Source organism: Rhipicephalus microplus, chromosome 3, assembly GCF_043290135.1.
Source record: "Rhipicephalus microplus isolate Deutch F79 chromosome 3, USDA_Rmic, whole genome shotgun sequence".
NCBI lineage: Eukaryota > Metazoa > Arthropoda > Arachnida > Ixodida > Ixodidae > Rhipicephalus > Rhipicephalus microplus.
The window spans coordinates 64,614,157-64,866,034 of record NC_134702.1 but is presented as its reverse complement, the minus strand read 5'-3'; the positions used below and the strand labels follow the sequence as shown (position 1 = coordinate 64,866,034).

At 43.5% G+C, this 251,878-nt stretch overlaps 3 protein-coding genes across 17 annotated transcripts; 2 read left to right on the top strand and 1 right to left on the bottom strand.

Annotated features, from left to right (window-relative positions):
• Positions 1 to 43,186: 43,186 nt before the first annotated feature.
• LOC119174167 (uncharacterized) lies at positions 43,187 to 99,071 on the top strand. Of its 2 annotated transcripts, XM_075889671.1 has the most exons (15): positions 43,187 to 43,837; positions 59,615 to 59,661; positions 60,160 to 60,331; positions 64,121 to 64,182; positions 65,546 to 65,714; positions 68,507 to 68,568; positions 70,365 to 70,521; positions 71,264 to 71,325; positions 72,827 to 72,998; positions 73,753 to 73,832; positions 74,050 to 74,221; positions 75,345 to 75,406; positions 82,954 to 83,110; positions 83,787 to 83,887; positions 91,197 to 99,071. In XM_075889671.1, exons 2-15 carry the CDS (start codon positions 59,649 to 59,651, stop codon positions 91,409 to 91,411), a joined length of 1,656 nt encoding a protein of 551 aa, XP_075745786.1. In that variant the 5' UTR covers positions 43,187 to 43,837; positions 59,615 to 59,648; the 3' UTR covers positions 91,412 to 99,071. The 2 variants fall into 2 exon arrangements, with proteins under 2 accessions (XP_075745786.1, XP_075745787.1); XM_075889672.1 differs by lacking the exons at positions 43,187 to 43,837; positions 59,615 to 59,661; positions 64,121 to 64,182 and having other exon boundaries at positions 60,196 to 60,331.
• Positions 99,072 to 117,748: 18,677 nt separating this feature from the next.
• Positions 117,749 to 135,188, bottom strand: LOC142761626 (uncharacterized protein F13E9.13, mitochondrial-like). 7 transcript variants are annotated; one of them, XM_075889676.1, is made up of 7 exons: positions 134,892 to 135,031; positions 134,751 to 134,833; positions 124,144 to 124,330; positions 118,542 to 118,595; positions 118,445 to 118,463; positions 118,223 to 118,350; positions 117,749 to 118,028 (listed from the first exon to the last, which is right to left on the bottom strand). In XM_075889676.1, the coding sequence occupies exons 1-7, from the start codon at positions 135,013 to 135,015 to the stop codon at positions 117,820 to 117,822; spliced, it is 804 nt and encodes a 267-aa protein (XP_075745791.1). In that variant the 5' UTR covers positions 135,016 to 135,031; the 3' UTR covers positions 117,749 to 117,819. The 7 variants fall into 7 exon arrangements, with proteins under 7 accessions (XP_075745791.1, XP_075745794.1, XP_075745790.1 ...); XM_075889679.1 differs by lacking the exon at positions 134,892 to 135,031 and adding an exon at positions 135,166 to 135,188 and having other exon boundaries at positions 118,445 to 118,595; XM_075889675.1 differs by having other exon boundaries at positions 118,445 to 118,595; positions 134,906 to 135,047.
• Positions 135,189 to 135,261: 73 nt separating this feature from the next.
• LOC119161260 (uncharacterized) lies at positions 135,262 to 199,221 on the top strand. 8 transcript variants are annotated; one of them, XM_075889667.1, is made up of 19 exons: positions 135,262 to 135,480; positions 135,553 to 135,725; positions 135,819 to 135,928; positions 136,003 to 136,064; positions 136,130 to 136,187; positions 139,492 to 139,666; positions 140,151 to 140,261; positions 149,667 to 149,794; positions 162,393 to 162,459; positions 166,178 to 166,286; positions 166,351 to 166,641; positions 166,736 to 166,870; positions 166,949 to 167,071; positions 167,138 to 167,226; positions 182,409 to 182,497; positions 186,226 to 186,609; positions 189,134 to 189,247; positions 194,170 to 194,235; positions 198,881 to 199,221. In XM_075889667.1, the coding sequence occupies exons 1-19, from the start codon at positions 135,450 to 135,452 to the stop codon at positions 199,005 to 199,007; spliced, it is 2,442 nt and encodes an 813-aa protein (XP_075745782.1). In that variant the 5' UTR covers positions 135,262 to 135,449; the 3' UTR covers positions 199,008 to 199,221. The 8 variants fall into 8 exon arrangements, 3 of the variants coding, with proteins under 3 accessions (XP_075745782.1, XP_075745784.1, XP_075745783.1); XR_012894269.1 differs by lacking the exons at positions 186,226 to 186,609; positions 198,881 to 199,221 and adding an exon at positions 189,005 to 189,053 and having other exon boundaries at positions 135,263 to 135,480; positions 166,178 to 166,292; positions 194,170 to 194,195; XR_012894267.1 differs by lacking the exons at positions 186,226 to 186,609; positions 194,170 to 194,235; positions 198,881 to 199,221 and adding an exon at positions 174,724 to 174,900 and having other exon boundaries at positions 166,178 to 166,292; positions 189,134 to 189,176.
• The last annotated feature ends 52,657 nt before the right edge of the window (positions 199,222 to 251,878 follow it).

Below are 251,878 nucleotides of genomic sequence, written 5' to 3'. Positions count from 1 at the left end.
AGGCTACAACGGAGGACACATCGATGGATCCTGGCTCGTTTCAGCTTACCTGCTTAACCATGAGTACGGATTGCTAGGGCGGCGAATCGTAGTTTTTTAAGAAGAAATACGTTCCTCTGATTGCCTTCATACGTTGAAAGCTGGGTACGTTTGCTAAGCACTGAACAAAAACGAAACTACTGCTTCGTTATCGCAATGCAACGCATACGAAGTAAATGTCCGCGTAATTTATTCTAATAAAAAATTACAGAGTCCTTCGAAGACATGCCAAGAAAAACCTTCAAATGTTGATGTTTATGAAAATATTACAGCATATCAGAGAAGTGAATGATGATTAGTTGGCGAATGTCCGGAGGTACGTCGATAAACCGTGAATCCTCTGTGAATCTTGCCCAGTCGATCGTCATGTAAAGACATGACAAACGTTTTGTGCGCATTTCACCACCGCTTCGTGAGCTCTCAATTCAGGATCCTCTTACCGGCGCTTCCATGCAGCTTCAGTTTCGCGAGCTCTCACCTCCGGATCTTGACAGCGAGCACACGTTGCAGCCGCTTTCCGAGCCTTGCGCTACACCATTTTCGTCGCTTACACTCGAAGCATACAGACTACCAGCGAGCGATAGAAGAAGCGCGCCAAGAGCAAACGCATTTTATAGCCGCGCCTCTAGCGGTCTCCTATAGGAGTGGAGCCAGCGGCGCAGCACCATCTAGTGAGCAAGCTGAGTACTAGTGGTGCGAGCGCCATCGTCATCGCTATAGCGGTGGCTGCTGCAACTACTATGACGCCGGACAAGCCTACGCCATAAGAAGCTTCGCCCCTAAAACTGTAGTGATGCGCATTTTATTACAATATCGATTCAAGTACTGCTGCTACAACGTTGCTGCCGAGACTTCGTATTTGTTGAGTGTAATTTAAACATTCGCCTAGCCATAGGAAGCATAATACAGGATCGCTTTAGGCACAGTTCATTTTTGAGGTATGAAAGTCCTGCCTTCTTTACCGAACAACCAGTGGAGGCTTTTTTGTCTTTTTTACCCTAAGGGAAGAATAAAACTGTATTTATCTCGTCAGCACTGCGAGATTGGACAGCACAGCAGAGCTCCACTATAAGAGGAAACCCGAGATCGCAAGATTGCTCTGAAAAACAAATCACATTAAGTTACTAATTAACTTTCTGGAATTGCTAAAAGTACAATTAAAGAACATTACAAATTACAACTGGCCGCCAGTATAAAAAAAAATTCAATACTATTACTTTCACATATCAATAGAGCCCCGCTACGGTGGTCTAGTGGCTAAGGTACTCGGCTGCTGAACCGCAGGTCGCGGGATCAAATTCCGGCTGTGGCGGCTGCATTTCCGATGGAGGCGGGAATGTTGTAGGCCCGTGTACTCAGATTTGGGTGCACGTTAAAGAACCCCAGGTTGTCAAACATTCCGGAGCCCTCCACTACGGCGTCTCTCATAATCAAATAGTGGTTTGGGGACGTTAAACCCCACAAATCAATCAACCACATATCAATAGAAATAATTTGACGTAATCTTGAGAAAGAAAGTTCATCATCTCCTGGATGTTTCGAAGGCTGAGGCCTTCCAGGAGTGTTACACCAAAGGGGGGGAGGGAGCGGCCGTGGTTATACAAGGCTCCGAGTTAAGATGCTACGCGACTTTTCTGCGGGCATGTCTCGTTCCCATAACTCAGGTTTCGTGTTCAGACTGTGATGATATGTGGGGTTCAACGTCCCAAAACCGCCATATGATTATGAGAGACACCGTAGTGGAGGGCTCTGAAAATTTCGACCACCTGGCGTTCTTTAACGTGCACACAAATCTGAGAACATGAGCCCATAACGTTTCCGCCTCCATCAGAAATGTAGCTGCGGCAGCCGGGATTTGATCCCGCGACCTGCGGGTCAGCAGTCGAGTACCTCAGCCACTTGACCACCGAGGCGGGGAGTCGTGTTCAGACTAACTTGTCTTTGTTACTTTTCCTTCCTTTCATGGTAAATTTTCGATTCTGTAAGCTAGACGGACACGATATATTTAAGCCAAAAATTTGAGTTTGTAGTGAGTGATTTTCTTTAAATCACTCGAAGCGAGGAATTACGTTACTAAATTGCCACAACAGAAGTAGGAAATCAAATTACTGATTACAGTAAAAAGCAACATCGTTTACTCGCAAGTCCGGATCAAACTGTAACCAGCATCTGTAGCTGAAACGATCCACTCCGGTCATACCTGCGTATGCTGGCGATTTTTACCCAAACGCGTAAACGTAACTGTGAAGCGCGTGCGCAAAACAATCGCGCAAGCAGCAGAACGTAGAACTAACCTCTCGTTCCGCTCACCAAGTAGATTGAGCGTAGGGTAAAGGTGCGCTTGCTTGCTTTCACCATCGTGTTGCAGCGAAGCCAACCACGTCCCGGCGAAACGCGTTCGTCGAGAACGCGAAATCGTCCGCTTCGGTGGAACAGTTGATACGGTGCTCGGCTGCTGCCCGAAACGTCAAGGTTTCAATCATAATCTCAGTAGTGGCGGTCGTGTTTTAAAATGCGAGAGGCCCGCGGGTGCTGTGCGGTGTCACTGCACGTTAAAAAAAAACAGATAGTCAAATTTCCCGGAGCTCTTCACTACGACGTTTCAACTCATAATCATATCGTGGTTTTGAGACGTAAAACCCCAGATATACCATCGTTAACAGCACAGAAACTATGCAGCTTCCTGCATAATCTCGGAACGCTGAATTTGCGCATCGATTAGCGTAAGCGACGCTCAGCTAAATGTGCCTAATATTACGCACTGACGCCAGAAGCAAGCCCATAAAAAGTAGAATCATTGCAACAGCGAAGGTATAGAACAGAAAATGAAGAGGGCGATATCAAGATATTATTGGCGGCCCTTCTGCAAAACGCCAATAAGAACGACAGCACTGTAGTGGCATCGTTTACTTAAACGGGTCATTAGTGTCTTGTTTACTTACGTGCCTTCCTACTTTTTTGGGGGGCGGATGTTTTCGTGGCGTGTTTACACGGACATTCACCGCTTCAGGTCTTTCTTTTCGCATCTCACTGATCACTCTACAGATATAGTTCCCCGACACTAAATACCGCCAATCTTTAGTGCTTTTTGTGCGTGAGAATCTACGCGCTCATCTCCTATAGTGCGCCTCGGTTGCTCCTTAAAAGAATCTTCGTGGTTGCGTACCTTCGAAAGACTGTCGGCGACTCGGCAGTAGGGAAGCCACAAGCGCAACAGATTGTTCATCTCTCCGGACAGAAGTATAATGGAGAGGCGAAAGAAAGAAAAAAAGAACGCAGCTACGAATCACGAATGCCGAGAGCGGCGTTGAGCTTTCATTGACACCTACGACGCAGACCCAGATAGGCGTGAAAATCCACCACCCCCATTTCTTTCTTTCTTTCTTTCTTTCTTTCTTTCTTTCTTTCTTTCTTTCTTTCTTTCTTTCTTTCTTTCTTTCTTTCTTTTTTTCTTTCTTTCTTTCTTTCTTTCTTTGCCAATTATCTCTCTCGCTGGATAGATGGTGTTCGTGACAGTGTTTATTGGCGCAAGAGTTCCCTTCTTTACAAACAGCATGTGTGGGAATAGGGAAAACTGAACACGCTGCACGGCCGTCAAACAAACAGGGACCAACAGGAAAAAAAGGATGCACATCTGGATTGCGGAATTCGGACATGAAGAAGCGTACCCCCCTAGAAAGAAAAGGGCCCACAACTCCGAACAAAAGCATTTTCTGCGTCCCGGCGCGTCGCTGCGTTGTGTTCAAAAACCGGGCAGGCGTGCGTTCACGCTTCTGTCCCTTTCACCTTTTCTTTCCCTTTCCCTCATTCTTTAACTTCAATAACAATAGGAACCAGCTTGCACTAAACAAATACCAAATACTAGTTTCTGCTATTAGTGGTCAGCTTTTCGTAAGTTTGTATGTTTTTGGTTATACATCATGGATAGTATTCACTATAAAGCTGCGAATAAGTATATATGAGAAGTCTTTCGCAAACATCCAAAGCCGAGCCAACTCTCACTGCTTTGGGATGCTTGAGTCGTCCTGGAATCCAGCGAGGATCACTTTTCCCGGATATGCGCACTTTTTTCAATTTTTTTATGGGGGGAGGGAGAAGGAGGCTTTAGAAATGTAATATTGTTCTTTTTAAAAAAAATCCATCCGCCTATCGAAGGAGAAACCTCGGACACGAAGCGAGAAAGTGAGCGAGAGCCCCAGCGAAAGTTGTACAAATAAACAAAAATAATACAGCAAGCGACCATAGTGGGATATCCCACGCGCTGGCTTGTGGCGGCTGAAATCCACGCAGGAAGTGCAATAGCGAAGCTGATTTGAAAAGCAGGCGTCGACTGGCCATGTGTGGACGGAGCTGGCTATTGAAAGCAATTCGGCGCGTTGTCTTTGCGTGCTGACTTGAGGTTTCCAAAATAGAGCGAATGAAAAAAAAGGAAAGAAAGGCCAATGGTAAGGTTAAGGGTTTCTTTTTTTGTCTTCGACATTTGTGTCTTATTTTCGCCATTTTGTTTATTCCAGCAACAGTAGCGCAACGGTGTGGTCAGCAAGAAATACGCCTCATATGGCCGCATAACGGTTCTTGCGGGCTTCATGCCTTTCATGGGAATACAAACCATGTCGCGTTTGGCTGGATTCTAGCTTTTACTAAAGGACCTTGGAATTTTCAGTTTTTATTCGGTTGCTTCTTTTTTTCCTGGAATATCTGTGCTAGCACTGGGCATCGTAAAAATTGTGATGAAATCTTCACACGAGTGTCGTACGAAAGTTTTCTTAACAAATGATGACGCATGCGCACATAAAAAAAAAACATTAGTCCAAAAGTTTCAGCGAGGATGTACATATCATTATTCTTGAATTGCGACCATTTCTTTTTAACCCGCTGCTGACTTACAAGCCTTACAAAAATGTTGAAAATTTCTTTTTGGAAGCATATTTCTAATCTTGCGGGTGTAAGTTATGATCTGGGTGAATTCCGAGTTGGTACTCATTCTTGAGCAGGTACAGAATCTTTCCTGGGAAATTTTGAGATTTAGGGTTTTTGGAGAATGTCCAGACCTTCAGCCCCTATGAGCGCACTCATCACTGAATGTTAGCTATTACAGCTATTCGAAACACGTGTGTTATCTCTTACCTCGGCTATGCAGGTGGTTTTGTATAAGTGCTCCTGTTTACTAAGGACCCGGTTTCAAAATGAAAGCGTAACCTGAAAATCCTTGCCGCAACGAATACATACATTCAAATGCGTCACTTCCGTTAATGAAATGTATAGCGTTTCCACAAGCTCTCGACTATTTGATACTATTAACTATCATCATCTATGGTTTCTGCGAAACTTTGTGTTCCTTTATTGGAAAATAAAACAAGAAGAGACAATGACACTCAGCAAGAGGACAACGCAACATATACATTATACTGTGTTGTCTTGTTCATTTTTCTCGTGCCCTTGTTTACGCTTAACAGAACTGCAAATTAAGCTAGTTGCTGAAGATTCATCGTGAGCGTGCTATCCCAAGACCGAATTCTCATCTCCCTATCTTACCTTCGTCATTCACTACTCTTTCGCTCCCCTGTCACCCTTCCCCTATGTAGAGTAGCAGGCCAGATCAAACAGTACCTCAGGCTGACCTATCTACCTTTCTGTCAATAAACTCTCTCTCTCTCTCTCTCTCTCTCTATATATATATATATATATATATATATATATATATATATATATATATATATATATATATATATATGAATGCGGGTGTAAAGCGAAAGAAACGCAGACGAAAAAGAAGATAAGCACACAGTACAGGCGCTAAACTTCAATCGGTTCTTAATCGCAGAAATCACAAGCAAGGAAACTATATGAAGCAACCACGGCAAAAAACCCAGCCTGATAACAAAAAGCCAGGCCTGCGCAAAACGCGCAGTACTATCACAGCGAAAACTCGAAGAGCGCTCTTTCTGAGCCTTTTCTTAACACTTTTAAGTAACTGCTACAAGCACACTTGCCGGGTACCCACTACCATAGATCATAATTTTGGGCTGGCATTCGTTTGTTTCTTTTCTTCAATGAATGGCCCGTACCCAGTTTGGGGAGTTGCCCAAGAATGCGATGTTAAGACTGTTAAGTGATATTTTAGGTAAGGTATGAGGTTAAAAAATAAAGATGAAGAAATTAAATGTCAATAATACGTAAAATATTCAATTTCAATTACAAGTATTTTGTTTTCAAGCTTGTATTTTAGACTTCCGTATTAGCCTGATGAGAACAATTTCGAATTCTCTGTGCCATCTTCGTCATTCGTCGGAGAAGCGTGGTATCCGCTATATACTTACCAGGATTATTGTGCAATATTTTTATGCTGTGGCTGGCGACGATGAAGAATTATGCCTGAAGTGGATATGCGCCACAGTTAATAGGTGAACAAGAACAAGCTCTCGTTATGGGTTGGATCACTGCACGACCCACTCTACGCAATTTGCATCAAGCTTTGTTCAAATTCGTGCGCGACACGGACTTCAACAAGCGGCTGTAACAGCAATGTCACACACCGCGAAAGACAAGACTGGACTATGACTGAGTGTGCGCGCACGTGTGCTGCCGAATGTGCTGTGTTTATCTCTCTTCCCTCTCTGCTCTCTATCGTTCATCTCCCTCCCATGTGCAGAGTAGCAAACCGGCTGCCTACAGGCTGGTTAACCTCCCTGCCGTTCTTTTCTTCCTATTTTCCTTCCTTCTTTCCTTGCATCGTGTGACGCCTGGTTGTTCCTTTGATGTTCTAAAACTCTTTATTACTCATATTAGCGCAATTTCTTTCCAGATATCAAGCCTGCATGAGGCCAGTTTTAAAATGAGTTACAAGTACCGGCGTGACTCAATGGTAGAATACTCGGCTGGCACGCAGCGGACTCGGCTTGGAATCGAATTGAGTCTTTGGTGTATTTTATTTACCGAGTTTTTTTTTCTTATTTCTTGCGATATTGGTTACGGACACCGGCGGCGGCAGACAACTACGGCGCCGCACGCAACCTGTACTCTGATATTATAACAGCTATCGCTCTAAAAGAAGCTGTAACACGTTCTGCTGTTTCAGTGCAGAGAAACGCGCACCACCATTGCGACGCGTCTCTGCGATCAACCATGCACGCACATGGCTACTCCTTTTACTGACATATTTCATCATGTAATAGCGCCACAGACGACTGAAGTTTGGAAGTTTACACACACCAAAGTGTTTTTATGCCGAGTCATTGCCAACGGCATACAACTACTGTGATAAGCACGATATGAGGTGTAAAGAAATACACGTATACTCAAACTCAAGAATACAGGTGTACACTTTCCTCAAAAATGTTTCGTGGTTTTGTAGTCAATATAACTGTTCTCTTTCAGCCGACAGGGAGCAGGTTTGTTGAAAGACTGCAGATTCTGGTTTACTGGTGGCAGAAAGAAAACCTCTGCGATGAAAGTGTGCTAGCTTTACAGAACCATTTCCTGAATCGAAATACACGCACAATCGCTTCTTCGGCAAAAATGACACACAAACGGTCAGTTTCATCCAAGGTGAATTTCTTTGCTGTAGAAATTGTTTTCTGGAATCAAGACTTATTCGCCTGCGAGCACAAAACAACTGGAGATTCCTTAATAAAAAAAAACGTTCTTCCAAATACCAAAAAGCCGACGCTAACGTCAAAGTGAGAGACAAGAATAGAAAAACCTTGTTAGGCCATCTCGTAAAAGGCGCTACGCGGGGCTCACACCTAAGCAGAAAATAGGGCGTATCCACAAAACATGTGCCAGAAAACAAGAGACGCTGGTGAGTTCTTTAAAACGCAACCAGGAAAAAAAAAGAAGAGGAAGTAAAACGAAGGCAATGAGCTGTGAAAAACCGGACCAAGTTGATTTCGCCGGGACAGTAAAGAATTCGGTAACGCGGCCTGCCAACTGTAATGTAGCAAACATTGTACTGTCCGCAACTCTGCGCCTTCCATGGCGTCTGCTGCCTCGATCGGGTCTGGCGTGTGTCGTTTCTTATGTCCCCGCCCGACTTTTCTGCCACAACCACGGCGGTGTTTGTTCGGGTGAAGAAATAACGAGTGCAGTATCCGCTTTTAAACGCTTCGCTTCGTGGAAATAGCTCAGCAGTAAAAACAGGCGAAGAGCCACAAAACTGAAATAGACACTTCGCGTATACCTGCAAAAGGCATGCACCTGCTGGTACAACTGTTATTTGCCCCGACGTGTCACTTGTTGGTAAGGTTTGTCGGCGAAGTCATTTTTTGCAGCGCACCACTCAAATTGCTGCACTTGCGTGCAACAGTTCATCTGGTATCTTTAACAAGGAGCCGCTTTCTGTTGCGGTTTGTTGGAGAAGTACTTTAAGTCAACACTCTACATCTATGTTTAAAAAACAGGGCGTTCCACCAAACAGAAAGAAAATTAGCGGATGATAGACCAGAAGCAGACTAGTGTATGTAGTAGTTGTCGTTGCCGTAGTAGTAGATAGTGTTACGCCAGCGAGTCGACACCGAACGTCAATGCTTCTGCAAAGGCAATCTGTGTCAAGGCCAGTGGCGCTTCTGGTTGGACGTTGGTGACTCAAAAAGATCCATCCGGTGCCTATAAAAAAAGCCCTGCGGCGCGTCGCCAGCAGTAGATCTATGTGTCAGAGAAGCCTCTCGTTGCTTCGAGCCCCTTTCTCAGTCGGCGCGCCCGGTTTCTTGGCAGCGGCGAGTTTCGTGGCGCCCTTCGTAACCTCGTCGGCGTTGCACTTCGTAACAGAGAGAGAAGCCGACGGATGCGTGCGAGAGAAGACATCTGGGCTATTCGAGTCCCTAAGCTGTCGGCCCCACTGCCGAACTTGTAACGCCTCTATTTCTAAGCTGTACATAAACCTTGCCTTAACTCACCGTCGTCTCGTCCGCTCGTCTATAAGCTCTGCGCAGATGCAGTCGCGAGCTGAGTAGCACACGCTACCGAACGGCTGGTGAACTTGGCGGCGGAGTTCGGAGCAGTGTGGCCTTCGGAACCGTGTTGGCGTCTCGCCTTCGTAACAGTAGCCACCTCTCGTTTTGTCTTTGGAATATCCGCTAGATGGCTGTACTTGTATATGATGAATACATGTTAAAAAGATGCGAGATGGCAGTACTTGGAGTGTTCACTAGATGAACGGATGCATGGACGAACGCACGGATGGACAGCCAGAAAAGCAGACGGGTGGATGGACGGACTCGAGCATGAACGGACGGACGGTCGGGCTCACGGTCGGATGGACGGAGGCACAGACAGACGAATCGATGGACGCATGGATGGTTGCACGGATGGACGGACGGATGGACGCATAGACGGAAGCGGACGGACTGACGAACGCTTCGCCCCCCTCATCATCATCCAGTCCGTGGATATGCTGTCATTTTTAATACATACAAAATATGTGACCGCGGCGAAGTGGATAGCGCGCCGGACATGTGTTGTCGCAGACACAGAGATCATGGGTTCGAACCCCATTAACGCAACCTTTTTCTTGATCTTCGGACCATGCGTGTATTTTCGTACATTGTTGCCGTGACGAAAATTCGTCATTGAAGTCTTTGTGGTCCCCGGCAATAAACACTTTCGTGTTTTAACGTCGTATATATATTGATACAAAACAGCCGCTAAACACGGCTGCATGAAAGAGGAGGACGAAGTGGGTTTTTCCGTTGGATGCTGGTCTGGCGCCATCTTACTCGTCGAGTTCTGTGCGCTGTAAATAGATCATTAAACAAGTTACTCGTAACATTATTGGTGGAGGTGGACGACCCCTGTACCTCGATGGAGACGCGCAGCGGTCGCACCATCGGCGAGCTTTCGACTGCTTCGACTGCTGGTACTTCCTCTACGCCGCCCTCGTCAGTCCAAGCCACCACCTAGGTCACACTCCCGCACCTCCGGGATCCCGGCACTTTCTCCGGTGATGGTACGATCGATCTCGACACTTGGCTGAAGCGGTACGAGCGCGTCAGTGCAACTCACCGCTGGGATCCCACGCTCATGCTCGCCAACGTGCTTTTCTACCTGGACGGCACTCCCCGAACATGGTTTGAAAGCCACGAAGCCGATATAACGAGCTGGGATCTCTTCAAAGAAAAGATACGTGACCTGTTTGGCGATTCATGTGGTCGTCAGCTCGCTACGAAGAAGACACTTGCCACACGGGGCCAGTCTTCTACCGAATCGTACGTCTCCTACATTCTTGACGTTTTGGCCCTTTGTTCCAAGGCCGACCAGTCCATGTCCGAAGACGAAAAGGTTAACCACGTCTTGAAAGGCATTGCCGACGATGTTTTCAACCTGCTGGTTTTTAACAACATCTCGAGCATCGACAACATCCTTAAAGAATGCCGACGTCTCGAACAAGCTAAAGCCCGCCGTGTAGCCCAAAACATCGTGAGCCTTCCGAACACAGCGGCCACCTCTTCGTGTGACGACGTCTTCCACCAGGCTCCTCCATGTGACAACCTCACACGCATCATTCGTCGAGAGGTCGAGGCAGCACAACCGGTAGCCACGCCACTACCGACGCCTACGCCTTCCCCGACCACGATTTCTTTGATACAAGCCGTCGTTCGTCAAGAGCTATCGAATGTCGGCCTACATCCTGTACCTGCCGTATACTCTGCTGCGCCTTCTTTTCGTCCCCATTCTGCTCCTCGCATACAACGCAATCCGTCCGAATGGCGTACCCTTGATGACAGGCCCATATGTTTCAACTGTCGACGCGTTGGTCATATCGCACGTCACTGCCGCAGCCGCTGGTCTCCACCGTCCCATTATGCACCTCAGTATTACACCACTTCTGCTCGCGAATCGTCCCCATCTCTTTCTCCATCAACGCCGACCACATTTTCCGCTCCTACAGCACCTCTCAGCAGACCTCGCTGCGACCGGTCACCGTCCCCTGCTCGTCGTCAGTCCCGGTCGCCCCCACAACGCCGTGCTGCCTCCCCGACCTATTCGCAGCATCTCCGACCGGAAAACTAGGCCGTGCAGCTTCTGGAGGTGGAGCTGCGTTGACGACCTTCGTAAGAAATCCTCGATTAACGTTAACAACGAACCGGAACCTTTTGGACGTTACTGTCGACAATGTTCGTGTCAGTGCGTTGATAGATACTGGCGCGCATGTGTCCATTATGAGTGCTAACCTTCGCCGCCGACTTAGAAAAGTTGTCACGCCCGCCCTCAACCGAGCTGTACGAGTCGCTGATGGAGGAACTGCCGCCATTCTTGGCATGTGCTCTGCGCGAGTGTCTATTGGGGAGAGAAGCACTGTCGTTCTTTTCGCCGTTATCGAACATTGCCCTCATGAACTCATTCTCGGTATGGATTTTCTGGCCACGCACTCTGCCCTCATAGACTTTTCAGCTGGCTTTCTCCATCTCGATTTACCCCTCTTTTCCGACCCGCCTAGCCCACCGCAAACCAGCCTCTGCTGCATTGAGTTCACGCGCCTCCCTCCTAACTCTGTCACTCATGTCGACTTATCCTCCACGCCGCCAGTACCTGATGGTGATTACATGGTGGCCCCGATTCTTGCAGTGATGCTTACGCATGGGGTTGCTGTGCCGCATATGATTCTGACGATTAAGAGAAACCGCACCTTCCTTCCACTGGTCAACTTTTCACTCACCACCCAAGTTCTGCCACAGGGTATCTCCCTGGCCAAAATTGCTGCTCTCCAAGATGACCATGTCGAGCCCTTCAGAGTTGACGATTGCTGCAGCTCAGTCAGTGGTTCCACTCCATCACGTTCTTGGGGTGCCGACATTGAGCGAATGGTGTCATCGGACTTCACGTCTGAGCAAGCTTCAGCACTTTGCCACGTTCTTGAGGGCTATCGTAGCATTTTCGACTTTGCCAGCAACTCTTCAGGCCAAACGACCATTGTCACCCATCGCATAAATACTGGCCATGGAACCCCCATTCACCGACGCCCCTACCGTGTGTCGGCGTCAGAGCGTGCAATATTACAACATGAAGTCGGCAAAATGCTCGCGAAAAACATTATCGAGCCTTCATGCAGCCCCTGGGCTTCTCCAGTCGTCCTTGTTAAAAAGAAAGATGGAACATGGCGCTTTTGTGTCGATTACCGTCACCTTAACAAAATTACCAAAAAAGACGTTTATCCTTTACCTCGCATCGACGACGTCCTCGACTGCCTGTACGGTGCCACCTATTTTTCAACTATTGACCTTCGGTCAGGGTACTGGCAGATAGCCGTCGACGAGATGGACCGCGAGAAGACCGCATTCATCACTCCTGATGGTCTTTATCAGTTTAAGGTGATGCCCTTTGGACTCTGCAATGCACCAGCCACATTTGAAAGAATGATGGACTCATTGCTCCAAGGGTTGAAATGGTCCACCTGTTTGTGTTACCTTGACGATGTTATTGTCTTTTCGCCCACATTCGACTCGCATCTTGATCGTTTGTCAGCTATTTTGGACGTTTTTCGTCGAGCCGGACTCCAGCTTAACGCCTTCAAGTGCCACTTCGCTCGTCGCCAAATTTCCGTGCTCGGTCACCTTGTCGATGCCCAAGGCGTGCGTCCAGACCCAGGGAAAATTCGTGCAGTCACGAACTTTCCCGTTCCGAGGACCACAAAGGATGTCCGCAGTTTTGTGGGGTTGTGCTCGTATTTCAGACGCTTTGTTAAGGACTTTGCGACCATTGCACGCCTACTCACAGACCTCTTGAAGAAAGACGCCTCGTTTACCTGGGGCCATGATCAAGCGTCATCGTTTTCGCAACTTACGACACTGCTTACAACGCCACCAATCTTGGCTCACTTTTATCCATTAGCCCCAACCGAGGTTCACACGGACGCCAGCGGACACGGCATAGGAGCTGTGCTATTGCAGCAACAACGCGGACAAGCCTACGCAAGTCGACTACTATCTCCAGCCGAGCGCAACTATTCCATCACGGAGCGCGAGTGCCTCACCCTTGTATGGGCAGTCGCCAAGTTTCGCCCATACCTGTACGGGCGCTCATTCCGTGTTGTCACGGATCATCACGCGCTCTGCTGGCTAGCCTCCCTGAAGGACCCCACGGGACGTCTCGCTCGTTGGGCTCTACGCCTTCAAGAGTACACGTTCTCTGTAATGTACAAAACAGGGCGATTACATCAGGATGCGGATTCTTTATCCCGCTACCCTGTTGACGAAGCAACCGATACCGACGCTATCACGGACGTTTTTTCCGTGTCGCAGCTGTTAAACATTGGCGAGGAGCAACGTCGGGATGCTTCTTTACGAGCCATCATTGACAAACTGCAGTCAACGCCACACGACCCGTACCTACGAATGTTTTTGGTGAAAGACGGGATCCTATATCGCCGAAACCTTGATTCCTTCGGATCAGACTTACTTGCTGTCATCCCAGCGCACCTGCGTTCTTCTGTCCTGCATCAACTCCATGACGCTCCCATAACGGGCCATTTGGGCGTTTCTTGCACGTACGATTGTGTACGACGTCGGTTTTTTTGGCCTGGACTTGCCCGCTCTGTTCGACGCTATGTCGCCGCTTGTGAGCTCTGTCAGCGTCGCAAAACGCCGTCTGCCCTCCTAGCCGGCTACCTTCAGCCGATCGACGTTCCCAACAAGCCTTTCTTTCGAGTTGGTCTCGACCTGTTGGGCCCTTTTCCACTCTCCACAGCCGGAAATAAATGGATTGCTGTTGCCACGGACTACGCGACGCGGTACGCAATCACACGAGCACTCCCGACCAGCTGCGCTACCAACGTTGCGGACTTTCTGCTGTACGACATAATATTAGTGCACGGTGCTCCCCGTCAACTTCTCACCGACCGTGGCCGCACGTTCTTATCAGCTGTCGTTCATGAAATCCTGAGGTCTTGTCATACCAAGCACAAATTTACTACGTCGTACCATCCCCAGTCAAATGGCCTCACGGAGCGCCTTAACAGGACCCTAACCGATATGCTTGCCAAATACGTTGCGCCAGACCACCACGATTGGAACATTCATTTGCCGTATGTGACGTTCGCCTACAACTCATCTCGTCACAACACTGCCAGATATTCGCCCTTCTATCTACTATATGGCCGGGACCCAACTCTACCTTTAGACACGTTACTACCTGCGGCCACTGAATATGCTGGTGAAGCCATTGCCCGCGCCGACCACGCGCGCCAAGTCGCCCGTACCCGTCTACAGGCTTCGCAGGCGCGCCAACAACAGCTCTACAATTCTCACCATAGGGACGTGCACTTTTCTCCGGGTTCTCTCGTGCTCCTCTGGTCACCTACTCAGCGTGTGGGACTGTCGTAAAAACTGTTGTCACCCTACACTGGACCATTCCGTATCGTTCGCCAAGTGACAGACGTCACGTACGAGATTGTTCCAACTGATCCAACAAAGTCATCGTCAGCTCCGAGCGACATTGTTCACGTGGCTCGGCTAAAGCCCTATTACCCCCCTTCGACATCATCTGCCTAAATTTAGCACCGGGACGGTGCTTCAACCGCCGGGGGTTATGATACAAAACAGCCGCTAAACACGGCTGCAAGAAAGAGGAGGACGAAGTGGGTTTTTTTTCCGTTGGATGCTGGTCTGGCGCCATCTTACTCGTCGAGTTCTGTGCGCTGTAAATAGATCATTGAACAACAAGTTACTCGTAACAATATATATATATATATATATATATATATATATATATATATATATATATATATATATATATATATATATATATATATATATACGGGGCACATCAGGATCCACCGAAGGAGTCAAAGGATTTTTCTTTTTTTTTTAATGTAAAAGAAATAGTCACAAAACAGGTCAGAGGGGTAGTCACCAAACAGACTCAAACAATTGAAAGCACCCGCAGTTAAGGCGACCGGCTCGTCCGGGGAGATGAACGAGGCGCCGAGTGAAGGCAACGCGCAGGCGATTCCAATGAAGCATATTAGACTGCCTTCGCTTGGCCACGCTTTGTTTGCAGTACGCGCAAAATGACCGAATCACACGAAGTAGCCCTGAAAACTGGCCATTGTATAAGGTATGGGTAGATTTCAGGGCACTGCGGCCTGCACGCAAACGGATAAGCCGATGTGGAGCCAATAATGGCTCATCATAACGTCACGTTACCGTCCGTTTCATTATCGCGACAGCATGGAGCACCGTTGCAAATAGCTACCCTCCTGCGCGAAACTACTGCCGCAGCATATTGGTCCTTACCGAATCACCATCACCAACGCCTTCACGAACTCGGCCCAGATATGCATGTTAGATTACCGCCAACCATAAAAGGGTGCAGTACAAGCACACTGCGCACATTACGCCGAGGTGTAGTGTTCAATCGTCGTTACCGGCACCGTATCGGCTGGACAGACAGCCCGAACAGGGGTATGTGGCACTCCTGAGGCCGCCGAACACTTTTCGCGCGTTTGCCTGCGACGTATCACGAAAAGTGATTCGATGACCACAGCCTTGGTGGTATCTACAAAGTTCAAGTTTATTTCCATCATCATAATGCGGCTATGCTCGGTCATAATGAGAAATACAAGCAACCAGTTTCCGAAAACAATCTGTTGGCATCACCCCGTCAGCATCAGCACGATATTTTGGTTTTTACGCAAGACTAGAACTTCACAAAAGACTGTAAGCAGATTTCCAAGGCTTTCGTGTCATCGCCGGCATCCTCGTCATCATCAACATCCCCGTCTCTCCTCTTTGCTACCTCTTTCCCTTCCCTAACGCTGAGTAGAAGGCCAATAAATTGGTTCAGGCCAAACTCTCCGCCTTTCTGCTATAACAAACGTTTCTCTCCCTCTCTGTTACTCTACTCCGAGTATCCTCGAATATGCCTGTACAGTGTGGGATCCTCATGGTCAAACTCCAATCTATAAACTTGAACGCATACAAAACCACATGGCGCGCTTTGTCAGTATTAATTACAATTTTAACTCTAGTGTTACATGCATTTGGAATAACATGGGATGGAAGCCCCTTGAGCTACGCAGGAAATTCTTGCAATTAAAGTTTTTTTTTATTCTATATTCTGTGATCCAATCCGCATCAACAAGAGTTTATACATGATGAGCCCCCACTACGTGTCACATAGCAATGATCACTCTAAAAAATGTGCGAGGTCTCTCGTCGTACTGGTGCCTTTGCAAATTCCTTTTTTTTTCTTTTACCATTCGCGAATGGAATTATTTGAATGCACGTGTTGCTGATCTTTCATCCGATGTTTTTTTGTTCGTCACTACAAGATTAGTGCCTTTTGTGAATGCACAGGAGCTGCTGCACAAATGTATGCCACTTTCGACGGTGCCAACGTGCGCTTTGTTCGACTGTAATACTGTTTTTTTTTCTCTCACTTCCCTACAATAATGCCTACTTGGACGATGTAGGTTGCATAGATAAATAAATAAATAAATAAGGCAAGCAGTGCCTCCACAACTATTATTTTCGTCTCTAATGTTGCGTGTGTTTGTCTTGGTTGCCTTAAATATATTTATTGTATGTCCATTTCGGTAATGAGTTTTCTGGTATTGACAGCATTCATAAACAAACAAAACAAACGAATTATATATTTATCTTCCTCGGCAGTTCTGAGGCAACTGTTATACAAGCTGTAGCTTTTCCCCTCCATTTTCGACCTGCTGTAATAGTACCGGCCGATGATTTCAACCCAAATTTTTATCTATACTATTTGCAAGGTTTCATTTGAAGTAAGAAAATAACTTGAGATAATATTATCACGGGTAGAAAAAGGTATTTCTGTAGCACGGGCGTCGAAATCACACCGAATGGGTGAAGACGACGGCGTTGTTATTGTGAGGCTGTGAGGTGTTGTGGGGCTGTAATGTGTAGTAGAACTGTAATGTGTAATGGGGACAGAATAAATTGTAGGAAGGTCAACCATCTTGCATCCTGTTGACCATCCTAAACCTGGGGGACAGAAAAAGCAGCAAAAAAGATGAGAAAAAAAACTCGACATCTCCATACCCGCAGATAAATCTTCAATTCCTTTTATTTATTTCTCTCTCTCTCTCTCAATCCTGCATAATCACAAAAGCTCCTAGAGTTGAACTATGATATGCCTCAAGCAGCAAAATGAGAACACGCCCGGCTTGAGATTGACGACGTGGTGATGACCCGGAATTCCTAGCGACCTAGAATGGCTAGCGTATGCAGAGGAGGAGTATTTTATTCGGGCTCCACGCTACACTTACTGCTTATGAAATGATGGAGACTGTCATGCGAGACCGGCGGAATCCGAGCGTTTTATTTGCTAGTACACGAGTAACCTACTTTAGGTACGAAACAAATTATACAAATAAATCACTCGCACCCCCTCCACTGACGCACACCATTGTAGGTTCCATCCTGAGTCCCGCTAATGCATAAGCACACATTGGGATCTTTCATCCCGGTGTTGACCACCTTATCTTTCGGTCATTTTGAGTTGTCCCGTATGTATTTCGATTCAGTACAGTAGTGGAAACGTGTGCAGACCGGACCGGACATTCTAGAGATTCTATTCTAGAATATAGAGGGCAAAATTTAGAATGTCCTCAAAGATCACAGGTCATTCGCCAAAGGTACCGCAGGAAACTCGTATGACAGAAAGTTCGTCTGAATTTGTGTGACACTTGATCTATTTTCAGCGGTTTCGAGACACACAGTAACAGAAACGCAATTTATGCAACAGAAAACAGTTGTCCGCTTTCTATTTCTGAATAATTTTTTTCTCGATAGCACTGGAAGTGTAACACGTGGTTACCGATAGCACTGCAAGTGTAACACGTGGTTAGTCATACTTACATTTTCTCTAAAACACCGCGAGCATGGTGACCGTGTGTCACACCTGTCCCGTTTATTAGGGAGGCGATCGCCGGGCTAATTCCAAGAGCCGAAGTATCGGCCCCCCGAACCGCACCACGAAAGCGTGGACAATTTAGAAGTGGTCCTTATTGGTGCGCCAGCGGACGCCGGCTGTGGCCCAAAGAACAAGACAGAGCCGAGAGTTGATAAGCAAACAAATTATATTCTCAATAATGGCAGATCGAAAATAATACACAAAAATGCACACTCCACAATAGTTACATACAATACGTCACCAATCAGACAACGTACTACACAGTACAATCAGCCACACTCAAAACAACTGACACAGACAACAATACGCACTACGATGCAGTCGCATGCATTGAACAACCAAGACACTTAAGGACTAAAGAGATAGAAAACCTATTCAGTCCAAAGTCCTTGGAACAAAAGTCTGAATGATACTCTTCCGAGAATCACTCACTCAAAGTCCCGCGTTGTTGTCGTTCCGTAGTTCTCGAAGTTTCTCTTCCAGGAAACCTCGCGTCCTCAAATGGCCACTCTCCAAGCTTCAAACTTCTTCGCCGGAAATCCGTCGGCTTCACACACGCAGCTGTTGCCACGCGTCCTCGCTCGATAGCGGTAAACCCACGCTCTTGCCTGTAGCTCGAGCCGTCCCTACGGACCAAAAACTTCGCCGACTACACGGCGGACTCTCTACGCACTCTGGCGCTCACTTCCGTCTCCTCCTGTTCTGTCACTACGGGCAGAACCTTCGCCGACTCCACGGCGGAATCCCTACGCGCTCCGGCGCTAACTTTCCGTCTCCTCCTGATTGCTCGTCTCGGCTGCTCGGTTAAATACCTTGCGCGCGACTTTCCAGATGTTTCTCGTCGTTTCGTCGGCGCGATACGCAGCGAAGGCTGGGGAGAGGCACGGGACGGTTCGACTGCCCTCTCCGGAGAATGATTCACTCAGTCTGACCCCGCCTCCTTCGTTCTAGAAAAATCGCGGTCTTGCTGGGCCGCCGGTGTGGGGTGAGGAGGATCGTCTGCGAAGCCGTGCTTCTGCGGGGAGAGCGCGCGCCCGGGAGCCCTGGATGTTTGCTTTCTTTTTTTTTTCTTTTTACCTCGCGGCGTTTCTGCCGCCCGTTGTCGCAAGTATTTGGCGGCGCGCTCTTGTTTAGCGCTCGTTCTGTGACACTGCCCCCCACTTTAAGAATATTATCTCATAATATTCAAAACCACACAAACGAGCGCGAACAGTCACCACACATTCTCACAGACTGTAACACAATCCGTCGCTCATGACACTTCACATTCACAATATATCACTCAATACAATCGTACATTGTAGTTCAATTCCACAACACATGAAATATAGCCACAGGTACATGCCTACAACACCTCATCACACATTCTAAACAATACAAACGTACAAAGTTCTGTCTATCCAACAATTATACAACACTATACATCACACCATCGCACAGAACACTGACTCACTCGACATACACTTGAGACACAGGATAACAAGAACGTTAACACAACATATATCACTCAGCACTGCAAACACATTCTGATTCGACCTCAGCACTTATCCTGAGTACTTCGAGCAGCGCTTGCGCCCCTTTTTGCGGTGCTCGCTCGATCTTTTCTTGTGTTTCCACGTTCTTTTTCGGCGAGCCCTTTCCAACGACGATATCTGCGGCGTCGTCTCAGCCATCGTTGTCTCTTCCGACACCGTTAACGCGTCATTACATTCGACGGGTCCTGTCTGTTTATTTACCCGCTTGATCATGCCTCTACATCTTGCCCGGCTGGCCAACTCCGTCTCCTTTACACTGTCGGTCGGTTGAGGTCGTGCCGACGTACATCCAGTTGCTCGGCCTGTGAACTTATTCGACACGATCGTCTTCTCCTTCGCTGTCTCTTGCGCCGCGGCTTCGCCTTGGGCTCTAGTGAGATCCGTCACGGGATGCTCCTCCACTGTATCTCGCGGCCGCTGTGTTGGCGAGGGCTCTAACTTCGGGTCTTCCCCCAAACATTCTGGATCACTTGGCCCTCGTGCCCCGTCGATGTTTCCGATGACAAGGTCATACAGGGGGGTCGTCATGCATAAAGCGGTAACCTTCCCGCTGAAGTACGGGGTTTCAACCTCAATTTCTGCTTCGGGAAGCATCCGAACCGTACGGTCAATTAGGCAAACCGGTTTCGTTCTGCCTGTCAACTCACTTTCCCGTACCAAATTTCTCCGAACGATAACAGTGGAGCTGCCGGTATCTCTTAACACCGTAACTTTTTTGCCCGCAACTTTTCCAGGCCGCGCTGGCATTCCTTTCGTAACACCGGTTGGCTGTTTTGACATTAGAGCACCGACAATAGGAATTTTCTCCCCATTTTTCAATTCTACGAATCCGTCGGTGACGGCATTATTATCGGATTTCGGTGCCACTTGCACACAGGATACCTGGTGAGTTTGACTCGCTCCGTTTCGACATGCATCTGCTTTGTGCCCAGTCTGACCACATTTGAAACATTTGACTGCCGTAGGGCTCGTAAAGATCGTTCGACAAGTTTTCGCGCGATGACCCACTCGGTTGCACAGAAAACATCGCGGAATGCTCTCTGGTGCACGCTTCTTTTCTTCGGGAGCCAATTTCTTCGAATCATCGGGACAATCCTTCTTTACCTTGGCCAAATTAGTGCCACCTTGCGCTTCCAAGAATTGATCAGCCAATTCAAGCATGTCTTCAAGTGAGTCAGCCTTCCTCTCTTTTAAGTACAGTGACAGGCTTGGGTAGCAACTAGTAAGAAATTGTTCTCTAATTAGGAGCTCTCTAAGCTCATCGTACTCCTGCGCTGTCCCTGAAAGTTCAATCCATCTGTCGAAATAATGGCAAAGTCGGGCGGCATACTGCGTAGCCGTCTCACCATCAGCTGGCTTTCCTGTCCGAAATCTGTCCCGGAATCCTTCCACAGTGAATCTAAATCGCTTCAGCAAAGCAGCTTTCACCTTTGCATAGTTGGCTGCATCGGTCGGCGTCAGCCTACCGTACACACTGAGCGCTTCACCACTCAAGCAAGTACTCAAAGCAGTTGCCCATTGATGTTCCGGCCAATTCTGGCTCTTCGCAATCGTCTCAAATCGGTGAAGGTACGCGTCAAGGTCGTCCTTCCTTTCATCAAACGCTACGAGCAGCTTGCTTGGGTTCAAGCGGAAGCCGTGATCTTCCCGTTCGCTGCTTTCAACTCTAGCTTGGACCGGAGTTTCACTTCGCTGTTGCAAACGGAGCCGCTCGAGTTCCATCTCGTGCTGCCGCTGCCGCTCCCTTTCCTCTCTTTCTTCTTTCAGCTGGCGCTCTTTTGCCTCTCTTTCTTCTCTCGCCCTTTCGGCTGCCAACTTTTCTCGCTCCAGCTCCAACTTCAATTGCTGCTGTCGTTCTCTCTTCAGCTGTCGCTCTTTTGCCTCTCTTTCTTCTTTCAGCTGTCGCTCCTTTGCTTCTCTTTCTTCTCTCGCCCTTTCAGCGGCCAGCCTTTCTCTCTCCAACTCAGCTGCCTTTTCTTCCTTGGCCCTCTCTGCCGCCAACCTCTCTCTCTCCACCTCAGCTTCTTTTTCCGCTTTGGCTCTTTCGACCGCCAACCTCTCTTTTTCCAGCTTGGCTGCTTTTTCTTCTTTGGCTCTCTCTTTTTCTTCTTTTTCCTTCTGGGTGACCCACTTCCGTAGTTCGACGCCAGAAAGACCCATCTTTTCACCAAGAGCAACTAACTTTTCGAGATCCATTGTGTCTCGCAACTCGCAACTAAAACCTTGCCGCGTGCAAAAAGTATCTGCCTAAATCAGTCTATCGGAGCACTCCCCTGCACTCGTTAACGAGAACACTGAACAACACACAAAATCGTTCCGATAGCACTATCAACAACTCGAGGCTCTTTCTCACTACTTTGGACACACTGTGCACCAAAAGGTCCTGTCGCGGATGCCAGATTAATTGTCACACCTGTCCCGTTTATTAGGGAGGCGATCGCCGGGCTAATTCCAAGAGCCGAAGTATCGGCCCCCCGAACCGCACCACGAAAGCGTGGACAATTTAGAAGTGGTCCTTATTGGTGCGCCAGCGGACGCCGGCTGTGGCCCAAAGAACAAGACAGAGCCGAGAGTTGATAAACAAACAAATTATATTCTCAATAATGGCAGATCGAAAATAATACACAAAAATGCACACTCCACAATAGTTACATACAATACGTCACCAATCAGACAACGTACTACACAGTACAATCAGCCACACTCAAAACAACTGACACAGACAACAATACGCACTACGATGCAGTCGCATGCATTGAACAACCAAGACACTTAAGGACTAAAGAGATAGAAAACCTATTCAGTCCAAAGTCCTTGGAACAAAAGTCTGAATGATACTCTTCCGAGAATCACTCACTCAAAGTCCCGCGTTGTTGTCGTTCCGTAGTTCTCGAAGTTTCTCTTCCAGGAAACCTCGCGTCCTCAAATGGCCACTCTCCAAGCTTCAAACTTCTTCGCCGGAAATCCGTCGGCTTCACACACGCAGCTGTTGCCACGCGTCCTCGCTCGATAGCGGTAAACCCACGCTCTTGCCTGTAGCTCGAGCCGTCCCTACGGACCAAAAACTTCGCCGACTACACGGCGGACTCTCTACGCACTCTGGCGCTCACTTCCGTCTCCTCCTGTTCTGTCACTACGGGCAGAACCTTCGCCGACTCCACGGCGGAATCCCTACGCGCTCCGGCGCTAACTTTCCGTCTCCTCCTGATTTCTCGTCTCGGCTGCTCGGTTAAATACCTTGAGCGCGACTTTCCAGATGTTTCTCGTCGTTTCGTCGGCGCGATACGCAGCGAAGGCTGGGGAGAGGCACGGGACGGTTCGACTGCCCTCTCCGGAGAATGATTCACTCGGTCTGACCCCGCCTCCTTCGTTCTAGAAAAATCGCGGTCTTGCTGGGCCGCCGGTGTGGGGTGAGGAGGATCGTCTGCGAAGCCGTGCTTCTGCGGGGAGAGCGCGCGCCCGGGAGCCCTGGATGTTTGCTTTCTTTTTTTTTCTTTTTACCTCGCGGCGTTTCTGCCGCCCGTTGTCGCAAGGATTTGGCGGCGCGCTCTTGTTTAGCACTCGTTCTGTGACACCGTGACGTGTTTCCGGCTCCACGATTGCTCCTGATTGATACAACCCGCAAAAACAGGTCTTCGTGACTCGATCATACATTACTTTACGGGGACGTTCTAAAATGCGCTTAATTCACCATGCCATGTTAGTGAATAAGTTTGAGAATAAGATTGTTGAGCTTTATGTTCGTATTGGCGAACATAAAGCTAAGCGAATTTGCATATCAACTGCATTGTAAATAAGCTTGAGTGCCAGGCAGCCGGATCCACGTTTTTGTTTTCTTGGTAGCTCCAAAGCCACTTAACAAATGTGGTGAGTATGTGTTGTCAATGCCAACCCACAGTGTTGCGAAATACGGCCGAGCATATATGTGAATACTTGTCCAAAAAAAGCCCAAAAGAAGGACAAACGTAATTAATTTTCGCATTCCTGAAAATATTTTTGTATCAATAAAAGTGTGAGCAAATACGCAGAAGTATTTTAAAAAGTCCCCTAATGGTTCTGTGCAGGGAATATATGCACAAATACGAACAAAAAGCCATAGCTACTTTTAATATTTTAAAAGCCCGTTACTTTGTTTGTTCATTACACTAGTGTACTCTCCCCATCCCTTTTTTTCTTTTTCCTCTCTTCCCTCTTTCTCGTCTTTCTTGTCCCCTTCCCTAATCCCCCAGTGTAGGGTAGCCAACCGGATGTCTTTCTGGTTAACCTCCCTGCCTTCTCCATTTTGTTGCTTCCTCCTCCCTCCTACACCAGTGTCTGTTACCACAGGTGGGAGCATGGGGGAGGAGGGTAAGGAGGGGCACGAAATCTGCCCCATACATTGACTTAGTAAGAAAGAGCGCAAGGGGGGTAGGTACATCTAGACATTCAAGTTCTCGAAGCTGTCCACAACACTCCATTAGTGAACGACAAACGCACTTGGGTGAACGTCACTATCAATAAAATAACTTTATTTGCTAGAAAAATGCAAACGCGCCCAAATAACACCACAAGCGACCACAAAATTCTGCAAGCGAATAACAAAAGAAAGAAAAGAAGAAGCCCAAGTCTGATTATTATAAGCGGAACTGGCAATTGTGCCACCCCGTAATGTAGAACTAAGTAAAAACGAGTCGACGGTTCACCTTGAAGTGTAGTGAATGCAGCTTTATCCAAATGTCTGAGGTTTTAGTCGGCTATTAAATCATGCGAGAATCCTACGTGGAGTTAATGCTTCGTTTGGGAAATAGCAAATAATCGCGCCTTCCAGTATCTGTAAAGCTTTCTTCGCAGCATTAAACAAACTAGTGAGGAGAAGCGACCCTGCTCGATTGCGGGCACCGATGTTAGACTTTTTTTGTTTTTTTTGTTTTTTTTTTTTTGTTTTTATGGCCAGGGATGAAAAATGTCACTGGTTACCATTGCAGTCTGTTCAAACTATTTAGTTTTTCTACACAAGCTCTTACGGCGAGCGTCTTAACATTTTGGAGCGCACAAGAAGACGCACTGTTTTTATTCAGCCTCTTAAGATAAGCCTGTAACACAGTTAGTTCTTTCTTATAGTATACAGGAAGCATTTGACGCAGGAAAAGGTCAGCAGTTACCAGCGAATCTCCATTTGCAAGAATATATACGAGAGCACCGACGGAGGCAAGTGTGCGTAACGTGATTTAGCTCGGGATGAAGGTACACAACGAGCACACGGCAACATACAAGAATCGGGCATCGGCGCGCACCCATGAAAGCTGAGAACGTAGAAGACATAATTAGAGAGATATATTGGCAGATAGAGAAATAGAAAGAGATAAAGGTCATGTGAAAAGCAAAGAAATCAAGTCGAAGATAAATACCCGGTTTGTTATCCTGCACTTGGAAGGGGAACATAAATATAAGAAAATGATTAGATAAAGGGTTAGAATATAAAGAAAACACACCCACACACTTGTACGGGTGTATCAGTCATTCAGCGATGCCTGTAGACAGCGATACTTCAGCTGCGTCTTCGTCGCTTTCAGGCAGGCATGAAGCTCAAACACTTTGGCATTCCAAAAATGACTTTTCACGCCAAATCTGAGTGACAGGCGGTGCTGCCTGTGATCACTGTGGCCGGCAAAAAAAAACCTTGCATACGTTCTTTGTCATTATGTTCACTACAGCTCCCAGAGACCACAGCTCTCAACATCTTTAGCCCACCTCGATGACGTGGAGCTTTCCGAGCAATCAGCATGCATTAAACTTTAAGTTTTTTATGGTGTCAAGTCACCTTGGTATCTTTGTCGCGTTAAACGTGTTAAATTGGTGGCAGCAACGAAATAACGAACAATGCTGTTGAAGCTTTCTTGCCGCACGTTGTCGCCGCTTTCATAAACGTTATTAAACGATCAGTTTTTCATAAGTGTCATGCATACAAAGAGCGTGAGGATGAAAAGAAAACGTACGCTTTTAAAGAAAATTGGGCAACTGATAAGACCACAGATTACATCTTATAACCCTGTCTTGCGTGGTAACTCTCCGAATTATGCCAGAAATGGGTAATAAAAAACAAAACGCAGGAGGGAAACGAAAATTCCGTGGCGGCTCGTAGCTCCTTCAGGCTATGACATTGACGACGTCGTATTATACAAAGTGTTTACGCTTAGGCACAGGTGAAGCCTCGTAATTAAACTACGCTGTCGTTATACATTCGGCTAGCGCGAAGAAGTGCATGCAGACTCTTAAAAAGTAGGGACTACGGCTCTTTTTATTTTTGTATGCCACTGTTAGTGCCATCTAAAGCACGCGCTTCATCGGCAATAGCAACATTTTTTTTTTCAATCATAGTTATGAGGAAGTTGTTCTGGCAGGCGCAGCGGATAAAGTTTTGTTTCACAGAGGAGACTTCAAAACGGTGTCGAAGATCGCCAAGCTTCCAAGAGTTAGGCTCGGATAGTTCGCGGAGGTAAGTAAGAACCATGCGTCCTTGCCTGCTGACTGAAGGCAAGAATGTAGTAGAGAAACTTCACACACTAAGTAGTAATCACGCAAAAATGTAGTCAAAACTTGCTGTTCACGTTTCCCAGCAGCTGGTAGCTTTTTCGGGTTAACAACAAGGCTTGCAATAGAAATGTGATAGGGATAGAGGGTAAAATAAAGGACCATAATAACAGAGAAAAAAACATGGATAGCGATGCTCAATGCTGCTCTCAAAAATGATGCAGGGGTCAGTGGGTACTCAGCGCGCACTATATTCAGTATGCATTCACTGCTACTGTTCCTCCACTCCAGGTATCTGTAAGGAGATGCTAGTAAGTACTTGAGAATTTTCATTTCATGAAGCAGTCAATACAATGATCCATCCCTCCGTCCGTCGGTCTATCCATCCAATCCCATTCATTTATCCATCCGATCTCATTCATTTATCCATCCGATCCCATTCATTCATCCGTCCATTTCATTCCTTCCACCCACCAACCCAACCATCCATTCCATCCACCCACCAACCCATCCATCCATTCCATCCACCCACCAACCCATCCATCCATTCCATCCACCCACCAAACAATCAATCCATTCCATCCACCCACCAAACAATCAATCCATTCCATCCACCCACCAAACAATCAATCCATTCCATCCACCCACCAACCCATCCATCCATTCCATCCACCCACCAAACAATCAATCCATTCCATCCACCCACCAAGCAATCAATCCATTCCATCCACCCACCAAGCAATCAATCCATTCAATCCATCCACCAACCCATCCATCCGTCCCGTCCCGTCCCGTCCGTCCGTCCGTCCGTCCGTCCGTCTGTCTGTCTGTCTGTCTGTCTGTCTGTCTGTCTGTCTGTCTGTCTGTCTGTCTGTCTGTCTGTCTGTCTGTCTGTCTGTCTGTCTGTCTGTAACGACACGCAGAGCAATGTCATCAATTTGGACTTACTACAGAAAATAAAGGTGACGGCTAATGCAAAAATGCGACACGAATGCCCATACATTTGCTATCGCTATATTATTAGAGCATGTGACCAAGCACGCTCCCCTGGGATACAACCGATGTGGCTTGAGCCATTAAAGAGTAAGAACCGTTAACAAAAGTAACTGAACACGAGATCAGAGGAATTTCATTATTCACGCTAAAACCTAGCGAGCTAATGTCATGCCAACTTGAGAACGTGTGTGTACTTCGATCGACTTTTCAAACAGAACTCGCTGTGTAATATGTATTCCAAAATTGGGTGACCATATGAATAAACATTCTGGTTACGCACTATGGTGGCTCTCGCCGCAAAACTGTGTTTTGATGAGGAAGAAGCTTGAAGAACTGCGCAGCTATCTCAAGTTTAGTCGAGCGTCTGCTCCACTCCCCAGATTTCATCCAGTGTATAAATGCCTTGCAAACTCGGAGGCTACAATCCAGCACCCTCTAGAGTGTAGCTAAGGCATCGTCACTACTCGGTAGCGTCATCAATCTACGACGGGCACGGAGGATGCGTTTTCGGAAATGTAGATTGCTGCGCGCTGGTTTGTGCACTTGCATACGGTGAGTTGCGAATCCATTCGTTCATGTTGTCACCTTCCGTTTTCCCAAAGCGCCGACAAAGCAACTTCATTGTAGGGTGGTGACGTCGGTGCTAGGAGAGGAAGACATGAGGAGGCCTGAGCTATTTTCCAGAGGGTTTTGTACGATCCCTTATCAATGACATGCATACAAATTTGCATTATTCAAACATTAACCAGGCATTTTTGCTTACTTGTTCAAATATGTATACCAGTTTTCTCGCAATTCACGTGCGTCGAGTGGAGTAGTTAAGCAAAAGAACAACACTTGCGCTATAACCAGAAATATTTAAAATGTTTGTATTGCCTAAAGCACACTCGTTATATGAACAGTCTGTAATAGTACTTTGCTTCATTTATTTTTCATAAGCCACTATTAAGGAATAATAGAAACACTAGAACTATTCGAGGTTATAAAGCTTCTATTGATGAATGAATAGACCTTTGTCTGTGTTTGGTTGCACAGCCACTTTGGCATAAGCTATCGCCAAAGAGCTCTAATTTCAGTCTTGTTAAGTGAAACTTGCACAAAACTTTCAAACCTTCACTCTTCACTCCTGTTATAGTTGCAATTAACACAAAAATCACGGAGCAAGACAGATTCAATGATAGAGTCTTTATCGCGCAAGGGCCACATTCCGCCAAACAGCGCCAGTCGAGAAGCAAAGTCTGGCTTTCCCTATAGCTTAACTGTCTGAAGAAAACGCGGACTTATTCACGCCAATCCAAAATCTCGTAAGCGTACAAAAGAATTTGCATCATTGCGAGTCCGCATCCATCAAATTTCCGTGCAATTTCGGCATGCGTGGATTCAAGTCAGTAGGCGTTTAACTCCGAAGCCCTCACATGGCCAAAACAGTGCAGGATTTCAGAGAACAAAGAAGAAAAAACGCCAGGCCTGCGCGGAAAACGCAGCACAGTCACAGCGAAAGCTAGAAGAGCAGCCTTTCAGTGGCTTTTCTAAACATTCATTGCGTAATCGCTGCAAGCGCACTTGCTTGGTGCCCACTACGGCATTTATAATAAAACTTTTAGGGTAGTCGGCCAACATTCGCTACGCTATTTTTCGTCAGTCTTCTGAGAAGCGTGGTATTCGTTAAACTATTGCGAGTAATTTTGTGCCAATTATTTATGCAGAGGCTGACGACGATGAGGAATTATGGCTGAAGTGGGTATACGCCCCACAGTTAATAAGGGAACAAAAACAAGCTTTTGTTATGGGTTGGAGTAGTAGACGGCCCACTCGTTACGCTATTCGCATTGTGCGACAACTGGCTGTTCTTTCATTCTTTCAAAACGCTTTACAAGTCGTATTAACGCGATTGATTTCCCGACATCAAGCCTGCCTAAGGCAAGTTTGACAACAAGTCCCAAGCATGAGTGCGGCTCAGTGGTAGAATACCGGGCTGGCACCCAGAGGACATGGGTCGGAGCCACATTGTGTCATTGGTACAAAATTTTTTGCTAATTTTGCGCCATGTGTTTAGGGACACCGGTGGCGGCGGACAGCTACGGCGCTGCGAGAGACCCGACTTGGGACCTCACAACAGCTTTCGCTGTAAAACAGTCACGTAAAAGTAAGACACTGACTAGATGGCCAGAAAATCTTGAACCTAATAGACAGCTGTCAGTATACCCTTCGCAAAGCTTTTACAGAAGAAAAAGTGCGTTTCTTGCCGGGGCTGCATAATCACGGTACCTTCTCGATTTCTTCTTTAGAATGTGTCTATCACGTATTTCTACTTCTGCTGGTCCTCTTCTTGTTTTCAGGCCTAGTGTATATGTACAGTGGTGCCCGAAAAACAAGACCTGAAAGGGTCTTTGTGCGTGTGCCTAAGATGACTTGAAAGTGAAGACACTTCTCTTCTTTATTTCTTTTTTTTTACCAGTCGACGTATTTTATCAGTCGACGTAACTGAGCCAGTTTGTGACTGTTATCGGGCATAATGATACACAGCGCAACCACGACAAGAACCAAGAGAAAAGAGAGACTAACCAAACCGGTTCTCGCGATCTAATGTAAATTTCTTGGAAGCACACGAGAGGAATGTTTGTCTCCTGCTTTGATATGGTCACATGGATGTGAGGCTAGTAGTAATTTTTGGGTCATGTGCTTTCAGTGAATATTGATTCGTGAGAAACGCTGCTGGTCCGCCCCTCTTTTCTTTTGGTCGGTGTCGAGGTAGCGCTGTTTCTCAATATGTTGATTTTTTTTTTCTTTCGTTTATTATATATATATATATATATATATATATATATATATATATATATATATATATATATATATATATATATATATATATATATATATATATATATATATATATATATATATATATATATATATATATATATATATATTGACTTACTCTGACGAAGGCCGTGCCACGGCCGAAACGTTAGTAAATACGATTTCCTTTTCAAATGTGCTATCTGCAAGTTCATTCAATATAGAAAATACCCGGACCTGTCGTGCCTTCTCTTCAAGTTCTTCTTCAACCATGGGTCCTGGGACAGCACTGAAGAAAAGGATGATTTGCAAATACCCTGTGCACACTCCTACCACAGCAGTTGTGGGAGATTCACAAACAAAGTATATACATCAATACTTCGACCCCCTCTGCAAATGCGCACCAGCCTTCATTTCACTGTGTGGTGCTACAATCGGTGATGTGCGTGACTTACTGGATCTAGTGCCCCGCTCAGCATCCTGTCTTATTCTTCATGTTGGGACGGTCGATATGACTTCGAGTTCAGGACACGAGGCGTTTGCAAAATACCGCGATCTACTTGAAAGCATTGCGAAAGACCGCCCAGAAATTCGGCGAATTTACGCCACGCTGATACTGCCTGGAAGTGGAAACCGAAGACAAAGGAACTGTAACCTGACATTCGTCCGACGCTGCAACAGAGAAGTATCAGTGTTCGATTAGATTTGTGGGGTTTAACGTCCCAAAACCACCATATGATTATGAGAGACGCCGTAGTGGAGGGCTCCGAAAATTTCGACCACCTGGGGTTCTTTAACGTGCACCCAAATCTGAGTACAGAGAAGTATCAGTGTTCAACAACATGCTTCGGAATTTTCGCTGCTATTCCCGGCTAGTTTGATACCTCGATCATGAAATCGAATGGTTACTACCCACACGCGTCCTCACAGCAGACGGCCTTCATATGAGCTTCGAGGGTGTGTCGTTGCTTGCAAGCCACATCCGCCACCTGTGCTTCAGGAGACCGGTGGATGCGACATCAGCTGCCTGGTGCGATTCATCAGCGAATGACGACTCTCTGCATCGAGTGGATCGAGCTGGGTGACCTTCAGCACCCAGTCATCCTACAGCACAGCCAAACTCAAGAAACAACACCGCGCCGACGGCAACCTTCACCATGACGAGCAAGCCTTCCGTAGCAGCGAACGTCCCCTCGAAAGCATCGCGCGCCCACATGAACAAGTCGCAATCTACACAGCCTACGTCTTGCCCACCGCCGCCTGCGGTCATTGCATCACTTTCGCCGTCTCAACCACGCTACGGACTCCGGAACAGGGGCACAACCACGAGAGGAACGAACTGACTAACACAACGCCAGCTGGGTGAGAGTACTTTGTCTATTGGCTCAATGAACTTTTTAAGGACCAGGAAGGTTATAGAAAAACAGACTCGTTGTGAATCGCACATTTCTATGCTTAGAATGTATGTCGCGGCAACAAGTGCTCCTAAAGGTTTACAACTAAAACTGCAGCCGGCCACATCAGAGATGTCAAAGAAAAACCTGTCAAGGTGAAACAACACCTTAAATTGGGCGTCTGTTGAACTAACCAGCATACTTATTAGCCATTATGAATCATCAGAAAAAGGTCTGCAGAATCAGGAAAAACAGCTTGTGCAATCCTCTCAGTTTACGACTGAAGAATTAAAAACTCTCAAATTATATCGGTCACAGAAGTTAGCCGAGCTGGATGCTAAAAAGTCAAAGAAGGTCGCGCGTGACAACTTAAGAAGAAAGGAATGCTCCCGACGAGGAAGCATTCTAACTACAGCTGAAACGCGCCAGCCCGAGCTGGAAAGTAAATCTTCTGGACAGGATATAATTATAAATTTGTAATGTTACGATCTATCAATTGAGGAACGTAGTGTGTTACCTCGAGGACCTAATTTTTGCCCTGGAACAGGAGGCTATAGTGAATTTCAGTTGGTGAAGGATCTTCACAATTTCGAACGTAACATGCGCCTCCGTGAGTACTTTTATGATCGGTCCTCGGCTCACAATACCGATAGCTCTTTATTGCCATCTTACAAGCATTGTACACCTCCCTCCCAAAGAGACAAATGTCTGGACCTTTATATCAGAGCTGTACAACGCGATGTCATGCAGGCATATAAAGAACGTACACCATTGCACCGCAACCTTACTGACAGAGAGCAACAAGCAATTGAATCCCTCGCTAGTCGTAATGACATAATTATAAAACCTGCAGATAAAGGAGGCGCCATTGTTGTAATGGACAGAAGCAAATATATCAGCGAAGGCTATAGGCAGCTCAGTGATGCATCATATTACAAGCGGCAAGATCATGACCCAACTAACGAGGTTAAAGATATTGTTCGTGATACTTTGACTGCGCTCTTTAATGATAAAGAAATGAGCTATGGCACTCTGAAATCCCTCATACCGTTGAGCCCAGTAGCTGGCAGGTTTTACCTTCTTCCCAAAATTCATAAGAGAGATAATCCCGGTAGACCGATAATTTCTGGAATTGGAACAGTGACTGAGAACCTTTCCCGTTATGTAGATAGCCTTATCAACACCATTCCGTCCAGCTTTTCTTCTTACATTAAGGATACCAATCACTTTCTATCAAATATTGTTGACCTACAGGTTCCTCAAAATTAGTTTCTCGTTACGTTAGATGTCACGTCACTATATACTAATATCCCTCACTCAGGTGGCATCGAGGCAGTTATCTGCGTGTACAACGATTGCGATGCCAACAAACCAGTTTCCGCGTCTACGTTAGCTACGTTGCTTAAGCTAATTCTTGAACTTAACAATTTCAAATTTTATGGGACACATTATGTTCAAGTTAGCGGTACATCTATGGGCACAAGAATCGGACCAAACTACGCAAACATATTTATGGGGCTCCTTGAAAACAAATTTCTTGCAAATTGTGAATATAAGCCATTTTACTATAAGCGGTTCATCGACGACATTTTCCTAATCTGGCACCACAGTGAATCGCAACTTCTTTCTTTCATAGCAGATCTTAACAACGCTCATCCGGCGATTTCTTTTTCGCACTCGTATTCACCTGTGAACATAAGCTTCCTTGATGTCATGGTCACTCTACGTAACGGGATGCTCATAACTAATCTTTACAGGAAACCCACGGATAGGCAGCAATATCTTCACTTTAGTAGTAGTCACGTGAAACACAATAAAACTAGTATTCCCTACAGACAAGCAGTCCGTTTTAAAAGAATATGCTCTGATAGCAGCGAATTTTCCCGCCACTGCGAACAACTTCGGAGCGCGCTCGAAAAACAAAGCTATCCGGCCAGCATAATCACAGACGCCATCAAACGTGCAGAAGAGCTCGACCGTTCAGACCTGCTGAGTACTAACAAAAGACCCAAAGATTGTTCGCGGACTAATCTAATTTTGACACATGCGGCCTCAGCTCCAAATGTGAACCATATCTTAAAGAAACATTTCAACATTTTAATACAGAGCGAGCGGCTCAAAGGAATCTTTACAGAACAACCACGCGTGGTCTACCGACGATCGCGGAACCTTCGTAATTTACTAACCTCATCTAAAACCACGTGTTCACATCATGAAGGCTGTCATCCCTGCAACAAACCACGTTGCAAAGTGTGCGCGCACATGATGACATCTAAAACAGCTTTAAGTACATCGTCCAGTTTTTCTTTAAAGATAAATGGGAACTACACGTGTGATAGTATCAACGTCATCTATCTTCTCGAGTGTTCAACATGCGGAGTTCATAGGTCAAACAGAGACAAGTTTCAGAATTCGTTTTAATAATCACCGTGCACATGCCGTAAGCCTCCCTAATCTACCGCTGTCGAAGCACGTCAGTATGCCTGGCCATGGTTTCGACAAAATTAGGGCCACTATTATTCAGTCCGGTTTCAAGTCAAATCACGATAGGGAAGTGAGGGAATCCTTCTTGATCCATAAATTTAACACCATTCGTTCAGGTATCAATGAAAACGTAGGAAAGCTCACCTGCCTCACACTATAACAACACGACTTCTTAGATTAGTAAAATATTTTAGTGCATATTAAAATGTATATTAGTCAACCGTGGTTTCTTTACTTCAGAGCTCTTTTACATGTCCTGCCAATCATACTGTGCCCCGCGTGTCGATGCGCAAGGAAATTTGAAACTTGTATATTCATGCACCCGCCACATGTCAGTCATGTCAACACAAGGTTCTGACAGATTACCATTTTTTTACTTTGATTGTCCTAGCTGCTATACCGAGAGTTCATCCCGTGAGCCTATAAAAGCGGCTGCATTGTATCATACCTACTTACTCTGACGAAGGCCGTGCCACGGCCGAAACGTTAGTAAATACGATTTCCTTTTCAAATGTGCTATCTGCAAGTTCATTCAATATATATATATATATATATATATATATCACCTTGTTCCAAAACCTTTCTGTACCACAGCTGGTTTCGGTGTGGTGCAGAAACAGCTGGTTTTGCTGTGGACCCCCAACGTCCAAGCGAAGATTCCCTGCGATGACGTCATCATGTGATATCGTGTTATGTGACGTAACGAGAACGCCACCAAAGTGGTCAATGGGTGGCATCGTAAGGTGATTATCATTTTTTGGATCAATCATGTTGGCACCACCGCCGATAGTAAATTTTCGCGTTTGATGGGGTATCCAAGGCTATTCGCTTTAATGAAGGCTTCATTTTTTTGCATGTCCTCGTAAAGTGCGTGCTGTTTTCGCCTTTCTTGGCCTTGCTTGGCCTTGCTGCGTATAAGTGGTTGGACAAGCAAGGCTTTCGCCTTGCTTGGCCAACCACTTACACGTCGAGATGTGTTACTCAATTTTTGTTTCATCCCTGGATCAGGGAAAGCAAGGAAAACTGATGCTACTCCTTTAACACTCGATGCATTTCGCAGTTCGCAAAAGTACTATTGAAGACGGTCAAGCAGCCGGCTCAAAGTTACGCACAGCCAACTTCCGCGACAAAATAAATATTCCTCATTTTTTCCTTCCCTACCCGACGGTTATGAGACAGCACTCTGCAGAGCAAAATTAATCCCGTCAGAGATATACGTAGTGAGAGGCGTGCCGAAAAGGCTCGGGCGAGATACGAGAAGAATGAAGGACAAAACCCATTCCTGGAGGCTAATTGAAGCACATTCATTCCTTCTGTTCAATTCATCTCCATAAAGAAATTTGAAAGAATCTAATGACATTAGCGGCTCCTTCCGAAGAGACCGTACGAACAAGGGAGAAGTCATCGAGGAGGTGAGAAGCTGGGGATTCGTGTTTGCTTGAGCGACGTCGTCCACCTGAGACCTTTTCGGGCATCACCCTCACTTCCCTAGGTCCACGTTGTGCGGGAAGGGGGAGCTATCGGTCCAGAAGTTGCGTGCTTTCCTGCACCGCACCAGGGCAGCTTAGGCTTAGAGCTGCATAGCTGTCTGAACTTACGGACAGCTTCCGCGATTTGTGAACATAAATTGAAATATAGTCTTGATTTTTGTTTTTTATTTATTATTTATTTTGGATTCCTGCACTTTGTTCTATCAACCTGCCACTTCTGTCACAGGGCAGGTGGTGCTTAGTCAAGCTGCAGTAACTGCAGCTTTCTTGACGTTTCCCCATTTTTCACGATTGTGTGAGTTTTGGTGAAAAATAAACACTCACTGATTGATTGATGAAACATATATGGCGGATGCTTATAAAAGGTTGTTTTTATGCGTAAAGTATTGGAAAGAGAAGAAAAAATGGTCCCACATTGTGACAAAGTGTACCTAATGCCGCAAATAAAAAACGGGATTTTATCAATAGCACTCGACAGTGACCTCATAACTGGAAGGGTATTCAGCGCGGTTACACTTCTCACCTGTTTAAAGCAGTATTCATTAAATTTAACATTCACGAGCACATTGGCAGAGTATCATTGGGTGCTGGCCTGCCCTGTCTTGTCGACCTTTTCCTTCGTTTTGAGTTAGTGCGACCAAATAGAAATTGATTTTCAGCATATCATCCCCTACATCCCAAACTCACAACAAATGAAGGCATGGAGGCGAATTCGAAGCAATACATTCACTTACGGCATTCTATTGCACCACGAAAAACCAACATTTTAAGGGTACATGTGCGCACACTGCAACGTGGAAGACACCGCAGCCCACCTTTACTGCAACGTAAAGGAAGCAAGCCACCCATACAAGCAGCCGTAAACAAATATCAAGCAATACCTTCTCAGTGAAGCGTGAGAGGCTGCTATCTCCCAGACGAACCTGGTCGACCAGCGCCAACTAGTCGCAAGGGCCCGGTGGGTGGTCCAGGACAGAGGGTTTCTGGAATAAAGGACCCTCCACCGTCATGAACTAGCTACTTGTTATTAAACGTTTTTTTTTTTGCTGTTTTTCAGTTTGCGTGACGAATCTTTCACTCGCTGTTGCGTGATGGCAGCCTGCTTTCGACTATTATAAATTCTTCCTAACAGTGGGCGACGGGCGAGGGACGGGCTTAGGCAGCCGAGAAATGTTAAATTAGCTTGTAAGTTTTTATAGCTGTTATCACTTATATTCACGTTAAAATGCGGCAAATCAGTTCTATGAAGGCTTTCCAGGTAGTTAAGTGATCATAAAATTCGTTCACGCGACTTGCAAGGAGAAAACCTCGAAGAAAACGAGCTTTTCTAAATGAAAACTTTGAAAGAAACAAAGTATCTTGAATCAAGAATTAAGAACTTGAGCCGAAATTTTAGCGGAGTGAATTATCTACCAGCTGAGCTAACTAGAAGGCGAGCGCACAGCAAGGCGAGGCCAAATAATTAGAGAGCTGTTTTTTTTAGTTTACAATGTGATTAACGAATCAAAGGTCGAGTGATTTGTCTTTCAAGCGTGACAATCTCTAAAATGGCGGGAATTCATCAATGCCGGGTCTGATTTCTAATATGACGTGCCACGTCATTTCTTCACTGATTCCTACACGCAACGCCGAATCTTCTTTATGCAATGATAACTAAAAGACAATCGAGTGAACGAAAACGTAGGGGATGCTATCTGTGGTAACTGAAATATAAAAGTGAAAAAATTAAAGAGGACGAAAAGATAACTTGTCATCGGCAGGGAACGAACCTGCAGGTTTTGAGTAACGCGTCAAATTCTCTACAAGTTGAGCTACGGAGGTGGTCATTCTCCATTAGATTTTTGTCGAGTATATCTGTGCATTTATCGGCAACACCATTTAGACGCCGCAGCGATTTCGAATACCAACTGAACTCCGCCCAAGAGAGGTCGTTCTGCTATGAGTGACTTTCACGAAGTCATATTCGTTTTGAATAGGGATGGCCGACAACGCTCTCCGCGACGCCTCCGGTATTGAGAAGACCTTGCAGCCTATCTTCTGCGACTACCAGAGACGATCCCCCTCATGCGCTCTCGCTCGTCTTGAGAACAGAGCGATGACACTTGAAACTATTTTTGAATGCCATCCTGAAAAGCCATCGAGAATTCAAGCAACCAAGGTATTGCTGAAATTCCTAAGGGCGACAGGCTTTGCACGAGCGGCTGTACAAAACTGCTGATCTGTGCGGTGACGTTATGAAAGAGAGAGAGAGAGAGCGTGTGTGTGTGTGTGTGTGTGTGTGTGTGTGTGTGTGTGTGTGTGTGTGTGTGTGTGTGTGTGTGTGTGTGTGTGTGTGTGTGTGTGTGCGTGTGTGTGTGTGTGCGTGCGTTCGTGCGTATGTCCGTGTGTACTTTCCCTCTCTATCTTTACTCTTCCTTCGATATACCCCATTCCTTCCCCCTGCGCAAGGTAGCATACCGGTTGTGCCAAACTGGTTAACATCCCTGCCTTTCCTCCCTTTTGTTCTCCTCTGAGCCTTTAAACCGGTCCCTGCCCGCAGCAAGTTATCGTTCGTCCACTTCGATTTCTTCACTTTTGCATCGCAGTTACTACAAATAACATCCCCTACAGCAGTTACTACAAATAACATCCCCTACAGTTTCCTAGCGTGTGCTGCCGGATGTGCTGTGTTTCTCTCTTCCCTCTCTGCTCTCTATCTTTCATCTCCACCATCCCTCTCCCAAGCGCAGGGTAGCAAACCGGCTGCCTATAGGCTGGTTAACCTCTCTGCCGTTCTTTTCCCCCTGTTTTCCTTCCCTACAGTTTCCTGGACTCGATTGTCTCCTATAGTCACGGAAAACTTAGCAATAAAGCGAGGACTACAGAGCCAAATTGTGCGTATTCTGCCGCTGATGAATGTATACTCTCAATAGGGTTTCCGGATTTTCTGTGTGAAACACAAAAAGATGCTCCTTTATTTGCGACATGTGGCTTTTTGAGACATGACACCACTCACACCCGTGAGATATTTTTTTTTCCTCAATACATTCGCCATGACATTACATTTTTTGCATGCTTGAAAAAGTCGCGCCTTTTGCTAGCACCTTGAACTTAGGCTAAGCTGCATCTGCGTGGATATGAAACGCTGATTGTACACACCCATCGTTTTCCACAGCGATGAGAAACGAACGCTCCGCCCCCGTAGCTTTCCCTTCATTGGTAAGAATGTTTGTCGCCCAGTACAGTTCTCATGATTATTTGGTCTAGCAGCGAAAAAAAAAAATGGCAGATCCCACGTACAGCGCGAATCGATGATATGCGAAGCACGAATGAGAAAGGTTGATATGTCGCTTTAAAATCAGCACGACGTTACGAGGTGGAGGTAAATGATGCCGTACATCATTTCCGTGTCATGATTATCATTTTTGGATATGTCGCTGACAGTCTTCATCTATTCAAGTCACGTGACAGCAATTTTAGTGTATGTGAAGCTACCGAAACGGCCGTGAGCTCGCTATCAGCGTGGTATGTCATGTTCTTACATGACACGCGTGTCAGGACTATCATGTTTGCACCAGTCATACATTTCGTCATCCATTGACGTTACGTAAGACCGAATTTGGTACAAGTGAAGCTTGCGAAACGGCCGCCAGCGCATCATAATCGTGGCATGTAGTCATGTTGTTACATGACACGTATCCTATGATTATCATGTTTGCACGAGTCACATACCTTCTTCATCCATTCACGTACTGTAATACCGAATTTGGTATATGTGACGCTAGCGAAACGGCCGCTAGCGCATCAGGAGCGTGGCATGTAGTCATGTTGTTACATGACACACATGACATGATTTTCATGGTTAGGGTCTGTCGCTAGTTTTCGCCATGCAATCATTCCATACCATACCAGTTTTTCAACATGCCATGTGAACAAAACCACCGCAAGAGCTGCAAGGCCATTAAATGTAAATCATGACATTCATGTCATACATATCATGATTTTCATGTTATGACTAGTCAAATATCTTCTTCATACAGTCAGGCTATGCTATTTATCTATTTATTTATTTGCCATACTGTTAACCCTCACTTGAGGGTCATTACAGGGAGGGTGAAGAATTGAGTTGCACAAAATTATATATTTGAAAAATCGTAAGATGAACTCTGTAACATATAGCATAATTATATGAGAAACACAGGTACATGCTTTTTCACTCAATATGTTTACAATATGATCTCTATGGCCAATGAAACTTTTCTAAGGAAACACATACATGAACAGTGATAACTATACATTCTCTACAAAATGCCCATCAAGAGCAACCTCAAGATCACTCAAAGTTCTTTTTCGCACCATATCGTTCGGTAATTCATTCGAAATAATAATGGCATCGGGAAAGAAGGAAAATCGGAAGATATCTGTTCCAGCATGTGTTGGCTGTATGAATGTAGTGCATGTTGTTCTTGAAAACCTTTTGTAAGAATGCTTCAAATAATCATCCCTGTTTATTTTCACCCCGGCATGCAAGATCTGAAAAAGAAGTTTCAACCTCTGTTTCCGCCTTCTTAATTCTAGCAATTCTAATTTACATACCTTTAGCATTTCAGTAACAGAATCCCTCCTACGATTGTTGGAGCAGATAAAGCGAGCTGACATTCTCTGAATGCGTTCTAATGTATTGTTTAAGACCTTTTGGTGTGGGCTCCACACAGCGCTAGCGTATTCTAATCTATACCAATTGCTATACCAAGTTTGGTATTGCTACCATTATCGAAACGGCCAGGAGAGCTAAAAGTAGGCGGATAGATAGATAGATAGATAGATAGATAGATAGATAGATAGATAGATAGATAGATAGATAGATAGATAGATAGATAGATAGATAGATAGATAGATAGATAGATAGATAGATAGATAGATAGATAGATAGATAGATAGATAGATAGATAGATAGATAGATAGATAGATAGATAGATAGATAGATAGATAGATAGATAGATAGATAGATAGATAGATAGATAGATAGATAGCTCCGCGTTGGCGTTTCACAGCAGCGTCTCCAGCATACATTTTCGGATTTTCTTGAGAGGCGCCTCGCCTGCAAACGGTCCAGAGGGAGGCGCGAGCGGACGGGAGAGTGGAGCGCAGAGAGGAGAGGGCGGACGGCGAAAGAAAGACCCGCGAAGCACTGCACCGACTCTCTCCTACACTATCTCGCACCACACGCTCCGGTTGCTAGGGGCGAGGATAAGCGCGCGCCCGTAGCTTGTGTTGTGAGAGAGGGCGGTGGACAGATCCCGACGGACGTCTGACATAGGACGTCTAAGAAATGCATTCGCATTTAAAAACGAGCCCTTCATAGGCACCTTTTTTCGTTCATTCATCTTCTTCATGGTGTTCGTGGAGGATAGTGTGATCACGTACGGGGTCAGACACAATAAACGACATTGTCAGGTGTCTATCACATCGAACAAAGCGCAGTTTTCACCCCACCCGTAAGAGCCTCAACAAAACTCGTAGACAACAAACCCGTAAAGGTAAGTGGAAACAGCCTCTACAAAGGTGAGTGCGCGACCCACATACGAATCAACCCAAACCTCTTCAAAAAAGTGGCGCTGCTGGCGTCTGTCAAGAAAAGATTCCGGTAGCCGCATTCTGGCAATTTCGGGTGCCTTCGAAGTCGTCTGCCATTCTCCTTCATTCTGTTTCTTTTGATCCAAACAGGCACCTTATCCCCCACCACCCCTATTCTCACACTTGGCAGGACAGGCTTTTGTCTTTGAGCACAGCAACTCACTTCTTTTGGCAATCAATCGCTTTCGAGAGCTGCGCACTCTCGACTACGTTTCCTCTTCCGGCTGATCCAACGCGACCGGAGAGCCCAATGGCAAATTCCATTATACCTCACCTCTTACCTTTCTCTTTTTATTCCCTCTCATTGATGCCTTCTCGTCCGCTCGATTGAAAAGACATTTCTCGCTTCTTGGACCTCTTCTCTATGGCCGTTATGTGAAAGCCACCTAATTTCTAAAGAGGGACAAACGAAAACACAACGGACACGAGATTTCGTACTGCCTCGCTCGCCCTTTTCTGGACTCGGCACTGGAGTTGTAAGGAGGGTGACCGTTTCTTCTTAAGTTCTTGAAATTGGACGGATCGGGTAATAAAGGCTGATTTACTTTCATTTGAGAGCTGGCGCTTCTAAGTGAGCCACTGCTTTCTCTACATCGACTCAACACGGGCGTATACACACAGAAATCCGCTGGGTCTACACTCTAAAGACACTCTAGAGTTTGGGCCCTTGGCTTTCGGGGCCCGTTGTTCCGCTCGTGGTTTGTTTTGCTCCAAGTATTGCTTGGTGATTTTTTTTATTTCAGGTAGGTAATTGTACAAATGTTTCGCGCTTCGCCCAAAATAGCTCAGGCAGGTGCGTGTTACAGGTCGACTACTTTATTCGATCAAAAGAAAAGTGTTTGTAGAGCAGTCCTCAGTGGCTTCTATCACACTATTGATGACTCGCGTAACCCAATCTCGCGTCGGCCTTATTAACAGACATAGGAAAAACTGCCAGTCACACGGGCTGACTGACTTTATCTCATGGCTGCAGGCTGTTACAATAATAGCCTATACGGTGATCGCCGGCAAGAATTTATGTCCCGTGAACAAGATATGGCACAACCAGTAGAACGCAGAAAGAAATATAGGGGAAGAGTGAGTTGTCGATTAGAGCAGCGGGTCAGTTTTATTGGCGCCTTCTGTTCAACGTTGTCTCTTCAAGTTTGAACCGCACCTTCGGCGAAATAGATAGCGTGACGTAGTGGGTGCATAACACGTTCGAAAAGATTTCATACATTAGGTTTTGAAGTACGCACTTGGAAAAAACATCGCTATCGCGTTAACCTTTCAAAGGCGAAGCTTAATGACCCCCAATTTTTTTTTTTTACTATCTGTGTATCGATAACGTTTAAACACCTTCTCAATGCCCAGTCATTTTGATATGCTTGCTGCGTTTATGCTTGTGGACGTTGTCAATCAGAAAAACAAGTACTACGCATATTTTAGGTGAACATCAACGGGTAATATGTAGTATGAGCCTTTATTTCTAAAATGCATAGGTACGCAATTCTAAAGGGGGCATCGCTTATTACGCTGCGCTGACGATGCGGCGCTGTGAATGAAAAAGTGGGCGTTTTCTATGCTTCAGCCAAATGGCACGGTGCTGCCACCTATCTATACCATTGGCTCTGCGTTCTAGACACACTTTAGTTTCTTGAAATCACTGCCAGATGGCGTTAATATCTCACGCATAACCTGCTTACCGATTTTATGTGGGTAGGTATTCTCACAATGCACCTTTTTCAACCCAAGGCACAACATCCATTAAAGGATGGGAGGCAGCCCTGTCCAGCTCGCACCCGGAGACCCGAGAGGTCCTCGTGAAACGTGCGAGGACAGCCGCCCGCACCAATCAGATCATGGACTAAGGATCCCGCCCACCGATCTTCTCGTCCAGAGCATCTAATAAGCTTTTATTCTCTCTCTCAAGACAGAAGACTATCGCCTGTCGATGACCTTTGCCGACGAAACACGCAGATACGCGGCCAAATTATTTTTCGTTTTTGTTTTTCGTTGTGCATATCAGCTTCGATTTCAGCAGCCCGCATCAGCAGCACACGCGTTGCTGCCGAAACGACTGGCCCCGCTGTTCGTAGCGCCCTCGCCGACACAGCTGCATGCCACGCGAGAACAGCCGGAACACAATAGAGAGTTTTAGTACTGCGGAATGGTGCTACGTACGCATCACGCAAGCGCCTACGTGGCGTCGTTACGTGGCGTCGTTTGCCACTAATCGGCTTTTAGTACGCCGTAGTACCCGCGTACGTAACGAGCGTGAAGCGTGTTGCGTCATCTGGTAGATCAAAACAGAAGCACGTGTTGTTGACAGCCAATGTGAGCCAATCCAGGTGTTATAACCAGATTATGGCCATATTTTAAGCCACAGAGCCGGTCGGTGCTTGCCTTCGATGCCGCCATTTTGCAAAACGAAGTCTCGCGCTGTCGCGAACTTGTTCGAGAGCGGCGCGATCAGCTCATACGTACGCACGCACGCATCTCATGCGTGCGTACGGAGCGGCTGCGTACGTAATGCGATACGTGCGCGTTGCGGTCTGCGCATGCGCACTACGCAGAACGTGGCGTCCTTACGTACGCAACGCCGCCACGTACGCAGCGTACGCAGTAGTAAAACTCTCTAATGAAGCAGCGTGAAAACTGCGCAGTCCTATACGCACGGCGAAAAAGTGTCAACAGCTGTCTATGCATAATCTTACACCACGGTCAAAGGAAACTGTGAAATAGCATTGGCCGGACACGTCAAACCTTCTTTCGGCGAAAGCAGTTGCGCACACTGCCCTTTGATTATCAATATATAGGATTTCCTTTCCGTGAGTCACCCTCATATCGACTGGTTTCTGATAGCCGCGAACAGGCGGGCGCCGTCACGCGCAGCACACCGGCGACGACGAGATAACAGAGGACGCGGCGCCCTCCTCGACAGCGCTGCTGCGGCCAACGTTTATATGGAATAAACTCGTTGGCTGCGGCGGCAGCGACTGTTTTCCCTGCCGATTCACTCCTTGTTTGTAACAAAATGTCAAGCGTGTGACTGGACGTCGCAGCAAAGGACGTTGGCGGATCTAAACAGCTGTGAGAAGTAGCGGCGGCCCCAAAGGTGAGATCTTATTATGTAGAAAATCTTTTTCGAAAACAGCATCAGTGCAAGGGTCTACTTTCCCGTAGTTTCGACCGGTGAACTGATCTTCACAAGGTTTTGCTGTTTACAATGAGGGTCCTTACATACTTTAAACTTGCCGATGTGTGCCACTACATATAATATCCGCCCGTAATTCCTCTCTCTCTCGCTCTCTCGATATATATATTGTAATGTAAATGGGAAGAAAGAAAAGTGGGTGAAAAGATAACTTGCCGGGGGCAGGAGCCAAACCTGCGACCTTCGAATAACGCCTTTGATACTCTACCACGGCAGCCATCCCCTCACTCAGCCAATTTATTGGGTATCTGTGTGTTTTTTTTAAACGTGCACTTTTCTTTCTTCACATTTACATTACAATGCTGTATGGGTGGCACGGCCCAGTCAGGCTATGTTTGCCTTTTGCCGTGTCTCCTTGGGCAATTTTGTAATTGTTCTTAATAAAGAAAGAAAGAAGGAAAGAAAGAAAGAAAGAAATTCGGTTTAATAACTCCCCCTATACATTCCTTGGCATTATTGTCTGTTGGATCTTAATAATATTATGTATATTATATAATATTGTGTTTATATTCAAGGTGTCTTCCAGGCACCATAGCAAGTATTCAGTAGGGGGAGGGCAATGCATTAAATATTCGTGTACATATCAATAGCGAAACAATGCAATAGAAACAATTGCAAAACAATAAAATAAAATTGCACCATTATAGTTCAACACGCACGAAATATACAATTGACGAAAGAATAAAATAAACGGCCCGTTTCTTGCACACACAAAAGAAGAAATGGCGAGAAAGGCATATTTTTTTGCATGTATAGATACAACAATCATAAAAAATTCGGCAGATCCCACGTACGTGGGAATCGACGTCATGCGAAGCATGCGGAGGGAAGATAACTGTGTTGCAATTTTTTCTTTATTGAGCGACACGACATGAAATGACGCTAAATGTATGTACAAATGATGTGCGCTCAGACGTATGTTGAACAGTTGCACATGTTTATATAACCTGTTGTTTGCACTTGCGCAACGATGTCAACTGGAACGGGTGTATTAGCAACACCAGACGCTGATATGGAACGCTGATCCTCTCGAAGATGCTGGCCCTTGACACTGCTACATAAATCAACTTCAGTGCACGGCACCTAACCACAATTGACGTTAACTCGACGTGACGGCTGTATCAAAGAAGGGCATATGTAATATTTATAAAATTAGGTAGGCAACACTGCAACTGCTATTGACATTTTACGATAATTAGCGTCTATTTTAAAAGTAGTTCCGAGACCTGGCGTAACTCTGCGGTAGAATGCTTGACTGCCACGCAGAATGCTTGGATTTGATTCCTGCTGGGAGCCTGAAATTCATTATTTGCATTCATCGGGGGTCAACGCTACCTATGTCAGGTTTTTATTAACATTAACGTTTATTCTATGCCTTCGTTGGGTCGACGCTACCGATGTCGGGTGTTTCTTAACGATCACGCGTTAAAATTGCCCGTGTGTTCTCGCCGTTCCTAGGTAAATACCAAGCGTCAATCACCTGTGGCACATACCCGCCCGTGGGTATGTGCCGCTGTCTGACGGGAAGTGTTGGATGACGTACGCGACTGGATTGTGAGATTATTCATCTCTTGACCAGCGCGTCATGTTTGTGAAACCATCTGACCCTTCCATGCTAATTTTGGTTCACGCCAAGTCAAGGGATGACCACTAAAGCACAGCACCCAAACGTAAGCGGCTAGATAGATAGATACGCTCAAAGTTGCCGAAGTTCACTACGAAATGCTTCGCATTTAAAGACATGTTCTATCCTAAGGATATGTTTTCATAGAAATGAAATAACTGTAATGAACAACAACTGTCAGGCATGCCAAAGAAACAGGTATACGTCTGTTTGGTAGCAAAACACCAGAATGAAATTTCTGTGCTAAGAGAACAAAAAGAGAGACAAAGCGTCAAGACTGCCGGACAAAACGAAATGTGAAAAAGGAAGCATTCCTGAAATACACATTACGTCGTGTTATCTGACGTGATATATGACGTGGCATGTGAGCAGATTCAGATGTTTGCTACAATGATAAGAGCGAGTTCAAGAGCTGCCAAAATTTACCATTATTTTCGCTGCATGGTACAGCATCAGCTTGCTCAGGTCTGTGAAATGACTTGCTGTAACGATATCGCGGAAGTTATCACAGTTAGTCTAGGAGGCAATGTGGTCATTCATTGGCACGTGAAATCAGTGGGTTATTGAACGTGTTTGCAGAACTATATACACGGGCATAGCTATGATGATTGTGTATTCTGCGTGAAGTGAGATTGTAGACCTGTTACGGTGATCCGGTAGTTGTGGGTTTTTTTATTTAAAAAATCACAGCAGTGAATCAATTATTATTTTTTTGATGAGGAGGCCAAATCAAAGAGCTGTATGGTAGTTCATAGCGAACCATATTTACGTAACATAATTTGCGAATGCTTGAAATTGCAGCATTCAAGCTACGTCTCAAAAAACCTAGTGATTTGAAAGCATTGGCCAAGGTAATGCGCCAATGCAGTTGGGCATGGGTATATTTTATGTCAGTGTTACTCCTAAGTACCGAGATTACGTTGTAGTCAATAGAATAGAATATCCATGCCGTAAGAAAATTCGGATATGCTGGGTTTGCGAGTGAAATATATTTCTTTGCGTTTTGAGACATTTAGTGTCATATGTCATGCACTACACCTACCATTATTAGCCTCACGGTCATTTTGGAGCGACAGATTATCTGAAGTGCCCCTGTCTGGACGATAAATAATACAGTCGTAAGCGAATACTGTCGGATGCAAGAAGAGACATGTTGCGGAAGTCCACTGATGAGTATAAGAAAAAATATTGGCGCGAGCCCGCTTCCGTAACATTAAGAAACGATTGATTTGATTGATTGATTGATTAATTGATATGTGAAGTTTAACATCCCAAAACCACCATATGATTATGAGAGAAGCCGTAGTGGAGGGCTCTGAAAATTTTGACCACCTGGGTGACATGCAGAAATGTCAATTAGGGAAAAAGAGAACTTGTCCATTGTGTATACTACTGACAATCAGGATCGAAATTGTCAAACCATACTTGTAAGGGTGTCTGATTTTTAGGGCGGGAGGTTTCGATATCAGGTCACAGTGCGCTACCCAGAAAAACGCATTCGAATAGTCGATGAACACAGAATCAGTTGGATAAATATTCTCCATATTAGCGCGAACCTCTGCGGTATATTCAAACAACTCAATCTCACACGAACAGCCCTTTCGGAAACCGTGTCCATTATTGAAGGAGTACTCATTGAATTCCATAGGCATGTAAATATCCAAAGCAATAACGTGTTCTAGAATTCCGCAACAAATACACGTGAGCGAAATGGGACGGTATTTATCGCATTAGGTTTTATTTGCACTTTTGAATATTAGTATTAGCCTACGTTTGCCAACTTCCAGCATATGACGTCATGCCAGTTTCGGGAGAGTGTCGGAATGTATTACCACAGAAAACTGCGATTATTCAGAGTGGCACAGGGGTTCACAAGCCGGGCGAAGCGTTGGTGGTGCCGTTGCGATGGGTGGAGCTGGCAGCAGTGCACCGGCTTGCGCACAATTGATTGATATGTGGGGTTTAGGCGTACAAAAACCACCATATTAATATGAGTGACGCCGTAGTGGAGGGCTCCGGAAATTTCGATCACCTAGAGTTCTTTAACGTGCACACAAATCTGAGCACATGGGTCTACAACATTTCCGCCTCCATCGGAAATGCAGCCGCCGCAGCCGGGATTCGATCCCGCGACCTAGGGGTCAGCAGCGAAGTACCTTAGCCACTAGACCACCACGGCGGGGCTTACATGCGCACAAGCTTCGACCGAGCAGCCAAAGGAGCGGCTCTCGACGACTATATTATATATAGTGACTTTCGGTTCTTTCGGAGCTGCCGTGTTTCTCTAGCTTTGGGCACAAACTCGCCCCTTATTAAATTATCTAAATCAAAATTCCTTGCAGTGAGATTACAATGTGAAGTACTTTTTCACTTGAAACTGTTACTGTATTCTTTAAAACCTATTGAGATGATTCTATGCACGCTGCATGAAAAAGTAAATCAATTTTTTTTTCCTGACTGTGGGCGCAATTATGTTCTGTACATTATTGTCTACCGGTTCCATCAATTAGTAATCATTCTCAGCTACGTAGGGTATGCTGCGACTATTGTTTTTGGCTAACAAAGTAAAAAGGGGGATTCAATGCTTTTGTACATTGGCTAACTGGCAGGGGGCGTCCTAAGAATCATGTAATGGAGCGTGCTGGTTTCAAATGCGAAGCATTTCTTAGCGAACTTAGGCGACATTGAGCGTATCTATCTATCTATCTATCTATCTATCTATCTATCTATCTATCTATCTATCTATCTATCTATCTATCTATCTATCCAGCCGCCTACGACATTTAGCTCACCTGTTCTGTTCGATAGTAGTATTGATACCAAACTTGGTATGGCATAATAGGAGTGTATGAAAAACATGTTTGACTAGTCATAACATGAAAATCATGACATTTCATGAATGTCATGATTTACATTTCATGGTACTGCAGCTCTTGCGGTGGTTTCGGTAACATGGCATGTTGCAAAACTGGTATGGTATGACAAGATTGCATGGTGAACACAAGCGACAGACCCTAACATGAATATCATGACATGCGTGTCATGTAACAACAAGACTACATGTTACGCTCATTATGCGCTCACGGCCGTTTTGCTAGCGTCATATATACCGAATTTCGTATTACAGTACGTGAATGGATGACGAAGGTACGTGACTGGTGCAAACATGATAATCATGAGATGCGTGTTATGTGAGAACATGACTACATACCACGTCACGTCACACTGGCGTTGCCACGCCAGGCGCCGGTCCTGCCTTACGCCAGGCGCGCGCCACGCTGCGCTGCTTTGGCGCGTGCACGCTTCAGCGCGTCCTGCGTCCCTCCGTGACGAAAAAGGGAGACGCAGTGTTGTCTGGACAATGCATTAGCGCCAAGTGCAGTATGTCGCATTTTGCGCCGTTTGCCGTTGGGCCGCGCCGACGGACGCTTGTCGCGCCTGGCGTCAGACTATAGAGAGCTGACGTTTTGCTAACGTACAGCGTGGCTGTGCCCAGCGTGCGCGCGCATCAACGCTACTTTGGAGTATATTAGGCCCTCCATAATGCGCTCACGGTCGTTATGCTTGCTCCACATATACCAAATTTGGTGTTCCGTGAGTCAATGTATGACCAAATATATGACTAGTGCAAACATGATAATCCTGACATGCGTGTAATGAAACAACTTGACAACATACCACGCTCATAGCGTGCTCGCGGCCGTTTCGCTAGCTCCACATATACTAAATTTGGTATCACGCGACGTGAATAGATGACGAAGGTAAACGACAGATCCAAACGTGATCATTATGACACGGAAGTCATGTACGGCATCATTTACTTCCACCTCGTAACGTTGTGCTGATTTTAAAGTGACATATCAACATCTCTCATTCGTGCTTCGCATATAATCGATTCCTAGTGTACGTGGGATCTGCCAATTTTTTTTTCTGGCGGGATGACTTAACAATACTTAGCTGGGTAGCTTTTTAGCAGTTTGGGTGGATCATTAGAAAATTATACTTCATGTTGGATTTACCTCAAGCTGAACAATGCACCTTTTACAGGTCTATAAGAGTGTAGTTAGGCCACGAAGAACTGCCGAGCAATGTAGCACTCTTATATAGGCATTTTATTATTACATCGATATTCACTTAATTTTTTCAGTGAAGCAGTAACTTGACTTACAGTGTTTGTTTTAACCAGTGGAACATGTTTGTCAACGTACACAAAACCTGCTTGAAAGGAACCCGTTTTCTTTTTCGGATCTACAGTGAAAACACAGCAGGAGAGTAACTTCAAAAATATCCCATATTTGAGTGTTTATTTTTTGAAAATTATTTTTATTATAGTCTCTAGAGTGAGCGAGAAAGAAGGCTCCTTAATAGAAAACAGGGAATTGTGCCGGCGTATATAAAGGTTGAGTACGTGCTATTCTCTTTCGGGGAACAGGATTGAGCAGAGAAAGGCCTCAACAAGAAAATAATGGTTGGGGGATATGATCGTGGATGGTATGTGCATCTCACAACGTAATGGTGATTATGTAAATTACGTTACACTTTACTGATTAGGTTATTGTCCCCGAGGAATCTGAACAGTATTTGTTTCGTACATGTGCCGGCAATGGGAGCTAGGGGATATGTTTATATATACTTGGAGTAAGATGTGGTCACTGAACCAGTTCATGTTGCGACACTATATAGCGTTGCGCTTCACTACATTTACCCCCGGTGCTGTCCGGCGAGCAAGGTCGCAGCTCGTCGCTGAACTTATCCCCAGTGCGGTTTGATGAGCTCGATGTTGACAATGTCGCGTCCACGATTCCGCATGTCCGAAGATGATTCAAAGGGGGCGATAACAAAGTTGACAGGCGATGTAAGTTTAATGACAAGGTAATAAACAAGAGAAGCAGTGACGTGTGGTCCCTAATCCATGTTTTCCACCCGTGCGTTCCTTATATTATTTTTAGTGGACCAGTGTAATGAGTAATGAAACTTGCCAAAATAGTTTGTCACATACGCGCTGTAAGAGATTTACGCATGCAGTAGATAGAAATAGATAGAAATGAAGAAATGGTGTGGACAGGAAGAAAGGGAAGAAAAAGTAAAATACATGAAAGTTCAAAGAGAGAGATCAGGATAGAGAAGAGGCAAGAAAGAGAAGTAAAGGGGTCAGAAAGAAAACACGTTAGAAAAAATCACAGCATATCCACAGAGTGAATGATGATTGGTGGGGCGAGGCGTTCGTCAGTCTGTCCGTGCTTTCTTCCGCCCATTTGTTCTTGCTTTCGTCCATCCATGCGTCCGTCCGTGCGTACATCCGTCTATCCGTCCATTCGTGTGACCGTCAGTGCATCCATCCTTCTGTGCGTCCCTCCATGCGTCCGCCCGTACGCTCGTTCTTCCGTGTGTCTATGCGTCCGTCCGGGTATCTGTTCGTGCGGTCGTCTGTCTGTCTGTCCATTCGTCCATCCGTGTATTCGTCTATCTGTCTGTCTGTGCGTCCGTCAGTCCACCTATCTATCTGTATGTCCATCCATCCGTCCGTCTATCTAGTGGACACTCCAAGTACAGCCATCTCACATCTTTTCATTATGTATTATTCATATACAAGTGCCGCCATTCAGCGGCCATTTTGAGGGCCGCTCTTTCGGGTATGTGCCACCGGTGGCTACATACACCATCGGAGGATGGACAGACCCACACCCTTAAGAGCTTCGTCCCTAAAACACAGAAACGAATAGGAATAAAAAAAAGATATGAGAATAGAGATAAAAAGACAGTGTTCACTTTCTCGTCTTCGTAATTCTGCTCTATACCTTTTCGCCGTCATGAACTAGCTCACATCTCCGTTTTGCTTCAGATAGTCTAAAAAAAGATTATAAAGAGAGCAAGAATAGCCATGTATATCAACGAGTGGGAAAGAGAGAGGTGAGAGCGTAGAAGGCTAGCCTAGCTGCGACCATCTAGGTGACCACCTGCTTTGCTGTGACCCAGCTTTGCGCGACCCAATGTAAGCCGCACTAATTATGCGTAGTATTAATCCTTTTAGTGCGCTTAAATGACGTAAAAGGCCTCAATCACTCAATGCAATGGCTATAATTTGCACTGAATCTATATTGCAAGCTCTTGTATAGTTTGTTTAGAGACTTTCAGAAAATGTGAAATTTTTGGTTCGTCGTTGTGAAATTTTGTTTCCAGTTGTCAGTAGGGCATTAAATTTTACTCTAAAGACCACAGTTATTACTTTATTCATTTATTACAGCACCCTCAGTGCAAAAAAAAAAACACCATGCCCACACGGTTAAGGTTAAGGATGTTGTAGGTAGCCGGCGGATCTAGCCTTGCATAATTTGCAGGCGATTGCCCCACCCTGTTTCCTCTTTGCTGATTCTAGTTAATGTCCTTTGTTTTTTAACTAAGCACGAGCAGGCTCTTAAAATAAAAATCGTGCATAGCGGGATGTAAGCCTGCATGAGACGGTGGCCTCTGTGCTATTCCACATGTAGTATTGTGCCGGTGCTCTATCTGGCTACACTATACCCCAAACATAATTGTCACTGATCACCAGTCACATGCGAGGTCTATAGCATTCAAAAATTTCAAAAGAAGTCGCGAAACCTGTTTCCTGAAGATCGAGTGACCATGCACACGGGAACACAATATCAGTCACGCTGTCATATGGCGAGCCTTACCGTTGCAGTTCCTCAAATAAACCTTGCCGTTCCTTCTTAAGCTCATGACACTTAAGCAAATAGTGTTCTATACCACCGTTTTCCTTGCACTTCAGACACAAGGGCGTCGCGGAGAGTCTGATCTTGTGAAGCCATGCTGGCGTACGCACTGATCCCGTTCGGATGCGATGAAGCAAGCAGGCCTCTTCCCTTGATATCCCTTTTGTCACACATGACTGGTGAGGCGTCAGCCATAACGAGTGATAATGCTTATTGACAGCTTCTCGTAAGATACGCTGTTTGTCTTTGGGAGTCTTCTTCGTTGGTGTAAGCTCCAGAGCACTCCGGGCAAGTCTGTCAGCCACCCCATTACCCGCTTTACCTACATGTGATGGAATCCATTGAAACTTAATGTTTATACCAATGCCATGCAGGTCTTTAAGAGTTCTCGGTAATCTTTCAGTGCATCGATCCAAAAACAAACCATGTTTTAGCCGCTGCAAAGCGGGCTTACTGTCCGAAAACAGCACGACTTGTTGCTGCCTACAAAACTTCAGTTTCTTCGGGGCTGCCTGAATTGCCACGCTTTCACATGTCGATGAAACAAAGCACTCGAGTCACGCTGCGCAGGACGCCTTTAGAGACGGGATCACAAACGCTGCAGCGCTTGCTCCAAGCACTATGTCGACTGATCCATCCGTGAAAACTTTCAAATGATCAGTGTACTTTTTTTTTCAATATTGTTACGGTGCATCATCGACAGGAGCAAGCGTGGCACTTAGCGAAGATGAAGAAGACGCCTGTGCGTTAGGCGCTTGCAGGAGAGGCAACTCAGACATCTTGTTCGGCTGCCGACTCTCGGTGGACGCTGTCCTGTAAGCCAAGACCTCGCTCCGTCACATTTGGTGGAAGTGCTGGGCAACCGCCTCGCAACGGAACTTCGCAGCGGCCGACGTTTGAAGGGTCATTCCACAACGATGACGGAGAGTACGGCGTCTGCATCTGCTCCTGGTGTTCGTGCGGCCGGAGATGATGCGGTAACTACATCTCCTTCTGCGACCACAACCTTTGTGCTCGAACCCCCGCGGGATCCTGGCACGTTCAGCGGTTCCGGCGATCCAGATGAAGTTGACGTTGAAGATTGGCTGGCAGAGTACGAACGTGTGAGTACTCGATACCGATGGGGCCCGACTCTTATGCTGGCAAACCTGTTATTTTATCTTAGGGGAACCGCCAAATCGTGGTATGAGAACCATGAAACAGAACTTGTGAGTTGGGCAGTGTGCAGGGAGAAAATGCTAGACCTGTTTGGAAAGCCGATTGGAAGAAAAATGGCCGCGAACAAAATGCTCGCGTCTCGGGCGCAGACCTCGACCGAGTCTTACGTCTCCTATATAGAAGATGTGTTGTCGTTGTGTCGCAAAGCCAATGCCGATATGCCGGAGGCTGACAAGGTCGGGCATATTCTTAAGGGGATTGCGGATGACGCATTCAACCTCCTCATCTGCAAAAATTTTTTTACCGTGGACGCCATTATAAAAGAATGTCGGCGCTTTGAGCAAGCGAAGAGCCGGCGGATTAACAGCGTGTTCACCCGCCTTCCGAATACGGCTGCAACATCATCTTGCGAAGACCGTGCAAGAACACAGCCACCACCTCTAGATTCATCGGATCAGGTGACCCGAATTGTACGGCGCGAACTTTAAGCCATTGCCTCTGCTCCGGCTCACACCGCTGCAAGTGACACCACCCCACTCACTGCTAACATGGTTCAAGCTATCGTCCGCCAAGAACTCGCCAGCATAGGTATTCCCTCGGTGTGCGCTTTGCCCAGCCCGCAGCGAGCTTCATGGCGTCCACCCTCGTCCTATCGCGAGCAGCAGTTCACGGCCCGATCTCGCGACCCTGCGGCGTGGAGAACCGTCGACAATCGACCAATTTGTTTTCATTGCCACCGTATCGGTCATGTCGTCCGTTACTGCAATTACCGCTGGTCCTCGCCACCTCAGACTTCATCTCAACCTCACTACCGACAGGACAGCACCCGCTTCGCGTCTGCCGTGCAGCCTTCTCCGCAAAACAACTACAGAAGATTCAACAGCCGATCTCCGTCACCGCATGGTCATCAGTCGCGTTCGCCTCCAGGACGTCGCCAGTCGTCTCGCTCACCGCAGACTCGCAGGCCGTCATCTCCATTCAACCCCGCTCCTGCCTACCCGGAAAACTAAACGGTGCAGCGCCCGGAGGTGACGCTGCATCTTCGACTCCCTCCACAAATCCTCTCTTGACGCTTCCGACGAGACAAAATTTGTTAGACGTTGCCGTTGACGGTGTGCCTATTTCTGCCCTTATAGATACTGGAGCGCACATTTCTGTATTGAACGCGAACCTACGCCGACGCCTACATAAAGTGCTCACGCCTGCCGCTTCCCACAAACTTCGTGTCGCTGATGGGAGGACCCCTGATGTTCAAGGGATGTGCACGGCCCGTGTGTCCATTGCCGGTCATCCTACATTAGTTCAGTTTGCCGTCATTGAAATGTGTCCTCATGACCTAATACTTGGTTTGGACTTCCTGTCACGTCATTCTGCGATCATTGATTGTGCCACTGGTGCTCTTCAGCTTGAACTGCCGCAGTTTGCCGATTTTCCAGCAAACTATTCTCCCCGTTTACGCTCTCGTCACCACGTTCGCTTGCCTCCGCAAGCTGCTACATATGTCGCTTTGTCGTGCTCACGTCATGTGCCCGACGGTGACTACCTCGTCACTCCTATAGTCGACGTACTGATGGCCCGAGACGTCGCCCTTGCTCACACTGTTGTCGCCGTCGCTAATAATACAGTGGTTATGCCACTACTCAACGTGAGTCTCTTGACTCAAGTTATTCCGCAAGACATGTCTTTGGCCACCCTATCTCCACTTGACAGCTGCAACGTTACTGGTTTGGACACCGATACTACATCCCCCTGTCTTGGCCGCAATTACACTCTGCCTGCAGATGACATTAACAAGATGATTGCTCCCGACCTCACTGCAGTGCAAGCTGCCAGCCTCCGTAGTCTGCTAACATCATATAGAGACGTTTTCGACTTTGACCACCGCCCTCTCAGCCAAACAACTGCAGTGACTCACCGGATCAACACTGGTAATGCCAGTCCTATACGGCGGCGTCCATATCGCGTATCTCACAAGGAACGCCAAGTAATTCAAAATGAAGTGGATAAAATGATTACTAAAGACGTAATAGAACCCTCATCCAGCCCCTGGGCCTCCCCAGTCGTGTTCGTTCAGAAGAAAGATGGCAGCTGGCGCTTTTGCGTGGACTATCGCCATTTAAACAAAGTGACCCACAAAGATGTCTACCCTTTGCCTCGGATTGATGACGCCCTCGATTGCCTCCATGGTGCCCAATACTTTTCGTCTATCGACCTTCGATCCGGCTATAGGCAAATTTCCGTCGACCCCATGGATCGTGAAAAAACCGCTTTCGTTACGCCCGACGGCCTCTACCAGTTCAAAGTCATGCTGTTTGGACTGTGTAATGCGCCGGCAACTTTCGAGCGCATGATGGACTCCCTTCTCCGAGGATATAAGTGGTCCATCTGCTTATGTTATTTAGACGATGTCATCGTCTTTTCACCCACCTTTGACAGCCATATAACACGTCTGTCAGCCGTTCTGGATGTTTTTCGAAGAGCTGCTCTCCAGCTCAATTCTGCAAAATGCCATTTCGGACGTCGCCAAATCACCATACTCGGCCACCTTGTCAGTGCCGATGGTGTTCAACCAGATCCCGAAAAGGTGCGAGCAGTACAACAATTTACTGAACCACGCTCAACCAAGGACGTCCGAAGTTTTGTAGGGCTATGTTCCTATTTTCGTCGATTTGTCCGCAACTTCGCCGACATCGCTCGACCGCTTACTGATCTCTTAAAGAAGGACGTTCCCTTCGCATGGGGTATAGAGCAAGCGGACGCCTTTTCGGCTCTTATCCATCTGCTGACTACGCCACCAATATTGGCCCATTTCGACCCAGCATCACCTACAGAGCTTCGGACCGATGCCAGTGGCCATGGAATTGGAGCGGTCCTTGGCCAACGACTGCACGGGAAGGACCGCGTGATTGCTTACGCCAGTCGTCTTCTTCCACCTGCCGAACGGAAGTTTTCCATCACTGAGCGTGAATGCCTAGCTTTAGTTTTCCATCACTGAGCGTGAATGCCTAGCTTTAGTGTGGGCCGTGGCGAAATTCAGGCCTTACCTGTATAGCCGAACTTTTTCCGTTGTTACGGACCATCACGCTATTTGCTGGCTGTCATCGCTAAAGGACCCATCTGGACGTCTTGGTCGCTGGGCGCTCCGTCTGCAAGAATACTCATCGTGGTCCACTACAAGTCGGGACGCCTCCACACAGACGCAGACTGTTTGTCACGTTATCCGGTTGAAACGCCCGAATTGACAGACCTTGATTCAGACCCCTGCGTTCTCTCCATCCACGCTTTGGGTGATATCTCCAACGACGTGACCCGTCGTTACTCTCCATTATCGAGCGTCTGACCTCTGCTCCGACAGACCCTTCCGTTCGCCTGTTCGAACTGCACGACAACATTCTGTACCGTCGCAGCTTCAACGCTGATGGCCCGGAATTACTACTCGTGCTTCCCCATCACCTGCGTACCAGCGTTCTCGAACAACTACATGACGTACCTACAGCCGGTCACCTAGGCGTCTCTCGTACCTACGATCGTGTGCGACGTCGCTTTTTCTGGCCCGGACTGTATCGTTCTGTGGTTCGCTACGTCACTGCTTGCGACCGCTGCCAACGCCGCAAGCGCCCCTCTGTGCTACCGTCTGGCCTCCTACAGCCCATTGACATAACAACGGAACCATTCTTCCGTGTTGGCCTTGACCTGTTGGGCCCGTTTCCTACGTCCACCTCCGGAAATAAATGGGTTGCAGTCGCCACAGACTACGCCACACGCTTTGCCATCACTAAAGCACTGCCGACAAGCTGTTCCACTGACGTCGCTGACTTTCTCTTGTATGCAGTCATTCTTCATCACGGCGCTCAGCGGCAGCTGCTTCCTGATCGAGGAAGGTACTTTCTTTCACGTGTTGTGGATGACATTCTCCGCGCCTGCTCCACTGAGCACAAGCTTACCACCGCTTATCATCCACAGACAAATGGATTGACCGAGCGTCTGAACCGAACGCTGACGCAGATGCTGTCAATGTACGTTTTGCCAGATCACCGTGACTGGGACAAAGCACTCCCCTTTGTCACGTTCGCGTACAATTCTTCACGGCACGACACAGCTAGTTATTCGCCGTTTTATTTGCTATTTGGCCGACATCCAGCATTACCATTTGACACGCTCCTTCCTTCGGCTGCCCCCTTGTCTACTGAGTACGCCAGCGATGTCGTTTCTCGAGCCTATGCAGCCCGTCAGCTTGCCCGTGATCGGCTGCACTTGTCGCAAGCGCAGCAAAAAGACCGCTATGACAGTCGCCACCAAAGCGTGCACTTCTCGCCGGGGTCTCTGGTACTTCTCTGGACACCAAACCGCCAAGTCGGCTTATCAGAGAAGCTACTATCACACTACCATGGCCTCTACAAAGTGTTACGACAACTTAGTGACGTGAGCTACGAGATCGCACCCCTAAACAATGCCTTTTCGACCACCTCACTCCATACAGACGTTGTACACGTTTCCAGACTGAAACCGTATCACCCTCCTCGTTCGTCGCCGCCGTACTAAGCGCCGTGACGGCGCTTCCGCCGCAGGGGAGTGATGTTACGGTGCATCATCGACAGGAGCAAGCGTGGCACTTAGCGAAGATGAAGAAGACGCCTGTGCGTTAGGCGCTTGCACGAGAGGCAACTCAGACATCTTGTTCGGCTGCCGACTCTCGGTGGACGCTGTCCTGTAAGCCAAGACCTCGCTCCGTCACAATATATTCAAGTACAAAAGAACGTACCTCTGCTGTGGGTGTGGAACGCTTGCTGTGCATCCGTGGAATTGTCACGTCACAGTCGACATCCTCATGTGACTAAGGTGGGTCTTGTCGAAGTTGTCTTTGGAGAAATCGATGATAAGATGGCGAAGGCTGCTGAGGGCCACGAAAGCTCGCGATTCCGTCCGTCGTCGAAGACGACTGAGTAGTGCTCGTTCTGGGCTCGATTCGCCAAGTAGGCAAAGCTGTGTCAACAGTCCTTGAGAGGCGAGAAGACGTAATGGCAGAAGATTAGCTTCATGAAGCCGCTTTGTGCTCGCTGCAAACTTTGGCACCCCCAAAGCGACTCTGACGCGTTTACGATGAAGTTTTTCCAGCCGTTCATACTGTGACTCAATCGGAAAGATCAGAGGCAGTTGGAAAAGCACACCATGGACAATTACTGCCACGTGTAACTTTATCATTGATGTTGGGTGGCTCCCCCAGCTTGGCCCGCACGGAAGACGCAGCACAGGCACAGCGAAAGGTAGAAGAGTGGCCTTTCAGAGCATTTTTTAAACACTCATCGGGTAACTACTGCAAGCACACTTGCTTGATACCCGCTACGGCAATAATAATAAAGTTTTTGTAGATAGTAGGCCGGTATTTGCTATGCTACTTTTTGTCCGTCTGAGAAGCGTGGTATCCGTTGAACATTTACAAGAAATTTTGTGCCGATTGTTCACGCAGTGTCTGATGACGATGAGGAATTATGGCAGAAGTGGGTATACACCACAGTTTATAGGGGAACAAGAACAAGCTTTTGTATTGTGTTAGAGCATTGGACGGCCCACTCGTTACGCTATTCGCAATTTGCGATGACTGGTTGTTTTTTCGCTGTTTTAAAATACTTTATAAGTCGTAATAACGCGATTGCTTTCCCGACATCAAGCCTGAATATGGCGAGTTTGCCAACATATCCCTAGCGCCGGCGTGGCTCAGTGGTTAATACTGGGCTGGCACCCAGTGTACCCGGGTTCGAGCCCCTTTTTCTCATGGGTAGCAGTTTTTTTTTCAATTTCGTGCGATGTGGTTATGGACACAAGCGGCGGCAGTGGCGGACAACTACGGCGCCGCGCGTGACCAGAGTTTTTGATCTCATAACAGCTTTCGCTGTAAAAAGCATTACAGAATCGAGCGGCAGTTTTAACAAAACAATGTACATTTGTTAGCGGCTATTTCAAACGATAATATTCAAGGGGTGGATGTAAACACAGAATCACTTAGTGTGGTAACAATCGAAGTGGGCAGGTGGTTCCATTTCTTAGCATTACAGAAAGTTCGGCATAGTTAGAGCATTATGTCCCTAAACGAATGTTGAATGAAAATTAACCTTGTACATTAGCCTTCTCCTGCGAAGGCCAATATAACAGATTAATTTTGACTTGCAAAACCAACTTTTACAGAGTAGCGGCGCCCCCGGAACAACGATCATCCATCATGGCCGCCTCAGGTAAGATTTCAGGATACATCATGTTCACTCACTACATTCATACGGCACTGAATTATCATATTACACATACGATTGATATAAACCATATTGATTAAATGAGCTGAACAAAGAAGAAAGTATATTAAAGAGGAAGAGCAAACTTTATGCAACAAAACACTCACCTTCGTATAGTTAACCTAAGCAGAATAGTTTAGAACAGGAATGCAACACAAGGCAAAATACTTTTTTTTACGACAGACCCCATCATCTTTGTCAGCTTAAGTTGTCTGTTGAAGCCACGAGAATGAAAAAGCTTCTTTTTCGATTTTGTCTACAATTTCTCCATGTGCTATCGCATCTGATAGGTCTTCCAGAACACAGTTGCCTCAATAAGTGCTTCAAATTCTAACAGTAAACTTTGTGCTCAAAAGTCGCGACCAAACAATTATGTCGGAGCTCGTAAAAAATGTTTGATACTGCAAGTAAAGTTGATTGCTCAAGTCCATTTTCATATTGCAGATGTGAAATTCGAAGGGGTACACTGCGATGCTTGCTGTCGTAAAGATATAACAGGGACCCGCTGGAAATGCGAAGTATGTTGCGACTATGATCTCTGCGACGACTGCTACAAAAGCGGCAAGCACTACCGAGAGCACCCCTTCCTGCGGCTCAAGAAGCCCGGTGGTTTAGCGTATGTATTGACAAATTTTACTTCCGTAGTACATTAACAGAGCTCTTCACTGTCGACTCATTCAGAGCTGTTCACCACCGTCGAACGTTTCTATACTAAACATATGCAAAAAAGAGTATTAAGCTTGAACATCACTCTGTGCTTGTATATATATGGTGCATCAGCTGTCAGCCAACTAACTCCGTTGATTACCATTCTCACCCCATGAAATCCCGCATCAGTTGTTCATATGGATCATTTCTCAATTTACTTTTTAACGCTAACACTGCTAGATATATCAAGCAGCTTCACGAGGTGTTGTCGTTGTCGGGCTCCATAATTTTGTAGAAATTATTACGATTTTCAAAATATTTATGCATGCCATTATACAGTGTTGAATACTTACTCATGTGACAGCCTGCTTATGCACTGCGTGATTATCCTTTTGTGTTATTTAGCTTGCTTCGTGTCGTGCTTCGTATAATGTAGCCAATCTGGGTAACAATCGTGATTTCGTGGCATACAGCCAACGGCAAATGGTGAAGTTAAAGTGACCCTCTAACACTTTTTGAGCGTGGTCAGAGAATGAGTGATATGTGCAATTTAACGTCCCAAAACCACCATATGATTTTGAGAGACGCCGTAGTGGAGGGCTCCGGAAATATTGACCACCTGGGGTTCATTAATCTGACCCAAATCTGAGCACACAGGCCAACTACATTTCCGCCTCCATCGGAAATGCAGCCGCCGCAGCCGGGATTCGAACCCGCGACCTGCGCATCACCAGCAGAGTACCTTAGCCACTAGACCACCGCGGCGGGGCCGGGGTCAGAAAATTCTGCCACCTAGAATTCACAAAAAATCCTCATTGTCAGTTCGCCAAAAAATTGCTTTCTCTTCTCTCGACACATGATGCTACAAATGACTCGTCACAGCCATTGTATCAGACATAGGCTGATTTGAGCATCGCGAACTCGGTCATTAAAGGGCCCGCCGCAGAAGGCCGCCACTTGTCCACGCGCGATTGCACTGAAAAGCCGCGTATTCGAAGAAAACAAAGAAAAGTGTTCAAGGTCACGATGCCCGCATGGCGTATTTTCTTTCCCCGCGCTGTTCCTTCCTACTGAGATTCCAGTGCTTTCGTCGGAACGAGAGAAGGGAGAATGCAATTGCAGCGTGAAGCAAATCTTTGCAACTCCACTCGTACTGGACCAATTCTAAAAAAAAATGACGGTGAATTCGTACAGGTAATAGGCTTCTTTGGTAAATCCATTCCATGGCTACATAAAAATTACAGCATATCCATTGAGTGAAGGATGATGAGTGAGGCAAAGCCTCCATCCGTCTGTTTATGTGTCCACTCATCTGTGCGTCCGGGTGAATGGATGAACAGAGACATGTACGCTCGAACGGACAGATGTACGCTCGAACGGACAGACGTACGCTCGAACGGACAGACGTACGCTCGAACGGACAGACGTACACTCGAACGGACAGACGTATGCACGAACAGATGCACGGATGAACGGAAGCAAGGATGGACAGACAGACGGACGGAAGCATGGACAGACAGATGGACGGATGGCCAGACGGCATGGACAGACAGAGGGACGGACGGACGGACAGAAGCACGAACGGGCGGTCGGGCGGAAGCACGGAGGGAGTGATGAACATGTGAACAGACGAACGTGCGAACGGTTAGACACGCGGATGAACATACGGATGCTTCACCCCACTCATCATCATTCACTCCGTGGATATGCTGTGAAGACTACTAACGCCATCTAGTTATATCATTCACAAGGACGTATACACACAACACCATCTATTGAGCAATTCATAAACTAGAGGTGGCTACATACCACATATGGAGGAGAGAAGGACACATGGCCTAAACAGCTTCGCCCTAAAGTGTTGCATGGCCCCTTTAAATGCGCATCGTTATAAAATGTGCCTCTCTAGCTTACACTTCATGAAATGTAACTTCCTCATGTGCTGAATACTGGATGTTCGCCATCAGCGCTGTATGTTTGAAACGAAGCTTCGCGTTTCTCGCTGTTATAGTGTTATTACAACAATCGCTCTGTGAAGAAAGATTGCACGCGTTCCTAAAAATGGGTAAACGCTGTTCTGTAAAATTCAGTCACTACCAGCCCATGGACATAATTCGCAGCTTTATTATTGTCCAGCCTATTGCCGGATTATAGCATGGAATAGTAATAGTTCGCACAGCGAATATAATAGTCGACTACCAGGAACCAGCCTAGTATTCTCAACTATTAGGTCCTTGTGTTGACTTCTCTAGACTGTCACATGTTACGCCTGAAACATTTTACACTGTTTTGTATTACTTATTATCTCCTACTTATTATTGTTATGTCTGCTTATCATTATCTCCTCCTTTATTCTCTGTTTGTCTCCCCCATTCTCCTCTCCTCGTGTAAGGTAGCAAACTGGAGTTAGTCTACTTAACCTCCCCACATTTTGATATTTTTTCTTCTCTTTTCTATTACTCCATGTCCCCCCGAATGAGATAAAGGGGTCAATATGTTGCCGTCATACTTTCTTGTTTGCTTTTAGTCAATCATCACGCATAGGTATGTGTAAGGTCGTCCAAATATAAAATGAAAACCTGATTAGTATAAAAAAACAACATGAAAGGTGTTGTTTAGTACGTAAATATTATACCGAACTTACTACTAGTGTGCTAAACACCAGCATCTGCGCGAATTTTTTTTGTCTATCTTGTAGCCCTGATGTTGATAAGTCTTGACTATGCAGAGTTTGGCTTACCTTGGCATGCTGCATTTTTCTATTTCAATATTTCTGTCTTTATTAATTAGGCATTACTGTTATTCGGTAAAATTTCTGTACTTCCTTTACTTTTTTTATTACAAAGATTTTATACTGTACTAAATGTTTAAATGCAAAATCTCACTATGACTCAACATTTCTAGAACTAGCTAGTTCTATAAACGTTGCTATTACTCTCTGTATGCTACACATATTGCTTGATGTAGTCCAAACTGCAGTTTATTTATTTTACTGTATTACTTATGTTTAATAAGTATGATCTTACGAGTCTTTTTGTACTGTTAACGTTGTATGCTGCCAATTGTAGAAGGTATTCAGGGACCAAGTAAAGCTTCCCCGAGCAGCTTTTAGTCCTGGATACTATCCATAATTTCTCTGGTGAAATAAACTTTGACTGACTTTAATTCGAAGAAGCATTATGTTTACCGACAGCACGATTAGACGTCATGTGACGAATGTTTCACTCCTGAATATTAACAAACGCTATATTTTAACCGGCTTGAATACTAATGAGGTGTTCGCCTTAAATGTTCTTGACCCTGTACAGTGTCGTCCTCTCCTAAGATGAACACGACTAAGCGTGACTGCGCTGGATGATCCGTGATGTCGCCGCGTCGGAGCCGCGTAATATCAGCCAGCAAACAACGAGGGTCTGCAGCACGGTATGCTGAGTTAACGCGAGCCGCAGGGCCCGCACCGATGTATCGTTTGCCATCGAGGATTTACCAAGATGTCGACAGTGCTCGATGATCCTGTAGCAAATCCAATGCGCTGAGTTTCGCAGTGAGGTGTGTCTTGGATGAATGCGTGTGCACTCTCCGTCCATGTCAACATGAGCGAGCAATGAGTTTCACATACCTGACCCTGCAGATGGGTGCACGGTTCTCATTTGTAAATCTAAAGTGCAAATACCCATTGTTTATTTGACACACAGTCGACAGCTTAATTCCAGCCAAGTGCATGTTTCTAATACATAGCCTACCGATGTTTTTACAGGGAAAGAGTGCAGCCAAGAAATAAATCCAACAAGTTAGATAGGACCACCATCGTGAGAGGCAGTAAGTATACGTGTGTCGACTACGAGCCACATATGTGCATGCACATGTAAACATATACGGTCGCAGCGGAACAAGATTAGCACAGGTGATCACTGATGACCGGAGCAACAAAACAGCTAATAACAATGAAAATGGGGGTTTTCATATGGGCGATATTTTACCGACCGTTGTCTTTCACTTCACAACATGTGACCCAGATTTGCCGTTTCATGGAGACAGCGACTCATCAGCTAGTATAGAAACTCCCCAAGAAAGCTAACCTAAAAAAAAGAATTACAGCATATCCAAAGAATGAATGATGATGAGTGGGGCGAAGTGTCCATCAATCCTATCATCCGTACGTACGTACGCCTGTGCATGCGTCCATTCGTCCGTTCCTCCATGTGTCTATCTGTCCGTCTGCTTGTCTGTCCATCCATCCGTGCGTGTGTCCATGCGTCCGTCCATATAGTGAACACTTGAGGTACCGCCATCTCGCTTCTTTTTCTCATATATTGATCATATACAAGTACCGCCATCCAGCGGACAAACCGAAGACTAAACAAGAGTATGTACGACCTTTCTCCTGTCAGCGCTTTAACACCAAAATCGTGATTACGCCGCCGTGCAACGTTTTTCGTAATATGTGGACATGCAGATATGTGGCAGAGGGCAGGTGTATGCCACTGGTATGTGGGTGTGTGCCTCAGGTTACGCACTATGACAACGGAAGATGCACTAGACGCACCTTGAGGAGCTTCACCCCTAAAAAACAAGAACGGTGACTTCTGTTCAGATTTTTTTTACTACAGAACTTAATGACCTATCAATAACCTTCTTTCAACATCTCTCAATAGTACTCATCGCCTATCCTTTGCGGCAGAATTCCCACCACTGTTCAGGATTATCTTCATCATTAATAATTCAAGACACTCAGTATTATGAACTCCACTTGTCAGAAAATTAAATTAAGGCAGAGAGGTTCGCCTGAGCAATAGCATGCTCTAGTCTGCTACTCTACTCCAGGGCGCGGGAAAGGGGAGAAAAACGAGTAATGGATGATGATGGCGAGTAAGGTAGCGGAGTATATACATCCGTGTCAAATTGAAAAAATGTTATAGCCGTGCATTTAGTCCATTTGCTTTTAAGAAAACTACGACCACCCTTACGACCACACTTGCACTGTTGGTGTCAGGCCAAGGGTCTGTCTAACAGTCTCACCGGTTAATGACTTATTGCGAAATCTTTCAGTAGAAAAATCACTGTATGCCAAGAGCGTCTAAGAGATGTGAATCTGTTATAAGCCATTGCGCTCACTCCTAAAATATGATGTTCAGAAAGTTCCAAAATGGCGGCCTAGTTCAAACGTATTCATGCGCCGCAGGTGACAGGTTTTACGGAATCTGCTGCGACGCCTGTAGTCAGATGAACATACCTGGAGTCTGCTGGAGGTGCGACGTGTGCGTCTACTATGACCTGTGCTTGGACTGCTACATGGACAACAAACATGCCAGCCACGCCTTTGTGCGCTACGACAGCCCTAATGCCCGAAGGTGAGCAGCTGTAGGAATTATTTAAAAGAATATAGAAAAACAAAGAAAAAAAAGGAAAAATTACTGAGTGGGCATGCCCCGAAGTAAGCTAGGCAATAGTAGTTAGACAGCATGGCCTGAAGTCATCTCCCGACAACATTCCAATCTGATCCCTCCATTTGTAATTTTTAAAGACGATAGTCTTTCTTTGGATACTTCAACGCAAAAATTTTGATCGGCCTGTCAACCGAAGCGATTCAGCTACCAGGCTGAAGTTCTACTACTTCCTCAATGCCAACCCATCTTTATTTGGTGTCCATGAACATACTTGTGTACATTGTCGATTAAAAAGCAAATACTACGCAAATCTGAGGCGCAATATCAACTTGTCAATGTTTGGTGGCATACTTCTTCATAGTAGGAAATGCATAGATTACGCCGCACTGACAACGCAACGTTATGCACGGAAAGGCGGGTGTTTACTACAATTTACTGGATGGATGGATTAGATGAATTGATATGGCTGTACCCTTTAGATCGGGCGGTGGCTAACGACACCTAGCCGTATTAATTAGTGAACCACAAACTAGATTTCTCTTTTTTCTTTCTCTTTTTTTGTTCAAATAGTGAAGTTGGCGACTGGTACTTTGGAGTGAAGGATTTAATTTTCCCTCGTGCCTTGATTTTAGCCACCAATCAGATAACCTTTTTCTAGTTATTTCTACCCGATTAAAGTCTATTTTGCCCTTGCTGTTCCTAAACCCCAGTGCTTTGAAAAACTCTGCGCCATCATCCTGAACTATAGGGTGAAACCCTTTACAGAATATTATCAGATGTTCAGCAGTATACTCCTCCTCTCCACACACACTTCATATCATGTATACGCCTTTGTATTTTGCCCGATAAGTCTTTGTTCGCAATACTCCCGTCCTGGCCTCAAACAGTAGGGAACTACCCTGAGTATTATCATAGATCCTTTCCTTGGCCATGTCCTGCTTAAAACTTCGATAGATCTCTAGTGCGGAATTCTTAATCATGCCAATTTTCCACATATTGGTCTCCGTTTCCTTCACCTTCTTCTTAACTGATAGTTCTTTTTGGTTTGCCCCCCTGCTGTTTTCCAAGTATTTACCCGTCAATTTTCTGGTTCGCTTCCTCCATTTTGTATCAATATTCTTCATGTACAAGTAGGTGAAAACCTTCCTAGCCTAACGCTCCTCCCCCATTTCTCTCAATCGCTTCTCAAATTTTATCTTGCTGCTAACTTCCCTGCCCTCAAATAATGTCCATCCCATATCACTTTGTACTCACTGATTTGATGTATTCTTGTGAGCTCCTAAAGCAAGCCTACCTATTCCACGTTGCTTAATTTCTAATCTTGCTTGAACTTCTGATCTCATGCACAAGACCACATTGCCAAATGTCAGACCAGGAACCATGACCCCTTTCCATATTCCTCTCACAGCATCCTACCTATTGTAATTCCACAGTGCCCTATTTTTCATCACTGCTGCATTCCTGTTACCTTTAGTCGTTACGTATATTTCGTGTTCCCTTAAGCACTCGGTCCCATTGCTTATCCATACGCCAAGATATTTGTATTATCTGTTATCTCTAGCGTGACCTCCTGTATCCTAAGCAAACTACTTTCATTATCATTAAAAATCATGACTGCTGATTTTTTCTTACTGAATCTGAAATCCAACCTATCTCCCTCATTACCGCAGATGTCCATCAATCTCTGCAAATCTTCCTTGTTGTCGACCATTAGCACTATATCACCTGCGTACATCGATACTGCTAAAATCGTCTGCGTAAATCAATACTGCCAAAACGATACGTTGCTGCCACCTATCGGTAACTCTGCCTTCCACAGATAATTTTGTCTCGCAAGATTACTTCCAGATGACGCTCATGGGTCATGCAGCGCCTCCAGAATTCCATTCATCGATCTTCCCATGCAGAACATCAAATAAACGTTTTAATCTCTCTCTACACTCAGAAGGCTATCGTCTTCCACTGACATTTGCAGTGAAACGCACAGACTAAGTATAGCATTTGCCATCACAGTAAAGTATAGTGTCACCACGAAATCGAACTATAGTTAGCCTAGAGGTCATAATAAACAGTTGCTGCATAACCATTGAAATAATGGACGGTTAGTGCCCGCATACATACACGTAGACCTACGACCATAAATTGAGCAAGCGACATATCATCTATGTATGGCCTCACAAGTTACAGTGCGTCAACAAGTGGTCCCGTGTGTCACTTGATTGTGTCTGTGGGCCATCGAAACGTTTATTAGGCTACAGGAAAGACCAAGACAGGTCTGTAGGAGACTGGTTCTTACAAGTATTATGTAGAGGTCTCCTGTTCGTGATTTCCCGTGGGGGCTGTGCCTACGGGGTATTGTACATTTTCTGATGTTCATTTTTCCAGCTAGCAGACGTGGCAGCGAAAATTGTTGTTTTGACGTGTTAATGCGTTTTCAACTACGTCGGCTCATGTCAACTGCCCTCATCACACGTTCCTAGATGTCGGCACGTTACAGTAATAGTGGCTATTGGTGTTCTTACGTATAGCTGAAGTACTCTTACTTCTCAGGTTTTTCCATTGCACAATTTCCTGGTCCAGTTTGTGTTTTGTAATCACGAACAGAAACAAAGCACCACAGCCATGCTTCATTCGACAGCACCCCTTTTGTTGCTGTTCTTTTTTTTTACCTAGAAACTATATACGAGCAGTAATTGCCATTCGCGCATAACTAATTTATTATTTCAATACATTTCTTTCTTACAAATTTGTTCCAGTGTAACGGTGCCCCCGAGACAATTGCAGAGCGACGCGGAAGCTGGAACTATGCTGCATGACGGTAAGGCATAAAAAAATATAATGCAATGCATTCGGGAAGCAATAAACCTTGGGGAAATGTGTGGCTGAGCTTCGCTGCGAACTGAAGCCAACCGATGTTCAATGCTGTACCGAGGGACAGCATTTTGTTGGGGACAGAAAGAGGCAGTGCCCATATAATTAGCCACTTAGCACAGTGACCTACAGCGTAGTATCCAGTCTATAGTGCTTTTGATAAAATATGCCTCGTTGCAGTTTTTGTTTTTGACACTGTGAGGTCACACATTGCTGACATGCAACAACACTAAGATGTGTTCGTCCGATGCCAGCCAGGGTTGAAGTTAGAATCTTCTTTTGCGTCATATATAACGCACTATCACAAAATATATGGACTGAAGGTTCGTGCACTCAGCAGCGTTCGCAGTTCGGGCTGTCCGCACTTTCGATTACGAAACACTAATTTGAATTACAAAGAATAGTGTTTTATTGAGTACATTCATAAGCCACCCTAGGAGAGGAGTACTACACTGATGTGTATCGGTTGTTTCAATAAATGTGTCGAAAATTCTGAAACATCAGGGAAATGTGATATTTGCCCGCTGTCTTCAATATCACTTCTGTAGTCGCAGAAGTCTTAACATGGCTAAATACATGATTTGTTGCAGTAATTAACACAGATTATTTTAATTAGTGCAGTTAGGCAGTCATGTCAATAGAAAAATTGAAGTCATTAATGCAAAGAAATCATTGCAGCTTAGACATATAAAAACCGGCCACTAGTAATTATTGTAGTGTAATGACATTCAAGCAAATTTAGTGGTGACAACGAAACCAAAGCACCGGTGATCAAAACAAGCAGACGAGCAAAATGACATCACTGTTAAAGACAGTAATTATAAATGTGTAGTTCTTTTGCAATCATTAACGTATGCTGCTATAATTGCAAGCGCAGCACGCCCACCTACAAAACGTCGGTTGGTGATTGCTATGACGATCCTTACTTGGCTTATTCAGATCGTTAAGCGAGCATCACGAAGGTGTCAAACAACGAACAGTTTTAAGGACCGGTTCGTCTGCAGCTGTCTTGTAATAAATGAAGTAGTCAGAAATCCTTAAGATCAATGAAGGCTTGCGAGGGCTGGCTTCAAGGTATCCAGAATTCGCAGAGCACTTCGAGCTGATGGGGCTGGCATTCCCTTGAGGAGTGTGCACTTCGTGATTATTAAACACTTCAACATATCGGTGGCACGTAGGTCTTCGCCGCCTAGATCATCGGAGAAATCTAGCACCTGCCATATGCTCCGGCTCTATTCCGATTTCGTCCTGAAAAAAAAAAAATTGCGAGATTGAATCTCGGCTGCGGCGGCTGCATTTTTGATGGAGGCGAGAATGTTGTATGTCCGTGCAGTCAGATTTGGGTGCACGTTGAAGAACACCAGGTGGTCCAAATTTCTGGAGCCCTCCACTACGACGTCTTTAATAATTGTATGGTGGTCTTGGGACGTTAAACCTCACATATGAATCAATCAATTCATTGAAAAAAAAAGAGAGCGCAAAAGCGCCCGTCCTGTTTGTACTCCTTCACCCTTGTGTTTCTTGCGTTTATTTTAAGAAGCATCCAAGCAAACTCCCCTCATTGACTGTGCTATTCCGACGTCGCACGACGAATGACTACTGAATTACCTTTTTAAGCTTCTCCTAATAAAATTGACATCCTCGGCTCATTGTAAAGCGAGCATATTTCTTACTTTAGCTCGTGCAATAGAATCCTACTGCTCACAGTAAACGAACTTATGTCGTCTTTTTTTTCCTTCAAAGGAATAACCTGCGACGAGTGTCTCGAGGATGGAATTTTCGGCACGCGCTGGAAATGCCTGTTGTGTCATGACTACGACCTGTGTGATTCCTGCTACATGGACGGCAAGCACAACCAAGAACACACCTTCCTGAAGCTCAACAAGCCCGGTGGCGTCGCGTAAGTGTTGGAAGTTTCGTATACCAGAGCTTCCTATATATTCGCGCGCCTCACGCCGGTACCAGTTGAGGTCTTTTTTCGGGATATGTGCACACAATATCAGTATACTCAAACCACCTCAATTTTGGTATTTCTGACATTTTATCCGACTAGTTGGCCACAAGTTGATGTCTGTAATTGAAATTTTCGGCAGCTGAATTTCATGAAAAAAGTTGTCATGCGCTGCTGAATGCTAATTACATGTTTCTTTTACAGTGCACAATCTTGTCAATACGTGACAGTTGGCTAAGTGCGGCACGTTAGCCACACTACTCGATGAAACTACTTTCAATTAAGATGCGCTTTACATATGTACTTTTGTGAACATATGCGTACTTAGGGTTTTAGTTCAAAGAGGGAGGGAGGAGACAATGGTTCATTGCAGTGCCCCCCTTCCCTATCCATCCAAACAATGTGTGGGGCAGATTTTGCACCCCCTTCTTAGGTGACCAGCGGAGAGGGCGGCCGCCCCCTCTGCCCCCCTTGTGCGCATGCCTATGTATGTGAATGAGAAAGATGTTATCTTTGAGCGCATCATCTTCACCTTTTGTGCAGTGTGCACTATTAGGCTTAGCTGCTATAAATTTTAATATTAACCCTTAGCATTAACCCTAATTTTCCACCATGTCCTTCCTTAGTCCTAAGATCAGTATCGAAGACTGAACGTAAAGCCTCTTCAAAGCAGATTTCTCACCACTTTCAGAACGAGGGTGCCTCCGAGAAAGACAACGGCCAGGTCACAGTTAAGCTATTTCATACCCAGAGGTAAGCAATTGAACGGCACTCAACTATGTTATCATGTTGCATGCTTCGCTGGAAAAATGTTACAAAGCGCACCAGAAAAACATCAGGAGCGTAATTGTCACGCGTACAGTTTAATTGCGCTGTACACACAACAGTCGCACTCCATCTGTGTCTTTGAAGCGCAGATAGTGCCGCCATTACGTGCGAGTGCAATTAGCTACTCCAGATTTCCCGTGAAATCATCGGACAACTCTTCAAACAGGCCACAGAGCGCAGGTCACGCATGTATAGTTGAAGTCATACGCTGAACATGGCACTTGACTCGTGCTATAGCTTAACGCGAAGGCAGTTTGCAATCATTTCATTTTCATTTGCTAACTGAAAAAAATCACAATGAATGAAAGATGTCATTAGAAACTGGACAAGCCTGCATACCCTCGATACTAAGCTAATAAATACAATAACATTAACGAACTATTTCTGAGTAATCTTTTTTTGTTGCCGCGTTCACAATTTTGACACGTTAGATTATCGAAGCGCACCCATAGCAAATGCAATTTCACAGAATAAAAGATTCACAATTATGTCATGTGAAAAGCATGCATACGAAAAAATGCTGCCATCTGTGCTGCCATTTGTAAAAAAAAACAGATGGCAGCACAGTAGATTGAACTCTGCTTGAAAAACAAATGTAGAGGCGTCTACTTTGTTCATTACAAAATTAAAACCACTTGGTAAGAAGTTATCGCTACGCAATTGCGTGATATATTCTTTTTCCTGTAGGTTTTAATGATAATTGTTGCAGTTTAACATTCTGAAACCCCATATTATGAGTGGAGGGCTCTGGAAATTTCGACCACCTAGTGTTCTTTAACGTGCTCTCTAATCTAAGCACATGAGCATCAAGCATTTTTGCCTGCACCCGAATTGCAGCCGCGGCGGCCGGGATGTGATCCCGTGACCTGCGGGTCAACAGTCAAGTGCCTTAGTCACTTTACCACCGTGGCTGGTAGTTGTAGTTTTAACGTGATAGCGTTAAAGAGCTCGTGTCGCAGGAAACCCGCCACCGGCGTCGGCTTTTTTGGTTCTGAGCGAAAAATCGTCTGTGCGTCTGTGACCAAAAAATCAAGTTACCGAGATAGCTGTGGGTCCTCCATTTTTGTAATTATTTCTTTTTATGGGGTGAAGACATATAGCCTATAATGAACGTAATTAAAACAGGCGCACACCACAGTAGAATTCGGATGGGAGCCAGTGACTGGCCCGTTTGCCGCTTCAGATTTCAGTATCACATAATCTTAAGTATGTTTGGCGGAATGAGAAAACTTTATCTGTTCAGTCAATCCTTCCATTCGGCGAAATGTGGATGTGGGGCCTATTACCCCCCTGTAATACTACAGGTTGCATCATGACTATAGTATTGCTGTATACTGCGTCGTTTAATAATAGGAGTGAACTTCCGAAACCCCACAGAGTTTTACATTTTATTACAATATATAGATGACCACGAATTTCTTCACAGCCGTGACGTTCCAAGGAATATTTTGCAATTCTTGCGGACGTGATAACATGGTGGGACCGCAGTGGAATTGCGACGTGTGCGCCAACTACGACCTTTGTACCTTTTGCTACCTGTCCAATGAACACGATCTCGATCATGCGTTTGTGCGCCGGGACACACCCCACAGCAGAGGGTAAGCGTTTGTTTTGCTGGTGCAAGCTTTTTTGGAATCTCTTACTGCTGTATCGACCCCCCTCCCACCTCTCACCTCATTGTGATATGTTGACTTCAGCTAACAGCAGGCATGAAACTGTCATTTTTCATTTAATGCTCGGTGTAAGAAAAGTTTCAACAGGTAGCGGAACTTTGCCCACAATGTGCAGTAATGGATTAGTACTACCAGGTCGCTATAACGCTCGGTTCTGTTCTGTTCTGAGTGTGCCATTCGCACTTGCTAAATAAGAAATACACTGTTATAACGGCTCGACGATGTTAGTGCTGAAGAGCTCTCGAAATCCAAATTTCGATGCCAGAATTGTTGTCGACAAGAAGTTATCAGCAATACAAGAAATGATAAACGACGTCCATTCACTCTATAACGAATGAGCATGGCTGGGAGTAAATGACTGTAAATAAATGATAAGAGAGATCACTCAAAGGCAATACAGATTTAGGAACCATACGACAAAAAAAGCAAAATGCTTCAAAGTGACTAAAGCTGGCATGGCACGTTTTGAAAGCGTGCGTTTTGGATTGCCATGACGTCACTGTGTAAAAAAAAGAAAACTGCAATAGCAATGTAACCTAAATCTCTGGTTAACTCACTTCTTCCATGACCATACGGTTTAGTAGGTTCACTCCAAACTACACATCTTTAAAAGCGATAGATAGATAGCACCTACACTTGTAAAAAATAAAAATAAATGCAAAAGTTCTCGCGATTTCAGGATAAGAGTATCGCCAAGGCAGCAGTCAGCCGCAGCTGAGAAGAAGGCCCAGTCTTACAGCGATAAAGCGAGCCGTAAGGGTATGTATGTATGTATGCATGTATGTATGCATGTATGTATGTATGTATGTATGTATGCATGCATGGATGTGTGTGTGTGTGTGTGCGTGTATGTATACGTATGTATGCATGGATGCATGCATGGATGCGTGTGTGCATGTGTATGCGTGTGTGTGTGTGTGTGCATGTGTGTGTGCGCACGTGCTTGCATGTATGTATATTTTTTTATTCATTGCAGGTGAGAGTTCTCGCGGGCCACCATGCAATAGCTGTTGCCGGAAGCACCTTCCAGGAGTCCGATGGCAGTGCGCCGTATGCTCGGACTACAACCTTTGCACTGATTGCTACGCGTCCAACGAGCACAGACTCGACCACGTCTTTCTGCGTTTTGATAGTCCTCGTGGTACAGGGTAAGTTGCGATCCTATAGCTGTTGCTTCGGTTCAATAGCTCCATAGTCAACGCACCTTGGCGAAATTTCAAGATCTTTTTACGAGTTAAATCCTTCTAGCTTTCCTTCTTTCCTCGAGATAGAAAAAAAATTAGGGCAGCTTCGCAATAGTACTCCCGAGCCTAAAGTAAGTGCAAAGCTGGGCATCCTACCTTCTTTCTCTTTTCCTCTTTCTCTGTTTTCTCTCTTCGCATCTCTCTTTTGTCTCCGTTCATTTCTGTCTTTCCTTCTGTTTTCTTTTCTCGCTCATTGTATTATGCTTCTTCCTTTCTCTCTATTTTGTTGCTTCTTCATTTTTATTTGTCTTACTCTGTTTCTATCTCTTTTTTTTGTCTGTAGTTCTGTATATCTCTTACTGCTGTATATTTGTATTGTATTTGTATTGCTGTATTTTCTCCTTCTTTTCTTTCTGTATTTTTTTCTCTCTCTGTCTCTCTGCCTAAAATTGATCTCATGCCCATAAGCGTTATTGCACCCCTCGCCGGACAAACCAGCGCTCATGTCCTGAGAGAGGAGCAGAATATTAACAAGAGGAAGAGAAGAGAGTGCGTACTGGTTTGTTATTATGATGATTATAGTGGTCGGGTCACACCACGCGGCATAAAAAAAAAGTTACCTGCTCCACTGTAAAAACAATAAAGTAATAACATAGAATTTGAACTTTGCTACCCCAATTATTGAACGAGAGAGGCTTTAGCTGAGCAAGATGCATAGCGGTGTTCTGTACTTAGAGGCATGTGAAGACATCCTCGTGGATTAGCAGGGAAGTTTGACGTGCATGTGTGTTAAGTGCGTGTGTTTGGGTGTCTGTGCGTGCGTGACATGTGTGCGTGCGTGCGTGTGCATATGCATGTGTTATACGCAGCCGTTGCATCCATTTCACATAATAGTCATGAATCTTGCACCTCGAAAAGCTAGTCAGTCAACTAATGTATATTTTTCTATTCGTTTTTTTTTGTGCTCAAAATTTTGTCATCACTTTCTCACTTGTTTTTTTTTCTTTTACTAATCAAACTTTAAAACTTATAAAGCAGTTGCAGCCCCATAGGCCAATTTCTAAAAGATACTTGGACGTGTTTACAGAATCAAGGTGTCCCCGAGGCAACAATCGGCACAGGCGAGCCCTGCAGGTGCCCGTCACATGGGTAAGCCGTATATTACTCCTAATACGGTAGTGTCATAATTGAAAATTTTGTTGAAGCACACTAAAGAATGGACGGACAGAAGAGGCTGACAGGGACTGCGCTTGCTCTCACAACTGAAGGTTTGTTATTCAAAAAAGATATTTAAAGCGGATACAAGGTCTTTGCGCATGTCCAACAAAACAGGGTGCAACAGAAACCACTCTTGTCAGGATTGCAAAAATTTTACATATTGTGTGTCATTTATTGTATTTTACAAGAACTAGTTGTTGAGATACGTGAACGACCACCTTAGAGAACATCGTGCATTGGTTAAGGCATCAGGCAACAGTCATCTTGTAGATCACTGTAGGAACTGCAGATGCCATCATGTGTTTAAAGAAAGAGAAATATTTCGACACAAGCATCGGCTAACACGTGATATAGTGGGATCTTACCACATCCTAAAGAGGGGACATGACTGTGTTAGCCAAGCTGCGATTGTGCTGCATGATAAAGAGTACGCGTATCTCGACACCTAGTACTTGTATAGTATAATAAATGACACATAATATGTAAAATTTTTGTAATCCTTACAAGAGTGGTTTCTGTTGAACTCTGTTTTGATGCACATGCGCGAAAGACCATGCATCTGCTTTAAATACTTTTTTAGAATAGTAAACCTTCAGTGTGTGAGAGCAAGTGCTGTCTTTGTCAGCCTCTACTGTCCGTCCATTTTTTAGTTCGCTTCAACAAAATTTTCAATTATGAACGTAATCCAACTGGCCCAACTTGCCATCTTGCTACAGTAGTGTCCCGCATTATAAGAAAGATAAAGAAAGAAAAAGCAACCAAGGGCAGCGATTTAACAGGTATATTTAACCAGACTTAACTAGGTACCTTATTTACTGCCCTACACTGGACGAGAGAGAATAGAGCGTGAAATGCGAACACGATTCCCCTTACTAACCGGTTTAATGGAAGGAAATAATTACTATTATTATTACTCTCAGAAAAATAGAATTTATATGCGCACAGACATAACAAACTTCCTCGCTCAAGTACAGAAGGTCACAACCGAGAACTGTATCCCGAGAACTGTAACTGAGTCTGCTCCCCTGTTCGTACGTAGTTGTACGTACACTACGTAGTGGTAGCGTAGTTGTACGCACACTACGTACAACTACGCTACCACGGTAACCTGAAATCTGAAAAATACCGCGCGCACGGGAAGCTGTACGGGTGACGTATGTGTCTGTGCCTGCGCACTTCGATTATCGTATCACGGTACACCCGGTATACTAAACTCTCTAATGACGCCACACCCGCTATTCTGCTATGCCCGCTAAACTATAACTGTACGTCTGTTCTCTCCGGTCATTTCTTGTCTCTTCCTGCACAATTTATTTATGCCGCCAGCAGTCGGTTGATGTGACGTCATTACAAAAGAGGCTCGCGGTTGGTCCATGTACCATGGATACCTCATCTATACCTCCTAGAATTTTCAGAGGGCGTTGCCTTACCCCGCCTCGCCATGCAGCGGGACGCCCATACATGCCTTGTCTCGGGTGGCTATTATGCACGATCGACAGACGCCGCTACGCTTTGTCCGTTTCCGAGTGCGCAAACTGAGATAACAGCATGCAGCCGAAAAGCGTGATATCCTGATAAGCTCAATGTTTACCCCCGGCATTGCCCACGTACTTTACGAACAAATAAGTGAAGGTGATAGCACGAGTGTCCGGGTAGTGGAGTCAAGCAAGAAACCACCCTCTAGTTTATGTTGGTTCTGGGGGTCCTCCAATGAAGTGTCGCAAGGACTGCAGTGCCAAACGTATACTTTCAGTACCCTTCGTGCTGACTGAAATATCAAACTGTTGAGGAAAGTGCTCGTCACGCTTTGTCGTGATATAAATAAAGCGAATGCTAGTGTATGTCGCCCGTGGAAATAGTCAGAAGCAGATGCAGTATAATAATGCGGTAAATCTTGTCGGTAAATCTTGTCATGTATCTCGCAATCACGATGAAGTTCACAGGATGTTATAGAGGATTGAAATGATGAAAAATAGTTGAAACTTCGAATGTCCCGTCAGTGGGGCCAGCGTTTTGAAAAGTGGACTTGTCTTTGCCAAGGCAGCTATGGCCTTGTTGCCGTCTTGACTGTTCCGTACAGCTGCTGTCTCGACGAAGACAAACGCAGTTGTCGAAACATCGGCTCCGGTGACATTGCTTGCTTCAGCGATTTCTCGTCGTTATACATTGTGATTTTGACACGTGAAATCCCAGAATTCAGTTTTGTAGAAACAAAACGTCGTTGTAACGAATGCCTATATAGCAAATTATTGGTTATAGACCGAATACTAGCATGGGTTGATCACGCCTCATTTCAGTAAGATTTACTTTTTTCTCTAGAATGAAAACAAAAACACTGAGTCCCCGCGATATCATCTCCAGTATTTTGTTGGAAAAAGTCTCAATATTCGAAAAAGATTGCATAAAAACAAGGTAAACATTAAAAATTGTAGAAAACCACGCTATTTAAGCAATCCTGTGACAATTATATTTAAAGAACGATCTATGTCATTGTAGCCAGTTGGTATTGCTGATATAGTACTTAACCCAGAAAGAGAAGTACTACAGCCCTAGTTTAAAGGTGGGCATAATTGACAGATTTCTGTCTGGTTAGGGGAAATTTGAAGAAAGAAAAAAAGTTTAGTCAAGCTGGGTTTGACGGTCCTGCTGGCGACCGTTTAGAGATTGTTCGACCTGCTTCGAAGCTGGCGACCTATTCGCCCCGAGATCGAGCTATAGGTGGCAGCACCATCACCGCGCTATGTATAGATAGGCAACAGACGGCGTGCATTCAAATGTACACAGCAGCGCTTCTAACGCAATAGCGTTAAAGAGCTCGTTTCACGGGAATTCCGGCGTCGGCGTCGTTGGTTGTGGGACAAAACTCATCATCTTATGCGTGACCAAAAAATCGAGAACGATGAATTTAAAATGAATAAATCCAGGGTCAGAGTGGGGACCGAACCAAGGTTGTTTGGGTCCGAGTGGGGATCGAACACGGGTCATTTGGGTGTCAATCGGATGTTTATACCACACGGGGACACCTCTGCTTGTGAAAACAGTGAAAAGAACTTCCCGTGCTAGGAAATGCAGAGTTTACAAACACATGCATTCTGTATACATGCTTCACAATGCAACATGAAAAAAAAGGCAGGTCCCACGTACAGTGGGAATCGATTATATGCTAAGCACGAATGAGAAAGGTTGATATTTCATTTTAAAATCGGCACAACGTTATGAGGTGCAGGTAAATGATGCCGTACATGACTTCCATGTCATGATTATCATATTTGGATGTGTCGTTTACCTTCGTCATCTATTCACGTCACCTGATACCAAATTTAGTATATGTGGAGCTAGCGAAACGACCTTGAGCACGTTATGGGCGTGGTATGTTGTCATGCTCTTACACGACACGCGTGTAAGGATTATCATGTTTGCACCGGTCATATAATTTCGTCATTCATTGACGTCACTTAACCCCGAATTTGGTATATGTGGAGCTAGCAAAACGGCCGCGAGCGCATCATGAAGGGCCCAATATACTCCAATGTAGCGATGACGTGCGCGTACGCTGGGCACAGCGACGCACACATTAGCAGAACGCAAGTGTTCTATGGTCTGACACCAGGCGTGACCGGCGCGGCCCGACGGCAACCGATGCGAAATGCGACATGCTGCATTTCGCACCGATGCATTACCCGAACAACGCTGTGTCTCCCTCTTTTCATGAATGAGGGACGCCAAACTCACTGAAACGTGCATGTGTCAAAGCAATGCATCGCGGCCCGCGCCTGTGAGTATATGGCAGGACCAGCGCCTTGCATCGCAACGCCGGCGTGACGCGTCAAAATGAACGCCGGCGAGCACGCACCCCACGTCTTGTCGAAATGCATTGTCGCCTTGACTGTGACATGTAGTCACGTTCTCACATGACACACATCCCATGATTATCATGTTTGCACCAGTCCCATATTTTCGTCATTCATTTACGTCACGTGATACCAAATTTGGCATGTGTGAAGCTGGCGAAACGGCCACGACAGCATCATGAGTGTGGCATGTATTCATGTTGTTACATGACACACATGTCGTGATTATCATGTTTGAATGTGTCATTTACCTATGTCGTTCGTTCGCGTCGCGTAATACCGAGTTTGGTACCTGTGAAGCTAGCGAAATGGCCACGGCCGCATCATGAGCGTAGCATGTTGTCATGTTACATGTCACGCATGTCATGTTTATCATGTTTGCACCAGTATAATACCTTCGTCATCCATTCACGTCCCGTAATACTAAATTTGGTATAAGTGAAACTAGCGTAACGGCCGCCAGCGCATCATGAGGGTGGCATGTAGTCATGTTACATCACACGCATCTCGTGATTATCATTTTTGCACCAGTCACATACCTTCGTCATCTATTCACGTACCATAATACCAAATTTAATATATGTGACGCTAGCGAAACGGCCGCGAGCGCATCATGAGCATGGCATGTAGTCATGATGACACGCGTGTCACGATTTTCATGTTAGGGTCTGTCGCTTGTGTTCACCATGCAATCATGACATACCATACAAGTTTTGCAACATGCCATATGTACGAAACCACCGCAAGAGCTGCAGGACCATGAAATGTAAATCATGATGTTCATGACATGCATGTCGTGATTTTCATGTTATGACTACTCAAATGTCTTCTTCATACAGTTACGTTATGCCATACCAAGTTTGGTATTAATACCATTATCGAAACGGCCAGGAGAGCTAAACGTTGTAGGCGGCTAGACAGACAGACAGACAGACAGACAGTCAGTCGAAGTTCGCTAAGAAATGCTTGGCATTTAATAGGGAGCTTTAGAATAGCGCACCGCAAGCCCTTGCGGTGTGGTCACTTCAACTGCGCATGTGTTGTAACGCGCGTCGGCGTTCGCGTACCGCACGCAGAAAATCCGAAATTGCGTGCGGTGATGGCGGCCCACATGTGGCCCACAAGCGCTGGTTTCGAGGCTATGGTGTCGTTGCGATCGTGCGTTGCGGTTCGCAGCAGGGCAAGCGCTAATCTAAAGCTCTTATTGCGCCCGCTTGGCCCGCAACGCCCGCAGCGCTTGCAAACGGTATTCTAAAACTTTCTAATATTGCACTAATAATGCGTGGTATACAAGCGCCCATTGCCAACGGGTGCCAGAAATTGTGATTATAATAATGGCTTCGTAATTTAAAGCCAGTCACCAACTACAAAGGTCCACGCAACAGCGCTTTTTGACACCACGTAGTGGACGCATGGCAAGTTCGCATAGCAAGTTCGGTTTCATGCACCAAGTGTTTGAAGTATGAACTAGAAACACGGTATCGCTATCGCGTTCAACTCCTAAAGGCAGAGGGTCCCCTATATATATATATATATATATATATATATATATATATATATATATATATATATATATATATATATATATATATATATATATATATATATATATATATATATATATATAGATATATAGATATATATATATATGCTGCATGAGCCGATTGTTGACGAATAAAAGGTGTTGACTGCAGCCTACGTGTAATACATATTCCGTTCATTACTGCATAAACGCAGGAAGCTCGCTAAACGTTACTATTCTTTGTGAGAGAAACGCATTCTTCCATTCAAAGGATGGTCTTCGTCTACGTTCTCGCGCTTTCACGTTTTTTTGTGTGTTTTTATTTGTAAGAGTTGAGCTTGTTTCCTGCTTACTGCTCACTACTGTAGTGCCACAGAATCCATTTTGTTTCACGCATGCTGGTTTTCTATAGCAAAAAAAAGAGAAGGAAAAAAATACATATTCTTGGGATGCGCGAAAACGCATCCGCCTTTTTTCTTATTCAATTTTCCATGAAATGAATGTACGACTGCTGATAAATTTATTCAGAAAAGCTACGTGGCTGATGCCACTTTAGTGCGATTGTTCTTACTCCAATGATCGTATAAAAAGATAACAGTTTAGCACACAGCATTGCTCGGTTGATTATGAGCGCGACAGTGATGCAACGAAGGTTCAAATATTGGATGAGACAATTTTTTTTTTGAGTGAATAATGTCCGCTACTTCAGCCAGCCTATAATAATGTAACAAAAGTGCTGGTAATGTTAAGAAAAAGAGATGTCAATTTGCGCAAAATTTTACGACATAAGCAGGAAGCATGCTGTCTGGATTAGTTTTGACCACCTGGATTCTTTAGAAGCGAACCGAAATCTAAGCCCACAGTTTATCTGTATAAATTTTGCTCAATGTTAAAATTGCGCCCGGGGATTCAAGTTTAATCACCTCCGGGTCATTTCATTTTGTATGCCAAAGTGTCTGAATTTACAAGGCAAATATTTCACCGTAATGGGACCATGACCGGACAACAAAAGGTTCTCTCAGGCACAATGAAAGCTCATCTGATAAGTAACAAAGCTGCAGTTAGACGTCTAACAATGCCGAACTTCGTTTACCACTGACCCCCGTATTCACAAACGCTCCTCGACTCCACTTTCATCCTTCACTTGACAGAGTTGAGCACTGCGCTACAGCTCGGCTCAAAAATGACACTGTGCTACTCAAGAATCGCAGCAGATTATCGCTGATATGCAGTGACTTGCCGTGCCTAGAGAGAGTGCTTCTATCGGCCTTCTCAAGTGAAGGTGAAGCGTTGAGTGAAGGGACGTTCTAGAATACAGGGGTGAGTCGCTAGAATGCTTCATTGACACAATATTTATTATTCCTCATGTCCCGTACGACGCCAATTGCACCCAAACTGGCATTATGCTGGCGAACGAACGGTACGAGGACGATACACAGCACTCTCGGCAAATGCCCGAACTGATCTCATTTCTGGGCATATACAGCCGAGCAAAATCAAATATGTCTGTATATAGTGATCGGCAAACGTACTATAGCAGTTAATTTTGCGCAAACAGAGCGGGACAATCTGCTCTTTGAGAATGAACATGACGTACGCACACATGCTAGCCTTACGGTACTACCAGGAGTGGCAGGGAGTAATCCACACTAGGCACGTTTCAGCTAGTGGCCACCAGGTGGCGACTCCGCTCGATCTCAGGGTGAACCTTAGTGGTTGCCTCCATCTCCACCGTCATTCTCCTCCCCACTTTTGTCAGTGCGTTGCCTTCACCATTGATTTTGAAAGCTGCGTACATACACGCTTGACAGGGTTTCCCGTCGAGCGGTTAATGTTGGCTGGAGAGTCTTTTATCGTTAAAGAGCCTTGGTACTCGACGCAGTCGCCACATATTTTCCATTTCCATTCAACCTGGCAGAATGCATTGCACACTCACAAAGAGAACCCATTAGTTGAATTGTCTGACATGTCAGAGCCGATTAATTTACATGTACTTTTGAATCGAATACCAGATATAAAGAACTAGATCATAATTTCGATGCTACTTCGATGCATGAAGGTTCGACTGCCTTATTATCTTTTTTTTTACCCTTTTGCCGTCCAAGGAGTCAACTGTGATGCCTGCGGTGAGCAAGGAATCTTGGGGACACGCTGGAAGTGCCAACTGTGCAGAAACTATGATCTGTGCACTGTTTGCTACAATGGAGGCAGACACGAGCAAGAGCACGCCTTCCTGCGCATCCTTCAGCCTGGCGACACAGCGTGAGCGTTTGCTGTCTATTTTTATAGGCACGAAGCTCCTTAAAAATATTTCACGGCCGTTTATTTTTTAGGACCATACACAGATATTGCGCTGCGCCGGCACAACACCTGTGCCCCTACGAGCAAGTGCCCGACGTCACGCACTGAAGCGCTCGCAGAGCGCACGCAGTGCACAAACCAACAGCGCCCAGGTGTCGCACCGGCGCCGCACTGCTCATACAAGCTGTGTACAGCAAGCTATATTGCTCTCAAGCAAGTCGTACGGACGGAATTTCACTTGTCTAGAGCGCTGCAGCCAGCCTTTTTTGGAGGAATATGCAAAGACCAACGCCGTAATACGGTACCTAACATAGTCATAGCACATGCGCAGTCCTTATGCTGTAACTGAAGCATGAATAGAAACTTGTATAGCTAACAAGAAGTGGCAGCTGCGGCCAACCCCAGCGTCCGTAGACGCCGTTCTAGATAAGTGTGATTCTGTCCGTAAGTGCAGCGCTAGCGCATCGATCAACGGTGCTTCACTTAATAAAATCAAGCGACAGACTGGCGTCCAAGAAGCTTGGCTCCATCATAAGCACGCACTTTATAGATCTTCAGTAATATTTCGTTCCTTCTAGCAATGCATAGGTGTTTCATTTCTGCTTACACCCGAACGTTTATCTCTTCAACACTACAGAGCAAGCGTGCCACCCAGGAAGCCATTTACAAAAACACAGCCTAAGCTCTCTGATGAGGACTTCGTGGACTTATGGAACCTTTCCCAGAGGAAAGAACAGGGTAAGGGGCACGTTAATTTGTTTGACATCAGTCAGTGGCTTAGGCACGGGGGAGTTGCTGTTTGGTCACTTCGCGCTGACATGATTTAAAAACTAAACGCTGCTACTATTACAATATCATTGCTGAGGGCTTTTACAATGAATAATGTCTGCATGAATACGGAAAAACATATCGCAGTGTTTCTCGATTGAGGCTTGGCATTCTGTGAGATTTTGGGCAGAAATCTCGGCCGCGAGTGTTTTAGGTTGCCTCGGCAACGGGATTAATACTCAAGCGGTGGTCATACTTGTACCCACCGGAACAGATCTCACCATAGTCGATCACTACGATAATTTTCAATAGGGAAAGGTTCGTTTAAATGGAAATAGCCAGACACAGTTCCAAGGCCTGATAGGCCACGTTCAAGCATATTACAGTGTGGCTCTTCGTATGTGTGCTTGGATATACTCAAGCCAAAGAATAACGTTTCTATTTAACCTTCGCATGTCTTGCTAACATCTAAACACACACACACGCACACACACATGCACGTGCACGACAGAATATTTGGTTTATACACCTAGCTGGGCTTGTATGCGAGTGCATAATATATTTATACACATCTTTATTATGCGCTAACGTCTAAGCACTCCGAAGTGTTGCCTAGCGATGAAGGTCTAACACAGGCAAGCGTGCACGCTAATCACAGCCCTAGAAAGGCCTACTGAAATACTCATCATGTAATTTAGGCTCATAAATAAATAGATGGTGATCATAAACCTAAAGCAGCTTAGTGAGAGATGCGGTGTGAGCAGCTGTAGTGAGCACAAGCTCTATTGTTCAGTACTGTGGCAAACAGCGCAAGAATAAGGAACATAAAGCTGAAAAAATATAACGACAAATTATATATGATTGATTCTCTTCATCTGTTTGTTTCTTTACATAGACATGACTAGAAGGGCACACCGAGCAATTTCTGCAACTAGCGACATGAGGCACTACAAGAAATGCACAGAGTGCAGAAACATAGCTGGGCGTGTTATCACGTAAAATTACGAGCAATATACATAGCAACCACAATTTTTTTACAAGAAATGAAAGAAAGTTTATGCAAGCAATGTCTCATGCCGCAAACAGACACACTACATAGTGGAATACTGTTGATAATTTTCCAATGGACACAAAGAGTATCCTGCACGTTGCATGTCACACTATATGTCTTATATATACCCAAAATTTCTTAGAATTGCCACATGCAAATTTGAGTTGTTTAATTGTCGTTCACACCTTTCGTATCCGCTAACCACGTCTGCAAATGAAAGTGCCGCCAAAAAGCAAGGAGTAGGCAACGGGAGAGAAGGGAATCCCTTTGCCATGCTGTCAAAGTGATTTTCAGCAATATGTCTCATACAGTTGAACTTGCTTTATACAGCTGGATGGAAAGTAGTGCATACTGATTTTACCAAAATCATCTTTTTTGCTATAACTTTTTTGCTTTAACTGATTTTGCCAAAACCGTCCGCTGCTGCTGCTGCTGCTCAGTGGCACCAGCAGCGGCAGCGGCAGCCTGACTGCGTCCACTGCAGGACATAGGCATCTCCCATGTTCTGTCAGTCAACTTGGTCCTGTGCTTGCTGCTGCCACTTTATACCCGCAAACTTCTTGATCTCATCTGCCACCTAACTTTCTGTCTCCCCTTTAGCCACTTGCCTTCTCTCGAAATGCAGTCAGTTACTTTTAATGACCAGCGGTTATCCTGCCAACGTGCTACATGCCCAGCCCATGTCCATTTCCTCTTGTTGATTTCAACTATGATATCCTTAATCCGGGTTTGTTCTTTGATCAACTCTGCTCTCATCTTGTCTCTTAAGGTTACACCTAACATTTTTCTTTCCATCGCTCTCTGCATCGTCTTCAATTTAAGCTGAACCCTCTATGCAAGTGTCCAGGTTTCTGTTCTATAGCTATGTACCAGCAAGGTGCAGTTGTTATATACCGTGATAATCATGATTTGAGAGTGCTTGCAAAATTTGCTCCACCCCATTCCTATTCGTCTAATTTCTTGAATCTTGTGGTTTGGTTCCGCGATTATTACCTGTCCCAAGTAAACGTAGTCTTTTATAACTTCAAGTGCATTATTACTTATGTCGAAGTGCTATTTTCTTCCGAGCTTGTTGTACATTACTTTAGTTTTCTGCAGATTAATTTTAAGACCAACCTTTCGGCTCTCCTTGTCTAACTCCGTGATCATGAGTTGCAATTCGTCCCCTGAGTTACTCACAATGAGATGTCATCGGTGAAACATTGGTTACTAAGGTACTCTCCATTAACTCCTATCGCTAACTTTTTCCATGCCTCTGAAACCTCCTGTAAGCACTAAGGTACTCTCCAGTAACTCCTATCTCAAACTTTTTCCATGCCTCTGAAACCTCTTGTAAGCACGCGGCAAATAGCACTGGAGAGATTGTATCCCCCTGCCTTACACCCTTCTTGATTGGTATGTTGTCGCTTTCATTATGAAGCAATATGGTGGCAGTTGATCACCTGTAGATTTCTTCCAGGATGTTTGTATATGCTTCGTCGACTCCCTGATTCCGCAGTGTCCGCATGACTGCTGATATTTCTACTGAATCAAATGCCTTCTCGTAATCTATGAAAGCTATGTATAGTGGTTGGCAGTATTCTGAGCATTTCTCTAATACCTGATTGATAGTATGAATGTGGTCGATTGTTGAGTATAGATGGTCCAAAATCTTGATTGTTCATGATTGATTGATGGATTGATATGTGGTGTTTAACGTCTCAAAACCACCACATGAATATGAGAGACGTCGTAGTAGAAGGCTCCGGAAATTTCGACCACCTGGGATTCTTTAACGTGCACCCAAATCTGAGCACGCGGGCCTACATTTCCGCCTCCATCGGAAATGCAGCCGCCACAGCCGGGACTCGATCCCGCAACCTGCGGGTCAGCAGCCGAGTACCTTTGCCACTAGACCACCGCGGCGGGGCCCTGCTTGTTCCTTTGGTTGATTAAATTCTAATGTTGTCTTAATTCTGTTAGCAATTATCTTTGTAAATAGCTTGCATACGATGGAGAGCAAGCTAATTGGCCTGTGATTCTTCAAGACTTGTCATCTCTTTTTTTTATCTATTAAGATGATGTTAGCATTCTTCCAAGATTCTGGTACTCTTCCCGTCAGTAGACGCTTCATAAACAGGGTAGCTACTTTTTCCAACACAATCTGTCCTCCGTCTTTTATCAGATATGATGTTATCTGATCCTCACCAGCAGTTTTGCCTCTTTGCATTACCTCCAAGGCTTTTCTGACTTCTAGCATTACTGGTGGGATGCCATCTTGGTTACTGCTAGTTCTTATATTAAGGTCCTGGATGTCCCGGCTACTGTACAGACCTCTGTAAAGCTCATCCGCTATTTTAACTATCCTATCCATAATGGTAGTTACTTTGCCTTCCTTGTCCCTTAGTGCATATATCTGATTATTGCCTATCCCAAGTTTCCTCTTCACTACTTTGACGCTTGCTGTGTTCCTCAGAGCGTGTTCAGTTTTCTCCATGTTATACCTTCTTACATCAGATACACAATTCGCTTAATAATCAACTTCGAGAGCTCCGCATGTTCTATTTTGTCTGCTGTGTTTGAAGCTTTTATGCTTTGACGTGTCTTTATGAGATTCTTCGTCTTCTAGGACAGCTTGCCAGTGTGCTGTCCAACTACCGTACCTCCATCTTCCACTGCACTCGATACTCGTCAGATTATCATTCATTGCATCAACGCTAAGACTGGTTTGCTCGATAAGAGCCGAGTACCTGTTCTTAAGCGAGACTCTGAATTCCTGTACTTTTTATCTCAGTGCTAGCTCATTTATTGGCTTCTTATGTATCAGTTTCTGTCGTTCCTTCTACAACTCCAGGCGAATTTACGACCATATCATTCTATGGTCACTGCATCGTACATTGCCAAGCACTTCCACATCCTGCATGATGCGTGGGTGTGCAATCAGTATAAAGTCTTTTTTGTTCTTACTTTCACCATTAGGGCTCCTCCATGTCCACTTAGGGTTCCCTCGTTTTCAGTAGAAGGTATTTAAGATCCGTAAATTATTTCATTCTACGAATTCTACTAATAGCTCCCCCCTGGCATTTCTAGTACCGATGCCATAATCTCCTACTGCCTGGTCTCTAGCCTGCTTATTCCCTACCTTGGCATTCATTTCACCCATCAGATGTTAAACTCCATTAATTGATCATTAACAACTATGTTTTTGCTTTTGTTCAGAACCTCAATCCAAGAATCACTTGAGTTATTTTCATCTTTCATTGATCTGGCGCAAATGGTTGATATTACGCGCACATTCAGCTGAAGCCGACTATGTTCCCGCTAAAGGAGAAACTTGTATTTCACGGTGAATGTCCAGAGAGCTTTTGTTCAGAACATCTCAATCCAAGAATAACTTGAGTTAATTTTCATCTTTGATTGATCTGGCGCAAATTGTTGATATTACGCACACATTCAGCTGAGGCCGACTACGTTCCTGCTAAAGGAGAGACTTGTGTTTCACGGTGAATGTTCAGAGAGCAATGCCAAACAATCTTTCATGTGTTGTTGTAGCTCTCAGGTGCAACTTTAGGCGTCTCAGCGATGAAAAAAAAAGCCTTCTGCTTGAGCTGTGCTCACCTGCGGAGTTGCCAGAATCTTTAGAAGATGGTGCACGTTTGGGAAGAATACCGCTGGGCAATTGCAACTACTTGCATCGCAGACATGCTCAGCGCTTCTCAGTTTTCTCGCTTCTATTTCGTAGCATATACTGCTAACTCCCGTTGCATTGCTGAAGTTGAAACAATGTTCGAGTATACACGTCTGTAAACTTCTCGGCAGTGGGAAGAGTGGCCGATTCGGGAATGCTCTGTGGCAGAAGCAAAGAAAGCATCTGCAAGATGTGCCGATGCCTTTTAAAGCACTTATTGAAGTGGTCTATGAAATAGTCCAGAAAAAAGCCAGAAATACTGAAAGCCGGAAGTGCTCTTCCACGCCAGCCACTGGCACGATACTTCAATGAAGCTGCCTGCCAGTGACAAGCGGCATTCTCATTTTCGCCAGTTGTCAAGTGTGCACTGGGAGAAGCGTTATACTGTACGGCGTTTCGGCGTGACCATCAAGTCTAATAGAAGGGTGCTGATCGACCCAGGACTTGAACTACCAAAGAACGCGTGTATACGCAGCGTATTCCAAAGTGGTGACTTCGCATTGCTAGGAAGCAACGAGCTCAGCAGTGACCCTGAATGCGAGAAACGAGAACTTTAGCGACGATACATGTAGGCTGGTAAAGTTCCGCCTTAAATACTAGCGTTCGTTTCTCGCCTGGCGGAAAGATTCGGGGGTATACATTTCCTACGCTTTCTTTCAGGTGCCGGTAAGGTCGCGCTCGCCCAGTATCTTGCTCTGCACGTGAGATGTCTCACGTTTACGATTGCGCTCGTATGGATAACTAGTAGTTTCTGTCGCGTTGTGATGAAATACCACAAACGTGAATGAACGCGAAGGAGGTAATGGCAGTAGTGAAATTCCAGCGACTTGCATAAGAATGCTTGAAATAGACAACCAACCGGTATGGACGGTGCGAAATAAAGCTTAAGTAAACTCGTGTTGCATGCACTGGCAGTTCTCGTCAGAGTTCACGCATTCTGAGAAATTGATTACGGTGCACTATGCTCTGAGCAACTCCGGGTTTCATTCCTTCATCACTGGTCAACCAATCACTGGAGATTTTGTGTGATACAAGGCTGCTCTGGTTTACGCTGGTGTAAGTGCGGGAAACATGAATGCACTGATGCTGTGTGGTGAAATATTCTGTACAGTTCTGAATCTGTTCAGGTAAAAAGAAAAGTCGACTGCACGCTTGCAAACAACGGAAGACACCTTGCCGCATCGCTGTCATTTCGGGGAGCCCAGTGAAGAGAGCTATTAAAAAAACAATAAAACACCATGTTTTTTGCGCATATTTAAGTGTTTTAGCACATATGCGCAGCGACCAAGTTTTATTGAATAGATATAGTCCGGTCGCACGGGCACTTTTGATTGAGACCAAGTGAACATTTCTCATCAATGATCACTTTGCCCTCGTAGAGTGCACGATAAAACCTCTATACGATCGGAGTACTTCATTTCTATCAATAGTCACACTGCAACTGAGTGTCTGCCCGAAAAATAATGTGTGCAAAATGGTGTTGCCAACATGTAGCATATATTAAAAAAAATTATCGTATCGCAAGCATGCTTGTATGCACACAGTATAGTAAACAAAAATATATGTTCACCAAAAGCCATCACTGTGTCAGGGCGGCTTGACATATAGAGATTAATATAAAAATCATTCCCATAGGCATGCAGCCACTGACATCGACAGTAAGACATTCGCTCAGTAAAGTAAGCAAAACCAAGATGTAATTATCAATGTACAAAAACACACTGTGTATACCTCTCATTCCTCGTTGTAAGCGGAACCCTCCTTGGCCTGCCCTCCTTGAACGCACTTCGCCCCGATGAGGACTACGATTAACAATGTCTTCTTTGATCGGGTGGATAATGGCGATAATACGTTTTCGAAGATTAGTTCATTCAATGGTGCAGCGAGAGGCTGTTGTGCCAAACGGTAACTGTACCTGTCTTTTACTGTATTTACAGTACTTCCTTACAGTACTGCCCCACCGCCATGGTCTAGTGGCTAAGGTATTCGGCTGCTAACCTGCAGGTCTCGGAATCGAATCCCGGCTGCAGCGGCTGCATTTTTGATTGAAGCGAAAATGCTGTAGGCCCGTGTGCTCAGATTTGGGGGCACGTTAAAGAACCGCACGTGGTCTAAATTTCTGGATTCCTCCACTATACGGCGTTCCTCATAATCATATGGCAGTTTTGGGACGTTAAACCCCACATATCAGTGAATCATTCTTACAGTACTTGAATTAACTCTCTTTACAACCATAAGCATGGGGAGAGAGGGAATCTCATGACTTGATATACATGTGCACCGTCTGTTTAAGCTACGGCCGATAGTGATGTCACAGAAAAAAAGCTGATGCCTGTGCCTCCCCCCCCCCCCCCCCCACGGTCGAGTCTGTGTGAACCCCCTCCCACTCACCCGCCCCCCCAAAAAAATTCTGGCTACGGCCCTGGTATCAGTGAGTGAGTGAGAGAGTGCTCAGGCATTGATTGAAGGGATGTTGGTTTGCCTCTCAGCCATTTCCTGTATTGTATTCCTTATTGCTATTCTGCATAAATTTTTTTCTCATTATTATTCTGTGTATGCAGCGCCAACGAGAACTGAAGTGGATCACGCCGCTGAGACGGAACAGGAGAGAGAGCTACGACAAATCAAGGAATCCTTAGACTGCGGCATTTGTTTGGAGCGCAGGCGAAACGTGGCATTCCTGTGCGGCCACAGCGCATGCGCCGACTGCGCTGCGACTCTAACAATTTGTCACATGTGCCGTATTCCCATAGAGAGAAAAATCACACTCTACTAGATACATTTATCTCAATAGAGGAGGACCTCTCTATATTTATATTTTTGTATAATAATATTTCTTGTATAATATTTCTATTTCTTGTATTGACAAAGTAGGTTCGCTGTTTATATAACTCGAACCTGGTGCTTCTTTAGTGGCTCTGCGATGAAATGTTCGTAACCTTTGGTACTTAGCAAATGGATGTGATCTGTCCATAAAGCCGTGCCATAGTCTGTCGTTACATTTCCATAAAAATCGGGTACCGTTTCCCATCTTGGGAACGAATACCTCGGTCAGTTTATTCACGATGGATTCCTCTTTCGACCCGTCGCTGCAACTTCGGCTGCTGCTTGGTCTTTCCCAGTGTGAAGATGCAGTACTGTGACGTCCACGCTGTGTGTTGTAATCACGAACGCATTTTTTTTTTGTGTGTGTGTGATCGAAATGGCCGATAGCGCCTAGTGTAGTGCATGCGGCATCGACAACACCTTCGAACGACTGCTGTTCCTCTGCCCGTCTTTTCCCAACCAAAAACTTTGACCTACGCAAGTCTCTAAACCATGGCGGAAACAAAAAAGCGCAAAATACGGAGCAAAAGGGGAGAATCTGCACATCTCTACGAAAAGAATCATGACGAGTCAGAGAAGCTATGCCCTCTATAAATTTAAAGTCCATAATGTCTACGTTGAAATCGCCGACTACTATATATAAAGGCTTCGTGCTTGTAGGTGTTTTATAACGTTCTGTTACAATTACGATTGACATTAGTATATTGCTACACAAGGATGTTTTAAAAATTTCTGGAGTAAAGATTATTGCCCACGAGTGAATCCGCCATACTCACCGTAAGATGGCGGCTGCGGCAGCCATCTTACAAAGGGAATGCTGAGTAGTTGGCGTTCGGCGATTGAGAAGGAGTGTTTTCCTCGCACGCCCAGCGAGTTCAACGTGGCAACCTTTTCTGGTCAGATAGTGCTCCAAGTGCGTCCTTCTGTAACTAGTTTTCTTTAGTAAGTCTCGAATTCAAGGCTGACTTTAATGGGAATTAGGTCACCGATACTCGTATCTGTGGGTTATTTCATCAAAAAGTTTTTTTTAATTTACTATTAACGTGGCCTTTAGACTAACGGGCCAAAGCCGCTTCATGTCTAAATGGGCACCACCAGAAAAAAGCATGTTTCTGAGATCTTTGAAGGGCAAAAGCTGGCTTCACTATTGCTGGCGAAGCATTGCGGGAGCATTCACTCCTGTATTTTTTTTTTCAAACCTCCTTGTTGCTACAACAGCTCAACTCATTCACCTGTGCCAAAGCTTTGATAAGCTGCGCAAAGAGCGCATTTCTACCCGTCGCGCTGGAATCCCCACAGTGGAACTCGCATATTTGGAAGCTATAGGAGCAACTTATTTTGTGTACGTCTCACATCCACGAATTTCCGCGTGATAAACGTGGACGCCCAAGGAGCTTCGCCCCTGAAAATAAGCAGTTAGTTTCGTACGTACTACACGTAGTGTAGCGATTATCAGAATCAGGGTTCTTCGAAGTCAACGGACTCTTTACCAAACTTACTCATAGCATAGTGCATGTAGCGTTTTGCGCACAACGCAGTATAAATTCAGCCCTGTGACGTAGCCACGTTATTTAAGCTTTGATATATCACCACCAGCTTTCAGTGGCTTGCGCATAACTACGGCGCTCATACATCTCGGCTCAAGTTTCAGGCCGCGTCTGCTGCCACCGGGTGGCACGAACCTTTTGAGGGCCAAAACGTTTGGTTCACCCAATAGCCACTTAAAACCGGCTTGACTTGGCTGAAAATGTATGAATAGACGGCGACAGAATCGCCGTGTTGGACATTTTTTGGGGACGTTTAGGTGGTGGGAACGAAAGGTCTAAAGTTCCTCACTAACTTTTGAGGATCTTTACCGTGCGGTGGTTATTTATCCGTGGTCTTAGCTTGAGCGGGAGTTGTATGCGTTCGCGAGAACCGCCTCTGCGCATGAATACGTAAGGTCCCTCCAATTTATTGAGAGACTTTATGGATACGTGGTCTCGTTCTGTAATACTGTCAATAAGCAATGTGGTAACGACTTGCCCGATCATGAATACCGTGTGTTATGCTATTTGTGGATGTATGCCGTACGTGTATGTCTGGTAAGTGCGTGTGTAGCGTAAGGATCAATGTATCGCTTGGGTGAACTGTATGCTTGCGCCAAAACTTTCATTGAAGCTTCTTCTTGCGTAACTGCGTGAGACAGATACGAAATGCACAAGTTGGAAGCGATGGAATATTACCAGGCGTTCACACGACGTTATTTTCCAAGTGGCTTAAATATGCTGTCGCCGATTACGATAATCAGTTTTCTAAGCTATGTCTGTTCTTGTGGGTGTATACAAAGAAAAAAAAAGAAATAAAATTGAATATATGCTGGGAGCAATATAAATATTCGGTCAAAATTGCCACCTTAAGCGTCTTCTTAAAATTAAACAGTGCCGCAAGGCAGTCGTGCCTTGCGGTGAAGTGCACGCTGTGTATTGCGGTAAAGCATACATATTGCGCATGCTCGTGTGTGAATTGGAAATGTAGCATTGACATTAGGCCTCGTTTGTGCACCTAAATTGTACACGCGCTATCCTCTGCCTCATCAGTGACGATGCGGCAGTCAGTATCGTCATCATCTTCAGCTTGTGTAACAAGCCCAGAACAATTTACCTAGTAAAATACATTTTGTGGCAGGCAATTTGCAAGGCATTCAGATTGTAGTTCATTGCAGGATTAATTCGAGATTGTTAAATGGCACCTTCAAATAAACGAAACATGCATATGAGAGGCTTCAGTCGTACTTCAAAATTTGTGCCATGCCTTAAATTAAAAATGATTATAAAGGAAATATATACTAAGGCTGGGTGTAGATTACCATTCACAATTCAATTACCATTCATATTTTAGAAACTTAGAAAATTTGTAGCTCATGTTTTTCTATCGAGTAAGCACAAAAATAACTGTTGAAGAATGGTCTACAATTACTCACATAGTTTGCAAGAAATAAATCTTTGAAACGTATGTCGTGCCAGAACTAAGTGCAAGGTGGTTAGAGGAAACTGGTTATGACCCGACATAATAGCGCATGTTCGAACGTTTTACATGGGCTGATTGTTGGCAAAATGGGGTGGGAATTAGGTAAGTGCCTACAGGGATCTGCACCAAGAGACGAAACCTGCTACATCTTTTTCATAAATTTCATTATTTGTGTCAAGCATGCGTGCACTCTTCGTTGTTGTGTTCTCTCAGGGAGCAAGTATATGGCATACGCTTGAAATCCATACGTTATCCCTGTGATTTAAAGATGTTATCACAGTGGACATGAACGTGCACTGTAGTTGAAAACGTTGCTGGGCACCAACTTTCTTAACAATTTGAACCCGCTTATACTACAAAAGTTGCCACGTGACTTCAGCCAAATAGTTTCTAACTGTTGTGGTTACTGTCAGATAAAAGTAATAATGAGCTAGTTGTGCTTGGACAACAGTCTTGCTTTACTGTATTAAAATACAGTAATTTAGTACCTGCATATGGAACTGACCACTTAGTTATTTTTTTTATTTGTGTCCTATTTGTTACAGTTTATTTTCAAAATATTTCATACAAGGTGATTAAGTTTTAAGTCCATACAGTGGGCAAATTTTATCAGCAGTACCGCATGCTGTACAATCACTTTTACTTCTCCTAGAAAGGATGGTGGTCCACTATTCCGGTATGTCTCGGCTGGGCTTCTCGACCTCGACGACTGTACATGTCAAACAGTTTGCCAAGTGTAACACTTACTCCCCCATAACTCTAAATTTTTTCGAGCCATAATAAATAATTGGCAGTAAGGACCAGTTACAAAACCCTTTTTTTATGAAGTGCTTATTAATCAGGGACCTAACAATTCTGTACATAAACGATGACAGCAACCACTTCTCCACAGATTGAACGATTAGGTTGTACTATTAAAAGCATTAATATAATCAGACTCTTTTTTTTTTAAGTAAATACAATGCATAAGTAGTCTTACCAGTCCGTGATTCAATATTGTAGCTAAACTATCACTGAAAGCCAGAGTCATTTACAAATGCCATGTGAATTCCCGGAAAGCGCTAGGTAGCTTCATATAAATTGGGGATGTCTGCAAAAAAGCAAAAAGCCTACGTTTATGTTGAGCAGAAGTCCAAGTGAACATGCATGCATATGTTAATGAACTAGTTCCCTGTAACATGTGGTGCAACAGCTCTAGCTTAAAAGCTTCAGGCAGCTTTTATGCTGCTCCAAAAATATTTTAGTTGCACCACAAGCTCCGGATATGCCTTTTATGAGTCATGTCACTGTGCCCGTTGAGTCTTTTAAAAAAACAGGTTTGAAGGGGATGCTAAAAGTTTTTTTTGAAGGGGTGAGTAGCAGAGAGCATTAATTTATTAAAGTCTTCAATTTTATTATGTTAGCTTTGAGGCTTGCAGGTATGTTAAATGAGCATGGTCACATGAGTAACACCTCATAGGTCAATAATTTTTGGGTTGACAGCAAGGTATGAAGAGACAGGATTATGAAAATTGCAGAAGTAGAAGTAATGAAGTTGTCGAGAAGACTTTGTTAACAGTACATTTACAGGCTTCACGCAGAATTTGCTTTCTAGCAGAGTGAATTTACTTTTGCTGATGCTTCCGATGGCATCATTGCACTTCATAAGCACTGGTTTTATGCACTGCACGTGACGATCTTGTTTTTTCAAGGTTCATGTACTGATTGAAAAGTATAGGATCAAGAAACTTACATGCTGTCTTAAGGCATAATCAGGCTCATCATAGAGGTAATTGGTGACATTTTAGTGAGTTGTATGTGGGAGGTCTGTGTACATAACGTCATAGTAATCTTGCAATGCTGTATCTTTATTTGTGTAACGAGTGAAGCTTCTTTTCCTGTTAAAAATTTCTGCCAAGCAAACAAGTTCCAACAGTAGAATTTGCCCTTGGGTAAAGCAGGTGGTAAAAGTGAGCTTATTCAGAAGCCCTTCAAGAGTACCAATTGAAGGAATCAGTACCTATAGGGCAAAAATTCCAGTGCATCAAGAAGGGCAAGGGAGGACGGTGCAGCTTAACATTTCAGGAGGGCATCTTCTGGACATCATCATTCTCTAGCAACAAGCTTGTATGGCCAATGTTTAGCAGACTCCTACTAACATAAACTAGGTATAAATGTTGCTTCTCTATTGCAAGATGACACACCATATACCTTTTGAGAGTCTCCTCACCACAAGCCCTTACATTAGCCTAAAAATATTTTTTTCTACGGTGCCCTTTTTGTCTTAAACAGTTGTCTCAAGCAACAATATGCACATTGTGACAGTCTAGCTGGTGACCACAGAGACTGCTCCAGCCATCACAATGTATACTCCACTCAAAATGTAAGACACTACAAAATCATAGTCCGGTGTGCGTGCATAGGACCTTTAACACGCAAGCAGTGACCACTTCTCTTGTGTTCGCTGCACTGGCGCATGCTTGTTGCACACCTGTTCAAGATTGTGACAGTGAAATTAGTTCTGGCAATGCTGTCTCAGAGGTAAGATTGTGTACACCCTTAGAAACACCATGGTGGTGCGAGCAGAGATTCATATCAAATGTAGTAATAAACTGGCAACACCATGGTGATATAAGCACACCTGCATTAATTTATTACATTTTTATTGAGGCAGACATCACACAGCTAAGCCTAGTTGCGATCTCTTTTCATTATTGTCTACATAGTTTTCTTGTTAGTCACGGGACACGAAGAAAAATTTCTCTGTGGGAGCACCATATTTTAAGCTCGCATGACTCCAATGAAGCACTGTGCGAACAGATATATTGAATATGTCAATACTTCGGGTCCTATAAATGGTGAACTGGTTGTCACATTCAGCCGGTGATCCTGCAGAAGGTTTAGCATATACTCTAAGGTCATTTTGCATCAACAATGCCACATACAATAGTTTAACAATGGTTGTTAATGAACAAGATGATGCATAGCTTCAGAGAGGTAATCAAGCTAAGGGGGAAAATTATAGATGCCTAAGCACCACTGGAAAAATGAAAAAGCACAGAAAAAGAGCATCGGTCCCAGCTGAACTACAGAAAATATTTACACTGCACCACACATTCGCATCGTCTAGAATTTTCTCTAATAGTGTTATACCAACCTGCCCAGCAACAAGTACTTCTAAGGTGATAAAGTGCAGAATGACACTTCCATAAGACAGGAAACATAGGACGCGAGTTAACTGCCATCTATCTTTGTTTGTGCAGGGTGTCTACCAACCTGGGAAAGTTGGGGAATTGGGGCCTTGCTGGAAAACTGGAGGAACTTTGGTAAAACCTGGCTAATTCATGGAAACTGGCGGTAGTCTGTGCCGCCATCACAAAAATAAGCATTACCCTTGATCAATACTCAAAAAGTCACTCCTTCGACTGCAACTACAGTGAACAGCTAGAAGAGGCCTAAAAAAAGGAAATGCATAACTGTTTCTTCTTAGTGCACAAACAAAAAGATACACTGACCAATATAACACAAAGTTTACTGATGTTTGGGCACCTGATATTGTTCTAAATGACAGCCATAAGAAAGGTACATCGTATTTAAGTATGACTAGGTGCGTGATGTAAGCACCAAAAGTATATGGTCAGCGTTCCATAAATCTTATTGAGTATATGTGCAGCTGTGTGAATGTGCAGGGATTCCAGGTGCTGGCATGATGCAAGCTTGTTTTCTTCGACCAGAACACGGTTGCTTGACCAGTCAATTTAAAAGCCTGTATATTCCACATGTTCAGCGAGGGCATTCAAGGTCACCCATGATTTGGTGACTTCATTTTGAACTGTTGTGTTGTTTAACTCTTTCATTGAAATCACAGGTCTTATAAACTGACATGTTGTCACACTAGTGGCAGACTACAGTGTAAAGAAGACTACAGAAAGTTCCGCTCGGCAGCTTATTCTTCCCATTGACTAAAGCATTCCTTAGCTTTTATGTTGGTACATGCACTATTTTGATGTATGTTCCTTCTACATATATCACATACCATATCTCACTTTACAAGCACAGCATTTCTCACATTGGTAAATTTGTGCATATTTGTCGTGGCCACAAATTCGGCTTGGCTTGAAGGCCTTTTAGTTTGGTGCTTATGTTAGAACTGCCATCACAAGAGGTTTGCTGGGCTATGTCTTGCCTTGTATAATATTACTGCTATTATTATTATTATTGGCGATGCAGCTGCAAACATCCTCCGCTATGCACTTATTGCAGATATTTCAAGAGTAGCACACTCTCTTCTCATTTCATTTCCTCGAGATGGTGTTATTAAATTCATAAGTATTTTTTACCATTATGTTTATAGAAGAGTACGTAAATGAAGGTAACCAAAACACGCAACTTAGCTTCACATCACAAAAAAAGCCTACTGGCTTTTTCAGCTTGCCTTTGTTGTACATAGCCTGGTCACTCCTCACAACGGTGTTCATGCTGTCTGAGACGCATCTGGAAGCTATGTTGCATGTTTTGGTTGCTGACAAAGAAGGCTTCTTTTCAACTCTAGATGGCTCTATGTATAATGATAAGGTAGTCACTGGTTTGGAAAAAAGCTGAATAAATCATTTTCTGAGCAACTGCAGCCAATCAATTTATGTGAATGAACATGCATCTTCATTTTCACATGCAAAGTCTGGTGTTTCCCAGGGATCAATCATGGGACCAGTTTTGTTTCTCATTTACATCAACGACATTGGACATGGTTTGTCATCGACTATCAAATTATTCACATACAACTACATCATTTATAGAAAAATTAACAGCACCAAAGCTAACGAGTCATTATAGTTGGACCCTAATAAACTCGCATTTTGGTGTCACCATGACAAATCAACACTTCCAAAACGAAGGCCATGATGTTTACAAGAGCACATAAAACAGAAATGAGTCAATATGAAATTCAAGCTCTCCCCGTTGAAAAAGTATCCCTATTTAAGTATCTTGGAATTCATTTATCTTCTGACCTGCCTTAGAATAAGCGCATCGATATCATAACTAGTGAGGTGTCAAAAGCCCTTGGATTTATTAAAAGAAACCTTTACTTGGTGAACTATACCTCTAAAATGCTAGCATACACTACACTTGTTGGTTCAAAGATAGAATATGCATCCATCATCTAGAACCCACATCAACCATATCTCATCGATTAACTAGAATCAATACAAAATGAAGCAGCAGGATTTATCACCAAGTAGTATTCTCGCAACTGCAGCACTACAGATATTACACACTCACTTTCATTACCCCTTCTTGAAAAACGCAGACTGTCGTCACTGTTGTTGCATTTTCGTACATTTTATCATAGTAAATGTGCCTTCATGAAGCTTGTACAAACACACCTCATAATACTTTGAAACATATTGATCACCATTCAAAATACACCCTTTTTTGGCTCGCACAATTATGTATCAACACTCACCATTACTTCGAAGCACGCATCACTGGAACACACTGCTGGGCGACATCGCTTGATTCATTGATCATGCCGCCTTTGTAAATCAATTCAATATTTTCTTGGACATATTACTTACCTATCTGTGTGAGTTTGTAAGTGCATGTATGCGCTTATTTTTACTCTTCTTTCATTGTAAATATATTTTCTCCTTAAAGATGATAGTCTTGCTTGGGATACTCCAACGCAAAAATTTTGGTCTCTCTGTCAGCAAAAAGGCTCAAGTACGACCACATCCACAGCATCCACCAGTATTGCTCAAGTTTCTGCGTTCATACTTGTACGATTGTCAATAAAAAGCAAATATTGAGCATATTTTAGGCACAATATCAACACGTCGATATTGTGCACTGTGTTTATTTATACTAGAAAAGGTATAAAGAAGTAATTCTAAGCACTGCAGCTGACAATGTGACGCTTCACATGGAAAGGCGAGTCTCCTACGCTTTGCTAAGACGATACTGTGCTGCTACCTGTCTTGAAATCTACTAAATATGGCCTCCAAGATTGCACGCATGCTGCGTGCTCGCTATAACAAAGGCCATCCTTTCGTTTTCTGAGATTACCGCCAGATGGCACTCATGTCTCACGCAACACCTCCAGGATCCCATTCACCAGTTTTCTCGTGCAAAACGTCAAATAAATATTTCTGTCTATTCACTCTTTTCAGGCGAAATACAATAATCTTTCGACGACATTTTTAGTCTAATATGCAGATAGGGGGCATTTTTTTTCATGGCAATTTTCTGTATATATATTTTTGCACTATAGCTGTGTCTCTCTTGTTGAGTTTTCATTCCTGCGACAATTTTTTTTCCTTTTGCATCTTTGTCTATGGAACAGTATTTTACATTGTTTACCACTTTAATTTTATAATGGTAATGTTCTGATTTGCAAATTTATTGTATAACTAAAACCCCCTGTGTAATGCCTGAATGGGCCTTTAGGGTATATATTAATAAAAAAAAGTGTTGATGCAAAAAGCGGGTGACTGAACGAATAGGTTTATGCCCTGTTACTAACGCTTAATCAGGACATTCTAGCGGCAAGTGTGAAAAAAGCAAAAAGGCAAAAACTATCAGTTTTTATTTCAGTGAAGATTCATGTTGCCACTAAGAGCTGTTGTTTCAGAAAAAGACACTTGGTAAATAAATGTTTCAGAGTGTATTCAAAGAAATTTGGAGCGTTTGAAGACTTGTGATCCGCTAAGAATTTCTAACTCAGAATCTATCATCTTATCACTGAGTGAACAACCTTCTTTGTGCCGTAATGCATTCGGTATAGACGTAAAAGATTTATATTATTGTTTGCCCCAATGTGAAGATTTGAAGTGTATAAAGCAGTGCATGAGAGAAGATAATGATGAGTTGTTGTTTCAGTGCCAGTGTGGCATCTCTATTGCGTCGTTTTTAGAGCTCATGCAGGCCACCTAAATTCTACCGTTGTGTCTTGTAAGGGAAATAATTTTGTCCAAAAATCTGGTATCTGCATTGAATCATGAATATACCTGTAATTAGTTATATTTTTCTTGGGTATGTAGACGGGCAGCTGCAAAAGCATTTGAATTGGTTATCATCACACGCTGTTTGATATGTCCATGACTTCTTAGTTCTACTGGACATTAAAAATTGCTCTTTACTGGTTGCTAATATAAAGAAAGATGTTAAGGAAAACAAATGTCAGCGTTTCACTTTGGAGTTTCAAAAAATTGATGAGCTACAGTTTCTCGATTTAAGACAGGCTTTCGTCAAAGATCACATATATAGCAATACCAACCTAGATTCATAAAGCCAATTCTGAATTTTAATTCTGGCCACTCAAAACCATACAGGGAGCCATTGCGTCAACTGTGCTGGGTGCCGCTATTCAGAAGTTACGCGAGCACCTTATGACGCATGCATTTGATGCACAAGTTGCTCGCCTTGCAAATTCTGGCTTTTCGAGTGACGTGATTTGCTCCTTGTCGGAAAAACTTATTTCGAAGATCGAGAAGTTTTATCATTGTGATTCTAGTGCACTAGCAATTAGCAAGAAAAAGAGGCAGGCAGTTATCCCATACATACACAGGATAGCACATGGTTTGAAAAATGTTGGTGCTCGTTATTGCATAAACATGTCATTCTCAGCATGTAATAAAGTGCATAATGTGTGTACTTTGGTGGATAGAGCATTGTGTCAGCAGCCAGGGAAAGGGAACAAATGTGTCTCCAGTCATGTCCACAGATATGCTCCTTGCACTTCTGGCGTGGTTTATGGGATTCCACTGTCTTGCGGCTGCGAATATTTAGGTGAAATGGGGAATTACATAAACGTGTGCTTGAGAGAGCATGAGCTAATGCTATCAGATGCTAAAATCACGTCTAATGTGGCAGCTCGTTGTAGGCCATGTGGATGTGTGCTCAGGGCTGGGCAGAGATGCCCGAAAAAGTATTCTGGAATGCAGATATCGAAATGCGTGGTTTGGAAGCATAAAATACAGATACTGAGATAAATTTGTAATTCATGTGACAGAATATTTTAGAGATACGTTTACAAAAAGACAAAAAAGTATTTCAGAATACATATACTAAAATATTTTTGTCTATGTCGGGGGTAGTTATACTCCATACAAACATTTGTTATGTGCAGCCTAATATTTAAAATGTGCAGCACATTGAAACTTGCAAATGAAATTGATTTATTTTATTTTTGCCATTCTCCGAGTGTCATTAAGACATTACAAAGGATGCTTACACTGCATATAATTGTTAATAACCACATATTTACAGATATCAGTTGCAATAAAAAACTATGCCATATGAGAGCATCAGTCACACGCATTGTACACTGAAATCCGGAACTCAAAAGCAACACTATTAGTTATGCTAGAAGGAGCATAGTTCAAGCGAAGTGCTGGAACCATAAACAAACGAACTTCCAGTTGAAGGTTTAGTGTTTTCTAGAAAGATCTTAGAAAAGGCAGAAAGAAATAAGAACGGACAAAACAAGAAATGCGAAAGGAAACTCAAAAAGACCTCTTTCGAATGGCTGTTTGGCCATGCTGGCGTTTTTCAGAAATGCTCTGCAGAAAGAAGTATCGTAGATGGCACACGGCACTAAATTCTCTTTGGGTGGTTTGTGGCTTCCGCAATAAGCTCCAGTTTTTCAAATGGGCGCTTCAAAAGAAAAGTTGAAAAAAAAACGAGAAAAACAAACACTACTCGTTCAATTGGCATGAGGAAATACATTTAAAAAATGGCGCCTATTGTGCAGTAAGTATACAATACTCCTCACAATGAAAATATCTGCGCTGGAATTCAATATAGCAGTATAACATTGTTGTCACACCGAAGCAGGCCATCATTCAAACACATTCCAGTTTTGCCTGAAGGAGCACAATGGGATGCGGGTAGCAAAGCAACTAGCTCGCTTTCAAGAAGGTAGGAGTCAGTTTCGCCCTCAGCAGAAATGTAGAAATGGTGGGTGCATATCTTGCCGTGGACTGCCAAGGTCACAGCAGAAACTTTTTTCCCCATTTTCAACACGTCTCAGCTCATTTACGAAAAAAAAAGTAACAAGATACCCGTGTCCTGGATAGTATCATGATACATGCGATACACCGTAAAAGTATTTCACTACTGAGATACAAACACATTTTTTTAAAGTGCCTCGATACAGCAATACAGACACTCAAAAGTATCTCTTAAATACTATTGCGATACTACCCAGCCCTGTGTGTGCCCCACTTGTAGAAAACAAATATCAAATATTGGCATGTTGATTAGCACATGTGTGAAGTAGCCAAAGCATTTTTCATTAGATCTAACAACAAGTGCATAAGTATTTCATGTAACACTCGTCTAGATGAAGAACATAAGGTCTTAGAGAAGACATGAATCATTCTGTGTTGTAACACATGTGTACATGTGCATAGTTTTGATGAGTCAATATTTTCTATATTTCTTCTTTCCTTTTCCAAATAAATTTCAGTTGTGAAATCAGCGCTCTGACCCTCTCTGTCTGCTTCTAACCCGTTCCTTTGTAAAATATTCTACAGTTAACACTCACCAATTTGCCTAACTCACGATTCTGCATCTTTTATTTACCTATGAAATCGGGGAAGCTGTTGCTGTCTGACAGATTCCGTTTTTCCACCCCATATTCAAACATCAGCGCTTCAAATGCTACCGCAGCTTTTATTGCAGGTGTCTGAGTACTTTCATTGTGCTCCACGTGTCAGAACCCAGAGAAATAAAACACCAACAAGCATGTGTGCATTGTGTAAAAAAAAGAGAGTGAAAGAAAGGATAAAGTAAATTTTGCTGTACGGTTTCGTTGTTGCAACATTGTTGTTAGTCGTTGTCAAGACAAGGTTGCATAAAATGTGTAAGTGCTTTTTTTTGCTGAAAAGTATATTTTAGACATGTACAAATGAGACGGGGATGCAAATCATTAGTAATTACAGCAGTATAGGTCAAGGTAATCTAATCCAATCCTAAATGGCCTGCAGGCTATAGTCATTAAAATGAACTAGAATGTGCTCCAGTAAGCCAACTGGCCGGGCGGTTGCATCCTTGTTTTATACGAATGCCGCGAGATAGCACCACCTTTACGTTTCCTAGCAGCATTGGCTGCACTGTTGGACTATCGCAGGCTCCTTCAAACTTGCAGCTGCAGTTGATTTTATTTGTGTGGTTGTGTCCTGGTTGTTCCAAAAACCAAACAGCCAACTTCATCAGTGCCTGGGTCACAAGTTTTGTTTTGACCAGATACACAAATTGTGTCATATTTACCACATAAATTAACTCACAACATTATGAGTGTGTGTGTAAAATGTGTTCATTTGTTCTATATGAGTTCCTCTTATTTTATTTTTTTACTGCTAAAGTGTTCCTTCCACCGCTCATTTTTCCAAGCAGACATTATGGTCATGGAGTTTGCTTTTAATCTATGTGAAAAACCTGGAAAAATCACTAAATTTGAAAAAAATTAAATTGATAAACACCCTGTTGTGGCTTTGCTAGCAAGTATGTTAGGAAACAGACACATGTGCAGTATAGAAGTGTGCAATGTCACAGTCATGTATTGTCAAGAAACGTCCCATACCTACGCTTGAAATACTTTTCTGACCTTCCAAGTTTCAACAGATGTGTCAATGACACATCACTTCTTTCCTAGGATGAAATGCTTTCAAGAGTCCTATCAGGACCCCTGCCTGTGATCTTTTTCAGGTATTTAATCTGAACTGACATGCCCTAATGCTTGCATACTTACACAACAATCTGTCAAATTGGTCCATACACTCTTAACAGCCTGTAAATTCACTCCTAACAACACCCCCTCCACTCTTCCAGTATAGGCCAAAAGGGTGATTACTTACAATATCATGCTTGTGGAACATTACTATCTATGAATCTTACAATTGTTTGGTGAAAAAAATTAGGGGACCCTCAAGGTTTGAGTAGAACACAACAGTGATATCCTATCCCTAGTGCATACTCCAACCACCTAGTGCATACTTTTTGCAGGGTAACATTACTTGAAAAGTTTATACTGCAGATTATTACTACGTAATCAATGTTTAAAGTGGCTTGTGCTAGTAAGGGTTTTGCATATAGTTGCTGTCTGCGTAATGGATTTCTAAATGGTGGCTAAGCGAGCTTGTTGATACGTACACATAGTTACTTCGAAGAGCGCAGAGATGGGACACAGGATAGACCACGCAATACAGGTACTGGGTAGTAAAAAAGTGCCTCTTCCAAGCTGCGAAGTTTAATGGTAATGCGTGCGCATGGGGCAAGTACTATGCTGCGAAAGATGCTTATTATGCTGAAATTAGAAAAGCGAAACAGACATGCTATCACAATGATTTATCTAAAATTCTGAAATCTAACCCTAGAAAATTCTGGGAAATCATAAACCAGCAACTAACACGAGACATCACGCTTACAAACGATAAAAATGAAGACGTAAGCGGCACTGTTTGTGCCAATATCTTTAACACCGCGTTCTCATCAGTGTTCACTAAAGAAGCCAACGTACTATTTCCTACACCACCTACTACGACATTACCAGTGATGGCCCCTGTTGTGTTATCCGTTAGTGGCATTTCATCACTCATTGACAAATTAAAACTTTCATCATCAGCTGGCATAGACAATATTAACTCTAAATTGTTAAAAAATACTAAGGAAATTATTTCAGTGTACTTTTCGATGATGTTCTCATAGTCACTCGAAACAGGAATTTTACCTGACGACTGGAAGGAAGGAAAGGTCATTCCAGTCCACAAATCAGGTAACAGACAGTCCCCCCTAAATTATTGACCCATCACTCTAACAAGCGTCCCCTGCAAAATCATGGAACATGTCATATATTCGCACATCATGAACTTTCTTGACACCAACAATTTTTTTCATTCTTCCCAGCACGGATTTCGTAAATCATTATCCTGTGAAACTCAACTTGCTATATTTATTCATGATATACACTCTTCTCTCGACCGTCACTTTCAGACCGATGCAGTCTTTCTCGACTTCGCAAAAGCCTTTGATAAGGTACCGCACAAACGCCTACTGGTAAAACTTTCCCAGCTGAACCTGCACCCCAACATTCTTGCATGGATCAAACAATTTCTTACTAACCGCTCTCAGTTCGTCTCAATTAAAAATATCCGTTCTAGCTCTCTCCCAGTAACGTCCGGCGTCCCCCAAGGATCTGTACTCGCACCCCTCTTGTTCCTAATATAGATTAATGATCTTGCTGTTCATGTATCTTCCCATATCCATTTATTTGCCGACGACTGTGTCATCTATAGCACAGTTACTAACATTTCTGATCAAACTACACTCCAACAGGATCTGGATCTCGTGCAACAGTGGGGTGATCTTTGGTTAATGAAGCTTAACCCCACTAAATGCAAACTCGTCTCATTTCAACGCCAGCGAAATCCTTTATCATTCTCACACGTAATCTCTAATTCCACTATCGAACAAGTTCAGTCATATAAATACCTAGGCGTCACCTTAACATCTGACCTTTCCTGGAACACACACATCAACAACATCATATCATCCGCGAACAGATCACTCGGTTTCCTAAAGCGTCATTTGCGTCACGCACCACTAGACATAAAACTTCTGGCTTACAAATTGCTCATCAGACCTAAACTAGAATATGCAGCGCCCATCTGGAGCCCGCACCTGATATACCTAATAAAAGAAATAGAATCTGTACAAAATCGTGCCACTAGGTTCATTCATTCTTCATATTCATACGACATAAGCATATCATCCCTAAAACGTGACATTGATATTGCTAATCTTTCTGTGCGTCGCCGCGTCGCCAGCGTCTGTTTGTTTCACAAGTTCTTTCACAGTTCCCTCAATCAAGCACCTTACATCATCCCACCAACGCGCATATCTCACCGCACGACCCATCCTTATTCAATCGCACGCGCAGGCGCTCGCACTACTACTTTTGCCGCCTCATTTTTCCTTCGCACAGCAGTGGACTGAAATGGCCTTCCCCGTGACATTGCAGCCATCACGTGTTCATCAACGTTTGCGCAAAACATAAATACATATTGTTTGTCAGAAAATCACTCTCTGTAAGCTCCATTTGTTAACCCACCCCTTATGTAATACCCCCTTACCGGGGTCTTTAAGATGATAAAGTGAAGTGAAGTGAAAGTTAGCAATGCTAACCACATGCTTGGCTTGTGCCAGAAATGTCACACCACTCCTTCCTTTCTTAATGTTAACGTACAATCAAACCAAAACATGTGCACGCATGTGCCTTTAACACATTTTATAAACAGATTTGTCCAATGCCTATGAACAAGCCTTACCAATGCCTTTTGACCTGTTTGACACTTCAGGGCCTTCGATGCACTGTAAGGGCACAAGAAAACTTGTGGGTCTTAAAAGTGACTTGTTTCAAGACTTTGCAATATGATGGTTGATTGAAAGTGATAAAATACTGAAGTTGATAAATGAGTTAGTTGTGGTGTTTTGTATAATAATATGCATACTCTGTGAAAAAGAAGCAACCATTCAAATTAGTAAATTCTTAATGAAAACATAATTACATCAGTGCAAGATTGGTTGTTGTGGTAACTCACCTGCAGTTTGATCGTAATTATGGAATATGAATGTTTAACTATCTTGAGTTTTAATGAACCGGCATTTAGTTTGGGAATAACAATATGCTAAAGGGCATGTACATATTCTTGTTTGGTTGTACAGCAACAGCGTTAGGAAATATTTTTAAAGAATGAGTGGTAAAAAATTTGTGGCACAAGCCAAGAACATTATTAGAATTGTTCATTTTGTAGTCAGCCTGGACATCCGAGAATAATTAAACAGACATCTGCCCAGCCAAGTATTTAAAATTACCAAGGATGTTTCAAGGGACGACTACATAATAATTGCACCTGCATGCATGAGCTCGTGTCTCTCAAGTTTCATGCATGTGCTTCGTCATGGCAGAGCACGGTGCAAATAAACCCAATGGTTGTTGGCCACTGTTTGGTACACAAGTTGTGCAGCAAAACGAATTTGAAATAAAATTTAATACAAAATGTTTCATTGCTATTTCCCAGTTGATGTATTATTTCCATTGCAATATAAAAACAAGTACATCAAATACTGGCTGTATCTCCCTTTGCAGCTATGATAAGGACTCCTAGCAATCCTAAAAGTAGGAATTGAGTATCTGGCGAAAACATCAAGCCCTTAAAATGTACAGAAGTGTTAAGAAAGGGTAAGTGACAATTGTATAGGTAGCAAAATAACTTTTCTAGAGCGAAGCAGCCAGCTGCACTAGATAAGCTGTCATGTTTAATGCGTATAACCTGCCAGGGACGAAATTTATGATACTTTTACACAATTTCTCTTTATTTCAGTGAACTTAACATTTTAAATTTTATTAAACTAGTAAAAAATATTTAGTTCTACAAATAATGGCGACTGAATCAAATAGAACAGTATTCAACTTGGTATGTGAAATCGTAGAATATTTTGCACACCCTTCGAATTTGGCAGATTTAGAATTTCCCTGGGACACATACTTCTCCATATGGGCTTTACATGATTTCTAGAGAAAGCTTCTGGGCCATCATCGTGAAATAATTTTTTTAATTAAGCCATCATAGCAAGTGTTATACTTGTACTTTATTTGTTTTTGCAAAACAGTTGTAGGGTTCACATATCTTTATTTTCAAGAAATATGAAGTGAATGAATGAAAGTGTAGTTAGGCAGCTAACTGAATGATATAATGACCCGTATGGACTATGACCACTGGAAGGGTGGAGCGGGTGTTGTTACACGTGGACTTACAGGCTGTTAAGGGTAGATAGACAAATCTGGCTGATTGTGTGTAAGTATTAGGGCATGTCAGTTCAGATTACATACCAGACAAAGATTACAGGCAGCAGTCCTGATAGATGTGAACTGTTGGAAGCAGTTCAAGCTGGAAAATAAGTGGTGTATTTAATTGTGACACATTTGTTGAAACTTCGAAAACCAGGAAAGTTTCTCGAGCAGGCAATGTTGAGTGTTGTTTTTGATGACTGTGACATTGCACACTGTCACTCTGCACATGTGTCTGTTTCCTTATATATTTTCTACCAAAGCCACAAAGATAGATGACAGTTAACTCGCGCCCTATGTTTCCTGTCTTATGCAAGTGTCTGTCATTCTGCACTTTATTACTTTAGAAGTACTTGTTGCTGGGCAGGTTGGTATAACATTATTAGGGAAAATTCTAGACGATGCGAATGTGTCGTGCAGTGTAAATATCTTCTGTAGTTCAGCTGCGACTGACGCTCTTTTTCTGTGCCTTTTCATTTTTACAGTGGTGCTTAGGCATCTATAACTTTCCCCCTTAGCTTAATTACCTCCCTGAGGCTATGCATCATCTCACCCATTAACAACCATTGTTAAACTATTGTATGTGGCATTGTTGATGCAAAATGACCTTAAAGTATATGCTAAAGCTCCTGCAGGATCACCGGCTGAATGTGACAACCAGTTCACCATTTATAGGACTCGAAGTATTGACATTTTCAATATATCTGTTCGCACCGTGCTTCATTGGAGTCATGCAAGCTTAAAATATGGTGCTCCCACAGAGAAATTTTTCTTCCTGTGCTGTGACCAACGGGAAAACTATGTAGACAATAAAGAAAAGAGGTCACAACTAGGCTTAGCTGTGTGATGTCTGCCTCAATAAAAATGTAATAAATTAATGCAAGTGTGCTTATACAACCATGGTGTTGCCAGTTTATTACTACATTTGATATGAACCTCTGCTCGCTCTACCATGGTGTTCCTAAGGGTGTACACAGTCTTACCTCTGAGACAGCATTGCCAGAACTAATTTCACTGTCACAATCTTGAACAGGTGTGCAACAAGCATGCGCCAGTGCAGAGAACACAAGAGAAGTGGTCACTGCTTACATGTTCAAGGTCGTATGCACGCACACCGGACTATGATTTTGCAGTGTCTTAAATTTTGAGTGGAGTATACATCGTGATGGCTGGAGCAGTCTCTGTGGTCACCAGCTAGACAATCACAATGTGCATATTGTTGCTTGAGACAACTGTTTAGGACAAAAAAAGGGCACCATAGAAAAAATATTTTTAGGCTAATGTAAGGGCTTGTGGTGAGGAGACTCTCAAAAGGTATATGGTGTGTCATCTTGCAATAGAGAAGCAACATTTATACCTAGCTTATGTTAGTAGGAGTCTGCTAAACATTGGCCATACAAGCTTGTGGCTAGAGAAGGATGATGTCCAGAAGATACCCTCCTGAAATGTTAACCTGCACCGTCCTCCTTTGCCCTTCTTGGTGCACTGGAATTTTTTCCCTATAGGTACTAATTCCTTCAGTGGGTACTATTGAAGGGCTTCTGAATAAGCTCACTTTTACCACCTGCTTTACCCAAGGGCAAATCCTACTGTTGGAACTTGTTTGCTTGGCAGAAATTTTTAACAGGACAGAAAAGAAGCTTCACTCGTTACACAAATAAAGCTACAGCATTGCAAGATTACTATGATGTTATGTACACAGACCTCCCACATACAACTCACTAAAATGTCACCAATTACCTCTATGATGAGCCTGATTATGCCTTAAGACAGCATGTAAGTTTCTTGATCCTATACTTTTCAATCAGTACATGAACCTTGAAAAAACAAGATCGTCACGTGCAGTCCGTAAAACCAGTGCTTATGAACTGCAATGATGCCATCGAAGGCATCAGCAAAAGTAAATTCACCCTGCTGGAAAGCAAATTCTGCATGAAGCCTGTAAATGTACTGTTAACAAAGTCTTCTCTACAACTTCATTATGTCTATTTCTGCAATTGGCATAATCCTGTTTCATACATACCTTGCTGTTCACCTTATAATTATTGACCTCTGAGTGTTACTCAAGTGACCATGCTCATTTAACATACCTGCAAGCCTCAGTGCTAACTTAATATAATTGGAGACTTTAATAAAGTAATGCTCTCTAATGCTCACCCCTTCAAAAAAAGTTTTTAGCATCCCCTGAAAACCATTTCTTTAAAAACTTGATCATCAGAGATGTGATGTATCTCCACACCTGATGACAGACATTTGTCCAATCACAGCCACATTATAACATCAATCAGCCTTTGTAAGATGCTTGAACACGTGCCATCATCTCAGCTCAACATGTTTCCTGAAACCACCTTGCTCTTAGTTATGCGACAGAATGGTTTTCATAAATCATTTTCTTGCCAAGTTCAACTTGCCCCATGACAAACTGTGTGTTTAATTTTAGACCATTCTTGGGGAGCTATTTTTCTTAATAACTAAAAAAAACACGAGAAAGTGAAGCATGAGCTTTTAAAAGGAAATTTGCAAAACATGCACAATCATCTCCAATACCTAGCCTGAGTATATCTTTCAATATTTATGATCATTTTCATTTTAGAGCACATATCTGATGGCACAAAATCTGGAGTACCAAGGAGTCTGTCCCAGGTATTTTTGACTTCTTTATTGGAAGCCATGCAACAATATTAAATTATTCATGCGATATACTAGAAGTTTACTGCAGTGTGAATCACTTGCCACAATTAAAAAAATACTTATGGGGGGAACATATGGACTCTTTACAAAGGTTGAAGTTGGTGCTGATGTCGTCTGTCGCATGACCAGTAATGAGACAGAGCACGGCGCATCGCATTAGGCCTAATAGCAGTGCTACGCTTCCATTTCACACACACACGCACGCGCGCGTTATGTATGCTTTACTGCAATATACTGCAAGCACTTCACCCCATGATACTGCTGTATTGCGGCAATGTTAACTTTTAAAAAGACCTTTACGGGTTAGCAATTGAAGCTCAACAATGCTCCCAGCAATGAAATTTCTATTTTATTACATTTTTTTTTTCATTTTTTACACTTGCCTAAACTAGTGTTACCAGCCATCCCGAATTTCGCTGGACTGTACAAGACTTTGCCCGCGCTGTCCCAGTTGGAACAGATGTCCCCGATTTTTTCCGGACTGTTCAGTAAACGAAAAAAAAACGTTTTGTGTTATAAAAGGCATGCCAAATAACGTGCGTCCAACTGATCACATAGACAAAGAAACGTTGCTGTGGTTAGCTGCAAGGAACTTTAAACACTTCGGCTGAACTTTAGCGTCAACTTTTACTAGATCATTTTAGAGCGAGAGGAAGTGTCACGAAGAGCACATAGCAAAATTTAGTGCCACATCAAGAGACCGACGCAATGAAGAGAAGAAATAAAGGATTTGTTTGGAAGGCACCGCAACAAAGAAAACTAATTTCCTCACCCACACACAACTACCTTCACTGTTGGTTACCCCAATCTAAACACACACTGCTAAGCAAACAAATTGCCATCATCTGCGACTGCTTAATAAAGCCACTCGGACAAGAACGTTCTCTAATTCCAACTTGTGCATTCCGTATCTATCTCGCGCACTTACGCCGGAACAAGCTTCAACGAAAGCGTTGGCACAGTATATACTTCCTCCCAAGTGACACACCAGCTGTTTGATCAGTCCTCAAGCAACACGCATGCAGCTATCATACATCCGCGTAGTACATGCGTCAGACCAACATTCACAAATCGCGTTCCAAAGGCCTTTATTTTATGCTCGTTATCATTGCTTGTAGATTTGGTGGCAAACACTTCGGGCTGGTAGGTGTTCTGTGCTTCGGGCGAATGACGTTAACTACTCGATAAGCACGGATGAGAAGCTCCTGAACACGGCGACATCACAGGAATTAACAAAAGCGGCAGCGACTTGCGTATGAATCACTTTCTAACGACAGAAAGCGACCACGACCCCACGGGCAGAGGCGGTTCTCGCCATTTCAAACAGATTACAGTCCAATCCAACACCAACATCGGAGAAAACATCGCGACTAGAATACGATGAACCCGCCACAGACTGTGTATCACAAGCTAGTTAGGAACTCTACCTGAACCACAGAATAAAGAATGCCTAAATCGCCTGAAAAATGTTTTCCAACACACCGATTCTAACGCCATCTATATATACACTTTAAGCCAAGTCAAGCAGGTTTTAAGCGGCTATTGGGTGAACCGAACGTTTTTGCTTTGCCTCGAAAAGGTTCGTGCCACTGGGTGAACCGAAACACTTCCCGACGACGCAGTTCTTGCCTCCGAAGCTGCGGCTGTCAGTTTTCCTCTCGAGCGGGGCTCGTGCGCCGAAGCATCGGGGAGACTGATCGGCGATGGGGTGGTAATGACTGGCGAGAATCGACAGGGCGTCGTGAGGACAATGAGTTGGTGATAAGAGGAGATGGTCGCTGGGGATTCTGGGCAGCCTGGTGATTTGCAGAATTCCCATGGTCTGGAGGCTGGAAGTTGCGACGGCGACAGTAGCGTGCTATATGTCCCATGAAACCGCATGCGAAACAGATAGGTCGATTATCCAAGGTGCGCCATGGGTTAACGACAGAAGGTGCAGAGGGCGAAACGGGATGGGGTGCCGTGTATGTAGGCAGCGTCGTAGGGTAGGAGGACCCGGTGCCCCGGTACGCGCCAGAGACAGGTGGGGCTGGGGGTCTAGCAATGACGGCAGCGTAGGTCAGCGACGTAGGGACAGATGGCGATAGAGGCAGTGCCTGCGTGACCTGTGTCTCAATGACCTGGCATAGACGTGGGTCTAACGAGGTCACTGGCGCGGATGCTTCAGCCACAAGAGAAAGCTGACGCGCAACTTCTTCACGAATGAATTGTTTGATGTGGGGCAGTAAGACGGTGTGATCAGCAGCGACGTCGTGCACGAGGGAAGAAACTTCAGCCGTATCTTCAGCGGCCCTGCGCGTCAAGACACGCTGATTACGCAACTCGTCGTACTCCTGACAGAGCTGGACAACATCAGTGACGGTCTGTGGATTCCTAGCGACGAGCATCTGGAAGGTATCGTCGTCAACTCCTTTGATGATGTGCTCGATTTTGTCACGTTCGGTTAGAGATTCATCGACGGGCTTGCAAAGAGACAAGACATCTTCAATGTAACTTGTAAAGTTCTCGTCCCTGCGCTGGACTCGACTACGGAGACGCTGTTCCGCACGAAGGCGCCGCACGGCGGGACAACCGAAGACCACGGCGATGGTGGTCTTGAAGGCGGACCAGTTGGCGATTTCGCCTTCGTGGTTCTTGAACCAGAGGCTGGCCACATCAGCGAGGTAAAAGCCCACGTTTGTGAGCTGGTCGCAGGCGTTCCACTTGTTGGAAGCGCTTACGATTTCGTACTCGACGAGCCAGTCCTCGACGTCTTGTTCGTCATTGCCGCGAAAAATTGGTGGGTCGCGTTGCCGATTCACGCCAGTACAGTACACTGTCGATGGTAAGGCAGCTTGAAAAGGGCCAGGAGCAGTCATGGTGATCGGTGAGGGTAGCGTCCGATTGCGAAGTTCCAGGTTGATGGGAACCCCGGCTCCTCCACCACTTAAAATAGAGGTGTTGTACGTCGAGAAAGGTTCAGACGCATCTTGGAAAAATGCGCTTTATCAGGCAGGTCTGGCTAATGGCGAGCGGCATGCGCGAGCTACTACTACAGCCACCGATCATCATCGTCTTCTTCATTGCCAGCAGAGCGTCCGTTATTCAGATTCATTACAATATTCGTTCTTCTGACACTCAACTAATACTGAAAGCCCAATACATTTATTGCCCAAATGCATCAATAGTATTAGTATGTAGAAGTATGTTGAAACTGCACAGCTAATGTGTTATGAAAGTAAATTAAGGTTGGTTTAATATACCACTTTCTTTTTTGTCTGTCTTCCACTCACTGCACACAAGATAGGAACGGTTACGCACCTCTTCCTTTTGAATAACTCAACCTAAGTCAACTTTTCAGCACCACACCCTTTCTGTTGCAATAGCGACAAAGCTCGTGCCTTTGCACAAAGGTGAAATGTCCAATGCGGCACCCATGTTGCAAGCAATGTTGATTTCACGCTTCTTAGTGAAGAAGCCACCACAGTGAAAGAAAAATGTACAGGTGCTGACTTCTGATTTATGGAAGAAGAATATTAAATATACTTATTAAATATACATTCAAACTGCCATAAAAAAGTCATTAACAACTTCCAGCTGGAGCACAAAATACGTGTTACTCAGCTAGTTTGCTGATTCACATTTGACACCCTTGTAAGGGGCCTGCACCCCCTCTCTCTACAAGACATGTTGTGTTGGTACCCCACACACACAATTTCATCATGCACATACAGTAAGTAGCTGTACAATGCTGGCAGAAATACTTGGAGGCTTAAAAATTTGACCACACAGTGACAAGTGCTAATGAATGTCTTGGTTCTGTCCCTGAAAATTCTGCACCTTCTGTTTAGAATCGCATGCTTCTAATTTAGCCTTGTTGGGACTGAAGGGTCATGGTAGCAAATGTGGTATTAAAATACATTCGCCACAAGATACTATCTCTGTCCAAATGTGGAAGAGCCAATGGCTTAGCCAAAAGAGTTATCTACACCTGGTGCTTGTATTAATACAACATGCTGCATTAAAATGCTCATTTTCATAACACTTTATCGCTAACACTGTAGAGTATTTGTGATCCCTCTACATGCATTCGAAGCTAAGTCCATGAGAAAAAAATCTACAGCTGTTGGCAAATGCTGCCTCATTTTAAGCACCTAATAATTGTAGCAGTACCTGTGGTAGAAAGTTGTTAGAATTGTTGTATTTTCATACGTGAGATTAGGCTTGCCAGAAATAGCCTTGCAATATCAGCAACCTAGGCTGCATATCCACCGGTGAAAAGCTGGATGTTTCAACCCCTAACTCAGTCCAACCACCTTTCCTAAATATTATGAATGGTATAGCATGACATCTTCCTGCTGAGAGATGTGTGACTTGTGACTGCATGTGTGAGCTCAGCAATCCTTAGTTGTATATATGAACAAAAGAATACAGCAGGATGAAACCAAAAGTCTAGTCCATGGCCCTACAGTGTGTAAAAGCAGGCCCATCAAGGAAAATGTAAATGCAGAAAAAAAAAGAGGTAAGGGGAGGAGCTGTACAGGAAGGGGGAGTGCGTGCAAATGTGTGCACGTCTTGAAACAATATTGCTTTATTCAAGCAATAGCAACTCAATGAACTGTTTCAAAATACAAGTAAAACTGCTAGAATATGCTTGCAGCAAAATCTGAGTGTAAAGCAAGTTTTATGCAATGTATGCCTTGCTGATTTCATCAATACTGACGACTCAAGCACCTTGAAAAAATTAATCCCTGGCTTGCATGTCTGTAAAGCTTTCAATACTTTTTTTTTACCAGATGGATACTGCAAAGGTAAAATGAGTAGCAGGCATATACTGAATTAGCCATACTTTTTAGGCACTCTTCTTTTTTTCTGTTGCCTTCTGGTACACTGGGCAAAGCGCAATGTTGTTTCACTCCCACCTATTTTATTGGTGGTGATCCAAATGCTACATGTATCTTGCATGTGATTTTTGTGACATGTTATTACATCTGCTTTACAGCAGTACTCCTTAATTCCGAGCAGTATCACAACCTTTTTAAAAATTTAAAAAAAATTGCCTCAAACTCATAGTAAATTCTATACTTTTCTGTGTAATTAATTATAGAATGCCAGCAGTAATTTCTTTCTGAGCTGAACTTTACCTATGCAGATCTAAAGAAAAATATATTTACAAACTGCTGGGATGGAAGGCTCAACTGTTAATATGTCGGTTTTTCAGCACCTTAGATTTGTGCTTTGTGAATGACAGTATGTAGTACGTGACAGTGTCCTACAAAAGCGTAAAGCTTACAAACAGCACTAACTTTGATTTGTGCATTTCGTGGTTACTTCTATGGCATTTTTGTACCCGTGCAGTTTACGGTCTTTGACAAGTTACTTGGCTAAGCCTTTCTGTCCAGCTTTCAATGGATGCATATTATTGAAAGCTCTTTTATGAATTCATGTATCGTGCTATCCACTATTTGTTGAGCACATAGGTGCAGCAGATGTACAACAAGAAAACATACTTGTACAGATTGATCATGCTTCACTACTGATGCACTTGGAAAGTGTACTCACTATGCATATGTTGTGTGGCACTGTGTCACCGGAATATATCCAACGAAAAATGTTTTATAGTTTCTGCACTTTATATTGAAAATACCAGAGATAAAAATATTGTACGATGAAACAAAAGTTAACCATGAAAACTGTATAACTGTTATTTATAAATTGATGGCCAATATTCCAATAGTCTATTACTATGTTTAGATGCATCCTGACAAAGATGGGAAGAAGGAAAAAATTAAAACATTTATTTATGCCACATTCCAGTTCAGAGCTGTCATTATTTCTTTTGTATTACAGAGTCAAGATGAATATGATAATGTTTGACGTAGTGTGTGCACCTTTTCCATGAATGCCTCCACCTGTAGAGCATTCAGTGCACCGCTCCAGATATTTCCATGTTTAAATGATGATCCTACAATCACTGCATCTGCTGCAAAAAAATCTTGAACGTTGTTCTCTGTGATTCCTGATCCAAGTAGCACGGGCACTGTTGCTTCTGCTTTCACCTCTGAAAAGCAGTAATACACTCGGTCACATGTAATGCTTGCAATTATGAAGGGCTGTAATGCAAGAATGCAACATTACAGTGGCTTCTGTCTGTAAATGATTACTGGCAGCCATATGTGCTTGCACTGAATCAAAAAACAAAACTATGCTGGCTCATGACATTTTTAACAGAAGCAACATTTCACAAGCACACACCTTGCAGTTCAGTGGTACTGGGTGGAAGGCCTGTTGCACCTCCAGTCAGGATGATGCCATCACACTGAAAGAATTCGGCTGCTTTCATTGTTTCCAGGATGCTGACATCACTTGTGATTGCATGTGAACTGGCCAGGGTGAAATTACATGTAGACATTAATGAAACACAATTGGCATGACTGGAACAACAATATAATGTTGAAAGAACTCCCTGATGCTGACCAGTGTTTTTTCTTTATGTCTGCAAACACAAGAATGTCCTCAGCATCAATAATGCGTCTGTAGCGCAATAGCTCGCTGGCACAGGATTCCATAATACCTTCATCTGCCACGTGCCCAAACACGAAGCCTTCAGCACGCACGAACTGGAAACCTGCATAAAGTTTGGTGTATGAACTCTTGAAACACATATGGCTACACAACCTTCATGTATAAAGCTGCTTCATTCAATATCTTCATTTTTTTAAACGTAGAAGCACTCGTCTTGCTGGGAGCGTTGATTACCAATCCATGCCACCCATAAACTGATTAGTCAATAATAACAAATCTTTTCAGAAAATATTTTAGAGATTTACTGATACAAAGCTCCATAATTAAATTTGTACTGTGCATCACACTACAAAATGAAATTGAGATTTGATTAAATATGAGCAAATAAAGTGTGAACAACTCCAGTGAATTTAGCTTGGTTGTTGCTATCTCTAAAAAATCACAGTGCAAGTGTTCAGTGGACCATTAGAGATAATTTCAATGTGTTTCGTGCTAACAGAATTGCCACTGAAAAGACTTTTATTCAAATAAAGTTAAAAAAAAGGGACGATAACTTTTGTAGGGATGGCCACTGCTTGCTGATGAAGCTAGTAAGCAGGAGAAGGAGCTGTTCTTTAACCATTGACTTCTATGCACAAGATGTTATCAAACAGATGAAAAAAAGTGAAAAGCCCAGTGTTTGTCCTAGAAATCATCTTTGCTCTCCACAGAGCCCATGAGCATAAAAGCCTTTTTGTAGTCATTGCAGTAGTAGACTGACAGTCAACGTGCATGCTTTCCAGACTATTGACAGGGCCTCTCTACTCTGTAGTCAAGAAGTATCTCAAAACTATGGTGTCCACAAAAAAAATAATTTGAGTTATTCATACAAACAATGTTTTAATTAAACGGTGGGGCATTACAGTGCATAGGGGTTGGCAGGGGGTGCGAAAGGGGCACAAGCCCCCTTCAAGCCTCGCCAGCACTTGCCCTAACCCAAGCTACAGCGGTGCCCCTCTAGCAGTCTCAATGCAACACTGGTTTGCACGCCCCTCCCCCCTAGGGAAAAATCCTGCCGATGACCATGTTACTGTGAACTCCTTGTTTTACCTCATGTGCCAAGCCATTTCGCAAGTTACACATTATCAGGATTCGCAAACACCAGAAACTGTGATTATCATTATTCAGCACAAACTAAAGCTGAAAAACATCTTGTGTAGTTTAGGAATTATGTTGCAGAATTGGAACTGGCCAATGCTAAAGCAATCTTAGCAAAGGCCTCAAGGCTAGTACCACTTCTGAGATATCTGCAGTTTCCTGTTTGACCTCCACATCTCCAGACATTCATCTGCATCATGGGACAAAGAGGAGAACAACACCAGTCTATGTAGGTCATGTTCCGTGGATGAACATCTCAAGACCGATATTAACCTTATAAGACATAATCGCCTCCTTTTCTGGTAATGGAAAGCATTTGAAACCTAAGTAAACAACACCACACCATGAGTATTATGGCGACATGATGTTGCCTTGTTTTACTACAGTCACTGTCATGATCTACGATACTATAACAAATCGGATGTTTTTTATTTACTAGCTCATAGGTTTACTGGGCATTCACTGGCATTTCGCATTACATGCTTAAGTATATCATATAATAAAAACCTTTTTCTTTTATCAAACAGATTTTGAATGATCCTCTTTGCTTCGTTTAGAGAAAAAGAAAATCTTTAGTATTTAATTTTTTATCCAAATGTCATCTTATTTAATTTCTTACACTTGAAGGGATCAGTAAAGTCAAATAACAATTTACGTCAGAGTGAAAGCTCAATGTATGACAACATCTAAAACGACAATATTATAAACAACAGTGCCCTACTTACCGAAAAATTAAGGTAAATGCACAAGAACACATGCACTACAGTAGGATATTCTCAAAATGATCGCGATGACATAAGACACACCGCCTACAATTATTCACTAGTAATGAATCTAGCTGCACTAAATAAAGAATCTTCCGTGCGTCAGGAGACTCAATAAAATGCTGCCTGTTCATTTCTGTTTAATTCATGGAAAAAAGAACCACCAGGCGTTACTATGGGGAATGGCACGAGTGATTCAAAAATTCAATTTTCGCGTAGTTACACTGGACAGGTAGTGCCACCTAGAGGGGCACAGTTGAATACAAAACGTTTGCAATCTCGAAGCCAATGGTGAGAAATTGATCAATGGCCGTCACTGCCACTGTGGTTCTCGCTTCTTTCGGTGTGCTGCTACTAGCGCAGTAAAGCCGGGCCTCCCAGGACTCGCGTAGCATTCGCAATAGTGTTCTCAAACTCCTACCATACACAAGCTCTGCAGGGCTAAAGCCAGTGCTCTCAGGAGGAGCTGATCTCAAAGCGAACATATAGCGGGAGAAATACATGCTTCCCAGTCGCATTTGTGGACGTAGCAAAGAGCTCTCAGTATCCGTTTCAGAACGGAATGCGTACGCTCTACCGCATGAGATTGTGAGTGATGGATCGAGCTGTGCACCACTTTTATTCCACATTTATCCATAAAGATAGAGGTAAGCCAGATGGTGAAGACACTATTGTCGCATTAGATTTCAGAAGGAAATCCGACGCGTGCAAATATAGATAGCAGCGAGTCGGTCCGGTCGGTCTGCTTCTTGAGGCGGGTAATTTGAAGTGCGCTAACCTAATGCGGACCACTAAAACGTGATTTTATTTCAAAATAGACCTTTCCTCAGCACAGAAGTAACACTACGAGGTTTCTGGACCGCAATTTCAACAATCAATGTCGACTTAATAGTTGCCTTTAGTGTCCCTTTAAAGTTGCTTTTAGAATAATGCATATTGTTTGAATACGCCACGGATAAATAAAAAATGCACAGCATCCACAGGAAGGTCCTGAGAAGCACGTGAAATCAGAAACCTTTGCTCACTGATATTTTTTCAAGAATCAGCTGTGGTGACCACCCTTGCTTGTGTCCCCCATTGTTCATATTGCAAGTGATTACTTGACTTATCATTTGCATAATGGTGACTTGAAGATGTCTTTTGGGCAAGTAATTCCTATCCTTTATATATTCACCTTTCTATGACACTTAAACGTCCCGCCCATTCCAGAGACTTGCTCAAATACAATATTGTTGGTATTAGCTCAAGACCAATTTCAAACTGTCTATGACTGCATTTCACTTAGATCCTAATACTGATCAATCGGTCCACTCTTGGAGTTGGTACGGTACTGTCAAAGACGGATAAGCCTAGCTACACCAAGCTAAGCCCAGCTGCACTTCTCCCCGACTGTGGCCTTAAACAATACGAGGAAAACATTACATCTACACGATCCCATCCATTCGAGCAAAAGTCCACCTTTAACCGCTTACTGTGGAAGCTGCTTGTACTATAAACAAACTAATGTCTATTGCTGGGACAGTTTCCATGAGTAACACCTGGTTGCACTTCAGTACACAAGCCATAGCTGCTGATTACATGATTCAATGGCAGGCATTCATCTTGCTTACTTCCACAAAACTCATTTGCCAGAGGTGTGCGTATCATTCATAGATTTCTTGCTAATCTGCACATTTGGCAGCCATGTGTTTGACACGGAAATGAGCTCCTTATTTAGTCAGTGATTTTAACACAGCTTTTCCCTTTCTCACATGAAGGGTAGTCAACGTGGTAGAACCTTGAATAACCTCCCAGCTTTTCCCTTATCTTTTTCTTTCTCACGGAACCTTCGTAATGGCTTTGTTGTTGTTTTAACATCCCAATGCTTGCCATTCCTTGGAACCTATGGAGGGTTTATAATAATCATATGTGACCTAAACCTCCGAGTACAAGGCCTGTTTACCCATATGCAGAAACAAAGTAACATGCTTTGCCAAATGTTTTAGATGAAAGAGGGTCTTGGTATGAATGCTCGAGTTCTTACAGGAAAAGACACATCCTATCGCAATAAGCGATTATCAAGGTTGTTGAGGTCAGTTCAATAAGGTCTGCATGCATTTTACACCTTAACATTGTAGTGTCCTGGTTTGCTGTTCCCTAGGACAGGGCCAGCTAACTGAGGAAGGCATATTTATAAACCAAGATACCTTATTGCAAACGAGTTTTGTGGAAACCCACAAGGTGGTAGTAGGGTTTAGAAAGGGGGAGAAGACAACCACCCATTTGTAGCACGAAGCCTCAAGGTTTTTCTTGTGGCTTCGTGTTACAAACAGAGATTGTATTCTTTCCCTTCTTGAGATACATTATCTTACTGATAAAACTAGAACCAAGAGAATTCGACTTCTTGTACGTGGTGTGCTGTTGTGTTTATTATGCTTCTTATTCTGACAACATGATGGTGAAAGACTGAATCGCTTATGCTTAAATGTGGAAAGAAGATGCTACGAAACCACTATGCTTCACTCCTTTTCGTACTCCAAGAAAAGGTTCTAGGGCCATCATGTTCAAATAAAAATGTTCATATTGTATCTGCAAGATTATGTTTTTTCAGCAATGCATCTATCTACAGAAGTGAAGCTAACTTAAAAGAATCGGTGTTGGCGTGATTTATGAGAAAGCTGGCTTGCACAGATTGTGTGTTTTATCAAAGCCTACTCATAAAAAAAAAAAAAATTGGCCCACATCGTGAAGCATATAATGTGGTCTTATAGGTGGGCGTGGTAAACAAACATCGCTTAATGTGCATTTCTTGCAGCGTGGTCATCAGCATGCAGTGGCAGACTCTGCACAGTGGGTTTAACATTATGGAGTCCACTCACAACCTGGCCTTTGATATCAAACTGGCCTCTGCCATGTTACCATCAACGTTAACAGAGTGGAATAGTTCACAGTTTTTCTCTTGCAGTAAGTAAATTATGACCCACTTATGATGGCTGCTTGCATTTCTCCAGCGCTTGATGGTTATTTCCAGTCGTTTTCATGGAGCCCAGTCTCACTTTCAGTTTCAGGGAGCACCAAGAAAAGTGGGTCCAGAGCTGCTGGAATGTGAACACAACTGGCCACATGGGTGTAGATTAAGATTGATGCTCTTGGTTGAAGACATGCGACCACCTACGCTGCGAATCTCCGGACTTTTGATGTCTTTGCCATCCAGAGATGACAAAGACTACGTATTTTACAAGTTGAGGCTCCCGATGCAAATTATTTTTGCTTACATTCAAGCCAAGTTCTGCTTTGTGCACTCAGTTGCATGACACACACTTTAAGAATGATTTTATGTTCTAAGCTACGTTTGCCAATAATAATGAGATTATGTCTGTTCACACAAATCAACCTGAAAAGCTCTCTCACCAACAAAATTTTGTCTGCACAGCTTTAATGACAGCTTCACATCTGCATAGCTAACTTTATAAAGAGATTTTTTTTTTCATGGTGTATGGTCTATTGGGTCAATATGTCGTAAGGTAATGGTAGCCAAAACGAAACGTACAGGAAAACAAGATTGCTTGTTTATGGGATGGTTAGATGGTATTTTTCAAGCCACGAGGAAATCGTTTGGACAGATTAAAAGAAATTTTATTAAATATATATACTAGTATCACTAAATAAGTATGCAATAACAGTGGAAACAATTCAGGCAGAACACAATCACTGAATATATTATGAAGTCACAATATTGGTTCCAGCAAGTATGAAAAGAATAGGAATTACCTGTGGCTGCTGCAACAGCTAATGCACTTTTATTATTTCCAGCAAGTATTTGTACACCACAGGGCAAAGAAGGAAGTATCTTTTTTACTTCTGTGCAGACACGTGCCATGAAGGCATTCAATTCTGGTCCAGCCTGATTCGGTTTCACATAAGGAACGTCGAACATGTTTTCAACGAGGACACCATCCTGAGGAAGGAACGTACAATAGAATCTTGTGCATCACTGGTGGTTTTTGGCATAAAATTTGGGTTTTAAATAATAATAAGTTTCAACTAATTTAAAGTGGCCATAGGTTTGAGAAATAATTTTTTTTTTTCGAAAAATGGCAGCAAGGTAAGATACTGTTTGCACAATCATTTATGCACAAATGTCATCATGTACAATATAGATTTCATTATCCTTGCTCCTATATATATTTAAAAAACCTACGTGAATGCATTGTGTTCAAAGCAGACATGTACAGCACATTAAAGGGTACCTGAATAGCTTTGTGCTTTGCAAGCTTTGGAACTTTGTAAAGTAGCGACACACTCTTCCTCGTTTCTTGTCCCTTTCGTGCCTCCTCTTTGACCGTAGCGCCACCTGCACTGCTGCTCCAGCATAAAGCACAGGGCATTTAATAGAGTTAATGCACGCTGGGTCAGGCAGTGCACTACAATCTTTCATGCTTGCAGTCTGGCTAGAAGTGCCTTTATTTGTAGCACAATGATTCTCTTTGATGGGTTACAAGAACATATTAACTGCACTGTTATACTGTGGTGATAACTATTCCACAATGAAAGTGTCTAAACTAGTGTAATGACTGCCCACATATCGGAGGTGACAGTATGAATGCTACAGTTCAGTACGGAACTTCTGTAATGAGCCCATATCACCTGGTCCTGTAGCGAATCATTGTAAGTAACGAGTTTGAGACTAAGTGCAAACGTCATGGTTTGCAGCCAATTCTCTGATACCTAGTTAATACTTGTTGATCTTCCTCGGTAAATTTGCAGGGTGTATCATTGTGACACACGAAGTATGAGCGACAGCCACTCCGAAGATTCAGAAAGGTGTTACAGCTTCAGTACCACTCACTTGCCAATGTTTGTACTAAGCACACACAGACACAGATGATGGGCAGCGGTGCAATTATGAGTTCAATGCATCAACATCAACAGCAGTACATGCCGTGAAATGGCACGTGCGTCTCGAAAGCTTGTAATGCTGCTGTCTACCAATGACTAAGCCACTAATCTTTGTCGGACCCGCACTTTGTGCACGGTACATAATACACTTTCTTACTGTCAGCTAGGAAGAGGAAAAAAGCCCCATTACCTGTAAAAAGTGACTTTTAATTAAAAATAGGCACAAGACTGAGCTAATTGTTTTATCAAAAGAACTGTTCCGAATTTATAAAGTATCGAAATTAAATTCTTGCGTGTGGCCCTCCATTCCTGCAAATTAGTCTGTTCATTTATTACAGCAGACCTGTTAAGCTGTGCAGAGTGAATAAAAACTATCATTATCATGATTGACCTATACCTATATGGCATCAAACATTGCCAAGTGCTTGCAATGCAACAAGTCAAGCATGATGTTACGAGGCAGGGTTAGGGAGAAGGCTTATAGAAAGGTGTCATAAACATTTTCTAGGGCAGCAAGGAAGAGGAGACAACTGGCACAGCACAACAACCTGTTTCTGACATAAAAATACATAAACGACACAAATAAAAAGCACAGCAAGCACTATGATGAGGAAAAGTCTCTTTAAAAGTCGGTCCAAAAAAATTACATTCTCACACGTTGGGACTTAAAGCAATGGTCGTGGCTGTGTTGCAGGTCTTATTGGGCAAGAAGGGCCAGGTGAGTTCTCGCATATTAATCTACATCCGTAGGGCACCGCGGTACCAGACATGTCTATGCAATGCATAGGTCGGCAAAACATGTGGAGCTTACTCAGACTCACTCATAAAATATATTTTGAGCTTTGGACTCACTTGGACTCAAACTGACGAAAAGTTTCCTGAGCCAGAGTCACTGGGACTCACACTCACGAAAATTTTGTTCAGCCAGGTCACCAAGACATTACTTACGAGCAATCACTCAGACTCAGACTCATGGGTCGATCTCAGTCTGAGTGAGTCGACTCCGTCAGCCTAGAATTACCTTCTCCGACTATGGTGTCAGTACTCTTTAACACCAATATCTCATGTAGTCACTACTCTTTTTGGTGCCGTTTGACATAGTATCTTCAAAAACGAGTTCCGAGTGCTTACAAACCCATAAGGTCATTTTTCTTCGAAAGATGACAGCATAAGATATAATAATCAAGTTATTCTCTACAAGAATTGATGGGGGACAAGGCTCCTTTCTACGTAATTCATGCCTCTAATTAATCAATATTGAAATGGTGTATGAATAACAATGCTTTAGAATACATGTGAATAGATGGGATAATAAACGTGAATTCAGGTAAGATTGATAGTAATGCTGACGATGACTAGATAGGACCTTAGGTCGGCCCGAGAAAGTGGAACTCACTAAAACTCACCCAAGAAATATATTTTGCGCTTTGGATTCACTCTGTCTCAGACTCGCCAAAATTTTTCTGAGCCGAGCTCACTCGCACTCGCCCTCACCAAAATTTCCTTCAACCGGACTCACTCAGACTCACGGCTTGATCTGAGTCTGAGTGAGTTCACTCGTGAGTGAGTTTGCTGACCTATATTACAAAGTCACTCCGGCGTTGATGATTGACCGGGTGCCTTCAACAATGTTGGCTTCCCGAACGTTTTCATCCGACCAGACCAACGCGTCTTCATCGTTCCAACTTCTGGCTCCATCTTTCTGGCCAACAAAAAAACCTGTTCTTTTTTTTACTTTTTTTTGCATGCCATGCCAGCATGTGCAGTAAGGCGTCTTCATTTAGTGGTCAAACTTTCTCATTGTTGTACACGTGCTGGCGCACTCCTGCTGCCACTTTGTCATAGTTGTTCTGGATTCATTTTGAAACCGCACAAAAGATGAAAAACACAGGAGAAGACAGCATGAAAGCTGGTGTCGGGGAACTTTATGACACATGACCAAGTCTAATTAAGCTAAGACTAAGTCAAGTCTAATTAGGTCATCTATTTAAGCTGTTGAGCATAGCCAAGTTGAGCTCAGTTCAGCCAAGTAAAGCATGACCAAGTCTAATGAAACAAACCCTGGTTATTTCTAACTAATATTGGTTAATTCAGAATAATTACTAAAGTAGTCCAGATTAAATTAAGTTCACCAAGGCAGATTGAAGGTAAAGCCAGACCGGGTTAAGCTATTATGATTTAATCCGAAAATTGAAACTAAATTTTGGTTCTCCGTGATCAAGCTAGTTATATGTGTGTCGATAAACTAACACAGATTAGTTTAATCTAAACTAAGACAAACACAGATTGAGTCACGATTGATTAATCCGTGCTCAATGTGTTTGTGCCAGTTAAGTCATGTTTGGTGAAGTCATAGTGGCTTAATAAGCTAATTCTGTCTGTGCCCCACCTAAATTGGTAATAGGGTGGCCATCAGCTCCGTTGTTAGTCCAGCCTTGCACCATCATTGCAAGCAGCCTAATCTTTTTTTATTGTTAGGCCCCACGAAATAAGATCGCAGCTATGAATCATTTGGTGTGTGTAATGTTAAGTGCACAAAAGCAGACGGTGGGTTGATACAATCGTAATAAGGGCTGCAGTGCGAGCACGAAGGTGCTAGAAGAAACGTGAAATAAAAGGTGAGGCAAGGAAAGCAAAGAGGACAACACGAGAGCTGACTACCAACTGAATTTTATTATTCGCAGCACACATGATAATATATACAACAGGCAATCTATTAACAGCAAACGTGAGCAACGTGACATATTCTGGGGAAGGGTATGATAAAAAGAAGGTACAATAATAAAATGACTAACCCTTATCTAAAAGCGCGAACTCTTTGTCATGCAAGGAAACCGAAGGTTGGCTCACGCATCCGTCACCATATTTTCTGATAAAATACGCCTCAACTATTTCACGAGTTACTTTGTGCACGTGGTGTACCAGCACACTCGCGCCCTGAAATCGAGGCTGGCACCCGCAGCTTTTATAGTGCAGAACGAGGTTTGAACTAATTCCTTTGCATACATCATTCATATGTTCTCCTAACCTTTTATTAATGCACCGCCCAGTTTGGCCTATATAACAACGACCGCACGTTAAAGGAAGCATGTAAGCAACACCCAACTGCGCAATCTACAAATTTATTTATGTGTTTTACGGCGCATGTCCAACTTTTTTTTGTGATTCCACTGAGGCGCTCAACCATCATCCTGCAAATCTGGCTTAGTTTGCACGGGGCTGATAAAACTACATCCACACCATATCTTGAGCCTACCTTCTTCAAACGATGAGATATATTGTAGAAGTATGGGATGACTGCAACTCTTTTTCGCTCCTTATTTCCTCCTGCTTTTTCTTGTTTTTGTTAGATTTTCTGCAACAAAGCTTCGCACACTGAAGGAATTACAGATTTTGGAAATCCCGCTGACAGAAGTCTGTTAATCTGCATTGTTACACTATCGGTCATCTTGTGTAGGCATGACTAAGATAAGCCAGCACTTACGGCCGACGAAGCAATAGCTCTCTTGACCAGTTTTGTGTGGCAGGAAGCATAGTTTAACAAGGGTTTAACACTTCGTGGTTGGCATTCCCAGCATACGTGATTTGGAAACAATGTAATATTAATATCTAAGAACCTCAGTGATCTCTGTTGGGGAACTTCGCAAGTGAAGTCTAGCCCACCTCCATGTGTTTTAAAAGCACTCAATACAAGTTCAGCCGGGTTTTTCCTATTCGTTACGGAAGGCAGCAGAAAAATTAAATAGTCGTCCACATATCTGAAAGCGGTTTGCACCAAACCTACGAGCTTTTTTATTGAGGATGGTGTCAATCTTGGCAAGAAAAATGTCACTCAGAACAGGGGCGACCGACCCTTGACCCAATGCAAACTCCCTTACATTGTCTATAAAGAGACCCTCCCCACGAAACAAAAGTGGAGTTCAAGTAGAAAAGCAAAAGTTTCATGAAAGAATTAACACTGATGCCACTATCATTAATGAACAGATCTTCATGATTATCCTTGGTTATACAATCTCTAACATAATTTAACAATGTGCTCTGAGGAATGGAGTAATACAAATCTACAACGTCGATACTTAAAACAGGGCACCCAATTGGATTATGATCCTCGAGGTATCTGACAACTTCTTGCGAATTACAGACGCGGTAGGGGTCATCCAAAACTAAACTAGATAGATGTTTCTGCAAATAACATCCCAAGAGCTTCTGCCAGGTTCCTCTTTCAGAAACAATTGCACGCAAAGGTTGTTCTGGTTTATGACTCTTATTAGTGAAAAAAATAGACAATTCTTGGGAAGTAGCTTTCTTTACACTGCAGGCTAAACCTAGCAAATTCACAGCCTGCAGGCGAGCTATAGCATCTTTCTTGATATTTGAACTTTTTGCTGTAACTTGTACAAAGTGTTTCACAACAGCCTGTGAGGCTTCTTGCAAAAAGACATCATTGTGTAGAATAATGAAAACACCTTCCTTATCCGCTTGAAGAACACGCAAATTATTCGTGGACAAGAACATAGAGAGTGGTTTTAGACACATGACCGATCTTGATCGACACCCACCTCTCACGAGGACATCGATGCATTCCGAAGTGCACCGACAACGTTCATCGTCAGGCACACGGGCTGACACATTCCTAGCGATTTACGGGCGTGAGTGTGCTGGTACGCCACATAGACAAAGTAACTCGTGAAATAGCTGAGGCGTATTTCATTAGAAAACATGGTGACGGATGCGTGAGCCAACCTTCGGTGGCCTTGCATGACAAAGAGTTCGCGCTTTTAGATAAGGGTTAGCCATTTTATCATTGTACCTTCTTTTTATCCTACCCTTCCCCAGAATATGTCACGTTGCTCACGTTTGCTGGTAATAGATTGCCTGTTGTATATATTATCATGTGTGCTGCGAATAATAAAATTCAGTTGGTAGTCAGCTCTCGTGTTGTCCTCTTTGCTTTCCTTGCCTCGCCTTTTATTTCACGTTTCTTCTAGCACCTTCGTGCTCGCGCTGCAGCCCTTATTACTATGAATTCCAACCAACTAGCCCAAATAGCTGTTCTTCTTCAATGGGTTGATACAAGGTGAAGATCCTGCGGATGCTGTGTTAGAGCATCCAAGAGACATGACATGCTTATTGAAATTGAGCCTTTAATATGTAATTTCATGCAGCCAATTGTCCAAACCACAAAATGAATTACATTCAGATACTTGTAGATCGAAGATTTTGCTCTAAAATTTCTACATTCCAATTTGGTGCAGCCACATGTGTTTCTTCGTGACTCGTCGCACCTACAGGACGGTGTCGTGAGAATATTTTTGCCATCACTAAATCTGTGTCGGCCTTCGCAAGCACAGCACCTACCCATGACGAAAAGCGCCGTAGCATTTGTAACCCAACTTACGTTGCAACAAAATGCTCATCAAGCAGCAACTTCATACACACTTGATACATGCACTCTTCGACAGTATGCAGAGATACAGATTAAAGATGGTGATCGAGAGCAACTGTAAAAGAATGAACTCTCTGCGCACTCTTACATGACGCCAGTTGGCTAATTGCAAAGCGGCATCAGTATGAGAGAAGGCGAAGGAGAAAGAAAAGGGAGGAGCACTTTCTTCAAAGTATGTCGCTACTTCATAAAGTTTCAGGGGCTTTAAATTCAATAAGTGTGGCTCATTATCATGAACGTGAGAATCAGGTGGTGACAATTGGTTCTGCAACATATCAAACGGCTCCATAGTGTGAAAACAGTTGAAATTTATTACAGGAAAGTGTGTGCCTTTGTCAAGACAATTGTGCTTCGAGTTAGAGTCAAAAGCATGCACACATGCACTGCTTTGGATGCCACTAATTATGTCATGCAACTTCAGTTTGGTAATCAATGCAAAATGCACAGCAAAATGCACCATGAAGAGAATAAAAAAAAAAACTGCTCGTCACAAAAATTCACTGCACTGGGACCCAAGACACAAACATGACATGTTGGTTTGGCTTCGGCACATGGAAGACCATAAGGAAAGTGTGCTACTAGTGGATTACACCCAAGGCAATGTGGTTCTCATCTCCATGCAGCATGGCAACATTACTCTAGTAGTTAACTGATTTGAAAAAGTATTTCAGTAAGAGGGCTCTTCGAAAGTGCCTTACAACTTTCAGCGAGTAACCAAAATTTTCAGTTGAGCCTAGTGAGGGGCACCAATCATTGAATTAATGAACTGCCTGTAAATCCACTCACCGACATTATGTTTATTTGTTCAATTTTGAAATCATAGCTGAGGGGATTCAAAAAGGGAGAGAAGAAAAAAAAAGCAGAGAAGCTATATCAACTCAACACAAACTGAAATCAAATGACCTAGGTGGTTTTAAAATGGAAAGTACACGGCAATGCAATATTATGGCATTGCCTTACTGACTAATCCAATAGTGTGTAGTGTAGTAAAACTCGCACAACACACTGAATAGTACATAGTACAGCATCTTCAGGGAATGGAACAATTATTGCACGTATGATCTTTCCTTTAATATATTGCAACTTGTCTCGAGGCAAATAAAAGTGGCAAATAACTTGACATTTAAACTTTTTCAACAATTTTATGTAAAGGTATGCACTCTAAAACTCATTCATGCTATTTAAATTAGATAGGGTGACACAATATTTTGTTTTCACAAGAGTTAGCACAAAATAATAAAAAATTAAGGGGCCAAAAAAGAATTGTGGAGTTTTGCCACCTGGGGTTGCTTAACTTGTATCTAAACTTAAGAACATGCATGTTCTTGTATTTCGCTCCCATTAAATACAGCTGCCATGACCAGAAATTGAACCTACATCCTTGAGCTTTGCAGTGCAGCGCTTTAGATCAGGGGTCTCAAACTCTCGGTTGCAGCCGACAGCCCACACAATACTGTCTTAAACCTCACATTTTTAAAAATTTCTTATTAAGTACATTTGTGGGCTACACAGGCATAACTGGTTTAAGGTATTGTTTCCATGGGTCATCCCATGAGCTTACCATGTTGTGACCCATAACCATGAAACAAAAGTTATACTTCACAATCAGCGTCCAGATTTGAGTAATTTTGGAGATCGGCATAGGTTTTTAAATCTGACACCAAATATTCTTGAGAAATGACCTGCACACACAGGAAAGTTTTCTTTCAAATGACAGCATTTCCTGGCAAATTGTTTTTTAAGGCAATTAACTGCATTTGTTGGTAATGACTGAATGCTCCCATATACTAGCAAACACACAAAAGAACACAAGAGAAATAGAGACTTGAGAGGACACAAACGACAGAGCGATTGTGCTGGCTTTTTTTTCTTTCACCCTTCCCCCCCCCCCCCCCCCCCCCCCCCCGGCTCCTACCTTCTTCACTGCCCCCGCTTTGTGGGAGTTAATTGCTTGACTTCGACCCGCTCTGTGAAGCAAGTTTGAGGCCCCTACTTTAGATACTATGCTACCATGGGAGGCTGCGAGCCACTTTATGCTAGCAACTCACGGGCTGAAGTCCACGCGTAAAAGTTAGATGAATTTTCCGATGGAGGCGGAAATGTTGTAGGCCCGTGTACTCAGATTTGGGTGCACGTTAAAGAACCCCAGGTGGTCGAAATTTCCGGAGCCCTCCACTACGGCGTCTCTCATAATCATATGGTGGTTTTGGGACGTTAAAACCTACAAATCAATCAATCATTAATACACCACAAAAAATGCAAGAGAAGGCTCCATAATTCATCTAACTTTTGAGATGCCGTAGTGGAAGGCTCTGGAAATTTCGACCACCTGGGGTTCTTTAACGTGCACCCAAATCTGAGCACACGGGCCTACGACATTTCCGTCTCCATCGGAAATGCAGCCGCCGCAGCCGGGATTTGAACCCATGACCTGCGGGTCAGCAGCCGAGTACCTTAGCTACTAGACCACCGCGGCGGGGCTTAGTGTATTAATGAAAGTTAGTAAAATGGTTTCATATTTAACCAATGGGTGAATGACCATTTTATATGCTGAAAGGTGAACCGCTGTAATAGCATGTTTTAATGAGTGCTGGAGGGATAAAATAGCTGGGTTTTATTTGGTATTACTCTCACAATTGCCTCACTACCATTTCTCATCTATTCTGAGACTATAGTTACCATTTATTCCAGAGCTCAAGATATATTCAAGTACAGTAGACAATTGGCAACTGATCACTTATACAGATATAAATATTTGATCACAGAACGATATAAAAAGATTTGATACATGAGTGGCCTGAACCTTGGATCGTGCTTAATTATAAATAGTGACTTTACCAAGCAGGACTCATATGAGAAAACAACTTGGTAAAGATGAGAAAGATGCACTTATATCGATGATAATTCTTCATTTCAAAGTACACAAGCATAGTTCCTCACAAGAAACATTCATAACGCATTTCAAAAGTGCACAAAAATTTCATGCAACCGTTTCCATTTCGTCAACATGGCAACGATATCATGCCCCGCCACGGTGGTCTAGTGGCTAAGGTACTCGGCTGCTGACCCGCAGGTTGCGGGATCGAATCGCGGCTTCGGCGACTGCATTTTCGATGGAGGCGAAAATGCTGTAGACCCGTGTGCTCAGATTTGGGTGCATGTTAAAAGAACCCCAGGTGGTCGAAATTTCCAGAGGCCTCCACTACGGCGTCTCTCATAATCATATGGTGGTTTTGGGATATTAAACCCCACCTATCAAATCATCAACGATATCATGGGAATTATGATGGTTATGCAGAGTTAAATGCAACTAAAGTAAAACTTATGCTACACAAGTACTGTATAGTAGTGCGCAGCTTCTTCAAGGAATGAAACAATTACTCTGCTCACAATTTATCCTTTAATATTTTGCAGCTTGTTCAGAAAAAATAAAAGTGGCAAGTGCTTTAACGTTTAGACTTTGTCAAGAATTTAGGTAAAGGAATGTGGTCTGATACAGGGTATACCCAGGACGGTTCCCAAGCTAGGACATCCTAGCGTGGTGGCACTAGTGATAGTTATGCGAGCTTTGAGCATGTCCTGCACCTCTTTCCCCTTTCCTCTAAGAGGAAATGACGATATGGCTTAGTAAGGCCCAGGACCCCAGCTCTAAAATCCTGGTCATATCCAGAGAACCTGCGCGAGCCTGACCGATCCCCGAGTGGGCCTAGCTAGGTGACGAGTTTACTCGTGTGTATTGTGGACCAAAAAAGCTGTTTCACATCGCTCACTTTGACAGCCCTGGATCACTGTACCACTGAATGAGACCTTGAGACAAGGACGTAAATTATATAGAAAAGCTTTTGAACTTGACTAGTTCATTATATTAAGTGCAACTTGGAGAGAAAAGAGAATTCGGCGCAGTGGTTCATGCGTTGCTGCAGCAATACAATGGGGAGCTGGGAAATGCCAACTTGCCCAGTCGAGCACCGTCCAACAGCGTATATTAGCATATATTGCTAACTGTAAGATAATTAAGCATACGGATACATACAACACCGCATTTCTTGTACATTGCTGCTTCTTCACAAGCTGCGTCCACTATCTCCTTGCATTTCATTTTGTTGAAAGGTGTACCTGAAAAGAAATTTTCATTACGAACACAAAACCATAGTACCGAGTTACCTCAAAGCACATTTACCGCCGAACCTGGCAATGCTTGCACATGTATCATGCCAATCACAGCACAATGCGTATGTTTGAAAATTTCGCGGAACTTGAGCAACGAAGTCATCTGGCCGTGCTAACATGGACGACATAAACGAAACCTAAGTGTTCTCTGACCTCAGTTGATAACACCGTGGTCGCGATATGTTTGCTGATAAGGGTAAACTTGAAACGTGTTTTGTTAAGCTTATTCGCTATATCATATATTATGTGTATATAGGTGTTTTGTGGCTACATCGTACCTCTAAACTGTGGTCCAAGAATGCAGTTTCGTTTTTACGTTTGCGACGCTCCAAATGTAGGCAGCGGATGTAGTAGTCTAGGCACATTGATTCAAATAATTCGCGGGCTACGTAGCTTGGCGCACGCGCATGCATGCACGAGCCGGTAAACAATCAGCACAGCACAAGCGAGCATCGTAGCGCGTGCTGATTTTCTTTTTTCTTCATCTGACAAGAATATAGGCTTAATATGCGAACCGTGGCCAGAACGCCGAGTGTGCGTGGCGGTGTGAGGTACCTGCGATATGAAGTGGTGGTGCCTGTTCCTGATCAAAGGTGCGTTTGCTTGTTTTCGCGTAAGTAGACGCTGTGGTCAACTGTAACCTGTAACAAATCGTGTCTTTTTAGATGATGCTGGGAAGGATATTGTGGAAGATTATTTTTCCCTTTTGAATCTTCTGATGGATGCTCCGACATGGAAGCCGGACTCACCGAGGAGCCACCTGCTGCCGCTGATCCCAAGTCGTGAGGTCCACTTCGCAATCCTGCCATTTCTCCTGAGCCCATGTGAAGAACTTCAGGTATGCATAAATATTCTTATTGAAAGCTTTCGAATGTTGGAGGGAGATCACTAAAATTTGTCCATTCGGATACTTGTCATTCTGCTGCTTTAGGCCTTTTGGAAGACTTTCCAGTTGGATTGCTTCCAGAGTGCTTTGCAAAGCTGGTCAGACGACATTGCGAGGTTGAAAGACACCTACCACTTTCCATCTCAGCTGTCGCCGTATGTATTCTACGCTGCTCGCTTGAAACAAAGGGTTGTTTCTGCTTTTTCTTAGCTTTTGATCTTTGCTTCAGGGCTGTACTTACCAGCGCTACAAAACGCATCGAAGGTCTGCTCGACAATTTGCCGATCCCTGGTATGGTGCTGATAAATAAATATTCCAAACTGATGTTAACTCGGACTTTTTTTTTTCCATTTCAGGGAAGGCAATGCTAGAGATTGTAGTGGACAGGAGTTTGTTTAGTGACCTAGATGTCATGTAAGTCTTTGGTTTGCATATCGGGTTTCTTTCCTCATACTCGAAGTCGGGCTGACATGCTTTTTATAAAGGATTCTTCTTATCCCTAAAACTTTTTGCTGTGATTTTTCAGATGACATTGTTGCTTTTGCATTTGTGAAATTACACTTGCAACACGTTGTAGTCCAGGGGCTAAGATGACCACCAAAGGAATTGTAGTCTTATTTTTGTTATGTAGTACACATCTTCTAGAAGTATTCTTTCGGATTTATGAACTTCAGACTCTGGAGTGGATGGATGGATGCTATGAGCGTCCCTTTTATAACGAGGCGGTGGCATGTGTGCCACCAGGCTTGCAAAAAAAAATATTTTTTTTATGTTGGCCCAAGGCCTTATCTACTTTGATCAAATTGATCTTACTATAACAATGAAAAATATAAATTTATGTTCCTCTCTCTGCCTCTTCAGGCAGAATGACCTCATTTTCCCACTATTTGTGTCTTTCATCACTACTTTTCTGCCACCAATAATCTAACCGTCTCTTATTACTTGCTTCTATCGCGGACGTGTTCAGCTTTCCACATTTGTCCCTAAAACCCAAAGCCTCATGTAGCCTTGTACCCACACGTATATCGCCGCATTAAATCACAGCATGTTCCATTGTTTTTTTAACTCCCCCACAGCATGGGCTTTGTTCTTCTTTATTGAATCTCGCTTTATGACTTTATAAGTTTTGCGGACACGCAGCACCACCTGTCGACACAGTTTTGAGTAGTGCAAAGCCCGATTCTTTTGCATAGTTTGCTGCAGAACCATGTGACTGCAGCTTACAAAACACCAATTTAGCTAAATTATAGGTGTATATTTTTGCATTGGACGCTTACAAAAAGACCCACCAATTTCTCTCAGCTAGTAGGACGCGTCACCGACCCGTCATGAAGTGCTAGCTGGCTCACTCAACAGAACGATGGCGAAAACAAGAGCAGACGCAATGTCTCTGCGCTCTACGAAAAAAGACCCCGCTCGATGCTACTGTTGGGTTGTGAATTGCCACGGACGAAAACAACTTCAGTTTCACCAATTGCTGCAGCTTTCGCGAATCCGAATGGCGAGAGCGCTGGATATAACCGTTGCGAACGTGTTGTGTAAGCAAATTACTTGCGATCTCCACTGCCGGTTGCATGAGAAAGTGTGATATTGTAGGTTTCCTGTTATTGTTTTCAGTAGCCTTGACAGAGAACCATGGTAACATTGATTATGAAGCTTAACAAAGCCTCTGACCACGGTGCATGCCGTGCAACAGTAGACAGGTGATGCGAGCGATGAACATAGCACACGCCGCGACCACCGATAATCTGAAGTTGTTGCTACCATGCACCATTACGCATGTACGCCTTTGAAGGCTCTAAGTTCTGGCTTTAAATAGTAAATGCGAACACGTATGTCATACAGGTAAATCGCAAAATGATCGGACCACAATCAGGTTTTTGTGGCCGGTGGTCTTCGTGATTGCCGGAGATATCTCGGAGGCCTCAGTTGTGCCTTTCGTCGTATACCTAGAAAGTAGACATGCATGTATCCCCATTTGCAGTATATACAAATGGAAGACAACCTTCAACAAAACATTCTAGCATGCGTAATAAAACACTTCAACACACAGGAAGCGAGAGATCGATAAAGAATGCAACTGCAAAGGCGAAAATTGCCAGGGCCATTCATGCCGAATAAAGCAAACTTCGTGCCACTGATTGTTATATTGCTTGTGTATTCACTTCAATGCTTTGGCATCATGTGTATGCCCAAATTTGATGCATTTAGGCGTTACAGAACGCTCGTCGGAGTGCTTGCCTTGAACTCGGATGTCATGCAAAACTCGCTTGCAGCACCCCGAAATAACAAACATCTTTTGCATTGTACCAGAAATTCGTTTTGATGAGCTTCCTACTTTACTAAAACGAGCTTGGATTGAAGGAAGAGGCTTGCCAGGTGTTTGATTTTTAGAAAACTCCGTCTCAATACCAACAAAAGAGGGGCACCTATGCACGTTTGCTCGCAGACGGCTCTCTTTGCATTACCCCTTTATGGCCAGCGCAGCGATGGGGGCGCTGGTGGCGGCGTTCTGGGCAGAGTCTGACGTCTATGAGCTGAATTCTGAAACATTTTGGCCTTCTTGATACTTCATAACAGAATTGTTTAATCACTAACCAAAACATTACAGAGAAGCCATCAAAGTCTTTAAGCTCAGCGCATACTTTCTCTTGACCTCGTTGTGTTTTAACGGCGGTATGTGCCATTAAAAACGCAGAAAAAATGGATATTTGACAATATACAGTCAACAAGCCCACCTGGCCACATTTTTCTATTGATAAACAGTGATTTAAGAAAGCTCTGTCATATGTGAGATGTCATGTGATCTGTTGAACCAAGAACAATAGGAGGGCCTACAACACAAAAAATTAGCAGTGGCATGTGCTCACAGTCATTGATGAAGTGTGTTCATGAGCGTATTTGGGTGCATTAGTGCTTGGTTAGTTGGCAGATGTTTGTGCAAATTTGGGCTGAGCTAGTTTCACTATAACAAAGCTAATGTTTACTGCTCATGAAACGCCTTTGAACTACGTTTGACAATTTTTTATAAGTCTGATAAACATGCGCATCATGTACCTTGTGCCGTGACGGTAATAATTTCAAATGCAGCAGCACTACAACTTGCAGGCATGTCACAACATTAAAAAAACAAGCAAACAACAACAAAAAAAACTTGCCCATAGCTTGGCTCTTCCACTGTATCCTTTATGTGTTATGATGCCACCAGGGACAAAGTATTAGATGGTGAGCCAGTGGGGGTTGACAGCACCAAAGTGATGAAAACTGACTAAGTGCTCCAAGAATGGAAGGTGCTCGCCTCACCCTTAGTGTGGTGCTGCCAGACCTTTTCTGAGGCTCCGATTTAATAGATTGAAAAATGGAACAATCTTAAAACATCGGTTACATGTGACAGTTGAATTTAAATATAATGGCTTTATATGTAAGTGGCTTTCTGAATATTTGGCCCCGCAGGACGCTTCCCTGCAATATGTGTGTATAGCTGCTGCAGTTTTTTGGAGGCAGTATGGGCTTTTATTTTCATACTGCTTAAATGAAGCATGTGTCATGATGTGCCTTATGAAGTAGCATTTTTGTTTTTATTTTGAGAATCTCTTTTGTTGTGTTAATTTAGGCCACCTGAATTTAGATCTAGTAATGTCAAATTAAGAGTTTTCAACAGCCATTAATAACATGTGTTAACTTCTGTTTCTCTTGGTTGCTGCCAAAATTATTGCAGGGACAATGTCATGCTCTATGGTGCCCTGTTCAGAGCCTATATGTGGCATCATGCTACTTTTAGACCTCTGGGAGTTGGTTCGAGCATAGAGATGGACAAATGGATGAATAGCATGAAAGTTACTGGCTTGGACCTTCACTATGAGTGGCTTCCCGTGTGGAAAGGACGCTTCACTGTGAGTCAAGTAATTTTTTATAGGAGCATCCTATTTGTGTTGAAGGAATACAAGCCTTTTTTTTTTTCAGTCATTCAATCACTTAGTCCGAAGAAAACAAAAAAGAACTAGTTTCTGATAACTTTGACTGATGATGGTTTGCACAGATGAATTTGTAGCTATGATGCCTGAAAACAACTAGTGTGACTAAATGCTTTGGATAAATTTGATTCTCTGATCTCCAATTACCTTAATGGAGGCACTGAATAGCTCTCAGTTATGTTGTTTTTGACATGTATGAGCCGCGTTTGCATTAAATTTTCACATCGTAAATTGTGTCATTAAGGCTAGCTTTCTTTAGCAGCATAAAGCATAAACACATGTATGTTAATTGCATCTTTTTTTTTTCATTCTTGATATAGGTGCATATAGAAATCAACATTAGTATTTTTTGAAATATTGCTTTGTGTGATTTGTTGTACGTGTCTGATTTTGGGGGGAATAGGATGGAAACACTACGACAGCATGCCACTTTGAGCTTCAGTGCTTTGTTCCTGATACTTACGACCCGGACTTGAAGGAGTTTTTGCCACATTATGAGAAACCTGTAAGAGAAGTAAGTATGCTATCTTTTATACTATATAGGCAGCTGCTTGGATCTGTATTTCTCATAGCTACTTGTGGTAGTTAGACACAAGTCAATCGAAATCACCAAGGCCAACATCTGGGCACATTGGTATTCCATTGTTAAGAACATTGAAAGCATACTGAAAACAAACACAAAGAAGGCATAGACACTCACATACATAGCACTACTTTGAACCTGGTTTAGTTGAAAGTAGCGCACTGTGTGTGTGTATGTTTGCCTTTTTTGTGTCTTCGCTTTGAATGCACTTTCACCAATCTTAAACTAAGATCAGTTTGTTATAACATTGTCCTAATGTTAGAAAACTGAATGCATGCTTCAAAGCAGCACTATCGGTGTATAAGCACTTCATCAGGTAGGTTTTTTAAATTTTGCTAGCTTTCCTTGCAACACAGAAAAAAGGACAACATAAGATGTACCACACGGGAAACAATTTAGTCTGTGGGTTCTGAAGGTTCTTTACAACTCGGTGATCATATTTGTGCCTTCTGCCAATAATGATAAAGTTAGTTAATTAAACATTAGTTAAGGAAAAACAAAATGTAGCCTGAGTGAATATAGGCTGATGCAAATAGTATGTGTTCAATTCAGCACAATTCTGACAGCCTTTCATTTTTGAAGTGTCGGTTCAAGTTGTGTGAGAAAACCTGTATGGTGTGCTAATGTTACACGGCAGCATACCACTGTTCACCCAATCGCATGAAAAGTGAGTGAATACGTTTAAAGATGAGCGCTGACATAGCTTCTCTCCTCCATGCCATCCCTCCCTGTTTAGCCTCCAGCATTCTTGTCAAGATGGAGAAAAGAAAAGTGCTCAAAACATGTGAAATATCCCCTCAAACTCTGCTTATACTTAATGGACTCAAAATAATTTTGCGGCGATCGATCCACTAGGCAATAAACTCTTGCACTGAGATCATTCGATATTTACTTGAAAAAGTAGTTCGGGACCCCTTTGAGTGACGATAAAATTTCTGTGATGAATGAATGAATCATTCAAAATAGAAGCTTCTTACTGTAATTATGTTACTGACATTGCTTTTTCAATCAATGTCGGGGTGTGTTGCAAGTATTGCCGTGGCATAGCAGCTGAAGTGTAGGGCTTGAAAATAAGCCATCATGTGAGTAACACCCCACATGGGACTGATTAAGAACATTAGAGGGGCAGTGTACGTGATTTTTTTTCATAAAATACACAGTATCGGAAAGAAATGCAAGCTTCTGTATTCTGCCGTCAATACTTGTATGGCTGACGGAAATATGACTGCGTTCCCGTATGAAAGACAGTGAACTACACTCAAACCTCATTGGAACAAAGCTGCATCTTGCATCAAAATATGTTTTTTATATCTTGGGCACGGTGGCACTTCAGGCATGCGGACGTCTGATAACCCGTTCGTCTTCCTTGTGCAGTTTTTCCTCGGCCTGCTTCTCACCTCCGGTGGGGGCAGCTTGCGATCCGGGGAGAGCACTACGGCGCAGGCCCACAGTCTGGCGTACTACCATGCGCCAACAATCCCGTCCTGCACGTCATCGGAGATGTCGCCTCATCATTCGCCGTTACCCATCCTGATTCTGACTGCGCATGATCAGCACCCAGGACCACCCACCAGCTCACCTACAAAAGCTTGTGCAGCGCACTCGACGCTTCTTGGGCACGGTGGCACTTCAGGCATGCGGACGTCTGATAACCCGTTCGTCTTCCTTGTGCAGTTTTTCCTCGGCCTGCTTCTCACCTCCGGTGGGGGCAGCTTGCGATCCGGGGAGAGCACTACGGCGCAGGCCCACAGTCTGGCGTACTACCATGCGCCCACAATCCCGTCCTGCACGTCATCGGAGATGTCGCGTCATCATTCGCTTTTACCCATCCTGATTCTGACTGCGCATGATCAGCACCCAGTACCACCCACCAGCTCACCTACAAAAGCTCGTGCAGCGCACTCGACGCTTCTTGGGCACGGTGGCACTTCAGGCATGCGGACGTCTGATAACCCGTTCGTCTTCCTTGTGCAGGTGAGGAAGAAATACGGAAAATGTATACGCTCTGACGATCCTTTTTTGTTTGTGCTACCGTGCCCACGGTTTTCTTGTATGCCATGTTGTGTTAGGATGTTTTTGCGAAAATTGCTACTCTTAGGGGGAGACATCGAGACTAACCCGGGACCTGCGCAAGATCAAATCGCAAGCGCACTAAAAGAAATCGCCGCGGATATTAAGTTCATCAAGGAAAAGCGTCTTGTCGATATTGATAAAAAGCTAGACGCTTTATCAAGACTCGAAGAGAAGGTTAGTCTCTGTCAGGATGAGCTTGTCAGCATGAAACGTGCATATGAATTGCTGGAAAGGAAGGTCGACGACCTAGAAAACAGAAGTAGGTGATCGAACTTAATTGTTTATGGCCTACCTGAAGTTGACGGAGAGACGAGTGAAATTCTTGAACAAGCAGTGAATAAGACTATTGTTCAGGACACCCTCGGCCTTGAACGAGTTTCTATCGAACGAATACACCGCCTAGGACGAGCGGAACGGAACAAAAATAGACCAGTCATTTTCAAGTTGCTAGATTTTAGGCAGAAATCATCGATACTTAAAAGCGGATACAAACTGAAAAACACCAGCTTCTCAATCGGAGAAGACATTTCGCCTAGAATCCGAGACATCAGGCGAAAGCTATGGAACAGCGCCAAAGAAAATCGAGAAAAGAAGGAGAAGGTGTCGTTAGTGTTTGACAAATTGTTCATTAATAACCAAGCCTTTACCTGGGATGAAGAAAAGAACGACAAGGTTCTCGCCCAAAAAAAGGACGAGGTGCGATCATCAAGACCGCAAACTCGGCAAGCTCGTCTAAACGCAAAATCGAAGTCTTGACTATACTGAATGTTAACGCAAGAAGTGTTCTAAACAAAATAGATGCTCTCGAAAATCTTCTACTAGAATACAGTCCTGATATAGTAGGTGTCACTGAAACATGGCTTTCTTCCGAGATATACGATAGTGAAGTTGTTCCTCTAAATTATTACGTTATCCGTAAGGATAGACCTTCTCGTGGCGGGGGCGTCGCTCTACTCATAAAGAAATGCCATTCATATGTATCGCTTCCAGCTATAACAGATGCTGAGGCAATTTTCTGCCGGATTCTTTGCGATAGCACTTCTATATTCGTTGGATGCGTTTATCGAGGTCCGTCATCCGGGCACGAATGCATAACTGCAGTTCATGACTTCATGCAGCGTCATGTTCGCAACTCTCGTGTCCTGCTTATGGGAGATTTTAATCTCCCAGACATTGACTGGACTACGCTAAACCACACATCATCTGCCTCGGACGCTCTTATAAACATAATGTTGAACTTTAGCCTTCTGCGAATCGTGTTATCTCCAACCCGCTTACAGAACACTGCCGAGAGCATATTAGATCTGATACTGATTAGTCGGCACTTCCCGGAAGACCGTGTTCGCACTGACGTAGTTGACGGCATATCAGACCATCACATAGTCATATGCTTGCTGCCGCTTGACTCCGGTATTGCATGTGAGCAGCGTGGATCAACTGTAATTGATTTCAAAAAAGCTGACGATAGCAGCGTATTAACCCATCTCGCACATGAGTTCGAAAACTTTTTGCAGCTAGCTTTTGACGCATCCAGTGATACTAATCTACTTTGGCTAAGTTTCAATCTACTGTTATGTACTGTGTCACTAACTTCATACCAAAGAAACACAAGAAAGCTCCAGGGAATAATCCTTGGATAACACGTGAGGTTATCCAGGCCAAGCGTAGGTTAAAAAGGTTGCGTGTGGCTGCAAAAAACCATAAGTGTAAATCATCCATTCAACAGAAGCTGCAGTGTGCAAAATCAGAGTTTAAGCAAAAAAAGAAAACTGCCAGACAATATTATTTTAGTGTTACACTTCCCAGCTTTATTAAAAGCAATCCAAGCAAATTTTGGAGATACCTTCGCACTAGCAATAATACACAGTCGCACACGGATTCAGGGGAAAGAACGGAAAAGGCTAACGAATACAACATTTTTTTCCAATGAGTGTTCACGACTGATAATGGTGCCACTCCTCCAGTATTATCCCTCGATTCGCCAAGCATCGATCACTTAAAAGTCACAGATACAGGAATACTGAACTTGCTTCTTAACTTAGATCCTAAAAAATCAAGTGGTCCAGATGATATTCTTAACGAGTTCCTTAAGAGGTACGCGGAATGGTGTAGCAAGTTTCTTGGGTTAATCTTTCGAAAGTCGCTTACTTCATCCCAGCTGCCAGATGACTGGAAGATTGCAAAAATAATACCTATTCATAAATCAGGAGAACAGTCATTGGTTTCAAATTACCGACCGATATCCCTCACTAGCATTTCATGTAAGCTACTAGAGCATATCATCCTCAAACACATAACTGCTTTTCTCGAGAAAATAAAATTTTTGTCTCCTAATCAACACGGATTTTGTAGTGGCCTGTCCACTGTTACGCAGCTAACGGAGGTAGTTCATGATCTAGCTTCTACCATAAATAATCGTGGCCAAACAGACATAATTTTACTTGATTTCTCTAAGGCTTTCGATTGCGTATGTCACAGAAAGTTACTAATTAAACTGAAAAGTGCGATAGGAGAGGGGTTATTGTTTTCTTGGATAGAAAATTTCCTAACAAATCGCTCACAGTTCGTGCAGTATGAAGATCATATATCAAACATAGTCCCCGTAACTTCTGGGGTCCCTCAAGGTTCCGTCTTGGGACCACTATTATTTTTAATTTTCATAAATGACCTCACGTCAAACATTAACTGTAATATCAAACTGTTTGCAGATGACTGCATTATTTATAAGGAGGTAACCAGCTACACAGACCACATTAATCTCAGTGAATGTCTAACCAAGCTAGCAGATTGGTGCGCTAAGTGGCAAATGTCCATCAATGTGAAAAAATCCGCAGCTATGACGGTAACACGTAAGCAGAATCCATCGCAATTCATCTACACCACTCATGGTTCACCACTGACTAATGTTGTGCAGCATAAGTACTTAGGCATTACATTAACGTCTGACCTGAGATGGGATACACACATAGCTAACGTCACTGCGGCCGCACTGCGTAAACTTTTCTACCTAAAAAGACGACTTAGAATTGCACCAGCGCCCGCAAAACTCTTGGCTTAGACCATGTTCGTAAGACCAGTATTAGAATATGCCAACGTAGTTTGGTTTCCTTATACGCTAAGTGGTATTAGTAAATTAGAGGCAGTACAATGCAAAGCCATACGGTTTGTACACAACAAGTTCAAACGTACAGATTCTCCCACTAACCTTCTGGCTTCTTCTGGCATTGAAAAACTAGCTACTAGGGCAAAAGAGGCACGCCTGAGGTTCTTGTACCAGTTGTTACATGGCCACTACAAGGTAGATGTGTCTAAGTACGTCACATTTTCACAGTCACGCCCTACTCGTCATAAGCACAAATACAGTCTGCAAGAATATTCCTCAAACAGTGATATCTTTAGAAAATCGTTTTTCCCACTAACAATACGCGAATGGAATAAACTGAATGCAAATGCTACTAATGCCGACACACTATCCACATTCACCGCAGTGTTAGAAACCATGCGTAATCTATAGTAGTGCTTCAATGCTTCACATACCTTTGCTATTTTCCTCTTTTCTTTTTCTTTTTTGCACGGCACACTGTAGCAGGCCAGAAGGTACTGGGTGAGGCTTATGTATGTCAGTTGGAATGTTATTGTTTGTTCTTCATGAATGTATACTACCTGCAATGTGCCCTCTGTAATGACTCCAACATAGGAGTCGACAGTATTGCAAATAAAAATAAAAATATCTGAAAATGAGTTATAAAGGTATATTCCCAAAAAGCTAGCCTTCACTTATTTCATTATAACTGATATATAGTTGTATCCAGGATCGTTATATCGTGACGTGAGTGTACTTTTTGCACTACTTTCATTTTTTTTTAAATGACTGCAATGTGTAGACCTGAGACTTTCTGTGTCTTTTCTGCAGTCTTTGCTGAACTACATCACATCACTAACACCATTTCATCATGATATCCTATGCTGCTAGTATTTCTGCTGGTTGGTATTATTATTTCTAGGAAATGCAAGCCACCAAACATGAATCCTTCATCCAAACATGCGAAAGATTCCTTAAGCGTACGGGGGACTTTCTCTATTACTCAACTTTTCAAGAATCCATAACTGTCTCAGTGGCTGATGCACTCGTTCCATTTTTCTTTCCGATATAATTTTATTGCCCGGCTTGTGTGAGGCTTTTCGTTTATAATTTAAAACAAGATCGTCATGTCGGAAGTCTGAAATAAAAATACAGCTACTTGTCCTACAAACATTCAACAAGTGACTGTGCTGACTTCTTAACACATTTTTGATTCACTTTGACACTCCTAGCGTTTAGGCAGCTGGGATTTGGTTCTGAGAGAAGTTAAAGCTAAACTTGGCAAATACATATGCTGAACATTAGCTTAACAGTGCTGTACTCATGTAAAGCATTTATCATGTAAAATTGAATGTGTATAAGGAGCAGCCAAAACTTATTGGCACTTGCGATAAGTTTTGGCTCCTACTTCTTTTTTTTTTTTCCCAAAGAGGGCCCTTTCAGTTGATTGTCAATGTTTGTATTGTCCTGTTATCTTGTGTTTCTGTGCACAAGCCTTTCTTTTTTTTTTTTCAAGATGAACCCTTATCAACCAACTCAACTTTATGTCGTTCTAAGCTTCATTTTTAGTACTCCGAGCTTTCGGAAAGGTTTGATAGTCATGTTTAAATAGCAGGGGTGTGAGTTTTAGGGCGGAATCAAGTATGAACTGAATATTGAGGATACTGAATCAAACACAAAAAAAAATCGAATACTGTTTATAGTTTTTGAATAGTGAGGCAACCTTTTTCAAAGCAATCCTAGACTAATAAAGTAACAATTTTCAAAATGACCTAGGAATTTTATGGTAATTTAACTTAAAACAAATATTCAAAAGCTTTCACTGGAAACATTGCAGTGACTTTTAACTGACAGAAAATACTACAGTTATTTTAATTGGGGGCATGCTCATATACAACAGCAACTAGAGCGTTCGAAATATCTTGTAACTGCTGGCTGAAATATAGCAGTTACATACAATATTCAAGGTGGTATATTTTTGAAATGTTTTAAATAAACGTCATACATAAATGTTAAGTAATTTTCTTCATTTTAAATCATCATGAATGCCATGGTAAGGAGAGTGAATTGATGATTCTGCCACATCAGTGACTGTGAAGTTTTAATCAAGAATGTCTTTACCTTGTGGTAAATATAGCGATTATAGTATTGCAAGTATACATGGGCTGCATGCATCTCAGTAATGATGCAAAAAGAAAAGTTGCTGGGAGGGGAGGTGGGGGCTCCTTGTTCCAATGTCTTGTTCATTTGAGCATTTATAATTCATCCTGACTTACCAAAAATATATTAGGAAATTATTTGGTATTTCAAATATGCCAATTCAATTTGAGCACCGAATTGAATAGATTGCTATTCGATTTGTTGTTCTAAATTTTCGAATATTAGCACACTTCTGTTGACGGGTTATACTACTATAAAACTTTTTTTTTTAATTTCTTGACTGATTGTGATGAAACTCCATGTCTTTTTAGTTTCGGCAAGAAATGCAGGCCATGCACCTGCAGCTTGCGCCATCAGTCAAACCGCGCAGACTCGAACTATAATGCCTTGAATATGCTTAAAATATTCTAAACACCCGTCATATGCTCGCGAGATGAGATCGACCAGATAAAATAACGCTGTGCACCCATCGGTTCGCTGACCACAGCGGATACCTATCGGTGAGAAAAGAAACCTTCAAGACAAAAATATTATATTGTAGCCACCGACACTTCGCGGGAAATGTAAATTTCCTAACCTGAAAATGCAGCTATGGCTTGTTAAGAACTATAGCTGGGAGCGAATGCCGCGTTTTTCTCGGGCGAACAAACTCGACGTGCTGCGAATGCCAGCGTTGCCAGCGAACATGTTGAATGCCTTAACAGTGGTACATAAAACATTTATTTTGTCTTGAAGTTTCATCCCTGCCACGGTCCTGGCGATAGATATCCGGTATCGTTGCCAGGCCTGCGGGCGCGCGCCATTGTTACTTAACCTGGTCGAACACGCCTTGCAAGGGAGCCGAAGCGGCACCTAACTCCATGGTGAAAAAAAAAAAAAGGGTGGGGGGTGGGAGTGGAGTGGTGGTGTAGCGGTTAGAAAATACAATGGTCTTCTTGTGAGATCGGTAGCATTGCTAAATAAATAAATAAATAAAATTTCTTAGCTTCGGTTCTAATGCTGCTTGAGCCACCTTCGCCGCAGTACACTAGTGCCTTGCGGAATAGCATATTGAGATTTGGAAGGGGCTGTTAGCGCTAGTGGGACACTGCACATTTTTCTCAGTTACTCATGCGTTTGTATGCCGCACAATTCTGAGTACCGTTATAATTACTGATGTCTAAATAATCTACTGGCAATCATTTGAAGCATTGTATGACATGTCTGCTTCCCTAAAACAAACAAAGTAAATTGTGTGTCAGTTTTTTTTTTGCCTCCCCTATTTCTTGGTTTTGCAAATCTCCCAAATTTCAAGGTCATAACTTGGCAGATTGATATTTACATTCGCAAAGTCTGTCAAACGATTTGACAGGCACAGCAAATGCTAATATGGACTTCATCATTGTTTGCTCAGCGGGGGGATTCTAAATACTACTTTCATTGAAATGGCAGCGCTGATGTTCACACTGCATGATTTAGGTGATGTTAAATGGTTTATACATCTTTTTTTTTTCTAAATATAAGCCTTCTTTTTTTATGCTGCTCCAAATTTGCTATTTCATGATATAAAAGTAAGATTTTGTATTTCAAAAAATTGCTCCAAATTTAATTTCGGCTGTTGCTTCCCTGCATGTTGAATGTTCGCAAGTGCATCAATTTCAAGCTGGGATTTCACTCGTGAATATTCAACGCACTATAACTTTCTATTAACATTAACATTGGCATTCACTATTTCATGCATGCAGAAAGTCTAAACATTTATGGAAGCATTGGTTTGTCTATAACAAACTCAACCTACTTCTCACTGCCTGCCTGTGCTAAACAAAAAACTTTGGCACACCCTGAATATTAACGTGCTTATTATAGTAAACATTGCCTTGACGCAGCTGTAACACTATTTGGTATGTAATTGTGGAGATAAATGCCGGTTAGACAGGCATTGCAATCTTTATCCGTATAAATCAAGAATATTGGTCAAACAGAACTTTCGTTGTACAAAGCACTTCACTTCTCTAATGGTCTACTCCTCCCCCCTATTACAGAAACTCGTGGACTACTACTCCCTCCTATCACTGGAAGGCCTGGTTTGGAGTACATCTATAGAGGTCTTGGATGGCTTTTCTTCTAGCAGCCTCCCAACGCACTTGATTACTCCTACTCTTTGCCGGTTGTATCCTTTCCTACTGCTACTAAATTTTTTGCATTTTACTTGCTGCCTTCGTTCCAGCATCATTACAACTTAAGGGGCCAGTAAACAGGCTTTGACTTTTTTTTACACTCTGCAAACAAGCTTGCCAACTTGTACAGTACACCGTGGCGATCAAAATTTTCAAATATTACAGTGTTACACGCCATGTAGACTCTTCATTTCGAAAAATAATCCCACGTCCATTTTCTTTGCCTGAAGAATCCTTCTCATACAAGCACAGTGATGAAAGCTTGCTCTTGGGCAACTTTTTGTACCACTGAGCTCGTCGATTGGTCCTTTGCTGTACTAAACGACACCTTGGCTCTGCGGTGATGCGTTTTCGGCGGCGCAGTCCGCATTTCATTTTCCTGTGCAGCCCTCTGTCATTTTGTAAAGCCCAAGACTACCGGGAAAAGCAGTATTACCAGAACGAAAACCTCCAAGACAAAGAGGCGTCTCTCTACTTTACTACTAGGGGAGGTGTGCTCCTCGAACTGCACTTTCTCTCCGCGCTGCCATGACACATGCTCATGTCGGCGATGCCGCGCTTGGTCGTTGTCTGTGTGCCGATAATGTATCGCGAACGTCATGTCACATTGCCGAAGTGAGCGGAGTCACGACAGCGGGCTACACCTTTCCCCTCCCTATGACAAAGAAAGGTGGCAAGGTCACGTGTAATATTAAAACCCGCTGAAACGGATGTTCTAACCCCTATAATTTTTTTATTTTAGCACGTATTTGTAAAATTCTTGTGGCAGCATGTGTACGTAGCAAAAGTGTGCATATTTCTCTTCATAACTTTTGGACCTCGGGGTTGTTTACTGGTCCTTAAAATAGTAGTGGTTTATACCTTGTCTGCTGGTTGAAGGGTGTGTACTCGAATTGTGGATGTTGATTTGCTGCTTGAAATTTTCATGGAACAACTGTGTCAATGTGTCAATCGCATTGCATGGAGAAAAAAAAAAGAAACACTTAACTAGCTATGCTTCATGGACACTGATGAAACTGCAAAGCTGGTGGTCCCAGGCTATTGAATTTGTATATTTTACAAGTCTTTCAGATATGTTGTGTCACTGCTCTTTAATAAACATACTTTGTTAAGTTTTGAGTTGGTAATATAGCCACCACCTTTTATAACCACAAAGTATAACAGGACAGTTGTGCCACTGTGGTAAATTGCACGCCGTTTGTTAGTCTATTGCCTTCTTTCTTCTGAGTGAACCAGGGCTGAATAGTGGGATTTATCCAGCTTTTATGGGGCATACTCGTTGATGATGCCCGCTGCCATGGATCCCGGACATGAAAGCCTCGACTAAAAATAGCTTCACTGTTTTTAAACTTGAGAGGTAGTGCGCCTAGCATCCGCAAGCCAGCATCCCCTAAAGCCGCTCCCATCTTGTGCTTGATGCTCATGATAGAATTCCCAGCACGCTCCTGTTTTTCTATGCTCGGCTTCGAAATTGTGACGTGGTGCTTCCTTCTCCATTTCACTTAGCCAAAAAAGGTTGCCATTCAGCTTTCAAAAAGTTATGAGCTAATAAAGTAATAGTTAATATAATTTTGCTTTGAACTTGCATGAATATTTATGTATTTTAAACTTGGTTTGGAGGAAGCAAGAAAGAAGTTTCTGTAAATTGGCCTAATGAACCCCACTTTTTACTTTGTAAGAAACCTTTGCTGATTTTTGTGCACTGATTATGCTGAACCTTTTGATGCTGCTCAGAACTCGTACAGAACTTTCTGTGAGCTATTGACTACTTGGCAATATGCTAGACTGTCTGCGATATTGTGTAGGTGACTAACACGCACTCCAATGTTACCTGTATTCTACCAATGCCGCCCAATCTGCATTATTTTGGACTTCATGCATGTAACACATATTGCCTTAGTTTATGGTAGTACAGTATTCTTTATGTAAACATTGCAAATGAGTTCTGCAAAATTCCTCTAGTGGGCGTAAAGGTTATCAAAGGCCAACCCCCTACTCATAGGACAACCCCCTATTCATAATGGAAAGCTCTGATAGGTATAGCGCAAATTTCATAATCACTGTTAAATTTTGTTAATCGAGGAGCCCTTCACACAATGCTGTAAAAAAAAAGTATTAGTGCCACCTATTGCTTTCGACCACAAAATGTCCTAAAATAATAATGACAGCTGTCTTGCATTGCATCAACTACGATAGAAAATTTGAAGGCCAGAAATAGTACTAGGAATTAATGCTTTTTAGTTGGTGGCATTTGGTCAAATTCTTTACTGACAGATGTTCTTTTTTAAATTCTTTTTTAGTAATATTGTCAAGCTGAAACTGTAACACTTGCAAAAACATACTGAGCAGTTTTTTTGTCTGCTGTTATCAGTGTTATTGTTCTCACCATAATATTTTGCGATTTTCCATCATTTTTCGTTAAGTGGTGCAGAGGTTTATAAGGGCACTGTAGCTAATTTTAGCCAGAGTTTACAAATATGCTGACACACTCTATGACGATGAGACCAAATACATATTGCTGACTGTGGCATGGATTAAGTGACATCACTCTTGTGTTCTGTTCAATTGTTTAGTCAAGTGAGATTAATTAATGGGCTTTTGAAGCAGTGAAACTGAGCAATAATTTCCAATGAAAGTTGTAGATTGGTGTGCAAAACATCTGATTAGGTGGTTTCTAACTTTCTATCTAATATGTTTCTTTTTGCTTGTTACTGATGCCCACAAAATTTGAAAGATAGCACGGGACATGACCGCTTGTGTGCTTATGCATGCTGGGATGGCAGTGCTTCCTAACATGTGTATGCAAATGACTGTAGTGCTTGGCCGGGTACGCTGCTGCTCAAAAGGTGAGCAGCGCCGAGGGTGGTCGCTGTGCTAGGATGCACCTATTGTGTACGACTTACTGCTGTCATGAATGATTGCCAAGGAAGCATATCGTTTGTACAGGAAACATTTATAAGCACTACAATCGTGGCACGCAAATGGACATGTCATGGGATATCTTTTTGTAGTAGAACTGAAAGGTGGGCGAGTTGGAACTTATTCATAATTGGGCAGCACATAACAGGAAACAAGACAAGCACTGGTCCAACAACTGAAAATTTATTTGAAGCATATATATATATATATATATATATATATATACACACACACACACATATATATTGTAGGCAATCATTAAGCACATCTACTATCTTTACACATATTCATCATCATGAGTGGTCGTCATCTTCATCTGCTGTGGGGATTTAGCTTGCCTGAGTTCTGTGCCTTGGACGTGGTCGCTTCATCGTGTCTTCTGGGCCTAATAAAGGTTGCCTTCACTGTTACATCACAAGTGGTGGAGTGTGCTCTACGATCTTCCGTCCTCTCCCAGCCCGATCTGCCTCCTGGAGCTCCGTTCAGGTCGTCGTTTGTGCCAGGTGTCCGGTAAAATGCCTCAGGACGAGCCAACCGGCGCTTCTGCGTCTACCTCCACGGCCCCGGCTACCGCGGCCTATCCATCGTGGATTATCACCGCACACCAGCGTGAGCCGCCCACGTTCGCCGGACTTCGAGGTGAAGATGTGGAGGATTGGTTGGACCAGTTCCATCGAGCGAGTTTACTAACTGGGATGATCCTACCAAGCTTCGCCGTGTTTCTTTCTATCTGACAGGCGCAGCGAAAACATGGTTTTTCAATCATGAAACGGACATTACGGACTGGACACGTTTCAAGCAACAGCTTCGCCAAATTTTCGGCACCCCGGTGGTTCGTTCAGCTCTCGCGAAGAAGACACTGGATGCTCGCAAGCAACAATGCGGTGAGTCTTACACATCGTACATAGAGGATGTGCTTGCTCTCTGTCACCGTTTCAGCACGTCCATGTCTGAATCAGAGTTCGTCATCTATTGAAAAAGATCGGCACGGTCGCATTCAATGCCTTGGTCATACAAAACCTGACCACAGTCGCTGACGTTGTTGCCACGTGCCAACGCCTAAAGGAACTTGAGTCCCAACGGTTACCGCCGGATAGCGCTGAAAACACCACCACGACTGATGCCTCATTGCGTGCCATGATCCGGGCGATTATACGGGAAGAGCTGCAATCTTTCGGCCTCTCAATGACACCGAGTCAACCTTTCCCCTCCAACACTGTTTTGCGCGACGTTATCAAGGAGATGTTGGTGTCCATGACCGGGCCAGTATATGTAGACTCTTCAGTACCTCGACTCCAGCCGACGTACGCACAAGTCCTCGCTGGCTCACCAACCGTCATACAACCGATGCCCACACACTCGACGCCTGTCCCACTGGCTTCGTTAACTCCGAGTGCGCCTAGCCAGCCCTTTCACCCACCATGGCGGCCGCCTCGTCCGATCTGTTATTACTGCGGCTATCAAGGCCACATTGCACGCGTCTGTCGGAAGCGTCAGCAGGACGAGCGTCGTGGGTTCGACACCTACGAACGGGATGATGGGACAAGCTGGTACACTTTCCAACGTCATCCTTATGATCCGCCGCTACGTTCCTCACCATCTCCAACTACGAAATCTGAGCCAACCACTTCTTACCGCTCTACTAGACGCCGCTCACCCTCACCCCTCCGCCGCTCCATGTCTCCATTGCGACCTGTCTCGCAATTCACCAACCAACGCCCGGAAAACTAACCTCTGCAGCTTTTGGGGGAAAAGCTGCATCGAACGAAAAGACAAATTCCTCCAGTGCGTCCATATAATACGATATCTGTTTTAATAGAAGGTGTGTACGTGGACGCTTCAATAGACACTGGTGCTTGTTTGTCTGTGATTGATCGTTCCTTGTGCTCACGTCTGCGAAAAGTCACCACCCCTTATGATGGACCTACACTGCTCGCTGCTCAAGGGGACGCCATTAGACCTGCCGCTATGTGCACCGCTCGTGTTTTCATAGCTGGTCTTCTTCATTTTGTGCAATTAGCTGTGCTGAGTTCGTGTGACCACCAGCCTATATTAGGCTGGGATTTTCTGTCTACGGCGAACGCTTCCATCTGCTGTCGAGAAAAAGCTGTTCATATGATGGAAACCGACTATGCCCTGTATGCGGATGACAAGCCCGTTCGCTTTCTCGCTGCTGAAGATACCGAGCTACCACCCGGTCATCGGCGAATAGTTACCATCACTTCTAATGTGATCGACTCTGGTGACGTGTTTGTCCAATCATCTGCATGCTGTCTCGCAAGAGGTATAGCCCTTGCTTCAGGTCTAGCGTGGTTCCACGATGGCTTCGTACTTCTCTACGCTACAAACCAGACGTCTGAGAAAATTCTCATTCCTAAAGGCACCACAATGGCTTGCGTTACTGAATCCCAACCTGTCTTTGTTGTCCCGCTTATGCCAGCGTGTTCTGACCTTCCTTCTATTGGACGTTCATCAAGCGTTTCTGTTCTTGCTGAGACTATTAGTCCAGAACTGACCTCTTCACAGACAGATGAGTTGCTTGCCTTGCTACAAAAGCATAGGAGATTGTTTGATGCCCATTCCTCATCTCTGGGACAGACGTCCATTATTAGGCATCGTATTCAGACCGATGGCACTTCCATCTTACGTTGAAGACCATATCGCGTCTCTTCATCCGAGCGTGAAATCATTGAACAAAATGTAGCGGATATGCTGCAACGGAACATTATACGTCCCTCCGCGAGTCCTTGGTCATCCCTTGTTGTTTTAGTAAGGAAAAAAGATGGCTCCGTGCGATTTCGCGTGGACTACAGAGCACTTAATAAGATGACCCACAAGGATGTTTACCCCACGCCGCACATAGACGATGCTTTGGATTCACTGCAAGGTGCCGAGTACTTCTAAAGCCTAGACCTGCGTTCAGGTTACTGGCAAATACCCATGCACGAGGATGACAAAGAAAAGACAGCGTTTTCAACACCAGATGGGCTGTACGAATTCTACGTCATGCCATTCGGCCTTTGCAATGCTCCAGCAACATTCGAGCGGATGATCGACACAGTTTTACGAGGCTTGAAATGGAAGACTTGCTTGTGCTATTTAGACGATATCGTTATTTTCTCGTCAACCTTCCCTCAGCACTTGCAACGACTGGATGAAGTTCTTACGTGCTTTGCAAACGCAGGCCTTCATCTGAACACCAAGAAGTGCCATTTTGCGAGCAAGACGATTAAAGTGTTAGGCCACATCGTAAGCAAGGACGGTATTCGTCCCGATCCAGACAATATTTCCGCTGTCCAACACTTCCCGCGTCCTGAAAAAGCCAAAGATTTGCGCATTTTCCTTGGCCTCGCTTCTTATTTTCGCCGATTCATTTGAGACTTCGCCTCACTAGCTTCACCATTGCACAAGTTGCTCGAATCAGGCGTCGCCTTTGTGTGGTCTTCTGAATGTGAAACGGCGTTTGCCCAACTGAAGTGTGCACTCACATCCGAACCAGTCCTCTGCCATTTTGACGAAACCGCGCCTACACTCCTGCATACAGACGCTAGTGGTCGAGGCATTAGCGGAATTCTCCTACAGCGAAACAAATCTTCACGTGAGAAAGTCGTCGCATACGCAAGCCGTGCACTGACCCCTGCCGAAAAGAATTATACCATCACCAAACAGAAGTGCCTAGCGGTCGTATGGTCGATACAAAAGTTTCGACCTTATCTCCACGGCCGCCACTTTACTGTGGTTACAGACCATCATGCCTTGTGCTGGCTCTCGACAATCAAGAACTTGTCAGGCCGCCTTGGTCGCTGGATTCTTTTACAAGAATACGACTTCACGATTACATACAAGTCGGGAAACAAACATCAAGACGTCGACGCACTTTCGCGTTGCCCGCTCTCTTCGGAGCCACTTAACAAACCCGCCACTGCCACACTCTAGAAGCTTTCGGCCGTCTCTTCCCTACATGTTTCGTCATTAGCTACTGTGGACCCAACTACTCCAAGCGAGTGTGGTTTGTTCTTATCTCACCAACGTGCTGACCCTTACTGTCGCCGCATCATGGACCGTCTTGACGGGACTTGCCGGCCCCCTAATGCCCGTCTTCGCCGACAGCTGGCGCAATTCAAGCTCAACAACCACGTCCTGTACCGTCATATCTACCACCCTGATGGTCAACGCTGGGTGCCCGTTCTACCTCGCTCTTTTTGGGCTGAAGTCCTCAAGACATATCACGACGACATGTCTGCTGGACACATGGGCTTCCAGAAAATGTATGACCGCATAAGATGTCACTACTACTGGCCGGGCTTGTCCACCTGTGTTGCGAAGTACGTTGCCTCATGCGCCCTTTTTCGGTGTCGCAAGCTACCTACATCAACTTGAAGTGGACAATTACAACCGCTCCCGTGTCCCCTACAACCATTCGAGGTAGTTGTCGTTGACCTGTATGGTCCGCTTCTTATGACTGTCACGGGCAATCGATGGATAGTTACAGCTGTCGACCACCTGACCCGCTATGCCGAAAGAGCTCCCGTGCCTTCTGCATCAGCTTCGGAAGTAGTTGACTTCATCCTTCGAGCAATAATCCTTCGACACGGAGCTCCTCGTGTAATCTTGAGCGACCGTGAAAGAGTATTTCTTTCAGAACTCGTTGAAGAAGTGCTCAAGGCATCCAGCACTACACACAAAATAAGCTCCAGTTACCATCCTCAGATGAACAGCCTGACTGAGCGCTTTCATCGTACACTGTCAGATATGATAGCGATGTATATCGAACCCGACCACAGAAACTGGGACACCTTTTTGCCATTTGTCACTTTTGCGTATAATACCTCTGTACAGCACACAACCGGTTACTCACCATTCTACCTCATCCACGGTCGCTTCCCCTCTTCTTTCCTCGATGTTTCATTCTTCTCTGCGCCTGTCAAACCATGTTCATCTTTGGGTGAAGAATACGTGTCTCGTCTACTTCATTGCCGCCAGCTGGCTCACTTCAACACTGAAGCCAAGCAACAGGATCGCAAGCTTGAATATGATGCCTCTCATCGTGCCGTGTCCTTCAGCCCTGGCGACGAAGTCCTCCTTCTTACACCCATTCGCACTCCCGGCCTGTGCGAGAAGTTGCAATTACGTTTTATTGGTCCCTACACTGTCTTGCAGCAAACGTCTCCTGTGAATTATCACATGGCACCTGTTCTCCTTCCGACGGACCACCGCTACAGGGCAGCATAAATAGTCCACGTATCCCGCATGAAGCCTTTTATACGGCGTTTCTCTTCGCTTTAAACTGCGGCCAAGAACTGCGGTCAGGATGACGGCTTTCACAGGGGGGGAAGTTAGTGTAGGCATTCATTAAGCACATCTACTATCTTTACACATATCATCTTGAGTGGTCGTCATCTTCATCTTCTGTGGGTATTTGGCTTGCCTGTGTTCTGTGCCTTGGGTGCGGTCACTTCACCGTGTCTTCTGGGCCTAATAAAGGTTGCCTTCAACGTTACATCACAATATATATAAAACAGAAACAGGCTAACGCAATGGCAAAGTGTGTTAGCAATTGCGTTTGCCAGCCATCTATTGCTTTCTCAGAGTAAGAATTTGGTTTCATTAACCAATCTTGCGTAGCACATGATTTTCTGTTTACATATATATATATATATATATATATATATATATATATATGCTTTGCTTCAAATAAATTTTCAGTTGTTAAACCAGTGCTTGTCCTGTTTCCTTCTCTTGTGCATTTCCTGCTGTGCGCTGCCCGATTATGGGTATATTTTTGTATTTCATGGGCATGTGTAGTATCCTTATGACTCCATGGCTCAAGTCCCGAGACACTGAAAGGTGAAACAAGGCCGGTTGATTAAAAACAAAACGAACTGATTTATTGGCAGAGAAAAAGAGCAAAGGTCCAAGTAGCTCAAGAGCTTCACTGGCGACTAACCGTCCTTCGGGGTGTACTCGGTTCTTCACCCTGCACCAGACATAGATACATGCACACACAGAAACAACCAGTGAATGTGGTGCACGTGTCGCCACTCTTATCGTCCACTTCGGAGAATAGAACAGAAGTCGTTGAGAAAAGCGCGCATCCGGTGTTCCTAGGCCACTGACCCGGGGGCCGTGTGCCAGATGTAGTGTTCTTCCCTGAACTGGAAATACCACCAAGAAAGCTGTCCGCGACAGCATCTGTAGTAAGTAGGGGGAAACAGCAATACAGTTAAATCTGCCTATGATATGGAGAGCACTTTTTTGAATAGTACTTCAATAAAGTTTCCTGTTGGGCGACTTGGGGGTGTATCACATGCGACACATTTTTAGTGGCAAAGCAGAAAGTGGAGGAACTCGGAGGAGTGAAGAAGAAACACAGTGCATGGGGCAAGCACTAATTAGCGCTTGCCCTTTGTGCTGTTTCTTCTTCGCTCTTCTGAGTTCTTTCACCTTTGCCTTTTGCACTGAAAATATGTTGCATGTTGCCAAATCATATTAAGGCGAAAGTCTTTAATAGCTCATACTTGTGGTGTTCGACAGTGTGCCCGTCCATGCCCTGAAATCGTGCCGTCTGTGGCCTCTCCCCCTCAGACTCTCTCAGCAATTGCATGACGGCACAGCGGCGCACATGGGTCGCATAGTAACAGTTGCACTGCCACAGCTGTGGCCTCTCCCCCTTATACTCTCTCAGCAGTCACGGGATGGCACAGTGGCGTGCGCAGCAACACTCCTTCATCAGACGACTTGTTGCAGCGATAGACTTGATAAGATGGCTCCCAAGTTGCCCGGTGAGGATTCCACGACAAAGTGTGTTCAAAATTACGCTCGTTTTCGTGATCCTTTTGTCTTTGTTCAGACTATAACTGTGAAAAAGTTATCATGACCTACCAACCAGCCCAAGCTGCTCCCATTTTATGTTCCAAAGTGTGTTCGGTGAAAGCCTGTGGCCATTCCGCTGGGTGCATCATGCAAAAACACACAAAAACTTTATTTGAATGGCCAGAGGCTTTTGCCAAACACATTTTGAATTATAGGAAGCGTCCTTCAAGTTTTTCTCTAGCATTCATGTCGTTCGCTCTTCATTTTTGACGCCGTGCATGTGCATGGAGTGGCCCCCATTGCAATTTGTCTTTAAGAAACCAACTGTGTCATCACTATCGAGGAGATGTCAGATTAGATGCTGGGGGAGACTGTCTGAGACCATGGTGACAACAATTGATCTTAGGAGATCGACTCGTCATGTGCTTTGCAATCTTGTGCTGCGCCATGCGTTTGCTAGGCCATGGCCTTCATGATTAGCTCCGGAAACATGATGGTGCATCGCTGGAGCTAATTATTGTATTGATGTCTTATGAGCGTTCACTATTGCTATCTTTGACGAAGAAGCATTTGAGCAAAAACCAAGGAATCGTGATTTTATATGAAGTAAGGCTGGCAGCTAACTCTTTTGGGTCGGATCTTGCATGACTCTCTTAAAATGCTGGTGTAAGGGAACACGACCACTCTAGGGAGAAATGTTCTTTTTGAAGTCGCTTGTCGAGAGCGCAGCACGTGGACAAGTATACGAGTCGTGTGTTGATGCTTGCCAAGATAGCAACCGCACTGTTAGAATGAGAATTCACTGTTGCTTCTCCTTCCCTTCTTCCCGTGATTTTCTTTTTATGCTCGTTAAAAACTGGTGGGATGTTTTCTCTCTTCTTGAGCATTTGACGGCAGGTCTCAACACGAGGGGTTATGTTATTGCATGCACATTCTGAACAATGAAGATAGGCCGGCTCGCTTGATCTATGCTTCTGGAGTGCTTGTTGCCGTTCCTCGCATGCTTTTACACGCAGGTAGATTTTGAGGTGCACAGAGAAATGTTAACAATTCGTACTTCATACGGCACATGACAGTGACAGCAGAAACCTGCTGAAAGTGCTAATAAATTTCTATCGTAATAGCAATGAAGTTTTTGAATAGCTAAATAAAAGTTTGGGGTGACCTCTGCCTTCTGCTTCCCTCTTAATTTTTGTGTTTCATGTTTGAAATTTTTTATTGAAGCTGAATGGAACAAAAAACCTGTTTTTAGTGAGTTTTTGCAAGAATCTGTCAAATTTCGTCATATCCAGGCTTAACATTGCTTCAAAGAGTACTGACCGTATTTTGAGGCACACCCATAAAGGGCATTTCTCGTTTCCATTATATGTACTGTGAGTGCTCTATACACACTGAAGCCAAACAGTATGTATAAAAAAAACTATATTACTTTGGTTTGAAAGCATTCGTCAACAGCATTGTGTTGGCACATCACTGTGCCAACACAATACCTCGATACCGAAACCGAAAGTGCTTTTTTAAGGTTTAAAAAATACTGGCGGGTTAGTTGGTAAGACATTACTGCCTATGGCAGCGCACAGCATGTTACACAAAGAGCACACACACAAAGAGATGACACAAGCGCTGAACTTCAAGTTATTTTTATTATGGAAAAGAATAGCTTGAGTAGACAACGCATGCATTGTTCGCACATCACGTGTACCTACTGCAACGATGAAAAGTAAGAGCATCTTGTCATGTAGCAGCAACTAATTCGCTTATACAAGAGCAACAAAAAGTAGAGAGGGAAATGTAAGTGTGGTCTATATTTATACGTAAAAACTTTCTTTTAAAAAACTTTTTTTCTTTCAGATCGACTGAAGTCTGCTCGATTAAGCACAGACGCCCTTACGTCCACTACACAGAGCGTGCAGTCTACTTAATTCCACTGACGAGTGACTGGGTCTATGTTGCGCAAATGGGCTGATGCCTCAACTCGAGGCTTATGCTGCATAATTACTACTTCTCTAAAAAAGATGCTCGCCACCTTGCCTTACACTACAGGGACTGCGGCTGCGAATTCGTGTTGGAAAACACGAAGGTGGCGAGCAAAGTAAAAGGCAAAGTAACCTGGGAAATTATAGAGGCAGTAAAAATTATCGATGGAAAGGAAAAATGCATTAGTTGCCCATCGGTTGTTGTAGCTTCAAAAGAAAGTTTTTAAGTATTAACACGTGACACGGGGACATTTTTCTCTCGAGCTTTTGTTCCTCTTGTATATAGCAAATTGGTTGCTGCTACATAAGGTGCTCTTGGTTTTTACCATTGCAATGGGCACACATCATGTGTGAACAATGCATGCATCGTCTACTTAAGGTATTCTTTCCTGTAATAAAATTCAGTTTAAGTTCAGCGCTTCTGTTGTCTCTGTGTGTGTGTTCTTTGTCTAACCTGGTGTGTGCTGCCATATGCTGCAATGTCTTTTTTAAGGTAGCAGTGTTAAAAATATATTCATTGCATCCCTAAGCACTGACATTGTTTTTAGGGCATGCGACACCAAGGTTTTTAGAGCAATCAGCCAAAAAGATGAAATTTTTTTACAGTAGTTTCAGTAGATATCTATAAACTGTCTCATCAGACGTTTTGCAAACCAATCTACAACTTTCTCTTTGGAAATTTTTGTCTAAAAATAAAAATTTGAGTTACTCTATGCAATAGTCACCAACATTTATATGGTCTCGCTGTCATAGAATGCATCGGCATATGTTGAAACTCTGGCTAGAGTTACCTGGATCACTTTGTATCACTTCACTCTCACTCATGTAGCAAGCATTCCCCAATTTGCTGTGCATTGCATTTGCCTTAGCATTGTCTTTTTAGCGTCTCTTTATCAAGTGTCCAGGCTTTGCCAGCATGGGTTTTGAAGAAAGTTAATGAAAGCGAGCAGGTATGTGTGTGTATTTTTTACAGCGTAAAGAGTAGTACGAACGAAGAATGAGAGTTGGCAGAGTGGTCATGTTGAACCATATTGCAATATTGAGTTAGATGGATAGATGCATTGTCGGTACTAATGCTTTAGTACTAATGCTTTAGTACAAGAGAAATGAGAGGGCAAGGCAGTATCGCTATTTTGAGGAGTTAAGTGCACATGACTGGGTTGAGAGTACTGGGTTGATGGGTGTATGGCTCATGCGGTTTTTTTTTGCGTTCTCGAAAAAAAAATGTGATAATTACTGAGTCCTTGACAGTAATGTCGCCTCGTTTAGTAAAACAAAAAATTGAAATATTCTGTAACAGTTGAAACCTTGTGCACCAGTACTATCTGTTTTTTTTTTTTTCACGAGTTAGTAGGCAGGTGCTTTTCATTCATTGCCATTATGTTGATGCATCGTAGACTGCAGAAAGTAGGAGCTTTATATCTTTAAAGCGATTTAGGATCTTACTTGGAAATTAGTGTTTTGAAGTAATGTAGCACATTGGGCTAGTTTGAGCATACTTATGACAGTCAGTGCAAAAGAGGACACAGAATACAAAAAGTGCTCGACACATTTCTTGTTTTGAATAAGAATGCTTTTGGCCAACACCTCTTTTAAATTTTTAAATGTAGCCTTTCTTGTGGCTGAGAACCAAACATTATGCTAAGGGATAAAATTAAATTTTTTATAAGACAAATACAGCCATACTGGAAAATATTGCATACTAATTTTGCATGATAGTTTGTGTAATTTCTAGCTAAAAGTGCATTCGTGCATTTTCTTCACTAGAAAGAAAAATATTTCTCTCACTTGTCATGTGCTGTAAGAGTAACTTTCTGATTATTTTGTTTTCAACCCATTTTCTCAACATTTAGGCTTTGATTATAAGATATTTCAGTATAACCTAAGAAATTTTTACTGTAACCGATGAGATAGTTGTCAATAAAAATCTTGGAAAAAATTTTAAAAGCAACCGCAAGCAATGTCTTTTTTTATGTTTCAAAATGTGCAGGACAGCTCACGATGACCGACGATTATGCTTCCATGTGCTTCAAAACCCCAGTAATTGGAATATTTGCAATCACAGCTTATGAAAATGGCTCAAATTGAATATAGTTCATCGATGCAGCCATATGTGTTATAAAAATCGCATACATGGAGAATAGATCATGGAAAACAGCATCCTCGTGGCTGTCAGGAGGCACAGTTTTTTTGAGCCATTTTTTTAATGTCTTTGAGTGCTTTTGTTGCTACTGCTTATGGTAACAAAACTGTGACGTCTATTTCATATAAAGCCAGCGGCCACCATCGGAGGCACAGCTGTGCTTGAGAGGGGATGCGGACACTGCTGTGGCTGTGGCTGTGTATGGGATAGCTTCAGTCATCGAGCTTTTTAAACATGCAAGATGGTCGCTTTAAATGCACAACACGTGTAAACGAGTGTCTGAGTGTGTCGTAAGACCTGCAATGAGCCCTCCGGCGAAAGGAGTAGCCGCTCAAAATGTGCTGCTCACAGTGGTTTTGGCTAAAAAGACACAAAAATTCTGGATTTAAAGCGCCATTATTATATTATTTTGAGGCACAGTGAATTGAAAATTTCAGATTTTTAATCATTGAATGTGTAATTAAATCTTAAGTACTCTTTTTATTCCCCGAGCAAAGTGCGGCCACCGTGGTTGCTTGGCATGGGACGTTAGTCCTGACGTTTTAATAGGTTTCACTTATCATGTTTTTGTGCTTTAGATGCTTTGCAAACGCAACAATGCCCCAGTAGTGTCACTTATAAAAATATGCAAACATCTGGGCTGTTGCCCAGGTCACGGCTGTTCGATTTTCTGGGCTGCTTACGCAGAATGGTTTCGTATAATGTCCAAGAAAATTAAACAGAGTTGTTGTGCCAGCTTCTGCGCAAGATTTAGATAATTGAAATTGGAATGGCAGGCAGCAACAGTGTCTGTGGTGGCATCAATGTGCTCCATGAACATATGCATGCACGTTCCTTCAAAGTCGGAATCTTGATGGTCTAGCAGCAGTAGTGCCCACATTCATATCCCACACTGCTCCTTGTTACTCAGGAAACTAGACATGCCTTTTGGTTGTCTTCTTGTAAAGGAACGGCTCGTCATTGCACAAAACGTATTCGGCAATGTCGTTCCACTCACACACTTCACCTGATTCAAGAAATAACATAGTGGGTGCACAGGGATAACCGCAACCATCAGCTCATGTCATGCCAAACAAGGGTTTCATCACATGAACAATGCTCTTTTTGGCAAAGTTTCATCACGTTGTGACAGCCTTGGGTAGCGTGTGAAGCTGCTCCATAGTGTGGTGGCAAAATTTCATGGCCTTAAAGGACTCTGGTGTCGCTCTCCAGAGTGTGTATTATATATTAGGAATGAAATACAAACATCTGTTCTTTAGTCAATTTCTCTTGCCATACCTCATTAACAGCCAAGTGGGACAGAATTTTCCTTGACTAAATTCATTGAGTGAGTAGTATATACCACCAAATAAACCTTGGCAAGGCCACAAGGATCATTGTGGCGTACCTTTTTTTTAGCAAGCTTTAAAGAGCATCTAAGCAAATGATTTAAGCATGTGATGGTTGTCACTATTACGTTAGTCTAGTAGTGCTGCCTGCAAGATGTTTTACTGCCCCCTTGTGTGTGAGGTCTTACTAGGGAGCCAAGTGTTTTAGGTCATGCTCTCTTCACGAGTCATTTTCCGGAAGTGCTTGTTGTTGTATTTTTAGCTTCGGTAATACTAGTAGCTATTGCTATGCTTTTCGTGATTCTACCACTCATATTTCAAACAAAAATTTTGCATGAATGTACTTTTATATCTATACTATTTGGAACTAGGCATTTCGTATGGTATAAAATTTTCTTACTGTTAGCCTCATGTAGTGGATGCATTTGGAGCACAAGTAGCTGCCCACTATGCAGTGGTTTACTACAGGCCCATAGCCAAATCAAGAGCCTTAGCCCCCCCCCCCCCTTCTTGAAATTATGACGAAGGGGTGTTTTACCGAAAATAAGTAATGAAAATAGGTGTTTCTTTTTTTTCATTTTCCAAGATCTTTGGCAAGTGCCCCCTCCCCCCCCCCCCACCTGAAGAAAAATCCTGGCTACGGGCCTGACTTCTGGTATGCTTGTACAAGGGTTATGGTGGACAGCACAGTGGATTAGTGCTCCACTCTACACACTGCTTTTCATTGCGCTTTTATCTAGGTAGCATTAAAAAGACGCCTGAGTTGTTCTTGGTTGTATCATGGATGACAGTCTTTTTGTTACCTGCCAGATTACAACCTTTGAAAATAAATGCAAACAGCAGAGTGCATAGGTACTGTTTGCATTTCTTTTTATCACGTTGGTACATGTCATTTGGCATATGGAATGGGTTAGGCCCGTAGCCAGAAATTTGTTCGATTTTTTCGAAGGTGAAAAGGGGGGAGGGGGGCAGCACCTGTCAAAAATTTTAAAAATGACCTATTTTTATTATTCTTTGTAAAACAGCCTCCTCAATCTGAATTTTGGGGAAGGAAACCTAGCTCCCACCATCCCTGGTTATATGCCTCGAACGAGTATTTCTGAGTAGCGATCACATTTGCTTTAAAGTGACTATGTCCAAACATGAAGCCTGCTGCTCAGCACACATCTTTTTTTTTTTTTCATTTTTATTGACTAGTCCTGGGTGATTCTCCGACTGTCATACTGGGATGATGTTGACATGAAAGCAAAACCATCAACGTCCTCTAGCACAGATTGGCAGCATAATCTACTGATGGAAAATCCATGTAAGTGTGAGTTTGCCTTTTTTTTCTGTTTGATTGTTAAGATTAACTCGTATTAAATTTGCAGCTCCTTCAGTGGGCGACCAGTGCCATCAGGAACCAAGTGGCCACTTGCACTTTATAATAAGGGCAGCTACAAACATCGCCAACATCAACATTGTTTTCCCCTGGCGGAAATCGCCTCCTTTCACAGAGACATGCCTCCATTCTGGGCAGGAGAGTGCATCCTTGCCACCTGCAGTTGAAAGTGCTACATCTGAGCTGATGCAAGAAATACCACTTGTTTGCGCTGACAGAATTCTTGATTCTCTGCAAGACGACGATTCACTTAGCCTTGCTTCGTTCGGGGACTTTATTGGTAAAGCTCAGATTCATATATTCACTCTCCTTCTCCCCAACTGATTCTTTGGTCTGTGCTACTACCAATCTCACTGCAAACATTTTTTTTTCAGCTAGTGACGAAAGCTTCTGCGAGGATGTAGAAGAGCTTGAAAAATATCTTGAGGTATTGAAGAGTGTGGAATCTGATCGGGCGACTGATTCTGCTGAAGAGTCTTGTTTGGGTTCACCTGACGACATGACATATGGTTAGAATCTTTCGTTCACCTATGTTTATTCTCTCTTTACTATTTTGTGCACATATACATTATATCTTGTTATTGTAGCATCTCTTGGTGATCCTTCTGACTGGCCTAAAAGGCGGCTTCTTGTTTCTGAGTCACTCAAGAGCTCAGCATCTAGTGAAAATTGCACTCTCTCCAATGCAGGTGGTAGTCCTGGTCTCAAGGGTAAGTTGTCATCTTGCAGTGTCATTGAAATAAGTCATTCTTTCACTTATATTCATTAATTTCTAGAACTTACCATATCAGCTGCTGAGATAGCTAAACTGTTTGATGAATCTGGATGTCCCAAACGAAAGCCACTCCACCCTGTTCATGCTGTGGTAAGTGTGGCAAACTTTTGCTGTAATTATGCATGGGTTGTGCATATTTTAAAGCTGTTTTGTTTTTGTGGTGATATATATGGTGTGTTATTTACGAAAACTGGTGATAACTTTCTTAACGACTTCACTGCGTTGTGGGTCATTGGTGGTTCACGGCTTGTGCTTCTCCTGTGTGGGTGCGATGTTATGAGTATGCCTCTGCATGTGGATGCGGTAACTTGACCACACTTCGATCGCAGAGGTACGATTCTGGTTGCTAGAAGTTGAAAATGGCCAGAAGAATACTTTTCTGGTGTTAGATGGCAGGATCTACCGGTAACCAACAGTGCATTCACTGCAAACTTTTTTATGCTACGTGCGGTGTGACAGACTGGTGACCCATGCCAGCGCCTCCTCAATATTATTTAGTGCCCGGGCGAACGCTGTCCTCCGGCCATCGAGCGCGCGCTCCGCCGCGCCTTCCCGTTATCACAAGGCGGCGCTGTGCGAGTAGGCTATGGTATGCTGGCGCTAAATGGCCGCGTCTATTGCTAATCTCCTGAATTCATGTTTGTATCGGAATTTAAGTGCATTCGCGCTTCTCGCAGATTTTAACTGGTACTTATCCCGAATGCAGTCCATCTGGTCGTGATGGCGGTGGGAATAATGCGATAATGCTCTAAATTTTGATGGTATGCTTGATTTATTTTATATTTCAACCTTGCTCAACCACGTGCTTCAAGTGCCCCGGCATGTCGTGTTGTTGCGTACCGCTGTGCCAATCGAGGGGAAAAAAACAACACTGATGGGCTTTCGTTCCATGAAATACCAGCTGCCTCTACTGTACGGGAGAGGTGGCTCTCTGCGATCAGGCGGGACAATTGTCTCTGTCGCAAATTACAGGCTGCTACTGCGGGCGATAAACTGAGACATCACTCCGTTAACAACACCCATTTAATAAACACTCACTGAAAGAAATATATACAAAAAATGTGCAAAACAACTAGTAATAACTTCAAACTAAATTAATATTAACCCACAAACTCCCATACAGACTAAACTGTCTTAAAAATGCAAACTAAGCCTCACTAAGCTTACATTCCCACCACGCTACACGCTGAATCGTCCTAGTCAACATCAGGCATCTTTAGCCTCATAGTTACCAAGCTGATTCGCAGCTCGTCAATGTCCGGGAATGGTAACGCTGATCATCTTGACGTCAATGTTCTGATTGGTTGTTTCCGGTATCTGTGGAGGATCTCGAAGTTCTCTACGAACGTTTTCGCTGCTGCTGTTGCCGACCTGGTCGCCCGTCGTCGTCGTCACCTGATGTTGGTGTTGATGTGGCGGAGGCGTCCTAGGTTAGGCCTAGTGGCCGCAGGCGATACCTATTGCTGTATGCTGACGTGGCCATTTGGGGACTGTCTTTGTCGGTTGGCCTCAAAGGGGGCTTGTGCCAGAACTGTCGGTGCTTGCTGTAAGCAGCTACTGCATCCCGAACAGCCTCCTTCGAAATGTGTCGAGGTCTCCGTCTTCTCGGGACGGCCGCGTCACAGGTTGCCGAGTCACTGTTCTGCCGCTCCCGTTGCCACTGCGTTTGGTGGCGATGCGACCTTCTGCCAAGCCCATGTCGACAATCTCAGCTCGTCGCTGCTCGCGCGCCGATCGCTGCTGGGGTTAGCACCTCGGGCCTCGCTGTACGGTGAGCCTGCTCGCACCTTTTACAATCTTCTCTGAACTTCCTCATCATCTTTGTCTTTGAAGGGCTTCTTTTTATGACATTTGCCCCCTTTTTCAAGAGTTTTTTTTCTCAAAAAACTGCTTGCTTCTCTTTCTTGATTTTGTAGATGCCTTCGCTTGCCAAGTGTTAAAAGTAACTTTCACTTCACAGTGGTCACCAAAAAGCACTTTTGCAAGCACGTCATCTAAGACTATACTGTTTGGCAAGTCCATTATTCTATCGTCCGTAACACTATTGGCTACACTCGAAAATTTAGCTACCACAAGAGTGTAATACTCACTGTTCACAATGTTGACTAACTCATTGTGTACAAAATTCAGCTTCAAATAAAGTCATCTATCGACCTACTTCAAACACCTTCCAGAAGAACATCTGTTTTCCATGAAAGCAATCACGAGTTTGAGACAACACACTTCAATCTGTACTTTTTCACATTCCGCGTCTTTTTTAGTGTCTTCCTATGTCTACTTGCGCCCCATGGTTCAAGATGCTCGACAGAGCTAATGCCTCTGTTCATTTTACTCCGATGTCTCCTTGAATCCGCTGTGGTACGTAGCGTCCTGACTCTCGCTGCGTCGGCTCTTTTCCTCACTAGTTTTCCTGCCTGATGATCGAGGCATAGTCTTAGCGCTTTCCGAGTGGTTTTCTTTCGTCTCATGCGTCTGCAACTTTTGCACCACTCTACTTGCGTCCTGGTGACCCTGACAGGTTCTCTCTGCGTCTACAGCTGTCTCATTTTCTCTTACTTTTATGCGTTTTACAATGCACGTAAAAAGCATCTCATTCTTTCTCGAACCCGCCAGCATTATTATCTTTCATGAATGCGTCGTGCTTTTTCTTTCAATATGCCTGCCCAATCTCGAACATCTGCTCACTGTCTCTTAGCTACCTAGCTTGGTTGCGTTCGCTTCCTCCGTGCACTGTTCTACAGTATCCACGTCTTCTACTCTAACCATTGCCTTACTGCTACTCTATGCAACATCTAATCCCTTTCTCTGCAACTCATCGCTCACATGACCTGTCTCGCTGGCATTAAACTCCTGCTCGCTAACCTTACGCTCAACCGAAGCATAACAGGGAACACCGCACACACTAATTTCTGCTGATGACTTCTCTGTGTGCGTTTAATCTTTCGGTCTACCTGTGGCTTGTGCCAATCGCAGTTGCCGCTCTAGCGCCTACCTTTCTCTCGCATATATTTCTTGCACTTCTGCGCGTTTTGCCTCAAGTTTGGCCTGGTGGTCCTTCCTCATTAACTTCCGCTTTTCCCGAGTGCGTTTTCTTCAATTAACTTTAAACCTTCTTCCTTACTTAGCTTTTGCTCTTGAACAACCGTTAATACTTTGTCCCAATCCGTCACCGCAACAACCTATAATCAGTGACTGGGCCGAATTGGATCCTGGCAGGCTAACCAATTGTCACGGAATCCCGGGCTCTCCTGATGCTCCCGTCGCCAGTACGCTAGCTGGCGATGCGACCTTATCCCAAGCCCAGGTCAACAATCCCAGCTCGTCGCTGCTCGGGCGCCGATCGCCGCTGGGGTCACTCGCCTCGGGCCTCGTTGTACAGTGCGCGTGCTCGAGCCTTTTCCTATCTTCTTCGAACTTCCTTGTCGTCTTTGTCTTCGAGGGGCTCCTACTCACGACAGTTGCCTAATACAACTTCGAACTATACAAAAGTATGTAGCTCCCATTTCCAGCATGAGGACTTCACAGATATAAAAAAAAACGGCAGCTCTAAGTAGGCGAAACTGTGAGATTCGCATGCGCTTGAATAGCAAGCGGGGTTTGCTTCCACAATAATTTTATTTTTACCGTTCAAATGGTGCAATCAATGTAAACCATGACTTGCCGTGCATTGCTCTTGAAAACAAAAGCTCACAGGGTGCCCTATGCATTTACCTCAAATGAATTGAAGGCCAAAGAAATGTTCTACTTATTTTTTCTTTAGTCATTGTATTGTTACTCCCTGCCCCCTCCGAAAGCATTTTTTCTTACCTTATGTGGTGTTGCATTGATTCTATTATCGACCCACTTATGACGATGGCAGTGCAAAATGATCATGCTGAGTGATGATGTCATCATGTGTCATCATATAACGTAACTTCGTGATGTAATTGGGACACCTTGATGAAGACACAAATTTTTGCGAACTGTGAAGTCATACGTTGACGACAGCGCGTCATGATGATTTTTCGCATCACTCATGTGAACGTTGCTGACACACACGATATATTTCCACGTTTGATGAGTCATGTAAGGCTTTCCCCTTATCTTTAATTTGGCATTGATATCTCTGTGCATGTTCGCAAAGCCTCACGTTATTAAGTGCCAGCGCTGATGGCAGGCTGCATTTTTTCATGCGTCTAACATTTGCTCAAGGTCAACAGCGTGACGAACTCAACTGCGTTTGTTCACATATATCAGGCAGTTTTACAAGAAGTGCGCAGAAGAACTAGCTGTTTTTGTTTGTTTTTCATGTCATCACAATAAAGCTGCTTTAGTCTATGAAACGATACAATCACTTGAAGTACCTGGTTTTTCGACGCACCACTTTTTGCTTCTGGGTGGCAACAAATGTACATGACAAAAGATTTGCCCAGGGAACTTGAGATCATGTACCTACATGGAAGCAGTGTTATGTTTTATTTCGTGCTATTTAAGGCATGCACTCCACGCTTGCATGTAGTCTACTAGGCCAATAGATGTCAGCGTACACCTGTGCTCTTAAGCACCCAAGCTTTCGGTATTAGCTACTGGCAAACAGGTCTTTAGAAAATTGACTCATAAACACTTAAAAACACACTATCAGACTAGCGAGCATAATGATGAAAGAACAATTTTACGAGCATCACTTGACCACGCTGTCATATCGGCGGAGCAGACGACGCGCGAACGCGCGCCTCGACAGCAATAGCCATGAACAGAACCTGCCTTCAAAAAGGACTTGTTGTGAAGTGCGATGAGTGCTTCACTGTTTCTGTTTACAAAAGTTTTGTTTATACTTCAATCAGTGCGAATACAACCGAAAACTCGACCATATAAGAGCTGCGAATGCAGATCCCACCTGCGTTTCAGCGAACGGCAACACGGCAGCAACTCTACTCCGGTAGCAGCGCATTATGGCTGAACGCCGCACTAAAGCCGACGGCTTGTTCCCATTGTACTTCGCTCCTTCGCCCCGGCACTGAAAAAAATAGAGGAGGTGCTGCCCATGTTTGAGCACTCTGTGTCATGTGCTCCGGTCTAAGGCTTGAAAGTGCATCCAAAAAATAAATTTTTACTGCATAGGATGTGGGATGACACATATTTTCTTTTATTTTGATAAAGGGTAGTGGCGGCTTATTTCTATGCTGTGTTGCTTGCCACTGTTTTGTCGCAGTTTTTAAATACACTTCATTCAAATACGTGCGTGCATTCTTCCTGCTGCTCCTGAAGATTTTAGCGCAACTAATGGATCATTGTGCCTTTTACGGGTGCAGAAGCACAACACAGAGGAAACGTGTGTGCGTTTTCTGGTTCTGGCCACTTTGAGTTTCAGTTTATGTGAAAAAGGCAGTAAAATAGCAAACAAACATGCCAAATGCCAGCCTTGAAGGTAATAATGCCATCTCTATAGAGTGAATGAAACCTGCACTGACGTGTGACCCACTGTTGGGTCACAGCACACCTGGAAACTATAGATGGATACCCAATATAGTTCCAATATAGATGGATACCCGTGATGTGAATAATCCCTCTATAAATGAGATGTCGAATGAACTTCACTATTTCGTCTAGCGTCACCTCTTTCCATGAGCCATCTCACTCTGCATAGGTTGGCGTTACTATATATGCATCCAAGCATATTTCTTTGAATTTTCGTGCAAATCGTATTAAGAAAGGACAATGTCATGTGCAGTTCTAAAACGTCTCGCACTGCTCCGTAGTCAGGGCCAAGATGTGCTCCAAGGGTCTTCTTGTCTTCAGCAGAAGCTCTGCAGTCAGCACCAACACACTGTGCCCCAGCGAAGTGTGGACCACGCACGTAACCAGAGTAGCTATAAGATTGTGCACAAAGGTCAGAAGCTATACGCACTTACGGTGGAGGAGACAACTTGAGGATGTAAACAAAAACCCGTGAACGGCTGTGGCTGTCTCAGGCTAACGGAAAACATCGTCTCCATAAAATTTGAAGCTGAGGTGCTGCCATCCTCGAACTCGAAGCTCGTCCTCAGTCAATTCTGGTGGGGTTGCAAACCAGTTTCAAGTAGTGCATGTCTGTTGCAGTGCGCACCCATGCGCGCGTGACGACTACGCCACAGGAGCGACTAGTGACACTATATGCAACCTTGTGTCAGATGTAACGATACAAGCAAAACCAAAGCTGCTGGAAACTGGCTGAGAAGGCCATCTCGACACTTTAAACATGCGGCAGACCATCGGAAGTATTTTTTGTAGAATAAATTTTCCCTGACGCATAGCAACAGCTGTCTATTGAATAGCTGGCATAAATTTCAGGCATTTACTATTGTTAAACAATATCAAATTGCAAAGCTGACACTTCAATTCGATTTTTGGCGTGCAAGGGTTCCTTTCATTATTGAACTTCGATGTTACTGCTGTATAATCACGAGGGGCATGCACTTTTGTCGATTTCGCCAGCCTAGTGCAGTTTTCCAACAATACACACACATTGGTTCATGCAAAGGTCTGTCAGAAATCACTATGTTGCCCAAATGGGCAAGTTCAAATTGATTCTGAAAGTTGAGTGGCTGGACTAACTACTAGAAAATGCTGGGTGCACGAGAAACAAATTTAACATGCTAAAATCTACAATCCGAAGCGTCGATCACAGGTGATTGATTTGAATAGGCATGGTAACGAAAGAGTTGATTATTTTTGCACTTCAGTGCTTGAAACATCATATTGTTAAAAAGTAGAGGCAGTGTATACCTGCTGCGAATTCGCGGACGCATTTGTTGTAACTGGTGCTATTCTCGGGATTCATTATTTAGTCAAATATTCCACACGATGTCACCAAATACATGTAGTGAATTGCAATATGTGCCTACATTACACTGTGTGTGTGCACTATTTGATCACACTATTCGGTGTCACCACGAATGCTAGCAGTATTGCTAGATTTATGTAGGCATGTAGCTTTGAATATATTGCCAAATATATTAGGTGATTTTCAGGTGATGACAGCATGTGGCTTTATGCAGGAAATAAACCATCATTCAGTGCTAGTTGTCTTTGTCTCCGACCCGAGAGACTCGGAAATCGCCACAGTTCGCCAAAATTTCAAGAGCCCTCTACTACAGTGGCCTTCATAACAGTATCATCATTTAATGACATAAAAACAGAAAATTATTATTGTTAGTGTGTCCTTATGTACCTCAACATTATTTCACTCTCACCCACATATCACCCTCGTTGCCCATGAATGGCTGGCCGAAAACTTCTACAACCACATTACCTTGAAACTGTAGCTAACTTGTTTTTTAGATTTAATGCCATTCGATTAGGATGTATTGGATGTCATTGAGAGGTAGTCCAACAAGCAGCCACATAGCATGAAACACATTCGAGCCTCTTCTTGATGATTCTATTGCCAACATCTCTGTGAAGCACTTGATTATAGTGTGTGCTTGTTTGCAAAGCTGTATTGAATTTCTTTTTCTGCTGAGGGCTGCTTTGCTGGGTAATTTTAGAAATAGAACACTTGCAAAAGTGCTAGTTCCTGGAAACTGACAAACGTGTTTTTTTTAATTTTTATCTGAAATATGCTTGCAGTACATCAAATCAGTGCCACATTCTGAAGTACTGTTACGAAGACGCGACGCCAACACGGTCCCGAAGGCACCACTGCTACGAACTCCGCCGACACTATCATCAGCCGTTTGGTAGCGTAGGCTTTTCGGCTCGCGACTGCTTCTGTGCAGAGCTGCTAGACGAGCGGACGAGACGACGGTGAGTTAAGGCAAGCTTTATGTATAGCATAGAAATAGAGGCGTTACGAATTCGGAACTGAGGCCGACAATTTAGGGACTCGAAGAGCCGAGATGTCTTCTCTCACACGCTGTTACGAGCCCCGCTGCGGTGGTCTAGTGGCTAAGGTACTCGGCTGCTGACCCACGCGTCGCGGGTTCGAATCCCGGCTGCGGCGGCTGCATTTCCGATGGAGGCGGAAATGTTGTAGGCCCGTGTGCTCAGATTTGGGTGCACGTTAAAGAACCCCAGGTGGTCGAAATTTCCGGAGCCCTCCACTACGGCGTCTCCCATAATCATATGGTGGTTTTGGGATGTTAAACCCCTCATATCAATCAATCAATTGCACGCTGTTACGAGGCACACCGCCGACAATGTTACGAAGGGCGCCACGAAACTCGCCGCTGCCATGGACATCGGGCGCGCCGACTGCGAAGGGGCTACAACCGACGAGAGGCTTCTCTGACACTTAGGTCAGCTGCTGGCGACGCCCTGCAGGGCTTTTTTTTTTATAGGCACCGGGTGGATCTTTTGCGTAACCAAATGTCCAACCAGAAGAGCCGCTGACCGTTTTTTTTTTATAGGCACCGGGTGTATCTTGCGTAACCCAATGTCCAACCAGAAGAGCCGCTGGCCGTGATGTCAGAATCCTCCAGTGGGGCCCGCCACTGCGCATGGTTGCACCAAGGACGAGGGATGTTGCCACACATTGCGTAAGACTCGCCAGAATGGAAGGCGCCGATTGCTTTAACGGGCTGAGGGAGCTCGCAGTGCGTTGCATGACAGACCGCCGCTGCCGCTTGATGACGTCGTTGAGTTGATCGCATCAGGCGAGCTCGATTGCTGGCCTTGACACAGATTGCCTTTTTCAGAGGCATTGACGTTCGATGTGGACACGCAGGCGTAACAGCACTCCCGCCGCCAGACAATGCGCCGGAAAGACGAGCTGCTTCCACAGGGCTCGGATGTCGGGCGCGCTCTTCTGCCAGGTTCCTCCAGGTTCGCCTCCAGGGTCATGGGGAGAATGCAGCTCCAGACTCCATTCCGTGAACACATCCCATTGTTGAGGACGGATCTCAGCTCCACTGGCTTTTCGCCACAACTTGCCGGCCAGCTTCGCTCGTCTCTTTTGACGATATTTGGTCTCGGCACTTGTCGATTGTTCTGCAACTTGTCAAGAACGGTTCAACAACAGACAACACACGACACAAGCAAGTGCCCTCGGTCATCCGACAGAACACCAGACAAAGTATAGTACAAAATATACCTAGCTACGTGTCTATCGGAATTTCGTTTCCTCTATATCAAGAGGCACATGTGGGACACAAGACTCTTAAAATGAGAACTCAAGTTTTTACACGTACAACAACGTAACGAAATAGAATACAACATAAAGTTGACCCATTGAGATCACTCTGGACGAGAGCGCTCAACTAAGGCCGTGATGAAGACAAAGTTTTGCCCCGACTGGCCAGCGAAAGACTGAAAGGTGGAGAAGGTACTAACTAAAACGCACGGGTCAATGCGTCTGCATTAGCATTTAGCTTTCCTTTTTTGTAGTGAACGTCAAATTTGTGCTGTTGGAGTATCATGCTCCACCTCAGTAACCGGCCACATTTAGGCGACATGTTATTCAACCAGGTTAGAGGAAAGTGGTCCGTTTCGACCACAAAACTCGAACCAGAGACATAACAGGCTAGCTTTTGCACAGGGAAACAACGATGCGGCTTGCTACAGATTGGCTCCGCACAAGTTAGCTCGATATCGTGTTCAATCACGTGTTTTCGGACCGTCCCGGAAACACGACGGTCCGAAAACACATCTTCAAACTCTGAAACAATCCTTCTCAAGTCCTCCTTCTGGACTTCACTTAATCTAGGCTCTAGGTTCAACTGCTCCAAGATTACCTCCGATCCCCTTTCAATTACATCACTAGAACTCAAAATTTCTGCTCCCTCTTCCTCTGAAGCATCCAATAGCAGACTTGCGAGCGCTTGACTTTGAACGTATGGTTTCATCAAGTTACTCTGGTAAATTTTGTTCAGCCGCCTTCCTAATTTCACTTCATAATTGGTATCAGAAAGCTTCGAAATTACTTTGGCGGGCCCTTTCCAATGAACCTCAAGCTTGTTCTTTTTGGACGGCCGCAGCAGCATTACCTAACTACCTACTTCAAAAGCGCACTTCTTCGCCGATTTGTTGTAGTACTCCTTCGACAACACTTGTGCAGCCTTCATGTGGCTTTCCATAAGATCTTTCGTTTTGCCAAGCCTCAGAAGGAGGTCTAAGGAGGTCTAGAATGTACGCAACTACATTAGGGTCCTCATCGAATCCCTCCAAGGACTCGCGTAGCAATGGTGTTCTCAAACTCCTGCCATACACAAGCTCTGCAGGGCTAAAGCCAGTGCTCTCACGAGGAGCTGATCTCGAAGCGAACATAGCGGGAGGAATACACTCTTCCCAGTCGCATTTGTGCTCGTAGCAAAGAGCTCTCGGTATCCGTTTCAGAACGGAATGCATACGCTCTACCAGATTAGATTGCGGGTGATGGATCGAGGTGTGCACTACTTTTATTCCACATTTATTAAAAAAAGGTAGAGGTAAGGCACCTGGTGAAGACACTATCATTGTCGCATTGGATTTCAGAAGGAGATTCGACGCGTGCAAATATAGATAGCAGTGCGTCCACGACATGAGGGGAATTGAGCTCCTTAAGTGGTATCGCTTCCGGAAATTTTGTGGCTACACAGAGGGCTGTCAGGATGTACGAACAACCTTGCCTTGACTCTGGCAATGGCCCGACGATATCAATTACTAGGCGCCGAAAAGGTTCTGTGATCATTGGCACAAGCTTCATGGGTGTCTTCCACTTGTTCGTGGATTTCCCCGCTCTCTGACAAGTGTTGCATGAGCGTACAAAGTCTTCGATATCCATCCAGCATTTCGGCCAATAAAACTCAAGGGAAACTCTAGCCTTGGTCTTTTTTATGCCGAGATGCCCTGCCCACACGTTTTTATACGCCAGTTCCAATAGTTGGCGACGATACTTTTGTGGCACCAAGAGCTGCTCATACTTGCGACCTTGCGCATTTGTGTAGCTCCGATACAGGAGCCCTGCTTTCTCAAAAAAGGAAACATCCTCTTTCTTTTTTCCCAAGTTTACGCTTTCCATTAGCGCTTTAATCGAGAGGTCTTCACGCTGCTCTCGAATGAGCGTTTCTCGATCAACCCTCGACAGCTCACTCCAACTTTCCGCAACAGGCGAAAGCGTTGCACCCCTCTCGCTCTGACTCCATGGCGTCATGTCGTCTCCTCCGCCGACACAGACCGCGCCAGTCGCTTCGGCTACGGGCCGCTCGAGTGACTGCTCAAATGACTCGCACGGAGGATTTCCTGTCTGAGGTTTCATTGACTCGCCGCCAAGGTCACACAGACCAGCAGCTTTTGCACTTGGTGCTTCGCCAGATTGAACAAGATCAAGTTTCTACGAAAGCTTCCGCGCTTGCGATCGCGTGAGGGCCATGTACGCTAAGTTAGAGAAGAACGATTTACCCTGCTCTTCAAGAAGCTGCTCTGAGTTATTAGAAAATAAATAAGAAAAATGATCGGGAAGTGCGGCAGACACAGCCGCTTCGGTGCGAAGCTTACCGATTGGGCCTTCAATGACAACCATAGCGATTGGTAAGCAAGCACTCTGCTCCTTGGCCACTTGCCTGATCCACGTGCATTCTCCTGTAAAGTCATCTGGAGACACCATCGAAGGATGGACAACGTCCATAGTTGCTGCTGAGTCTCGAAGTGCTCGACATGTTTTCCCATTCACACTAATTTCTTGGAGATACAGCTCCAACAACCGCATGTTCTTTTCCGATTCTCGGATTGTTGCGAAAGCAAACTTTTGCTTACAGTTTATCGCGATGTGCCTTTCCTTTTTGCAGTTGTAGCAGTTTAGCGGCTTCCGTGATTCAAATGCCCGTGTGGTATCAGTGGGTTGTTTACTACCATACTCGATTTCTTCACTTCCGTTTGCCCTTCTCCTACAGTGTCCTTTGTAAGAGACGGGTCCTTCTTGAAATTACGGTGCAGAGCGTGTTTTTGTTGATCAGGTTTCTTTAAAAAGCCCTCTTTCCTTTCATCTTTTTCATCGCGCACTGCCTTGCTATGCAACTTTTGGCAAGTATAATACTCCTCAGCTAACTCTGCCGTCTTGTTTAGCTGTACCACCAAGTTTGTCCTGCAGCCAAAGCTTAACATCCTCCTCGATGCAGCGGTAGAATCGCTCCAACGCAATGCATTCTACCACTTCATCACAATCGTCATAAACACCTTTGCCCTTGAGCCATTCAATCAAATCGGCTTTAAGACGAAACGCAAAGTTAACGTGTGACTCATTCTCCTTCTTAGCATACCGGAACCTTTGCCTGAAAGCCTCGGGTGACAACTTATAACGTCTCAAGAGCACTTCCTTGACCTCGTCGTAGCTCTCAAACGCTTCCCTTGACAAGCACGTTATCGCGTCGGACACTTCGCTGGGAAGAAGTGCTAACAGTTCTGCGCCCAAAGAGACCGCTCCAAAGCATTTCGCTCACAGACGTGTGCAAACTTGACGAGATACTTCGCCATGTCCTCGCCTACTATGAATGATGGCAGTTGGTCGCGAATTCTATAACCGCTGACCTGAACTGTTGGAGAAGCTACGCTAGGCACCTTGGAACACTGTAAGATAGCCAATTCTATTCGTTTCAACTCGAGGCGTTCCTGTCTCTTGGCCTCCTCACGCTCGCGACGTTCGCGCCTTTCAGCTTCTTCACGTTCGCGAACTTTTACTTCTCGCCTTTCAGCCTCCTCACGGTGTGCTTTGATATCCATCCACCCAGGCCTCATCGACTTCCTCAGCCCACACTCCTTCATCCTTCATGATCTCAAAGGTCGCTTGCTTTCGTTTCGCACGGCCCAAAGTAATGCCGAGTTCCTCTCAAATTTCGGTGACTTCTTTCACTTTAAGGTTCTCCATCGTTCACACTAGCCTCTTGCTGTTTTCCCCTGTTAAGAATCTACTTGCTGTTCCCACTATAAGTCTACTAGCAAGACGAGCAAGCAATTTTTAACACTCCTGTGTTTGCACCCTCCGCATTAACTTTGGCTTCAAAGCGCTTCGACTTGGCTTGAAACGATCAAAGCTCACTCTAATGCTTCACACAGCCCTTCTCTAAACTACTATAACCTGTGCTAGAGTAGTCTGGTGAACTGAGGGGCACTCACCGCATCGATGTCGTTGACACCGGCTGATCCCGCAGCTGCCTACCACTGTTACGAAGACGCGACGCCAACACGGTCCCGAAGGCGCCACTGCTTCGAACTCCGCCGACACTGTCACCAGCTGTTTGGTAGCGTAGATTTCTCAGTTCGCGATTGCTTCTGCGCAGAGCTGGTAGACGAGCGGACGAGACGATGGTGAGTTAAGGCAAGGTTTATGTACAGCATAGAAATAGAGGCGTTACAAATTCGGCACTGGGGCCGACAGTTTAGGGACTCGAAGAGCCGATATGTCTTCTCACGCACGCTGTTACGAGGCACACCGCAGACGAGGTTACGATTGGCGCCACGAAACTCATGGCTGCCAAGGACACCGGGCGTGCCAAATGCGAAGGGGCTCGAACCGACGAGAGGCTTTTCTGACACTTAGGTCAAATGCGAAGGGGCTCGAACCGACGAGAGGCTTTTCTGACACTTAGGTCAGCTGCTGGCGACGCGTCGCAGGGCTTTTCTTTTTATAGGCACCAGTTGGATTGGAAGTTTCAGTTCTGGTTGAAAGTTTGTCCAACCAGAAGCGCCGCTGGCCGTGATGTCCGAATCCTTCAATGGGGCCCGCCGCTGCGCGTGGTTGCGCCAAGAACGAGGGATGTTGCCACGCATTGCATAAGACTCGCCAGACTGGAAGGCGCCGATTGCTTCAACTGGCTCGCAGGCTGAGGAAGCTTGCGGTGCGTTGCGTGACAGACCGGCGGCGCCGCTTGCTGACGCCGTTGAGCTGATCACGTCAGGCGGGCTCGATTGCCGGCCTTGACACAGATTGCCTTTTTCAGAGGCATTGGCGATTGATGTGGACTCGCAGGCATAACAGTCCTGCGCACACCTCGTAATCAGCTAAATGCATGATTAATTTCAATTATAATGCATTATTTTTGTCTTGTAATTAAGGTTGTATCCTCAAATAATTATTCTCAAGGACTGGAAGTGTGGTAACTGTGACAGGAAATAAAAATTTTCAGGCAGTCTTCAGGAAACACTTTATATATGCAGGGCACTATCTTGCCAAATTATCTCTGCACCAATTGTCTGCTATTAATATATCACTTCATGGAATCGATGGGAAAATTTCTTAATCTGTATGTGCGATTCATTTCTTTTTATTTATGTTGCAGTGAAGATTAACCTATTAGTAGAGCTGGGTGAATATGAACATTTTGGGTGCGAAGCAAATTCGAATTTGAAGTGAAACTTCGAATCAGATAGAATATTTTTTAATATTTCTCTAACATTTATAGACAATTTTTTATTACTTCTAAGCGAAATTGCCAAAAAAAAAGTGCGAGAGGATTCTTAAGCATGGCCTTACGAGATAGCAACATGAAAGTGTTCGGTTTTGTTAGACTGATGATGTGCAGGCGTGGTGGTGTTTCATAGTTGTCTTATCAAGAATGAGGCAATGCAGAAGCTGAATGATATTTATATACATGATTTGGTGGTCAAAAGTATTGCCAGCAACACTATACATGTGAAAGACAAAGATACTATTGCCTCAGCCTCTTTTCCTTTCTCAACTTCTGTGGAAGCCCAACTGAGGGTGTGCACCCTTTTGAGTCCGAAGTTTCAAATCTGCCTCATAGAGACCAATCTATAAGAGCATCTGAAATTTTGGATGCTAAAAATTTTTAGACTTCCTGCCCAAACTTTAAGTCCAAAACAACAGTAATTGAGCCCCCACCTCTGCCATATCACTCATCTTCATGTTGGAGCCAGCATTTTCGCGAACCAATACATTTGCGATCGTAGAGTACCTTGAAAGGCAGCTTTGCGGCAATATGGCAGTATGCTGAGGTGAAGTATATTGAAAATTTGAAGGGGTCACTTTTAGTTAGACGTTCACTGTATATGTCTTTAGGAAATTCGAATAGTTCCAGTAGTAAAATTTTAGTGCGAATTGAAAATTTTTTGAAATTTTAAGTATTTGCACACCTTTAGTAATTAGTAGTTTAGTTTTCCAGATTTTTCGTTTTAAACAAGTAATGGGGCATGTTGTGTTAGTTATTTGAAAATGAAAATTAGTCTTCAAGCTGCATAAGAAGCTTCATGTCTGATTAATTGGACCATATCCAATGGTGTTGTCATATGTTCCCTCTGTTTTGAGTGTATTGTCACAGTGACTCGATAAGCAATGCATTTTTACTAATAATTAGAAAAAACTGCAGCAACAACTGTATTTTTAGGGGCAAAGCACCAAGCCATCAGTCTCATGGGATCAGCTGGAAAGCACGCAATGGCCTGATTATCTTCAGTGCAAGTACCATGATGTTTAGTAAGTATGTAATAATTAGCTGTTCAACTGTGCAATGACTGCTGTTGTGCTGGGTAGTAAGCACCTATATGCCTTAACCATTTCATTTTTTGCAAGATTTTCTCTCTTGAAATGTTTATTTGTTTATTTATTATTTTTAAAATTTTGTTGTCGGATACTGTGCTTCTAAAAGCATGTTTTGATTGATGGAAAATAGTTTAAAGATATAACTCAAATTAGTATAACAAAATTTATTGTCTCATGGTGAAATAATGTCATCATTGAGATTCTGGCTAATACAACACATGAAATCGTCTAGTTAGAGTTTGGTATCTCAATAATTAGTGCTTAAAAAAATGTTAAGATTTAGTGTCGCTGTACCAGCAACATAGCCTTCCATGCGCAATTGTTAGAAACTGCTATAACTATAGTCAGCTGAAACTTTAGAAGTCTGCATCTTTTCCTTCCCAAAGGCGGATGCACGCAAACTGCACCAATGAGCGTTCATCCCAGACCACCCCAATCAGCTAGGCGGCCAGTGAACCCGCTTTCAAAGAACATTGCTGAGTGCATGAGCTGACTATCTCTTTAGCTGTGGAGGCAATCGACTGCCGTGCTTTAGTCCTCTGGGTGGGGCCTTTTAGGGTCTTCTTAATTTGTACCCGCCAATAGATACAACAAAGAATGCTGAGGAAGCAATGGAGCCGAAGAACTCTCAAGAAAAAATTCTACTTGCCCATTGTGGCAGTCACACACCCACAGATTGTTAATTTCAGGCAAACTGGCTTTGTTTTATTTTATGAACTTCAAATATGGCTCTTGAGTACTGCAGCATTCATAGACAATATGCCTGCTTTTTTGCATAATCTGTTTGCTTTCATGAAGCTAGAAAGATGATCTGGGGTGCTATTTTGCCTGATATTATTAATAACAGGGGTAGACTTGCTTTCAACCATTGACAAAATGTGATTAGTGTGAAAAAGTCTTCTTGCCTTTAAAAAGGCATCGCTACATAAAATAGCAGCCCTGGGGCAGGAGGAGCTTAAGCCCAACTAGGCATCAAAAGTGGTGGGTGTAGTAACCAGCTCCTCCTTTCTCCAACGTTCAGGTTCCATTCTCCTTGTGCAGAACAGGCAGGATATTTGTGCTAGCTGTGTCGTTGCTGCACAAAGGAATGTCATGGCTGTTGCCTGTTCTCTGTGAATGTGCACAAAGTCTAGTTTGTCTTTTGTGAACATACATCTATTCTGTGTGTTCATGTATTCTGATCATAGTAACTATCTGAGCCTTCTACTTGAAAAACTCCCAAAGTCTCCATGTAGTTGTGAAAAAACTCTACCTTGTGTCACTACATGTTAGCCACAAAAAGTTGTAGACAAGTATATTAGTAGTGCATGTAGTTGATGCAATAACAGTATTCATTTTATATCAGCATTAAAGTGTTCAGACAGACTACTGAATAGAAGCCTTTATTTTACTCATTTTCTCAAAAAATATTGAGGACCAAAATAGGTAACTCAGTGCCATTTCATTTTGGGGAGGTTGGTGATCAGTGGAACTGGTGGCTGCAAGATCCTTTTTGGGTGTTGTTTAAGGTATGCATAGTCACAGAGTTGCAGTGGAAGTTGCGGTATTCCCCAGAACACTGTTTTCGATCAATATCGGCATCTTCTTAACTTAAACAGTGCATGGAAAAATGCATCTCTGGCATGAAATATTCCCAAAAGAGCAATTCGCCTGATGTTATGTTGTCCTGCAGAGGGCATTTATTCCAACACCACTAGCTTTCATAGAAGGCATTTTCTATTTACATTTGTTTTGCATGACATGTAGAACACATCCATATAGTTTGAATATAATCACTTTATGTGTGTTTGGCCTAGTGTTGAGACACAAGCTTTGGGAGCATGTGCTTTTCCGGCTCCAAACCCTGCCAAGAAAACTGATTTTATTATTTCATTCGCAGCATGTTTTTTTCTAATGCATTAGTTTCTCCATACAGGGTGTAAGCGTTTCTGCTTTATTTCTTGCAATGGGATCTTCTGTGTCCGTCACTGTCGCAAACCTTACCATGGAGGCTGTTGAAAACCGGGCTCTCACTTCATTTGCTGCCCCGCCCAAGACTTTCCTTGAATATGTGGACGACTGTTTCTGTGTTTTGCAACAAGATGCCCTGCCAGTATTCTTGGAACAGCTAAATTCCGTGGAAGCCGCGATACAGTTTACCGTGGAAGAAGAATCAAATGGCTGCCTTCCATTTCTTGACATCCTCGTGAAAAGAGATGCTAGGCGCCTGACTTTCAGCGTGTACAGAAAAGAAACACACCGGTCGTTTTCTAAGCTTCAATTCTGTGCACCCATCCTGCTATAAACGTTCTGTTGTGTCTACACTCGTAAAGCGCACTTGGAGGATTTGTTCTAAGGAAGAAGACGCAGTAGAAAATGTTAAGTCCGTTCGACGGGAGCTGGCTACTTGCAAATACCCGCTTTCCTTTATGAACTCGGTGCAGCGACAACTGCAGCATCCGGCTCAGTCACACACCATTGCTACAAGAAAACGCGCATCGGTGCCTTACGTCCCAGGCTTCAGCTAGACCCTCGCTCGGGTATTGCGCGGCTACGACGTCCAAGTGGCTCACGTTCCGACACGAAAGCTCCGAGGCCGTCTTACAAATGTCAAAGATAAGTTGGACAGACATGATTTTCCCGGCATGGTGTATAAAATTCCCTGCAAAGACTGTGAATACGGATACATTGGCGAAACGGGCAATTACAAAAGAAGGCTCCGGGAACATTTTAATGACGCCAAGAACAAGAAAGTAGCTTCTAATGCCCTCGCAGAACATGTTGCGTCTACTGGGCACGCTATCGACTGGGATAAAGCCTGCATCATTGCCACGAAAAGAAAGTTGTTACCACGATTGCACATGGAATCTCTGGCCATTCAAACTACTGCGCATACGTTAAACAGAAATATTGGGACACTCCCCCCTGTGTACGCGCGATGTCTGCAACACGTGATGAAACATGCATAAGAAGAGCGCACTACGCCATTTGCGGTCACTGTGAACAAGGCTCCCGTGTGGGGAGCCGAAACGTCTTTTTAAGTTTTGTGTATTTCACTTTGGTCGGCGTTTTTGTTTTTGTTATTTTGCACTATGTTTGTCCCCGACAAGACAGGATTCCGTCGGACTCTTGACTATAGTACTGACAAGTTCATCGTAGTTTGTAGGAAGAGCCTATACTATAGTTTAGAATGTAACAGCTCCTCTGTAAAACAGTGTTCTCGCTCAAGTTTCCTGACTTTTGACTGTCATCAGCAACAATTATCATTCCGACCGACTTTGTCTATTATGTATTGGTTCTGCATATTAGTAGTGGCACAGTCTTTCATATCAGTTTGAATCGGAAAGGTTGAAACAATAGTTATGCTAAGAACCAGTATGTAATGTGCTACCTGATACAAATATTTAATCACAAATATCAGAACGAAGGAAAAATGTTTATCAAGTTTTGCATTGTGAAGTGGATCCTGCAAGCCATTTCACCCATTGTTTTTATTTTGTACACTAAACTAGGCACTATATAATTTTATTAAAATGAAATGTAGTAGTTATTGTAATGTGACTGCAGCACAATTAAGCCTGCTTATAATGCTAAACATGATCGGTAAACCACATTCAGTGGTCTCGTGTGATAATTTTTTTCAGCGAGTTGTTCATTGTACAACTTCCGATTTCTCAATCCAGTTACAACACAGACCATGAAGTATTGGAGAACTCCTGCAGTGCAATGAAAGAGCAATACTTAGTTAATAAAACAGCTGCTACTTGCAGATCTAATCTGGAAAGTTCAGTGCATCTCCAATCCAAATCCAAGAAACCTTCAAGCACGGCTTGTGTTCTTGTGAACAAGGACCGCACCACGCTGCAAGGCCACCAACAGAAGCATTCTTTCTCATCAAAACGGAAGGATCCTGTTGCATCAACATCTCTTCAGAGGAGCCCACAAAAAGAGAGCATGTCACTAAAAACAGTCCCTCTAACCTGGAATAGCCCACAAGCTGCTGCTTCTTCCTTTCTGCGAAAGAGCCCACGTAAAAATACCAAACAGCACGAATATGTTGAACCAAGGTGTGCAGTTTTTTTTTTCTTACATAATTTCAAAAAATATGAGCACATGGTGTTGAATGAAAACAATGACAGAGCACCTTTGTAACATCATGGTCCACGAAACTGCATGTTACATTTCTTTAAAAAAAAATTGTAGGAAAATCCTTGTTTTCAAACACATGCCTGCAGGATGTCGTATGCGTGGTTTCGTCTCCTTAAATTCTTGGTTTGCAGCTTATATTCACAGATAGACTACTTTGCAGCAAAATGCCATTAAGATTCAAGTCCATATACGGTGCCACTCTCGTTAACAGATAGGCCTGAGAGGAAGCAAGATGACTGTGCATTGAAAGGACTAGTGAGAAATGATAGGTGTAATGTCAAGAGACGGAAAGACAGCACTGTTCATCAGTAAACAGACATGGGTAGCCCATTCCACTCGACATGGAGCAGAATCAATGACTTCTGCAGTGAAGTTGCAGAATGGGTCAAGCTGGTGTATATTGCTGGCGTAAGCTGAAGATAATTAGATATTGATGAAGGATGCCTGTGGTGGACATAAGGTGGTGGTGACGGGGGTGATGATAAGGATGATAAGGTCTTAGGGTCAAGCCTCGAGGTTTAAGTGAAAAAAAAAAAATATATTTTCTTCAAATAAGTTATCAGAACTAGTTATTTCCTGACAGGTGGTGAGAAAAAAAAAAGTATGTTTGAATGCCCCCCCCTTTATTTTTTTAATATTAGCTCAGTTAAGCAGACTGCTTTCTCTACAGCCTCTTTGGCATATGATCTCCCCTCTTCACATTTCCTTGTTCTCTGCAAGTGAATGTGCATGTCCAGACAGAGTGGACGAAAATGGGCATGTGTTAGTGGATGAAGCTTGTGGCGATATGCCATATAAAGGATTCTATATTAAAGGGACCCTCAAATACTTTTTTGCGTAACCATGGAATTAATTCAATGGGAAAGCGTATTGACTCACAAATTCAATGCCGCAAAAATTTTAAGAATCCGTCCAGTACAAGCCGAGTTACAAAGATTTGTCACACGCTGCAATCGCATTATCTTCTCTTGTCCCAACGAAAGCGCTGGAAGCTAAGCAGAGAGGAATGGGAGGGGCAAACAAAAAACGTCACACCCGCCTAGTGACCTTGAACACTTTTTTTTTCTTTGAATACCCGGCTTTTTCAGTGCGATCGCACGCGCACGTGTGAACAAGTGATGGCCTCTCGCGGCCATCTCTGTAACAACTGAGCACACCATGTTCAAATCAGCCAATGGCTGATAAGATGGGTAATCTATGTGTGATTTTTGAGCGCTTTTCGTCATTTGTCGAGGGAAGAGAAAGAAATTTTTAGCTGACTTTCATAATTTATTGTAAATTCCAGGCCGCGTGCTATGCTATAACCTTTGGCTCGCGTGTTCTCGAGAGCCTCTACTACTGATCGGCAGCGTTTTCTGACCATGCTCAAAAAGTGTTGCAGGGCCCATTTAAGGAAAATGACAGCCTTCCTTGTAAGTGGCAATTTTTGCATCTGCTACTTTCATCGTAAGTGTACAATGCGAAGGGTAAATACAGGTGTAAGCAAGGTGCTTTCAATTACAGTTCAATTGAGGCTGCACTAGCGTGATGGTTAAGTATCCACATTTGAAAGGGCCCTGCAACACTTTTCCAAGTAACCATCCAGTGGCTTCACTAGAGAAGTTTATTGCCTCACGAATTTACTGCTGGAAAAATGTTAAGAATCCGTCAACTATGAATGGAGTTGCAGAGATCTAGCTTTCTCTCTTTTCTCATCCCGATGAAAGTGCTGGAAGCTAAGCAAGGAAGGATGGCTCTTCTTTATGCTTGCGTCATGACCTTGAACACCTTATTTTTCTTCTCTCTTTAATTGGTTTGATTTCAGTGCGAGCGCACGTGCAGGCACATGGCGGCCTTCTGCGGTGGGTGAAGTAACTGTGCACCCCATGGTGCTCAAATCAGCCAATTGTCGTGAATTCGGGTATATGGCGTGGTCATTTGAGTATATCCCATATTTAGAAAGAAGGGGGATGGATTTTTAGCTTTGAGAATTAATGGTCAATTCAAGGCCACGGGCTGTGCTATAATGTTTGGCTCGAGAGCCTCGACTACCAGTGTTGTCTGACCATGCTCAAACAGTGTTAGAGGGCTGCTTTAACCTTTATGCTGTTAGTTACAATGTACCAACTTGCTCGATCAGCCTCCTTGCTACTGTTGGTCTATAATCAGTACCACTAGATAATCCCTGAGGCAGATTAGTGTTCTTCTTCATTCACTATTTGGCTTGTGTGGCTCAAGTGGCTGGAGTTTCTTATAGTGTTTGCATGCAATGAGGAAGTCCTCTTGCATTCATAAAATGCAAGAGTGAAGTGATTATATGCATTCTCATCACAGGAAAGAGAGAGTTGATGCAAATCGTGCAGCATCTGAGAAACTCCGGATGGTGAGTTATTGTGCTGTTTGTGAAGATCGCTACAAACATACAAGGAATTTATATGGACTTTTTTACTTTTTATTTCTCAGAAATTGCGTGTCGCTGTGGCGAATCCTCTGGAAAAGAATGGTGTGTCTCAAAGCAGCCCCCTTTACAAGGCTTGCGGCAAGAAGCTTTTTGCTATTTGTAGTACCTTTGCTAAGGTGAGTGTATTTGATGATTCTACAGTACGTTTGGCATTCTGAACTGGTATTCACGCATTACGTGCTACAAAATGATCCTGTTGCAGTGGCTGGGCAATGGAATAAGATGGACTCTATTCGCTGTGGTCTGTGGGGTTAGACACAACTGTTAACCTTCATTTTATCGGGGGTCTCAAACTCGCCTCATTCAGTGGGGTTAGACACAACTGTTAACCTTCATTTTATCGGGGGTCTCAAACTCGCCTCATTCAGTGGGCCGTAGTCACTGAAATTAATCTCTCAAGAAGGGCCAGGACAGCAAAGAAGGTTAGAGCAGCAGGGGAAGGGAGGTTATGGAACAGATAATCAGCTACTCATATACTGGTAATTTCTAGGCTTGTGCGAGTAGTGAATTTCAGGTTGAAAGCGAAATTGAAACGAATAGGGATTTGGTTAAAATAATTTCTAATCGAATTCGAATAGTATGTATCATATGTTATAAAAAAAACGGGCATATTTGTTCATGACCTAACTACCTGCACAGTATTTTTTTTTTTACTTGAAAAAAGGCCTTTGAATTGTAGCAAGATTTGCCTTCTCTGGTAGATTTTAAGCGATAACTTGTAATACATATTAAAGCCAGCATAACACCGGCTTATGATATAAGCCAGCATAGCAAGCTTTTAAGCTTTAAAAGTTATGAATCAATGTGAGGGTATGGTGTTGATTTAACAACATGGTTGATTGTGCACACTACTTAAATGCGGATTTAACCTTCTAGTGGGGCTTCGCGGCAGTGCGGATTTCTTTTGGATCGGTGTTTTCACGTCTTAGTACTCCTTTGCTGCAGTGAAACAACCATAACAAGGGTTACCTGCAAAGTAATATAAATTTTAAAAAGTTTGCTTGGCTTAGCATCTCTTTACGGTAGTGTCACCACCTTTACAGGGGATTACATGCTGATTGATATACTCATTTGTTTATCTAGAATACTTCGAAATTTTCAATAATTTAATTTGCAAAGCAAGTTTAAATACTTCGTATTCATTCAAATATTCAAAGAATTCAAATATTTGCACAAGCCTAGTTATTTCTCAGGAGGAATTTGCATCAGATGACTTGAACAACAAGTTATCGATAATGATTTGCAGAATGGCTAAAATCTTGATGCGAATTCTTTAATATAGAGTTTTTGTTCGACCGCGTGAGGTGCCTCGTGAGGGAAAAAAACGGTTGAGATCAGTCGCGTCAGATTGGCATACTCAATAAAGTGTTCTTTCTCTCAGTAGGGGAGCAAATGATGCGAGTGCCATTTCACAATGCCAGAAAAATTGTCTCAAAATTGTAAAAAATTATGGGACGAAGAAGGTCATGTGCGGCATGGGCCGCTGCAAAAACATCTGTGGTCTGAATGTTTGTGACGTGTGATTTGCACATCCTTTAAGTAGATGCGATTTTTATGTAACATGTTTTTTAACTAAAGTAAATTTGTATGTTCTGACTACATTATCTTGTACTTTTTAATGCATACAGTTTATTTGGATCTATTTTTTGTGCTGTGCATACCACTTGGCAAGTGTGCCTTATCATCCTTCTCCACCTCCTGCATCTCTTCGATCAAAATTTTCACTCAAGGGCAGCATGTTGAATTGTCAGTGAGACATAAGACTATCATTCACACTTTCGATGCTTTCAACATTTGTGAATGTCAAACCGTCAATAGTAATAAAAGTCGTTTTATTGATATTAGCATGCTATAAGATGGCCCAGTGTGCTCCACATTTTCACAGCAACTTAAGCGTGGCAACCTTCTCATGAAATGTCCTGATGAGTGCATGCTATGCATACAATAGTGACAGTCATAGCTAATCATGGCAGTGGAGTTTACATGGTGTTGCTGTGCATGCCAATAATGTGAGGTGCTGAGCATTCAAGCGTCACTCTATGTGAGGTATCTTGGCCACAGAGCAAAGATTATTTAAGAGTTGAAACTATACTATCTGCAGCAATCAATTAATGTCACGCTCCCACAGTGCGGCTTAAGTACCTTGGTGTAGGAAAGCAGTGAAATGCTTTGATCTGTGTCGTGATATCCTCACTCTTGCTTGCCATCGACCTCCTCTCTTTTTCTGCACCCCTGCCTGCACGACGTTGATTGGCCGTGGCATGCGAAAGCACCCCACCAGGTGACCCCGATGTCGAGAAAATGTCGTGAAACTTCTTTCATGATGCTTTTTTTTTTTCGGTTTCTGTGAATGCCTCAGCTGTTTGTCTTGCTGCCACTACTACGGCCAAACTAGAAGGGAGACGTGCTGCATGCTCAAATAGGAGCACACACATCGTCCCTTCAGCCCAGCTGTGTGCAGCCCAATCTGAGGAGAATTGAGAGGAATGTGTGCAAGGAAGAGATTGTCGCTGCTATCTTAGATCAAAGGGCATTAGGTGCTATGTCATGCTAGCGGCAACTGGCAACTGTCAAGTAAATCGTTATCGTTTCAGTTGTCAAAAGAACCGTATGTGTGTTGCTCCCTTCAGCTGAAGACCCTTAGTGTGAACAGAAGTCGCATTTGGCCGCATGTATTTTTTGGTCTGATGCCTATACTTATCTTAGTGCATAGAAAATAAATTTTAACGTTGCCACTGAAACGAATGCCCTTGTCGTCTTATCAAAAATGCTGTCAAAGAGAATGTGTGGACATGCTTTGCTGGCCATTCTCGTGGTTGGTTTATGTTTTGCCATTCTGTGGCTGTCGCTCCACGTCGCCAGTTGACGCACCTTCTTCAGCGCATGCTATTTTTGTGACATTACCTTTTCACTCATGTGCACCGTACTAACATGAGTTCCGCCTCCTAAATGTTTTTTGCTCTTTGATGTAGATGCATGGAAGTGATTAGCACAGTGCATGCACTGTATCAGGCATCTGGCTTGTTATTTTTTTTGTTGTTGTTGGTCGGTTACTGCTGTTTATTTGCATGAGCTTGTACTACTTGTACCAAAGTCCTTCAACACATTTACTGGTCGTGAAGCTTCACTGTAACTCTATGAGAGAGCTTTGTGTGCTGCGAGCAGAGGTCGCGGGGTGGCGTTGCATCACCGCGGGGGCATTGGGAAGACCAGAGGGAAGCTGGCTGCTGATGCCGCTATGGGGTCAATGCATAATATTTTGGCGTGCCATCGCGTAGTTTTTCACCGTATGATTACTATTGAGCCTAGTGTGCTGTGCCTGAAGATGGGGAAGGAAACCGTATACTTGCTGGGCACCTGGTTGTTGACCCGGTTACAAAAAAAAAATGAAGAAAAAGTCTCCGAGTTCTCACTGCCTACAGTGATCGGCGAGAAAAGTGTAAGAGCGCAACACTGTGACAAGAAACTGGTGGTTTCACATTTGTTTCCCCAAATGTGCACGTGTGTGAAAAGCACTTTGATGAGAGTGACATCGTTCACGTAGACAAGTGGCTAATCAGAGGTGTTGCGAAGTTACCATGCAACATTCCGAAACTTTTGCCGACGCTGTGCTGAGGATTTTTCACAGCCTCATGGTGTATTTGTATAGTGCAAAAAGATGCAGAGCTTGCCCACCTACAAATGTCGATGAGAACTGTCAGCGAGCTGGATACTGTTGAGGCTGCATTTGATTGTGCATGAGCCCTCTTGACAAAGCTGCAATGGATAATGATGCATGTAATGAAGGTGAGCATACCGGCCACCTCTTCCTTCTTTCATGCCAGTTGGTAATACGGGAGCCCGATGGGTGAAATGCTCTCAGTTTTCGTTTATACAGGCGCTGAGGTGACCAAAAGTGTTGAGGTGATATCCTACACAGCTTGAAAAAATCGAAGCACACATCTCTTGCATGCAACAGTGACTTCATCGCTACCAATTGAAGTTTGCTCGAGTGACGGGGCAAGAGAAGTTGCACCAAAATACTGTACAAAACTTGCGCAAGCGGTAAAAGCGTGAAAAGTTAATTTTCGATATCAATGCATCATGACCACGAGAAGATAACTTTTTTGTGTCACATGTTGACGCCTCCGGTGCGGGACGCAGTCAGTCAATTTTCACGTTTCAGGAGGCATGTTAGGCGTTCGCCTTTACTGTACAAACAATAAAAAAGGACAGAGAAAACACAGCATGAGTAAGCTACACAGCAAAGCAAAGGACCGAGAAACTACATTGCATGGCCAACCGAACTTAGAACGTGCTACAGCACCATGGTGATAAATTAACACAAAACAGAAACACGAAAACGAGGCAAACGTCATATGAAGTATTGCCTGATCCTCATCTCTTGCTAAATTAAAAGCACTGATTTATTCAAAGTGGCCATAGGTTTAATAAGTGCGAGGCAATTTTAAGAGAACAAGAAGATAATATATCTTCGTATATAGAAACACCGAATGTATATATAGCCTGGAAAGTTGGATATGCGGTCAAAAGTTGCAGCCACTGCACTTCTGCGACGCGTTAACCACCAGAATCGTGGAAGAACTCTGGATTATGCACAAATGTTCACTAGATGCTTAAGGAAAGAAAAAAAATAAGCATGCATTTATAGCGGTAGCATATCTTACAGTGGAATCGGCATGCTGTCGAATTTCTAGCTTCAAGGCTTCATTCTACGCTAAATTTTACTGTATTAGAGCTTTCCCGAATTTTCTTGAAGGTAACATCACTCTGAAGACTTATACAATCTTTACGGCTACATTTAATAAACGTTTCAGAGCTCCGGTGCGTCCTGTACAATTGCAGCGCCATGGCCGCTCCGGTGCCGCGCCGTGGACGCCCCTAGCGATTGCTCCTGTTTCTATATCAAACTTTCGCCGAAGCTTCATGACCATTAAAAGTATTGAATGACTCTGCTTATACTAACATGTGTGTGAGCATTCGTTATAATTCTTTGTTTTTTTAATTACTTGCTCATTAAATCTCTGCACTCTTACAGGACCTTATCGGCTGTGGTCGTACAAGTGAGCTGCTACAAAACATTGCAGATTCCCATGCAAAGCAGGTGTGTGTATGCCTAATTTAGTATTCAATGTCACTTTTTATGAAGTATATAATATTTGCGAATCCTGGGAACTCCATTTAGGCTAAGAAACACATGTGGATCTAGCTCATTGAGGGCAGTTTAGTGTGAGACCAGCAGATGGGGATCTTCAATTCGTGCACTTGCGAACGAATTCGCCACAATCTAACCTGAACATATAACTCTCTAATATAAACATGCCAGTTTTTTTTTTTTCTTTTAGATAAAAATGCATTTATTCATTCATATATGCTTGGGCACCTGTCACAGTGTTTGACAGTTTTGGTAACCATTCGTCCAAAGGTGAGAGCTGAAGAGTTAGTGTGGACAGTAATATTGAATGGCACAAAAAGAGATAAGAAAATTGTTATGAAAACGTGGACAAACATTGGAAGACACTTAAGCTTCACCTTCGAGTTTAACGCGATAGGGATATCCTGTTCCTAGTGCATACTTCAACCACTGAATGCATACTTTTTATTGTATGATGTTTCTCCTGATGATTAAATTGTGTGTTGCTACAATGTAATCAATTAAGTTAAAAGTGGCTTTTTTGCAAATGGCTACATTTTGTATAATGAGTAGCATACTTTAAACCACGAGTGATTATTCGTGTATAACTTTCTAGAACTTGCTGTGCCCCCAGCATAACTTGGCCTTAAGGGAATAGGCACAGTAACCTGTGTGCCTCTTGTAGTAGATGGCCGGCTTTATACAAAGAAGTCATTATGATAATCACATGTTCTCACGCCGGATGGCAATGTACACTTGTACCATGCATTATTACTGTGATAATATATGTTGTATTGTGAACCATGCCTGAGTCTTGTAAAGCATCAAAGTTACTTTCAGTTACTTCTAGGAAGTTCTTTTCTCTGCATTTCCTTGCAAACATTTTCTGCATTTTCTTGCATTTCCTTGCTCAATCCTCATTTGGAACCAAAGTTTTAGTATTTGTTTTTTCTTATTTTTTAGTCATGCACAAGATGATTTTTCGCTCACAAGCAATGACGCCAGCACCGGAATTCCTGCAAAACAAACTTTTTTACGTTCTTGCGTTAAAATGTTTTAAACGGCCTGACAACCAATTTTTCTGAACCCAGTTTTTTTATAGCACAACAGAAACCTCACGATTCCTAGTATTGGTGCCTGCAGTGGTTAATCCTAAAAACACATAGCTATTTTATTAACAGTATTTTTCGATCTGAAAAGATCGAAACATGTATGAGCACTTCCTCTAAGAATGCTAAGAATTGATAGTGATGACGCTATCTCTTCTCGTGATTTGTGAAAGCTGTTGTTCTGCTTTTGCGAAAGTTAACTGTGCTTAAACACCTTTTCTTTTTTTAAAGCTATTCAACCTTTCTTGAAAACATCAAGCTTTTACAATGAGACTATGTGGCTTTATACACCTATCCTGTATTTGTACAGTGTTGTGTGTACCTACGCCTAAGTTTGCCTGCACCTGTGTCGTGGACGTGCTGACGAGCGTGGTATCATTACATCAAGTGGAGGCAGCACCACTTTAATGCATACTACTAGTGCAAGCATATAAACATTTTTATAGAGTAATATGTTTTATTATAAAGAAACAAACAATATTTCAAAACTAACAAAAAGATAGACCACGTACACCAATCAATCAACGATCACGAGACTGGGCACCGCTAACCATTCATATTTTTACTGCTAGAAGTGCCAAAGGTTTGGGCAGGGTAGAAGCGTATTGGTATTTTGTGTTTATTCAGTTGTAGATTATTTTTGCATATTTTAATTGCCAGCTGAAAACCATCAAGCCTGCTATTGCAGTAAAGGAAGGCTAGGTACTGGCTTGTGGCCTTTCATATTTAAGAGCAGTGTGCGTGGGCATACTTTTTGTTGCTACATCTTCAGCTTCATGTTGCAGGTTTGTCGTGTTGAGACTTCTTTTGATTGTCTATGGGCATTTAGACATACACAGAATATCCATATTAGGCTAATCATCAAATAGAATTTCTAAAAGCCACCTCTATGTGCCCCTGCCACTTTTTCTAAGTAGCTGCCATCTTTTATGTGTGCAGCTATTTGCTCATTCATCAGTAAAGCAGATCAATTTGTGCACTTTCTGCTTTTTGAATTTTTGCTTTTACTGCCAATACATGCTCACGTGTCTTAACAGCATTCACAGAAAGCAGAGGGTCTGACGTCGACTTGAAGCCAGATGCTGGGAAGATGCCACGTGCCACCACACACCTGAAGCGTCTGGAATTATTGAAAGAGTACAGAAAAGGAGAATAGCTTGGCAGTACCTAATCCTTTCTCTATTAGTAGCAAGTTTATGGTTGTCACTGTAATTTGTACCAACATTGATGATAAGTCAATTGTTATAAGTCCATATTTTTGGAAGTCTATGGGAAATTAGGTACACATTTTGACAGTTCAGGCAGTACAAAGGGCATTAACTTGTTTGTTGGAAACTTGAATGGACGATCTTCCACATGCTTGTAGCTGCAAATTATAGGACGTTGCTGATGCCTGCTTGATGTCATTTCATTTTCAAGAGTTAAAGCTTCAAGGATTTTCTTGAAGCTTCATCTCTTCAAAATGTTTAACTCAGCTTCATTCCAGTTCTGGAGCCAGAGTACTTGGTGTTATCAACTGCCGGCTTCAAGTTTTTTAGTGAAATTTTGTAAGCCAAGGAATGCAAAAAGCTTTTATGGGGCTTTCTACGAAGCAGCAAAGGAGTAACAATACTATGGTTGTCAACAGGATTTTCTCTTGGGGGCTGCAAACCAGTGTTTCATCGTGCGTGGGGGAGAGCACTGGTGTAGCTTTGGTGATGGCAAGTGCTGGTGAAGCTTGAGGGGGGCAAGTGCCCCTTTTGCATTCCTCCTGCTGACATCCATGAACAGCATGAACGTACACTCACAGATATACTGATATGGACACACGTCTTTTTTGTGGGTGGGTGTGTACGCTATTACTCCTTCGCAGTGCAATGAACCAACTCACCAAAAAGAAGTATTTATGAGGCATAAAGCCAAGCCAAGCTTAGAGGTCTCTTGGTGCTGTGCATTTGGCGGGTGAAAAAAAAAAAGGCGAAGCAATGAAGACAATATCAACAAATCGGAACGTCACACGAAGAGTGGCAAGCAGATCTAAACGTGCCCCGCGTTTCTCATGCGCAAATGACATACGAAATGTAATCACAGGTACAGATGGACGCAAATAACTCATGAGAAATGATACAGACCCTGCAAATTATGCATAGCCGCTGGATACCTGTGTCTCAAGAAGCTTTCTTGGTCGCTGTGTATACTCGTGTGCATGTTGTCAAGTGCAGTTCGTGACTTTGGCAGGGATGATTGCACAAAATCAGTTTCACTGAAAAGTTGAAGCAATGAATGTGATAGTGACGAATTGCAATGTTATATGAAGTGAGGCGATCTCGCGTAACCCTACAAAACGCTGGTGTAAAAGAACACTGCCGCTTCAGGTACACTCTTCGCACCATTTTTTTCATGTTAAGAGCGCAGCCTGTAGAAGCTCCCACCTGCTGTGGGGGCACAAGACGCGTTGATCATTGCCGCGATAGCGCGGCAACCATAAGCCTTTTGTTCGCTCAGGAGATAAGCTTGCGCAGTCGACCTCGGCCAGAACGGCGATGTTCACTTTGGAGAATGAGCGCATCCTCCATTTTGTGTATACACACACACACATGTGAATGATGGCGGCGGCGGCAAAAAACCAGCCGAGACTGCCCATATAATTGCTATTGCAGTAATAAATAGTGGTAAGATTTCTTTTGGTTTCTTTGGCCCAATTTTGATGCCTAGGTAGTGAAAGAATAAGATTACAGTGCACGTTTGAATGCTTGCTTTGGTGCTAAGAGGTGGAATATAGATAGCTGTTGAAGGATGTCTTTATTTTCTAATGTCTTGGCTAACATGGTTCATTTTCATGCCATGAAATCATGTGAATTGTGCTTTCTGCTTGTTCAAATGCTTATAGCACACAAGGAGGGGTCTTAGAATCGTGATAAGGGATGTATACAGCGGTGCACTATTAAAGAGAACATCGGAGTGGGTGGCAGCTGCTCGGCACCACCACCTGCTGGCGGCTGCGAATAGTTTTGCGCAGGCACAGTGTGCACCATGTGCGGTGCTTTTTTATCAAGTGAGCGGACAGTAGTGGACATGGCAAGTGCACCATTTATGGTGCACTTGTGTCACAACTTATTGCTACAGCTGGTCGGTGGTGGGACCAAGTGGCTTTCGATGTTCTCTAACAGTGGAATTCTGTATACACTGTGCTTGCTTCTGGACCCGGTTAAAGCAGTGGGAGAGTGCATTTTCAAATGCTGTGCTAAAATACAGCCAGCAAATGGACCTGTTCTTCATCTTTCTAAGAATTTAGAACATTCAACGGCCATTATCATTCATTTGTGGCCCAAATTAATAATACAAAGAAACCTGAATTTTGTTCTGCTTTTTTATAGGCTGTTTCAGTAGGCATCTAAGGAAAGAGTCTTTTGTAGCCTACTAATTGTGAAACAGCTTTGTTCAGGAAATATAGTAGTGACATAGAGAATGCGTCTTAAGCATTTGTAATGGCTTCATTTTACATTCCCAGATTTCATTTTTTACAGGTTGTTAATTTTGAAATGCTCAAGCCTGGAATCTGCAAGTCTGAGACTTCGGAAGCCACTGAATGAGCTGTTCATGTTTTTGATAATAAAAAGTTTGTTTTTTGTTCACACATTCATATCTACATAGATCATGGAACTGCTTATCCAGAGTAATTTCATTGTGTGCCATTGTCAACATGTTTGTGTGGCCACGATGACCAGGATCTGCATCATCTGTTGCTTGACTGCCCCAAATACATCATACATAGACAGAAACTTCGACGGAAACTCCACATTCCAGTGAACATTCTTTTTGGTGAAAATGCCAGGCTCATGACCATCTGAATAAATTACTAAGCAACGTAGTGCTTCAATGTTTTTTTTTTTTAAAGACCTGCTTTTTTTATAGGGCCTGTGAAGAGGTTTATAAGCCGTCAAAGAGAGCCGGACGTTGGCGATCCTGCTTGCTGCAGGCACATATTCTTCTTCACAATCGCCCCCGCTGAAAAAAGAGCCATCCTGGCAACCTAAAGTGTTTCAGGGAGTGGCTTATACGGTTTTAGGCTGGAAACATGGACGATGTCACGTGCACGCCGGCGCATGTCATCCGATCGGGTAACTGGCTCAATTAGGTAATTAACCGGAGAGGTTTTCTCTGAAACGGTGTAAGGCCCCTCGTACCGGGGGACAAGTTTTGATGAGAGTCCCGGAGTTTGGTATGGGATGGAAAGCCACACGAGAGACCCTGGGGCATAGCTGGGATCCTGAAGAGAGGTGCAACGGTTTTCTTTCCGGCGTTGCTGCTTGTCCGAGCTGAACGCACGGGCGAGCTGGCGGCACTCTTCGGCTCGTCAAGCAGCATCGGAGATATGTGGACATTCGGAAGCATCGGGATGGTAGGGAAGTAGAGTATCAATTGTATGGGAAGGGTCACGTCCATAAAGAAGAAAGAAAGGTGAAAATCCCGTGGTTGTTTGTATTGCAGTATTATATGCGAATGTGACGTATGGGAGAACACGGTCCCAGTTGCTATGATTAGATGCCACGTACATTGAGAGCATATCACCCAGCGTGCGGTTAAACCGTTCCGTTAGCCCATTAGTCTGTGGGTAGTATGCTGTCGTTTTCCGATGAATGACGTGGCATTCCGAAAGCAGAGCTTCGACGACCTCGGAGAGGAAGGCGCAGCCTCTGTCACTAAGGAGCTCTCGAGGTGCGCCATGTCGAAGGATAAAGCGACGTAAATGAAAGAGGCGACATCCTGAGCGGTAGCGCTCGGTAAACCGGCTGTTTCGGCGTAGCGTGTTAGATGGTCGACTGTCACTATAATCCACCGATTTCCACCTGGTGTCAATAGAAGGGGGCCGTAGAGGTCAACGCCAACGCGATCAAATGGCTTGGCAGGGCACGGAAGTGGCTGCAATTCGCCAGTAGCACGTAGCGGTGTTGATTTGCGTCGCTGGCAGTCAGGACAGCACTGTACAAATTTGCGTACAAAATTGTACATGCCGCGCCAGTAAGCGATGGCGAAGGCGTTCATATGTTTTGAACACCCCGCATGAAAGATCGAAAGGTTACGCAGGCGTAACATCCCGGCACACAGCGGCAATGGATGCATAGCTCGCAATGTCAATAACTGAGGCTATTGAAAAGTCCACTGAAAAGGCAATGTAGCGTCTGGCAGTTACTCTTTTTGAAGCCTTGGCTGATATGTTAACACAACAGCTGACACAAATCATTGGTACAGTTCCTGTGCAAAATCGGGATTCGGACGCTCTGTTGATTTCAAGGGATACAGAGGAGGAAAATCAGACAGTCAATCATAGATCTATCTCTCCGAAAGCAGGACCTTCAAAAAATAGAGTTCAGGCTGAGTCAGAACCTGTGACAGATGATTCAGGAGACTTTACAGATATGGACACAGAATCTCTAAGAACTTTGAAACGTAACAGATCTCCCCCTTCTAAAAAGTCTTCTCAAAACCCAAAATCCAAGAAATACTTGTCAAAGAAAGACTTCTTTGTGAACCTTTCAAAAAATGATTTCTTGAAAAAAGATATTCTGGATCAGGCAGTTTCTTCTGCCGGTATAGCATCAAAATAGGTTCCCTAAAATTTCTGCAGTGGAACTGCCGGTCTATTTGGTCGGCAACTACAGATTTACAATATATTCGCAAATTTCTCCCGACATAACTGCCATTCAGGAAACCTGGCTTGGTAACGGTAAAAAATTTTACATGAAAAATTATCGATTAATACGGCTAGATCGGCCGAGTAGAGGTGGCGGTCTGGCTTTCTTGTTATCAACTAAATTTAGTCACAGAGCCAAGATATCGTATCAGTGTATGGATACGAATTACGAAATTCTGGTGTTAGACATAACACTACCAGACTGCTCGCCTTTCTCTTTTGCAAATGTATACTTTCCTGCAGGAGTTCAAGACACGAGATTCCTCGATATTATGGTAGCTTCATGCAGAAAAGAAATAATACTGTGTGGTGATTTCAATTCACACCATGTGTCTTGGGGCTTCAAATCTGATGTATGTGAAAGACGTTTGCGGGAATGGACGCTTGATAATAACTTTTCCTGCTTGAACTCACAGGTTGCTACATTTATAAGAGGTAACTCTAAATCGACTATTGATTTAACATTTTCCAGCTCCACTTTAAGCATATCCTCGTGGAATATATTAGATTGGGCTACAAACAGCGACCACCTTCCCATTACGTTTGAAATTAAGTTCCCGAGGTTTAGTTTGGCAGGGAAAGTTGGCTCATTCGTAAATTATGCTAAATTACAAAAAGACTTAAAATCTACATTAACTTTTCGCGAGGAAATGCAGGAAGACCTTAGGGCTATGAGTCTATGTGCGGTGTTGAAACGATCACTAAAAAATTCAACTTTTACTGTAAACTCAAACACAGCGGGATGTTTTAGCCCGTGGTGGAATCTAGAATGTGTCAGGGGGTATAGAAAGCGAAAAGCAGCTTGGAAAAAGCTCATAATTAACCAATGCCCCAAAAATTGGAGTGATTATAAATTCATGGCCGCCGATTTTAAGCATCTAGTGCGCAAAGCAAGAGAAGGATATGATATGAATAAATTTAATTATCTGTCTAAGTCTAAAAATAAGAAAATGCTTTTCAGGTTTTTACGTGCGAGAAAAATGATTCCACAGACAGAAAGCAGTCGATCCACCATTATGTCTCCTCGCGAACTCTCTGAATTCTTGGAAAATATTGCTAAAGGCTTGCAAACCAGGTTTACGACAATTATGCCAAAGTCCATGGTGAAATAAGGGTGGATTGTGATTTCCAGGAGGTATCTTTAGGTGAACTGGCGGATGTAGTGAAGAGCTTACCGCCCGCTGCTCCCGGACCTGATGGGGTGACCTCTACAATGATTAAAGTGCTATACGAAATATCACCACATGAAATCCGTAATATAGTTAATTATCCACTGAAAAATTCGTGGATTCCGGCCGATTGTAAGCTTTCCAAAATAATTCCGATACTTAAGAAACAGGGAATGGAGTTTACTCTTTATAACATAAGGCCTATTTCATTGACATCTAACCTGGTCAAGCTTGTAGAGAGAGTCTTAAATGCCCGTATAATAAACTACATCAATGAACATACAATACCAAACCCCAGAAAAGTTGGCTTTAGATCGGGATACTCCATTTGGTGTGCACATGTGGATTTGGAAAGTCGCATACAGCTGGCTCGGCATCGCCGCAAATACTGTGCACTAGTCACTCTAGACTTAGCTAAAACGTACGACAAAGAGGAATATCCTATCCTAATCCAGCAGATTCAAGACTATCGCTTTCCAAAATATATAACAGCATGGATTACAGAGTTTGTGAAAGACAGAGAATTTTATTGCTTCTTGGATGGATGCTCTTCTAAAAAATATAAGCAGACACGAGGTGTACCTCAGGGCTCAGTATTATCCCCGGTGCTATTCAACATATTACTAAGTTCCATTCCAACTCATCAGGATATCCAAATTTACGTATATGCAGATGATATTGCTTTCTTCGCAACAAACAGTGATCTGCACTCATTGTATCAGGCATTACAGAATTACATGAACATGCTAGAAGGATGGCTTGACAATATCCATATGTCATTGAACGTCAAAAAAAGTGCGCTTCTGCCATTCTCTTTCAAGGATCGTGTCAACATTTCCCTGATGTATCGTACCGAGCTCATTCCCCAGGTCGATTTTCTGAAATACTTAAGCATCGTATATAATAGGATGCTAAATTGGAAAAGCCATATAGACGAGGTTGGCTGTAAAGCGTCACGTGCCTTGGGGTGGTTACGCAAATTGAGAAACAGAAAAATAGGATTGCGTAGGAGTTCATTGATAATGATTTACAAGATGTATGTGCAGCATATTATGGAATTCGGGTGTGTATTATTTTCAGGCCGCGCGGCTTCCAAGATGAGACAATTAATATTATTAGAAAGAGAAGCTTTGCGCTTGTGTCTTGGACTCCCAAAATTCGTGGCAAATAATGTTTTGCATGTGAAAGCGCGCCTTCCGCCTTTGTTAACTCGGTTTAGAATACTTACAGTTCAAACGTTCTTAAAAATATACAATTCGCCTCTGCGACAAACTTCATACGTTTTTATTCAAGAACCAACCGCATTCTTTGGAACACAATGGTCTAGACTACACTCCCCTTAGATTAGGTTCGTCCAAGCGTTGCTAGAGCCTCTCAATGTCAGATTTGCATAACGAAGACACCTAATTCAAAACTTGAAATTAAATTTGATGATATTTTCCCCTCTAATGAGAAACAACTGCGCCTTCAATATTCAAATATTCGGTTAAAAGATTACTTGACTCATCTGTCCATAAACAACATTATTGCGACCGATGCATCCGTTCGAAGCACTCGCTTTGAAACAAGGAATAGATTTGCAAACCCTTGCAGAGGATTTCGCAGACGTGTACACATCTGGTAGATCAGCAGGAGCGGCGATTCCTCTGTCACTCCAGTTTTTTCACACGATGGATACGCCATTCACATTTCGAGAGCTGGATATGGCACTTAGCAAATTAAGAAGACGCTGTGCCGTGGGTCCCGATTTGATCAGCAATCAAATGCTGACAAATCTACCATATGAGCGAAAAAGGGCCCTTTTGGACATATTTAATCGTGTCTGGAGCACGGGAGAGATCCCATTTGTTTGAAAGACAGCATGGGTGGTGCCAGTCCTAAAGTCCGGAAAGGATCCTACGAGCCTCGCGTCATATCGACCGGTATCTCTTACATCATGCCTATCCAAGTTGATGGAAAGATTAATATGTACAAGATTAACTTGGTACCTTGAACAAAGAAGACGATGACCATCGTGTATGAGCAGATTTCGCCCACGACTGAGTGCCCAGGACAGTGTTTTGGACCTATTAAGCCACATCGAGCACCACCACGTCAGCGGACTCTCGACACTCGCCGTCTTCATGGACGTTGCCAAGGCATATGATTGTGTGCTTCAGGCAGGCATCGTCATGGGTGTGTCGGGAAACGCTCTTCGGTTTGTACATGAATTTCTCAGAGACCGCTGTGTCCGTGTTAAGCTTGGAAATGTAACGAGCGAAGAGAGACGCGTTTCCCTCGGCGTCCCACAAGGAAGTGTTCTATCTCCCTTGCTTTTTAACGCTGCCATGGCCAGCCTTCCCGACACTCTGCACTTAGCTCTGAAAGCAGTTAAAATATCCATCTACGCCGATGACATCTGCATTTGGATCTCAGGGTACCATCACAAACGTTTGGCCCGGATAGCACAGAGCGCTATTTCAATAATTGAGCGTCACTTGTTGACACTTGGCCTATCTTTATCAACGGAAAAATCGGCCTTCATGCTCTTCCCGGGAGCGCGACGGAAGTCAACACGTCTGTCGCTGAATATTCGAGGCCACTCAATTCGTTGTGCAACAAGTGTCAGTTTCCTGGGCATTACCATCGACAATAAGCTATTATGGCGACGTGCGGTTGATGGTATAGTCACTGTATCAGTGCTAAGGATCAACGCTCTTCGTCGCATGGCAGGTGTCCGTTGGGGCAACAATCCTACGTCCATGCTTAAATTGAATGATGCGCTTATAACGAGCCGCATTCTTTATCAGCTGCCCCTGATATCACCATCACCAAGCCAATTCGAACGCCTAGAGGCAGTGCACAGAAAGGGCCTTCGCTTGGCGATGGGAGCCCCTCAGGCGGCTTCAAACACGAAGGTCACCAATGAAGCCGAGTCTCTTCCGCTCCGCCTTTTGGCGTCTCAGGCCTTATTGACGCAGCTGTCAAGACTGGGCGAGTCCTTCGCAGGCACGGCGCTTCTCCGGCGGCTAAGAGCAAGAACTGGCTCACATTTCAACGCGGCACTACACACATTTCGATATTTAGGCTTGAAACTGCCTAAATGGCGCCCTATGGACCCGCCATGGTTTTTTTGTGGATGTTGCGTGTAACTTCAGCGTACCCAATTGATCTACCAGCGAAGCGCACCATTCCAGCCGCGGAAGCAAAATTTCTTGCGCTGGACCACTTGAGCACATATGTACCGCAGCCACCTACAAGTGTACACCGACGGATCAGTGTGCACACAAACGGATAGCTGCGCAGCGGCTTTCTGCATACCCTGCCTTGGCGTGTCATGGTCGGGCTGCCTGGATCGCGTGGTTTTGTCCACAACGGTAGAAAGCGCTGCAATCACGGCGGCTTTGCGAAAATTGCGATCTTTTTCTGCACGAGATGTTGTAGTGCTTACGGACTCCAAATCGGCGCTACAAAGACTGCATCGTGGCCTCCCTCAAGAACAGTTCACCAGGCAATCTTTGGCACTAATCAAACACCCAAATGGCAAGAGTTTTAATATAAAGTTCCAGTGGATCTCATCCCACGTTGGCATTGAGGGCAATGAAAAGGCTGATGCCCTTGCATGCGAAGCACGTACATCGTTTCCAAAAGTAAGAACTCCCAAGACTTACCAGAATAACAAAGATGTGATACGCAATCATTTCAAGGCAATCTACAAGTTTCCACACCAAGCATGTGTAATTCATGGACTTTCTCGTGAAGAAGCGACGCTGTTGTACCGCATAAGAACAGGCTCCGCATACACCCCGGCCTGGTCATTCAAGACTGGGAGATACGCTTCCCCGTTCTGTGCCTTCTGTGGTGACATCGGGGATATTGAACATTTCATTTGGCTTTGCCCACAGTTTGATGTGCCAAGGGCAGCGATGATCCGCACCTTGCGAAAAGGCTGTCATAGGCACCGGATAGTTGATGACGTCATCTTTCCTGAAGGACCCGCGGCAACTAGGATGAACGTGCAACGAATTTTGTTAGTCTTCCTGCGAGACACTGGGCTGTCTGACACGTGGTGACATTTTCCAAATTCAGGAGATGCTCAGGCGGAACAATTACCGGCCATACAGGCCAGGCTAACCCCGCCTGCTGCACCACCACCACCACCACCACCACCACCACCACCACCACCACCACCACCACCACCACCGCAACCACCACCCTCCGTATTGAACCAAAAGGCTGGAATAGGCATCTTCTGTACTTCTCTCGGCTGGTCTTTCTCAGTTCGATTACGAGATTACACGCCTATATTCATCGCTGAATTATTTGCTATAATTCTAGCGCTTCGTAAACTTCCTGCAAGCGAATGAGAAGCGGTCATACTTACCGATTCTCTCTCAGTATGCACTGCACCATCTACAGCAAAAAATTTGACATTATTGAGTATGATTAGAAGTTTATTACCAGAAAACCTGAAAAAAAATTCACTTGCTATGGATACCCGGCCACTGCGGGATTTATCCAAATGAGATGGCAGACTCGTTAGCCAAAGCATCTTTAAGCGGACCACTCTTACCTATTTTACCTGATTTCGCCTACGTAACAGCACTCAGATATAGAAAGGCTTGTTTGCACAAAGAAATAGAAAAATTATCATTTGATAAAGTCTTTGACTTCGTACATCTAAGATATTGCTGGAACAAACAGTGGTGTGTATTTCGGCAGTTAGAAATTACAATCACCAGATTACGATGCAGAATTCCGCATCTGAATTACTACCTACATAAAGCTGGACTAACAGCATCTCCGTTGTGTCTCTTTTGCAAGAAATCGGAATCAATGGATCATTTCTTTTTATCCTGTCAACGTTATGCTTATCAAAGGAAAAGATACCTGGTCGAACCAATTGGTAAGCTAGGTTTCAAAATAAACGTGGAACTAATTTTATCCTTCGGAGAGATTACATTAGGTTATAGCCACAGGGAGGTTTTCCCCCCTGTGGCAAGTCAGGACATGTTCTTGCCAGTTCTCAGCTCTATTAAAAATTTCAGAACACATATTGCTCAACACGTACAGAGGCAAATACGTCGCCCAGGAAAAAAATTGTGGGTAGCTCCGCATAATGGTTGCAACACTGAGGAAGCAGCGGATGTTGTGGCATTTCCTTCCTCCTTTCCCTCCTCCATACCCCGACTTTTCAACCTTTCGCTATACTACTCTACAGATGGCTGTTCTTGCATTACTTTTTCTTTCTCTTTTTTATTGTCTGTTTCTTTTCATGCATTTTTGTTTGTGCTTTTCTATTTGTATCTGTCTTTCTCCCCTAAGTTTCTCTATCTATCTTTCTCCTTCTCTTTTTTTTCTGTCTGTCTCCCTACTAGTTCTCTTGCCCATCAACGTTATCGCCTCCGGTTCCGGTGAAATGGGTGCACGTCATCTGGGAGCAAAGTAGAAGACGAAGAGGACGAAGAGGCAGCTTGCCGGTTTATGAAGATGATGACAGGGTGGTGGTTTACCCACCCTGCGTCACAAAATGCTTAACAGCTACACTGTAAAAAAAAAAAGGAACTGCGTGGCCTATTTATTGATGTAGCTTAACATAATGGAGCGATCTTCATCAAGTGCCTCTCTTTTGATATATTCGCTTCGATTGCCAATATTTCATACAGAAAATTTTCACAGAACTAAAGAGTGTTTTTAAAGAAAGAAGAAAAAGAAGACACTGCTCTTTGCACGAGAAAGCACCTTGGGCCCTTGCACGCGCCTTGTTTCTGACACGTATCACAGCAGACATTTTTCCTAATAATGCCAAATTACTTTCCCATAATATTTTGGATGGTTTACTACAAGATCACCTGCGCCGCATTACAACGAACGTTATTATTGCTACAGACGCATCGCAATACGACGAAAAGTCAGGGGTTGGTATTTTCAGCACGATTTTAAATTGGATTTATTCCCTTCGACTACCCGATTTCATACCCGTTTTAGTGGCTGAGTTTCTGGCAGTGGTGCTCGCCTTACGCAAGTTAGATACAGCAATCACATCAGCTGTCATAATAACAGATTCCCTATCTCTCTGTGCGGCACTTTCTGTTGGTGCTGATAATCAAGTAACAAAGGCGTTCCGTGCTCTAGTACCTGCGCATTTGAGAAAAGTACGATTAGTTTGGGTGCCTGGACATAAAGGTTTGTTTCTAAATGAAATAGCCGATTCCTTAGCTAAGTCGTTAATCAGCGAACCAATTCTACCACTCTGTCCATCATCCGCTTATGTGACTGCTGCTCGATTCCGCAGACGTACGCTTATGCAAGTCTTTAAAGGTTCAGCACTAACAAACTCTACAAAATATCGCCATTTATTATATTGACGCAAGGTAGGCTGGCAACTATAGTAGCCAGCATCTGAAGAGGACAACGAAGTAGATCTGTGTGCGCGTGCTCTGGTGTTCGCGTTTCTGGCCCTTGGGTTGCGAAAGTAAACGCCCTATTTTGTACCTGCGTGCCTGTGTCTTTGTGACATTTTCTGGTGGAAGTGCTGGGTACGGTAGATGATACGGTCCCCTGAGAGCAACCCTGACGCAAGTCCATCGAGTAGCTCAGCCGAACTTACCCCTGTGCACGTACGTTCCAGCCGTCGTCTCCAGGGACTCGAGCCACAGCACGGTTTGCTGCCTGAACGTCAGAGGGCTATGAATCAAACCCCGCCTAACGTCACCGCGCCAGCACCAGCGCACCTGGTTATCAACCAGCCCAAAACGCCGAAGACATTTCATGGAGCTGCTTTTGAAGATGCCGACGACTGGCTCGAGCATTTCAACCGGGTCGCCGTCATCAATGATTGGACACCAGAGCGTAAGCTACGCTATGTGTACTGCTTCCTGGAGGACTCCGCGAAAACGTGGTTTGAGAACCATGAAGCAGCGCTTACGTCATGGGAGGAGTTTCAACGGCAGTTCCTCAAGGCATTTTCTCGAGAGGACAGGAAGGAGACAGCGGAGCGTGCTATAGAGGCAAGGGTTCAAGGCCCTAACGAAAGGGTGACGACCTACGTAGAGGACATGGATCGGCTTTTCAAGCGTGCGGAGCCCTCCATGTCCGAATCCAAGAAAGTTCGCCACCTAATGCGTGGTGTTAAAGAAGAGATTTTTTTTTTTCATGGCCACCTCTAGCATCTCAATCAATCGACCGGGACGGTCTCTCTTGAAAGGGGGGAATTGACGCAAGGTAGGCTGGCAACTATATAGTAGCCAGCATCTGAAGAGGACAACGAAGTAGATCTGTGTGCGCGTGCTCTGGTGTTCGCGTTTCTGGCCCTTGGGTTGCGAAAGTAAACGCCCTATTTTGTACCTGCGTGCCTGTGTCTTTGTGACAATATCCCTGGCGAAGAGACTTTTGCCGCACTCGAAAACAAGAAGTAGCTATCACAAGGCTGCGTTGCCGGGTACCAAATCTAAATTTATATAAACACAGGTCTGCTCAGGCACCTTCGCCACTGTGAGCATTCTGCGATGAACTGGAAACAATAGACCATTTCTTTTTGACCTGCAGGCGGTTTAACACATTACGAAAAACCCTATTAGAAATACCTTTACGTGGTATTGGTATGGACTTATCTCTGCCTGTCATTTTGTCTTTTGGAGCTTCCATTTCTGGTTTCTCTAATGCGACAGTATGCGCGGCCGTCCGGGACTATATTGATGAAACTAATAGGTTGACTAATTAACCAGTTTCATTATCCTAACAGGTCCACATAATTATATACGTATAAAATCATATTATTGGTCTATTCTAAGAATAAATTCGTTTATGTAAATATTTGCATACATTACATTAAGCAACACACTTACCTAGGCTATCGGTAATCTTTCTGTTAAACCTCCATCATTCAAAATCTGAACAGTAAATTTTGAAACCACTCGATTCTTGGCCAATCCCCCACAGTGGATATGCGCCACTTACAATAGGAGAACAACAACAACAATAACACAGCAGCAGTCAGACGCCCTGATCTCACTCCGCCGTTTCGCTGGATTCTACAGGCACCGACACCCTGAAGGACCGCGTAAGCCGAGCGAGGCGCGATGCAGCGTGCAATCGGCGATGCAGATCACCTCCAGCGGTGACAAGCGACGACCCAACAACGTCTCAGATGTTCGACCATCAAGCCGCCACCTGCGCGAGTATACCACCTACCGTGTGGGCAGCCGTTGCAGTATGTGCCTGTTAGTCTACTACCTCTTCTCGAATCTGCAGCACTACTGTCCATCCTCGGTCATCGTCAGGTGCACCATGACACGTCGTGCATGTCCAGCGCGATCAACGGCTGCTTCGTTTTCGGGCAGCACTACATGTGGCACGAGTTCGGGCCCGTCTTTCTTCATCTTGGAGCTCCGATTGTGCAGTCTGTTTGAAGCTGATGGTGCTCATGTGTCGAAACGGACAAATGATTTTCATCCCGTCCAACATGAAACGCAAGCACTCGCTCAGGAAGGTTTTCTGGCTACACCGGGGGCTCGTCCAGGTGTACAACTGCTCAGGGACCTCATCGACGTAATCCGCTCTTCGTTGGCCGCGCTCAACGCACTGCATATCGTCAGCGTGTGCTCGATTACGAGTGTGGGCATGTTTCTGGAGCTGCAGCGCGTACGCCAACCAGCCACCGCCTGCACGAGCATGCAACGCACCCTGCCGGCATCTGTCGCAGCCTGTACAACTCGTTAAACTGGACTTTACCACTGGAGACGTATTCCTAAGTCGCGCCTAGCTGTGTCGTGAATTCCCCTGAGAGATCGCCAGGGGGTATACGACCACTGGAACGCGCTAAGCACGGTCGATAGGCACATGCTTCTTGAAGAGCTGTTCGATTCGAACGATCATTTTCTGATAAATCATTTTCTTAGCAACTGCAGCCAATCAATTTATGTGAATGGACATGCATCTTCACTTTCACATGCAAAGTCTGGTGTTCCCCAGGGATCAATCATGGGACCAGTTTTGTTTCTCATTTACATCAACGACATTGGACATGGTTTGTCATGTACTATCAAATTATTTACATACAACTACATCATTTATAGAAAAATTGACAGCACCCAAGCTAACGAGTCATTATAGTTGGACCCTAATAAACTCGCATTTTGGTGTCACCATGGCAAATTAACACTTCCAAAATGAAGGCCATGACGTTTACAAGAGCACATAAAACAGAAATGAGTCAATATGAAATTCAAGCTCTCCCCATTGAAAAAGTATCCCTATTTAAATATCTTGGAAATCATTTATCATATGACCTGCCTTAGAATAAGCGCATCGATATCGTAACTAGTGAGGTGTCAAAAGCACTTGGATTTATTAAAAGAAACCTTTACTTGGTGAACTATACCTCTAAAATGCTAGCATACACTACACTTGTTCGTTCAAAGATAGAATATGCATCCATCATCTAGAACCCACATCAACCATATCTCATCGATTAACTAGAATCAATACAAAATGAAGCAGCAGGATTTATCACCAAGTAGTATTCTCGCAACTGCAGCACTACAGATATTACACACTCACTTTCATTACCCCTTCTTGAAAAACCCAGACTGTCGTCACTGTTGTTGCATTTTCATACATTTTATCATAGTAAATGTGCCTTCATGAAGCTTGTACAAACACACCTAATATTTTGAAACATATTGATCACCAATTCAAAATACACCCTTTTTTGGCAGGCACAATTATGTATCAACACTCACCATTACTTCGAAGCACACATCACTGGAACACACTGCCGGGCGACATCGCTTGATTCATTGATCATGCCGCCTTTGTAAACCAATTCAATATTTTCTTGGACATATGACTTACCTATCTGTGTGAGTTTGTAAGTGCATGTATGTGCTTATTTTTACTCTTCTTTCATTGTAAATATATTTTCTCCTTAAAGATGATAGTCTTGCTTGGGATACTCCAACGCAAAAATTTTGGTCTGTCTGTCAGCAAAAAGGCTCAAGTACGACCACATCCACAGCATCCACCAGTATTGTTCAAGTTTCTGCGTTCATACTTGTACGATTGTCAATAAAAAGCAAATATTGAGCATATTTGAGGCACAATATCAACACGTCGATATTGTGCACTGTGTTTATTTATACTAGAAAAGGTATAAAGAAGTAATTCTAAGCACTGCAGCTGACAATGCGACGCTTCGCACGAAAAGGCGAGTCTCCTACGCTTTGCTAAGACGATACTGTGCTGCTACCTATCTTGAAATCTGCAAAATATGGCCTCCAAGATTGCACGCATGCTGCGTGTTCGCTATAACAAAGGCCATCCTTTCGTTTTCTGAAATTACTGCCAGATGGCGCTCATGTCTCACGCAACACCTCCAGCATCCCATTCACCAGTTTTCACGTGCAAAAAATCAAATAAATATTTCTGTCTATTCACTGTTTTCAAGCAAAACACAATAGTCTTTCGACGACATTTTTAGTCTAATATGCAGATATGGGGCAATTTTTTTCATGGTAATTTTCTATATATATATATATTTTTTGCACTATAGCTGTGTCTCTCCTATTGAGTTTTCATTCCTGCCACATTTTTTTTTCCTTTTGCATCATTGTCTATAGAACTGTATTTTACTTTGTTTACCACTTTAATTTTATAATGGCAATGTTCTGATTTGCAAATTTATTGTATAACTAAAACCCCCTGTGTAATGCCTGAATGGGCCTTTAGGGTATATATTAATAAAAAAAAAGTGTTGATGCAAAAAGTGGGTGACTGAACGAATAAGTTTATGCCCAGTTACTAACGCTTAATCAGGAACGCGTAGCGGCAAGTGGGAAAAAAGCAAAAAGGCAAAAACTATCAGTTTTTATTTCAGTGAAGATTCATGTTGGCACTAAGAGCTGTTGTTTCAGAAAAAGACACTTGGTAAATAAATGTTTCAGAGTATATTCAAAGGAATTTGGAGCGTTTGAAGACTTGTGATCCGCTAAGAATTTCTAACTCAGAATCTACTATCTTATCACCAAGTGAACAACCTTCTTTGTGCCGTAATGCATTCGGTATAGCCGTAAAAGATTTATATTATTGTTTGCCCCAATGTGAAGATTTGAAGTGTATAAAGCAGTGCATGAGAGAAGATAATGATGAGTTGTTGTTTCAGTGCCAGTGTGGCATCTCTATTGCGTCGTTTTTAGAGCTCATGCAGGCCACCTAAATTCTACCGTTGTGTCTTGGAAGGGAAATAATTTTGTCCAAAAATCTGGTATCTGCATTGAATCATGATTATACCTGTAATTAGTTATATTTTTCTTGGGTATGTAGACGGGCAGCTGCAAAAGCATTTGAATTGGTTATCATCACACGCTGTTTGATATGTGCATGACTTCTTATTTCTACTGGACATTAACAATTGCTCTGTACTGGTTGCTAATATAAAGAAAGATGTTAAGGAAAACGAAATGTCAGCGTTTCACTTTGGAGTTTCAAAAAATTGATGAGCTACAGTTTCTCAATTTAAGACAGGCTTTCGTCAAAGATCACATATATAGCAATACCAACCTAGTTTCATAAAGCCAATTCTGAATTTTAATTCTGGCCACTCAAAACCATACAGGGAGCCACTGCGTCAACTGTGCTGGGTGCCGCTCTTCAGAAGTTACGCGAGCACCTTATGACGCATGCATTTGATGCACAAGTTGCTCGCCTTGCAAATTCTGGCTTTCCGAGTGACGTGATTTGCTCCTTGTCGGAAAAACTTATTTCAAAGATCGAGAAGTTTTATCATTGTGATTCTAGTGCACTAGCAATTAGCAAGAAAAAGAGGCAGGCAGTTATCCCATACATACACAGGATAGCACATGGTTTGAAAAATGTTGGTGCTCGTTATTGCATAAACATGTCATTCTCAGCATGTAATAAAGTGCATAATGTGTGTACTTTGGTGGATAGAGCATTGTGTCAGCAGCCAGGGAAAGGGAACAAATGTGTCTCCAGTCATGTCCATAGATATGCTCCTTGCACTACTGGCGTGGTTTATGGGATTCCACTGTCTTGCAGCTGCGAATATTTAGGTGAAATGGGGCATTACATAAACGTGTGCTTAAGAGAGCATGGGCTAATGCTATCAGATGCTAAAATCACGTCTAATGTGGCAGCTCGTTGTAGGCCATGTGGATGTGTGCTCAGGGCTGGGCAGAGATGCCCGAAAAGTATTCTGGAATGCAGATATCGAAATGCGTGGTTTGGAAGCATAAAATACAGATACTGAGATAAATTTGTAATTCATGTGACAGAATATTTTTAGAGATACGTTTACAAAAAGACAAAAAAGTATTTCAGAATACATATACTAAAATATTTTTGTCTATGTCGGGGATAGTTATACTCCATACAGACATTTGTTATGTGCAGCCTAATATTTAAAATGTGCAGCACATTGAAACTTGCAAATGAAATTGATTTATTATATTTTTGCCATTCTCCGAGTGTCATTAAGGCATTACAAAGGATGCTTACACTGCACATAATTGTTAATAACCACATATTTACAGATATCAGTTGCAATAAAAAACTATGCCATATGAGAGCATCAGTCACACGCATTGTACACTGAAATCCGGAACTCAACAGCAACAGTATTAGTTATGCTAGAAGGAGCATAGTTCAAGCGAAGTGCTGGAACCATAAACAAACGAACTTCCAGTTGAAGGTTTTGTGTTTTCTAGAAATATCTTAGAAAAGGCAGAAAGAATTAAGAATGGACAAAACAAGGAATGCGAAAGGAAACTCAAAAAGACCTCTTTCGAATCGCTGTTTGGCCATGCTGGTGTTTTTCAGAAATGCTCTGCAGAAAGAAGTATCGTAGATGGCACATGGCACCAAATTCTTTGGGTGGTTTGTGGCTTCCCCAATAAGCTCCAGTTTTTCAAATGGGCACTGCAAAAGAAAAGTGGGAAAAAAAACGAGAGAAACAAACACTACTCGTTCAATTGGCATGAGGAAATACATTTAAAAATGGCGCCCATTGTGCAGTATACAATACTCCTCACAATGAAAATATCTGCGCTGGAATTCAATATAGCAGTATAACATAGTTGTCATGCTGAAGCAGGCCATCATTCAAACACATTCCAGTTCTGCCTGAAGGAGCACAATGGGATGCGGGTAGCAAAGCAACTAGCTCGCTTTCAAGAAGGTAGGAGTCAGTTTCCCCCTCAGCAGAAATGTAGAAATGGTGGGTGCATATCTTGCCGTGGACTGCCAAGGTCACAGCAGAAATTTTTTTCCCCATTGTCAACACGTCTCAGTTCATTTACGAAAAAAAAAAAGTAACGGGATACCCGTGTCCTGGATAGTATCGCGATACATGCGATACACCGTAAAAGTATTTCACTACTGAGATACAAACACATTTTTGAAAAGTGCCTCGATACAGCAATACAGACACTCAAAAGTATCTCTTAAATGCTATTGCGATACTACCCAGCCCTGTGTGTGCCCCACTTGTAGAAAACAAATATCAAATATTGACATGTTGATTAGTGCATGTGTGAAGTAGCCGAAGCATTTTTCATTAGATCTAACAACAAGTGCATAAGTATTTCATGTAACACTCGTCTAGATGAAGAACATAAGGTCTTAGAGAAGACATGAATCATTCTGTGTTGTAACAGATGTGTACATGTGCACAGTTTTGATGAGTCAATATTTTTTATATATGTTCTTTCCTTTTCCAAATAAATTTCAGTTGTGAAATCAGCGCTTTGACCCTCTCTGACTGCTTCTAACCCGTTCCTTTGTAAAATATTCTATGGTGAACCCTCACCAATTTGCCTAACTCACGATTCTGCATCTTTTATTTACCTATGGAATCGGGGAAGCTGTTGCGGTCTGACAGATTGCTTTTTTCCTCCCCATATTCAAACATCAGTGCTTCAAACGCTACCCCAGCTTTTATTGCAGGTGTCTGAGTACTTTCATTGTGCTCCACGTGTCAGAACCCAGAGAAATAAAACACCAACAAGCATGTGTGCATTGTGTAAAAAAAAAAGAGGGTGAAAGAAAGGATAAAGTAAACTTTGCTGTACGGTTTCGTTGTTGCGACATTGTTGTTAGTCGTTGTCAAGACAAGGTTGCATAAAATACGTAAGTACTCCTTTTTACTGAAAAGTATATTTTAGACATGTACAAATGAAACGGGGATGCAAATCATTAGTAAATACAGCAGTCTAAGTCAAGGTAATCTAATCTAATTCTAAATGGCCTGCAGGCTATAGCCATTTTAATGAACTAGAATGTGCTCCAGTAAGCCAACTGGCCTGGCTGCCGCATCCTTGTTTTATATGAATGCAGTGAGATAGCGCCACCTTTACGTTTCCTAGCAGCATTGGCTGCACTGTTGGACTATCGCAGGCTCCTTCAAACTTGCAGCTGCAGTTGATTTTATTTGTGTGGTTGTGTTCTGGTTGTTCCAAAAACCGAACAGCCAACTTCCGTAGTGCCTGGGTCACAAGTTTTGTTTTGACCAGATACACACATTTTTTCATATTTACCACATACACTCACAACATTATGAGTGTGTGTGTAAAATGTGTTCATTTGTTTTATATGAGTGCCTCATATTTTATTTTTTTACCGCTAAAGTGTTCTTTCCTCCGCACGTTTTTCCAAGCAGACATTATGGTCATAAAGTTTGCTTTTAATCTATGTGAAAAACCTGGAAAAATCACTAAATTTGAAAAAAATTAAATTGATAAACACCCTGTTGTGGCTTTGCTAGCAAGTATGTTAGGAAACAGACACATGTGCAGTATGGAAGTGTGCAATGTCACAGTCATGTACTCTCAAGAAACGTCACATACCTACGCTTGAAATACTTTCCTGACCTTTCAAGTTTCAACAGATGTGTCAATGACACATCACTTCTTTCTTAGCATGAAATGCTTTCAAGAGTCCTATCAGGACCCCTGCCTGTGATCTTTTTCAGGTATTTAATCTGAACTGACATGCCCTAATGCTTGCATACTTACACAACAATCTGTCAAATTTGTCCATACACTCTTAACAGCCTGTAAATTCACCCCTAACAGCACCCCCTCCACTCTTCCAGTATAGGCCAAAAGGGTGATTACTTACAATACCATGCTTGTGGAACATTACTATCTATGAATCTTACAATTATTTGGTGAAAAAAATTAAGGGACCCTCAAGGTTTGAGTAGAACACAACAGTGATATCCTATCCCTAGTGCATACTCTAACCAACTTTTTGCAGGGTAACATTACTCGAAAAGTTTATACTGCAGATTATTGCTACGTAATCAATGTTTAAAGTGGCTTGTACTAGTAAGGGTTTCGCATATAGTTGCAGTCTGTGTAATGGATTTCTAAATGGTGGCTAAGCGAGCTTGTTGATACGTATACATAGTTACTTCGAAGAGCGCGGAGATGGGACACAGGATAGACCACGCAATACAGGTACTGGGCAGTATGCTTTAAACCACGAGCAACTATGTGCATGAAATGTTTTAAACTTGATATGCACCCAGTACATGGTCCTAAGAGAATACTCCAGTAGCATTTGTGCCTTTTGTTATTCGTGGCTGGCTTTAAACAACGAAGTCATTACGATAATCACACGTTCTGATGGCCAGTGGCAATGCACATTTGTAGCATGAAATACTGCGATATTACATGTTGTATTGTGAAGCGTGTGTACAAGACTCGTGTATTTGTAAAGCATGAAAATTATTTTTGAGCAGGCACGTGGCTTTGTGGTAGAACGCCTGCTTGCCACACAAGCAGCTTGGCTTCTATTCTCACTCAGACCTAGAAGGTTTTATTTGTTATTCTTTTTATTTCCATGTTTTTATATCATGGACCAGATGTAAAGTGAACATGGAGAATTTCATGCACCAAAAATGCCAACACTGCAGCTGTACAGGTGGAATCACACTTATCCAGAACAGCGGAGTGCATGGCTCTTGTTAGCGATGGCTTCTATGTCACCTTAACTACATGCTTCTGTTCACGCTTAAATTATCGCACAAAGATCTAGCACGCCGTATGCCATGTTAGATAATCGTACGGCGTCGGCATTAACATATTTCTGCAGAAAACAGCAACTGGAGCGGTCGGCTGGGTGTTTTAGACTAGTGTGATTCGATCTGTAGAAATATTAAGTGATTTAACACTCCAAATTTAATTTTGTTGTGTTCGATTCAACAGTCATGATTTGCAAAACTGTATATGTTTTAAAAGTTTACTAATGTTTTAAAATGTTAAGTACACCAAAATAAAAGGAAAGCTTGTGCCACAGTATATGATACACAGCATCCGCCCTGGCACAATAAAAGAAAAGACTTGAGAAGTTGTGTAGCGCAGCTGGCTACTCAGCTCCAGGAATGTGCTTGTACCAATGAATACTTACCCTTTCTTAACGGTTCTGTGGATTTCGAGGGCCTGATTATTTCCTACGGCCAACCAATTTTTTTAATGTACATTTCTTTTATGTCACTGGAAAGCTCGTAATTCAGAGTGTCTAATCACGCATTGGCAACACAAAAAAGGCAATGAAACAGTTTTCACCAAACGTTGTTGCTGATCGAGTCTTATATGCAACACATGTTGAAAACAGTGGCCTACAGCTGTTCACTGCATTGGTACCAAATTCTGCCATGACAGAGTGCATGAGCGAAGTGCTGGTATGTGCATGCACTGTGGTTCAATGCAGGTTTTTTGTTGCTGTGGAGGAAGCTCCACTGCTGAGCATCAATTTCTTAACCTTTTGATGGTTAATAGGATGAATGCATCCCACTTTTTCCTCAGTAAAACTTTCTCTGCTACTTTACGTTGCCATCAGCACAATGCCTTCCAGCTGTGGTGTACCAGAAACATTAAGGAAACTGAGAAACAATATATTGCACATTTACAATGCATGGTATCAGTGATACGTTGAGCTTAAAATCTTTTATTATGTTAATATTTTTTTCAGCTGGTGTCATAATGCGTACCAGGTAGCTAAACTTTCAAATTTATGGTATTCTTCTGCTCAGGTTTTTTAGAGAATTTTAGCATGCAACTATAGATTTCCTGTCTAAATTACAAAAATTATATCTGCCTAAAATCATTGTGGAAGTGCACTCGAATGAAAAATGAAGCAGTTCCTTGCATATCCTAACAACATAGCATACATGCACAACTGTTTTTTCATGTTTGATGGATGTCACAAAACAGCACATTCTTTGATATTTTTTATCATCATGAGGAAAGGCAATGAGACCGAAAGCTGTGGCTAAGACACTGTTGCTAAAATTTTGGGCCAAAGGAAAAATATGGCAAAATTGCTGCTTCCTACAGCCAGGAAGCCAAAGAGAACTTATTCAAAATTATCAAATCATGCAAGATATATGAGAAAAGCAAATATGTCACACCTGAATAGAGTTCACGAATATGATGCAGCATTTGTAAACGCACTTACAGCATTCAGTGCATTGACACCACGTCGAAGTGGCTTGCCATGATTCATTACCACAATTTTAATTATTTGCGAAAATGCAGGCTTAACTGAGATGTTCGCCCTTATCCATTGCAGATACAAGACAAGACATGCATAGACACAGCTTGATTAAATGTGAATGAAAAGCAATATTCTCCGTTTTCTTTATTTTCATATGAATGCGTGCACTCATCTATGCCTGCTGTTTTCTCCTTGTTTTCGACGATTTTCAATATTATCGACACCTACCGACAAGACAGACGCAAGCTGAAAGGGTACGTGTATGTGAAGACCTTGGGACAGAGCCGCTAGACTCAATGCCACAGGCAGAGGCGCAGAATTGTGTAGAAAATCTGAAATTGAGCTTCACTGCAATTTTTTTCCCACAGTTTTAGAAGTGTTCCTCTGTACTGCTTTCATTGGGCTTTTCTGGGCAAGAATTTTGGCAGCAGAATTACAGCCTAGTGCCCTTATGAGACAATGTGACATGTGTTGCCCCACTTATTCAAAGATGCTTCATGGGTCGATGAGCCACATGCGTCCCACTTTTTCTCATAAATTGATGGCCATATTTTAGTGAAGATTGTGTCACACTATTTTTAGGCATGAAGTTCTGCAAATTTTTGTTATTATGTGAAAAATATTGATGAACTCACGAAGGGTAAGTTAAACTGCATAATAAGCAAAATTGAAAGTGAGAATGCAATATATACACTATATCATTGTAAGCCAGATTAACGATTGTCTGAGCTGCAGCAGGCAACGTGCAGAAATTCTCCAGAACTCGATACTAAGCTTTTGCCACGAAGCGGTGCAATGGCACAGCTGCTGTGATTTTCAAACACCATTTCAAAATACATATACAACTCAAATTACTCAAGGGAAAGGGAGCGTGACATTATCATACTTCTGCATGTTTCCAAATAAAGAAAGATCTATTTACACTTCCTGGCCAGTTAATTGCTGTACCCCTAAACAGACATAAAAGTGAAAGCCATGACATATGGTAGTCTAACAATGGACCTAGGGATTTCAACATCACACCAATGTGATTTGGCATAAGCTGTAAAAGCTTATTCAATCAGTCATACATTGTTACCCTTTTTTGCCAGTTTTAACGCGATAGTTTTAAAAATCTCGTGGGCATCGTTGATTGTGAGTGACCTTGTGAGCAACCGGAAAAATCAAGAAAGATGCAAATAAAATAAGTAATAAAAAATTTCCCAGTTTGCGGGAGGATCAAGCCCAGGCCGTTTGCATGGCAAGCAGGCGTTCTACCGCACAGCCACACATCTGCTTGGAAATTAAGGAAAATAACTTTATCTGCTTGAAAATGCTGTGAAAATAACGTTAGGCTTTGCAAACACATGTCTCCTGTATACTGCCTTCACAATTCAATATGTAATATCACAGTAATATTTCTTGATACAAGTGTGCATTGTAATCAGACATCAGAACATGTAATTATCTTAAGGACTTCATAGTTAAAAGGTGGCCAGCCATAACAAAATGCACACATTTTGGTGCACACATTTTCTTCAGACCACATAGTGAGTGCATACCAAGTTCGAAAAGATTTCATGCACCAAGTGCTTGAAGTACGCGCTAGGGCCAGGGTATCGTTATCGTGTTCAATTCTTGAAAGCGAACCTTAAGGGTCGCCCAATTTTTCTTTTTTAAGTGATGGAAATGAAGCATTATTAAAACCATGGATATTTTTATGCCAGCAATTAAACTAGTAGCTTAGCTTAGTGAGCCATTTTTGCGTTTATATCAGGTTTATTTGACTCAAGGAAAGCAATATTATTTTCAAATGGCACTGTATGCCAAAGACCTGACATGGTGTCTATTGTTGGACATTAATCTCCAGGTATCCTCGGCCCTCCCTCTTTCCCTCATTGAAGGGCCTGTTTTTTGTTTGAAAAAAGGTGGCAACCCTGGTGGCCGCAAAGTGTGAAAACAGTATAAAAATATTGAAGCAGGTTGTGTAGACAACAATCTACAGACAGTGAGTGGCATACAAAATTGACTTGGCTGTCTTCAATGTGTGGGGGAGGTGGGGCATAAAAAAGCTGCTACAGGGCCAAAACAGATGCCTTAATTGCAGTGGCAACTATGCAAAGGGGCAGCTGGAAAGTCTACTTAAATCTTCCAAACATGAGCGTCTTGAATTCGCTGTAGTGTTATCTCGAACGAATTAGGACTTGAAAAAAAAAAGAAAACCTAGTCCTCATATATTTAAAACAGGCACATATTGCAAGAAGGCTGTTGATAAACCAGGAACAAGTTTAGCCATGTCTTCATTGTTGTCAATTGTGAGCACACAATACATAACACAGTGATACTTTTGGGAAGCACACCTTGATGGGACCGTGGTTAGGGGCACAGGCTTTCACCCAGGTGCCGGGGAAGGAGACACCTTTGAGAGGCTTCTTGACGACATAAACACACGATTTATTTACATATTTACAGGTGTAAAAAACACAAGGCGTCGAGATGCGCTTTTACAGGAGACAGGACTGGCCGTAACGAAGGCCACAGAGAGAGCCCTGAGCACACACGCGACGCGCTTTTCATATCCTCGGTCCGTGCATGCGCCTCTCCTCAAACACGAACTGTCTGTCCCAGCAACGCTGATGCGTGTTCCCTGCAGCACACCCAGACACCTCTTGCGTTTCTGCCACATTTGGCTGTTACGCCAATGAGCGTCTATTGCAGACTTGGTCCTTGCACTGCCAGTCATAACATTTGAATGGATACTGGCAAGCTAACTGGCACCTTCGAACCTGTGCAGCTTTAGAAGACGGGTCCCATCTACAGTGAACCACTTCTTAGCAGCAGAAGAAAAGAAAACAAGAATACTTCTTTTTTTTTTTTTTGCTTACCCGAGACAATATTGGAACCAGTGAACGTACAATTGAAAGCTGAGCATAATAACTCTTCAGCTCTTTACGCACGGTGACAGAAGAAATCATAGCCTTAAATAGTATAGGGGGTGGGAAAGGCAAGGGAGGATGCAAAGGAGAGAGTGAAAAAGAAGATGGGAGAACCATTAGAAAGAGGAGAAAGAGACAAAGAGAAGGGGAGAAACCAATTGCGTAGAGAGAGCAAAATAGACAAATGTAGTAACTAAAAAAAAAGCAGGCTTGTACAAATATTCGAATGCTTTGAATATTTGAAGGAACAGTACTGTATTCAAACTCGCTTCGACTCGATTTTAAATTATTGAAAATATTGAAGTATTTGCAATGAACAAATAGTTAACATTGATCTGCACATAACCTCCTGTAACGGTCATTTCACTGCAGCATAGAATGCTATGCCGTGAAAGCACCTATCCAAGGGAATTCGTATTGCCGCAAAACCTTGAGGGGCACTGCACCACTTATTGAATATGGACGGAAATTGCGGCCAATCGGTAGTGAAGACTCCCGAGAACACGTGAGCCAAATATTGTTGCGCAGCACGAGGCCAGAATTTCTCAATAAATGTTCAAACTCACCCGAAAATTGCTTTCCTTTCACTCCACAAATTGCGCTACAAGCTCAAAAATTACCCATCACAGCCATTGTATCAGCGATTGGCTGATTCGAGCATGGCCCGTTGGATGTTAATGGGGCCAGGCTCACTTGGACTATGATCGAGTCATGAGTTTGAGTGAGTACAGCTGAGTAATATTACATGAGTTTGAGTTAGAGTGAGTGTGGCTAAGGAAAATTTTAAGGAGCTTGAATCCGAGTGAGGAATATTTGCGAGTCTGAGATGGTGAGCCCTAAGCTCAACGTGTATTTCTTGGGTGAGCCTTAGTGAGCACCACATTTTATTTCTGACATATGTTCCTATATACCCGTCTATCAGCATAACTTTCGACGTCATATTTGCTTACATTGCTAATCAAGTCTGTTCAAGCATACGTCAACACACAACCGTTCATGCGGTTATTGAACAGAGGCGCAAGTTAGGAGATGAGGGGGTCGCCAAGACCTCCCTTCACAAACTCGCTCATGGACATTCATGGCAAAAATTTCTGATGAGAGCTGCATATTTCATAAAATATTCTTCTTAGATTGCGACCAGTGACAGCTGTTTGCTCATTAAATAGGGCTCACTCAGACACTGGTCAAATCGTGAGTCTAAGCGTGCCGAACTGAGTAGTATGTTGGTAAGTTTGAGCCTGAGTGAGAGTGGTTGACAAACAGTTTAGCGAGTCCCAATTAGTTTTGTTGAGCTAAATTTCAGTGAATTTGAGTCCGAGTGAGTTTCCATGGTGAAACGTATTTCTTGAATGAGTTTAAATAGGTTCCACTTTTTCTACCGGCCTATGGCTGCTGCTCTCAGACATCAACACTACATCCTTGGGCAGCATTGAAGCAGCTGCAGCCATTCAGCCATCATGCCTGCGATGCAGGATCGTTTTACTGAGGCAGGGTCTCGTTTCAGGCAAGGATGAGCCAGTTTTTCACACACAAATGTCAAACATTTAAAACAAAAGTAATTTTAAGTAAAAGCAAGACAACCACACTGAAACTGCACCCATTACCAAACTACTAAGACAAGCAAAGCTTTGTAATTAAATGAAGTTCTGCTGAACATTTGAAACAAAAAAGTCACTAGTAGTTCCAATGCTGGTGTCATCCACAGTGGCAGACTCACTCTTTGCAGGTGTATTTGTTGGGTGAAGCAGATGAGAAGCCCAATTCACCCATAAGTCATGGACAGAAGTGCTTCAGTCACAGTGTGAAAACAATCTCCAAATATGAGCAGAGATCAGAACATCTGATAGATAGAGCTGCAAGAGGCAGGATGTCCCTTGCAGCTTCTGTTTCTTCTTTCTTTGTCTAGTTGTAGCGCTGTTTATAGCAAGTTCATGACGTATTAACAAGCCTGCATTAACACTTTATATCAGACAGATCTACCCATGCATGCACCATGGTGGCTGGTCACTGCACCATCGTGGCTGGTGACCAGAAGCAGGAACCCGCTCGCCAACCTAGACGGCTGAGTCAGCCTCCCAAAGGCAGGTCAGGACCAGAACATCATGGCTGGCAGCAGGTCCTTGTTATGGTCTCGTGAATGGTAACCAACATGAGCACTGCACTGATGTTACACGCACATCACAATGTCTAAGTATATGCACTGACCTAAATTTGGGTGATGTGTAAAAACCACTGGCCGCTAACAGCAGCAAAAATATGGTTGTCACTAATATAAACCATGACTATAACCCTGTTGGTCCGCGGGCATAACTGCCTGTACCATGATATGAAGCAGCTTTGTGCAACTTCACATCATGGAACGTTTCTCTATCTGCCACCCGAGAACACGCTCTGTAGCGGTCAGGCTCTGCCCAGAAACTTAGGCAGTATGAAACTAATACAGGCCATGCTGAACTGCTGCCTCAAACTGCAGCCAGCCTAATGGAATCAAACTTTGCCATAGCAAACATTTAGACTTTTACGAGAAATGATGCTGTTTTCTAGGGAATGTTCAGAATATAAACTATTTGTTAATGCATTAAGAATATCTTACATTGTAATACAATCACATAAAATTTATTTACAGTTGAAAAAGTAAATTTTCACCAGCTGCCCGCATTAGCTTTCATTTTGCCGAAGTATGTGTTTCCACATAGTACAGCTTAGAAAATGAAGTCAGGCATTCAATCACAAAGGAACAAATTTTCTTCATCTGAAAGGGACGCTAAAGGCAAAAAATTTCTCCCGTTCGAATGATGAGTGAAAGTTTAAGAATGCCTAAACGTCAGTATCATCTACAGGGCTTAGTTCACCAAGAAAGAAGTAAATGTATGATAAGGCTCGAGTCACCCATGCAATATTCTGCGAACTCTGTAACTCTATAAAATGGCATAGTCGAGTCCCAGAAAAAGTAATTACTGAAACTGTCCACAGTAGAAAAGACGATTTCAGCGCATTAAAATCTGGTATGAAATGCTTATTTCTTTATATGTAAGGTTTGACATCTCAAAACCAGCATATGATTATGAGAGACGCCGTAGTGGAGAGCTCCGGAAATTTCTACCACCTGCAGTTCTTTAACGTGCGCCCAAATCTGGTATGAAATACTGCTTGGTTCTTTTTATTTCATTCTTTGAACTAAGAGCCGCCGACAAGACTCATGGCTAGCTTCAATCATCCCCCCAAAACGGGGGGGGGGGCAGTGAAAGTTCTCTCAAATTACCTACCTGTGCCACAGAAGCTTCTCCGAAGCTACTGATTGGTGTCTGCTTATAATAGCAAAACTTCCCTTCTACCACGCCCGCTACTACTGTATTTCACGCCACCTAAGGGACAAAGTGTCAAGAAGACCTACTTGGAAAGCTGTTTAAATACCAGTTGTAGCATGCTGACCACTTAGTATATAACTTCTTTTTAAACAAGGCATTTTCTTAGCATGGAACAAACCGTGCACCACAAACAGTGCACCAACAGTATGCCTTTAGGGCCCCTTTAAAAAGTTTCATACATTTATATACTTAAACATCTAAAAAGGTTGCGACATGCGAGGATGCTCATGGTCCCTAAAATATACCGCAAAAATAATAACTTTCTGGCCTGCGTTATTTACACAGTCCATTTTATTGACCGATAGGCATCAAAATTTATTAACTTTTCCTCAAACCACTTAGTTTTTAAAAACAAGGTGCATATAGTATAATGGTTTGCATTATTTTCTGGATAAATAACGCCTGCAGAAAGTTATCTCACTGGATAACATGGACCAAAGAATGTCGTTTTAAAGTTCTTTGTAGGGCAGAAGAACTGAGAATGCTAATAATGATGACCAGTATATTAATAACCTAGAGTTGGATTCTATAGAAAGGTATCAAATCAGCAGCTATAGAACTATATGGTTTCAGTTTAAGGCTGATTTTTTTAATGGTTTAAACATGTAATATTACTTTGGAACAAAAAAGCAACTTGATTTTGGTTTTACCCTGGGCACTCGCATTGTAGCAATAGGGAAATGCACCACCTCATTGTCTGCAAGACATGATATTAAATGCCTGTGCATTAAGGTCTTATCAAAAGCAACGGTGCACAGGTCGACGCCAGATGCAATGGTGAATGCATTAGCAATGGCAAAAACGCCACAGTCATAAAAGTTCTCTTGACGCTGTACTGTCTCAGCGTGAATGGTGAGAGTGTTATAAGCTAGACTCATTATGTTCATAACTTAAGTTGCTACATTTGGCATAATGTCGTGGTCTAACGAATCATACAGAAAAACACTGTAGGGGCACCATAATTTGTCACTGTAACCCAATGCCCTGGAATATGCAGAATTTGAATAAAGTTGTCTCGCTTCTTAAATTTCAAGCTCTCCCCAAGAAGAACATCCTGATAATTGCACAGACCAGGAAACTGACGCGAAATAATAAATTGCGCTGCATTTACGATTACATCTGACAGCCATCCCGTGCCTCGTAAAGCCACTAAATCAGAGGAACTTATTTTGTACGGTTTGCAATTGTTGGGACCACAAATCGTGTCAGCTATGGGGTCACTAATTTCTTCCACTGTTCTACCAACGACTGTCACAGGTGCCTTCTCTTTAAATTGAGAACTTTTCAAAACATGCAAACGTAGTCTTTTTTCTCCCCGCTTCGTATCATGTGCACATCACTTACGTGGTCGGCCGCGAGCGGATTTAACTAGAGGTATGCTAAGCGCTGTCAGTTGCTGTGCAAAATCACTAGGCGAAGAGCTAGTGTCCGATGTCTTTGCTAGAACCTGACATGCCTTATCATCATGCGAGGCTATAGTAAAGTTAATTTCATCTTTTGAATCAGATTTAACTTGACCAGATTGCACTTTCAGTTCCGATTTATCTTCTGTGGAGCCCTTCTTCATAGTGTCATCATCTACAGACTTGGCCAATAGATAGTCGTTCAGGTCTACACTCCACGAATTACTTACTTCTTTTGACTTTTCTAAGCCTTTTCCTTTCCCACTAACTTGTTCATTACTTTGTGCTATTTTAGGAAGTGGTGAATCATATTTCTTATTTCTAGAGTAAGTAACAAGATTTTGGAAAAAGTCCTCACACTCGCTCAATTTTTTGCAAAGTTCAGTTGCGCTACATTGGGCTAGTACATTAGCAGCTTCCTTTGAAAGTTCCAACAGACGTGCATATGCATATTTATATCTGGCCTCTGAGTTATCAAGTTTTGGCTGTACCTTTTTTACCATGCTTGTGGTTAAAATGCTGAGTTTATCTGGTGACACTGTCTGGTTGGTCTGCGCAAAATCAGATTTAAGCCAGCGCTTTGAAACACAACTTTCATCAAACAGTTCCATATTATTTTTTGATCTAGCTGCAAGAATGTGCCTGCAGGGCATCTGGTACTGCGCATTAAATGTGCATATGCATGTCCTCATATTATTACTAACTTCATAAAGCTTACTGCCAACAAAACGGTGTATTTGCCATCAGAGACAACACAGTCTCCTGGATATTTCATAAACAGCCCATATTCTTCACATACCAATTTTCTAGCATATTCGGTGCATTTTGCTGACACCTCAATGCAAAACTTACCAGTCTTACTGGTGTCAATGCAAGTTCTCATTTCTTTATATTGCGTATGGCTGAGTGCTAGAGCATCATGGGTCATATACCTTATCAGAGCTTTCACTGCTTCCACTAAGTGCATGTCACGTGTTAGATAATTTTTTTAACTTTTGATTATGGCTTTCCATTCGATTGTTAGTATTACTTCCTAAACTACATGCATTTGCACGATAAGCATGAACCCACATGATCTTGCAGCTGTGACAATTTTTATAAAAGTACTGCAGAAAGGCTTTATCATCTTCAAGTGCTTCTTGCAAGTCCTGCAAGTGCTCTTGATATATATCTACGGTATGTGCAAAAACCAGTTTCGTAATTATATCTTTAACATACTTCTTATCTAGACTGTTTGACTTATGCTGCATCACTTTCGTGTGTAAGTACTTTAGCACGTGCCACGAACACAACAAGATTCTACATTTGGGCAGAAGCTGCTCAATTATATTTATTTCATTTAAATATTTGTCCATTACCACAATTTTGCACTTCTCCTCTACAACAGGATTCAAACAAAGGAATGTCTCTAGGAAAGACTTTAATATTTCTGATGTCTCCCGCTGAACAAATGCATAACATACAGGCCTCCCATGGCTTGTTCCATCTTCACACAGAATCGAATGCAAGATATACCCTTCTTTATTAACTTTATACGTACCATCAAAGAACAACACTTCAGGGTATTTTTCTAGTAACTGGGCCATATGCTCTGATTGAAGCAATATGTACAAGAGACCATTTTCTGTATTCTTTTCAATATGAACCTTCCACCCAGAGTTTTCCGAAAACAATTCGTTGATTTTTTCCAACAGAAGGGCTCCATGATGAGCATTGTCCTGAATTTTTTTAACTGTTCTATGCTTTATGCTTATAATATCACGAGAAGTAACGTGTTTTTCCGTTTTCCTCAGAATGGCATCCTTTAGGTCTTTAGGTTTCACATTACAAGAAATCAACTCCTGAAGTTGCTCTTTTTCAGAAGCACTTAATGCATGATTATTATTGTACCATAGAAAAATCTTGGGACCTATTTTATGGTTGTGCACATTCGCTAAATTTACAACTTCATAATAGGGCTGTATAGAAACCCGCAGCGCAAGCTTAAGTTCAACGTTGCAACCTGTAGCGTTGAAGCGTTGATTGGGTGGAATATTTTGTCCCCTCGGATTTGGATACCCTGCGTGGCAACAGACAAATTTAACTCGAACATAAGGAAAGTCTGCTTTGTTTAAATCTTTCTCAGTACACAATGGGTTTTTATCTGATCTTTCAATATGCATCGGATGGAACCCTTCACTTTTCCATCCTTCAAAGCTAGCTTTAAACTCCTTATAAGGGCTGAATGTTCTCCCTACAGGAAGATTTCCTCCACCTGTGCAAATATGGCTGTGTGAGAATTTTGCTGATGTTGCTTTCTGCTCCTGTTCAGGGTCTTCACCACGAGGTGAGGAAGTACTGGTGTCAGCCGCACTGCAGTCCTTGCGCAGAGCAACACCTTCCGACTGGGGGCTCACCGTGGATGTTACGCCGCAGGCGTCGGGTGGCCCACAGTCAGATGGTGGGCTCTGCTCAAAAGCAGCAGAGCACAGTGGCACGGCAGTATGCCCAGTCTTCTTCACTTTGTGCTGCATCCACACACCACCGACAAGTGCAGGAGCACACACAGGGCGCCGTTTTACTTGAGCGAAAACAGTCACAGCTGAAGCCCTGGTGCATGCCACTGCAGTTATTGGCAGTGAAGGGTACCCATGAACAGTGTCTGTATCTGCGACCCTAGGTGTCACTGACATCGCACTGTGACATTGTATGGTAGCAGAATCAGACTTCCGTGCAACGTCTGACCACATTTCCTTGCATGGCTGTTTTCTGGCACGACAGGCATGAGAATTTTGGGACCGGATGTGACAACGAGCATGTACGCTAAATCTGAGTGCGTCATCAATTAAGTCGATCTGTGTATAGGAGCAAAAATTTAGCCAGGTAATGGTAAAAAAGTGACGCATAGGGAAAAAACGAGGAGCCCTCAAAAATGAGGGCGAGAGAAGTTCAGTGTGCGTGTGCCTCCTTCTTTCTCTCTTTTCTTCTCTATTCTTTATTCGAAGGATACCTGCAGCGCCCGAAGGCGTTATAGCAGGGGGGTTACAGATTCAAAAAAAAAAACAAATTTTCATTTACAGCAGACACTTGTACACTTGTGAGCCCATTCCACTCATGTATTGTTCTGACAAAAAAAGACTTTGCAAAAATTCCAGTCCTGGGATTCCCTCAGTTTAAAAGGATGATCGATTCGATTTGACAAATAATACGGCGTCTGTAAATACATATCCTTATTGATTCCAGTTTTATTGTTAAATATTAGATATAAAAGTTTTAATCGCAATTTTCTTCTACGCGATGAAAGCAGCTCCCAATTCAATTCTTGTTTCATAGCGGTAGAGCTTTCCCGCCATTGATACCGTCCCAGGACGAACTTTGCCGCCCTGTTCCGTATTTTTTCTATCTTATCACTAAGATATACCTGCGCCGGATCCCACACAGCGCAGGCGTACTCTAAGACTGGTCGTACACACGTCAAATACACACATTCTTTAAGTCGCTGATGCAAACATCGTAAGTTACGCTGAATAAAATTTAACACCTTTCTCTTTGAGAGCTCGCCTTTTTTTTTCTTGCTCTGTTCCCTGTTTTATATTTCCTCATTGTTTTTTTTTCTGCCTTTGGATGCATCACTTTCTATATTGTTTCCTTTCCAGGTGAAAATACTCCACGGTTTCAGTTCACTTTAACTGAAACCATGGCTGTATACAGCTGGGACTAAGTACAAGCCAACAGATTAGCAACATGTTCCAGTTGGTCCCAGCATGAACCACTCGAGACTTAAAATGAAACCATTGATTGATATGTGTGGTTTAACGTCCCAAAACCACTATATGATTATGAGAGACGCCGTAGTGGAGGGCTCCGGAAATTTAGACCACCTGGGGTTCTTTAACGTGCACCCAAATCTGAGCACACGGGCCTACAACACTTCCGCCTCCATGGGAAATGCAGTTAAAATGAAACCAGCTGGCCTGGAAATGGAATCAGCTGGAATCATTTGTTATAATGGAACCGGTTGATGTGAATTATTATTATTATTATTATTATTATTATTATTATTATTATTATTATTATTATTATTATTATTATTATTATTATTATTATTATTATTATTATTATTATTATTATTATTATTATTATTATTATCTTCCTTATGGCCATTCTCTTCATCCCAGAATAGCTGTAGTGCAAGGCAAATAAGTGATAAGGGCTCACTGCCTTCATGATGGTTTTTTTTTTTGTACATCTAATGCTGACAAGATTTACAGTTCATTGTATGCCAGTACAAGTTTCATTTCAAAAAGGCACAGGGTATTTAAAGCAGTGCAAACAACTAAAAAACAGTTTGTGTAAAGCACAGGACATATGCACAACCAAATATTGCTGTGTGCTGCATCGAAGTTTAAAGGGGCTGGCACTCCCTTACCTCCTATTGCCTAGCACCTCTCTGCCAGAGGAGGACATGACACTGCAATTTATAGGAAGGCATAAAGCTACTCTGAAAAGGTCTAACTGCTTTGCCTCATACTGCCATCACCTGATCTTTTGGAAATAAGGTAAGGTTGCATGAAAAACAGGTAGCCGTGCATCAGTCATTCCCTAATACGTACCTTCTTTAAAAATCCAAAACATCCCCGGGATGTCCTGAAATGACGAAAATATTCTTGTCCTGTAAGGTGTGCCACAAGACTGGCTGATATATCTGAGTCCATTAAATGCAGCTGAAATATGTAGGTCTCTGTAAGGACATTATAAATACGACCTTGAACAGTGTAACAGTGAAATACAGATTTAATGAGTAAACTGCAAATCAAGCGCAATGTTATCAATGCATGGTAATAATAATAATAATAATAATAATAATAATAATAATAATAATAATAATAATAATAATAATAATAATAATAATAATAATAATAATAATAATGATAATAGATATATTACTAACATAATTAAAATAGTATTGTTTGGTTTCCGCATACAGAGTAACTAATTGTAAGGATTACAAGGGGGTGCACAGGAAGGCAATGAGGTATATTTATAACAAATGCAATCTAACGAATTCTCCTACTGAGTTGCAAACGAAAGCTGGTCTATTAACACTACAATGTAGGGCAAAAATAGGAAGACTAAAGATTTTGTTTCAATTAATTCATAGTGACATAAACATCGACACGTCAAAAGTAATTTTTTTCTGTCGTTTTAAGTTAACACATTACAGGCACTCACAAACACTTAATAAATACACTTTCAAATCAAGTTGCTATAAATATTCATACTTCCCCCAAATCATAAAAGAATGCAAACCAAATAAGTCCTTTTGGTACTGATGCCTCATCTTTCACTGTGTCCTTAGATATGGTACAAGCGTCACGCATAACCAAGAGAAGAGAAAACAAAGAAAAGAAGGCAGTATTTGCCGAACAGTATAATAGACAGCGCTTTCTTAAGAATTACATAGAAACTGCAGTTGGGTAGAGATAACTAGATGGCGCTGTACCCCTACTCTCCGATTGGCTGCATGGGGGGGGGGGGGGGGGGCTGTGCCTGTGTATGCATAGAACGAGCGGATCTCTCAGTCTCCTTTATAGTCACCATACGTAGTGGATCGTTGGTGGGGCATGAACGAAGCAGAGTGGCGGGCACGTTAAAGACGCTTGCGCTCGGCTCCTTTGGCACGCGTCTCATCGGTGTTACCCATGCGTCATCTGCATTCTCGAACGCGATCGAACGCATAGACGCATGCACGGACGGACGTTTCACCCCACTCATCATCAATCACTCCATGAATATGCTGTAATTTTTTTAATTTTCTTTTTTTCTTCTGGGATTTAAAAAATTTATTATTATTTTTCCTCATTTTAACTTGCACATATGTTGTAATACCACTACTATTATATTCTAACAAAGCTTATTCAGCAGCTAAGTACGTCTATATCACCCTACATTTCATACAACACTACGCAGTATAGATTTAAAACTACGCTTCAAAGTTAGACTCCACTTATTTACTCATAAATTGTGCCATTCTCTTGATGCAGTGTTTCATAGACTGAGTTATTTTAGAATTTTCTAACACATTTGACAAGGTCAGTCATAAACATTTACTTTAAAATTAAGTCATCTGGACCTTGGCACTACCGAGCAAAGTTTAGTACTTTGAATGCTTCGCATGAAATTGAACTCACTTTGTGCTCAGCTAAGCCCAGCTTATTTCTCACTTTAACTGCCAATGCCCCTTCCTTGCTCTCATCTAAATTTCGTCATGATTTGCTGATAATAGTGTTGTCATTTGTGAAATTACTAACAGAAACTATTTGTACCACATGTTATAGATATATTGCTAAAAAAATAGGGTGGAATTAATCTGAAACTTTCGCACTAACTATTAAGTTAGCGCGGGATAAATACCATATTCTTTCGTCATGATCGTAAAAATGCACGCGGCGGAGGCGTACTCATCGCCACTAAAGAAGAACTATCATGCTCTCTAATCAACACATCTTCACAACTAGAATCATAGTGGGTAATATGCCGTGCCCCTCCCGAAGCAATAATACTTGGCATATGATATAGGCCCCCTCGAACTGACCCAGACTTCCCCCGCAAACTTAACGAAATCTTATCCCAGCTAACTAATAAACACTCTAACGCGCGTATTCTGCTTTATGGGGATTTTAACTTTCCCTCCATTAATTGGCTCAATCAGGTTTCACCAACCTCGGGAAATACTGAAGCAAGAGAATTCGTCGATGTTTGCCTCAACTTTAACCTCATCCAACAGGTAACCGAACCAACGCGCGTCACTAGTGAATCCTCAAAAATTTTAGACCTGGTACTAACAAATAGCCCCGAAAGCTTAAAATCTATTGCATACTTAGGTGAAATCAGCGATCACAAAGTCATTCATACCATATTTAACTTCACCCCAAAAATACGCCCCATTTTCTGCAAAACAATTCACTTGTATGATAAGGGTAATTATGAATTAATCAATCGTTAATTACGAGATTTCCTACCATACTTCGAACTCAATCTCGGTTCCTGTTCTCTCAATGACAGCTGGCTAATGCTTAAGGACAAGATAACCGACTTGACTAATAAATTCATCCCCACAGTGAGCTTTACTGCCAATAAAAATAAACCATGGTTTCCAAAAGTTTGAAAACACTTGAAAATAAAAAAAAAGCGCCTCTTCCGAGCTGCGAAGTTTAATGGTAATGCGTGCGCATGGGGCAAGTACTATGCTGCGGAAGATGCTTATTATGCTGAAATTAGAAAAGCGAAACAGACATTCTACACAATGATTTATCTAAAATTCTGAAATCTAACCCTAGAAAATTCTGGGAAATCATAAACCCGCAACTAACACGAGACATCATGCTTACAAACGATAAAAATGAAGACGTAAGCGACACTGTTTGTGCCAATATCTTTAACGCAGCGTTCTCATCAATGTTCACTAAAGAAGCCAACGTACCATTTCCTACGCCACCTACTACGACAATACCAGTGATGGCCCCTGTTGTGTTATCCGTTAGTGGCATTTCATCACTCATTGACAAATTAAAACTTTCACCATCAGCTGGCGTAGACAATATTAACTCTAAATTGTTAAAAAATACTAAGGAAATTATTGCAGTGTACTTTTCGATGATGTTCCCATTGTCACTCGAAACAGGAATTTCACCAGACGACTGGAAGGAGGAAAAGGTCATTCCAGTCCACAAATCGGGTAACAGACAGTCCCCCCTAAATTATTGACCCATCTCTCTAACAAGCGTCCCCTGCAAAATCATGGAATATGTCATATATTCACACATCATGAACTTTCTTGACACCAGCAATTTTTTTTATTCTTCCCAGCACGGATTTCGTAAATCATTATCCTGTGAAACCCTACTTGCTATATTTATTCATGATATACACTCTTCCCTCGACCGTCACTTTCAGACCGATGCAATCTTTCTCTACTTTGCAAAAGCCTTTGATAAGGTACCGCACAAATGCCTGCTGTTAAATTTTCCCAGCGGAACCTGCACCCCAACATTCTAGCATGGATCACACAATTTCTTACTAACCGCTCTCAGTTCGTCTCCATTAAAAATACCCGTTCTTGCTCCCTCCCAGTAACTTCCAGCGTCTCCTAAGGATCTGTACTTGCACCCCTCTTGTTCCTAATATATATTAATGATCTTCCTGTTCATGTATTTTCCCATATTCGTTTATTTGCCGACAACTGTGTCATCTATCGCACAGTTACTAACATTTCTGATCAAACTACACTCCAACAGGATCTGGATCTCGTGCAACAGTGGTGTGATCTTTGGTTAATGAAGCTTAACCTCACTAAATGCAAACTCGTCTCATTTCAACGCCAGCGTAATCATTTATCATTCTCATACCTAATCTCTATTTCTGCTATCGAACAAGTTCAGTCATATAAATACCTAGGCGTCACCTTAACATCTGACCTTTCCTGGAACACACACATCAACAACATCATATCATCCGCGAACAGATCCCTCGGTTTCCTAAAGCGTCATTTGCGTCACACACCACTAGACATAAAACTTCTGGCTTACAAATGGCTCATCAGACCTAAACTAGAATATGCAGCGCCCATCTGGAGCCCGCACCTGATATACCTAATAAAAGAAATAGAATCTGTACAAAATCGTGCCACTAGGTTCATTCACTCTTCATATTCATACGACATAAGCATATCATCCCTGAAACGTGACATTGATATTGCTAATCTTTCTGTGCGTCGCCGCATCGCCAGCCTCTGTTTGTTTCACAAGTACTTTCACAGTTCCCTCAATCAAGCACCTTACATCATCCCACCAACGCGCATATCTCACCGCACAACCCATCCTTATTCAATCGCACGCGCATGCGCTCGCATTACAACTTTTGCTGCCTCATTTTTTTTTCGCACAGCAGTGGACTCGAATGCCTTTCCCCGTGACATTGCAGCCATCACGTGTTCATCAATGTTTGCGCAAAACATAAGTACATATTGTTTGTCAGAAGATCACTCTCTGTAATCTCCATTTATTAACCCACCCCTTATGTAATACCCCCTCTCCGGGGTCTTTAATGTAATAAAGTGAAGTGAAGTGAAAGTTAGCAATGCTAACCACATGCTTGGCTTGTGCCAGAAACGTCGCACCACTCCTTCCTTTCTTAATGTTACCTTACAATCAAACCAAAACATGTGAACTCATGTGCCTTTAACACATTTTGTAAACAGATTTGTCCAATGCATATGAACAAGCCTTACCAATGCCTTTTGGCCTGTTTGACACTTCAGGGCCTTCGATGCACTGTAAGGGCACAAGCAAACTTGTGGGTTTTAAAAGTGACTTGTTTCAAGACTTTGCAATATGATGGTTGATTGAAAGTGATAAAATACTAAAGTTGATAAATGAGTTAGTTGTGGTGTCTTGTATAATAATATGCATACTCTGTGAAAAAGAAGCAAGCAAGCAAATTAGTAAATTCATAATGAAAACATAATGACACCAGTGCTAGATTGGTTGTTGTGGTAACTCACCTGCAGTTTGATCGTAATTATGGAATATGAATGTTTAACTATCTTGAGTTTTAATGAACTGGCATTTAGTTTGTGAATACCAGTATGCTAAAGAGCATGTACATATTCTTGTTTGGTTGTACAACAACAGCATTAGGAAATATTTTTAAAGAATGAGTGGTAAAAAATTTGTGGCACAAGCCAAGAACATTATTAGCATTGCTCATTTCATAGTCAGCCTGGACATTCGAGAATAATTTAACAGACATCTGCCCAGCCAAGTATTTAAATTTACCAAGGATGTTTCAAGGGACGATTACATGATAATTGCACCTGCATGCATGAGCTCGTGTCTCTCAAGTTTCATGCATGTGCTTCGTCATGGCAGAGCATGGTGCAAATAAACCCAATGGTTGTCGGCCACTGTTTGGTACACAAGTTGTGCAGCAAAACGAATTTGAAATAAATTTTAATACAAAATGTGTCATTGCTATTTCCCAGTTGATGTATTATTTCTATCGCAATATAAAAACAAGTACATCAAATACTGGCTGTATCTCCCTTTGCAGCTATGATAAGGACTCCTAGCAGTCTTAAAAGTAGGAATCGAGTATCTGGCGAAAACATCCAGCCCTTAAAATCTACAGAAGTGTTAAGAAAGGGTAAGTGACAATTGTATAGGTAGCAAAATTACTTTCCTAGAGCGAAGCAGCCAGCTGCACTAGATAAGCTGTCATGTTTAATGCGTATAACCTGCCAGGGATGAAATTTATGATACTTTTACACATTTTCTCTTTATTTCAGTGAACTTAACATTTTAAATTTTATTAAACTAGTAAAAAATATTTAGTTCTACAAACAATGGCGACTGAATCAAATAGAACAGTATTCAACTTGGTATGTGAAATCGTAGAATATTTTGCACACCCTTCGAATTTGGCAGATTTAGAATTTCCCTGGGACACATACTTCTCCATATGGGCTTTACATGTTTTCTAGAGAAAGCTTCTGGGCCATCATCGTGAAATAATTTTTTTAATTAAGCCATCATAGCAAGTGTTATACTTGTACTTTATTTGTTTTTGCAAAGCAGTTGTAGGGTTCACATATCTCTATTTTCAAGAAATATGAAGTGAATGAATGAAAGTATAGTTAGGCAGCTAACTGAGTGATTTAATGACCCATATGGACTATGACCACTGGAAGGGTGGAGCGGGTGTTGTTACACGTGGACTTACAGGCTGTTAAGGGTAGATAGACAAATCTGGCTGATTGTGTGTAAGTATTAGGGCATGTCAGTTCAGATTAAATACCAGACAAAGATTACAGGCAGCAGTCCTGATAGATGTGAGCTGTTGGAAGCAGTTCAAGCTGGAAAAGAAGTGGTGTATTTAATTGTGACACATTTGTTGAAACTTTGAAAACCAGGAAAGTTTCTCGAGCAGGCAATGTTAAGTGATGTTTTTGATGACTGTGACATTGCACACTGTCACTCTGCACATGTGTCTGTTTCCTTATATATTTTCTACCAAAACCACAAACAAAGATAGATGGCAGTTAACTCGCGTCCTGTGTTTCCTGTCTTATGCAAGTGTCATTCTGCACTTTATTACCTTAGAAGTACTTGTTGTTGGGCAGGTTGGTATAACATTATTAGGGAAAATTCTAGACGATGCGATCGTGTGGTGCAGTGTAAATATTTTCTGTAGTTCAGCTGCAACTGACGCTCTTTTTCTGTGCTTTTTCATTTTTCCAGTGGTGCTTAGGCATCTATAATTTTCACCCTTAGCTTAATTACCTCCCTGAAGCTATGCATCATCTTGCCCATTAACAACCATTGTTAAACTATTGTATGTGGCATTGTTGATGCAAAATGACCTTAGAGTATATGCTAAAGCTCCTGCAGGATCACCGGCTGAATGTGACAACCAGTTCACCATTTATAGGACCCGAAGTATTGACATTTTCAATATATCTGTTTGCACAGTGCTTCATTGGAGTCATGCAAGCTTTAAATATGGTGCTCCCACAGAAAAAATTTTCTTCCTGTGCTGTGACCAATGGGAAAACTATGTAGACAATAACGAAAAGAGATCACAACTAGGCTTAGCTGTGTGATGTCTGCCTCAATAAAAATGTAATAAATGAATGCAAGTGTGCTTATATCACCATGGTGTTGCCAGTTTATTACTACATTTGATATGCACCTCTGCTCGCTCTACCATGGTGTTCCTAAGGGTGTACACAGTCTTACTTCTGAGACAGCATTGCCAGAACTAATTTCACTGTCACAATCTTGAACAGGTGTGCAACAAGCATGCACCAGTGCAGAGAACACAAGAGAAGTGGTCACTGCTTGCATGTTCAAGGTCGTATGCACGCACACCAGACTATGATTTTGCAGTGTCTTACATTTTGAGTGGAGTATACATCGTGATGGCTGGAGCAGTCTCTGTGGTCACCAGCTAGACAATCACAATGTGCATATTGTTGCTTGAGACAACTGTTTAGGACAAAAAAAAAGGGCACCGTAGAAAAACATATTTTTTGGCCAATGTAAGGGCTTGTGGTGAGGAGACTGTCAAAAGGTATATGGTGTGTCATCTTGCAATAGAGAAGCAACATTTATACCTAGTTTATGTTAGTAGGAGTCTGCTAAACATTGGCCATTCAAGCTTGTGGCTAGAGAAGGATGATGTCCAGAAGATGCCCTCCTGAAATCTTAACCTGCACCGTCCTCCCTTGCCCTTCTTGGTGCACTGGAATTTTTGCCCTATAGGTACTAATTCCTTCAGTGGGTACTCTTGAAGGGCTTCTGCATAAGCTCACTCTTACCACCTTCTTTACCCGAGGGCAAATCCTACTGTTGGAACTTGTTTGCTTGGCAGAAATATTTAACAGGAAAAGAAGCTTCACTTGTTACACAAATAAAGCTACAGCATTGCAAGATTACTATGATGTTATGTACACAGACCTCCCACATATAACTAACTAAAATGTCACCACTTACCTCTATGGTGAGCCTGATTATGCCTTAAGACAGCATGTAAGTTTCTTGATCCTATACTTTTTAATCAGTACACTAACCTTGAAAAAACAAGATCATCACATGCAGTCCGTAAAACCAGTGCTTATGAACTGCAATGATGCCATCGAAAGCATTAGCAAAAGTAAATTCACCCTGCTGGAAAGCCAATTCTGCATGAAGCCTGTAAATCTACTGTTAACAAAGTCTTCTCAACAACGTCATTATGTCCATTTCTGTAATTTGCATAATCCTGTTTCATACATACCTTGCTGTTCACCCTATAATTATTGACCTCTGAGTGTTACTCAAGTGACCATGCTCATTTAACATACCTGCAAGCCTCAGTGCTAACCTAATGAAATCGGAAACTTTAATAAAGTAATGCTCTTGTATGCTCACCCCTTTAAAAAAAAGTTTTTAGCATCCCCTGAAAACCCATTCTTTAAAAACTTGATTATCGGAGATGCGATGTATTTCCACACCTGATGACAGACATTTGTCCAATTACAGCCACATTTTAACAACAAGCAGCCTTTGGAAGATGCTTGAACACGTGCCATCATCTCAGGTCAACATGTTTCCTGAAACCACCTTGCTCTTAGTTATGCGACAGAATGGTTTTCATAAATCATTTTCTTGCTAAGCTCAACTTTCCCCATGATATACTGTGTGTTTAATTTTAGACCATTCTTGGGAGCTATTTTTCTTAATAACTAAAGAAAACCCAATAAAGTGAAGCATGAGCTTTTAAAAGAAAATTTGCAAAACATGAACAATCATCTCCAATACATTGCCTGAGTATATCTTTCAATAATAATGATCATTTTCGTTTTAGAGCACATATCTGATGGCACAAAATCTGGAGTACCAAGGAGTCTGTCACAGGTTTTTTTCCACTTCATTATTGGGGGCCATTCAACAATTTTAAATTATTCATGCGATATACTAGAAGTTTACTGCAGTGTGAATCACTTGCCACAATTAAAAAAAAATAATTAGTGGGGGAACATATGGACTCTTTACAAAGGTTGAAGTTGGTGCTGATGCCGTCTGTCGCGTGACCAGTAATGAGACAAAGCACGGCGCATCGCATTAGGCCTAATAGCAGTGCTACGCTTTCATTTCACACACACACACACACACGCGCGTTATGTATGCTTTACTGCAATACGCTGCAAGCACTTCACCCCATGACACTGCTGTATTGCGGCAATGTTAACTTTTAAAAAGACCTATACGGGTTAGCAATTGGAGCTCGGCAATGCTCCCAGCAATGAAATTTCTATTTTATTACATTTTTTTTTTTCATTTCTATACACTTGACTAAACTAGTGTTACCAGCCGTCCCGAATTTCGCTGGACTGTCCAAAATTTTGTCCGCGCTGTCCCATTCGGGACAGATGTCCCCGATTTTTTCCGGACTGTTCAGTAAACGAAAAAAAAAAAGAAACGTTTTGTGTTATAAAAGGCATGCCAAATAACGTGCGTCCAACTGATCACATAGACAAAGAACTGTTGCTGTGGTTAGCTGCAAGGAACTTTAAACACTTCGGCTGAACTTTAGCGTCAACTTTTACTAGATCATTCTAGAGCGAGAGGAAGTGTCACGAAGAGCACATAGCAAAATTTAGTGCCACATCAAGAGACCGACGCAATGAAGAGAAGAAATAACGGATTCGTTTGGAAGGCACCGCAACAAAAAAAAAAAACTAATTTCCTCACCCACACACAACTACCTTCACTGTTGGTTACCCCAATCTAAACACACACTGCTAAGCAAACAAATTGCCATCATCTGCGACTGCTTAATAAAGCCACTCGGACAAGAACGTTCTCTAATTCCAACTTGTGCATTCCGCATCTATCTCGCGCACTTACGCAAGAACAAGCTTCAACGAAAGCGTTGGCACAGTATATACTTCCTCCCAAGTGACACCAGCTGTTTGATCGGTCCTCAAGCAACACGCATGCACCTACCGCGTAGTACATGCGTCAGACCAACATTCACAAATCGCGTTCCAAAGGCCTTTATTTTATGCTCGTTATCATTGCTTGTAGATTTGGTAGCAAACACTTCGGGCTGGTAGGTGTTCTGTGCTTCGGGCGAATGACGTTAACTACTCGATAAGCACGGATCAGAAGCTCCTGAACACGGCGACATCACAGGAATTAACAAAAGCGGCAGCGACTTGCGTATGAATCACTTTCTAACAACAGAAAGCGACCACGACCCCACGGGCAGAGGCGGTTCTCGCCATTTCAAACAGATTACAGTCCAATCCAACACCAACATCGGAGAAAAAAACATCGCGACTAGAATACGATGAACCCGCCACAGACTGTGTGTCACAAGCTAGTGAGGAACTCTACCTGAACCACAGAATAAAGAACGCCTAAATCACCTGAAAAATGTTTTCCAACACACCGATTCTAACGCTATCTATTCATACACTTTAAGCCAAGTCAAGCCGGTTTTAAGCGGCTATTGGGTGAACCGAACGTTTTCGCCTCGAAAAGGTTCGTGCCACCGGGTAACCGAAACACTTCCCAAGTTTCAGGGGCTCTGAAACACTTTTTTAAGTAACCCATGGAATGATTTCTCTGGGGGAGCTTATTGCCTCACGGATTCAACGCCGCAAAAATTTTAAGAATCCGTCCAGTGCGAGAGTTACAAAAATTTGTAACATACTCTCTTCTCTCGTCCCGACGAAGCATAGAGGGATGCATAGAGGGCTAAGCATAGAGGGATGGCGAGGGCAAATAAAAACAACACGCATGCTTCGTGACCTTGAGCACTTCTTTTTTTCTTCGAATGCGCGGCTTCTCAGTGTGATCGCGAGGGCACGCGTGGACAAGTAGCGGCTTCCCACGGCGATATCTGTAACTAGCGAGCGCGCCCTGTTTAAATCAGCCAATGGCTGATAGATGTGATTTTTACGAGTGATTTTTAAGCGTCTTCCGTGATTTGTCAAGAGAAAAGAAAGCGATTTTCAGCTGACTTTTATAACTTATTGTGAATTCTAGGCCGCTTGCTGCGCTATAGTATTTGGCTCGCGTGTTGTTGGTAGCCTCTACTACCGATGGGCAGCGTTTTCTGACCATGCTGAAAAAGTGTTGCAGGGTCCCTTTAAGTCGCATGATTCTTCCGTCTTATCGGCTACACAAAACTGGCACGATAGACCTTTAAATGTTTGTATGACTTCTATTCCCGTTTTTATAGGTAACGGAACCGTCTTGTAACGGAACCGTCTTGACCCGTATTTGTGCGAGCAATTCTTAGTCACTAAACGGTATATCCATGAAACTCATATCCATGGATATACCGGTGGTATATCCATGGAAGTTGATATGCATAGCTATCGGCGCTTGTAAGAGCGGCACGCACTTCAAGGGCACAGGGAATGCCTACGGACTGGCTAAGGTAGTTCAAGATACGCATCCAACAACTTTTGTTCGAAGTGGGAAACGATTTGGCATCACAACATTGCCATATAAACTGCGCACCGACACATGTTGTGTACCGAAGGAGCAGTTCTTTATTTTTGTATACCTTGCGGACGTCCGGACCCGTTGGTTTGTAAATTGATGCTGCTAAAACATTTACGGAGCACCTCCACGCACAAGTGGCAAAAAAGTTGCGTAAAGCATCAGGTTCAGAGTAAAAGACCAGAGCGCATCGGCCCGATCCGACAATCGTCAGGACAAAACCGGGGCATAGAACACAAATACTCGTGCATACATTATTGACGGTTGAGCGTTACACTCTGTTTCAGTTAGGGTCGTTCCACGCGCTAGCCGCCCAGCTGCAACGTACGTGCCGGGCACCCAAGCGGGGGACAAATGAGTGAATCGGCAATGCTCTTTCACCCTCCGCTTGCGTGTGGCAGGTATATATATATATATATATATATATATATATATATATATATATATATATATATATATATATATATATATATATATATATATATATATATATATATATATATATATATATATATATATATATATATATATATATATATATATATATATATATATATATATATATATATATATATATATATACCAGATTCTTTGAACGTCATTCACGCTGGACTCGACGTATTGTATGCAAGAAAGAGACGACCAAACTTTCACAGAAGCGTCTTTACTAAACGTTTTCAGCTGGTGGACCAGCCTTCGTCAGACGAAGGCTGGTATATATATATATATATATATATATATATATATATATATATATATATATATATATATATATATATATATATATATATATATATATATATATATATATATATATACCGAACCCAGTAACTGCTTGGGTACTGGGTTCTGGGCTTCTCTCGCTTGCCTCGTGCTGATCGTCGCCGGCACCTGCTAGGCCGTTGCTCTGTCCCGATCGTGTTTTCATCGTAGGGCCACCGTTGCAACACACGCCAATAAACCCCTTTTCAATTGGTGGAGGGTGTTGACATTTCCCGTCGCTTGAACCTGAGTGCTGCCATTCACCGTCACCTAAACCTGGAGCTGCACAACCGAACGCTACCTCCCATCATGGCCACCAGCAACGCGCAACCTGACTCTTCCACTCTATCCTCCAGCAACCCCGGCGTTCTTCGCTTGCGAGAGCCGAAGGTCTTTAGCGGAGCTGATGAGACCGACGCGGAAGACTGGTTCACTAACTACGAACTGGTGAGCGCAAACAACAAGTGGGATGACGCGGACAAGTTGACTAACGTCATCTTTTATCTCGCTGACGTGGCCGTAATGTGGTATAACAACCACAAAAATGACATTACAACGTGGTCCATCTTCAAAACGTCGTTTGCTGACGTTTTTGGCCGACCCACTGTCCACAACTCCAGAGCCGAACAACGCTTGCGAACAACGCTTGCGAACAACGCTTGCGGACAGAAGCCAACGGAATCATTCACCAGCTGCATCGAAAACATTATTGGTCTTTGCAACCATGTGAACACCACCATGCCCGTGTCGGAGAAGATTCAGCACATCCCCAAAGGGATAAATGATGGTGCATTTCAGATGCTCCTGGCCCGTAATCCTGCCACCGTTGCGGAACTTGTCACTTTGTGTCAAAGTTTCGACGAGTTGAGGAAGCAGTGCGCCCTGACTCGGCCATTTTTTTCACACGCCGACTCGCTCTGCAGTCTTACTTCCATTCCCGATCACTCACCAACCCTGCAATAAATTAGAGACTTTGTGCGTGAAGAAGTAGCTGGGAAACTGTCGTTGATTCTCTTCACGCAGCAGCCGCCCTCCTTTTGTCTGCCCTCACCATTCTGCGATGCTATTGCCGAAGAGGTAGCTCAGGCTGTTCCCGTCGCTGCCCACCATCAGCCTGTGGCCATGCCTGTGGCCCATGCACCGGCTATGCAGCCCGAGGCCGCGCCGTTTACGTATGCCCAGGTGGTACGCAGCAGACCCCGCCAGCAGCATTTGACACCCATGTCTTCAGTTGCTCCCCACTCCGCCCCTTTTTCAACACCTTGGGCCGCACCGCGAGTCAGCAATTCCTGGCGCACTCCTGACAATCGACCGATCTGCTACGCCTGCGGTACTCCAGGACACGTGGCACGATATTGTCGCCGTCGCTTACAACCACTCCACGACGCAACTCGGCCGTTACCGTATGACTCACAGCCCATGCACCTACCTGCTCCCTATCCCTCACCACAGTATGGATGCACTAACCTTCCCGGGTCTCGGTCACCCCAGCCCCCATCTCAGAATCACTCTCCCGCTCCCCATCTCCTCGCAGGCGATCACTGTCCCCAATGCGTCCCCGACCTGCTTTCTCCGACCGGGAAAACTGAACGCCACAGTGCAAGAGGCAAGAACTACGCCTTCGTCGACATTCCCAAGTACTCGCACTTCACCTGCTAACGTCGTCACCATATTTGTTGATGGTGTTTCTACCTTTGCCCTCGTCGACACAGGTGCTGTCGTTTCTGTTATAGCCGCCCAGCTCTGCCGCTCCCAACGCAAAGTGACCACGCCGCTCTCTAGTCTATCGCTTCGTACGGCTAGCGCACAACCAGTTCGACCTCTCGGCACCTGTACGTCCCGCATATTCATTCAAGGCTCTGTGTACGTTGTCGAGTTCATCGTCCTTTCGGTGTGCTCGCATGAAGTTTTCCTCGGGTGGGACTTTCTGTCAAATCATCATGCTGTCATCGACTGCGCACGCGCTGAAGTTCAATTTTCGCACCTGTGTGACGAACCTTTGCACGAAACCCTTGAGCGGTCGCCAAAACTCGTCGAGCGTGAGGACACTAAAATTCCGCCAGCCTCTCTTGCCGTTGTTCCTGTTTGCTGCGATGACCATAACGATGCTACGGTAATGTGTACACCTTCCGACATTTTCACGAGCCGCACAGCCGTTTCTTTGCCTTTCGCTACACTTGACGTCACTGCTGGCCGAAGCAATATTTTCGTCCACAACCCCCTTTCTGCACCACTTACGCTGCTTGCCGGCGAATGTCTCGTTCGAGTGGAGTACCTTGATTCTTTTTTATTCCTTAACATGCCAGACGAATCATGCAGTAGCGCCTCGACCGAACTTCATGCCCTTTCCTCCCTGGAATGCTCGTCAAGTGTCATCTTCTCAAGTTCCATCGCCGACACCTTAAGTGCTCAAGAACGCAACGAGATTCTTAATCTCCTCCAGCACTTCGTCAATTCATTCGACGTTTCTCAGCCGCAATCAGGTCGCACTTCCGCGGTGCACCACTACATTGACACCGGTTCGCACCAGCAGTTGCGTCAAAGACCGTACCGTGTCTCTACTGCAGAACGTCACGTCATCAAAGACCAGGTCGAAGAGATACTACGCCGTCGCGTTATTCAACCATCGCACAGTCCTTGCGCATCTTCTGTCGTTCTAGTTCGAAAGAAAGATGGATCGATTTGATTTTGCGTCGACTACAGGCAATTAAACAAGGTGACGCGGAAAGACGCCTATCCATTACCGCGCATCGACGACGCCCTTGACAGCCTCCAAGGAGCCAAATTCTTCTCCTCATAAGACTTACGATCTGGATACTGGCAGGTTCCTATGGCAGAAGCTAATCGCCAGAAAACTGCGTTCATTACACGAGGAGGTCGTTACGAATTTAACGTAATGCCTCTTGGGCTTTGTAATGCTCCTGCCAGGTTTGAACGACTCACGGACAACACACTGCGTGGACTGTAGTGATCTGTGTGTCTCTGCTACTTCGACGACATTGTCGTTTTCTCTCCCGATTTTCCTACACATCTGCTTCGGCTCCAACTGGTTCTGACGTGTTTAACCAACGCTGGGCTCCAACTGAACCTTAAAAAGTGCCGCTTCGCCGCGCGAGAGCTGTCCATCTTAGGGCACATCGTGTCCAAGCATGGTGTTCGACCCGATCCTACAAAACTGCGAGCAGTCGCCGAGTTCCCGAAACCTACTACACTGAAAGAATTGCGCAGTTTCGTTGGACTATGCTCGTACTTCCGGCGCTTTGCTCGAAATTTGGCGCCGATCATGTCACCACTGACCAACCTCCTACGCGGTGACGCAGACCTTCCATCCTGGTCTCCTGACTGCGACGTCGCGTTTGCCACGCTCCATACTCTGCTAACATCTCCTCCCATTCTTCGGCATTTCGACCCAACAGCTGCAACGGAAGTTCACACAAACGCTAGCGGGGTTGGTCTTGGCGCTGTCCTCGCCCAACGCAAGCCGGGCTACTCCGAATACGTCGTCGCTTATGCGAGTCGCACACTCACTAAAGCTGAGGCCAATTACAGCGTCATTGAAAAGGAGTGCTTAGCGCTAGTGTGGGCGCTTCGCAAGTTCCGCCCTTATTTGTACGGTCGCCCATTTGACCTGGCAACGGACCATCATGCATTTTGTTGGCTCGCCACATTGAAAGATCCTTCTGGCCACCTAGCTCGGTGGGCACTGCAAATCCAGAAGTACGACATTCGCGTCATCTATCGCAGCGGACGCAAGCATTCTGACGCCGACGCCCTGTCCCGTTCGCCTTTACCTCCCGACTCGGCTTGCGGAACCACTGGTACCAACTCCGTCACATCTCTCGACCTCGACTCATTTGCCAGTGAACTACACAAGGACCCGTGGATCGCTTCCCCTTTTGACTGTCTCTCTGGATCGTCAACAACTGCAGTATCACGGTCTCTCCGACGTCAAGCTGCTCATTTCGCCATTCGTGATCTGCTGATACACCGACGCAACTACGCCCTTGAAGGTCGTAAGTGGCTCTTTGTTGTCCCCCGCAGCTTGCGATCACAAATATGCGCCTCCTTTCAGGACGATCCCCAATGTGGCCATGCTGGAATTTTCAAAACTTACGAACGCATTCGCCATCGCTTCTACTGGCGCGGAATGTATAATTTTGTTCGAAAATTTGTTATGGGCTGCCCTGACTGTCAACGCCGCAAATCACCGCCTTTCCACTCGTCCGGTGCACTTCAACCGCTTCCGTGCCCTGCCAAACCTTTCGATCGGATGGGAATTGATCTCTATTGTCCTCTACCGACAACATCAGATGAAAATCGGTGGATCATAGTCGCTGTGGACCATTTAACACGCTACGATGTGACCGCTGCCCTTCCAAATGCCACTGCGCGGGACGTAGCGTCCTTCGTACTCCATCGATTCATTCTACGACATGGTGCACCTCGAGAACTACTAAGTGACCGAGGTCGAGCCTTCCTATCAGAAGTCGTCACGGCTCTGCTTTCTGAATGCCATGTTGTTAATCGCAAGACCACGGCATACCATCCACAGACAAACGGGCTCACGGAGAGATTTAACCGCACCCTCGGCGATATGCTTGCGATATATGTGACATCTGATCATATTAACTGGGATCGCATTCTTCCATTCATCACGTTCGCATACAACACCGTGGCACAGTCTACCACTGGATTTTCGTCTTTCTTTCTTCTTTATGGACGCGAACCATCCCACACCATTGACACTTTCCTTCCATACCGTCCTGACGCATGCGAATGCCCATCTGTGTCCGAAGCTGCCTGAAAAGTGGAAGAGTGCCGTGACCTCGCAAGCACCTTTACGTCACAAGAACAGCAGTGCCAAAAAGAAAACAATGCCGACTCTTCACGAAGCCACAGCTGTTCCCCGGGATCACTTGTATGGCTGGCTGTTCCTTAACAAACCCCCGGCCTTTCCTCAAAACTCGTCCCGAAGTACGGGGGTCCTTACCGCGTTTTGGAGCAAAGCTCGCCGGTGAATTTTCTCATTGAGCCACTTTCCCCATCTGACGACATGCGCCGGCGTGGACGTGAAATCGTCCACGTCCCTGCCTTCAGCCATATCATAGCCCTCTGCCTCCAGACTCTTAGGTCGCCAGGATGGCTCTTTTTCGGCGGGGGAAAATTGGGAAGAAGAAAACGCATCGTCGGCAAGCAACATCGCTACCGCGCTTGGGTACTGGGTTCTGGGCTTCTCTCAGCTCGCCTCGTTCTGATCGTCGCCGGCATCTGCTTGACCGTTGCTCTGTCCCGATCATGTTTTCATCGTAGGGTCACCATCGCAACACACACACACGCCAATAAACCCATTTTCAATATATATATATATATATATATATATATATATATATATATATATATATATATATATATATATATATATATATATATATATATATATATATATATATATATATATATATATATATATATATATATATATATATATATATATATATATTGTTACGTGGAAAATAACAGTAGTGAGTCCACAGCCACAACGCAGCTCACAGACAACGTCCACTTTTTCACTTTCAGTCTGAGGCACTTTTTTTGGGTATGTCCGATGTCCCACAATGCCCTGTTTCAGTCAGCCGAAATCACGTAACACATACCCGGCGGCAAAAGCGCCGACCCGGTGAGCTTACGGGGCCACAGCAAGAGCAGTGAGGTAACGATTGAGCCTTGATACCTTGATACGTGGACGATGTCCCGGGACAGCAGAGCAGAAGAGGTTGATGGATTATCAGGGACAATTTCATATGTAGTGTCGGTCACTCGTCAAAGCACATGGTATGGGCCCGTGAAACGAGATAGAAGCTTCTCTGAAAGGCCTGCATGTCGCGTAGGGGACCAAAGAAGAGCGAGGGAACCTGTCGGAAAGTGTTCGTTGCGATGCCGCTCGTCGTAACGATGCTTCTGCGAGTCTTGGGAGGCCATTAAGCTGCTGAGGGCAAGCTGACGAGCATGGTCAGCTCGGGTAATAGCGTCGCGTGCATATTCAGAAGTAGACTGCGCAGCGGCTGGCAGGAAGGTATTCAACGGCAATGTTGGTTCGCGTCCAAACAGAAGGTAAAATGGCGAGTACCCAGCAGCGTCATGCCGGGAAAAATTGTATGCAAACGTCACGTAGGGTGGTGCAAGGTTCCAATCACGATGGTCAGCCGAGACGTATTTCGATAGCATGTCTGTCAGGGTGTGGTTTAAACGTTCTGTAAGCCCGTTTGTCAGGGGATGGTACGATGTCGTGAGCTTATGTTGGGTAGAGCAGGAACGCAGTATATCGTCAACCACTTTCGAAAGGAATACGGCCTCGGTCTGTCAGCAGTTGACGAGGGGCTGGCTCCATGCACTAAAATGAGATTGTGTAGTAAAAAATCAGCGACGTCTGTAGCGCAGCTTGTTGGCATGGCTCGCGTAACTGCATAGCGGGTCGCGTAATCTGTAGCAACCGCGACCCACTTGTTTCCGGAGGCGGATGTTGGGAAGGGACCAAGAAGGTCCAAACCAACACGGAAGAATGGCTCCGGTGGGATGTCGATGGGTTGAAGATACCCGGAAGGGAGTCCCGACGGCTTTTTTCGACGCTGGCAAATTGGTGCACGTTAAAGAACCCCAGGAGGTCGAAATTTCCGGAGCCCTTCACTACGGCGTCTCTCATAATCATATGGTGGTTTTGGAACGTTAAACCCCACATATCAAGGCACGGGGTCGAACTCGCATCCTCGAGTCCAGCAGCGCGACATCTCATCTGCTAAGTTACCACGGCGGTATCCTCAAGCTATATATGTGATCATCTTATTCAATGATTTAAAGCCCTGCGTGTCGCGTGACTTGCGCTACTGAAAACGGGCTCGATCTCGCCAGCGGCGTTCTTAATTCACTGACACAGGCTCATATATGTAATGCGCACTGTTTTTTTCAAGCGATCGAATATGTCACTGGTCTTTGCTGCTCTGAGCACAACTGAGTGCACGTGGTGCAAGTCGGAGCTGTGTACACTGTCGTCGTTTATGATATGAAGGGAACACGCGAGCACGTTGCATGCGCTGTGCAACGGCTGCCTACGGCACCATATCATCCGACAGCTAAGGAAAGCACGCCCGCTTTTGGCTTCATCTACTGGAAAACAAAAATAACGAGTCACGGCCAGCGGAGAAGCGCTGCTGTAGATTACGCGGATTACGCTCTCGCTTAGATCACGCAGTGGGTGACGCCGCCAAAAGTGGATGTGTTTTCTTCGGAGACGGCTGCCTGCATCGGCGGCGCGAGACCACTGTGCGCGCTGATAATCCAGGCAGCTGGGCACAAGCTATCGGTTGATGGTGCTGTACGCAGCCGCCAAAGAGGGCAGGCCACGCGCTCACCTGTTGCCTTTCATAAAGGACGACAGCGTGAAAGTCGCGTGTGGCTCGAGTGCTCAGCCTACGTCCTACGGTACAGAGTGCTATATTGGTGTTGGGACCTGTTTGGCGGCACTGGGTAATTATCTAGCACGGGGCCACCCTCTAGACAGCGATTAAATTCACTGGTGTCGATCACGTCTATATACTAGATAAAATAGCGTTTTGAATAAATAAATACAGCTGTGCACGATTCTCTTCGCAGTTGTCGACACCGACACTCAAAATGCAGGAATCGAGC

Coding starts and splice junctions, on each gene's coding strand:
- LOC119161260 (XM_075889667.1), top strand. CDS start 135,450: ATGAAGTGGTGGTGCCTGTTCCTGATCAAAG. Junction 166,642..166,735: donor TTCGTTCGGGGACTTTATTG/GTAAAGCTCAGA, acceptor TTTTTTTTTCAG/CTAGTGACGAAAGCTTCTGC. Junction 189,248..194,169: donor TTTGTAGTACCTTTGCTAAG/GTGAGTGTATTT, acceptor GCACTCTTACAG/GACCTTATCGGCTGTGGTCG.
- LOC142761626 (XM_075889673.1), bottom strand. CDS start 135,015: ATGTCGTCCATGTTAGCACGGCCAGATGACTTCGTTGCTCAAGTTCCG. Junction 124,331..134,750: donor TGTACAAGAAATGCGGTGTT/GTATGTATCCGT, acceptor TTCCTTCCTCAG/GATGGTGTCCTCGTTGAAAA. Junction 118,596..124,143: donor AGCTGTTGCAGCAGCCACAG/GTAATTCCTATT, acceptor AACTTTATGCAG/GTTTCCAGTTCGTGCGTGCT.
- LOC119174167 (XM_075889671.1), top strand. Junction 73,833..74,049: donor CGATAAAGCGAGCCGTAAGG/GTATGTATGTAT, acceptor TATTCATTGCAG/GTGAGAGTTCTCGCGGGCCA. Junction 83,888..91,196: donor TTCCCAGAGGAAAGAACAGG/GTAAGGGGCACG, acceptor CTGTGTATGCAG/CGCCAACGAGAACTGAAGTG.